Below are 274,772 nucleotides of genomic sequence, written 5' to 3' on the forward strand. Positions count from 1 at the left end.
GGTTGCCAACTGCTCGATCCACTCTGTCAAGGGCATATTCTGCCCGTCGAACTTGTCAAGGTGGTTGAGGGCCGCCCCGATGGGTATCCTGTCCCGAGGCGGATTGCTGGTCCCGTCCTTCACCTCCTCGGGGGACTCGTTACCGTTGTCCTCCGGCTTGTCCACTTCTCGATCCATCTTCTCTAAGGATCCTGCCGACTACGCCAAATGTAAGGATACTGAAGTGTATGAAGCCAGCGGCCGTGTAAGTGAATCACTGCTTACCTCCGTCCGGGCACACGCTCCTTCCGCGCAGCGTTGATTTCAGAGGACGTGTCTTCAGGACCTCCGCCCAGAACTTGCCGGCTAAAGGGAACAAGAAATACTCTCACTGCGGGCCCACTTCCCTCTTGGCCTGGGGATCAGGGGCACACCGGGGGTGGCTGCGACGTTCACCGATTAGGTGAATGTCATCATCGGCCCGTGGGCCTCAGCTACCCAATCATCACCTATTTGGCACTTGCGCACCGAGGTGGGAGCGAGCCCGCTAGGCCTAGCGGGATCCCGCGACCGGTGCTCAACACGGACAAGGACACACACTCACAAATAATACTCACGCTGGTACTCTTGTCAGCTTGCTTGATACGCCACTCCGCTCCTGGGGAAAAGAATGACAGCAGCCTCCCTACAACTAAACAACGGCTAACAACAAACTGAGCCTAACTATTATGAACTGCAACAATTTACTGGGACGGCTACTTCACCTAATCACTAACAACAGGTCAAGCAAACACAAGAGTAATGCGAGTATAATATAAATGGAGGGTACCTTACCATCCAGTCCGGCGCAGGTTCTGCCACCTCGCCCTAGTGGTGACCAACTCTCCACGGCTCTTCCCCGCCCTGGGAGTGTACGCAAGGCGTGAGGGTCAGCCGACCCTCCGTGCCCAGCCTACAATGTACCCCACCCGAGCGGCCGCACAGCTCGCTCGCGGAGGTGCACAAAAAGGCAGGGCCCCGCTTGGCTTGAGAACACCCCGATGGCCTTTCCCTCCTTAGTGGGTACCGTGGGATGACCCGAACGTAATACCCTGGGTCACCTTTGATCCTCTACCCCCGTAGTTTGCTGGGTGCTCCTGTGGCCCGCAGGCCTACGGCCCGTTATGCCCCGGGCCTAATGCCCGCCTGACTGGGTGGCTGATGAGAGTGCGAGCCTAACGCCCAGCACCCCAGTTTAGAATGGCCGGGTCTGGCCTTACAGGCCGCGGGCCGGGTGGAGCCCCGACTGCACGCGGCCTCACAGGCCCAGACGCGCCGACCTTATTGCCCACGGGCCGGAAGGGCCCGACTAACTGGCCACAGGCCGAGAGGGCCTGACTATGCCCACGGGCCTAGCGCCCGATCACCCGGTGGTCTAGGAGGAGGCTGGAGACTCGGCACGAGGCCGCTTACCGGGCCGTAGGGAGAGGCCGCGGTGGGGAGCTTCGTTAGCTCTTTTGCCTCCCACACACCGCGACACTCTCCTCCGGGACTTCCGGTGGGCTCCTCTTCCGCAGTCGTCCCGACGCCTTCTTCCCGGCCGTCGACAGGCTCTCCGCGCTGGGACCTCTTCTGTCTTCTGCCTCCTGGCCGTCGCTGCCGTCGCCGCTGCCGCCGCCTCTTCTCCTGGACCACCGCCGTCTTCTTTCTTCTGTTCCTTCTTCCTCTTCTGGAGCTCTTCTCTGCTCCGTCCCCGGCGCCGACTGGCCGCTCCCGCTCCGCCGCGTCTGTTGTAAGACGCTGGGAGGGGGCGGCGCTATGACGCGGCGAGCCCTGATTGGCTCGTCGCGGCATGCTCTGATTGGCTGACCGGGCGCGAGCCCTGATTGGCTCCCGCCCTGCGCCATTCTCGCCCGCGATTGGAGGGGCTTGAATCCCACCGGATGCAAGCCCCTCCGCACTGAGGACCCGCCGCAACGCCGCCGCTGACCGGGGGGAACGGGGGCCAGCGACTTCCCCCGTCCCCGCGTCCCGCTGCCCTCTCACAAAAGCATGAAAATGAATGAGCATACTGTATAATAGACTATTTGCTTGCCAAACCTACCCTGACCTGCATATAGATTTTGTTTTAGACTCATGTACTGTAGGTTTTGTTAGCTCTGCCAAATTGTTCTTGCCATTGTTGAGAAGATTCTGTGTGTGGGCGGATGTGCAAGTAAACTGTGTTCCCAGCAGTCGATAGAACTTTCATTCAACTACTGTCTAGTGAGGTTACTGTACAGTGTACACAGTTTCATGTCACTAATACAGTGGGTGTTACAGGATAACTAACTTAGAGCTGATGTGTAGGTGGGTGGAGACAATTTCTTACATATTATAATAACATTATACATTTTTTTATTCAACCCTTTACTCATAAATAGCAGAACATCTAGATGTAAAAGCTTGCTTATACTGTATGTTCATTTTATTTAATAATTTTGAGCAGAAATGGGCATATTTACATTTAGTAGATTGTCAGCTCTTGCTATCAATTGTTGTGAGCAGGAGCCTATGAAATGTCTCCTGTGCTGGCAGCACCGCATCCAGAGGGATCCCGACACTGCCCGCAGATGTTGGGGGACCTGGCGGGGGCTGCAATCATGGCGATGGGCCTGGATCCTGGAGAGAAAACCGAGTGCGGGCATTTTTTTCTGTCTTGTTTAAAAAAAATCTCCTTGCGCTATCATGGCTGCTTTCAGTCAAAGTTATAAAAAAGCCTAGTTGGGTGTGGCTCACAAGCCAGTCCTAGTATAGATGTTGCACTCTGTATCTGGGAGGTGAGTGCGTTTAGCTGCAATGTAATGATGTGCTGGGCATTTATGTTAGTGTAGGGACTTGCAGAGAATTGGGGTCCCAAGACGATGGGCTGCAAGAATAAATGCTTTGATCAAAGCACAAACAAAATCCCTGCTATTATTTGCAATACACACATAGATTTGCAATACACACATAGATTTGCAGTACAGGTTGAGTATCCCATATCCAAATATTTCAAAATACCGAATATTCCGAAATACTAATTTTTTTGAGTGAGAGTGAGATAGTGAAACCTTTGTTTTCTGATGGCTCAATGTACACAAACTTTGTTTAATACAGAAAGTTATTAAAAATATTGTATAAAATGACCTTCAGGCTGCGCGTATAAGATGTATAAGATGTATATGAAATATAAATGAATTGTGTGCTTAGACTTGGGTCCCATCACCATGATTTCTCATTATGGTATGCAATTATTCCAAAATACAGAAAATATATCCAAAATATTTCTGGTCCCAAGCATTTTGGACATGGGATACTCAACCTGTATATTATTGTCAGTGCCGATAGCAGTCTTTCAGGTCTTTAAACTGGTTTTATATAGGTGACCAATTGGGGCTTTAGATTTGTAGAGTATGGGCTATGGGGTCGATCGGCTGATTGGCTCACAATTTCACCTATAAATTGTGAGACTGCTGTCTATCAATTGTGGGTGGGGCCTATTGAAGGCATCCTGTGGCGGCATCTGGAGGGATACGGCACTGCCCACCAATGGGACGGATGCTGTTGGCATGGCAATGGGACTGCCATTGCTGTATAGTTTGGCAGCAGCAGTAGGGCAGTGGGGGTGGGTTTTCATCGCTGCCCTATGTGCACAATGGCAGCGTGGCCAATTTTAAAAATGGTGCCAAGAGCTGTGATTGGCTTGCTTGCAGCATATTTAAAATTCAAGACGGTCACAGTGAGCCACTTGTGGCTCACAGCCTCATCACGCTGCCATTTTGGGCTGGCAAATATGAGTGTTAAGTCTATAATGAATAAGAATAATGAATATGAATTAAGGACAGAGCTTTAACTAGTCACTGACTTTTTGACATTTCAATCTCACCATATTAGATTCCAAATATTTCATTGAAACCATTGAAACTATCTATTTAAAGCATACTAAAAATCCACCTGCTCATTATATTGCACATTGCCTGAAAGGAGAGGCAGTAGCCATAGGTGCCAGCTCTGGGGGTACATGAGCACTCCCAATTTTTGTGCTACCATAATGGCAGAGAGAAGGGTGGGGTTAGTGCAGTCTTTATCACAACATGAGTTGTTATCTAATTGATGCTCTCAAGGACATTGGATCAGTCAAACCCCACCCCCACCCCACACTTTTAATTTTTTAGTAGAAGGGATGGAGGGGTGTGACACCTCTGACTTTCTTCAGCCTGGAAAGGGCAGTGACATCAAAACCCAATTTCACTGTTTCTGCTTATCACGGACATTGAAGTGCACCAGCCGGCAGCTTCGCAGGCAGGGCCGCAATCAGGGGGGACTGCCAGGACTGAAGTCCCAGGCCCAGACAGAGAGGGGACCCGCCCCTGGCTTCTACCGTATAACAGTGAGCCTGCACCCCTGCTAAGACCCTCTGTACAGCAGCTGTGTATCATTCCTGTAGGGGCAACTGCAAAGTTCATGGTTGTGATGGTGAGTGAGGATCCCAGCACTGACGTCACATCGGGAGAGGGGGGGGGGGCTGCCTTTTTTTGTCAGTCCTGGGCCCCACAACTTCTGATTGCAGCCCTGTTCGCCGGTAACAAGTTAGATCTCCTCCATGTCAGTGGCCGGCGTTCAATGGGGGTAATTCAAACCTGATCGCTAGCAAGCGATTTTTGCACTGCAGTGATCAGATAGTCGCCGCCCACAGGGGATTGTATTTTAGCTGCGCAAGTATGCGTACGCATGTGTAGCCGAGCTGTACAAATAGATTTTGTGCAGTCTCTGAGTAGCCCAGGACTTACTTTACTTAGCTGCTGCAAACACTTCAGCCTGTCCAGGACCGGAATTGACGTCAGGAACCCTCCCTGCAAACGCTTGAACACGCCTGCATTTTTCCAAACACCCCCAGAAAACGGTCAGTTGACACCCACAAACGACTTCTTCCTGTCAATCTCCTTGCGATCGCCCATGTAAATGGATCCTTCACACAAACCCAGCGCTGAGCGGTGATCCGCTTTGTACCCGTGCGACGCGCCTGCGCATTGCGGTGCATACGCATGCGCAGATTAGACCTGATGGTCCTCTGTATGAAAACGCAGCCTAGCGATCAGGTCTGAATTACCCCCAATGTCGGGACATTGCAAGGACATTGGTGCTCTAGGCATAGCCTAGGTCCACCCAGTGGTAGCGGTTGCCCTGGTGACAGATGATGAAATTTCTGTTACGGACATGAAGAACTTTTACATTTATATTGATTTGCCACTAACTGACCTAAAATTAATTATGGAAATTTCTAAGGCTCAGAGATCGAATGAAGAAAATTTGTTGTGTAAATATAATTGTGTATAATTTTTGTTACGTTCTATGCTTACAAGCATACACGCGTACTGTTTTTTTTTTATGACGAAAGAAGTGACTTGCATTGGAATGTATAGCTTGCTTTCTCAAAGATGTGTGGTTGTGTAACTTATGTCCAAAACACTGCATTGCATTACCCGATATAGCTTGCTGCAACTCGCTTTTGAAAAAGTCATCATTCAGCGTCATTATTGCTAAATCAACATGTCTAGAAAGTCACGAACACAACACTTCCGTATTGTCAAACACTCGTAATATATGAGATGGGATATTAAAGACTGATGACTCAAACATGAAACACATCTACAGTAGGTGCATACAGTATTTTTGAGGGTGGCTCTGGACGCAAGATTTAAAAGTATTAATTGCAAACCAGCATTTTTAATTCCATGACCAGAACCTCCAACAATCAGTGGCTTTGAAGAGCTGCCACATTGTAAATATAGATGTGGTATATAACCTTGATAATGTCAACATGAGTATGTCAACAAGGTTGAAATGTCACCATGTGGACACTGCTGAAATGTCAACATGATAGAATGTAAACAAACATCCCTAGTGGTCTAGTGGTGGTCCCGGTAGGAGTAGCATCTCCAACCGTGGTATCCGGGTCCATCGTGGTCTCGTGTGGAGCAGTTCTGGCTCAAACATCTGATTGAGCAGCGGTTTCAGTAGGTATTCTTCAGGGATGTGCGGTGAGCTAAATGGATCAGGAGGCACTGGCTGACCCCAGAGCCAGATTTACATGCAATCTATGAGCCAAAGGGTACATCTGGGCATTATACACATGTGCAGCAGTATAAACTCCTGGAAATTTGGTGAGTTTTGATCTGAGATGTGCGGAAAAGATAGACTTTTTACCACACAGTTTAGGCTATAAAAATTATTAGAATAATGTAAAGAAGATATTTCAAACAAATTATTAGTATTTTTCATATACTTTAGTCAGTCAAAACTCTGGTTTAAACGTAAGTGTGACAGGAAAGGCTCTGCCTCAGCTGCCTCACCCCACTGCACGTCACTGGTATTCTTCCCATATCCCTAACCCTTCTCCTAGTGCCTAACCTTAACCTTTAGACATCTGTGCTGAGCTATGGATATCTTTAGAGCCTGCACTGTTAGGTGCCTTGAGGATTGTGTTTGGGAACCACTGCTCTATCCTATCTCTACTCATTGGTTAGAATCACTTAGTAGTGTATCTAAGCAGTACCTCCCTATGAAGTGTTTTTACCTTCAGTGAACTGAAGGCATGCAGTCACAAGTATTTGCGTGATGACCACTACTGCGGAACATTACAGAAATGATCAGTGTTGATCTAGCGTGAAAAGGTGTCTGTAAGTGCTGGGGGCTTGGCGTTATCCATCTGGTGCAAACAGCTCTATTCATGCTGGTGAGGCACTGTCTAGAATAGCACAAAGATCATATGAATAATACAAAGATGAGATTTATATGTTATAAATATCTTCTTTGTAAATTCTAATCACTTAAATACTCAAAACTCAGGAGAGTACTGGAGTAAGGCAGGTCACGCCCTATATAGGGACAGCGGGGAGCTGACCTGTAGGAGGCACACAGTGCAGTATATGGGACAGAGCCTTATGCTGAGACACTAAGGGGCTCCTGCTGGTGGGCCTGTATGCAGTATATGGTCCTGGTGTATAGCACTATACTTAGCTTGTAAGGGTCCCCATGCCTTGTAAATGATTGCCGCCTTAAAAAAAAGTCAGAGTGTGGCCGGGAACCCGCACCTCCAGGAAACTTGGACTTTATTACATCCGGCCCAAGCTCTGTAATGCTTCTCATTCCATGGCTTGGTAAATTCAGCAGGAAAGCAGCCCCCATAGGTTTCTAAGGAGACTGCTTTTGCGGTTGAAAACGGGTTCTGCAGAAGCTTACCCATAACGGCAAGCTGAGATGTCATGTGAAACTGAAACCCAAACGTAAGGTAGAATATCGGGAATGGATAGCAATGCTGTGCATTACACAGTGATTTCTGTACTGGACTTTACAAGCACTGCAAGACCATCCCAAATAAATATATATACCAAACTGCCAGATATATGTTGACTTGTATACTTTATGCAACTGAAACTTTGAAGCTGGGTACACACTGGAGCGATGTGTACCCAGCCGATATGTTGGCCTGACAGGCAGACATATCAGAACCTGGGTACACATTGGGGGTAATTCAGATCTGATCGCTGGGCTGCGTTTTTTGCTGTCCTGCGATCAGAGAGTCGCCGCCTGCAGGGGGACTGTATTTTTGCTATGCAAGTGTGCGATCGCATGTGTATCTGAGCTGCTAAATCCCACTGTGTGCAGTGTGTGCGCAGCCCAGGACTTACTCCTCCAGTGCGATAAGAACAAGCTGATCGGGGCCGGAGCTGACGTCAGACACCCACCCTGAAAACGCTTGGGTACGCCTGCGTTTTTCTGGACACTCCCTGTAAACGGTCAGTTGCCACCCACAAACAGCCTCCACTTGTCAATCACCTTGCAAACGCCTGTGTGATCGGATTTTTCGCACCTTCCCGTCACTGGCCGCCGATGCCTGTTGCTGTTGTCCGACGTGTGCGCGCATTGTGGTGCTTATGCATGCGCAGTTAGGATCTGATCGCCCGCTGTGCGAAAACGCACAGCAGCCGTCAGATCTGAATTACCCCCATTGAGCGATGTAAATGAAGGACGGAATGATCACTGTTCCATCCTTCATTAGCATACATGGTGCCACTAATGATAATGGGCCTAATTCAGACCTGATCGCTGTGCTGCAAATTTGCAGAGGTCTGAGATCAGATAGTCACCCTACAGGGAGAGTGAAAACTTGCCCCGTGCAAGTGTGCGAATGCATGTGTACGCCGTGCGAAAATTCCTCCAGACAGCGGACAGCTGCAAATCCGTTCTCAACTCACTCACCATCGAATATTTTTTCTATGTTGTGCAGTCTGTGCATAGCCCAGGACTTACTCCTACAGCGCAAAAGAAACAGGCTGATCCGGGCCATAGCTGACGTCACACACTCTCCCTGAAAACGCTTGGTAACGCCTGCATTTTTCCTGACACTCCCAGGAAACGGCCAGCATACCCCCCCCCCCCCCCAAAAGTCCTCTTTCTGTCAATCACCTAGTGACCGCCTAGTGATCAGGGGCGTAGCCAGAACTTTGTGGGCCCCATAGCAACATTTTGAAGGGGCCCCCGTCCCAATGCTTCTAGAGAGACAGTTTTCTGCCGCAGTTGTTAATTTTATGCCCTATAATAGTGCCCAAGTTCATTTTCTGAACCATAGTAGAGCCTTATTTAATGTTATGCCCCATAGTAGCGCCCTAGATTCTTTTATGAATCGCAGTAGTGCTTAAGCTCACCCTATGTCACGTCAGAGCTGCCAATACACATTATGCCGCACAGTACCCCCAATTCACATTATGATATATAGTGCTCTCCGTTCATATTGTGCCTCATTACAGTGCCCCGGTTCATATAATATAACATTAAAATGCCCTCCAGTTCATTTTATACCACACTACAATGAGCAGGTCCATGGGCATACCTAGATATATTACAGGGCCCAAGGAAAAAGTTTTAAATTACCCCTACGTACCACCCAATGGCGAAAAATGTATATAACACATGTGACTTTGACAGGGAAGGTGGGCCCCTCTCAGCTCTGGGTCCCATAGCAACTGCACTGCCTGCACCTATGGTAGCTACGCCCTTGCTAGTGACTGAAACATTTTCGCACCATGCTGTCGCTGTTTGGCGACGCGCCTGCACATTGAGGTGCATACGCATATGCAGTCATTCGATAATTGGCCACTGTGAGAATTCGCACAACAGTGATCAAGTTTGAATCGGGCGCATTGTCAGGTTTGATATGCAGCACATCAAACCCGACAACGTTGCTAGTGACTGCATGCACATGCATAACGGGCAGACACACTGACCAATATGCACCGAATTGAGCGCTATGTTGGTCCGATCCTCTGGATCAGACGACATATAGCTCAGTGTGTACCCAGCATAAGAAACAAAGTAAAACAGACCATTGTTTATCAGCTACAGTATTTGCTGTAAAGAAAAGCACGGTGTTGATGCTATAAAAAAAACAAACTCTCTCTAGATTTCTATAAATCTATCTCCATTATTGTGCTTTTAGTATTCTGTATACTGTAAATGACTGCTTTTAAATCCATGGGGTAAATTTACTAAGATGGGAGTTCTATTTAAGATGGGATGTTGCCCATAGTAACCAATCAGCTTCTACTTCTCATTTATCTAGCACCTTCTAGAAGATAATACCTGGAATCTGATTGGTTGCTATGGGCAACATCCCATCTTTAATAGAACTCCCATCTTAGTAAATTTACCCCATGACACAAGGGCCCTCATTCCGAGTTGTTCGCTCGCTAGCTGCTTTTAGCAGCATTGCACACGCTAGGCCGCCGCCCTCTGGGAGTGTACCTTAGCATAGCAGAATTGCGAATGAAAGATTAGCAGAATTGCTACTAAATAATTATTTGGAGTATCTGAGTAGCTCCGAACCTACTCACAGATTGCGATCAGCTCAGTCCGTTTAGTTCCTGGTTTGACGTCACAAACACGCCCTGCGTTCGGCCAGCCACTCCCCCGTTTCTCCAGACACTCCTGCGTTTTTCCCTGACACCCCTGCGTTTTTTAGCACATTCCCGGAAAACGCTCAGTTACCACTCAGAAAGCCCCTTTCCTGTCAATCACACACTGATCAGCAGTGCGACTGAAAAGCTCCGCTGAAGCCACAGTAAAACTGCTAAGTTTTTAGTAAAATAACTAAGCGCATGCACGCTGCGTACCATGCGCATGCGCATTTAGCAACAAATCGCAGCATAGCGAAAATCGGCAACGAGTGAACAACTCGGAATGACCACCAAAAATAATACAGGTAGATGACTGTCAATGCATATATATATTTTTTTTAAAGAGAGAACGGTTTCTTAGCGCCTTATATCATGCTGAAGAATAAGCTATAAAGCAAAACAGCCCTAGCGTTTAGCTCTACCAATAATGAACAAAAGAACAAGCTCAAGACTTTCTTTAGTGCTAGACGATGACTTTATTATACTGAAGCCACAAGATTATACATCTCATTCATTCGTAAGCTCTACCTTTGTCTACCTGAAGATGCTGTATTTTAGTCTGGATCTTTTATGTCTTGTTTCAGCTTGATGTGTGTCCATTCCTCCAATCATTATTTAATTAGGCATCTTTAAAACAATGCAGAAATAAGATGTATACTCGTATTTTGCTTTTGAATTTATCACCCAAAACATAAAATAAGAAATGTGTTAAAAAATGCAATAAACAATTAGGGGTAATCTTTAGAAGGAAAAAAAAAACAATAAAACCTAACACTTTGAAAAGTCAGACACACCCAATGGGTTAGAGGAACTCATCCTAGGCATTTTTCAGTCGTGAAGAATTGTCAGAGGAGGATGCGAACATGCAACGTTAAGTGCAATAATAAGAATACTAGATCTGTGGCTAAAGCTGGGTACACACCTATACAATCCATGGCCCGATCACCCAATATTGGGTCAACGGCATGAAGATTGCACAGGTGTGTATGCAGGTCCGTTGCAGGAGTGTTAGCCAACAAACAATTTAAAACTCTCCTGCATTTGCTGGGATTGCGAGGTCGCATCTTATGTGCTTTTTAATATTTGTCGGGCTTACCTCCTGATCCCATAGAAGCCCGTACACACTGAGCTATTTCTAGCACTATGGGGGTCATTCCGAGTTGTTCACTTGGTAAATTTCATCGCATCGCAGGGATTTTCCGCTTAGTGCGCATGCGCAATGTTCGCACTGCGACTGCGCCAAGTAAATTTGCTATGAAGTTAGGTATTTTACTCACGGCTTTTTCTTTGTTCAGGCGATCGTAATGTGATTGTCAGGAAGTGGGTGTTTCTGGGCGGAAACAGGCCGTTTTATGGGCGTGTGGGAAAAAACGCTACCGTTTCTGGGAAAAACGCGGGAGTGGCTGGAGAAACGGAGGAGTGGCTGGGCGAACGCTGGGTGTGTTTGTGACGTCAAACCAGGAACGACAAGCTCTGAACTGATCGCAGATGCCGAGTAAGTCTGGAGCTACTCAGAAACTGCACAGAGATGTCTTTTCGCAATATTGCGAATCTTTCGTTCGCAATTTTACTATGCTAAGATTCACTCCCAGTAGGCGGCGGCTTAGCGTGTGCAAAGCTGCTAAAAACGGCTTGCGAGCGAACAACTCGGAATGACCCCCTATGGCCCTCATTCCGAGTTGATTGCTCGCTAGCTATTTTTTGCAGAGCAGCGATCAGATAGTCGCCGCCTGTATTTTTGCTTTGGAAGTGTGCGATCGCATGTGCAGCCGAGTGGGGCGAAAAAAGTTTTTGGCAGTTTCTGAGTAGTCTGGACTTACTCAGCCATTGCGATCACTTCAGCCTCTCCGGTCCCGGAATTGACGTCAGACACCCGCCCTGCAAACGCTTGGACACGCCTGCGTTTTCCCTACCACCCCCAGAAAACGGTCAGTTGACACCCATAAACGCCTTCTTCCTGTCAATCTCCTTGCGATCGGTTGTGCAAATGGATTCGTCGCTAGAAGCCTTGCACAGCAACTATGCTGTTTGTACCCGTACGACGCGCCTGCACATTGTGGTGCATACGCATGCGCAGTAGTAACCTGATCGCTGCGCTGCGAAAAACGGCAGCGTGCGATCAACTCGGAATGACCCCCAATGTAAAGGGCTTACAAGCACCTCACAGGAGGTCAAGCTGGGGATACAGCACTCCACTGATCGGTAGCATTTACCCAATCAGCTGAGTGATCGCAAATGTGTGTACTCAGCTTAACAAAGGCACACCAGATTGGACAGATCTGGTCATTCAGATGTAAACCTGATTTCATGCATGTGCTGATGAGAATGATGATATACATCAAAAGTATTTCTTAAACTGGACAGGCTGTCAGGCTACTTTAGAAAAGCGGCAATGATTAATATCATACTTATTGCCAGAGGTTAAAGTGGGGGGAAACGAGGTGGAACTGAGTTCCACCACCTATAATTGTAGGTGGAACTAGTTCAACCTCCTCCATGGCCTTGCACAGTAATTCCATAACGTGTATAAGCGGTACCATTGTGAATAAAGGGCACTATGAGTGATGTAATGTGAATAAGGGGCACTGCTGTGTGTCATAAAGTGAATAAGGGACACTACTATGTGATGTAATATAAATAAGGGGCACTACATGCGGTGTGATTGCTCTACTGTGTAGCGTAATTTAAACTGGGGGTACTATTGTGTGACCACGCCCCTTCCTTGTGAGACCATTGTCTCTTTATAGGAGGTAATGCACAAATTTTTATTTTGCAGGGGGACACCAAACACCCTAGCACTGGCCCTGATTGTGCTTTACGGGAGGTGTGTGTGTGTGTGTGTGTGTGTGTGTGTGTGTGTGTGTGTGTGTTGCTGGGGGTGGTAGGTTGCACAGGAAATGAGTTCCACCACCTCTCCTGGACCACTTTAAGCCCTGCTTATTGCATTGATAAGTTGAGAGACCTTATTGCTCATAAGGTAAGCAGGGCCTTCCTACCTCTATGACTGTTTGTTATTACCCAGTTTTGTTATATCATTGTTATTTCCAATTGTAAAGCGCAACAGAATTTGCTGCACTATATAAGAAACTGTTAATAATAATAATAATAATAATAATAATAAGGTCTCTTATACCCCTTTCACACCGCAGCTTGTACCCGGTAATTTGCCGTTTTTACTGGCTTCCTAAACGGTTCGAGCTGCGATGTGAAAGGGTCACCTTCAATTTACCGTTTACAAAATACCGGTATTTTGAAACTGTAAAAAAGCAGGGTCCTACCCGTTTCAGACCCGTTTAATTGTGCAGTGTGAAAGGGTCTGAAACGGTATTTGCAAGCCCCAGAAGGTGATAGGCTGTCTCCATGTGTGATCTCACCAGGCAGAAGCAGGAAATAAACATTTAAAATGACAACCACTGTTTTGTATGGGTGAAACGGGTTCAGTGTGAAAGGTACCAAAACGGTAATGAAATGGTAATATACTGGTTACAACATGCGATGTGAAGGGGGTTTAACTGCTCAGACCCGTTTTAAGAACCGTTTTAAGAACCGTTTAAAAAGCAGGTTTTGCGATGTGAAAGCAGCATTAGTGGCCACTTTATAGGTGCGCTCTGGACCCATGTTAACATTTGCAAATTATTGCATATCATCGCAGGAATAACAGAACACATTGGTTCTTGCAACATTACTGATATGTAACAAACAGAAAAAAAAAGTATTTTTTCTTTTTTTTCCCAGAGTCTGCATGTGATGGATTACAACATCTTGAGCTGTCCAGCATCCCTCCGCTGGCTCTATCCTCCTCTGCCCTCTTCCCTTTCTCTCTTGAGTTGTATGCAACATAGCAGGCAATCCAGTTTTAAAATTAAATAAAACTGTCTTACTAAAATTACTTACATATTGTTGCTGGTTTTTACTCACTTGTCCACCCGATCCACAGCGGTATCCGGTCTCTAGATCGACAAGGCTTAGGTCGACAGTGTCTAGGTCGACCACTATTGGTCGACAGTAACTAGGTCAACAGGGTTCATAGGTTGATATGTTCTAGGTCGACATGAGTTTTTCACATTCATACTTTACGATCCACGTGGACTACGACTGGGAACAATAACCTGTGCTGAGCGTAACGGTAGCGGAATGAGGCACCTTGGCCGCAGCATGGCGAGCAAGCCATGCTTCGGCCAAGCTATTTAATCTTTGTTGCTGACGAAAACGACACCAACAAAGATTAAATAGCTCATGACGACCTTTTGATCTGTCAACCTAGACCATGTCGACCTAGAGATCCTGTCAACCTAGAATCCCTGTCGGCCTAGTTACTGTCGACCAATAGTGGTCGACCTAGACATTAAGTGTGATTGACCTTCAATACCACACCCTCCACAGCTGTCACAGTGCTCCGGAACTTCTGCAACATACACTTTGCATATCTGAACTGGGATTGGTACATATGCAATAGCCACTGGACAAAGAGGATAACTTTCAAAGCTGCGATAAAACAGCTTTGAAAGTCACTGGGGGTCATTCCGACCCGATCGCACGCTGCATTTGTTCGCAGCGGTGAGATCGGGTCAGAACTGCGCCAAAGGCCGTCATTGCCTAGCGATCGCCTCTGCCTGATTGACAGGCAGAGGTGGACAATGGGTGGGAGGGGGCGCGGACCGTGGGGGGTGGCCGGACCGTGTGTGTGAAGAGGGGGCCGCGGCGGCTGCGTGACGTCACACGCATCCGTTGCGACCAGGGCAGCAAAGAGGTTCTCCCAACCAGCCGGGAGGTACTTCTGAAATGCAAAAGCATCGCCGCTGTGCGATGCTTTTGCACTTCTGCGGGGAGGGGGCCGGCACTGACATGTGGGGCGGACTAGCCCGGTGCTGGGCGTCCCCCCGCATGTCTGAGTGCCTGATCGTAGCTGTGCTAAATTTAGCACAGCTACGATCAACTCGGAATGACCCCCATTGAGACATTGTTCCTGTTGAACATTTTTAATACAGTACATACTGCTGAACTATAACTTTGTATTGTTGTGAGTTACAATAGTATCAGAAATGATACTTTACGAGCTACAGTATAACCCCAATTATTGATACAGTACATTTGCTTATTAATCCTTTTTCTGAAGAAGTTCCCATATCTGTAGCAGTTTGCACAAGCAGTACCAGTTACCTTGGCAATGGTTAACGTGCAAACTAGCAGCCACCAACATAATGAAAAACTATCACAATACATTGTTACTGTATTTTACAAATGAAGAATGTATAACCACAATAAACTTTGTTAGGAAGTAAAACAGGCTCGTTATTATGTAGGAATTTTAATTAAACAGGGCTGCACAACTTTTCTGCTGTTGTCACAGAGCTGCCATCACAAATGAACATGATCCACATTTTTGTGATGCACAAATGTAAAATACTGTAATACATAAAAAATGCATCAGGAATGCATAAGAGTATTTAGTGCATTTTACGTAAATAGTAATGCTCACAATTAAAATGTAGTTCATTTTAAATACCCATTATGAACCTGATTCAGAGATAGGAGCAAATAAAAAAAGGAGCAATAAATAAATAAAATAAATAAGGGGGGGTGGGGGGAAAACCCTATTTACGCTTGGACAAAACCACGTTACACTGCAGGTGCAAAGAGATGTAACATTAGGAAGGGATACTGCATTACAATGTAGTTTTTTCCAGGAGCAAATTGCTCCTTGTTTGCTCTTTTTTATTCATTCTTAAAGCTGGATACACACTGGAGCGATGTTAATGAAGGACGGAACGATCACTGGGGGGTCATTCTGAGTTGATCGCTCGCTGGCTAGTTTTAGCAGCCGTGCAAACGCTATGCCGCCGCCCACTGGGGAGTGTATTTTAGCTTAGCAGAAGTGCGAACGCTTGTGCAGCCGAGCTCTGCAAAAACAGTTTGTGCAGTCTCTGAGTAGCTCTGAACCTACTCAGCGCTTGCGATCACTTCAGCCTATTCGTGTCTGGATTTGATGTCATACACCTGCCCAGTGAACACCCAGCCACGCCTGCGTTTTTTCAGACACGCCTGCGTTTTTGCAAACACTCCCTGAAAACAGTCAGTTGACACCCAGAAACGCCCCCTTCCTGTCAATCTTCTTGCGGCCGTCAGTGCGACTGAAAACTTTGCTACAACCTGTGCACAACCACAACGGGCTTTGTACCCGTACGACGCGCGTGCGCATTGCGGTGCATACGCATGCTCAGAAATACAGATTTTTAGCCTGATCGCTGCGCTGCGAACATCGGCAGCTAGCGATCAACTCGAAATTACCCCCACTGTTCCTTGATTAGCATACATGGTGTTGCAAGCGGTATTGTCAGGTTTGATGTGCTGCACATAGAACCTGACGGTGTCAATAGTGACCGTGGCCACGCACATATCAGGCATACACACTGATATGCAACAAAGTGAGTGATATGTCCTATTTCTCAGTCTGGACACACCATTCCGGGTATGGTGGCAAAAAATGTGGCCTGAACACAGGTTGGGAAGCTCTGACTCAGTCTCTTCCATAAAATCTGATGATGGCTTTAGCTACCAGAGTCAAGCTCCAAAAACTAATTCTGAGTAGCGCGCAAGTCGCAGTGCAAAGAAGTTGGCTTCTGGGTATATACTCCAGATCAGGTATCCATACTAACGGAGATCACTGGTACATATAGATTGATCCGTCCGCCAGTGGCGGATCCAGGGTAATGGGAGATCATGGCCCATAACACTTCTCTCCTGCCCAGTACCACTGGCTGCTCTTATTGCCCAGCTGCACATCGAGCAGAGAGAGAGCAGAGACTGGCAGCAGTCTTCCTAGACTTTCCCAGAATAGCATAAAGCACAGTGTGCCGGACTGGACTGGGGGAAGAGGTTATGCCCTGATCATCCCGGATCCTCCTCGGCTGTTGTCACCAGACAACTGTGTTGTGAGTGTTGTAGGCTTGTAGGCCAACTTCCTTGCTCGATCACAGATAGATGGAACGTCCGTTGCTGACGGATCTTTTGCATCCTGGGGTTTTTGCTAGAGATGAGCGCCTGAAATTTTTCGGGTTTTGTGTTTTGGTTTTGGGTTCGGTTCCGCGGACGTGTTTTGGGTTCGACCGCGTTTTGGCAAAACCTCACCGAATTTTTTTTGTCGGATTCGGGTGTGTTTTGGATTCGGGTGGTTTTTTCAAAAAACCCTAAAAAACAGCTTAAAACATTGAATTTGGGGGTCATTTTGATCCCATAGTATTATTAACCTCAATAACCATAATTAACACTCATTTTCAGTCTATTCTGAACACCTTACACCTCACAATATTATTTTTAGTCCTAAAATTTGCACCGAGGTCGCTGGATGACTAAGGTCAGCGACCCTAGTGGCCGACACAAACACCTGGCCCATCTAGGAGTGGCACTGCAGTGTCACGCAGGATGTCCCTTCCAAAAAACCCTCCCCAAACAGCACATGACGCAAAGAAAAAAAGAGGCGCAATGAGGTAGCTGTGTGAGTAAGATTAGCGACCCTAGTGGCCAACACAAACACCGGGCCCATCTAGGAGTGGCACTGCAGTGTCACGCAGGATGTCCCTCCCAAAAAACCCTCCCCAAACAGCACATGACGCAAAGAAAAAAAGAGGCGCAATGAGGTAGCTGACTGTGTGAGAAAGATAAGCGACCCTAGTGGCCGACACAAACACCGGGCCCATCTAGGAGTGGCACTGCAGTGTCACGCAGGATGTCCCTTCCAAAAAACCCTCCCCAAACAGCACATGACGCAAAGAAAAAAAGAGGCGCAATGAGGTAGCTGACTGTGTGAGAAAGATAAGCGACCCTAGTGGCCGACACAAACACCGGGCCCATCTAGGAGTGGCACTGCAGTGTCACGCAGGATGTCCCTTCCAAAAAACTCTCCCCAAACAGCACATGACGCAAAGAAAAAAAGAGGCGCAATGAGGTAGCTGACTGTGTGAGAAAGATAAGCGACCCTAGTGGCCGACACAAACACCGGGCCCATCTAGGAGTGGCACTGCAGTGTCACGCAGGATGTCCCTTCCAAAAAACCCTCCCCAAACAGCACATGACGCAAAGAAAAATAAAAGAAAAAAGAGGTGCAAGATGGAATTGTCCTTGGGCCCTTCCCACCCACCCTTATGTTGTATAAACAAAACAGGACATGCACACTTTAACCAACCCATCATTTCAGTGACAGGGTCTGCCACACGACTGTGACTGAAATGACGGGTTGGTTTGGACCCCCACCAAAAAAGAAGCAATTAATCTCTCCTTGCACAAACTGGCTCTACAGAGGCAAGATGTCCACCTCATCATCATCCTCCGATATATCACCGTGTACATCCCCCTCCTCACAGATTATCAATTCGTCCCCACTGGAATCCACCATGTCAGCTCCCTGTGTACTTTGTGGAGGCAATTGCTGCTGGTCAATGTCTCCGCGGAGGAATTGATTATAATTCATTTTAATGAACATCATCTTCTCCACATTTTCTGGATGTAACCTCGTACGCCGATTGCTGACAAGGTGAGCGGCGGCACTAAACACTCTTTCGGAGTACACACTTGTGGGAGGGCAACTTAGGTAGAATAAAGCCAGTTTGTGCAAGGGCCTCCAAATTGCCTCTTTTTCCTGCCAGTATAAGTACGGACTGTGTGACGTGCCTACTTGGATGCGGTCACTCATATAATCCTCCACCATTCTATCAATGGTGATAGAATCATATGCAGTGACAGTAGACGACATGTCCGTAATGGTTGTCAGGTCCTTCAGTCCGGACCAGATGTCAGCATCAGCAGTCGCTCCAGACTGCCCTGCATCACCGCCAGCGGGTGGGCTCGGAATTCTGAGCCTTTTCCTCGCACCCCCAGTTGCGGGAGAATGTGAAGGAGGAGATGTTGACAGGTCGCGTTCCGCTTGACTTGACAATTTTCTCACCAGCAGGTCTTTGAAACCCAGCAGATTTGTGTGCGCCGGAAAGAGAGATCCAAGGTAGGTTTTAAATCTAGGATCGAGCACGGTGGCCAAAATGTAGTGCTCTGATTTCAACAGATTGACCACCCGTGAATCCTTGTTAAGCGAATTAAGGGCTCCATCCACAAGTCCCACATGCCTAGCGGAATCGCTCTGTCTTAGCTCCTCCTTCAATGTCTCCAGCTTCTTCTGCAAAAGCCTGATGAGGGGAATGACCTGACTCAGGCTGGCAGTGTCTGAACTGACTTCACGTGTGGCAAGTTCAAAAGGTTGCAGAACCTTGCACAACGTTGAAATCATTCTCCACTGCGCTTGAGACAGGTGCATTCCACCTCCTATATCGTGGTCAGTTGTATAGGCTTGAATGGCCTTTTGCTGCTCCTCCAACCTCTGAAGCATATAGAGGGTTGAATTCCACCTCGTTACCACCTCCTGCTTCAGATGATGGCAGGGCAGGTTCAGGCGTTTTTGGTGGTGCTCCAGTCTTCTGTACGTGCTGCCTGTACGCCGAAAGTGTCCCGCAATTTTTCTGGCCACCGCCAGCATCTCTTGCACGCCCCTGTCGTTTTTTTAAAAATTCTGCACCACCAAATTCAAGGTATGTGCAAAACATGGGACGTGCTGGAATTTGCCCAGATGTAATGCACGCACAATATTGCTGGCGTTGTCCGATGCCACAAATCCACAGGAGAGTCCAATTGGGGTAAGCCATTCCGCAATGATCTTCCTCAGTTGCCGTAAGAGGTTTTCAGCTGTGTGCGTATTCTGGAAACCGGTGATACAAAGCGTAGCCTGCCTAGGAACGAGTTGGCGTTTGCGAGATGCTGCTACTGGTGCCGCCGCTGCTGTTCTTGCGGCGGGAGTCCATACATCTACCCAGTGGGCTGTCACAGTCATATAGTCCTGACCCTGCCCTGCTCCACTTGTCCACATGTCCGTGGTTAAGTGGACATTGGGTACAGCTGCATTTTTTAGGACACTGGTGACTCTTTTTCTGAGGTCTGTGTACATTTTCGGTATCGCCTGCCTAGAGAAATGGAACCTAGATGGTATTTGGTACCGGGGACACAGTACCTCCAACAAGTCTCTAGTTGGCTCTGCAGTAATGATGGATACCGGAACCACGTTTCTCACCACCCAGGATGTCAAGGCCTCAGTTATCCGCTTTGCAGTAGGATGACTGCTGTGATATTTAATCTTCCTCGCAAATGACTGTTGGACAGTCAATTGCTTGGTGGAAGTAGTAAAAGTGGTCTTACGACTTCCCCTCTGGGATGACCATCGACTCCCAGCAGCAACAACAGCAGCGCCAGCAGCAGTAGGCGTTACACGCAAGGATGCATCGGAGGAATCCCAGGCAGGAGAGGAATCGTCAGAATTGCCAGTGACATGGCCTGCAGGACTATTGGCATTCCTGGGGAAGGAGGAAATTGACACTGAGGGAGTTGGTGGGGTGGTTTGCGTGAGCTTGGTTACAAGAGGAAGGGATTTACTGGTCAGTGGAGTGCATCCGCTGTCACCCAAAGTTTTTGAACTTGTCACTGACTTATTATGAATGCGCTGCAGGTGACGTATAAGGGAGGATGTTCCGAGGTGGTTAACGTCCTTACCCCTACTTATTACAGCTTGACAAAGGGAACACACGGCTTGACACCTGTTGTCCGCATTTCTGGTGAAATACCTCCACACCGAAGAGCTGATTTTTTTGGTATTTTCACCTGGCATGTCAACGGCCATATTCCTCCCACGGACAACAGGTGTCTCCCCGGGTGCCTGACTTAAACAAACCACCTCACCATCAGAATCCTCCTGGTCAATTTCCTCCCCAGCGCCAGCAACACCCATATCCTCCGCATCCTGGTGGACTTCAACACTGACATCTTCAATCTCACTATCAGGAACTGGACTGCGGGTGCTCCTTCCAGCACTTGCAGGGGGCGTGCAAATGGTGGAAGGCGCATGCTCTTCACATCCAGTGTTGGGAAGGTCAGGCATCGCAACCGACACAATTGGACTCTCCTTGTGGATTTGGGATTTCGAAGAACGCACAGTTCTTTGCTGTGCTTTTGCCAGCTTGAGTCGTTTCATTTTTCTAGCGAGAGGCTGAGTGCTTCCATCCTCATGTGAAGCTGAACCACTAGCCATGAACATAGGCCAGGGCCTCAGCCGTTCCTTGCCACTCCGTGTGGTAAATGGCATATTGGCAAGTTTACGCTTCTCCTCCGACAATTTTATTTTAGGTTTTGGAGTCCTTTTTTTTCTGATATTTGGTGTTTTGGATTTGACATGCTCTGTACTATGACATTGGGCATCGGCCTTGGCAGACGACGTTGCTGGCATTTCATCGTCTCGGCCATGACTAGTGGCAGCAGCTTCAGCACGAGGTGGAAGTGGATCTTGATCTTTCCCTAATTTTGGAACCTCAACTTTTTTGTTCTCCATATTTTATAGGCAGAACTAAAAGGCACCTCAGGTAAACAATGGAGATGGATGGATTGGATACTAGTATACAATTATGGACGGACTGCCACGGTTAAGTGGTATAAAAAAACCACGGTTAGGTGGTATATATTGTAATACAATTATGGATGGACGGACTGCCTGCCGAGTGCCGACACAGAGGTAGCCACAGCCGTGAACTACCGCACTGTACACTGGTTGATAAAGAGATAGTAGTATACTCGTAACAACTAGTATGACTGACTATGACGGTATAAAGAATGAAAAAAAAACCACGGTTAGGTGGTATATATTGTAATACAATTATGGATGGACGGACTGCCTGCCGAGTTCCGACACAGAGGTAGCCACAGCCGTGAACTACCGCACTGTACACTGGTTGATAAAGAGATAGTAGTATACTCGTAACAACTAGTATGACTGACTATGACGGTATAAAGAATGAAAAAAAAACCACGGTTAGGTGGTATATATTATATTACAATTATGGATGGACGGACTGCCTGCCGACTGCCGACACAGAGGTAGCCACAGCCGTGAACTACCGCACTGTACACTGGTTGATAAAGAGATAGTAGTATACTCGTAACAACTAGTATGACACTATGACGGTATAAAGAATGAAAAAAAAACCACGGTTAGGTGGTATATATTATAATAATACAATTATGGATGGACGGACTGCCTGCCGAGTTCCGACACAGAGGTAGCCACAGCCGTGAACTACCGCACTGTACACTGGTTGATAAAGAGATAGTAGTATACTCGTAACAACTAGTATGACTGACTATGACGGTATAAAGAATGAAAAAAAAACCACGGTTAGGTGGTATATATTGTAATACAATTATGGATGGACGGACTGCCTGCCGAGTTCCGACACAGAGGTAGCCACAGCCGTGAACTACCGCACTGTACACTGGTTGATAAAGAGATAGTAGTATACTCGTAACAACTAGTATGACTGACTATGACGGTATAAAGAATGAAAAAAAAACCACGGTTAGGTGGTATATATTATAATACAATTATGGATGGACGGACTGCCTGCCGACTGCCGACACAGAGGTAGCCACAGCCGTGAACTACCGCACTGTACACTGGTTGATAAAGAGATAGTAGTATACTCGTAACAACTAGTATGACTGACTATGACGGTATAAAGAATGAAAAAAAAAACACGGTTAGGTGGTATATATTATAATACAATTATGGATGGACGGACTGCCTGCCGACTGCCGACACAGAGGTAGCCACAGCCGTGAACTACCGCACTGTACACTGGTTGATAAAGAGATAGTAGTATACTCGTAACAACTAGTATGACACTATGACGGTATAAAGAATGAAAAAAAAACCACGGTTAGGTGGTATATATTATAATACAATTATGGATGGACGGACTGCCTGCCGAGTGCCGACACAGAGGTAGCCACAGCCGTGAACTACCGCACTGTACACTGGTTGATAAAGAGATAGTAGTATACTCGTAACAACTAGTATGACTGACTATGACGGTATAAAGAATGAAAAAAAAACCACGGTTAGGTGGTATATATTATAATACAATTATGGATGGACGGACTGCCTGCCGACTGCCGACACAGAGGTAGCCACAGCCGTGAACTACCGCACTGTACACTGGTTGATAAAGAGATAGTAGTATACTCGTAACAACTAGTATGACACTATGACGGTATAAAGAATGAAAAAAAAACCACGGTTAGGTGGTATATATTATAATACAATTATGGATGGACGGACTGCCTGCCGACTGCCGACACAGAGGTAGCCACAGCCGTGAACTACCGCACTGTACACTGGTTGATAAAGAGATAGTAGTATACTCGTAACAACTAGTATGACACTATGACGGTATAAAGAATGAAAAAAAAACCACGGTTAGGTGGTATATATTATAATAATACAATTATGGATGGACGGACTGCCTGCCGACTGCCGACACAGAGGTAGCCACAGCCGTGAACTACCGCACTGTACACTGGTTGATAAAGAGATAGTAGTATACTCGTAACAACTAGTATGACTATGACGACGGTATAAAGAAAGAAAAAAAAATACCACGGTTAGGTGGTATATAATTATACAATTATGGATGGACGGACTGCCTGCCGAGTGCCGACTGCCGACACAGAGGTAGCCACAGCAGTGAACTACCGCACTGTACTGTGTCTGCTGCTAATATAGACTGGTTGATAAAGAGATAGTATACAACAATATACTACTATACTGGTGGTCAGGCACTGGTCACCACTAGTCACACTGGCAGTGGCACTCCTGCAGCAAAAGTGTGCACTGTTTAATTTTAAATTAATATAATATTATGTACTCCTGGCTCCTGCTATAACAACCTGCAGTGCTCCCCAGTCTCCCCCACAATTATTATAAGCTTTTATACATTGATGTGCAGCACACTGGGCTGAGCTGAGTGCACACAGACTGAGTCACACTGTGTGACTGCTGTGTATCGTTTTTTTCAGGCAGAGAACGGATATAGCAGAGAACGGATATATTAAATAAAAGTTAACTTAACAACAACTGCACTGGTCACTGTGGTAAACTCTGTCTGCACAATCTCTCTCTCTCTCTCTCTCTCTCTCTCTCTTCTAATCTATTCTAATGGAGAGGACGCCAGCCACGTCCTCTCCCTATCAATCTCAATGCACGTGTGAAAATGGCGGCGACGCGCGGCTCCTTATATAGAATCCGAGTCTCGCGAGAATCCGACAGCGTCATGATGACGTTCGGGCGCGCTCGGGTTAACCGAGCAAGGCGGGAAGATCCGAGTCGCTCGGACCCGTGAAAAAAAAAGTGAAGTTCGTGCGGGTTCGGATTCAAAGAAACCGAACCCGCTCATCTCTAGTTTTTGCACATAAAGGCGGATTCTCCCTTAACCATACACCAGCAAGCAGGCTGCCACTGTCGTATGAAAAAGCAGCTTCTGATATGTTTGTCTTAGAATGAACCCCTGAGTTTTCAGGGCTTGATGCATAGTACAACCACAATGTCTCCATACAATGTATGGGAGCTGTGGTGTGCTCCAAAACTTACAGTAATGCAGCAGATATCTGCAACATCTAATGTGTTACTATGGAAATAACTAGGGATCTTACTTTCTTTACTCATGAAGAATTTGATATATAGGCATCTAAGCCCATCAATTCTCTAGACAGTAGTAAAATCACTAAAGCATGGGGCACAGGGACAGATTAAAGGGTGAAGGGCGCCCCTTGGCACACCAATAACGGAACGCCCCTTCCCCGCCTAATTTTATTATTTGCATTGATGGTTATAAGCGCTCTTTTTATAATTGCCAATTTAATAGAAGAATAAAAAAGCCACTAACTATGACTTTTTTTATTTCTAAACATGTATACATATTTACTAAGTAGGACAGCTTCAAGGGCAGTATGCGCATGTCCTACCCATTTACACTCCAATAAAGACGGCATATGGTAAAGTACAGTTGATATATTTTTCAGTTACTGCTATATTTCAGTCTGACCGACAGAAGCATCCAAGTGCTGCCCCTAGGCAGGGCCGGACTGGCCCACAGGGGTAAGGGGAAACCCCCAGTGGGCCCTATTGACCGAGGGCCCAGGCTCTGCACTTGAATTATACATTAGTTACAATATGCTGCACATGACTACAGTGCATTTCTTTTTTTTAATCTGGTACATTATCATGCATGGACTATATTTATCAAGAGGCCCAGACCATGCACACTGTAATGGTAAGCCAAAAATCTCTGTGTTGGCTGGATACACCTCCTCTAGAGTATGGCCACACCCCAAAGCATGGCCGTACCACTGCATTCCCTGGTGGGCTATTTTTCGGTCGGAACGCTCCGGAACGCCATTCCTGAAGGTGTCTGTAAAATCACATCACCTGGAAGTCCTGACTGCTGCCCCATTAAAGTCTGGGAGGGTGGGTGCGGGCATTAGTAAAACATACCGCAGCCCCCGCAGTGGAGTGAGATGCACTGGGGGCTGCGGAAGCGCTTCCGTCCATATAGTACTATAAAATTAACCCCACCAAAAATGGCCACCGCCGAGAAGACAGATGCTAGAGGTCACATTTGACTGGCATTTTAAGAGTTTTTTTACAGTGCTATATGGACGGACGCGCATCTGCAGCCCCCAGTGCATCTCAATCCACTGCGGGGGACTAGCAGTATGTTTTACTGATGTCCGCAGCTGCTAGGACGTTTACTGGGGCTGTGGGGGCTAGTGTATACTTACTCACAGCCCGCACACACCCTTCCCCCTGACAACGGGCAGGAGACCCCTGGCAACACACATGAAAACCCTGGCAATGCGCATGAAACCCCTGGCAATGCGCAGGAGACCCTTGGCAACTCACATGAAACTCCTGGAAAGCACATGAAACCCCTGGCAACACACAGGAGAACCCTGGCAATGCGCATGAAACCCCTGGTAACAAGCATGGAACCCAGAACATGAAACCCCTGACAACGTACATGAAACCCTTGGCAACAAGCATGAAACCCCTGACAACAGGTAGGTAATTTAAAAGTAATTACAATCCTTACTAAGTAATTACAAGCCTTACTCTTTGGCATAATTTGAAAGGGGCATTATTGTGTGTGGGGCATAAAATGGTGTCAGGGCCATAACTGTGTGTGTGGCATAATATGTAATTAGTGTTACGGTGTGTGGCATAGCGCATAATTGGTGTTACGGTGTGTAGCATAACGTGTAATAGACATTATGGTGTGTGGCATAATGTGTAACAGGCATTACGGTATGTGGCATATTGCGTAATGGGCATTACGGTGTGTGCTATATTGTGTAATAGGCATTATGGTGTGTGGCATAATGTATAACCGGCATTACGGTGTGTGGCATAATGTGTAACAGGCATTACGGTGTGTGGCATATTGCATAATGGGCATTATGGTGTGTGGCATATTGTGTAATAGGCATTACAGTGTGTAGCATAATGTGTAACAGGCATTACGGTGTGTGGCATATTGTGTAATGGGCATTACGGTGTGTGGCATATTGTGTAATAGGAAACGGTGTGTGGCATTTTGTGTAACAGGCATTACGGTGTGTGGCATATTGTGTAATGGGCATTACGGTGTGTGGCATATTGTGTAATAGACATTACGGTGTGTGGCATTTTGTGTAACAGGCATAACGGTGCGTGGCATAATGTGTAACAGGCATTTTGGTGTGTGGCAAAATGTGTAACAGGCATTACGGTATGTGGCATATTGCGTAATGGGCATTACGGTGTGGGGCATATTGTGTAATAGGAATTACGGTGTGTAGTATATTGTGTAATAGGCATTACGGTGTGTGGCATAATGTGTAACAGGCATTACAGTGTGTGGCATATTGTGTAATAGGCATTATGGTGTGTGGCATATTGTGTAATAAGCATTACGGTGTGTGGCATAATGTGTAACAGGCATTACGTTGGTCACCTACGAAAAATTGGATGCTGCCTTTCATGTGCCCGGACCAATACTGAACTTTCAATTATCTCTGCAGAATTAATTCTTGGTGAACAGATCTGCTTCTCGGCGTCACATCCAACGCCTAATCCACATCAAAGACACCATACTCTGGTGAGGACCCAGGACCTTGGACATCATTAACACTTACAAGGGACTCTTTCAAGGGACTATGGGGGTCATTCCGAGTTGATCGCTAGCTGCCGTTGTTCGCAGTGCAGCGATCAGGCTAAAAATCGGCATTTCTGCGCATGCACCGCAATGCGCAGGTGCGTCGTATAGGTACAATGAGCATCGTGGGTTTGCACAGAGTCTAACAAACATTCCTGTCGCACGGCCAAATGCAGGAAGATTGACATGAAGGGGGCGTTTCTGGGTGGCAACTGACCGTTTTCAGGGAGTGTTTGGAAAAACGCAGGCATGGCAGAAAAAACGCAGGCGTGGCTAGGCGTTCGCTTGGTGGGTGTGTGACGTCAAAAGCCGTCCATCCGTTGTTAGAATCAACGCACACGAAGAGTAACTACAGGGCTGCTCTTGTTTTGCACAAAAAGATTTTGCAGGCGCTCTGCTGCACAAGCGTTCGCACTTCTGCAAAGCGAAAATACACTCCCCAGGGGGCGGCGGCTATGCGTTTGCACGGCTGCCAAAAACTGCTAGTGAGCGATCAACTCGGAATGACCTCCTATGCCTCCAGCGGTGCATATGTGGTAATGATCCTACTTTTGGACGGCTATCAGCTCCTAATATTTTTCTGTACACCTATCTGCAGTCCAGTTCATACTCAAAGTAACGGACACTGAGGGTAATTCCAAGTTGATCGCAGCAGGATTTTTGTTAGCAATTGGGCAAAACCATGTGCACTGCAGGGGAGGCAGATATAACATGTGCAGAGAGAGTTAGATTTGGGTGGAGTGTGTTCAATCTGCAATCTAATTTGCAGTGTAAAAATAAAGCAGCCAGTATTTACCCTCCACAGAAACAAAATAACCCACCCAAATCTAACTCTTTCTGCACATGTTATATCTGCCTCCCCTGCAGTGCACATGGTTTTGCCCAATTGCTAAAACAAATCCTGCTGCGATCAACTTGGAATTACCCCCACTATTCATTGAGCAGCCTGAAATTGGTGACATTCTAGCTATGAATTTTAATGTTATTGATATATGTTTGTTTTTATTAAATGTGAACCCTTCATCCCATCCATCTGCTTTTGATGATCTTTAATCACTAGCGCTGTTATTTTATATTGTTTTTTTTCTGTGCCTTTAATAAGACCGACTGGTCCTGTTTGTGTAGCAGCAGCATTAGAACAATAACTTAATTTGCGCCTGATTTCAACCTTGGTTACTCTGGCCCTCATTCCGAGTTGATCGGTCGCAAGGCGAATTTAGCAGAGTTACACACGCTAAGCCGCCGCCTACTGGGAGTGAATCTTAGCTTCTTAAAATTGCGACCGATGTATTCGCAATAATGCGATTACTAACTACTTAGCAGTTTCAGAGTAGCTCCAGACTTACTCTGCCTGTGCGATCATTTCAGTGCTTGTCGTTCCTGGTTGACGTCACAAACACACCCAGCGTTCGCCCAGGCACTCCCACCGTTTCCCCGACCACTCCTGCGTTTTTTCCGGAAACGGTAGCGTTTTCAGCCACACGCCCCTGAAACGCCGTGTTTCCGCCCAGTAACACCCATTTCCTGTCAATCACATTACGATCGCCGGAGCGAAGAAAAAGCCGTGAGTAAAAATACTTTCTTCATAGTAAAGTTACTTGGCGCAGTCGCAGTGCGAACATTGCGCATGCGTACTAAGCGGATTTTCACTGCGATGCGATGAAAAATACCGAGCGAACAACTCGGAATGAGGGCCTCTATTCCAAATTACATGATGTTCACTGTTTTATCAATGTTTAAAGAAACAAAGAAACACCCAACCAGGGGGATAATTCCAAGTTGATCGCAGCAGGAATTTTGTTAGCAGTTGGGCAAAACCATGTGCACTGCAGGGGAGGCAGATATAACATGTGCAGAGAGAGTTAGATTTGGGTGGGTTATTTTGTTTCTGTGCAGGGTAAATACTGGCTGCTTTATTTTTACACTGCAAATTAGATTGCAGATTGAACACACCACACCCAAATCTAAAGGCCCATACACATTAGACGATGTCACTCTGTGAGCGACATCGTCTAACGTCTCCCCCTCCCGGGCCGGCCGGTCGGCGGCCGCCTGTACGCACTGAGCGATATGACCGCTCATATCGCTCAGTGACGTCACGCCCCCGCCAGCACTGCATGAAGGTCGTGGACGACAGTCCACATCCTTCATGCATGCCCTACCGCCAGCGACGATCGTTGCCGACCCGCGGGGCCGCGCATCGGTCGTCGCTGGCGGCATACACACTTAACGATATAATGAGCGACGTCGCTCAAGGAGGGGGAAAATGAGCGACGTCGCTCATTATATCGTTAAGTGTGTATGGACCTTAACTCTCTCTGCACATGTTAAATCTGCCTCCCCTGCAGTGCACATGGTTTTGCCCAACTGCTAAAAAATGTCCTGCTGCCATCAACTTGGAATTACCCCCCATGTACAGTGGGTCATTGTGGCTGTATGAATTATGGGCTGCAATAACAGATGGACGCAGTGCACATCACTGCTGCAGCTTTGGATTCCCCGTCCCCAAACAGTAATACCCCTTTCACACTGACACAGCCGGGTTGCACCTGGGAATATGTACACGGGTGTTTCCCAGGTGCGACCTGGCTTGAGACCCCTTTCAGACATGCTGCCCAACCCGGCATATTGCCGGGTTGGTGACGTCACCGCTGACGCTATTGGAGGTGGCACTTGGAGATCATCATCTCCAAGCGCCGCCTCCTCCTATGCAGTGAACGGGTGCCGGGCCGTCTTGACCCGGCTTACCTGTTCACACTGCACCGCATCCCGGGACGATTCCAGATTCAACCCAGGTCGAGACCTGGGGTGAAATGCAGGGACGCTCGATCTGGGATATTCTTTCAGTACCCTTTCACACTGAGGAAATTCCCGGGTTGATGCGCGTTCATGTGCAATAACCCGGGAAATATTTGTCAGTGTGAAAGCGGTATAACAGACTGCAGCCTTTAATGATGGGTCACTGCTCTTGAGCTCAGTACACACTGGGACAATATTGTATTGGCCCGATGTTGCTTCTGGCCAACTTGGGAATATCACTTAATGTGTATGCCCAATACGTGGGTGCCCACTGTCACTAGCGCCCTACTGCATGGCCAACCGGGCAATAACGCTAGCGACCGTGGCATGTGTCATGAAGGAACGGGTGATGTAGCTCCAACCTTCATTATGTTCTTTAATGTGTACCCAGGATCCGATATGTCGGCCCACCTTGCCGACATGTCCCAGTGTGTACCCAGCTTCAGACTGACTTTTTGGCATAGCCACACCAATGCCAAGCCGTGCATGGCAGCTCTATTATTGCGGCATACATGACTGGCACAGCCCTGGCACTTCTGGGAATACATTAACTGTCTCAATAACTTCCAGTGGCTGTTACCCTGCACGACCCTCTCCCATCTGCCTGCATAACACTAATATACTGTACACTGTGCCAGGCCAGTTGCTGTGTGCGGGCATTTGTACCCCCCAGCCGGCAGAGCATGCTGGGAGTTACAGGTCCCCCAGCGCCGGCCACTGAGCACTGAGCAGCCACATGTTGCTGCTGCCTGGCCTCTGGGACTTCACTTGATATAGATACACAGGAGCGGGGCGAGTGCCCGCGGCCGCGTTCTTTAGGGCAACACTGGAGACAGCAGGCCGGGGGCGCGCCTTGGGAAGCTCTCTCCCTTCCCTCCTCCCATGCCCGCTCCCCCTCCTTCCTGCGGCGCTGGAGAGGACGCGGGCGCGCGCAAGCCCTGGAGCGGGGACGCGCCCTACGCTTAGCCCATGATTGGCTGGGAGCCGTGTGCGCGCATTCCGCTTGCGCTTGGCAGTTAGTTATTATTTGGGAAGAGGAGGAAGAAGGAGAAGGACGGAGCCTGGGGGAGGAGGGAAAAGCCATGGCGGCGCGGCTAAGAGTGGCATAAGACAGGCTTATTGGGTCCAGGCACCCCCTCCGGTCCCGGTTGGATTGTTCCTTGGCTTCGTATCTCACCCGGGACGGATCCAACGAGAACACCGCGGCGGGGGGAGAAGGAGAAGTTCAGGTACTTTCCGAAGTTTCCCGCGAGATGGGGCACAGCCTGGGAAGTTTATTTGGGGCCGGGGCGAGAATGGAGCTGCGCCCCCTCACTGTGCCTGCGGGCTGGGGAAGTAGCCAGGGGTGTCCCAGCCTCCCCAGTCATGGTGGATGCACTTCTTCATCAGCCCCCCTACATCCATTGTCTGCTCCTCCTGAGGTCACCCAGCTGGGCTGCCTTCCAGCAAGAGAGGAGGCTGGGGAGCTGTGTGTTGCTGCATGCGAGCCTCCTCAGTGCTGCTGCTGCCGCCTATAGTATCACAAGAAGTTCCAGAACAAACTGTTATTGTTCCACTTGCAACCACAGAATCCTATTTACTAATTGTTGGGCATCACTTGGATACTGAATCCTAGGTGGCCGCTCTGTGACCCTCCAGCTGTTATGGGACTACATCAAAACATGCCCTGTCAATCGGGCATGCTGAGCTTTATAGTTCCACAACCACTGGAGCACCACTGATGAATTCACTTATCAATTTCTTTATTTAACAAAATAAGTTATTTTTATTTTAGAGTTCTACTTCATTGTTTTGTGTCCTGGAAAATATGCAGGCCAAAGGGTAACAGTGCAAAATATGTGGCCCTCATAATTCTATGCATGGGTTGGTTTGTGACCAGATGTTCTGCAGCAGCTGCGGGTTAAGGTGCTTTGGCTGGTTTTTGGTACAACGTCTGTATCCGACATCTGGTGGATTTTTAACAGAGATGCAGTATGCATCCTACTACTGTGGAACTGTAAGTCCCAGCATGACCTGCTTGACTTTGTGCTATGACGCTCTGGACACACTGTCCTCCTGACTATTTAGTGCAGGTGTTGCAATGTAGTCACCTTAACTTTGTATCTGTATTCTTAAAACTTTTATAATGTGTAGGAACAGTGAGTGGGTTGTTCATTTGTAAGAAATCCATTTGATTCTGGCATACAGTTTTCTGTTCCATCATACTAGTAGCTTGCATGCATATGGCAAAATGTTTTGTCCCTGGTTTGATTTTCTTTTTTTCTTTCAGCAGATGGTTGTCTTGTTGCGATGAAATTAGTCAGACAGCTGAGTGTGGAGGCAGTGATTCATTGCTTGGGATTTCCCATGCACCCAGCACAGCACTAATTCCTATGATCCCTGTTGTCCATGTGGAAAGGCGTGTAACACTGCATAGTTTCTCCAGCGGGTGTATTTTGTGACCCAAAAATGATGAAAACGGAAGGGAAAGGGGAGAGGACCCTCCGAAGTGCATCTCCACACAGAAATTCATACAAGTCTGATTTTCATGCCATTAAGTGCTCCTTTGATGGTGTAAAGCCTGAAATCTCTCCAAAACCTGCATCGTTAAAGCTAAACACCAATGGGGCACCAGCTGACCTTACCCGGGGCCGTGCCTCCTATGGTAACCGGGTTCATAAGATCAAGAATATGTTTATGCAGATGAGCTCAACTCCCAATGAAAATCAGATTGAAGCCAAACTTATAAAGTCCGATAATTCCTCTCCACCGACAAACACTTCTGTTGTAAATGTGCAAAAGAATAATGCCTTAAACATCAGCCCTGATCTGCCATCCACTGACAAGGTGGTCAAGACAAGCGAGGAAGTGGACCTTGAGAAGGTTGCCCTGGCAGAGAAGTTTTCGGAAACCAGGAAACTATTTGAAAGAAATCTTAATCGCCAAACCACTTTTGAAGAGTCTTCCCCAACCAAGGAGGAGGTGACCAGAACTGAGCGCCGACACGGGTCTATCGAAGTGGAAAATACCTCTAGTGATCTTAGTCCCACTAGTGCACATTCAAATGTGACCAAGTCTACGTCGACTGATGACAGTACATACAGCCGAAAGTCTACTTCCTCCTCATCTTCTTCCTCTCTGAATGCAGGGCCAATAAGCAGGAGGCTAGAAAGTTTTCTTGCTGACAGTGATGGGGAGGAACCTAGAGACTTGTCCAAGACAGAGGAGATTTTAATAGATGCAAACAGTACTGTCTCTCCAGCAACTGTAAACCACTTGGCTGCATTGACGAATGCAGGCATCAACGCCAATAATAATGACGGGACTAGCAGTGTAATTACTGCTAAGGACCAAAGGTTAGAAAAGAAAGTGAGCTTTGATGACGAAGGCCACATAAAAAATACTGTAAGGGGCGAGGACACTGCTTCTCAGAATAACAATATATCTCAAGCTAAAGAAGCTGGTGATTCTAAGGTTCCTACATCCGACAAAACGCAAACGGAAATGGTAAGAGCAGAACTAGTGGTATTACAAAACGAATCTTCAGAGAGTGAAGAAGATGAAAACTTAAAGGATGACGTGTTTGACGATATAAAACCTCTTGATCCGAAGATTTGTCTCAATGACAGTGTCCAGATTGCAAAGAGTCATGTCAAAGAAAAAAGTGAAAGTCACTGGAAAAACATGGCAGATACTGGCACGGAGGTCATTGCTAAGCCGACTGATGAAACCACGGATGACATAGACAGCGACGATGAGGATGGGAGTGAATTTGAGGAACAGATTGATAAGAACAAAAACTTACTAAGGTATTCCACTGGAGCATTTGGTATTGAAAATGCAGCATTCGATGATGACCGAGACACAGAGGCGGAACATCCAACAGCTGGAAGTGATAAGTTATTGGCCAATGAAGAAGAGGATTATGATCTCTGTAGTGATTATGAGGAAGTACCCGGACTGCCTGAGGAGGAAGACCCAACGCCAACACGAACTGTCAAGTTTTCTACAGCCCCTATTAAGGTATTTATTGTATAATCATCTGTATTTGTAAATAGCTTAAATATTATAAGCACAATGTATTTACCGTTTCATTTTATTTTCATATAGTGTTTCAAAATTGTTTGCTTTTTGTTATTCTCTTTTTCTTATAACTTTTGCTTCCTTGGCTAATGTTTGGTCCTTCTGAATCATCACTGGTAGTTGAATGCCATCTGGTATTTGTCCACATTGTGGCAAATATTTTAGAATGTGTTGTGGATTTAAAGGTTTGTCTGGTATCTGTGATGTATGACCTCTGATTTTGATCTTTGTTTTCAGAAATGTAAAATTGTGTCCAGTAATTGTGAGCTGATAGATCACAGAGCTGATCTATGGGCCTGGTTTATCTAGTAAATTTCTGCAGGGCTTTTCAAGATACAGGGGTCGATTCTATTCGGCAACTAATGAATAGCGCCGGGAATTAGCTCCCGACGCTATTCAATTCAGCAACTAGTTACCTGCAATTGTCGGGAATTCTTCTCTCATCCCCGGGGGATGAGAAGAGAAACCCGACAAAAGTGCTGCCTCGCGGCCGGCGCGAGGCTGATTCTGTCGGGAATCAGCCTCTCGCCGGGGAGTTAAGTCGGAGAATGCCCGTTCTCCCGACAAAACTACCTGTTTTGTCGGCGAGAACGGGCCATCGCCGACGTAACTAGTTGCTGAATTGAATAGCGTCGGGAGCTAATTCCCGGCGCTATTCATTAGTTGCCGAATAGAATCGACCCCACAGTTTGTTTATGGCAACTGACTCATTCAGGTTATCTTCTTGTCTTTGGGGGGCAAATTCAGTTGCCTGTGAAGTGTGCGAATTGCTATTGACGCCTCGTTTAAATGCCGGCAATGGGGCCCCGTCTCGCACCCTTCGCCTGGCCAGACTAATGGACGATTTCCACAAATATACTCCCTACCATATGGGGCAGTGAACACTTGTGCAAAATCGGGCTTCCGTACAGCACGGCTGTTGTGCTGATTTGGCTGGGCAAAAGGATTCACCCGCAATTGAATTCCATGTTTTTTTTCTTCCATATTTCCCTGGAACATAAAGTATTATAATATGATGCTGAGAAATATGTCCCTGTACAATTATCAATAATATCTTTGTTTGCTTTCCTGTTTCTCCTTTCTGTAAAGCACTGGTTTTAGGAAGTTACTGCTTGTGACTTAAGGAAAGAGCTGACAATTGTCATCACAAAATCAAAGCAGTGTCTAGGCCTGTATTTTCCAACTCCAGTCCTCCAGGACCCCTATCATTGCGTGTTTTCAATACACTTGTGATTCTGTAAGGAGACCTGGAAAACATGCTGTGTTTGTGTTCCCTGAGGACTGGAGCAGGGAAACACTGGTAGGCTGTTGTTGAATAACTATTAGTTTTGTAAATCAATGTATGGGTTTGTTAGAAAAAGTGCAGATTGTAATGATGGGGTCTACTACGTTATGCCGTCTGTCGGGATGCCGGCGCCGGGATCCTGACCACCGGCATACTGGCAGCGGGGCGAGCGCAAAAGATCCCCTTGCGGGCTCGCTGCGCTCACCACGCTGCGGGCACGGTGGTGCGCTACATGCGTCACGCTATTTATTCTCCCTCCAGGGGTGTCGTCGGCCCCCCAAGAGGGAGAATAGTTGTCTGTATGCCGGCTGTCAGGATACCAGTGCCGTCAAATGCCTCCCGTAATGATGTACCCACTTCCATTTGTGAATAAGAAACTTGGAATTTCGGTATCCTGGCACCTGTTGTCAGTGTTTCTGGCCTGATGGCTGCCAGACACCCACTCGCTCAGTATTACAATGCTGAGGTGCCGGAAGGCCTGAAATGTAAGTTCTTCCTGTGGTTTGAGTATTAAACTTTGATCAGGTGCAGAGGGGTGTGGGGCGATTATCTCGCATTTTGTGAGGTTGCCGCTACCTGGGTCTCTATGTATTTATTTGGAAGGGTTGCAGCATCATTTTAAAAATTGCAGTGTAAAAAATAAAGCAGCCAGTATTTACCCTGCACAGAAACAATATAACCCACCCAAATCTAAATCTCTCTGCACAACCTGCAGTGCAACTTGGTTTTGCCCATTAGTGTGCTTTTTTGGTTGCTAACAAAGCTGACTAACCCCCCATGTAAAGCAAACTGTCTTAATGTACAGGTTTGTTTATTGGCTGTTTTTAACCATACAAACACCGTATGAGTAATCCAACATTCCACAACTGTACTTTATTAGATACATTATCTAAACATTTTGGAGTATTTAAGTATAGTGTAGTTTATTTCTGCGTGGGTACAGAGACACACACACATATCTATCTATCTATCTATCTATCTATCTATCTATCTATCTATCTATCTATCTATCTATCTATCTCTCATTGAAATGTCCTTGTTAACTTATTTTTAAATTGTGACAAATAGTACCATTTGGGGTGCCACAAAAACAGGATTTTAAATACCTACCGGTAAATCCTGTACTCGTAGTCCGTAGAGGATACTGGGGTCCACATTAGTACCATGGGGATGTACCAAAGCTCCCAGAACGGGAGGGAGAGTGCTGAGGCTCCTGCAGAACTGATTGACCAAACTTCAGGTCCTCAGAGGCCAAAGTATCGAACTTGTGGAACTTGGCAAAGGTGTTCGAACCAGACCAAGTAACCGCTCGGCAAAGCTGTAGAGCCAAGACACCCCGGACATCCGCCCAGGAAGAACCCACTAAACGAGTAGAGTGGGCCTGTACAGATCTTGGAACTGGCAATCCTGCCATGGAATAAGCATGCTGGATAGTTAGCCTGATCCAGCGAGCAATTGTCCGCTTAGAAGCAGGTCACCCAATCTTGTTGGGATCATAAAGCATAAACAGCATGTCCGATTTCCTATGACGAGCTGTCCGCTTCACATATACCTTCAAAGCCCTCACAACATCCAAGGACTTTGAAGTATCCGAGGTGTCAGTAGCCACTGGCACCACAATAGGTTGGTTGATATGAAATGCTGATACAGCCTTAGGAAGAAACTGCTGACGCGTTCTGAGTTCAGCTCTATCCTCATGGAAAATTAAGTAGGGGCTCTTGAGAGACAATGCCCCCAACTCTGACACACGTCTTGCTGACGCCAAGGCGAACAGCGTGCCAGCCTTCCATGTAAGAAACTTTACATCTACCTTCTGTAAAGGCTCAAACCAATCTGATTGCAGGAACCGCAACACCACGTTAAGATCCCAAGGAGCCTTAGGAGATACAAAGGGCGGTTGGATGTGCAGAACCCCTTTCTGAACCTCAGGCAGTGCAGTCAATTTTTTTCTGGAAGAAAATGGACAAGGCTGAAATCTGGACCATTAGGGAACCCAGGCATAGGCCCACATCCATACCTGCTTGCAGAAAAAGGAGGAAACGCCCCAGTTGAAACTCCACCGCAGGAAACTTCTTGGATTCACACCAAGACACACATTTTTTCCAAATATGATGGTATTTCTTAGACTTTACTCCCTTCCTAGCTTGGATCAGAGTAGGAATCACCCTGTTTGGAATACCCTTCCGGGCTAAAATCTGACGCTCAACTTCCATGCCGGGAAACGTAGCCATGGTAAGTCTTGATAGACGAACGACCCCTGCTGTAAAAGGTCCTCGCGAAGAGGAAGAGGCCTCGGATCCTCTATTAGTAATTCCAGAAGATCCGCGTACCAAGCCCTTCTTGGCCAGTCCGGAGCAATGAGTATCGCCTGAACCCTTGTTCTTTTGAGAATTCTTGGGATGAGCGGAAGTGGAGGAAACACGTACACCATCTGGAACGCCCACGGAGTTACCAGCGCGTCCACAGCCACTGCTCTCGACCTGGAACAGTACCGCCGTAGCTTCTTGTTAAGACTAGAGGCCATCATGTCTTTCTGAGGTATTCCCCCACCGGCTTGTCACCTCCACAAACACCTCCAGGTGAAGGCCCCACTCTCCTGGATGGAGATCGTGTCTGCTGAGGAAGTATGCTTCCCAGCTGTCTACTCCCGGAATGAAGATTGCCGACAGCGCCACTGTATGTCTCTCTGCCCAGAGAAGAATTCTTGTTACCTCTGACATTGCTGCTCTGCTCTCCATTCCGCCATGTCGGTTTATGTAGGACACCGCTGTTACATTTTCCGACTGAACCTGAATGGCTTGATCTTGAAGAAGATGTGCCACTTGTAGAAGGGCATTGTATATAGCCCTTAGTTCCAGAATGTTTATTGGTAGGATGGCTTTCTGACTTGACCATTTTCCCTGGAAGTTTTCCCCCCGGGTGACTGCTCCCCAACTTTTTGAGGCTTGTATCTGTGGTTAGAAGAATCCAATTTTGAATCCCAAGCCTGCGGCCTTCGATTAGGTAAGAAGTCTGCAGCCACCAGAGGAGCAAAATTCTGGCTTTCGGCGACAGGCATATCCACTGGTGCATGTGAAGATGTGATCCGGACCACTTGTCCAGGAGATCCAGCTGGAAGAATCTTGCATGGAATCTTCCGTACTGCAGTGCCTCGTAGGCGGCTACCATCTTCCCCAGTAGGTGAATGCCCTGATGAACCGATACCCGAGCTGGCTTCCGGACATCCCGCACCATTGACTGGATCACCAAAGCTTTTTTTCAATGGAAGAAATACCCTCTTTACTTAAGTATCATCCCCAAGAAGGGAAGTCTCCTTGTTGGTTCCAAATGTGATTTTGGAAGGTTCAGAGTCCATCCATGGTCCTGGAGTAGTTGAGAGAGCAATACTCTGCCTGGAAGATGCCTTTATCAGAAGATTGTCCAGGTATGGAATAATGTTCACTCCCTGCTTGTGGAGGGGGAGCATCATCTCTGCCATGACCTTTGTGAACACGGCCTGAAACTGGTAGTGACAGTCCTGTACTGCAAACCTGAGATACGCCTGGTGAGGCGACCAGATCGGAATATTAAGGTACGCATCCTTGATATCCAGGGATACCAAGAATTCCCCTTCCTCCAGACCTGAGATTACCGCTCTCAGACTCCAACTTGACTTTGAATACCCGCAAATAGGGGTTCAGGGATTTTAAGATTAAGATCTGCCTTACCGAACCAGTTTCGGTACCATGAACAGGTTGGAATAATAACCTTTGTTCTGTAGGTGAGGTGGAACTGGAACAATGACCTGTGTTTGTATCAATTTTTGAATCGCCTCTTGCAGGATTGTACTTTCTTCCTGAGAAGCTGGTAAGCCTGATTTGAAGAATCTGTAAGGTGGGAGTTCTTGAAACTCCAGTCTGTACCCCTGGGCAACAATCTCTTTGACCCAGGGATCTAGACATGAAGTCACCCAGATGTGACTGAAATCTTTTAACCATGCTCCCACCTGCCTGTTCTTCAGGCAGTGTGGTCCACAGTCATGCCAAAGGCTTTGAGGAAGCAGAACCTGAGTTCTGATCCTGAGAACCTGTCGCTGCAGGTTTTCTGGGTTTTCCTCGACCCCCTCTGAAGGCAGTGGATGAACTCCTGGATTTGTTTTTAAATTTTGCTGTCCGAAAGGACTCCAGTGTAGGTGCAGGATATGATTTCCTAGCCGGTGTAGCTGCGGAAGAAAGATATGTCGACTTACCCGCAGTTGCCTTGGATATCCAGGTATCCAGTTCGTCACCGAACAGGGCTTCACCTGTGAAGGGCAGGCTCTCCACGCTTCTCCTGGAGTCTGCATCTGCAGTCCATTGGCGTAGCCACAGTCCTCTGCATGCCGAAACTGCCATAGCTGTAACCTGTGTGTTAAGCAGGCCAATTTACTTCATAGCTTCCACCATGAAGCTTGCAGAATCCTGAATGTGAACGTAATAGTAAGTAAATTTCACTCCTGCATTGAATCTAAATAATCAATTAGGTTACCTGACCATTTTACAATAGCCCTAGAGATCCACGCACAAGCAGTAGTGGGTCTCTGGGCCACGCCTGCAGCTGTGTACAGTGATTTGAGTGTAGTCTCAATCTTGCGGTCAGCCGTATCCTTTAAGGGGGCTGCGCCAGGGACAGGTAAAACAACCTTTTGTGATAATCTAGACACACAGGCATCCACAATAGGTGGGTTTTCCCACTTTTTCCTATCCTCCTGAGGGAAAGGAAAGGAGATGAGTAACCTTTTAGGGATCTGAAACTTTTTCTCTGGGTTTACCCAAGTTCCTTCAAAGAGGGAGTTTAACTCCTTTGATGCAGGGAAAGTAATAGTGTTTTTTTTTTTTTTTTATATTAAAATAATACTCCTCATTTTCAACAGGTACCTTCTCTGAAATCTGCAATACATCCCTAATAGCCTCAATCATAGCTTGCACCCATTGGGTGAGAGCTGCATTACCTCCCCTTCAGATCCACCTCACCGTCCCCTGTATCTGAGGCATCGTCATCAGTGTCAGCCTGCAATATCTGGGCCAGTGTACGCTTTTTTGGATACGTGGGTGGGGTGAGAGGCGCAGTTGTGAGGGCTGAGTCTTTATTCATCCACAGATTTTCACAAAAACTGCGTCTCCTCAGTATGGGATAACTTTTGTAGACATATTGGAAATCATCCCCCTTATGGAGTCCACCCATGGGGTTTTGGACCCAGAAGCCTGAGAATGTGTACTGTTTTGAGTACATTGTATAGACTCTCCAGGAGAAGAGAAACACTCTGCTGTACAAGACACACAGGGGTATATGCAATTGCGGTCGAATTCCCGAAAATGTCGAAAAACGGGACATTTTCGCTAAAAAAAATAATAATTCGACAATGCAATACAGTACTTCTTCGCCAAGAAAAACGGGCATTCCAAATTCGACTTTTTGAAATTCGACATTTGTCAAATTCGACATTTCTGCAATGGTACAAATGCGGCATTTCGACAAAAGTATATTCAATTGAAGATTGTAAATTCGACAACAGTGCTTTTAGACAGTAAATTCGTAATTGTCAATCCGCCACACTTTGCTGGCGGAATCTAATACAAATTTTTAAAAACATGTTTTTTGTGTGTTTTTTTTATTGGTAATAGCATATCTATTTATATTAGAAGGGATTAGGTACTTGGTTTGTCTATTTAGGAGGCACAAGTATTATTTATATATTTTTAAAAATATTTATTTATTATTATTATTATTATTATTATTATTATTTATTATTATTATATTTTTTTTTTTTAAATTTTTTTTTTTAATGGAATGGTGTAAAAATCAGAAAAAAAAAATGCGTGGGGTCCCCCCTCCTAAGCATAATCAGCCTCGGGCTCTTTGAGCCGGTCCTGGTTGCCAAAATACGGGGGGAAAAAATGCCAGGGGATCCCCCGTATTTTAACAACCAGCACCGGGCTCTGCGCCTGGTCCTGGTGCAAAAAATACGGGGGACAAACAGAGTAGGGGTCCCCCGTTTACACATGGGACCCCTTTCCCTGAAAGCAGAGACCCCTCGTGACTCCTGTCACAGAAAGGTCCCTTCAGCCAGTCAGGAAGCGCCACTTCGTGGCACTCTCCTGATTGGCTGTATGCGCGTCGGAGCTGTCAGACGCGCATCGCACAGCCCCCTCCATTATCTTTATTGGTGGGAACTTTGCGGTGAGGTCACCCGCGGTCAGCGGCTGACCGCGGGTAACCCCACCGCTGACCGCAAAGTTCCCACCATTGAAACTAATGGAGGGAGCTGTGCGATGCGCTGTCTGCCAGCTCAGACGCGCAAAGCCAATCAGGAGAGTGCCACGAAGTGGCGCTTCCTGATTGGCTGAAGGGACCTTTCTGTGACAGGAGTCACGGGGGGTCTCTACATTCGGGGAAAGGGGTCCCATGTGTAAACATGGGACCCCTTTCAGTCCGTCTGGTTCGGGTAAATGTGTTTTTTTTGTTTTGCCAAGTACGTGGATTACAATAAAAGAACCGGACACTGGATCAGGTGAGTATAATTTTATTTTTAGGTACCCCGGACGTCGACATTGGAGACGTGGCCAGAGTCGGCGTGTCAACATAGGTAAGTATGTGTCAGCATGTATGTAATAAAGTTATACTTTCACGGTGTCTGTGTCCTGTTTTTATTTGGGTATTTTTTTGCAGAAGAACTACAGGTACCAGCGGGCCCCCCCCCCCCCCCCCCCGCATGCTGGTACTTGTGGTTCTCCAAGTACCGGCTTGCGGGGGAGGCTTGCTGGGACTTGTAGTTCTTCTGCAAAAAAACAATATTCTTACATTTTCAACAAGGCTATCAGCCCCCCATCCGCAGACCTTGGATGGGGGGGGACAGCCTCGGGCTTCACCCCTGGCCGTTTGGTGGCTGGGGGGGGGACCCCTTGATTGAAGGGGTCCCCACTCCTCCAGGGTACCCCGGCCAGGGGTGACTAGTTGGGTATTTAATGCCACGGCCGCAGGGCGCTGTATAAAAGTGACCCCCGGCTGTGGCATTATCTGTCCAGCTAGTGGAGCCCGGTGCTGGTACAAAAAATACGAGGGACCCCTACTCTGTTTGTCCCCCGTATTTTTTGCACCAGGACCAGGCGCAGAGCCCGGTGCTGGTTGTTAAAATACGGGGGATCCCCTGTCATTTCCCCCCCCCCCCGTATTTTGGCAACCATGACCGGCTCAAAGAGCCCGAGGCTAATTATGCTTAGGAGGGGGGACCCCACGCAATTTTTTTCCGGGTTTTTTCCCGTTTTTTAAACATCTAATCAAAATCCGTCAAATCGGCCGTTTTTCGACAGCGGGACTGTCTAATTCGTTTTTTTATTGAATATGTCGAATTCCGGCACCCACCTGTCGACGGCCGAATTTAAAAACGGGCGAAAAAGTGCCGCAATTCGCCCACAGTCTTTTGACATGGTAATGTGAGACAGACACACACACACACACACACACACACACACACACACACACACACACACACACACACACACACTTTCCCACAGAGACCTTCGGAGAGCCACAGAGTATGAGGAAACCAGTCACACAGCGCCCCTTCTTAGCTAATAATAAAACTAGCCAGGCGCAGACTAACTACCCTTAATAGGGTATTTAGTACTAACAAACTTGCTCCCCCCCTTCCTCCCCCTCTATAACCCCCTGGTACCGCAGAGGTAGTCTGGAGTTGATGTGGAGGGGCAGCGCTTTCCTGTCAGCATCCTCTGTATAGATCCGCATGGAGAAAATGGCGCTGGGGAGCTGCTGGGTCTGCTAGTGAAGCTCTTCCCTCGCCCCCCCCCCCCCCTTCCCCGTAATGGCGCTCAGCTTCCCGCATTTTTTTTTTTTTTAATACTGGCCTGAGGTATTGTAGTGTCTGACAACGGGTTAGAACCCCTGTCAGACTTTTAGCCAGTGTAGGGTGTCAGCGTTGGATCGGCGCGCCCTTCAGCAGTGTCTAACACACACACACACACACACACACACACACACACACACACACACACACACACACACACACACGTGATTTATAAGCCTCCTGGAGCACAGCCTGCACGCAGCGCTGTGCTCCTACCATACCTGCCGGCGACCAGCTAACCGGGACTCTGGTGCTGTCCTCACCACTCTTCATTTCTTCTGGCTCTGTTAGGGGTGGTGGCGTGCTGCGGGAGGGTACACTTGCTGTGGTGGGGCTTGCAAATGATTCCCTAAGGAGCTCAGTGTCTTGTCTGCGGAGAAACGGGACCATTAACTCTTTAGGAACTTGGGCCGTTCTCCCCCCTAAGTCCCACGAAGCCGGCAGACTGGTGCCAACCAGCCTCCTGTAAAATAACAAACTCAGACTAATAAAACTAGAAAAACTCCTCCGGGCACATTTTCTAAACTGAGTCTTGTAGGAGGGGCATAGAGGGAGGAGCCAGCCCACACTATTAAACTCTTAAAGTGCCCATGGCTCCTAGTGGACCCATCTATACCCCATGGTACTAATGTGGACCCCAGGACATAAGAGAAATAATGTGACTATGATTCGCCTTGCGTCCTGTTTTACTGAATTATTACGTTTCTTATCTAGCACAGCATATTCTGTTGCACATTACAACTGTAACAACAGTAATATTACAAAATTGGGTAATAGCAGACAGACTTGGAGGTAGAAAGGCCCTGCTCCCAAGCTTGCAGTGTATAGAGAAAAAGGCCTCGATACACAAGCATAGGTGCTATCTATTGCATAATGGTCCAGCCAGAATTGCAGTTTCTTGGTGAGGTGTATGACATGGTCACACAGCAATGTTGGCCTGGGGTCAGGAGGATGTCAAATTGAAGAAAAATAAAATACAGGTTGAGTATCCCATATCCAAATATTCCGAAATACGGAATATTCCGAAATACGGACTTTTTTGAGTGAGAGTGAGATAGTGAAACCTTTGTTTTCTGATGGCTCAATGTACACAAACTTTGTTTAATACACAAAGTTATTACAAATATTGTATTAAATGACCTTCAGGCTGTGTGTATAAGGTGTATATGAAACATAAATGAATTGTGTGAATGTACACACACTTTGTTAAATGCACAAAGTTATAAAAAATATTGGCTAAAATTACCTTCAGGCTGTGTGTATAAGGTATATATGATACATAAATGTATTCTGTGCTTAGATTTAGGTCCCATCACCATGATATCTCATTATGGTATGCAATTATTCCAAAATACGGAAAAATCCCATATCCAAAATACCTCTGGTCCCAAGCATTTTGGATAAGGGATACTCAACCTGTACTATATGTGAGGATGTGTGAACTTCAGAAGTGGATGTAATTATATGTATGTATTAATGAAGGTTTTGTGGGCGGTTCTGGAATGTGATCAGCTTGCCTGAAGAGGTGAGTTTTTTCAGCGAACGCTTGAAGATTTGGAGACTAGAGACGATTCTTATAGTGCGTGGGAGGGCATTCCACAGAGTGGGAGCTGCCAGAAGAAAGTCTTGCAATCGTGAATGGGTATTTGCATCTGTTTCGCATTGCTATTGTGATAATAGCACATGGATGTGCGTGCTGTGGGTTAGAGACTGGGGACCTACTATATATGACTGAGCAACGCCATGTGTCCTGCCATGCAACATCACGTGAACTTCCTGTTTACGTGTAACTGTGATGCGAAAAAAGATGCTAAAGTACAAAGCTAGCTATGTAGTGTGAGACGTAAACCACACTAGGTGACACAGTTGTGTTCTTTGTTTCACCAGTCTATGTTTTGACAAACGTTTTGCTTGGCCAGGAATAAGAAAAGCAGGTGGATGGGCGCTGGAGAGAACTTTCTGCCCAACCCAACTGTTTGTACTGTGTGGAGGGTGCACAATTTATGTACTGCCCATGTGCACACCATTTCAACACTTGCATCTATATGTAATTTTGGATTCTTTTGGTGCCTTTACGCGTGGAGAGACAGAATGGGTGATGGAAAGGGAGTGAATGCCTTGGCTGAGTACTGTAAGGGTGGCTCTATGCAAACTTGTCCCACGTAGACCACAATAATGTATGTACACTTCACATGGGGTCTGTCCCTTGCAAGTGCAAAATATGCAAAGGTAATGACTATCAGCAACCGCTTCTGATTGGCTGAGCGTGTCTTAACCCTTCCCACTGGTACTATCTCTCCTATAAGTGTGGCATCTGCGTTCTGTTCATATTATTTATTAGATATTTACAATTGGTCCACTGCATTTTAAACCAGGATAGCAAATTCCCATTTGTGTTTCATTTGTCTTTCTTTTCCTATGGGGAAGAGAATAGGGTCAGGATGTAATAGTACGAGTCCGTCCGACGTGTGGTTTGCCAGCCAAACTGATGTGTTGTGTATTATTATTATTTTTTTTTAAAGGGGCAGTCATTTACGAGGCAAATCCATATCTTATAAATGATTGCCCCTTTAAAAAAAAGTCAGTTCCGCTGGCATCCAACACGTCATGCGGACTCTATTACGTCCTGTCCTAGATGTTTGTATTTAATTGAATTTAGTGTATTATTTTTGACTTGCGTATTAATCACTCAGTTGTCCACAGTCACGCTTATGTATCTGATGCTTATTTTATGTACTGTCATTTTAACAATTTCTATTACTGTCGGCCCCACATCTCCTGGTGTTGATGTACTGCCATTGTATCTTGGTGAGAACTTAGCGCAAATACCAGTGTTCTCTCATGGCATAGCTCTCATATCTCTTGGCCCTCTGCAAGATGAGCAGAATGGCAGATTATTTTTTTCCGGGCTCATTTTACACAGCTTGTGTCTGATAAAATGAGTACAACTATAAGCAACTTAATTTGTCAGGTCCGTGTGTGGTATTATACAAGCACAAATACCTAGCTGTGACGTCATTGTACATGGCATCAGGAAGTGCGGGGTAAGCAGGGCAAATGAGTTACAAAACCACTGTACTTATAGATAATTTTCTCTATCGTCCTAGTGGATGCTGGGGTTCCTGAAAGGACCATGGGGAATAGCGGCTCCGCAGGAGACAGGGCACAAAAAGTAAAGCTTTAGGATCAGGTGGTGTGCACTGGCTCCTCCCCCTATGACCCTCCTCCAAGCCAGTTAGATTTTTGTGCCCGGCCGAGAAGGGTGCAATCTAGGTGGCTCTCCTAAAAGAGCTGCTTAGGAAAGTTTAGCTTAGGTTTTTTATTTTACAGTGAGTCCTGCTGGCAACAGGATCACTGCAACGAGGGACTTAGGGGAGAAGAAGTGAACTCACCTGCGTGCAGGATGGATTGGCTTCTTGGCTACTGGACATCAGCTCCAGAGGGACGATCACAGGTACAGCCTGGATGGTCACCGGAGCCTTGCCGCCGGCCCCCTTGCAGATGCTGAAGTAAGAAGAGGTCCAGAATCGGCGGCAGAAGACTCCTCAGTCTTCTAAAGGTAGCGCACAGCACTGCAGCTGTGCGCCATTTTCCTCTCAGCACACTTCACACGGCAGTCACTGAGGGTGCAGGGCGCTGGGAGGGGGGCGCCCTGGGAGGCAAATGAATACCTATTTTGGCTAAAAATACCTCACATATAGCCTCCGGAGGCTATATGGAGATATTTAACCCCTGCCAGAATCCGTTAAGAGCGGGAGACGAGGCCGCCGAAAAAGGGGCGGGGCCTATCTCCTCAGCACACAGCGCCATTTTCCCTCACAGAAAGGCTGGAGGGAAGGCTCCCAGGCTCTCCCCTGCACTGCACTACAGAAACAGGGTTAAAACAGAGAGGGGGGGCACTAATTTGGCGATATGCTTATATATATATATTAAGATGCTATAAGGGAAAACACTTATATAAGGTTGTCCCTATATAATTATAGCGTTTTTGGTGTGTGCTGGCAAACTCTCCCTCTGTCTCTCCAAAGGGCTAGTGGGTCCTGTCCTCTATCAGAGCATTCCCTGTGTGTGTGCTGTGTGTCGGTACGTGTGTGTCGACAGGTAGGAGGACGATGTTGGTGAGGAGGCGGAGCAATTGCCTGTAATGGTGATGTCACTCTCTAGGGAGTCGACACCGGAATGGATGGCTTATTTAGGAAATTACGTGATAATGTCAACACGCTGCAAAGTCGGTTGACGACATGAGACGGCCGATAAACAATTAGTACGGTCCAGACGTCTCAAAAACACCGTCAAGGGTTTTAAAACGCCCGTTTACTTTAGTCGGTCGACACAGACACAGACAGGGACACTGAATCCAGTGTCGACGGTGAATAAACAAACGTATTCCTTATTAGGGCCACACGTTAAAGGCAATGAAGGAGGTGTTACGTATTTCTGATACTACAAGTACCACAAAAGAGGGTATTATGTGGGATGTGAAAAAACTACCATAGTTTTTCCTGAATCAGATAAATTAAATAAAGTGTGTGATGATGCGTGGGTTCCCCCCGATAGAAAATTATGGGCGGTATACCCTTTCCCGCCAGAAGTTAGGGCGCGTTGGGAAACACCCCTTAAGGTGGATAAGGCGCTCACACGCTTATCAAAACAAGTGGCGGTACCGTCTATAGATAGGGCCGTCCTCAAGGACCAGCTGACAAGGCTGGAAAATATAATAAAAAGTATATACACACATACTGGTGTTATACTGCGGCCAGCGATCGCCTCAGCCTGGATGTGCAGAGCTAGGGTGGCTTGGTCGGATTCCCTGACTAAAAATATTGATACCCTTGACAGGGACAGTATTTTATTGACTATAGAGCATTTCTATATATGCGAGATGCACAGAGGGATATTTGCACTCTGGCATCATGAATAAACGCGATGTCCATAACTGCCAGAAGATGTTATGGACACGACAGTGGTCAGGTGATGCAGATTCCAAACGGCACAGTATGGCCGTATAAAGGAAGAGGACTTGTTTGGGGTCGGTCCATCGGACCTGGTGGTCACGGCAACTGCTGGAAAATCCACCGTTTTTTACCCTAAGTCACATCTCTGCAGAAAAAGACACCGTCTTTTCAGCCTCAGTCCTCTCGTCCCTATAAGATCATATCTGCCCAGGGATAGAGGAAAGGGAAGAAGACTGCAGCAGGCAGCCCATTCCCAGGAACAGAAGCGTTCCACCGCGTCTGACAAGTTCTCAGCATGGCGCCGAGACCGTACAGGACCCCTGGATCCTACAAGTAGTATCCCGGGGGTACAGATGGGAATGTCGAGACGTTTCCCCTTCGCAGGCTCCTGAAGTCTGCTTTACCAAGTCTCCCTCCGACAAGGAGGTAGTATGGGAAAAAATTCACAAGCTGTTTTCCCAGCAGGTGATAATTAAATTACCCCTCCTACTACAGAAAAGGGGTATTATTCCACACTATATTGTGGTACTGAAGCCAGAAGGCTAGGTGAGACTTATTCTAAAAATTTTTTTTTTAACACTTACAAAGGTTCAAATTAAGATGAAGTCACTCAGAGCAGTGATAACGAACCAGGAAGAAGGGGACTATATAGTGTCCCGGGACATCAGGGATGCTTACCTCTATGTCCCAAATTTGCCCTTCTCACTAAGGGTACCTCAGGTTCGTGGTGCAGAACTGTCACTATCAGTTTCAGACGCTGCCGTTTGGATTGTCCACGGCACCCCGGGGTCTTTACCAAGGTAATGGCCGAATTGATGATTCTTCTTCGAAGAAAAGGCGTCTTAATTATCCCTTACTTGGACGATCTCCTGATAGGGGCATAGTCCAGGGAACAGTTGGAGGTCGGAGTAGCACTATCTCGGATACTGCTACAATCAGCACGGGTGGATTCTAAATATTCCAAAATCGCAGCTGATCCCGACGACACGTCTGCTGTGCCTAGGGATGATTCTGGACACAGTCCAGAAAAAGGTGTTTCTCCCGGAAGAGAAAGCCAGGGAGTTATCCGAGCAAGTCAGGAACCTCCTAAAAACAGTGCATCATTGCACAAGGGTCCTGGTAAAAATGGTGGCTTCCTACGAAGCAATTCCATTCGGCAGATTTCACGTAAGAACTTTTCAGTGGGATCTGCTGGACAAATGCTCCGGATCGCATCTTCAGATGCATCAGCGGATAACCCAATATCCAAGGACAAGGGTGTCTCTCCTGTGGTGGTTATAGAGTGCTCATCTTCTAGAGGGCCACAGATTCGGCATTCAGGATTGGATGCTGGTAACCACGGAGCCCAGCCTGAGAGGCTGGGGAGCAGTCACACAAGGGAAAAATTTCCAGGGAGTGTGATCAAGTATGGAGACTTTTCTCCACATAAATATACTGGAGCTAAGGGTAAATTTATAATGCTCTAAGCTTAGCAAGACCTCTGCTTCAAGGTCAGCCGGTATTGATCCAGTGGGAAAAACATCACGGCAGTCGCCCACGTAAACAGACAGGGCGACACAAGAAGCAGGAGGGCAATGGCAGAAACTGCAAGGACTTTTCGCTGGGCGGAAAATCATGTGATAACACTGTCAGCAGTTTTTCATCCCGGGAATGGAAACTGGGAAGCAGACTTCCTCAGCACGACCTCCACCCGGGAGAGTGGAAACTTCATTGAGAAGTTTTTTCCACATGATTGTAAACCGTTGGGAAATACCAAAGGTGGACATGATGGCGTCCCGTCTGAACAAAAAACGGGACAGGTATTGCGCCAGGTCAAGAGACCCTCAGGCAATAGATGTGGACGTTCTGGTAACACCGTGGGTGTACCAGTCGGTGTATGTGTTCCCTCCTCTGCTTCTCATACCTAAGGTGCTGAGAATTATAAGACGTAGAGGAGTAAGAACTATACTCATGGCTCCGGATTGGCCAAGAAGGACTTGGTACCCGGAACTTCAAGAGATGCTTACAGAGGTCTTATGGCCTCTGCCGCTAAGAAGGGACTTGCTTCAGCAAGTACCATGTCTGTTCCAAGACTTACCGCAGCTGCGTTTGTCGGCATGGCGATGGAAAGCCGGATCCTAAGGGAAAAAAGGCATTCCGGAAGAGGTCATTCCTACCCTGGTCAAAGCCAGAAAGGAGGTGACCGCACAACATTATCACCACGTGTGGCGAAAATATGTTGCGTGGTGTGAGGCCAGGAAGGCCCCACAAAGAAATTTCAACTCGGTCGTTTCCTGCATTTCCTGCAAACAGGAGTGTCTATGGGCCTCAAATTGGGGTCCATTAAGGTTCAAATTCGGCCCTGTAAATTTTCTTCCAGAAAGAATTGGCTTCAGTTCCTGAAGTCCAGAAGTTTGTCAAGGGAGTATTGCATATACAAACCCCTTTTTTGTGCCTCCAGTGGCACTGTGGGATCTCAACGTAGTTCTGGGATTCCTCAAATCACATTGGTTTCAAACCAGTCAAATATGTGGATTTGAAGCATCTCACATAAAAAGTGACCATGCTCTTGGCCCTGGCCTGGACCAGGCGAGTGTCAAATTGGTGGTTTTTTTCTCAAAAAAAAAAAAAAAAAAGCCCATATCCGTTTGTCCATTCGGACAGGGCAGAGCTGCGGACTCGTCCCCAGTTCTCTCCCTAAGGTGGTGTCAGTGTTTCACCTGAACCAGCTTATTGTGGTGCCTTGCACCTACTAGGGACTTGGAGGACTCCAAGTTGCTAGAAGTTGTCAGGGCCCTGAAAATATGTTCCAGGACAGCTGGAGTCAGAAAATCTGACTCGCTGTTTATACTGTATGCACCCAACAAGTTGGGTGCGCCTGCTTCTAAGCAGTCGATTGCTCGTTGGATTTGTAACACAATTCAACTTGCACATTCTGAGGCAGGCCTGCCACAGTCTAAATCGGTTAAGGCCCATTCCACAAGGAAGGTGGGCTCATCTTGGGCGGCTGCCCGAGAGGTCTCGGCATTACAACTCTGCCGAGCAGCTACGTGGTCAGGGGAGAACACGTTTGTAAAATTCTACAAATTTGATATCCTGGCAAAAGAGGACCTGGAGTTCTCTCATTCGGTGCTGCAGAGTCATCCGCACTCTCCCGCCCGTTTGGGAGCTTTGGTATAATCCCCATGGTCCTTTCAGGAACCCCAGCATCCACTAGGACGATAGAGAAAATAAGAATTTACTTACCGATAATTCTATTTCTCGGAGTCCGTAGTGGATGCTGGGCGCCCATCCCAAGTGCGGATTATCTGCAATACTTGTACATAGTTACAAAAATCGGGTTATTATTGTTGTGAGCCATCTTTTTAGAGGCTCCGCTGTTATCATACTGTTAACTGGGTTTAGATCACAAGTTGTACGGTGTGATTGGTGTGGCTGGTATGAGTCTTACCCGGGATTCAAAATTCCTCCCTTATTGTGTACGCTCGTCCGGGCACGGTACCTAACTGGCTTGGAGGAGGGTCATAGGGGGAGGAGCCAGTGCACACCACCTGATCCTAAAGCTTTACTTTTTGTGCCCTGTCTCCTGCGGAGCCGCTATTCCCCATGGTCCTTTCAGGAACCCCAGCATCCACTACGGACTCCGAGAAATAGAATTATCGGTAAGTAAATTCTTATTATTTCATTCGTCATCATCGTACAATATAGCTTATTCTGCATTTTTTTTTTTTTTAAGTACAAATTATTGCTTCTGTGTATATAATGTTGGCAAGATGTTAATATTCTTTTCTCCCTGTTTTATTGGTTAGTATTGCAGGTTTTAACAAAGTTCAGGAGGGAAACATTCTATAAAGGAAGAGAAGCATTAGAACTCGAGGACATACACTGAGACTGGAGGAAGGGGGGAGAGGTTCAGGGGAAATTTAAGGAAAAATTACTTCACAGAAAGGGTAGTGGATAAGTGGAATAGCCTCCCATCAGAGGTGGTAGAGGCTAAGACTGTAGAGCAATTTAAACATGCTTGGAATAGGCATATGAATATTCTTACAAAGAATTAAGGTTCAAAAAGGGTTGAGATTACCTAAAGCAGGGCTGGCCAAACCGGTCCTCGAGATCTACCAACAGTTCATGTTTTCCAGGCCTCCTGGAGATCTGTAGAATTGTCAGTTAGGAATGAATGCAGCACATCTTAATTAGTAATGACTACACCTGTGCACCAGCTAGGTAGTCTGGAAAATGCGAACTGTTAGTAGATCTCGAGGACTGGTTTGGCCAGCCCTGACCTAAAGGATAAAAAAAGGGGCATACTAGATGGGCCAAGTGGTTCTTATCTGCCGTCAAATTCTATGTTTCTATGTTACTATAGTCACTGTGGGGTATATTCAATTAGTGACGAATTTTCCGGCAGTCGGAATATTGGCACTAATTCGACCTATGTGTATTCAATAGCCCATTTTTAAATCCGTTTTCGCCCTTGCCCCTTTTTTTATTTATTTTTATCATCATGGGCGAAAACGGAACCAAAAACTGTCGAAAAAACATCGCAGATTAGACACAACACTTGGATCGGCGGCAAATTTGCCGATCCACGTGGATTTTGCCTGTGCAGATTTTTCAACCAGTTAAGAAAACGGTACTAGCATTGAAATACGTGAAATGTCAATTTGACCTAAAAACAGGTGAATAAACCGCACTAATTGAATACCCCCATGTGTCTCTATAAGACTCTAGACCAGGCCTGGCCAACCTGTGGCTCTCCAGCTGTTGTGAAACTACACGTTTCACTATTAGGGAATTCTAAAACTATGGCAGGGCATGCTGGGATGTGTAGTCACAGTAGCTGGAAAGCCACAGGTTGGCCAGGCCTGGCCTAGAACAACAGTGATATTTTATTTGGTGTCCTCTCTTGCCCCAGCTAATGCTGCCTAAGCTACATAAAATACCATCTGCTAACATGAACACATACTTTGACTGGATCCCTTAGCTACTCAAGTGAGTAATTAATTGGACAGATAAGGACATTTAGGTGGCTCAAGATCAGATTTCATTCAACTCAATATTTCCTTTCTCATGATTTCAGACTATGGGCCTAATTCAGACCTGATCACAGCAGCAAAATTGTTCTCTAATGGGCAAAACCATGTGCACTGCAGGGGGGGGGGGGCAGATATAACATGTGCAGAGAGATTTAGATTTGGGGGGGGGGGGGGGGTGTTAAACTGAAATCTAAATTGCAGTGTAAAAATAAAGCAGTCAGTATTTACCCTGCACAGAAACAATATAACCCACCAAAATCTAACTCTCTCTGCACATGTTATATCTGCCCCCACTGCAGTGCACATGGTTTTGCCCGTTAGAGAACAATTTTGCTGCTGCGATTAGGTCTGAATTAGGCCCTATATACCCATTAGTTGTCATTACATCAGGCATGTCCAAACTGCGGCCCTCCAGCTGTTGTGAAACTACGCATCCCAGCATACCCGGAAACGGCTTTAGCATTCTCTGACAGCAAAACTGTGTCAGGGCATGCTGGGATATGTAGTTGCACAACAGCTGGAGGGCCGCAGTTTGGAAATGCCTGCATTACATAGTCAAAGCACAATTTCTTCTAATCCAGTGGTATTGGACTGGGATGTCCTATTTTCCCCACAAACTTTTATATGCCACTTGATCTAAATCACAGCTTGCCGACAGCATAGTCACCTGTGCGACTGACCTACAGTAAGTGGTAGTAAAACCTTTACTATGTCAATATATGTATATAATTGTATTATATATTAGAATATACTGTTTGCACAGACTTGGTCCTCTGGATCCCCCAGAATGATTGAGAAGTCCTAAAAATCCTTCAATAAGCAAATATTTGCCTCCAATTCCAAATGGTTGCTGAATGACCCGTGACGGGACACACAATATATGTGTATGTGTGATATTGGTCGGTTGCGGTCTACTACTGATTTACCAGCAAAAATAATCGCAGCGTAGAATCACGTTTCATATTTTGAATTAAGTAACAAGAAAATTTTAGTATAGATGTTGAGAATATTGATAAAAATAATTCTGTGATTGGAAAGAACATTGCTTTCTCTTACCACGCATATTTACGCTGGCAGAGGTAGTTACTATGGAAACCCTTTTTCATTTGCCATTTTTTGTTTATTTTTATTCTTTTTATTCTAAATTCTGGGACATTGTTACATGAACACTTTTTTTTTCTTCTTTTTTTTTTTCCCCGTGAAAACTATTATCATTGTAGAAGTAAGGTGTGCGGAGGTCTCTGTTCTTCCAGTAATGTACTTTTATACATATAACCTTGTTGCAGAGCTATGATGCTGTCATGTTATTTGCTTGTGTTGCTCTGCATTCTGCCTGTATTCTGTCACATCCTGGTGCTGTATATGGAGGCACCTGTTGCTGTCTCTGCACTTAGTAATATCTACATTATATAATTCCTTCTGTGAAGCGGCAGAACAGGAGCATCTTTTCTTTTTTCCTGTTGCTGCAGTTTTCTGGATGTCTGTAGTAGAACATGTGGATAACCGCAAAGGTTTTAGCAACATGTTGTTAGGACTTAAATTAAGCGAGCATAGATAATGTTTATTTCTATCTTTGGATGTTAGCCGCTAATACAGTCATTTAAAGTTGTGTACTAGAAGCTGACAGATGGGCAAAGACACAGGCAATGGTAAATCTCTGCTAGATGAGCAAATTCGGAGCTGTATGCAATGCCGATATTTACAGAGTTGAGCATTTATCAGGTGATTATGCATGCATGCATGACGTTCGTACTGCACACGCATAGCGAATCGCTCGTGATGACTGTAGCAGGGGGGATTTAGTGGCAGAGTTATTGATAGGTGGGGCTGTTTGTTGGAGGTAACTAGGGGGATGGCAACAAAAATGCAGGGCTGTCACCACCGTTTTCGAGGCGCGTCTTAGCCTGCAACCCCGTATGCAGAAAACATGGCACCAACATCTCCGTTCCCACGGCCATTCTGCGCAACCATAGAATTACTCAGAATTGCGCAATGGAATAATCCGAGACCGATGCTGTATGTTTGTACACAGTTGCTTGTAAAGCCGCTTGTGGGGGTGGGGTTTGTACAAATCCCGAAGGCAGCGACATTTGCATATTTTCGCACAATATCTGCTTACAGGAGTGCAGCTGTGAATGCATTAGTGTATACGTCTGAATCAGGCTTATCTCTATAAGCCCTTAAAGTATATATAAATATATATAGTTAGTATAGAAACTATAGATTATCAACATAATTTCAGTTCTGTATAATTTTGAAAGGAATATTGACACTGACATTTTACTTCTGGCAACACATTGGCCTGATGCCATGTTGAGCTGATGCCCATTTTGTGCAATGCACCAACGCATTTGCACTAATGCAGATTTGCACGTACCTGCCACTTACTTATTTGTGCATTCTAAAGGTGGAATGGAGGTTTGGTCTGACGTAGGCAGAGTATAGGGGATCTGGTCTTTAGGTCGACAGTGAGTAAGTCAACACTATCTGGGTTGACCACTATTGGTCGACAGTAAGTAGGTCGACATGGTTTCTAGGTTGACAGGGACTCTAGGCCGACCTGACAAAAGGTCGACATGAGTTTAAAAAAAAAAATATATATTAAAAAAAAAAACTTTTTCATACTTTACGATCCACGTGGACTACAATTAGGAACAGTAACCTGTGCCGAGCGCAGCGAGCCACCATGTCCGAACCTAACATACCACACCCAGAGTATAGTAAGATTTATTACATGTGAATGTGACTGATGCATACCTGCAGAAAAACACACGCGTATGCCTGGCACATTTACACCTGCTATAAGGCAGGTGCATGTGTGTGTACTCTGATAACTTGGCATAAACCAGACTCATATTTTGGCAATGCCAAGCTGGACGCACCTTGAGACAATATTTCATATGAGTGTAAATGTCTTTGGCTCTTTACAGTTTTAGAAATGCATTATGAATTTCATGTTATGTTATATACAAGTTGTATAATATCTAGTAGTCTAGACCAGTATAATCCTGAAAGCTTTCACATAAAAATATTGTTTCGGAAGAAGTCACTTTCAGTGTGTTGATCAGGTAAGGTCTGTAGTAGGCACAGGATTGTGCTGGCCTGCTCCCATGTGCAGAATGATGAGTAACGCGCTGACCGTTTTCTACAGTTTGCAGCAAGTATATCAGTGATGGGGAAACTTCTAATGTTCAACGTAACCATCTATAACAAACACATCTGACCATTCATTGTGATTCCACCAGGTTTTTGACCAGAGCAAACGTCACGCAATTCTGATTCCTCTAACTTCTGCGTGGCATGTTGCATTTAATTCACCCCGTGGTAGAAATGTGGTGTTTACGGAAGTTTGACACACTGGGTAATAATGGGGCATGCGTAATATTTCCCTTTTTAAGGGTATAAAAAGTAATCATGATGAAGTTCAGCCTTATGCTCTGTTAAAACAGGGCCACAACTAGGGGGGAGGGGGCTAAGGGTGCATGCGTCCCGGGTGCAGGATTTTAGGGGTCGCCGAGGAGTTACAGAGGAGCAGGGTTTTTTTTTTTTTTACCGGCAGTGCTGTGCTACTCCAGTGAGACAGCAGATGGCTCCCGGGCAGTGTCTCTGACCCACCTGTCTGCCCGCAGTTGGCTCCAATGCTGTCCGGGTGAGCTCCAGTACCTGGGATCCCTCCTATTCCGGCTGTTGGTGCTGTGTATTTCAGCAGGCTATAATCCGGCTGCCTGCCCAGCACCAACCGATAACAAGTTGCCGGCTACACACCATTAAGAGGACACGCTGCCACAGGCTTTTGCTTGCTAACAGGTGCAGTCACCGATGTTACAGAAATCAAAGGCTCACTTTGCTAGCTATCCACTTGACAGTGGAAACTAAGAGACAGGACAACCTCCAACTCTCACCGAGTATCACTACAGCAGCTTTGTGGTGAGTTTAAAGACAGACTTTATTATCGGCACTGTGTTCCATGTTAGCAGTATCAACCTCCGCTTTGCCTCCCAGATGGGGGGATTTGGTGTAGCTTATAGGGGAATGTAGTGTACCATATAGGGTATGTAGTGTAGTAATGTATTGCAGTATAGTATATAGGGGCATGTAGTGCACTGATGTAGTGTAGCATATGTAGTGCAGTGTATAGGGTAAATAGTTTCCGTCCAGAAATTGAGAAATAACGCCCATCATAAAAACTGTGAATGCATTGTAATATGCGGGCTGATCATAAAACCATACGCAATTACTGGAACATCGAAGATTTTTCCTATCTGCACCAGGAAAGGTCCTCCACAATTTTTGCTACACAAGAGGCTGGAAGTAGTCATCGCCGATGTCAGAAGCCCTCCTTGAAAACACCTGGGCACACCTGCATTCTTACAGACACACCCAGAAAATGGCGTGTTTCAGCCCAGAAATGCCAGCTCCCTGTCAGTCAAATAGCGGACCTATTGCGATTACAGTGTGTATGCATTTCCTGTTGCTATTTTTGCTGGAACATGCGCAATGCGAACGAATTGTATGGGGACACAGGGGGGCATGCAGTGAAACACGCTACTGGGGGGGGGGGCATGTGACGCTTAGGGCATTTGGGGCACATAGGGGAATATTGTTGAATAATATCCCCATTTTCTGCTGCGGGGTACACTGGGCTCCACAAGGAAAGACATAGGGGTGTAGAGTAGGATCTTGATCCGAGGCACTAACAGGCTCAAAAGCTTTGACTGTTCCCAAGATGCATAGCGCCGCCTCCTCTATACCCTGCCTCCCTGCACAGGAGCTCAGTTTTGTAGTTGGTGCTGCAGATAGCAGGCACATAACAGAGGGGCTGCTCTGGGCAACCCTAAGAAAAGCTTTTTTAGAAGAAAAATGAAGACTTCAAGGGCTGCAGCAGTGTGTACAGGTCTGGAGACATTCACTGCTGCAGCTCCATCTCTCCCCAGCGGCGCTGTACACTCCCGCGCCCTGGTTGCCGGGTAACTACAGCGGGAGGCTCCGGTTTTCTTCTGGTCAGGCACACACGACTGGGGCTCTCCAGGATCGCGTGGCCGCGCTTCGGGAGGTGGTGAGTGGGTCCCGGTCTTGGGACCCGTGCTGTATCGCGATCTGGCGCGGCCGGTGGACACTGTGGCAGTACAGGCGATCCCACTAGATCACCAGGGCATGGGTACATTTTGCCAGCAGAGGGGATAAGGCTTAGACCTGGAGCCCCTCCCCCTGCCCCAGAGCACCATTTCCAGCAAATGTTCCCACCCTGGAGCTGCATATCTGTCTCTCCCTCACTCCCTGTCAGTGTTTGGGCGCCATTTCTCTCAGCTACACTGTTTCTGGGACTGCTTGGGCAAATCCTCCTTTGTAAAGCCACCTGGTTGTCAGCACTGTGACTTTACATGACACTTAAGTATTCTACATGTTTGTGTCTCACTCCACTTGCTATCCCTATATTCTATAACCTGAGGGGGCTTGGTGCTTCAGGTTTTATAATAATATAGGATATTCACAAGATATACTCTAATACGTATTTTTCTCTCTGATTTTAGTCACCATATCTCTCCTGTATCTCTGCTTGTGCTGACTACACTGCGCAGGGGTTTGGGCAAGAGGTATTGTGCTGTTGACAATTATACTGTGTTACCCGATATTGCAAGTTATATCATGTCTGCTTCTGAAGGTAACGATTCTGGGGCTGAACACATTGCCGGTGTTGCTGAAGCCACAGATCCCTATGAGGAGACTATAGCAGCTGCGGGCTCTGGTTCTGGGGGCTCCTTGCCCCCCGGTGGGACTTTGGCAACGGGGGCCCATAATGACCCACCGTGGGCCGCTTTTTCCACGCTTCTACATACGCTAACAATCCCTATGGGACCCCCTATGCCGGTACAACCGTATGTGGTCCCTGCAGCTAACCCGCCGTGGGCGGACGATTTATCTGCTCAATTGAAGAAGTTGAACCTGTCCCTGACTACTAAAAAGTCTGACCATCGCTCGCCTAAGCCCAAGGGGTCCTCTAAGCGAGCTCTTGTCTCCTCACAATCCACTGCTGTCACTGACACCTCGTCTGATGAAGACGGCACTTACACTGACCCCACAGGTTCTGACTCGGATACTGCTGATGGGGAGGGTAGTTCACATGTGGATGTTCCTGGTCTTTTGAAGGCTATTAAGTTGATTCTACAGATTACGGATGATCCCGAGCCATCCGTCCCTCCTAAGAAACCAGATAGGTTCAAGCGTCAGAAGGTGGTTAAACAAGTTTTACCTCACTCTGACCACCTAGTGGATATACGTCAGGAACCCTGGGAAAACCCGGGTACAAAGTTTGTGCCTCAAAAGAAGATGCTGGCTCGCTATCCCCTCGCACCAGAGCTGTCTTAAGAATTGGGAAACGCTTCCTCCAGTAGACTCACATGTCGCTAGGATGGTGGTTTCCTCAGCTCTACCTGTCACTACCGTCACGTCTCTAAAAGAGCCTACGGATAAACGTGTGGAGGGTTGTCTGAAAGCGATTTACACCCTCACGGGTGCTGCACAAAGGCCCACTATTGCAGCAACATGGGCTGCAGGGGCTATTGAAGCATGGGCCCTAGAGTTGGAAACAGAAATCTCTTCTGACCATGCTAGACAATGCTTGTCATGTATTGTCACAGCTTCTCACTATATTAAAGAGGCGGCTTCTGATGCCGGTATTCCAGCAGCCAAGGCCTCTACTACATCAGTCCTGGCTCGCCGGATATTGTGGCTGAGATCCTGGTCTGTGGATCTGGACTCTAGAAAAACCCTGGAGGTACTCCCTTTCAAGGGAGATATTCTGTTTGGGGAGGACTTAAATAAGATAGTGGCTGACTTGACTACTGCCAAAACTGCCTGACTGCAAAGTACCGCTCCTTCTGTGTCGAAGGCTAAAGGTACTTCCTTTCGCCCCTTTCGTCCTTCAGGTAAAGCAAAAGGTCAGGCGTACAACAAGCAGGCCCGCACTTCCAAACCTGGTAAGCCGAAGCCCAAAAGAGCCTTGGCTGCCCGTCAGCTTCCAAGACGGATAAGCCTGCCGCATAACGGGGCGGGACTCCCCCTGGGGGATCCCAGGGTGGGGGGCCGGCTTCTAGGGTATACCCAGGAATGGTTGAAGACCACTTCAGATGCCTGGGTACGGGAAGTCGTCACTCGAGGTTACGCCATTGATTTCAAAAACTGTCCCCCTCATCGATTTTGCCTGACAGACCAGACCAAGGCAAACACTCTACATTCGGTGTTACAGACGCTCCTGGATACAGGAGTCGTAGTACAGGTGCCTCTTACTCAGAGGGGTCGGGGGTACTATTCTCCGCTGTTTCTAGTCCCGAAACCGAATGGGTCCTCTCGGCCCATTCTCAATCTCAAGGCATTGAACAGGTTTGTGAAAGTTTCCAAGTTCTGTATGGAAACCCTTCGCTCTATAATTCTGGCCTTGGAACCTGGGGATTATATGGTCTCCCTGGACATACAGGATGCTTACCTGCATATTCCTATAGCAGTGTCCCATCAGCAATACCTGAGGTTTGCGATTGGCAACCTCCATTACCAGTTTTGGGCGTTACCTTATGGTTTAACTACGGCTCCGCGAGTCTTCACCAAAGTTATGGCGGTGATGACGGTGGTACTCCGCTGTCAAGGGGTCAGGATACTGCCGTATCTGGACGACTTGTTGATCCTGGCAAATTCCCCAGAACTTTTCCTACGTCATCTGGATATGACTGTCCGGTTTGTACAAGCCCACGGGTGGCTCATCAACTGGAAGAAATCCTCCCTGGTCCCTGCTCAGAGCATGGTGCACCTGGAAGCGCTATTGGACACTCACAACCAGCAGTTGTTCTTGTCCCAGGAGAAAGTCCTGAAGCTTCAGGACAGGATTCGTTGCTTCCTTTCATGTCCGCAAGTGTCGATACATTCGGCGATGCAGGTGCTGGGCCTCATGGTGTCAGCATTCGACATGGTGGAGTATGCTCAATTCCATTCTCGCCCTCTCCAGAGGCTGATTCTAGCCAAGTGGGACGGCCTGCCTCACCGGATCAGGTCTCACGTGATCTCATTGACTCCGTCTGTCCGTCTGCCGCTGCACTGGTGGCTCCAGGACCAACGATTGTGCAGGGCCGCCCCTTCTGGATATCCGACTGGGTCCTGTTGACGACAGATGCCAGTCTAAGAGGTTGGGGCGCGGTGCTGGAGCAACACTCCCTTCAGGGTCGGTGGACCAAGGAGGAATCTCTCCTCTCGATCAACATTCTGGAATTGTGGGTGGTCTTCAATTCGTTGAACCTGGCCCAGCATTTAATTCAGAACCGTCCTGAACGCCACCACAGTGGCTTACATAAATCATCAAGGCGGCACTCGAAGCCGTTTGGCAATGAAGGAAGTCTCACGGATTCTGCAATGGGCGGAACGCCATCTACGGGCCATATCGGCAATATTCTTTCCGGGAGTCCTGAATTGGGAAGCGGACTTTCTCATTCGTCAGGACGTACATGCCGGCGAGTGGGGCCTCCATCCAGAAGTGTTTCAACTCCTAGTGGAAAAGTGGGTCCTTCCAGACGTAGATCTGATGGCGTCTCGACACAATCACAAGGTTCCGGTCTTCGGAGCAAGGACCAGGGATCCCCAAGCAGCATTCGTGGACGCGCTGGCGGTGCCGTGGAGGTTTCGGCTGTGTCACTCCTGCCCAGGGTAATTCGGAAGTTCAAGCAAGAAAGAGGAATTCTGCTTCTCATAGCTCCAGCGTGGCCCAGACTGCACTGGTTCTCAGACCTGCAGGGCCTATCGTCAGAGCGTCCAATTCTACTTCCACAACGCCCAGACCTCCTCGTTCAGGGCCCCTCTGTCTACCAGGACCTAGCCCGGCTGTCTTTGACGGCGTGGCTCTTGAAGCTTCCGTCTTGAGGGCTAAAGGGTTTTCTGAGGCGATCATTCAAACTATGTTGCGGGCCCGGAAACCGGCTTCTGCTCGGATTTACCATAGGGTCCAGCATTCTTACTTTGTTTGGTGCGCATCTAACAATTATGACGCTTCCAAGTTTAGTACAGCCAAGTTGTTGGCCTTTCTTCAGCAGGGCCTGGACTTAGGCCTGCGTCTGGCCTCCCTCAAGGTTCAAATATCTGCCTTGTCGGTGTGGTTTCAGAGAAAGATCGCGACCTTACCTGATGTGCATACCTTCACTAAGGGTGTGTTGCGTATCCAACCTCCCTATGTCCCGCCTCTGTGGCTCCTTTGGAACTTGTCGGTGGTTTTGGAGGCGTTACAAGAGTCTCCGTTTGAACCTCTTGGTTCAGCTGATCTTAAGTGGCTTTCCCTTAAGGTGGTGTTTCTGCTGGCTATTGCTTCAGCTAGACGAGTGTCTGATTTGGGTGCCTTGTCTTGTAGTTCCCCATATCTGATATTTCACCGTGACCGGGCGGTTCTTAGGACTCGTCCCGGTTATTTGCCTAAGGTGGTTTCTTCGTTCCACCTTAATCAGGAGATTGTGGTACCGGCCTTTGTCTCTCCTGATCTGTCTTCCAAAGAGCGGTCTTTGGATGTAGTGCAGGCTCTCCGTATCTATGTGAAGAGAACTGCTTCTGTTACGAAATCTGATTCTCTCTTTATTCTGTTTGGGTTTCACAAACGGGGCTGGCCTGCTCACAAGCAGACTTTGGCCAGATGGATTAGAATGGTGATTGCACATGCTTATGTGAAGGCTGGTCTGTCAGCTCCTGCTCACATTACGGCCCATTCTACTCTGTCTGTTGGGCCTTCTTGGGCAGCCCGCCGTGGTGCGACCCTTGAACAATTGTGAAAGGCGGCTACGTGGTCCTCTGTGAACACGTTCATAAGGTTCTATGCCTTCGATACTGCCGCTTCCCAGGATGCCGGGCTCTTGTGCCCGCTACAGTGCGTCCCCTCCCATAAGGAACTGCTTTAGGACATCCCCTATGTCTTTCCTTGTGGAGCCCAGTGTACCCCGCAGCAGAAAACGAGTTTTATGGTAAGAACTTACCTTTGTTAAAACTCTTTCAGCGAGGTACACTGGGCTCCACAAGGCGCCCACCCTGACGCACTTAGCTTCTTTGGGTTGTTATGGCATTACCCGCTGACACTTCTCCTGTCGTGAGAGTGTGGTGTATGTGGCTACTAACCATTGTCGTCTCTTTTGCTGCTACTGCATTGGGCTGGTTAACTAAAAACTGAGCTCCTGTGCAGGGAGGCGGGGTTATAGAGGAGGCGGCGCTATGCATCTTGGGAACAGTCAAAGCTTTTGAGCCGGTTGGTGCCTCGGATCAAGATCCTACTCTACACCCCTATGTCTTTTTCCTTGTGGAGCCCAGTGTACCTCGCAGAAAGAGTTTTAACAAAGGTAGGTTCTTACCATAAAACTCGTTTTTCAATTTTATTTTTTTCATAAACTGATTATTTTAGTCTGACAGGGTGTGTGTGTGTGTGTGTGTGTGTGTGTGGGGGGGGGGGGGGGGGGGGGGGAATTACTGCCTTGCCCTGGTTGACAGAAAACCTAGTTTTAGCCCTGGTTATAACCCCTATTACTTTCATGAGAGGAATTGGGGACACAGGTGATGCTTACCAGGGCCACACATTCAGAAGAAGGGCAATGGCCACAGGTAAATGGCTGACAGGCAGTATGTGGCCCATTACTGAACTAGATTCTTAATTACAAAAAATTTTTTTTACATTTTATGTTTTAGACTGTTTTGTAGCTGGCGGATTACAATACAGTGTTGTTATGGTGATACAAGATGGAATATGTTTACCAACTTTCTGTTCCTGTCATAGCTGTTTATCATCCTTGGAAATACATAAACCAGCTTCTGTTTTGGAAACAACAGTTCATTGTACCACTTGAGATTGCAAAAAATAATAATTTTAAGTTAATGGAAGGTTTGCTTCTAATGTTAGGAGGCAGACTAATTTTTTTGCGTTGGAGTTTTAGCCCGTATTAATAAAATGATTGTCTTGTATGGTACTTCCATATGGCACTTGGTTACAAGGTACATAGGGAATAGAAATATTGTTCTCTTGAAGTGATGCTATACAGCTGTCCGCATGTTCTATAAAGCAGCTGCACCAGTAACTTTAGTCCTCATTTCACAAGGTTGTTTTAGTATATTGTTCAGAGAACTATTTGTGCCTTAAGCAGCAAGTAAAGATACTTTTTATTTATTTTAAACTAAACAATACCGGATATATGTGTGTACTTGTAAAGCATCTGTGAAGTTTTGAACTTTTTTAAGTTCTCTGTATATATTGTTTGGAGTGGTTTGTTTAGAGTCCATTTTAATAGAGAACACAAGGTGAGTGTGACTTTTTAAAGCAAAGTTTCTTATTCACAGTGAAAGCTTATGGGCCCTACACACTAATAGCTATCACTAAACGATATGAACATTCTCGTTAATATCATTCAGTGTGTAGGCCCCGCGCTCGTTCATCCTTGGTGCCGAGTCACTTATGCATGCAGGCCAATATGGATAATATCATCCATATTAGCATGCACTGCTATGGAGCCGGGTGACGGGGGGAGTGAAGAAACTGTATAATCCCTGCTCTAGTTCTGGCCCCATACATTGTGTGTGACCATTTGGGACAGATAAAGAGCCAGTCAGTATTATTCATCTGCTTTCCACATAGAAGTACCGCACCAAACTCTGTAGTTCACTCAGGACATGGGAATATTATTGGCAGCTCTTCTGTATACTCGGAACTGTATAGCAGACAAATTAAAAACAAATTCAAATCTGACAAATGAAATAATTTTGCCTGTCGGCAGCCCACTATAATATGTGCATTGCCAGATATTGTGGGCCAATGCATTCATGACTGACTTGTTGGTAATACTGTACGCTTCACTACTTATCCTGATTGGGCATTAATGTGGGTGCCGGGCTTCAATCCATTCTTTGTCCACTGGCTAATAATGAGAAAGTTTATTTTTAGTTGGATCCCAGGTTTGAGACACTTAAGTATGTGGGAGCTGGCTAGTAATGTCACCTGCAGCCAAAAGAATGCAAATATTGGGATTTATTAATGTGCTGAAGGGAGAATGGAATGATGCGTGATCTAGTATATCAGGGGGCAGGGGACTTTTTACCTTTTACCCCCCCCCCCCCAAATATATTTAGATAAGCCAACGTTACCCCCTTGATTTGAAAAGCAGGAAATCATATATTATTGTGCATATATACTGGTTATCACTGTTTTATATGGCATGTCTGACATACAGTATGTATGTGTATGTATGTGTATATATATAATATATATATATCTATATCTATCTCTCTCTCTCTCTCTCTCTCTCTCTCTATATGTGTGTGTATATATATCTATATATCTATATATATATATATATATATATATATATATATATATATATATATATATATATATATATCTCTATATATATCTCTCCATTGTAGAAGAGCCGCACTCACATGTCGTTAATAATCACAGTTGCTGGGGTGCAAAATCCAGGAACAGGTCCTATCAGAACAAAGTTCCACGATACATGTGCACAAATAAGGATGCACTCACCAGACTTCTCCAGGGTGAAATTGATAGATTTTAATCCAGACAGCACATTACTCAGGGAGATGGCAACCTGGTAATCTGGTCTTGACAAAGGCTCTGCTGTGAGCCGAAACGTTGACCTTCTGTTTGTGAGTATGTGTTGTCTGGATTAAAATCTATCAATTTCACCCTGGAGAAGTCTGGTGAGTGCATCTTTATTTATATATATATATATATATATATATATATATATATATATATATATATATATATATATATATATATATATATATATATATATATATATATATATATATATATATATATATATATATATATATATATATATTTTTTTTTTTTTTTGCCAATTATTATTTTTTTGTCAATGAATGGGTTAATTAACGCTTTCTCCCCAAAACACCAGAATGAATGCAAGAAAGATGGATAAGGGGGGGAGGGACGACACGACTTTTAGGAGACAGATGGTCACATCCTCACCTCAGTAATGTCAGTGGGAATTTCCCACTGTTATGTGGGCCACTGTCTGAGCCTGCAGAACTCTGTCAGCGGTCAGCCACAGAACACTTCCAAGTTCTGTGTGTGGGTTGGCGGGCCATGGGCGGGCGTGAGGGAGAGCGGTGTGATATTGAGGGAGCGTGGTGTGATGTCAGCACGTCACCGCGGCCAGGAACACAGCACAGGGCTGCCAGGAGCACAGCGCAGGGTGGGCAGGAGGGTGCGCGGTGTGATGTCAGCACGTCACATCGCGAGCCGGCCGGTGCTGGACGGGGCTGTGTTTCGGCAGCGCGACCGTCCATCACCCCCAGGAATTTCATTTTTACCCCAGTGGGGTAATTTACCACAGTTCCAAGACCACTGTAGTATATGGTTTGGGCTTCCTTACAAAGTGGCTGGTGGAGCCGCCTGGGATTATGGAATTTGAGATCCAGACTTGCACAATTGAGATAGTTGTACAGCAATCATTCTCATGGGCGCTATTTCCCTTTTACATGTGCCTTGATTAAACATAAAACCTAAGAGGGGAAAAAGTTGTCGAAGACCTAAACCGCTCAATGGGACAGACCTAAGGCATAAACTTTGAGCTACGAAAAAAACAAAACCTTATACCCCTTTCACGCTGCAAAACTGGGTCGTACTTGGGAGTTTGTACATAGGTCTTTCCATGTTGCTACCCAGCTGAGACCGCTTTTTAAGATTAGTGGCCCGGTCCGCTTATTGCCGGATTGGTGACGTCACAGCCGATGCGTCCCAAGCCGGCGCTTGGAAATGAGATCATCTCCAAGCGCCTCTGAGATCATAACCTGTGATATTTATGGCAGTGCCAAAGGTGTACAAGTAATATGTATAGTGTGTACATGGATCCCATGTTTACATAATGTGTTTCAGGGTGCAATGCAGTGAAGTTAGATAAAATCTTGATTTTGACAATTTGCGCATTAGTGTATATGCCATAGAGTATACATTTCTGCTGTTCATTATTCTAATATGACAATGAAATGCTTCCAGCTCACATGAAGCTGTTTTCACTTGCTTTATCCTACTTAATCCAGCATTCATCATCTTTTACAAGGGGAAACTTACTTTAATGTTTGTGTGTGTGTGTGTAATTGTTAGAAGTCAAATTTATTGCGTCTTGTTTACATATAATTTACCAGTACTGTTAAAATTTACTAGCTACTTATAAGCATTGAAGCGTTGCTATTACTTGAAGACTGCTGATTACCTGAAAGTGTTTGGATAATCCCACTATGGTTTACTTGCTTTTATGGGTTTCGATTTATGCTTGTAACAACAAATGTAGTGTTTTTTAGATGCACGCTTTTCTTGTTCCCTCTTATGTTCTGCTGGTCACTGTACCACACAGGAGAAGGTGTTGGCTGTTTGCACTGAATGTATGTATGGGAAAATCGTAAATCAGTCTATCCGTTTACTAAGAAACCGCCACGCGGATGTCTCTGTGATGTGCTAGGGATTTATTAGCCATCCCGTGGTACGAATGGATAATAGGGATATCTGTAGGTGACGGGGTGTGGCATGGAGGGTCGACAAGAGTTAGGTCGATAGTGTCTAGGTCGACCGCTATTGGTCGACACGGGTTCTAGGTCGACATGACAGAAGGTCGACATGAGTTTTTCCACTTTTTTGGTGTCGTTTTCTTTGTAAAGTGACTGGGAACCCCAATTAGTGCACCGTGTTCGCTCGCCATGCTGCGGGCAGAGTGCCTCGCTGCGCTCGGCACAGGTTACCAATTGTAGTCCACGTGGATCATAAAGTATGAAAAAGTAAAAAAAAAAAAACAACACCTCACGTTGACCTTTTGTCATGTCGATCTATAGTCCCCGTCGACCTACTTAGTGTCGACCTAAGTCTTGTCGACCTAGAGACCGGATCCCATATATTATTGGGGAGTTTTCTTGCAGTGTGCATATTAATAGGATGATATATGCAGCGCAGTTGTAAATCACCTGTCTGATTAATCTGTATCTTTGTGTTTTGTGTGTTACAAAGTCTGTTTCCAGTGCTGGCCGCATGACTCAATAGCTCTATTCTTCTGAGCTTTTCTCTGCTGTAGATTTGGGCCTCTGTATTGGATAACAAATGACAGCAAAGCTATTGTCTTACAGTGTTTACATGTTATGCGAAACAGGATCGCAGCCAAAGTCAAGTCGCGGGACCGTACAGTACTCTCTCTTTAATCTGCCCTGTCTCACGTGAGACATCCAGCAGCGATATTCCACGTACCGCACACAGCGACATTTACTCTATGGCTCCCTGGAAGTTATGTTTTCTATGACTGGACATTAGATGGTTGTTAATTAGTGACTTTAACCTTGTAATGACACGCTTACTATGGTCCGCCACAGAGTTAAGCACCATGAAAGAAAGTTATCTTGTAGCCACTTTATGATCTTCAACAAATAACCTTCATAATGATGTGATAGAAAAGCCAGAAAGCCAGAGCACTGGTGTGGGGCTACTAGCTGTGGTGGGAAGAGGCTAATGGATATATTTATTTAACCCCAGGTATTAATAATACTCTTGTTATCTGTATACTTGTCACTTCGGTATGGGTACCTACACGAGCCTGGTTCAAGGTGTGATCACAGCTGGTTTCCCTGTCTTCTTCACTTACACACCATGACAGAGAGGCAAGCCAAATGATGTATCCCCTCCAACACAGTGAATGACCAAATAGTTTCAAAATCAAATTCCACTTTTATCATTGGAGAAGGATTTTGGGGGCGATTTAGAGATGGACGTAGCTGTTCGTCTGTAGTCATCGGTAAAGTCCATCTGGTCTTGCGCACTCACACGTGAACATGGCGGCCTAAATGGGGACATTCCATGAGCATTTTCGGGGCAGCTGCATGACGTCACATTCAGCTGTTTTGAATAAAAAAAATGGCGGTGTACCGCCTGCCAGTGCAGCCAGGGGTCAACCTCTAATCGATGCGTCCATCATAAGGTGGCACCAGACACATGCTGGACGGCCCACGGCATGTGAGGAGATGGACGCAGTTCTTGCTGCGGATGCAACGATCTATGTCCATCTCTGAATAACCCACTTTGTCCCAAAGCCAAGTAAACAATAAAGTAACCTTTTTACTGTATACCCCGCTAGACCAATCAGGTTAAGCAACCACAAGGGAAAAAAAGATCTACAGCAAAAGATTGAAGATTATGTAAGTTTTTGCTAAAACAGCCTGACAATTTTATCATCTTACTGGGTGCACGAAAGCCCTCAACCCCTCTAGAGCTCTATGGTAGGAATTCAATTTAGGTGCGAGTTTGCAGAAGGCTAAATCGCATCGTTAAACTCGCACACTTGCCTTTATGCATGCATCTGAGATTCGCACTTAAAATTTAAAAAAAATGCGGTAATTTGAGGACACTTATTTTATTTTTTCAAATCTAAAAGAAAATTGTAAAAAGCAATATATTTTTTTTTTCCATTAGAATAAATACTTTCATTAAAATTGGGGGCATAACCTAATGAAAAAGTTGATTTTTGAGGTAATTTGAGGCCATTATTTTTTTCAACCACAATAGTGACTTGTAATTATTGCATTATTGGCCCAGTTAAGTTAATTGAAAACTTTCAAATGCCTAACTAGTCATGGTTGTCCAAGGGGTTCTGAAACTAGTTCCAACATTTTTTTTTTTACCTTTTTATAATAAAGATTGTCCCTACTTATTCACCTGCTCAGGTAGATGCGAACCAAAATAGAATTTGGTCTGAAGAAAAAAATAGCAAATGTAAATCACAGGGGAATTTGCAGTGAATTCAGCTTGCTAAACTCGCAAATCATTGAATCCCCCCATATACCAGGATTCCTCTATGCTGGTAAGTATATACATTGATTAACAGTAATTATAGATTCTTTCAGAAATGTATGCAACGCTTTCCACAAAGCAGCTTGCAGCGATGTACGTGTAACACTTGCAACAAAATAAAACAGATTTTCCAGGAAAGCATACCAAAAGGCAATTTAGTATAACATTAGAAACCAGGTGGAATAGTTATTCCAAACAAAATGCAAATGATTCTGTACCAACAAGCAGTTTGTCATAAACAGATTAACATAACATTATTAATAGTATTCTCAGGAAGGCATAACATTAGTGATGAAGCAAAATAGTCTTTCCGGGTTGGGTACGAAATCCTAATGTCATGATACCGATAGTCAAAATCCCGTCTGATCCGGATCAGTCATTTTAACTCTATCCTTGCCCCTTATCTTAAAACGTCCCTCCACCTATTGCCTAACTCTAACCCCAACCCCAGTATTTACCTTCGGAATCCATCACGATTCTGACCACCAGGATCCCGCTGTCAGGATTCTGACTGCTTCCCTTTTATCATTAAGTAGTTCAGCATGTCATTGGTGAAAAAGCAAAACAGTCATTCTGTAAATGCATGCGGTATGTACTTAAGCCCCTCCAGTGGTTAGGTTACATAACTACATATTGCCACAGATGGATATATAATTAGGCTCAAGGTAGGATCTCTATTCTTTTAGTTTCCTATAGGAGTCTGAGGTGCTTTGCCCCTAAAGTCTATAATACTGCCATTGGCACTGGCCCTGGTTTTCATTGGGCACCGGTTTGCCAACTATGACTACTCCTAAATATCAGGAGGCTTCTGGAATTCATACCTTAAGTACTCTGTGCTGTATTCCGTGGAATATTTTTACGCCCAGAGAGAGGACCTGTTCTGTGTAAAAGAGCGCTCCTGTTAAAGTGCGGCCTGTGAGCCCCAGCTCTGACCTAAATGTCCAGTCCTTCTCTCCCTAACAAATATGCCTGTAATGGGGGCCGTTTGTTTGGGGTTTATGGGACTTACCTCGGGAGCCCTGTGCTTATTGGTTTCCCACTCTGGTCTCATTCCGTGGTCCGCTCCCATGATCAGGGTCTCCAAACAGATGCCGTCACTACCTTGCCCCTGGTCCAACTGTCAGCGGTTGCGGCTTCTCCGGAACGCAGACTGCCTCTGGCAGAAGAAGGGAAGCACCCACCGCTGAACACTGTCCTAGACTGCTCCTCCGCCATTGACAGCCACTGCTTTTAGGTGATTGGTCCACCTTCATGACTGCTCGTTAGTTGCTGCAGACCTTGTCCATCTCCAACAGCTCCTCGCTGTCCTTGCTGGTGCCAGTAGCCTCACTCCCGGGTGACGTCCTGACGTAAATATCCTCAGAGGCTTTCCTTCTCAGGCTTGCTCAGTGACAGGGAGCAAAACGGGGGGGGGGGGGGGGGGGGGTTACAGTAATTTGGTGCTATTAACCCTTTTTATAATAACAGCGCAGACATCTGAGGCAGTGTATTTTTGCTCTCAGTACTGGAATAGGCGCTGGGTAGTGAGCTGGTAAACTCCCTCTGTGTTTCTCTAACAGGCTTCCCTGTGGGTCTGTCCTCTATATCCAGTGTGTTTGTGCGTGTCGGTACGTGTGTGTCAACATGTCTGAGGCTGAGTGCTCCTCCCCGGAGGAAGTTGCTGTGGGCGCCGATGAGGAGCTGGCAGTGACTCTGTCGGCACAGCCGACTGCTGATTGAGTAAATATGTTGAGTACATTGAATGCAAATGTGGCGTTATTGACGAAAAGACTGGATAAATCTGATTCTCAGACACAAACGTGGAGAAAATCCATGGAGGACGCTTTGTCTCAGGTACAGACCCCCTCAGGGTCACAAAAGCGTTAATTTACCCAGATGGCGGATACTGATACCGACACGGACTCTGATTCCAGTGTCGACTATAGTGAGGCCAGTTTACATCCAAAATTGGGTAAGAGTATTCAGTACATGATTGTGGCAATTAAAGAAGTTTTACATATTTCTGAAGTACCTGCTGTTCCAGATACAAGGGTTTGTTTGTATAAGGGAAAAAAGCCTGAGGTGACGTTTCCCCCCTCTCATGAACTGAACGATCTTTGTGAAAAAGCTTGGGAATCTCCTGACAAAAGGTGGCAGATTCCCAAGAGAATTCTAATGGCATATCCTTTCCCCTCTGATGACAGGGAAAAGTGGGAGTCATCTCCCAATGTGGACAAGGCTCTATCACGACTGTCCAAGAAGGTGGCGCTTCCATCTCCTGACACTGCTGCCCTTAAGAACCCTGCGGATCGTAAGCAGGAAACGACCTTAAAATCCATTTATGTCACTACGGGTGCACTGCTCAGACCTGCCGTGGCGTCGGCATGGGTGAGTAGTGCTATTGGTAAGTGGGCAGATAATTTGGCAGCTGACATGGATACCCTAGATAGGGATAACATTCTTTTGACTCTCGGTTATATCAGGGACGCTGCAGCTTACCTAAAGGATGCGGCGAGGGATATTGGCCTCTTGGGATCAAGGGCCAATGCCATGGCAGTCTCGGCCAGGAGAGCCCTGTGGATTCATCAATGGAATGCTGATGCCGACTCTAAGAAAGCTATGGAAGCTCTCCCATATAAAGGTAGTGTCTTGTTTGGTGACTGCCTCGCTGACCTGGTGTCTACGGCTACAGCGGGTAAGTCATCCTTTCTTCCTTATGTTCCTGCACAATAGAAAAAGACACCCCATTATCAGATGCAGTCCTTTCGGCCTAATAAATACAAAAAAGGAAGAGGGTCGTCCTTCTTTGCCTCTAAAGGTAGAGGAAGGGGAAAAAGGTTGCCTGCTGTGCCAGGCTCCCAGGACCAGAACGCCTCCCCGGCTTCTGCCAAGTCAACCGCATGACGCTGGGGCTCCTCTACGGGAGTCCGTACCGGTGGGGGCGCGTCTCCGACTCTTCATTCAGGTCTGGTTTCACTCGGGCCTGGATCCTTGGGTGTTAGACATAGTGTCCCGAGGGTACAAACTGGAGTTACAGGAGGTGCCCCCCCCACTGATTTTTCAAATCAGCCTTGCCAGTTTCTATCCCAGAAAGGGAAGTAGTGAGTGCGGCGATACAAAAGCTGTGTCAACAGCGTGTCATTGTCACGGTACCCCCGTCTCAACGGGGAAAAGGGTTTCATTCGAGCCTCTTTGTCGTACCAAAACTGGACGGCTCGGTCAGACCGATCCTGAACCTAAAATCCCTGAATCTGTATTTGAAAACTTTCAAATTCAAGATGGAATCTCTTCAAGCAGTGATCTCCAGTCTGGAAGGGGGGGATTTTATGGCGTCAGTCGACATAAAAGATGCCTACTTACATGTCCCAATATTTCCTCCACATCAAGCTTTCCTGAGGTTTGCGGTGCAGGATTGTCATTACCAATTTCAGACGTTGCCGTTTGGTCTTTCCACGGCCCCGAGGGTCTTCACCAAAGTAATGGCGGAAATGATGGTACTCCTACGCAAGCAGGGTGTCACAATTATCCCGTACTTGGACAATCTCCTGATAAAGGCGAGATCAAAGGAGCAGTTGCTAAGAAACGTGGCACTCTCCCTGACAATTCTGCAACAACATGGTTGGATTCTAAATTTGCCAAAGTCACAGTTGATTCTGACAACTCGGCTGTCTCTCTTGGGCATGATCCTGGACACGGAGCGGCAGAGAGTATTTCTCCCGGCGGAAAAAGCTCTGGAAATCCAGACCATGGTCAAGGAGATTCTAAAACCGGCAAGAGTATCGATTCATCAATGCACTCGGGTGCTGGGGAAGATGGTTGCAGCTTATGAAGCCATTCCGTTTGGCAGGTTTCATGCCCGGGTATTTCAGTGGGACCTGTTGGACAAGTGTTCCGGGTCTCACCTGCACATGCACCGGAAAATAAGTCTATCTTCCAGGACCAGAATATCTCTCCTGTGGTGGCTTCAAAGTTCTCACCTCCTAGAGGTACGCAGGTTCGGGATCCAGGATTGGGACCTGGTGACCACGGATGCAAGTCTCCGAGGCTGGGGAGCAGTCACACAAGGAAGAAATTTCCAGGGAAAATGGTCAAGCCAGGAAGCTTGTCTGCACATAAACGTTCTGGAATTAAGAGCCATTTACAACGGCCTTCTGCAAGCGGAACACTTTCTTCGATGTCTACCTGTCCTGATTCAGTCGGACAACATAACAGCGGTGGCGTACATAAACCGCCAGGGTGGAACAAGGAGCAGAGCGGTGATGGCGGAGGCCACAAAAGTTCTCCGATGGGCGGAAAAACACGTGAGCGCTCTGTCAGCGGTCTTCCTTCCAGGCGTGGACAACTGGGAAGCAGACTTCCTCAGCAGACACGATCTCCATTCAGGAGAGTGGGGTCTTCATCAGGAGGTTTTTGCAGAAGTGACAAGTCGTTGGGGAGTTCCTCAAATAGACATGATGGCGTCTCGCCTAAACAAGAAGCTTCAGAGATATTGTTCCAGGTCACGGGACCCTCAAGCCAGTGCAGTGGACGCCCTGGTAACTCTGTGGGTGTTTCAGTCGGTATATGTGTTTCCTCCACTTCCACTCATTCCGAAGGTGTTGCGGATCGTAAGAAGAACAAGGGTTCAGGTGGTACTCATCGTTCCAGATTGACCACAGAGTTTGGTATCCGGATCTTCAGGAATTGCTTATAGAAGATCCCTGGCCTCTTCCTCTCAGAGAGGATCTGTTACTGCAGGGGCCGCGCGTCTTCCAGGACTTACCACGGCTGCGTTTGACGGCGTGAAGGTTGAATGCCAAATCCTAGCTCGAAAGGGTATTCCCGGGGAAGTCATCCCCACTCTCCTTAAGGCTAGAAAGGTCACGGCGAAGCATTATCACCGTATTTGGCGAAAGTATGTGTCTTGGTGTGAAGCCAAGAAGGCTCCTATGGAGGAGTTTCAGCTGGGTCGTTTCCTCCATTTTTTGCAGGCAGGCATGGATGCAGGCCTGAAATTAGGTTCCATTAAAGTGCAGATTTCGGCTTTATCTATTTTCTTTCAAAAAGAATTGGCCACCCTTCCAGAGGTTCAGACTTTCGTGAAGGGAGTGCTGCACATCCATCCTCCGTTTGTGCCACCCGTGGCACCATGGGATCTTTACGTGGTGTTGCAATTTCTTAGGTCTCACTGGTTTGAACCTTTGCGAAAGGTTGAGTTGTAATTTCTCACTTGGAAAGTGGTCATGCTTTTGGCCTTGGCGTCCGCAAGACGGGTGTCAGAATTGGCAGCTTTGTCTCACAAGAGCCCCTTTTTGATTTTCCATGTGGATAGAGGACTCAACAATTTCTGCCGAAGGTAGTTTCTTCGTTTCACATAAACCAACCTATTGTCGTGCCTGTGGCTACGGATGCCGTGGCTGTGTCAAAATCTCTTTATGTCGTAAGAGCTTTGAAAATGTATGTTGCCAGAACGGCTCAAATTAGGAAATCAGAGGCTCTGTTTGTCCTATATGCTCCCAACAAAATTGGGGCTCCTGCTTCCAAGCAGACTATTGCACGCTGGATCTGTAATACGATTCAGCATGCTCATTCTACGGCTGGATTGCTGTTGCCGAAGTCAGTGAAAGCCCATTCTACCAGGAAGGTGGGCTCATCTTGGGCTGCTGCCCGAGGAGTCTCGGCGCTTCAACTTTGCCGAGCAGCTACGTGGTCAGGTTCAAACACTTTTGCTAAGTTCTACAAGTTTGATACCCTGGCTGATGAGGACCTCATGTTTTGCTCAATCGGTGCTGCAGAGTCATCCGCACTCTCCCGCCCGGTCTGGAGGTTTGGTATAGACCTCATGGTCCTTTTGGAGTCCCCAGCATCCTCTAGGACGTAAGAGAAATAGGATTTTAATACCTACCGGTAAATCCTCTTCTCCTAGTCCGTAGAGCAGTGTTTCCCAACCACGGTCCTCAAGGCACACTAACAGTCCTGGTTTTAGTGATATCCAGGCTTGAACAGGTGACTTAATTAGTACCTCCGTTATTTTGATTTTAACCATCTGTGCTGAAGCCTGGATATCACTAAAACCTGTTCTGTTGGTGTGCCTTGAGGACCGCGGTTGGGAATGCCTGCCGTAGAGGATGCTGGGCGCCCATCCCAGTGCGGACTGTTATTTGCAGTTGTATTGATAGTCATTGCTTCTGTACACGAAGGTTGTGTATCGGTTATGTTCAGCTTGTTGCTGTTTTTAGTTCATGCTGTTAACTGGTATTGCTTGAAAGCCATGTTGTACGGTGTGTTGTGGTGTGAGCTGGTGTATTTCTCACCCTTGGTTAAAAAAAATCCTTTTCCTCGACATGTCCGTCTCCCTGGGCACAGTTCCCATAACTGAGGTCTGGAGGAGGGGCATAGAGGGAGGAGCCAGTTCACACCCATTCAAAGTCTTATAGTGTGCCCATGTCTCCTGCGGATCCCGTCTATACCCCATGATCCTTTTGGAGTGCCCAGCATCCCCTACGGACTAGGAGAAAAGGATTTACCGGTAGGTATTAAAATCCTATTTTTACCACACTCCCACAGAAAACAAAAACAAAGCATACATTCCCCCCCAAAGAAAAAAATATCCCACATTTATTGCCCCCAAAGGAAAAAAATAAAACGCACATTAACGATTCATTTCACCGGCCTGCAGCTAAAGAATGACCCTGACCTCACCTGTAAGACATCTCACTGTGTCACATGCAGTGGAAGAGGAGGAGCTCCACCTCCCAGTCACTTCATCACTAGCACTTCTGTGCATGGAGTCTTTGTGCTGTGCAGATCAGTAGAGTGCAGTGCACTCTGTGGACTGGACTGATGTGCCAGCGTGTGGCTGAGTGACCTATGACCTCATGCTGCCATATAGCCGTTCATAGATTACGGCCCGGGCCATGTCTGTGCAGCTGGAAGAGCTGCCCATGCCAGAGCTATTAGCTAGGAGTCGGACTGCAGTGACTGCGCCTCTGCAGAGGATGCTGCACCCACTGTTAGTAATACAGAAATCCTGGGATTGAAACCTTCAATCACTGTACTAAATTACCAGATGTTTTGGTGCCTAAATCTTGGGATACTGCCGGATTTGCTTCCCTACTTAAAATTGACTGCTCAGCACCTCTGTCCATTCACCTTCCCTATCTCCCAGGCCACTCTCCTTGTTACACTCCTCCCTGTAAGTTCTCGTGGGCAGGTCCCTCTTTTGTGTTTCCCTATCACTATCCTTTTCTCAAGGTCCCCTGTCTCCAGTTTTCCCACTGGTTACTCTGGTCTTCTCTACCCTTCTCTACCCACCCACTTTTGTTGCTACAACCCCCCCCCCCCTCCCCCCCAAAAAATAAATAAAAATAATAAATATATATATATATATATATATATATATATATATATATATATATATATATATACACACTACATTACACTACACTACACTACACTACACGTTTGTGGCTTTGGGCATTAGTGTTCTCTGATGCACCAAGTAATTGTGGATGTCGCAGCTAAATGCACTGGGATAGCCATGTAAAGTGGCTGTAGCCGTGCAAACTGCTGGGCACTCTGCTTTTTGGGTGCCCACATGCCAGACTTTAGATGGATTTCTGCTCTCTCGCAAGCAGAAATCTGCCACAAGTATCGGGCATCCGCGGCACTCGCTCCCCAGTGGCACATACCATTAAATGGATCCGGTATGGGATGCCGGCTGTCAGTCTAGCGACGGCGGCATCCCGTCTGCCGGAATCCTGGCAGTGAGTCCGTTCGCGGGTTTGCTGTGCTTGCCACGCTTCGGGCCTGGTTACGAGCTTCACAGGTTCTATTCCCACTCTGTTGGTGGCGTGGACCCACCAACTGAGTGGGAATACGGGGCGGGTGTTGGGATTCCGGCCGTCTGTAAAATGCCGGCTGTTAGTATTCTGGCGTCAGTATTTTAACTGCATCCCCATTGAATAGCTCCTGTCACATTAGACGCGAGCTGTGGCAACTAGAAAAACTATTGAATTTCCCCTCTTGAGTGCTGTCTGCTCCCTACTTTTACCCCCACCTCCATGTGATCATCATTGCTTGCTTCTACTAGTCATAGTAAGTTTCTCTCCGACCTTCTAATCCCCATACCACTTCCCTGTCTTTGGATGAATCATTGCCCTTATAGTTTTATCCTGTTTATATAAACGTTAGGATAATATTCTTATCACTGTATAGTGCAGCAGGCACCTTTAAATAAATATAACCATTGCATCTGTGCTTCCCCAAATATCTGCTGTATGTTCTTTTAAGGGGCTTGTGGATAGATCCATTTGCATAACATATGTTTCTTTGTTAAAGCGATTGTAACAGTCTTCATATCTTGTACAGGGTTCGGTATGTAATACCGGCGGAGACCGATGCCGGAATTCCGATAGCGGGCACAGCGAGGTCCCTCGCGGGCTCGGTGGCATGCTTCGCTCGCCACACTGTTATGTTTCCCCTCGGGTGGTGGCGTGGACCACCACCCGAATGGGAACTCTGGGCTTTTGGTTGGGGTTCCGATCGATGGCATTTAGCTGGCTTTCGGGATCCCAGCGAGCAGGAGACAGACGCCCGAACCTTGACAGCCGGCTAAATGGGTGTAAATTAACTGTATCCCTTTGTACAGATAATGCTGGTTTCCAGTTATAGTAGTTGTTGAGTAAACAAGTTGCAGAATGTTTCATTAAATGAATATTCAAGGACACTGCATCTCTCATGGTTGCAGACCTCCAAAATGATGCACTTTGTTTAAAGGTGCTGATTATGTATACCTTTTTAAAGAAGCATTTTTATTTTTTTATTTTTTTATTTTTTTTTAAGCAAACAATGGTAGTGCTTTCCCCTGTGCAGATGCTGAATGTTTTCTAGAAACTCTTCTCTGTGTTGGCTGGGAGGTAATAGACTTTCCTGCCAATAGACAAGTTTTACGTCAGCACTAAAATAATACTTTTTAATGATGCTGTTGGTGATTACACTTTTACAAGCTGACTTGCGTATGTTGGACTTGTGTCTTAAATACCTATAACTAAGACATCTATCCGATTGTCATGGAAATAGTGAATGTTTCAACAGAACACACGGGAACTGTAAAGTGTTGACAAGTTACTTTGGCGGAGATAGTAGGAGCAGGCGGAGGATGATCATTAATCTAGACATGTGGCATTTGTACTTGGTGTGTTTTGTATGACCACCACGTGCAGCGTTCCCTGCTCAGGCCCTGTATATAAGGACTTACATAAGACATCTGTGCTATTATTTATTTATTTATTTTCCAATTAGGTCTTGTTTCTATGCTTGCAAAGGCATGCTGGCTGAACGAGAGCGTATCATTTGAGATTTGCTTGGCTTCCCTCTACTAAGAGGCTTTTGGTGAAGAAAGAGGCATTGTGTGCCATAGCTGAGGTATTCCATAGCAACCGCTCGCATTCTTCCTGTAAGACACAAGCTGCAGTTTATATTTCGGTGGCATAGTTCTAGGTTGTAGAGCAAGTGGCAGCGTCCTGTTTAGCAGAGAGATGCAGGGTTTCTAAGTAAATCTGTGTATTTGTAAGAAAAGTTACTAGAATACACATAGCTACGTTGCTTGATTTTTATTCTCTTTATATATGTTTTGTATTCGTTTGTAGACTAGGCGTGGGCAGTGCCTTCCTACCTCTATGACTATCTCTTGTCACCCAGCTTTGTTTTATCATTGTTTTCAGTTGTAAAGCGCCCAGGAATTTGCTGCGCTATATAAGAAACTGGTAATAAATAAATAAATAATTTGTGATACAGGAACATGTTGAACTTCTAGAGGACAGGATGCAGTACACATACGAACTCTCTGCTTTTGAGCTAGTGAATAATTGTTTTTAGGCGTGTCCATTCCTGGCGTGCGGATTCCCATAAGGCGAATGATAGGTATTTTTCACACTCCCCAACTGTCATGATTTGCATCCTGTCCAGTGTGGGATCCTGCTTGATGCCAGAGCTTTGGAAAAGGATAGTAGTGTGGTTGGTTTAGGAACAGAAAAGGGAAATGTTTAGTGCATCAGTGTGTCCTCTTGTAAGGAAGTCATTGATCTGTTTGTTACATTGCAAACTGAGATGTGACTGCTGCGGCTAATAGGCGTTTGCTCGGAGCATCAATTGAATAGCTCCAATAGACCCCCATAACTTTAGACAAAATGACAAACAATTGAATCACCACTAAAGTGTCAAAATAACAGACTTCACCCTTGTATCTTTTGCAGGAACAGATGGAATATCCCCATTGCAATAAAGCATTGTTTATGAATCTATTTGCATACCTTTATTATTCATTGGGATTTATGCAGTTTTGTATGCGTGCTATCCATCCAGGCTGCAGGACCCTATGCATGACAGGTTTAGCTGTGCTCATTTTCACTTGTGCCCTAGATTTATTCTGTACTAGGACCAAATGTTTTTTATACTAGTACAGGTTTGGTATCCAGAAATATAGAAGTAATCTCTCTCATTTGGCCTCAAGAGTTGAAGAGGTGGGTTTTCCTTTTTCGTCTAAACCACCAATGATCAGAAGTCATTACATTTCAATGGAACAGAACTAAATAAATAAAATTATTTTATATATATATATATATATATATATATATATATATATATATATCAGAGTAGAATAATTATATATAATTTTTTTTATATTAATGGAAAGGGTTTAAGTTACAGTTAATGGTGTCAACTAGGCCTCTGCATAATTAGTATGATGGGTAAAAGTGTTTACAGAGCAGAGACAGTGATCAAGAACTTTGCTGTATAAAATTACACAGAGGAATCGTACTTGTAGGGCCAGTAACGTCACAGCAGCTCATCGGACAACTGTCTAACCCAGTGGTTCTCAAACTGTGTGCCATGGCACTCTGAGGTCTCTCGGGACTTTTGCAGGGGTGCCCTGGGTTGGTGGTTAACAACCAATTCAAATTATTTATGGTCCGTGTAACAGGCAAAACCAGCGCTTATAGCTGTGAATCATAAAATATGTGGTCAAACCGAAGCATATATTGTCCCTCACCGCACAGTTGAACCTAAGGATGACATATTAAAACAATTTACTTAATTTAATATTTCTTTCTAAATTTCTCAATAATACACTTTTGGCCTAAGGGGTGCCATGACAGCAATTCTAATTCTCTAGGGTGCCGTAATTCAAAAAGGTTTGGGAATCACTGGTTTAACCTACAGTATATAAGTTTAAAATGCGGGAGGGGTTCAGTGCTCCGGTAATGGAATGAGAAGGTAATACTTTGTACAAAAGATGCATTAAGGGCCCCATACACTAGAACGATAATGCCCGATTTCATCCAATTTTGGGCATTTGGTCCGATATATCGGGTTAAATTGAGCATTTTGGATGTGTATCCGATCCGATGCGCGTTCCCGTGAGGGTCAGATCGGCTCCCCTAGATCGTTAGTGCTGCACTTGTGATATGTCGGTTCCCGCAGGCATGGCTGGGATCGCATACGATATATTGCATGCAAAATGTACCAAATCGTATGGAATCATATGAAACCAGTCCCTGGAGAGTTCAAGGGAAATCACCTCCGACATATCGCTGTAGTGTATTGGGGCCTTTACACTGAACAATGTAGAGTATTTTTCCTTCATGTCTCTGGGCTGAATAAACTTTAGCGTTTGGTTGTGAAACTAAGCTGGTATAACAGCTATTGACGTGTTTAAACGTAATGTTTTAGCTTCCTTTAAAATGTCAGAACAACTCCTAAAGAGTAGATTACGGTGCGCTGCAATGTTTCTTACTAATCACTGACTTGGGTCTGTAAACTGCCCTTTAAAATGTTACATGTTTGACACTGGCATTTTGCTTGTTTTGCCAGAGGAATTTGGTCTTATGAGTTCTTAGGCCTAACCCAAATGGGTCCTAAAGATCTGGTTGCAAATCTGGGGATCTGACTGCTGAGGCAACGGGACACACAATAGGGGGACTGTGTATATCCTGGAGCCTGATGCGTTTTACCTGTGGAATGTGCTCTTCCTCTATCTGCATTCCTGTTTTCCAGCTTCTGGAGCTGTACACACCCATAAGCCTCTGGAACAGGTGAGCACTTCCTCTGGTACAATTGTTGCAGCATTATTGCAACCATAAAGTGATAAGCCAGCTATACACTAGACTAGAAGGATTTTTTCTTCGACCCAAAACTGACAATGGAAGGTCCCCATAACTGCTTCTACACTAAACAATAAATATATATATGAGATAATTAGGATAAACCACATGAAATATAGGCAGATTAGTAAGAATTGACCACACATTGCACAGTATCTGGGCCATTTGGAAAATGTTCCTGGCAAAAGTCTGACCAATTTGACAATCGAAATCGAGCGTTTCTGGCAGTTTTTGGACTTTTTTTTTTAATCTCAATTGGCCTACGCCCTAAACAAAAGCAGACCAAATCGGCCCAATAATTGTATTCCTATGCTGTGTAATTAATGGACTATCATTTTTGGGGCCAATAGTTCTCTTATTGTTTTGGTATTCTGGAATTTTTTTATTAGGGCGCTGATGCATAAAATGGTCCATTTACACTGAATTCAGTATGACTTTAGATGCGTCCTCTCCTGTTTTTGATATACAGTATGTAGACATTTATTGTCCCACGTATTTTCCTACATAGGTTTCATGCGTCCCCACTATGTCTGCTTTCCTGAGCATTTAATGTAAGCTATGGTTTCTGTTCTGGTCATTTACTACAGTAAACCTAATGTTGCGCTGTTTTAAAGTCCCTGTTCTTTGGTCGAATTGTGCTGAATGCTTCCTGCTAGGGCAGACCATGTTCACACTTTGCCTTTAGAACGCTGTGCTTCCCCATTACAAGTATACGCATGCACATGTTATTGGAAGGCTTTGACAAATGAATGCATGCAATGACAACATGTGGGATGTACGCTATTAATCTCTTCCATATGTTGGACCTGCATTTTTGTGCACTGATTTTTTTTATTTTTTCCAGGTATTTACTTTGATCCGTATTCTACTTTATAAACACTGTTTAATGGTACTGTCCCCTCACAATGCTCTCTGCATAATTAGGTGTTTGCATAGTAGAACGTATATACTAGACCTAGGTGTGACTCCCTCCCCTCTCCAGTCCTTTCCAGACCTACCCGTGCCTCGGGAATGACCTTTCTCATCCCCAGTGATGTCAGACATCCCTTTCATCCAAGTCATATCCCTAAACTCTTATGTTGTTGAAGGATTATTACACCCTTTTAAAGGGACAATGGTGAAGAGAAGGCAAATAATAAGATTTTACTTACCGATAAATCTATTTCTCGTAGTCCGTAGTGGATGCTGGGGACTCCGTCAGGACCATGGGGATTAGCGGCTCCGCAGGAGACAGGGCACAAAAATAAAGCTTTAGGATCAGGTGGTGTGCACTGGCTCCTCCCCCTATGACCCTCCTCCAAGCCTCAGTTAGGATACTGTGCCCGGACGAGCGTACACAATAAGGAAGGATATTGAATCCCGGGTAAGACTCATACCAGCCACACCAATCACACCATACAACTTGTGATCTGAACCCAGTTAACAGTATGACAACGTAGGAGCCTCTGAACAGACTGCTCACAACAAGAACAACCCGATTTTTTTGTAACAATAACTATGTACAAGTATTGCAGACAATCCGCACTTGGGATGGGTGCCCAGCATCCACTACGGACTACGAGAAATAGATTTATCGGTAAGTAAAATCTTATTTTCTCTAACGTCCTAGTGGATGCTGGGGACTCCGTCAGGACCATGGGGATTATACCAAAGCTCCCAAACGGGCGGGAGAGTGCGGATGACTCTGCAGCACCGAATGAGAGAACTCCAGGTCCTCTTTAGCCAGGGTATCAAATTTGTAGAATTTTACAAACGTGTTCTCCCCCGACCACGTAGCTGCTCGGCAGAGTTGTAATGCCGAGACCCCTCGGGCAGCCGCCCAGGATGAGCCCACCTTCCTTGTGGAATGGGCCTTGACAGATTTAGGCTGTGGCAGGCCTGCCACAGAATGTGCAAGTTGAATTGTGCTACAAATCCAACGAGCAATCGTCTGCTTAGAAGCAGGAGCACCCAGCTTGTTGGGTGCATACAGTATAAACAGCGAGTCAGATTTTCTGACTCCAGCCGTCCTTGAAATATATATTTTCAATGCCCTGACAACGTCCAGCAACTTGGAATCCTCCAAATCGCTAGTAGCCGCAGGGACTACAATAGGCTGGTTCAGGTGAAACGCTGACACCACCTTAGGCAGAAAATGAGGACGCGTCCGCAGTTCTGCCCTGTCTGAATGGAAAATCAGATATGGGCTTTTATACGATAAAGCCGCCAATTCTGACACTCTCCTGGCTGAAGCCAGGGCCAGTAGCATGGTTACCTTCCATGTAAGATATTTCAAATCCGCCGATTTGAGTGGCTCAAACCAATGGGATTTGAGAAAATCCAAAACTACATTAAGGTCCCACGGAGCCACTGGGGGCACAACCGGGGGCTGTATATGTAGTACTCCTTTTACAAAAGTCTGGACTTCAGGAACTGAAGCCAATTCTTTTTGGAAGAAAATCGACAGGGCCGAAATTTGAACCTTAATGGACCCCAACTTGAGGCCCTTAGACAATCCTGTTTGCAGGAAATGTAGGAATCGACCCAATTGAAATTCCTCCGTGAGGGCCTTCCTGGCCTCACACCACGCAACATATTTTCTCCAAATGCGGTGATAATGTTGTGCAGTCACCTCCTTCCTGGCTTTTACCAGTGTAGGAATGACCTCTTCCGGAATGCCTTTTTCCCTTAGAATTTGGCGTTCAACCGCCATGCCGTCAAACGCAGCCGCGGTAAGTCTTGGAATAGACACGGTCCCTGCTGAAGCAGGTCCCGTCTTAGAGGTAGAGGCCACGGATCTTCCGTGAGCATCTCCTGAAGTTCCGGGTACCAAGTTCTTCTTGGCCAATCCGGAGCCACGAGTATCGTTCTTACTCCCCTTTGCCGTATGATTCTCAGTACTTTTGGTATGAGAGGCAGAGGAGGAAACACATACACTGACTGGAACACCCACGGCGTTACCAGAGCGTCCACAGCTATTGCCTGAGGGTCTCTTGACCTGGCGCAATACCTGTACAGTTTTTTGTTGAGGCGAGACGCCATCATGTCCACCTTTTGGTTTTTCCCAACGGTTCACAATCATGTGGAAGACTTCTGGATGAAGTCCCCACTCTCCCGGGTGTAGATCGTGTCTGCTGAGGAAGTCTGCTTCCCAGTTGTCCACCCCCGGAATGAACACTGCTGACAGTGCTATCACATGATCTTCCGCCCAGCGAAGAATCCTTGCAGCTTCTGCCATTGCTCTCCTGCTTCTTGTGCCGCCCTGTCTGTTTACGTGGGCGACTGCCGTGATGTTGTCCGACTGGATCAACACCGGCTGACCCTGAAGCAGGGGTTTTGCCAGGCTTAGAGCATTGTAAATCGCTCTTAGCTCCAGTATATTTATGTGAAGAGATATCTCCAGGTTTGACCATACTCCCTGGAAGTTTCTTCCCTGTGTGACCGCTCCCCAGCCTCTCAGACTGGCATCCGTGGTCACCAGGACCCAGTCCTGTATGCCGAATCTGCGGCCCTCTAACAGATGAGCACTCTGCAACCACAACAGAAGAGACACCCTTGTCCGTGGCGATAAGGTTATCCGCTGATGCATCTGCAAATGCGATCCGGACCATTTGTCCAGCAGATCCCACTGAAAAGTTCGTGCGTGGAATCTGCCGAATGGAATCGCTTCGTAAGAAGCCACCATCTTTCCCAGGACTCTTGTGCATTGATGCACAGACACTTTTCCTGGTCTTAGGAGGTTCCTGACAAGTTCGGATAACTCCTTGGCTTTCTCCTCCGGAAGAAACACCTTTTTCTGAACCGTGTCCAGAATCATTCCCAGGAACAGCAGACGTGTTGTCGGGGTCAACTGAGATTTTGGAAAATTCAGAATCCACCCGTGTTGTTGCAGCACTACTTGGGTTAGTGCTACTCCGTCCTCCAGCTGTTCTCTGGACCTTGCCCTTATCAGGAGATCGTCCAAGTAAGGGATAATTAATACGCCTCTTCTTCGCAGAAGAATCATCATTTCGGCCATTACCTTGGTAAAGACCCGAGGTGCCGTGGACAATCCAAACGGCAGCGTCTGAAACTGATAATGACAGTTTTGCACCACGAACCTGAGGTACCCTTGATGTGAAGGGCAAATTGGACATGCAGATAAGCATCTTTTATGTCCAGGGACACCATAAAGTCCCCTTCTTCCAGATTCGCTATCACTGCTCTGAGTGACTCCATCTTGAACTTGAATTTTTGTATGTACAGGTTCAAAGATTTCAGATTTAGAATAGGTCTTACCGAGCCGTCCGGCTTCGGTACCACAAATAGTGTGGAGTAATACCCCTTTTCCTGTTGTAGGAGGGGTACCTTGACTATCACCTGCTGAGAAAACAGCTTGTGAATGGCTTCCAATACCGTCGCCCTGTCTGAGGGAGACGTTGGCAAAGCAGACTTTAGGAACCGGCGAGGGGGAGACTTCTCGAATTCCAACCTGTAACCCTGAGATACTACCTGCAGGATCCAGGGGTCCACCTGTGAGCAAGCCCACTGCGCGCTGAAATTCTTGAGTCGACCCCCCCACCGCTCCTGAGTCCGCTTGTAAATCCCCAGCGTCATGCTGAGGGCTTTGCAGAACCCGGGGCGGGCTTCTGTTCCTGGGAAGGAGCTGCTTGCTGCCCTCTCTTACCCTTTCCTCTGCCTCGGGGCAGATATGACTGTCCTTTTGCCCGCTTGTTCTTATAGGACCGAAAGGACTGCGGCTGAAAAGACGGTGTCTTTTTCTGTTGGGAGGGGGTCTGAGGTAAAAAGGTGGATTTTTCGGCAGTTGCCGTGGCCACCAGATCCGATAGACCGACGCCAAATAATTCCTCCCCTTTATACGGCAATACTTCCATATGCCGTTTGGAATCCGCATCACCTGACCACTGTCGCGTCCATAAACTTCTTCTGGCAGATATGGACATCGCACTTACTCTCGATGCCAGAGTGCAAATATCCCTCTGAGCATCTCGCATATAAAGAAAAGCTGAGGCGATGGCTGGTCGCAGTATAACACCAGTATGTGTGTATATACTTTTTAAGGTAGTTTCCAGCCTCCTATCAGCTGGATCCTTGAGGGCGGCCGTATCAGGAGACGGTAACGCCACTTGTTTTGATAAGCGTGTGAGCGCCTTATCCACCCTAGGGGGTGTTTCCCAGCGCGCCCTAACCTCTGGCGGGAAAGGGTATAATGCCAATAACTTTTTTGAAATTAGCACTTTTCTATCTGGGTTAACCCACGCTTCATCACATCATTTAATTCCTCTGATTCAGGAAAAACTACAGGTAGTTTTTTCACACCCCACATAATACCCCTTTTTGTGGTACTTGCAGTATCAGAGATATGTAAAGTCTCCTTCATTGCCGTGATCATATAACGTGTGGCCCTACTGGAAAATACGTTTGTTTCTTCACCGTCGACACTAGATTCAGTGTCCGTGTCTGGGTCTGTGTCGACCGACTGAGGTAAAGGGCGTTTTACAGCCCCTGACGGTGTCTGAGACGCCTGGGCAGGTACTAACTGGTTTGCCGGCCGTCTCATGTCGTCAACTGATTTTTGTAATGTGCTGACATTATCACGTAATTCCATAAACAAAGCCATCCATTCCGGTGTCGACTCCCTGGGGGGTGACATCACCATTACCGGCAATTGCTCTGCCTCCACACCAACATCGTCCTCATACATGTCGACACACGCGTACCGACACACAGCAGACACACAGGGAATGCTCTATTGAAGACAGGACCCCACTAGCCCTTTGGGGAGACAGAGGGAGAGTTTGCCAGCACACACCCAAGCGCTATAATATATATGGGAACAACCCTATATAAGTGTTGTATCCTTATAGCAGCTTAAATATAGTAATATCGCCAAAAAAGTGCCCCCCCTCTCTGTTTTACCCTGTTTCTGTAGTGCAGTGCAGGGGAGAGTCCTGGGAGCCTTCCTCACAGCGGAGCTGAGCAGGAAAATGGCGCTGTGTGCTGAGGAGAATAAGCCCCGCCCCCTATTTCGGCGGGCTCTTCTCCCGGAGTTTGTGAGATCTGGCAGGGGTTAAATACATCCATATAGCCTCAAGGGCTATATGTGATGTATTTTTAGCCATAAAAAAGGTATTCTACATTGCTGCCCAGGGCGCCCCCCCCCAGCGCCCTGCACCCTCAGTGACCGCTGTGTGAAGTGTGCTGACAACAATGGCGCACAGCTGCAGTGCTGTGCGCTACCTCATGAAGACTGAAAAGTCTTCTGCCGCCTGTTTCTGGACCTCTTCAATCTTCGGCATCTGCAAGGGGGGTCGGCGGCGCGGCTCCGGGACCGGACTCCATGGCTGGGCCTGTGTTCGATCCCTCTGGAGCTAATGGTGTCCAGTAGCCTAAGAAGCCAATCCATCCTGCACGCAGGTGAGTTCACTTCTCTCCCCTAAGTCCCTCGATGCAGTGAGCCTGTTGCCAGCAGGACTCACTGAAAATAAAAAACCTAAAAACTTTTTCTAAGCAGCTCTTTAGGAGAGCCACCTAGATTGCACCCTGCTCGGACGGGCACAAAAACCTAACTGGGGCTTGGAGGAGGGTCATAGGGGGAGGAGCCAGGCACACCACCTGATCCTAAAGCTTTATTTTTGTGCCCTGTCTCCTGCGGAGCCGCTAATCCCCATGGTCCTGACGGAGTCCCCAGCATCCACTAGGACGTTAGAGAAAATGGTACACCTTGTGAATGGTTTTCTTAGAATCTCTAGCAACAGTATTTTATTGCTATGCAGTAATACAATAAAATACACAAAAAAATACCAACAAAAACTAAACAAAAACACCATAATTCTTGTCAAAGAACCATACTTCTGTGTATTTTTCAATATTCTGGACTCACATGATTGAGAGCTGTCATACATTATATTTTTGTCCGCTTTACTATTCCTGCAACTTATCTGTACACTAGTTTGGAAGTAGCAGAACTTCACTTGTTGTAGAGATTTCTGTACATGTCAAGAACAATGCAGTAACATAAAAGTAACTGGAGAAGAAAGTGATGGAAATGTTGTAGGAACATCAGTATGTGTAGTGATTGTGCTCCATTGGATATGTAATTTTATGTATAGAAAAGAGACTAGTCCTCCGTATTCAAAGTAATCACATTTTGGCTTCTGATCTGAGATATGTTAATACCAAGAAAAAAGAATTTTGTACTCCTGAGAGAACTGTTTTTGCTGCAAAATCTTATTGTGTATGAAGTGTGTATAACAGGGTTTACTTTGTTTCTTAGTTTTATAGTACATATACCAGTGTAATCCCCTTCTGTTATACTGTGGGTGATCGCAGGTTCTGTTCCCACTCGCCCGAATGGGGATAGTCCCTGTTTGTCGGCATGCCGACTTTAGCGCCTTTGACCGCTCTGGATCCCAGCGTCTGCATGTTGACCGCCGGTATCCCGAGCGCTGGTCACATGACTGAATCTCGTTGCAGTCGTGCATCAGATGTTGCTGGTGCAATGGAGAGGGGGGCCACATAGCAGCATTTTGAAGGGGCCCCCACCCTAATGGCTTGTTCATTTTATGCCCTATAGAAGTGCCCTGGTTAATTTTTCATATTATTGCCGATGGTGAGGCTTCAAGTGCTCCATCCTTAGTGGCAGCTTTTGAATCTTACATGTAGCCCCAAGTCTGCAGGGCCTTCATGGCTGAGAAGATTAGTTTCCAGTGAGTGAGAGAAACAATTCTACCCTTTCCTGGCTGGGACCCATTTGCTTAGCAGCCAATTCCATAACTTGGTAGATAACTAGATGACTTGAGTCCCTGCGCCCCATAGCAATGGCACCCCCTGCACCCACTATAGCTACGCCCCTGGTGCAATGTGTTTAATTCAAACGCCATTGAAAACCTTTAATTACCCTTTCCATGTACTGGACAGGTGACGGTAATCACGCGACATGCCATAGGGGTCGATTCAATTCAGCAACAGTTGAATAGTGCCGGGAATTAGCTCCCGGCGCTATTCAATACAGCGACTAGTTACCATCAATTGTCGGGAATTCTTCTCTCACCCCCGGGGGGTGAGAGAAGGAAACCGACAAAAGGGCTGCCGCGCGACCGGCGCGAGGCTGATTAAGTCCGCGAGAACTGGCATTCTCCGACTTAACTTTAGCTGAATTGAATAGCGTCGGGAGCTAATTCCCGGCGCTATTCAACTGTCACTGAATTTAATCGACCCCGTAGTGTTTATAGATCTGAGTGTGACCATTTGAGACGTCCATTATTTCATTAAACTGTAATCCATATTTCTCTGACGTCCTAGTGGATGCTGGGAACTCCGTAAGGACCATGGGGAATAGCGGCTCCGCTGGAGTCTGGGCACATCTAAAGAAAGCTTTAGGATCACCTGGTGTGCACTGGCTCCTCCCCCTATGACCCTCCTCCAAGCCTAAGTTAGATTTCTGTGCCCGACGAGAAGGGTGCACACTAGGGGCTCTCCTGAGCTCTTTGTGAAAGTTTTAGTTTAGGTTTATTATTTTCAGTGAGACCTGCTGGCAACAGGCTCACTGCATCGAGGGACTAAGGGGAGAAGAAGCGAACTCACCTGCGTGCAGAGTGGATTGGGCTTCTTGGCTACTGGACATTAGCTCCAGAGGGACAATCACAGGTTCAGCCTGGATGGGTCCCGGAGCCGCGCCGCCGGCCCCCATACAGAGCCAGAAGAGCGAAGAGGTCCGGAAAATCGGCGGCAGAAGACGATCCTGTCTTCAGATAAGGTAGCGCACAGCACCGCAGCTGTGCGCCATTGCTCTCAGCACACTTCACACTCCGGTCACTGAGGGTGCAGGGCGCTGGGGGGGCAGCGCCCTGAGACGCAATAAATCGATAAAAACCTTATATGGCTAAAATAAATGCATCACATATAACTCCTGGGCTATATGGATGCATTTAACCCCTGCCAAAACATACAGAAAAACGGATGATAGGCTCCGCCCCTTTCTCGGCGTCCTTATCTCCTCAGCACACTGGCGCCATTTTCCCTCACAGCTCAGTTGGAGGGAAGCTCCCTGGCTCTCCCCTGCAGTCACTACACTACAGAAAGGGGTTAAAAAAGAGAGGGGGGCACAAATTAGGCGCAGTATAAACAATACAGCAGCTATAAAGGGAAAAACACTTATATAAGGTTATCCCTGTATATATATAGCGCTCTGGTGTGTGCTGGCAAACTCTCCCTCTGTCTCCCCAAAGGGCTAGTGGGGTCCTGTCCTCTATCAGAGCATTCCCTGTGTGTGTGCTGTGTGTCGGTACGTTTGTGTCGACATGTATGAGGAGAAAAATGATGTGGAGACGGAGTAGAGTGTCTGTAATAGTGTTGTCACCCCCTAGGGGGTCGACACCTGAGTGGATGTACTGTTGAAATTGCGTGACAGTGTCAGCTTTGTATAAAAGACAGTGGTTGACATGAGACAGCCGGCTACCCAGCTTGTGCATGTCCAGACGTCTCATACAGGGGCTCTAAAGCGCCCGTTACCTCAGATACAGACGCCGACACGGATACTGACTCCTGTGTCGACGGTGAAGAGACCACCGTGATTTCCAATAGGGCCACACATTGCATGATTGAGGCAATGGAAAATGTTTACACTTTTCTGATAATATGAATACCACCAAAAAAGGGGTATTATGTTTGGTGAGGAAAAACTTCCTGTAGTTTTCCTGAATCTGAAAAATAAAATGAGGTGTGTGATGATGCGTGGGTTTCCCCCCGATAACAATTGATAATTTCTAAAAAGTTATTGGCAGTATACCTTTTCCCGCCAGAGGTTAGGGTGCGTTGGGAAACACCCCCTACGGGGGATAAGGCGCTCACACGCTTGTAAGAACAAGGGCTCTACCCTCTCTTGAGATGGCCGCCCTTAAGGATCCTGCTAATAAAAAGCAGGAGGGTATCCTAAAATGTATTTACACACATACTGGTGTTATACTGCGACCAGCAATCGCCTCAGCCTGGATGTGCAGTGCTGGGTTGGCGTGGTCGGATTCCCTGACTGGAAATATTGATATCCTAGATAAGGACAGTATATTATTGCCTATAGAGCAATTAAAAGATGCATTTCTATATATGCATGATGCACAGCGGAATATTTGCCGACTGGCATCAAGTATAAGTGCGTTGTATTCTACCAGTAAAGTGGTCAGGGATTCCAAACGGCATTTGGAAGTATTGCCTTAAAAAAGGGGATGTACCCTAGGTCGCCTCTCAAGATAAGACGCCGTATTATCAGGCGCAGTCCTGGTTGGCAAGCGAACAAAAGGGTTCCTCTTTTCTGCTCGTGACAGAGGGAGAGGAAAATGGCTGCAGAGATCAGCCAGTTCCCAGGAACAGAAACCCTTTTCCGCCTCTGCCAAGCCCTCAGTATGACGCTAGGGCTTTACAAGTTCAGGCACGGTGGGGGCCCGTTCTCAATGAATTTCAGTGCGCAGTGGGCTCACTCGCAAGTAGACCCCTGGATCCTTCAGGTAATATTTCAGGGGTACAAATTGGAATTCGAGACGTATTCCCCTCGCCGTTTCCAAAAAGTCTGTTTTACCGACGTCTCCCGCTGACAGGGAGGCAGTTTTGGAAGCCAGTCACAAGCTGTATTCCCAGCAGGTGATAATTAAGGTACCCCTCCTGCAACAGGGAACGGGGTATTATTCCACAGTATTGTGGTACCGAAGCCAGACGGCTCGGTGAGACCGATTTTAAAATCTAAAATCTTTGAACACTTACATACAGAGGTTCAAATTCAAAATTGAGTCACTCAGAGCAGTGATTGCAAACCTGGAAGAAGGGGGGACTACATGATGTCTCGGGACATCAAGGATGCTTACCTTCATGTCAAAATTTACCCTTCTCACCAAGGGTATCTCAGGTTATGGTACAGAACTGTCACTATCAGTTCAGACGCTGCCGTAGGGATGGTCCACGGCACCCCGGGTCTTTACTGAGGTAATGACCGAAATGATGATATTCCTTCGAAGGAAGGGAATTTTAGTTATCCTTTACTTGGACGATTCCCTGATAAGGGTAAGATCCAGGGAACAGTTGGAGATTGGTGTAGCACTATCTCAGGTAGTGTTGCGGCAGCACGATTGGATTCTCAATATTCCAAAATCGCAGCTGGTTCCGACGACTTGTCTTCTGTTCCTAGGGATGATCCTGGACACAGTCCAGAAAGAAGGTGTTTCTCCCGGAGGAGAAAGCCAGGGAGTTATCCGAGCTAGTCAGGAACCTCCTAAAACCGAACCAAGTCTCAGTGCATCAATGCACAAGGGTTCTGGGTAAAAATGGTGGCTTCCTACGAAGCAATCCCATTCGGCAGATTCCACGCAAGACTTTCCAGTGGAACCTACTGGACAAATGGTCCGGGTCGCATCTTCAGATGCATCAGCAGATAACCCTGTCACCAGGGACAAGGGTATCCCTTCTGTGGTGGTTGCAGAGTGCTCATCTTCTAGAGGGCCGCAGATTCGGCATTCAGGACTGGGTCCTGGTGACCACAGATGCCAGCCTGCGAGGCTGGGGAGCAGTCACACAGGGAAGGAATATCCAGGGCTTATGGTCAAGCCTGGAGACATCACTTCACATAAATATCCTGAAGCTAAGGGCCATTTACAATGCTCTAAGCTTAGCAAGACCTCTGCTTCAAGGTCAGCCGGTGTTGATCCAGCCGGACAACGTTACGGCAGTCACCCACGTAAACAGACAGGGTGCCACAAGAAGCAGGAGGGCAATGGCAGAAGCTGCAAGGATTCTTCGCTGGGCGAAAAACCATGTGATAGCACTGTCAGCAGTTTTCATTCCGGGAGTGGACAACTGGGAAGCAGATTTCCTCAGCACGACCTCCACCCGGGAGAGTAGGGACTTCACCCAGAAGTCTTCCACATGATTATAAACGTTGGGAAAAACTCGACAGGTATTGCGCCAAAGGGACCCTCAGGCAATAGCTGTAGATGCTCTGGTAACACCGTGGGTGTACCAATCAGTGTATGGGTTCCCTCCTCTGCCTCTCATACCCAAGGTACTGAGATTGATAAGATGGAGAGGAGTAAGCACTATATTAGTGGCTCCGGATTGGCCAAGAAGGACTTGGTTACCGGAACTTCAAGAGATGCTCACGGAGGATCCGTGGCCTCTACCTCTAAGAAGGGACCTGCTCCAGCAAGGACCTTGTCTGTTCCAAGACTTACCGCGGCTGCGTTGACGGCATGGCGGTTGAACGCCGGATCCTGAAGGAAAAAGGCATTCCGGATGAAGTCATCCCTATCCTGATAAAAGCCAGGAAGGATGTAACCGCAAAACATTATCACCGCATTTGGCGAAAATATGTTGCGTGGTGCGAGGCCAGTAAGGCTCGACGGAGGAAATTCAACTGGGTCGATTCCTACATTTCCTGCAAACAGGAGTATCTATGGGCCTGAAATTGGGGTCCATTAAGGTTCAAATTTCGGCTCTGTCAATTTTCTTCCAAAAAAGAACTAGCTTCAGTCCCTGAAGTTCAGACATTTGTTAAAGGGGTACTGCATATACAGCCTCCTTTTGTGCCTTCAGTGGCACTTTAAGATCTCCAGGTGGTTTTTGGGTTCCAAAAGTCACATTGGTTTGACCCACTTAAATCTGTGGAGTTAAAATATCTCACAGAATAAGTGGTCATGCTGTTGGCTATGGCCTGGGCCAGGCGCGTGTCAGAATTGGTGGCTTTATCCTGTAAAAGCCCTTATCTGATTTTCCATTCGGACACGGCGGAATTGAGGACTCGTCCTCAGTTTCTCCCTAAGGTGGTTTCAGCGTTCACCTGAACCAAACCTATTGTGGTGCCTGCGGCTACTAGGGACTTGGAGGACTCCAAGTTGCTAGACGTTGTCAGGACCCGGAAAATATATGTTTCCAGGACGGCTGGAGTCAGGAAATCTGACTCGCTGTTTATCCTGTATGCACCTAACTAGCTGGGTGCTCCTGCTTCTACGCAGACGATTGCTCGTTGGATTTGTAGTACAATTCAGCTTACACATTCTGTGGCAGGCCTGCCACAGCCAAAAATCTGTAAATGCCCACTCCACAAGGAAGGTGGGCTCATCTTGGGCAGCTGCCCGAGGGGTCTCGGCTTTACAACTTTGCCGAGCAATTACTTGGTCAGGAGCAAATACCTTTGTAAAATTCTACAAATTTGATACCCTGGCTGAGGAGGACCGGGAGTTCTCTCATTGGGTGCTGCAGAGTCATCCGCACTCTCCCGCCCGTTTGGGAGCTTTGGTATAATCCCCATGGTCCTTACGGAGTTCCCAGCATCCACTAGGACGTCAGAGAAAATAAGAATTTACTTACCGATAATTCTATTTCTCGTAGTCCGTAGTGGATGCTGGGCGCCCATCCCAAGTGCGGATTGTCTGCAATACTGGTACATAATTATTGTTACCAAAAAAATTCGGGTTATTGCTGTAGTGAGCCATCTTTTCTAGAGGCTCCTCTATTATCATGCTGTTAACTGGGTTCAGATCACAAGTTGTACAGTGTGATTGGTGTGGCTGGTATGAGTCTTACCCGGGATTCAAAATCCTTCCTTATTGTGTACGCTCGTCCGGGCACAGTATCCTAACTGAGGCTTGGAGGAGGGTCATAGGGGGAGGAGCCAGTGCACACCAGGTGATCCTAAAGCTTTCTTTAGATGTGCCCAGACTCCTGCGGAGCCGCTATTCCCCATGGTCCTTACGGAGTTCCCAGCATCCACTACGGACTACGAGAAATAGAATTATCGGTAAGTAAATTCTTATTTTTTGCATTTGAAAATACTCCATAAATATAAACCTATAAAGCTTAAAGAAAAATATTAAATGGTAAGAATTGCATGTAGAATGCAGTGTAAAGGTATTTTTTTGTACAGGTGGTCAATACTGAAACTTCTGTCATCTCATTGACACCGAAGTTGTAATTGTTATCAGGTAGTGATGGCAACTGTGATCTTGTCATTCTACAATTTTAATTATTGGGTAGCCTGCAAGCCAAGCACATCCTTTCCTTCCTTCTCCATTTCTCGCCTCCTTGTGATACTTCTTAATTAGTGTGATTTCATTTTCCAGCTCCGCATACAGTCATAGAAAGCACATCTCCTTTTGTTGTTATGACATAGATTCTTGAACATAATTAATGCAGTCTAAACATCTTCCCTCCTGAACCTTTAATGACTCACCGTTCTAGGTTTTATCTTTGTGTCACAGCCATTCTTTACATGCCGGTGGGTAAGAAGATTGGAAAATCCTCCTTCCCACACCCACCATTTAGCGTAACAGGATTCCACAAGCAGCTGCTCTTGAAATAATGTATGAATATAGGTTTAAGCGGAATATAAAAAGGCACAATGTGCTATTGGATGGAATGCAGACACATGTTTGGGATTGTGTGGTCTCTGCTGGCATGATCCAGTTGTGTACTGTAGCAAGCGGTTTATCCATACTATGTTGTGTTGGGATGTAGTCTGCATCCCAACAGTCACAATACAGACAGCGGGAGGGCAGGGTTAGGCTGCGGGAAGGGTGGGTTAGATGGAGAATAAGAGTAAGGGTGACAGTACTTATCAAAATGTGTAGGGATTATGATGGTCTGGATACCGCTGTCTGTATTTTGACTGTTATCCTGTACCCAACCCGATGTCTCTATAGTTCTAGATATCATTATTCTCTTTCTACAATGATGTAGAACTATACTTACTGACTTTTAAATTATGCCCGGTGATACTGGACTAGGAAGAATTCTGGGGTGTGTGGCTCTGTGATTTGCATTATCACCGCTGCAGCAAATGACAGTGGTGGGTCATGATTATGCAATTCACCGCAAATTGGGTCATCAAGCCCCAGAATCACTCAAATTGAAATTTGGGAGTTTCCCGGACATTCCAGAAGAGTAGGCGGTCATGTATATAACGCCATGATTATTAGATTACTGCACATATTTATCTATAGTATAAATACATGCATGTACATACAGTAAGTGATACATTTCCATATTCCAGAATTATTTGCTGCTTCTTGGCAATGATATGATATATACATAGACATGATTGGAAAATTGGCATCTTAAAGAATCACTGTGTGAAGATTAGATAGGGTTAATTTTTTATTTCTCTAACGTCCTAGTGGATGCTGGGAACTCCGAAAGAACCATGGGACAGCGGCTCCGCAGGAGACTGGGCACAACTAAAAGAAAGCTTTTAGACTACCTGGTGTGCACTGGCTCCTCCCACTATGACCCTCCTCCAAGCCTCAGTTAGATTTCTGTGCCCGGCCGAGCTGGATGCACACTAGGGGCTCTCCTGAGCTCCTAGAAAGAAAGTTTATTTTAGGTTTTTTATTTTACAGTGAGACCTGCTGGCAACAGGCTCACTGCATCGAGGGACTAAGAAGAGAAGAAGCAAACCTACCTGCTTGCAGCTAGCTTGGGCTTCTTAGGCTACTGGACACCATTAGCTCCAGAGGGATCGACCGCATGGAACTGGCCTTGGTGTTCGTTCCCGGAGCCGCGCCGCCGTCCCCCTTACAGAGCCAGAAGCAAGAAGAGGTCCGGAAAATCGGCGGCAGAAGACATCAGTCTTCACCAAGGTAGCGCACAGCACTGCAGCTGTGCGCCATTGCTCCTCATACACACTTCACACTCCGGTCACTGAGGGTGCAGGGCGCTGGGGGGGGGGGGGGGCGCGCCCTGAGCAGCAATAAAAACACCTTGGCTGGCAAATATATCACAATATATAGCCCCAGAGGCTATATATGTGATAATGACCCCTGCCAGAATCCATAAAAAAGCGGGAGAAAAGTCAGCGAAAAAGTGGCGGAGCTATCTCCCTCAGCACACTGGCGCCATTTTCTCTTCACAGTGCAGCTGGAAGACAGCTCCCCAGGCTCTCCCCTGTAGTTTGCAGGCTCAAAGGGTTAAAAAGAGAGCGGGGGCACTAAATTTAGGCGCAATATTGTATATGCAAGCAGCTATTGGGAAAAATTCACTCAATATAGTGTTAATCCCTAAATTATATAGCGCTCTGGGGTGTGCTGGCATACTCTCTCTCTGTCTCCCCAAAGGGCTGTGTGGGGTCCTGTCCTCAGTCAGAGCATTCCCTGTGTGTGTGCGGTGTGTCGGTACGGCTGTGTCGACACGTTTGATGAGGAGGCTTATGTGGTGGCAGTGCAGATGCCGATAAATGTGATGTCGCCCCCTGTGGGACCGACACCAGAGTGGATGGATAGGTGGAAGGTATAAACCGACAGTGTCAACTCCTTACAAAAAGGCTGGATGACGTAACAGCTGTGGGACAGCCGGCTTCTCAGCCCGTGCCTGCCCAGGCGTCTCAAAGGCCATCAGGGGCTCAAAAACGCCTGCTCCCTCAGATGGCAGACACAGATGTCGACATGGAGTCTGACTCCAGTGTCGACGAGGTTGAGACATATACACAATCCACTAGGAACATCCGTTACATGATCCCGGCAATAAAAAATGTGTTACACATTTCTGACATTAACCCAAGTACCACTAAAAAAGGGTTTTATGTTTGGGGAGAAAAAGCAGGCAGTGTTTTGTTCCCCCATCAAATGAGTGAATGAAGTGTGAAAAAGCGTGGGTTCCCCCGATAAGAAACTGGTAATTTCTAAAAAGTTACTGATGGCGTACCCTTTCCCGCCAGAGGATAAGTTACGCTGGGAGATATCCCCTAGGGTGGATAAGGCGCTCACACGTTTGTCAAAAAAGGTGGCACCGTCTTAGGATACGGCCACTTTGAAGGTACCTGCTGATAAAAAGCAGGAGGCTATCCTGAAGTCTGTATTTACACACTCAGGTACTAGACTGAGACCTGCAGATAGTGCTGCTGCAGCATGGTCTGTGACCCTGTCAAACAGGGATACTATTTTGCGAACATAAAAGCATATTAAAGACGTCGTCTTATATATGAGGAATGCACAGAGGGATATTTTGCCGGCTGGCATCCAGAATTAATGCAATGTCCATTCTGTCAGGAGGGTATTAGAGACCCGACACTGGACAGGTGATGCTGACTTTAAAAGGCACATAGAGCCTTATAAGGGTGAGGAATTGTTTGGGGATGGTCTCTGGGACCTCGTATCCACAGCAACAGCTGGGAAGAAATTTTTTTACCTCAGGTTTCCTCACAGCCTAAGAAAGCACTGTATTATCAGGTACAGTCCTTTCGGCTTCAGAAAAGCAAGCGGGTCAAAGGCGCTTCCTTTCTGCACAGAGACGAGGGAAGAGGGAAAAAGCTGCACCAGTCAGCCAGTTCCCAGAATCAAAATTCTTCCCCCGCTTCCTCTGAGTCCACCGCATGACGCGGGGGCTCCACAGGCGTAGCCAGGTACGGTGGGGGGCCGCCTCAAAAATGTCAGCGATCAGTGGGCTCGCTCACAGGTGGATCCCTGGATCCTTCAAGTAGTATCTCGGGTACAAGCTGGAATTCGAGGCGTCTCCCCCCCGCCGTTTCCTCAAATCTGCCTTGCCGACAACTCCCTTGAGCAGGGAGGCTGTGCTAGAGGCAATTCACAAGCTGTATTCCCAGCAGGTGATAGTCAAGGTGCCCCTACTTCAACAAGGACAGGGTTACTATTCCACTCTGTTTGTGGTACCGAAACCGGACGGTTCGGTGAGACCCATTTTAAATTTGAAATCCTTGAACACATAAATAAAAAAAATTCAAGTTCAAGATGGAATCGCTCAGGGCGGTTATTGCAAGCCTGGAGGAGGGGAATTACATGGTATCCTTGGACATCAAGGATGCTTACCTACATGTCCCCATTTACCTTCCTCACCAGGAGTACCTCAGATTTGTGGTACAGGATTGCCATTACCAATTCCAAACACTGCCGTTTGGACTGTCCACGGCACCGAGGGTCTTTACCAAGGTAATGGCAGAAATGATGATACTTCTTCGAAAAAAGGGAGTTTTAATTATCCCGTACTTGGACGATCTCCTTATAAAGGCGAGGTCCAAGGAACAGTTGTTGGTCGGAGTAGCACTATCTCGGGAAGTGCTACAACAGCACGGATGGATTCTAATCATTCCAAAGTCACAGCTGGTTCCTACCACACGCCTACTGTTCCTGGGGATGGTTCTGGACACAGAACTGAAAAAAGTGTTTCTCCCGCAGGAGAAAGCCAAGGAGCTGTCATCTCTAGTCAGAGACCTCCTGAAACAAAAACAGGTATCGGTGCATCACTGCACACGAGTTCTGGGAAAAATGGTAGCTTCTTACGAAGCAATTCCATTCGGCAGGTTCCATGCAAGAACTTTTCAGTGGGACCTCTTGGACAAGTGGTCGGGATCGCATCTTAAGATGCATCGGCTGATAACCCTGTCTCCAAGGACCAGGGTATCTCTACTGTGGTGGCTGCAGAGTGCTCATCTTCTAGAGGGCCGCAGATTCGGCATACAGGACTGGGTCCTGGTGACCACGGATGCCAGCCTTCGGGGCTGGGGGGCAGTCACACAGGGAAGAAATTTCCAAGGACTTTGGTCAAGTCAGGAGTCGTCCCTACACATAAATATTCTGGAACTGAGGGCCATTTACAATGCCCTAAGTCAGGCAAGACCCCTGCTTCAAAACCAGCCGGTACTGATCCAATCAGACAACATCACGGCAGTCGCCCATGTAAACCGACAGGGCGGCACAAGAAGCAGGATGGCGATGGCAGAAGCCACAAGGATTCTCCGATGGGCGGAAAATCACGTCTTAGCACTGTCAGCAGTGTTCATTCCGGGAGTGGACAACTGGGAAGCAGACTTCCTCAGCAGACACGACCTACACCCGGGAGAGTGGGGACTTCATCCAGAAGTCTTCCAACTGTTGGTAAACCGTTGGGAAAGGCCACAGGTGGACATGATGGCGTCCCGCCTCAACAAAAAGCTAAAGAGATATTGCGCCAGGTCAAGGGACCCTCAGGCGATAGCTGTGGACGCTCTAGTGACACCGTGGGTGTACCAGTCGGTTTATGTGTTCCCTCCTCTGCCTCTCATACCAAAGGTACTGAGAATAATAAGAAGGCGAGGAGTAAGAACGATACTCGTGGTTCCGGATTTGCCAAGAAGAGCTTCGTACCCAGAACTTCAAGAAATGATATCAGAGGACCCATGGCCTCTACCGCTCAGACAGGATCTGCTACAGCAGGGGCCCTGTCTGTTCCAAGACTTAACGCGGCTGCGTTTGACGGCATGGCGGTTGAATTCCGGATCCTAAAGGAAAAGGGCATTCCGGAGGAAGTCATTCCTACGCTAATAAAAGCCAGGAAAGAAGTAACCGCAAACCATTATCACCGTATTTGGCGAAAATATGTTGCGTGGTGTGAGGCCAGGAAGGCCCCTACAGTGGAATTTCAGCTGGGTCGTTTTCTGCACTTCCTACAGTCGGGAGTGACTATGGGCCTAAAATTGGGTTCCATTAAGGTCCAGATTTCGGCTCTGTCGATTTTCTTCCAGAAAGAACTGGCTTCACTGCCTGAAGTTCAGACTTTTGTAAAGGGAGTGCTACATATTCAGCCCCCTTTTGTGCCTCCTGTGGCACCTTGGGATCTCAACGTGGTGTTGAGTTTCCTGAAATCACATTGGTTTGAGCCACTTAAAACTGTGGATCTGAAATATCTCACGTGGAAAGTGGTCATGTTATTGGCCTTGGCTTCGGCCAGGCGGGTGTCAGAATTGGCGGCTTTGTCATGTAAAAGCCCTTATCTAATTTTCCATATGGATAGGGCAGAATTGAGGACTCGTCCCCACTTTCTCCCTAAGGTGGTATCAGCTTTTCACTTGAACCAACCTATTGTAGTGCCTGCGGCTACTAGGGACTTGGAAGATTCCAAGTTACTGGACGTAGTCAGGGCCTTGAAAATTTATGTTTCCAGGACGGCTGGAGTCAGGAAAACCGACTCGCTTTTTATCCTGTATGCACCTAACAAAATAGGTGATCCTGCTTCTAAGCAGACTATTGCTCGCTGGATTTGTAGCACAATTCAGCTGGCGCATTCTGCGGCTGGATTGCCGCATCCTAAATCAGTAAAAGCCCATTCCACAAGGAAGGTGGGCTCATCTTGGGCGGCTGCCCGAGGGGTCTCGGCTTTACAACTTTCCCGAGCTGCAACTTGGTCAGGGGCAAACACGTTTGCAAAATTCTACAAATTTGATACCCTGGCTGAGGAGGACCTTGAGTTCTCTCATTCGGTGCTGCAGAGTCATCCGCACTCTCCCGCCCGTTTGGGAGCTTTGGTATAATCCCCATGGTCCTTTCGGAGTTCCCAGCATCCACTTAGGACGTCAGAGAAAATAAGATTTTACTCACCGGTAAATCTATTTCTCGTAGTCCGTAGTGGATGCTGGGCGCCCATCCCAAGTGCGGATTGTCTGCAATACTTGTACATAGTTATTGTTAACTAAAGGGTTATTGTTATGAGCCATCTGTTGAGAGGCTCAGTTATGTTTCATACTGTTAACTGGATATGGTATCACGAGTTATACGGTGTGATTGGTGTGGCTGGTATGAGTCTAACCCGGGATTCAAAATCCTTCCTTATTGTGTCAGCTCTTCCGGGCACAGTATCCTAACTGAGGCTTGGAGGAGGGTCATAGTGGGAGGAGCCAGTGCACACCAGGTAGTCTAAAAGCTTTCTTTTAGTTGTGCCCAGTCTCCTGCGGAGCCGCTATCCCATGGTCCTTTCGGAGTTCCCAGCATCCACTACGGACTACAAGAAATAGATTTACCGGTGAGTAAAATCTTATTTTTTTTATTTAGTTTTACGAAAAACTTTACTGGTAATGCTTGGGGTGAATAGCATTTTCTGGGGGGTGCGTTTGTCTCTTTTTTTTTTTTTTTTTTTTTGTTTTTTTTTGTTTAAGTGCATACTGAAAAAAGGGCTAGCTGCTTGCCCCAGCAATTCTGCTTTCTTGTGTCCATGGCTAAGTGGCCTCTCCAAATACTGGTTTACGAAGGATAATCTACTGTAGACCAGTGTTATATTTGTCCATCTGACTTGTGAGCCAGTGGAATTATGGGAGCTGAATCACTTGTGGGGCACTTGGTTGTCAATTGTGAGCAAATCTCCTGCCGTAATGACAGCTGTGTGCCCCAGAAACCTTCCAAAACTGCTAAATCTGTCTAACGTGCTCATAGTCTACTTTAGCTGCTAATCTGGAGGAGGATAACCGAATTGTTAAAATATACATTTTACCTGCAGTGTCCATTGCCATTGTGTGGCCAATAAGCGTGAGACTGTGTCTGCACGAGAAACCAGTGGCCGTATAGATTTACAATTTGCATAATGAGAAAATGATGCCACAGGATAGAGAACAGTATTATGGGGCCATGTGACGAGTTGGCAGGAAGATGGTCACCAGAAAAGAGAGAGACTGGGGGGGATATTTTTACTCCCCTGACTTTGGTGTACACAGTTTATCAATGGGAACTTTTAAACCAATGGCTGAATAACCAAATCAGTGTGCAAGTTGCATTGATTGGGCTGTATGGGCAATACACAGATCAGCAGGATCTCGCTGCAAGACTGTTTTCTGCACTTCTGTGTCACACAGTGAACATACTACATGCAGTGTTGGGATCATCTTCCAACCTACCTTTCAGAAGGACCTCATCTGCTCCAATACAATAAGTCTACACTCTGGGGGTCATTCAGACCTGATCGCACGCTAGGTTTTTTTGCTGCGCTGCGATCAGGTCAGAACTGCGTATGCACCGCAATGCGCAGGTGCGTTGCACAGGTACAAAGTGGATCATTGCTGTGCGGTGGATTGTGTGAAAAATCTATTCGCACAGCCGATCGCAAGGAGATTGTGGGTGGCAACTGACTGTTTTCTGGGAGTGTTTGGAAAAACGCAGGCGTGTCCAAGCGTTTGCAGGGCGGGTGTCTGACGTCCATTCCGGGCCCGGACAGGCTGAAGTGATTGCAGCATCTGAATAAGTTCTGGGCAACTCAGAAACTGCACAAAACTTTTTTGTACAGCTCGGCTGCACATGCGATCGTACACTTGCAAAGCAAAAATACACTCCCCTATAGGTGGCGACTATCTGCTCGCAGCAGTGCAAAAAACGCCTAGCGAGCGATCAGGTCTGAATTCGGCCTTCTGTACGATGATTGGTCAGTTTAGTTAATTTGGCTAGCCTAATTCTGCCCTATGTTTGCAGTGGCTGGTGACCCCCAATCTATAACCACAATGTTAGTGCCACCTTGCAACCAAGATTACAACTCAAGAACTTCCACACAGTTTATTGTATTAATAAGACTCTCACCACAGCCAGGTTTCTGTACTTTGCTATTATTTCTCCAGTTTATAATTCAGGGATCTGTTTAATAAACCTTAGTGAGAGATACAGTGGGCGGCAATGTTATAGGCTTTGTATGAAAAATGACAGGAGCTGGTTGGCTTTATCCCCGTCCACTTTATTGCTTTCTCCAAGGCTTAGTACATAGACCCCTTAGGATTGGTGGAAATTGAAACTCTAAAATGATGCAGCATTTTTATCCTCCTTTTTTAATTTCTGTAACATTTTTCAACATAGTGAATATCTGATTTACACTTCACATCATATAACACGTATTTTTTTTTTTTTATATAAAACAAATTACATTTATTGTTACTTTCTGAATATGTTGGACAATGAACTATTTAAGATATTAACTAAATGATTCCCATATTACAAATGCATCCTGTACTAATTTAGACTGCAATATAACCATAGATCTAACCGATGTTTGGCCCCTGAAGTGATAATCCACATTATATATAGAGGATGGTAGTATATAAAGAGGTTTCAGGAGCTGCTGGAAGTGTGTTGTATTTTTTCCCCTCTTTCTAATACAGCTGAATAAATGACAGCTTGTCTGGTGTCTCAGCCATGCACCAGTGTGTGATGAAAGCCTCTATCAGTGCTGTGCATGTCTGCAGGTAATTGCAAAGCCCGAAAAGGATTTCCGCATTCCTCATTATTTCACTGTACAAACAAACATTCACATGAAAGATATGTTGTGTTTGCTCAGGGTATCTCTCTCTGTGTGCTTTTGTGGTGTCTTGGCATACTTGTGCTCTGACACGTCTGATACTGTAGATAGTGGCGATATAACATAACATGCTTCTAATAAACTTTTCTGTACAGAGGTTAGGTGGAAAACTGACAAGTTTAGTCCTGCACCTTCAGAAGCTCAGCTGATTCAGAGGAGGACAGAAGACATTTAACCTGGGGGAATATAAATAATAGTAATATGAGTAGGTGGTCCTTTTCTCCCACCCACCCTCTTTCCTTACGTATATATGCATAGCCTGTGGCATAGCGTGCAGCTGGGAAAATTCAGCAGGTGTGTAAATGTTCTGCTTGTTTGTAAACAAATCTAAAACAAGCCATACATTTTTGGGGCATCCGGATGATAGATCTACAATGTCTAGGTAGACAGTCAAAAGGTTGACTGGTCCATGGTCGACCCTTTTATTTTTATTTTTTTTAGGGGGTGGGGTCCCAACATTTGCTTTACTATGTACGTGGACTACGATTAGAATAGTAACCTGCCCTAAGCGTTGTAAGCGTCTACATTTCTCTAACGTCCTAGAGGATGCTGGGACTCCGTAAGGACCATGGGGATAGACGGGCTCCGCAGGAGACATGGGCACTTTAAGAAAGACTTTGGATCTGGGTGTACACTGGCTCCTCCCTCTATGCCCCTCCTCCAGACCTCAGTTTGATACTGTGCCCAGTGGGTGATTTCAGGGAGCTCTCCTGAGTTTCCTGTAAAAGAAAGTATTTTAGTTAGGTTTTTTATTTTCAGGGAACCTGCTGGCAACAGACTCCCTGCATCTCGAGGGACTGAGGAGAGAGAAACAGACCTACTTCTCTGAGTTTCAGGGCTCAGTTTCTTAGGCTACTGGACACCATTAGCTCCAGAGGGATCGGTACGCAGGTCTCACCCTCGCCGTCCGTGCCGCCGTCCTCCTCGCAGAGCCGGAAGAAAGAAGCCGGGTGAGTATGTGAGGAAAAGACTTCAGAGGCGTTAGAAGACACCTTGATCTTCATAAAGGTAACGCACAGCAGTGAAGCGGTGCGCCATTGCTCCCATTCACCTCACACACTTAGGTCACTGTAAGGGTGCAGGGCGCAGGGGGGGGGGGGGGGGGGCAGCAATAAACACCTCCTGTGGCAAATACACATATATACATGTACAGCTGGGCACTGTACATGTATGAAAAGAGCCCCCGCCATGTTGTTAGAAAATTTGAGCGGGACAGAAGCCCGCCGCCGAGGGGGCGGGGCTTCTCCCTCAGCACTCACCAGCGCCATTTTTTCTCCACAGCACCGCTGAGAGGAAGCTCCCCAGACTCTCCCCTGCTTGACACACGGTGAAAGAGGGTTTTAAAGTAGAGGGGGGCCACATAATTGGAGCATATACATGATACAAAAGCGCTACTGGGTAAACATTGTGTTTTTTCCTGGGTCATATAGCGCTGGGGTGTGTGCTGGCATACTCTCTCTCTGTCTCTCCAAAGGGCCTGGTGCGGAACCTGTCTTCAGAAAAGAGCTTCCCTGTGTGTGTGTGGTGTGTTGGTACGCGTGTGTCGACATGTCTGAGGTTGAAGGCTCACCTAAGGAGGAGGGGGAGTGTATGAATGCTAGGTCTCCGTCGGCAGCGCCGACACCTGACTGGATGGATATGTGGAATGTTTTAAGTGCTAATGTTAATTTATTGCACAAAAGATTAGACAAAGCTGAAGCTGGGGTACAGTCAGGGAGTCAACCCATGTCTGTCCCAATGTCGCCGGGACCTTCGGGGTCTCAGAAGCGCCCACTATCCCAAATAGTTGACACAGATACCGACACGGATTCAGACTCCAGTGTCGACCTTGATGATGCAAAATTGCAGCCAAGGGTGGCTAAATGTATTCGATATATGATTATCGCAATTAATGATGTTTCTCTAACGTCCTAGTGGATGCTGGGGACTCCGTAAGGACCATGAGGATAGACGGGCTCCGCAGGAGACATGGCACTTTAAGAAAGAATTTGGATACTAGTGTGCTCTGGCTCCTCCCTCTATGTCCCTCCTCCAGACCTCCGTTTGAATCTGTGCCTGGACGAGCTGGGTGCTACTTCGTGAGCTCTCCTGAGCTTGCTATAAGAAAGTATTTTGTTAGGTTTTTTTATTTTCAGAGAGATCTGCTGGCAACAGACTCTCTGCAGCGTGGGACTGAGGGGAGAGAAGCAGCCCTACTCACTGAAGATAGGTCCTGCTTCTTAGGCTACTGGACACCATTAGCTCCAGAGGGATCGTACACAGGATCTCACCCTTTGTCGTCCGATCCCGGAGCCGCGCCACCGCCCCCCTCGCAGAGCCGGAAGTCAGAAGCCGGTGAATGAAGCAAGAAGACTTCGAAATCGGCGGCAGAAGACTCCAGTCTTCACTGAGGTAGCGCACAGCAATGCAGCTGTGCGCCATTGCTCCCACATTAAACCCATATACTCCGGTCACTGTAGGGTGCAGGGCGCAGGGGGGGGCGCCCTGGGCAGCAATTAGAGACCTCTTGGCAAAAGTTGGGCATATATACAGTTGGGCACTGTATATATGCATGAGCCCCCGCCATAATTTTACACAGAAAAGCGGGACAGAAGCTCTCCCCTGCAGAAACACGGTAGAAGAGGGTAAAAAGAGAGGAGGGGCACATAAATTAGGCGCAAAAACATTATATATAGCAGCTACTGGGTTAACACTAAGTTACTGTGTGATTCCTGGGTCATATAGCGCTGGGGTGTGTGCTGGCATACTCTCTCTCTCTGTCTCTCCAAAAGGCCTTGTGGGGGAACTGTCTTCAAAAAGAGCATCCCCTGTGTGTGGTGTGTCGGTACGCTTGTGTCGACATGTTTGACGAGGAAGGCTATGTGGAAGCAGAGCGGGAGCAAATGAATGTGGGGTCGCCGCCGACGGCGCCGACACCTGATTGGATGGATATGTGGAAGGTTTTAAATGATAATGTTAATTCCTTGCATAAAAGGTTGGATAAAGCTGAAACCTTAGGACAGTCGGGGTCTCAGCCCATGCCTGATCCTATGTCGCAGAGGCCGTCAGGGTCTCAGAAGCGCCCACTATCCCAAATTGTTGACACAGATCTCGACACGGATTCTGACTCCAGTGTCGATGGCGATGATGCAAAGTTACAGCCTAAATTGGCTAAAGCCATCCGTTATATGATTATAGCAATAAAGGATGTGTTGCACATCACAGAGGAAACCCCAGTCCCTGACAAGAGGGTTCATATGTATGGGGGAAAAAAGCAGGTGGTGACCTTTCCCCCTTCACATGAGCTAAATGAGTTATGTGAAAAGGCTTGGGAATCTCCAGATAAAAAACTGCAGATTTCCAAACGGATGCTTATGGCGTATCCTTTCCCACCAACGGACAGATTACGCTGGGAATCCTCCCCTAGGGTGGACAAAGCTCTCACACGTTTATCCAAAAGGGTAGCCCTGCTGTCACAGGATACGGCCACCCTAAAAGATGCTGCGGATAGAAAGCAAGAGGGTACCCTGAAGTCCATTTATATACATTCAGGTACCTTACTAAGGCCGGCAATTGCGTCGGCATGGGTGTGTAGTGCTGTAGCAGCATGGACGGATACCTTATCTGAGGAACTTGATACCTTGGACAAGGATACTATATTAATGACCCTGGGGCATATAAAAGATGCTGTCCTATATATGAGAGATGCTCAAAGAGACATTAGCCTTCTGGGCTCTAGAATAAATGCAATGTCGATTTCTGCCAGAAGGGTCCTGTGGACTCGGCAATGGACAGGCGATGCCGACTCAAAAAGGCACATGGAGGTTTTACCTTACAAGGGTGAGGAGTTGTTTGGGGAAGGTCTCTCGGACCTGGTCTCCACAGCTACTGCTGGAAAGTCAAATTTTTTGCCATATGTTCCCTCACAACCTAAGAAAGCACCGTATTACCAAATGCAGTCCTTTCGATCACAAAAAGGCAAGAAAGTCCGAGGTGCATCCTTTCTTGCCAGAGGCAGGGGCAGAGGAAAGAAGCTGCACAACACAGCTAGTTCCCAGGAACAGAAGTCCTCCCCGGCTTCTACTAAATCCACCGCATGACGCTGGGGCTCCACAGGCGGAGCTAGGCCCGGTGGGGGCGCGACTCCGAAATTTCAGCCACAAGTGGGTTCACTCCCAGGTAGATCCCTGGGCGATAGAGATTGTGTCTCGGGGATACAAGCTGGAATTCGAAGAGATGCCCCCTCACCGATACCTCAAATCGGCCCTGCCAGCTTCCCCCTTAGAGAGGGAAATAGTGTTAGCTGCAATTCACAAATTGTATCTTCAGCAGGTGGTGGTCAAGGTTTCCCTCCTTCAACAAGGAAAGGGTTATTATTCGACCATGTTTGTGGTACCGAAACCGGACGGTTCGGTCAGACCCATATTAAATTTAAAATCCCTGAACATATACCTGAAAAGGTTCAAGTTCAAGATGGAATCGCTCAGAGCGGTCATCGCAAGCCTGGAAGGGGGGGATTTTATGGTGTCTCTGGACAAAAAGGATGCATAGCTTCATGTCCCCATTTATCCACCTCATCAGGCGTACCTCAGATTTGTGGTACAGGATTGTCATTACCAATTCCAGACGTTGCCGTTTGGTCTCTCCACGGCACCGAGAATATTTACCAAGGTAATGGCGGAAATGATGGTGCTCCTGCGAAAGCAAGGGGGTCACAATTATCCCATACTTGGACGATCTCCTCATAAAGGCGAGGTCCAGAGAGCAGTTGCTGATCAGCATAGCACGCTCTCGGGAAGTGTTACAACAGCACGGCTGGATTCCAAATATTCCAAAGTCGCAGTTGATTCCTACGACTCGTCTGCCCTTCCTGGGCATGATTCTGGACACAGACCAGAAGAGGGTCTATCTCCCGATGGAGAAGGCTCAGGAGCTCATGACACTGGTCAGAGACCTATTAAAACCAAAACAGGTGTCGGTGCATCACTGCACGCGAGTCCTGGGAAAGATGGTGGCTTCATACGAGGCCATTCCCTTCGGCAGGTTCCATGCGAGGACCTTTCAATGGGATCTGTTGGACAAGTGGTCCGGATCACATCTACAGATGCATCGGCTGATCACCCTATCCCCCAGGGCCAGGGTGTCTCTCCTGTGGTGGCTGCAGAGTGCTCACCTTCTAGAGGGCGGCAGATTCGGCATTCAGGACTGGGTCCTGGTGACCACGGATGCAAGCCTCCGAGGGTGGGGGGCAGTCACACAGGGAAGAAATTTCCACGGTCTGTGGTCAAGTCAGGAGACTTGCCTTCACATCAATATCCTGGAACTAAGGGCCATATACAACGCCCTAAGTCAAGCGGAGACCCTGCTTCGCGACCAATCGGTGCTGATTCAGTCAGACAACATCACCGCAGTGGCTCATGTAAACCGCCAAGGCGGCACAAGGAGCAGGGTGGCGATGGCGGAAGCCACCAGAATTCTTCGCTGGGCGGAGAATCACGTAAGAGCACTGTCAGCAGTGTTCATTCCGGGTGTGGACAACTGGGAAGCAGACTTCCTCAGCAGGCACGACCTCCACACGGGAGAGTGGGGACTTCATCAAGAAGTCTTCACGCAGATTGCAAGGCGGTGGGAACTGCCACAGGTGGACATGATGGCATCCCGCCTCAACAAAAAGCTACAGAGATATTGCGCCAGGTCAAGAGACCCTCAGGCGATAGCTGTAGACGCACTAGTGACACCGTGAGTGTTCCAGTCGGTTTATGTATTTCCTCCTCTTCCTCTCATACCAAAGGTGCTGAGAATCATAAGAAAAAGAGGAGTGAGAACAATACTCATTGTTCCGGATTGGCCAAGAAGGACTTGGTATCCGGATCTGCAAGAAATGCTCACAGAGGACCCATGGCCTCTGCCTCTAAGATAGGATTTGTTGCAACAGGGGCCCTGTCTGTTCCAAGACTTACCGCGGCTGCGTTTGACGGCATGGCGGTTGAACGCCGGATCCTAGCAGAAAAAGGCATTCCGGATGAGGTTATTCCTACGCTGATTAAGGCTAGGAAGGACGTGATGGCTAAACATTATCACCGTATATGGCGAAAATATGTTGCTTGGTGTGAGGCCAGGAATCCCCCTACGGAGGAATTCCAGCTGGGCCGTTTCCTTCACTTCCTACAGTCGGGAGTGACTTTGGGCCTGAAATTGGGTTCCATTAAGGTCCAGATTTCGGCTTTATCCATTTTCTTTCAAAATTAACTGGCTTCTCTTCCTGAAGTCCAGACGTTTGTAAAGGGAGTGCTGCATATTCAGCCCCCTTTTGTGCCTCCAGTGGCACCTTGGGATCTTAACGTGGTGTTGAGTTTCCTGAAGTCACACTGGTTTGAACCACTCAAAACCGTGGCATTAAAATTTCTCACCTGGTAGGTGGTCATGCTATTGGCCTTGGCTTCAGCTAGGCGTGTGTCAGAATTAGCGGCTTTGTCACATAAAAGCCCCTATCTGGTTTTCCATATGGACAGGGCAGAATTGCGGACCCGTCCACAATTTCTGCCAAAAGTGGTGTCATCCTTTCATATGAACCAACCTATTGTGGTGCCTGTGGCTACTCGTGACTTGGAGGATTCCGAGTTACTAGATGTGGTCAGGGCTTTGAAGGTTTATGTAGCCAGAACGGCTAGAGTCAGGAAAACTGAATCGCTGTTTGTCCTGTATGCATCCAACAAGCTGGGTGCTCCTGCTTCAAAGCAAACTATTGCTCGCTGGATCTGTAACACGATTCAGCAGGCACATTCTGCGGCTGGATTGCCGCTTCCAAAATCAGTAAAAGCCCACTCCACAAGGAAGGTGGGCTCTTCTTGGGCGGCTGCCCAAGGGGGGGTCTCGGCATTACAGTTTTTCCGAGCAGCTACTTGGTCAGGTTCGAACACTTTTGCAAAGTTTTTTATAAGTTTGATACCCTGGCTGAGGAGGACCTTGTGTTTGCTCATTCGGTGCTGCAGAGTCATCCGCACTCTCCCGCCCGTTTGGGAGCTTTGGTATAATCCCCATGGTCCTTTACGGAGTCCCCAGCATCCACTAGGACGTTAGAGAAAATAAGATTTTACTTACCGGTAAATCTATTTCTCGTAGTCCGTAGTGGATGCTGGGCGCCTGTCCCAAGTGCGGACTTCTTCTGCAATACTTGTATATAGTTATTGCTTAAATAAGGGTTATGTTTGGTTGCATCAGGGTTGATCTTGATAAAGTCAAATATTACCTTTGAACATAAGCTATATATTTATTATGGACTAGTACGCAATCGGCGCATGGAGTACCGTAAGGGTACGCACTTAGCGTAGCAGACGCTAAACCGTGGGCGCTACGCACGAGCCGCACGTATGCTCACAGGCTTACGCTTAGTATCGAGCACGCTATAGGCGGCCCGAGTACCGTACTGCTACGCTGTTGGCGTAGCGGACGCTGTGCCGTGAGAGTGAGACACGAGCGGCGTTGACGCTCACTGAATGACACACAGTAAACCTTGTTAACAACACACTGTAAGGGTATGCTTATACTGTAAACCTTAGTACTGTAATATTACCACAATGTAACACTTATTGACCTTGATAATATGAAAGCTGTTTGAGCGATTGAGACGCTCAGAAACCCTTTACAATAACTGGTGAAACACACAAGACCTGGTAAGGTTCCAACACCTTCGTAGAAGATTCTTTTAGTATAAAAAGGGGAAAACAATTACAGCTTATACACTACAGACCTAACATCAATATCTAAACAGAATAACAAGAAATAAATGTGAACAATAGCGAACGATCGCAAACAGAATAAACACAAAGAGAATACAATGGCAAACACTTAAAGGATAACAAAATGAGAACGAATGACGTACATAAAGAATAACAAAATGGCTACAGAGAAACTTACACACGTGGGAATGATTCGCAAGCGCGTCCTGGACCAGCCCTCAGCCTTCAGTATGAAAACCTTTGTAGAGAGAGTGAGTGCTGGTCCAGCAATGGTGGCCTTTATATACACAACATACAGTAACAATACAATGGTCCCTATAATCTTATAGTTCATTGGACACAGGAATGTGTGTCTGCATTATAACAAAAGGTCATAGGTGGGTTCGAACAGGTGGGCTGTGTCTATTTCCAACTGCTCAGGTGGGAGGTACCCTCAGGATTCCCGCCGCATGGATAATGAACAGCAAATACAGTAAATGTCTAGGAACTACTTTTAAACATAACTATACGCAGGAGCGAACAATCTCTTCCTAACCAACACCGAAATGTTACATTTAAAATACTCTACTGCTGGATACTAGACATCACCGTTCTACCTTTGTCTGACCCTTCATATCATGCAAAGAGGAATTTCTCTGTCCAAGAACCGTTTACACTAAACATACTTTCTGACATTGTTAAGGGAAATACTATCTATAAAACACACTATTTAGGTTAAATATGTTGCGATCGAGTCGCTCGCTAGACGCTCACAAACTCCGCCGTAAATACACATCTCCATGCGCAGGAGACGTCGGAGCGTCCCTTACGCTACCTGAGGGGATGCGTACGCACAGGGGAGTGGGTGCACGAGCAGCGGGCATGTGCATTGGGGTTAGTACAAGGCATTGTGAATCACGATATTTTTCGACTTTGACAATCTGATGCTCCGTTATTGTTCATACTGTTAACTGGGTAAGTTTATCACGAGTTATACGGTGTGATTGGTGTGACTGGTATGAGTCTTGCCCTGGATTCCAAAATCCTTTCCTTGTACTGTCAGCTCTTCCGGGCACAGTTTCTCTAACTGAAGTCTGGAGGAGGGACATAGAGGGAGGAGCCAGAGCACACCAGTATCCAAATTCTTTCTTAAAGTGCCCTGTCTCCTGCGGAGCCCGTCTATCCCCATGGTCCTTACGGAGTCCCCAGCATCCACTACGGACTACGAGAAATAGATTTACCGGTAAGTAAAATCTTATTTTTGCATATCACTGAGGAACCCCCTGTCCCTGACAGGAGGGTACACATGTGTAAGGGAAAGAAACCTGAGATCCCCTTTCCCTCTTCACATGAACTGAACGAATTATGCGAAAAAGCGTGGGAAACTCCAGACAAAAAACTGCAGATTCCCAAAAGGATTCTAATAGCGTATCCTTTCCCGTCACAGGACAGAATACGGTGGGATTCCTCCCCTAGGGTAGACAAAGCTTTGCCACGCTTATCAAAAAAGATAGCGCTCCCATCCCAAGATACGGCTACCCTCAAGGATCCTGCTGACCGCAAGCAGGAGGTTACCTTGAAGTCCATTTACACACATTCTGGTACGTTACTCAGACCGGCAATTGCGTCGGCCTGGGTTTGTAGTGCTGTAGCAGCATGGACAGATTCCTTATCAGCGGATATTGAGACCTTTGATAAGGATACAATTTTAATGACCCTAGGGCATATAAAAGAATTATATATGAGGGATGCTCAAAGAGACATTAGTTTACTGGGTTCCAGAATAAACGCTGTGTCTATTTCTGCTAGGCGAGTCTTATGGACCCGACAGTGGACGGGTGATGCCGACTCAAAGAGGCATATGGAGTTTTTGCCTTACAAGGGTGAGGAATTGTTTGGAGAAGGCCTCTCGGACCTCGTCTCCACAGCTACGGCAGGTAAATCGAATTTTTTGCCTTATATTCCCTCACAATCTAAGAAAGCGCCTCATTATCAAATGCAGTCCTTTCGTTCAAATAAAAGCAAAAGAGTACGTGGATCGTCCTTTCTTGCCAGGGGTAAGGGCAGAGGGAAAAAGCTGCACAACACGGCTAGTTCCCAGGAACAGAAGTCCTCCCCGGCCTCTGCAAAATCCACCGCATGACGCTTGGGCTCCCCTGAGGGAGTCCGCTCCACTGGGGGCACGTCTCCGACTTTTCAGCCACATCTGGGTTCACTCACAGGTGGATCCCTGGGCAATGGAAATTGTTTCTCAGCAATACAAGCTGGAATTCGAAGAGGTGCCTCCTCGCCGGTTTTTCAAATCTGCGCTATCAACTTCTCCCCTGGAAAGGGAGATAGTGTTACAGGTGATTCAAAAATTATGTCTTCAACAAGTGGTGGCCGAGGTTCCCCTGCTTCTGAGAGCAACCCTGTTTGTGGTCCCGAAACCGGACGGTTCGGTCAGACCCATTTTGAATTTAAAATCCCTGAACCTTTTACTTAAAACGGTTCAAGTTCAAGATGGAATCGTACAGAGCGGTCATCGCCAGCCTGGAAGGGGGGGATTTTATGGTATCGCTGGACATAAAGGATGCATACCTGCATGTTCCCATATATCCTCCTCATCAGGCATACCTGAGATTTGCAATACAGGATTGTTATTACCAATTTCAGACATTGCCGTTTGGGTTTTCCACGGCCCCGAGAATTTTCACCAAGGTAATGGCGGAAATGATGGTGCTCCTGCGAAAGCAGGTTGTCACAATTATCCCGTACTTGGACGATCTCCTTATAAAAGCGAGATCACGGGAGAAGTTGCAGAACAGCGTATCCCTTTCACTGAAGGTGTTACAGCGACACGGCTGGATTCTCAATATTCCAAAGTCGCAGCTGAATCCTACGACTCGCCTGTCCTTCTTGGGCATGATTCTGGACACAGACCAGAAAAGGGTTTTTCTTCCGGTAGAAAAAGCACAGGAACTCATGACTCTAGTCAAGAACCTGTTGAAGCCGAAACAAGTGTCAGTGCATCATTGCACTCAAGTCCTGGGAAAAATGGTGGCGACATACGAAGCCATTCCCTTCGGCAGGTTCCATGCAAGGACTTTCCAATGGGACCTATTGGACTAATGGTCTGGGTCACATCTGCACATGCATCAGCGGATCACCCTGTCCCCCAGGGCCAGTGTATCTCTCCTGTGGTGGCTGCAGAGTGCTCACCTTCTAGAGGGCCGCAGGTTCGGCATTCAGGATTGGATCCTGGTGACCACGGACGCGAGCCTCCGAGGTTGGGGAGCAGTCACACAGGGAAGAAATTTCCAAGGCCTTTGGTCAAGTCAAGAGACTTGTCTTCACATCAACATCCTGGAACTGAGGGCCATATATAACGCCCTACGTCAAGCGGAGACATTACTTCGCGACCGACCAGTGCTGATTCAGTCGGACGTCACCGCAGTAGCTCATGTAAACCGCCAAGGCGGCACAAGGAGCAGAGTGGCGATGGCGGAAGCCACCAGAATTCTTCGCTGGGCGGAGAATCATGTAAGTGCACTGTCAGCAGTGTTCATTCCGGGAGTGGACAACTGGGAAGCAGACTTCCTCAGCAGACACGACCTGCATCCAGGAGAGTGGGGACTTCATCAGGAAGTCTTCGCACAGATTGCAAGTCGGTGGGGATTGCCCCAAATAGACATGATGGCGTCCCGTCTCAACAAAAAGCTGCAAAGGTATTGCGCCAGGTCAAAAGATCCTCAGGCGGTAGCTGTGGATGCCCTAGTGACACCGTGGGTGTTCCAGTCGGTCTATGTATTTCCTCCTCTTCCTCTCATACCCAAGGTGTTGAGAATAATAAGAAAAAGAGGAGTGAGAACAATACTCATTGTTCCGGATTGGCCACGAAGGACCTGGTATCCGGATCTGCAGGAAATGCTCACAGAAGATCCGTGGCCTCTTCCTCTAAGACAGGACCTGTTGCAACAGGGTCCCTGTCTGTTCCAAGACTTACCGCGGCTGCGTTTGACGGCATGGCGGTTGAACGCCGGATCCTAGCGGAAAAAGGTATTCCGGATTAGGTAATTCCTACGCTAATAAAGGCTAGGAAGGACGTGACATCTAAATATTATCACCGAATATGGCGAAAATATGTTTCTTGGTGCGAGGCCAGGAATGCTCCTACGGAGGAATTCCATCTAGGCCGTTTCCTTCACTTCCTACAGACTGGAGTGAATTTGGGCCTAAAGTTAGGCTCCATTAAAGTTCAGATTTCGGCCTTATCCATTTTCTTTCAAAAGGAATTGGCCTCTCTGCCTGAAGTACAGACTTTTGTGAAGGGAGTGCTGCATATTTAGCCTCCTTTTGTGCCTTCGGTGGCGCCTTGGGACCTTAACGTGGTGTTAAGTTTTCTTAAATCACATTGGTTTGAACCACTTAAAACAGTGGAGTTGAAATCTCACTTGGAAGGTGGTCATGTTGTTAGCCTTGGCTTCGGCTAGGCGAGTTTCGGAATTGGCGGCTTTATCACATAAAAGCCCCTATCTGGTTTTCCATATGGATAGAGCGGAATTGCGGACCCGTCCTCAATTCCTACCTAAGGTGGTCTCATCCTTTCATATGAACCAACCTATTGTCGTGCCTGTGGCTACACGGGACTTGGAGGATTCAGAGTCCCCTGATGTGGTCAGGGCTTTGAAGATTTACGTGGCCAGAGCGGCTAGGATCAAAAAAACAGAAGCACTGTTTGTCCTGTATGCAGCCAACAAGGTTGGCGGCCCTGCTTCAAAGCAGACTATTGCTCGCTGGATCTGTAACACGTTTCAGCAGGCGCATTCTACAGCAGGATTGCCGTTACCAAAATCGGTTAAGGCCCATTCCACTGGGAAGGTGGGCTCGTCGTGGGCGGCTGCCCGAGGGGTCTCGGCACTACAGCTGTGCCGAGCTGCTACTTGGTCGGGGTCAAAAACCTTTGCAAAGTTCTATAAGTTTGATACCCTGGCTGAGGAGGACCTCCTGTTTGTTCAATCGGTGCTGCAGAGTCATCCGCACTCTCCCGCCCGTTTGGGAGCTTTGGTATAATCCCCATGGTACTTACGGAGTCCCAGCATCCTCTAGGACGTTAGAGAAAATAAGATTTTAAACCTACCGGTAAATCTTTTTCTCGTAGTCCGTAGAGGATGCACATAATTGGCGGATAACATATTATTATACAGCGCTGCTGGGGAAAAACATTTTGTGTTGGTCTCCAGGATCATTGCGCTGGGGTGTGTGCTGGCATACTCTCTCTCTGTCTCTCCAAAGGGCCTTGACAGGGATACTGTCTTCAGAAAGGGGTTCCCTGTGTGTGTGTGAAGTGTCGGTACGCGTGTGTCGACATGTTTGACGAGGAAGGCTCGCTTAATGTGGAAGGGGAGTGCTTGAATGTCATGTCGCCGTCGGCAACGCCGACACCGGAATGGGTGGATATGCTGAATGTCTTTAATGCAAATGTAAATCTATTGCATAAAAGGTTGGACAAGGCAGAAGCTAGGGATCAGTCAGGTAGCCAGTCCATGCCTGTCCCTGTGGCGCCAGGCCCTTCGGTGTCTCAGAAGCGCACCATATCCCAGATCGATGACACAGATACTGACTCTAGTGTCGACTATGAAGATGCAAAATTACAGCCGAAGGTGGCAAAAGGTATTCGGTACATGATTATTGCCATTAAAGAGGTTTTGCATATTACTGAGGAACCCCCGGTCCCTGACATGAGGGTACACATGTATAAGGGGAAAAAGCCTGAAGTCGCCTTTCCATCCTCATTTGAACTAAGTAAATTGTGCGAAAAGGCTTGGGAATCTCCGGATAGGAGATCACAAGTTCCCAAAAGGATTATAATGGCGTATCCTTTTCCACAATCTGATAGGATACGCTGGGAATCTTCGCCTAAAGTAGACAAGGCGCTGACACGCTTGTCCAAAAAGGTGGCACTGCCTTCTCAGGATACGGCTTGCCTCAAGGAACCTGCTGACCGCAGGCAGGAAATTACCTTGAAGCACATTTACACTCATTCAGGTACTATTGCTAGACCGGCTATGGCGTCGGCCTGGGTTTGTAGTGCGGTTGTGGCATGGGCAGATTCCTTATCTACGGAGATTGACACCTTAGATAGGGATGCTATTCAAATGACCTGCCTTGTATATGAGAGATGCTCAGAGAGACATTTGTTTATTAAGCTCCAGAATAAATGCTATGTCTATTTCTGCTAGGCGGCTCTTGTGGACCCGACAGTGGACGGGAGCTGCCGATTCAAAGCGGCATATGGAGTCCTTGCCTTACAAAGGGGAGGAGTTGTTTGGAGACGGCCTCTCGGACCTTGTCTCTACGGCTACGACTGGTAAGTCGAATTTCTTACCTTATGTCCCCCCGCAGCATACAAAAAAGGCACCTCATTATCAAATGCAGTCCTTTCGTTCCAATAAAAAACAAAAAGGTACGGGGATCGTCCTTTGTTGCCAGAGGGAAAGGTAGGGGAAAGAAGCTGCACACAGCTAGTTCCCAAGAGCAAAAGTCCTCCCCTGCCTCTGCAAAGTCCACCGCATGACGCTGGGGCTTCCCGGGGGGAGGCAGATCTAGTGGGGGCTCGTCTTCGGTTTTTCAGCCACGTCTGGGTTCACTCGCAGGTGGATCCCTGGGCATTAGAGATTGTTTCTCAGGGATACAGGCTGGAATTCGAAGACTTGCCTCCTCGCCGATTTTTTCAAATAGTCTCTGCCGGCTTCTCCGTCAGAGAGGGAGCTAGTGTTGGCGGCAATCCAAAAATTGTATGTTCAACAGGTGATTGTCACAGTTCCTCATCTCCAGCAAGGAGAGGGATATTACTCGACCCTGTTTGTGGTTCCGAAACCGGACGGTTTGGTCAGACCCATTTTAAACCTAAAATCTCTGAACCTGTACTTGAAGAGGTTCAAGTTCAAGATGGAATCACTCAGGGCGGTCATCGCCAGCCTGGAGGGGGGGGATTGGATGGTGTCCCTGGACATAAAGGATGCATACCTTCATGTTCCGATATTCCCCCCTCTTCAGGCGTTCCTGAGATTTGCAGTGCAGGACTGTCACTACCAATTTCAGACGTTGCCGTTTGGGCTTTCCACGGCCCCGAGGATTTTCACCAAGGTAATGGCGGAAATGATGGTGCTCCTGCGCAGGCAGGGGGTCACAATTATCCCATACTTGGACGATCTCCTCATGAAGGCGAGATCTCGGGAGAAGTTGCTGGACAGCGTGTCTCTGTCCATGAAGACGTTGCAGATACACGGCTGGATTCTCAATATACCGAAGTTCCAGCTAGTCCCTACAACGCGTCTGACATTTTTGGGCCTGATTCTAGACACAGACCAGAAAAAGGTTTTTCTTCCGATCGAAAAGGTTCAGGAGCTCATAGCCATGGTCAGGAACCTATTAAAACCAAAAAAGGTTTCAGTGCATCATTGCACGCGGGTCCTGGGGAAGATGGTGGCTTCATACGAGGCCATCCCTTTCGGCAGGTTCCATGCGAGGACCTTTCAATGGGACATCTTGGACAAGTGGTCCGGGTCCCATTTACGAATGCATCAAAGGATCACCCTGTCTCCCAGGACCAGGGTATCTCTCCTGTGGTGGCTGAACAGTGCTCACCTGCTAGAGGGTCACAGGTTCGGCATTCTAGGACTGGGTCCTGGTCACCACGGACGCAAGACTCCGAGGCTGGGGAGCAGTAACACTGGGAAGAAATTTCCAAGGTCTCTGGTCAAACCTAGAGACTTGTCTCCACATCAGCGTCCTGGAGTTGAGGGCCATATACAACGCCCTGTGTCAAGCGGAGGAATTGCTTCGGAGAAAACCGGTTATGATTCAGTCGGACAACGTCACGGCAGTGGCTCATATAAACCGGCAAGGCGGAACAAGGAGCAGAGTGGCCATGGCAGAAGCGACCAGGATTCTACGCTGGGCGGAAGGCCATGTAAGCGCACTATCAGCAGTGTTCATCCCGGGGGTGGACAATTGGGAATCGGACTTCCTCAGCAGGCACGACCTGCATCCGGGAGAGTGGGGACTTCATCAAGAAGTCTTCGCACAGATCACGGATCGATGGGGACTGCCTCAAATCGACATGATGGCATCCCGTCTCAACAAAAAGCTAAAGCAGTATTGCGCCAGGTCAAGGGACCCTCAGGCGGTAGCGGTAGACGCTCTGGTGACACCTTGGGTGTTCAGATCGGTCTTTGTGTTTCCTCCTCTTCCTCTCATACCCAAAGTGTTGAGAATAATAAGAATGAGCATGGTCAGAACAATCCTCATTGTTCCAGATTGGCCACGGAGGACTTGGTATCCGGAGCTGCAAGAGTTGCTCACAGAAGGTCCGTGGCCTCTTCCTCTAAGGCAGGACCTGCTGCAGCTGGGGCCCTGTCTGTTCCAAGACTTACCGCGGCTGCGTTTGACGGCATGGCGGTTGAACGCCGGATCCTAGCGGAAAAAGGGATTCCGGAGGAAGTCATTCCTACCCTGATCAAGGCTAGGAAAGACGTGACGTTAAAACATTATCACCGTATATGGCGGAAATATGTTTCTTGGTGTGAGGCCAGAGCTGCTCCTACGGAGGAGTTCCATTTGGGCCGTCTGCTTCACTTCCTTCAAACAGGAGTGACTTTGGGCCTAAAATTAGGGTCCATAAAGGTCCAAATTTCGGCCTTATCCATTTTCTTTCAAAGAGAATTAGCCTCTCTTCCTGAAGTACAGACTTTTGTGAAGGGGGTGCTGTATATTCAGCCTCCCTTTGTGCTTCCGGTGGCGCCTTGGGATCTTAACGTGGTGTTACGTTTCCTCAAGTCACCTTGGTTTGAACCACTCAAAACTGTGGAGTTGAAATACCTCGCGTGGAAAGTGGTCATGTTGTTGGCATTAGCTTCGGCTAGACGCGTTTCAGAATTGGCGGCTTTATCACATAAAAGCCCATACTTGGTTTTTCACGTGGATAGGGCAGAGTTGAGGACTCGTCCTCAATTTCTGCCAAAGGTGGTCTCATCTTTTCATATGAACCAACCTATTGTCGTGCCTGTGGCTACACGGGACTTGGAGGATTCCGAGTCCCTGGATGTGGTCAGGGCTTTGAAGATTTATGTGACCAGAACGGCTAGAATCAGGAAGACTGAAGCGCTGTTTGTTCTGTATGCGGCCAACAAGGTTGGCGCTCCTGCTTCAAAGCAGACTATTACTCGCTGGATCTGTAACACGATTCAGCAGGCACATTCTACGGCAGGATTGCCGTTACCGAAATCGGTTAAGGCCCATTCCACTAGGAAAGTGGGCTCTTCTTGGGCGGCTGCCCGAGGGGTCTCGGCATTACAGTTGTGCTGAGCAGCTACTTGGTCGGGGTCTAACACCTTTGCAAAGTTCTGTAAGTTTGATACCCTGGCTGAGGAGGACCTCCTGTTTGCTCAATCGGTGCTGCAGAGTCATCCGCACTCTCCCTCCCGTTTGGGAGCTTTGGTATAATCCCCATGGTCCTTACGGAGTCCCAGCATCCTCAAGGACGTTAGAGAAAATAAGATTTTACTTACCGGTAAATCTATTTCTCGTAGTCCGTAGAGGATGCTGGGCGCCCGTCCCAAGTGCGGACTTCTTCTGCAAGACTTGTATATAGTTATTGCTTACATAATGGTTATGTTATAGTTTATCGGTTGAACCGTGGCTATGTTGTTGTTCATACTGTTAACTGGGTAGTTTATCACAAGTTATACGGTGTGATTGGTGTGGCTGGTATGGATCTCGCCCTTAGATTTACAAAAATCCTTCCTCGTACTGTCCATCTCCTCTGGGCACAGTTTCCCTAACTGAGGTCTGGAGGAGGGGCATAGAGGGAGGAGCCAGTGCCTACCCAGAGTCCAAAGCTTTCTTAAAGTGCCCTATCTCCTGCGGAGCCCGTCTATTCCCCATGGTCCTTACGGAGTCCCAGCATCCTCTACGGACTACGAGAAATAGATTTACCGGTAAGTAAAATCTTATTTTTCTACTGGTCACAAAACATGATATATACATTAGGCCCAAAAAACACGTGTCGACCTTTACCTGTCGACCATATATTTTCAACCTATTGATTGTCTACCTAGACATTGTAGATCTGTTTTACCACACCCACATTTTGGTTAGTCTCTTTATTTTACGCTAGACAATGAGATTGTCCCCTGTGTCTATCTTGTGCTATTTTTCTGTCTGTAGTATGCACATCTGAAAGTGCGCCAGTCATCGTGATGAAAAGCTAGGACAATAAGAGTAGACTGTGTAGGAATAGGTAACGGCGCTTCTCTGTTCCTTTTAGGAAGTCGAAAATAGAACTGGGATCTGAAGTGGGAGGTGGGCGGAAGAAAGGTTTGCACTGATAAATAAGGCTTTTTAATGTGGTCACCCAGAACTTTCCTGTAAAGACTTTACACATACCATGTACTAGTTTTCTCCACGCTTCATGTAACCTGTGAACGGAGTTATGTAACAGGCTGGTGGAAGCGATGAATCGGTGGTGATCCACTATGGTCTCAGATGCCAGTACATATCTGCTTTTCCAGCTCCAAGCAACTGCATCATGATGTCTTCCATATGTAGTATCATTGGACCATGAGATTGGTTAATTGACTTGATGGGCTTATTTAATAAGCTGACTACAGGATCATATGGAATAACGCCACCTGTGATTAATTTTGCTAGGTCAAGTAATTTCTGTTGAAATATAATAATCTTCTGGGATTGTCTACCAGATGTGTAAATGTACCCTCTAGACCTCATATCCTCAGAGTCTATCTGAGGTTTCTGGGTACATGTTATGTGGACAGACTGGAATGCAATACCACCTACTGTAGATTTTGTATGACCTCTTATCGCTACATACAGGGAGCACACGACTGTCCCATGCTTTATGTCCTTCTGGACCTCTAGCTATACCCTTAGGACGAGGCTTAGGAGTCTCCACATCAGCGAATTCTAGAGTAAGTAATGTGTGGCATAATAGGATGCCCTCTTAAGGTTCTCTGAGCAGGTGCAGAGGTGTTCAGTGGGTGCGGCATTCCTAAATACCCATAAGGCAGGTTAGATAGGATAGAATGGTGGCTTTGGTGAAATTGATAAGACGATGATATATTTAAAAAAAATGTTTTCTTGCAGTTCAGTAAATAAGTGGCCAGAGTCCTCCAAGTACCGTAACTGGTGAATTATATTCATTCCAGCGGCCACCCAGCATTTCATTGTTGTTTAATGACTGTTTACATGTGAATCCTGACTGCTGCATGTTCACCACAAGCAGTTGAGGTTAATTTATATGGAACTACCTTTGTTTACATAAAGTAACAAATCCAGTCGGTCGAGCATTATGTCATTTACATGCTATGCCAAGAAATTGATCCTCTGCGCTCGTCATCAGCATATATAGGAGCACAGGAACGTTTTTAGATTGCTACTATATTAACAGAAATGATTGTATTGCATTTTATGGAACTAACATTCTATTTTTTTTTTTTCTATTTTCCTTTCAAATGGTTTAGGTCTTGACACAATTTTTAAAGCACTACCTACACCATAGGTTCTCAAACTCTGTCCTCAGACCCCCAAACAATCAGCGTTTTCCAGGTTACCCAGCAGTGCACAGGTGTATTTATTACTTACGGATGGGTCCACAGGTGAAGCTAATTATTTCACTTGTGGTTCTGTGAGGAGACCTGGAAAACATGCTCTGTGTGGGGTCCTTATGACTGAGTTTGAGAACCTGTGACCTACACCATCCCCTTTCCTATTGGTTATATCAGTGGTTCTCAAACTCGGTCCTCAGGACCCCACACGGTTCACGTTTTCCATGTCGCCCACCAGGTGCACTGTGTATCACCAACTGTCACATTTTAAAAATCTACAGGTGACCTGCAAAACATGAATCATGTGGGGTCCTGAAGACCGAGTTTGAGAACCTGTGGGTTATATTAATCCTGCCCGGCCAATTGAGTTTGCATTTTTAGTTTTTCTTCTTTTTATGATTTATCAACTACTTTATGCCAAAGAGGTTTAAGTCAACTAGCTAATTACTTTTCTCTGACGTCCTAAGTGGATGCTGGGGACTCCGTAAGGACCATTGGGAATAGCGGCTCCGCAGGAGACAGGGCACAAAAGTAAAAGCTTTAGGATCAGGTGGTGTGCACTGGCTCCTCCCCCTATGACCCTCCTCCAAGCCTCAGTTAGGTTTTTGTGCCCGGCCGAGAAGGGTGCAATCTAGGTGGCTCTCCTAAAGAGCTGCTTAGAGTAAAAGTTTTTTAGGTTTTTTATTTTCAGTGAGTCCTGCTGGCAACAGGCTCACTGCAACGAGGGACTTAGGGGAGAAGAAGTGAACTCACCTGCGTGCAGGATGGATTGGCTTCTTAGGCTACTGGACACTAGCTCCAGAGGGACGATCACAGGTACAGCCTGGATGGGTCACCGGAGCCGCGCCGCCGACCCCCTTGCAGATGCTGAAGAGAGAAGAGGTCCAGAAATCGGCGGCTGAAGACTTCCCATTCTTCTTAAAGTAGCGCACAGCACGGCAGCTGTGCGCCATTGCTCTCAGCACACTTCACACCAACGGTCACTGAGGGTGCAGGGCGCTGGGGGGGGCGCCCTGGGCAGCAATGAAAGTACCTATGCTGGCTAAAAATACATCACATATAGCCTCTGGGGCTATATGGATGTATTTAACCCCTGCCAGGTTGTCAGAAAAACGGGAGAAGAAGCCCGCCGAAAAGGGGGCGGGGCCTATTCTCCTCAGCACACATCGCCATTTTCCTACACAGCTCCGCTGCTAGGAAGGCTCCCAGGCTCTCCCCTGCACTGCACTACAGAAACAGGGTTAAAACAGAGAGGGGGGGCATTTTATGTGGCGATATTATAATATATTAAGATGCTATAAGGGAAAACACTTATATAAGGTTGTCCCTGTATAATTATAGCGTTTTGGTGTGTGCTGGCAAACTCTCCCTCTGTCTCCCCAAAGGGCTAGTGGGGTCCTGTCCTCTATCAGAGCATTCCCTGTGTGTTCTGTGTGTCGGTACGTGTGTGTCGACATGTATGAGGACGATGTTGGTGAGGAGGCGGAGCAATTGCCTGCAATGGTGATGTCACTCTCTAGGGAGTCGACACCGGAATGGATGGCTTATTTAGGGAATTACGTGATAATGTCAACACGCTGCAAGGTCGGTTGACGACATGAGACGGCCGGCAAACCAATTAGTACCTGTCCAGGCGTCTCAAACACCGTCAGGGGCTTTAAAACGCCCATTACCTCAGTCGGTCGACACAGACACAGACACGGACACTGACTCCAGTGTCGACGGTGAAGAAACAAACGTATTTTCCATTAGGGCCACACGTTACATGTTAAGGGCAATGAAGGAGGTGTTACATATTTCTGATACTACAAGTACCACAAAAAAGGGTATTATGTGGGGTGTGAAAAAACTACCTGTAGTTTTTCCTGAATCAGATAAATTAAATGAAGTGTGTGATGATGCGTGGGTTTCCCCCGATAGAAAATTATTGGCGTTATACCCTTTCCCGCCAGAAGTTAGGGCGCATTGGGAAACACCCCCTAGGGTGGATAAGGCGCTCACACGCTTATCAAAACAAGTGGCGTTACCGTCTCCAGATACGGCCGCCCTCAAGGTGCCTGCTGATAGGAGGCTGGAAAATATCCTAAAAAGTATATACACACATACTGGTGTTATACTGCGACCAGCGATCGCCTCAGCCTGGATGTGCAGCGCTGGGGTGGCTTGGTCGGATTCCCTGACTGAAAATATTGATACCCTTGACAGGGACAGTATTTTATTGACTATAGAGCATTTAAAGGATGCATTTCTATATATGCGAGATGCACAGAGGGATATTTGCACTCTGGCATCAAGAGTAAGTGCGATGTCCATGTCTGCCAGAAGATGTTTATGGACACGACAGTGGTCAGGTGATGCAGATTCCAAACGGCACATGGAAGTATTGCCGTATAAAGGGGAGGAGTTATTTGGGGTCGGTCCATCGGACCTGGTGGCCACGGCAACAGCTGGAAAATCCACCTTTTTTACCCCAAGTCACATCTCAGCAGAAAAAGACACCGTCTTTTCAGCCTCAGTCCTTTCGTCCCCATAAGGGCAAGCGGGCAAAAGGCCAGTCATATCTGCCCAGGGGTAGAGGAAAGGGAAGAAGACTGCAGCAGCCAGCCCCTTCCCAGGAACAGAAGCCCTCCACCGCTTCTGCCAAGTCCTCAGCATGACGCTGGGGCCGTACAAGCGGACTCAGGTGCGGTGGGGGGTCGTCTCAAGAGTTTCAGCGCGCAGTGGGCTCACTCGCAAGTGGACCCCTGGATCCTACAAGTAGTATCCCAGGGGTACAGATTGGAAATTCGAGACGTCTCCCCCTCGCAGGTTCCTGAAGTCTGCTTTACCAACGTCTCCCTCTGACAGTGAGGCAGTATTGGAAACAATTCACAAGCTGTATTCCCAGCAGGTGATAATCAAAGTACCCTTCCTACAACAAGGAAAGGGGTATTATTCCACACTATTTGTGGTACTGAAGCCAGACGGCTCGGTGAGACCTATTCTAAATCTGAAATCTTTGAACACTTACATACAAAGGTTCAAATCAAGATGGAGTCACTCAGAGCAGTGATAGCGAACCAGGAAGAAGGGGACGATATGGTGTCCCTGGACATCAAGGATGCTTACCTCCATGTCCCAATTTGCCCTTCTCACCAAGGGTACCTCAGGTTCGTGGTACAGAACTGTCACTATCAGTTTCAGACGCTGCCGTTTGGATTGTCCACGGCACCCCGGGTCTTTACCAAGGTAATGGCCGAAATGATGATTCTTCTTCAAAGAAAAGGCGTCTTAATTATCCCTTACTTGGACGATCTCCTGATAAGGGCAAGGTCCAGAGAACAGTTGGAGGTCGGAGTAGCACTATCTCAAGTAGTTCTACGACAGCACGGGTGGATTCTAAATATTCCAAAATCGCAGCTGATTCCGACGACACGTCTGCTGTTCCTAGGGATGATTCTGGACACAGTCCAGATAAAGGTGTTTCTCCCGGAGGAGAAAGCCAGGGAGTTATCCGAGCTAGTCAGAAATCTCCTAAAACCAGGCCAAGTGTCAGTGCATCAATGCACAAGAGTCCTGAAAAAAAAATGGTGGCTTCTTACGAAGCGATTCCATTCGGCAGATTTCACGCAAGAATTTTTCAGTGGGATCTGCTGGACGAATGGTCCGGATCGCATCTTCAGATGCATCAGCGGATAATCCTGTCTCCAAGGACAAGGGTGTCTCTTCTGTGGTGGCTGCAGAGTGCTCATCTACTAGAGGGCAGCAGATTCGGCATTCAGGACTGGGTCCTGGTGACCACGGATGCCAGCCTGAGAGGCTGGGGAGCAGTCACACAGGGAAGAAATTTCCAAGGAGTGTGGTCAAGTCTGGAGACTTCTCTCCACATAAATATCCTGGAGCTAAGGGCAATTTACAATGCTCTGAGCCTAGGAAGACCTCTGCTTCAAAGTCAACCGGTGCTGATCCAGTCGGACAACATCACGGCAGTCGCCCACGTAAACAGACAGGGCGGCACAAGAAGCAGGAGGGCAATGGCAGCAAGGATTCTTCGCTGGGCGAAAAATCATGTGATAACACTGTCAGCGGTGTTCATTCCGGGAGTGGACAACTGGGAAGCAGACTTCCTCAGCAGGCACGACCTCCACCCGGGAGAGTGGGGACTTCATCTGGAAGTCTTCCACATGATTGTGAACCGTTGGGAAAGACCAAAGGTGGACATGATGGCGTCCCGTCTGAACAAAAAACTGGACAGGTATTGCGCCAGGTCAAGAGACCCTCAGGCAATAGCTGGGACGCTCTGGTAACACCGTGGGTGTACCAGTCGGTGTATGTGTTCCCTCCTCTGCCTCTCATACCCAAGGTACTGAGAATTATAAGACGGAGAGGAGTAAGAACTATACTCGTGGCTCCGGATTGGCCAAGAAGGACTTGGTACCCGGAACTTCAAGAGATACTAAGAAGGGACTTGCTTCAGCAAGGATCATGTCTGTTCCAAGACTTACCGCGGCTGCGTTGGACGGCATGGCGGTTGAACGCCGGATCCTAAGGGAAAAAGGCATTCCGGAAGAGGTCATCCCTACCCTGGTCAGAGCCAGGAAGGAGGTGACCGCACAACATTATCACCGCATTTGGCGAAAATATGTTGCATGGTGTGAGGCCAGGAAGGCCCCCACGGAGGAATTTCAACTCGGTCAATTCCTGCATTTCCTGCAAACAGGAGTGTCTATGGGCCTCAAATTGGGGTCCATTAAGGTTCAAATTTCGGCCTGTCGATTTTCTTCCAGAAAGAATTGGCTTCAGTTCCTGAAGTCCAGAAGTTTGTCAAGGGAGTACTGCATATACAACCCCCTTTTGTGCCTCCAGTGGCACTGTGGGATCTCAACGTAGTTCTGGGGTTCCTCAAATCACATTGGTTTAAACCGCTCAAATTTGTGGATTTGAAATATCTCACATGGAAAGTGACCATGCTGTTGGCCCTGGCCTCGGCCAGGCGAGTGTCAGAATTGGCAACTTTGTCTCACAAAAGCCCATATCTGATTGTCCATTCGGACAGGGCAGAGCTGCGGACTCGTCCCCAGTTTCTCCCTAAGGTGGTGTCAGCGTTTCACCTGAACCATCTTATTGTGGTACCTGCGGCTACTAGGGACTTGGAGGACTCCAAGTTGCTAGATGTTGTCAGGGCCCTGAAAATATAGGTTTCCAGGACGGCTGGAGTCAGGAAAACTGACTTGCTGTTATCCTGTATGCACCCAACAAACTGGGTGCTCTTGCTTCTAAGCAGACGATTGCTAGTTGGATGTGTAGTACAATTCAGCTTGCACATTCTGTGGCAGGCCTGCCACAGCCAAAATATGTAAATGCCCATTCCACAAGGAAGGTTGGCTCATCTTGGGCGGCTGCCCGAGGGGTCTCGGCTTTACAACTTTGCCGAGCTGCTACTTGGTCAGGGGCAAACACGTTTGCAAAATTCTACAAATTTGATACCCTGGCTGAGGAGGACCTGGAGTTCTCTCATTCGGTGCTGCAGAGTCATCCGCACTCTCCCGCCCGTTTGGGAGCTTTGGTATAATCCCCATGGTCCTTACGGAGTCCCCAGCATCCACTTAGGACGTCAGAGAAAATAAGAATTTACTTACCGATAATTCTATTTCTCGTAGTCCGTAGTGGATGCTGGGCGCCCATCCCAAGTGCGGATTGTCTGCAATACTTGTACATAGTTATTGTTACAAAAATCGGGTTATTATTGTTGTGAGCCATCTTTTCAGAGGCTCCGCTGTTATCATGCTGTTAACTGGGTTCAGATCACAAGTTGTACGGTGTGATTGGTGTGGCTGGTATGAGTCTTACCCGGGATTCAAAATCCTTCCTTATTGTGTACGCTCGTCCGGGCACAGTATCCTAACTGAGGCTTGGAGGAGGGTCATAGGGGGAGGAGCCAGTGCACACCACCTGATCCTAAAGCTTTTACTTTTGTGCCCTGTCTCCTGCGGAGCCGCTATTCCCCATGGTCCTTACGGAGTCCCCAGCATCCACTACGGACTACGAGAAATAGAATTCTCGGTAAGTAAATTCTTATTATCTATATCTCCAGTCAAGAGGTATAGAAGACATTGGAAATGTACGGCCCAGTTAGTATAAACCTATCCAATTGTTCATTGATGAGGCTGAATGCCTGGATCTTAAAATTAATTATTGTACAGGATTACATTTGTATCGGTGTGGATCTATAGACTTTGTGTGTGACCCCTGTGGCCTAGAACCAACATTGAGTATATAAGGATGAGCGTTTGTTTTGTTTGAAAGAGAATTTCTTCCCGTTGTGGATCTTTCCCTTATTCTCCATGGCTTGTCTCGTTTCACTGTACAGTAAAGCAAACTGGTAGTTACAGCATGAGTAACGGATGGATTTGTCTATAGCAAAGCATCAGGCACACGGGAATGGTTCCATTTGGATATGACTGCAGTGAATTTGGTCTGTCACTTTGGAAGGCCTCATTGCTGTTTGACCACACATGTCCAAATGTTCTATGATCTGTCTCATTGCTGCACGTGTATCTAGAGTCTGTCGACCCCTGAAGTGCAAAACTAGTGATGCCAACATAACGTTTTTAAGCTGTAATTCATAGTAAAAACACATAGATGTTACTGTTCTTTTACACCTTGCATCTATAGGTATTTATTTTTGTATTTCTTCTTGCCTAGGTGTTCTCTACGTTCTCCAATGAAGACTATGACAGACGCAATGAGGAGGTGGACCCGGTTGCAGCCTCTGCAGAGTATGAGTTGGAGAAAAGAGTGGAAAAAATGGATGTTTTTCCGGTAGAGATTGAAAAAGGTATAATTTGTGTTTATACTGTATGTAAAGGTTAGCATGGTTGTTGTTAAATAGGACAATTGATTCTTCCATAAAGCAGCACAGACAATGGCCAATAATTCTCTTCCAAAATGAACATTCTTACCTTTGCCCATACAGTAAACTGCGCTCCACAGGGACCATAGTAGTTTACAAAGATAGCTTTGGCCAGCTGAGTGCCTGCTCACACTGAGAAAAACAATGATTGAAGATGAAGCAGTACGATCCCCATCCATCTCTTACAAGGTCTGTATTGCACGGACACTTGTAGGGATCATCGGCCCCTAACTTAAGACTTTCCTTCAGTGTCCGATGTTCACAGCAGTGAGACTCATGTGGCCTACAACAAAATCACTGTCAACGAATTGCTCACTGATCTGTTTGGGTCAACCAGATAGCTATGTATGTATGCAACTAGCCAACCTGCATCCTTGCAATTGGATAATTTCCATGTATCTAGTTTTGTGGAGTTGGATTGTGGAGTCCTTTCACTTGTCCATTATGTTTCCGCTGTTCTGCTTTTTTTTTATTATTTTTATTTTATTTTGATGTAAAATAAATTATAAAGCAAGTATTATCTGTAAGCTATGATAAAGATCATACACAGTAATATCACAAAATTATAGATAAATCAAATAACACCTAAAATATCACCATGTTCAATAAAGAGAACATAAGTAATTAGTTACTGTGTGGACAGGATGAGTTTAATTTGCCGGCTGTCGAGATCCCGGTGGTCAGGATACCGACGCTGGATTCACGACAGCCGACAATGCCTCCAGCCGGAATCCCGGCACAACAGCACTATTCCCACTCGTGGGTGTCCACGACACCCACAGAGTGTATAGATCCTGTGGCAAGCGCCGCCAGCCACGGAGCCCGCAGCGTGGCGAGCGCAACGAGCCATCTATGGGACTCTTTGCGCTCGCCCTGCTGCCGGCATTCTGGCAGGCGGATTGCCACTGTCGGAATAGTGAAAGCTGGTATCCCGTCTGCCGGTAAATTATACTGAATCTGAATCGACCAAGTTTCCAACCAATCAATTCGAAATAAAGAATTCTTAATTGAATAATGAAAATGGAGGCATACTTAAGGCCCGTACACACTGGTCGATGTATCGGCCATGCTCTTGAACGGCCGATACATCGCGGGACCGTCGGCCAGTGTGTACGGGCGATACGTCTGTGAACTCCGTCGTTCACAGACGTATCGCGTCGGCCGCGCAGCACAGCCGACAGCCAATATATCTAACGATATATTGGCCCGTCGCTGTGTGTGTACGGGGCGGTCGTCCGTCCGCCCGTACACATGCTGCGGCGGCCGGCGGTGATTGACAGGTGAACTGGGCGGGCGCGAGCGCCCGCCCAGTTCATGACGTCAGTCCCCCGACGGATCGGGCTGTGTGTATGCACAGCACACTGCCCGATCCGTACATAGATATATCTGCAGATCAATTGATCTGCAGATATATCTAATAGTGTGTACCCACCTTTAGTTGAATCCAAGCTTTGGAGTATGGTCTTTTTAGCAGCAGCCCTCTGGGCAAGTAGGAGTTTCCGGCATCCACTAGAAAAGATTTGCCCTATTTAGCCCATGCTGGGTTAAAGGGTAAGTAACTAGGGGGTCTATGTACTAAGTCTTGGAGAGAGATAAAGTGGACAGAGCTAAAGTACCAACGAGCTCCTACCTAATTTTTTCAAACACCGCCTGTAACGTGTCAGGAGCTAATTGGCTGGTACTTTATCTCCGTCCACTTCATCTCTCTCCAAGGCTTAGCACATAGACCACTAGATGAGCTGGTCTACAATATATACAATTGTTCTTTCTCTGTGTCCAGGTGACAGTGGCCTTGGGATCAGCATAATCGGAATGGGGGTTGGCGCAGATCAGGGATTGGAGAAATTAGGAATATTCGTAAAAACGATTACAGAGGGAGGAGCAGCCCAGAGGGATGGACGGTAAGTAACCGGTTGCTGGAAATACACTTTGTTCATTAAAAAAATGCAGCAGTGCAGTAACACCATTTATGGTCACTGACTTGATTGAGCATGGTGTAAGTTTGTATACAAATGAAGCAAGTCTTTCATTCCATCTGTACCTAACCTGGAATAAATGAAAATGATGGGAGGATTGGCTCACTATAAATGCAGCTATAGGCCTGCCATCGTTACCTCCCACACAATGCTACTGAAAGATTTCTATACAACATTTGTTTGGTGGGTGCTATCGACTTTAAAAAGGGGTATCATGTTTTAGACCGCTTCTTGTTAATATACTGTAGGTGTGGTGTGCCTGGGATCTACCTCTTGGCTGATTCTGAAGGGCCACCTAATGCTGAGCCACCCTTGGGTGAAAGAGTGAGCAGTAGGCCGTGACTGCTGTGCGAGGGATTTAGTTATACCACAGCATGTCATAGAGTTTAGTTCTGTAGATGTAATGCGTTATTACATGTGCTGTGTATAAACCAATAGACATAGTTTGTGATCTGCTCACCAACATAGCCGTGTTTTACCTTTTAGGGTGTGTTTAGTATTTCATCAATGTCAGGAATTCCACATGAACAACCCGTTTTTTTTCTTACCGAGGTGGTTATCACATGCCACGTGTTATTATGCTAAACTAAAAATAAAGTTGTCTCTTTATGAAAGCTGATAAATGGGAAATGCATCTGTTTATATATGAGTAGACAATCATGACATTGTAACAATTAATGTGCATTGCTACAGGTTCTTATGTGTGTTACACATAAGCTGCTTATGAAAACCAATGCATGGTGCGGTCCCAAAATCTTTGTAGCCAGGGGCATGTCAGGACCTTCTTTTCCCTTATACAGCAAGATAGGTTATCGTAGTCTATCTGTAGTGGTTGTTTTGTGTTCTTGTTTATTTCCAGTGAGTTTTGTGTTTATCTGTATCGATAGTGCTTCTTGGTATAAATGAGTTCAAACTGGAATTCCACCCATAACCGGATATGACTGCTACTGCTTATTGACACAACATTTATTGAGTCATGTTTTAAATTGTACAGAAAGACTGTCTGTCTAGTCTTACAGCAACAGGTTTTATATGAATCTTTCATAAGGTGGTCACTTGTTGTGCCCTGGTTGCTGGACAAATCCTAGGGACTATAAGTAGTCGTGGTCTCCTCTCTGCAGGTTTAGGGTGTGTTTTTGTTTTGTAATTTCATTTTTAGGTCCATGGGGCGTGCAGGTTTGAGTGACTGTTTATACTGATTAAAGGATGTCTGAGGGGCATTAGGGAGGCTTTGACAGAATATCGCTGCAGTACTTGGCCGCAGTCACCTCAGAATAGGAGGTAAATGGTAGACACAGAAAATTAGACAGATCGCTTATTAAAGCTTAATTGACCAAACTGACACTAACATTATTTCTCTATCGTCCTAAGTGGATGCTGGGGTTCCTGAAAGGACCATGGGGAATAGCGGCTCCGCAGGAGACAGGGCACAAAAGTAAAGCTTTTACAGGTCAGGTGGTGTGTACTGGCTCCTCCCCCTATGACCCTCCTCCAGACTCCAGTTAGATTTTTGTGCCCGGCCGAGAAGGGTGCAATTCTAGGTGGCTCTCATAAAGAGCTGCTTAGAGAGTTTAGCTTAGGTTTTTTATTTTACAGTGATTCCTGCTGGCAACAGGATCACTGCAACGAGGGACAGAGGGGAGAAGAAGTGAACTCACCTGCGTGCAGGATGGATTGGCTTCTTGGCTACTGGACATGAAGCTCCAGAGGGACGATCACAGGTACAGCCTGGATGGTCACCGGAGCCACGCCGCCGGCCCCCTCACAGATGCTGAAGCAAGAAGAGGTCCAGAATCGGCGGCTGAAGACTCCTGCAGTCTTCTTAAGGTAGCGCACAGCACTGCAGCTGTGCGCCATTTTCCTCTCAGCACACTTCACACGGCAGTCACTGAGGGTGCAGGGCGCTGGGGGGGGGCGCCCTGGGAGGCAAATGAAAACCTTTAAAAAGGCTAAAAATACCTCACATATAGCCCCAGAGGCTATATGGAGATATTTACCCCTGCCTAAATGTACTAAATAGCGGGAGACGAGCCCGCCGAAAAAGGGGCGGGGCCTATCTCCTCAGCACACGGCGCCATTTTCTGTCACAGCTCCGCTGGTCAGGAAGGCTCCCAGGTCTCTCCCCTGCACTGCACTACAGAAACAGGGTATAACAGAGAGGGGGGGCAAAATAAATGGCAATATATTAATATAAAAGCAGCTATAAGGGAGCACTTAATCATAAGGCTATCCCTGTCATATATAGCGCTTTTTGGTGTGTGCTGGCAGACTCTCCCTCTGTCTCCCCAAAGGGCTAGTGGGTCCTGTCTTCGTATAGAGCATTCCCTGTGTGTCTGCTGTGTGTCGGTACGTGTGTGTCGACATGTATGAGGACGTTATTGGTGTGGAGGCGGAGCAATTGCCAAATATGAGGATGTCACCTCCTAGGGGGTCGACACCAGAATGGATGCCTTTATTTGTGGAATTACGGGATAGCGTCAACTCGCTTAAGCAGTCGTTTGCCGACATGAGGCGGCCGGACACTCAATTAGTGCCTGTCCAGGCGCCTCAAATACCGTCAGGGGCTGTAAAACGCCCCTTGCCTCAGTCGGTCGACACAGACCCAGACACAGGCACTGATTCCGGTGGTGAAGGTGACGAATTAACCGTATTTTCCAGTAGGGCCACACGTTATATGATTTTGGCAATAAAGGAGATGTTACATTTAGCTGATACTACAGGTACCACTAAACAGGGTATTATGTGGGGTGTGAAAAAACTACCAGTAGTTTTTACCGAATCAGAAGAATTAAATGACGTGTGTGATGAAGCGTGGGGTGCCCCGATAAAAAAACTGCTAATTTCAAAGAAGTTATTGGCTTTATACCCTTTCCCGCCAGAGGTTAGGGAGCGCTGGGAAACACCTCCTAGGGTGGACAAAGCGCTAACACGCTTATCAAAACAAGTGGCGTTACCCTCTCCTGAGACGGCCGCACTTAAAGATCCATCAGATATGAGGATGGAAAATATCCAAAAAGGTATATACACACATGCAGGTGTTATACTACGACCAGATATTGCGACTGCCTGGATGTGCAGTGCTGGGGTAGTTTGGTCAGAGTCCCTGATCGAAAATATTGATACCCTGGACAGGGACAATATTTTACTGTCGTTAGAACAAATAAAGGATGCATTTCTTTATATGCGTGATGCACAGAGAGATATCTGCACACTGGCATCACGGGTAAGTGCTATGTCCATTTCGGCCAGAAGAGCTTTATGGACACGACAGTGGACAGGCGATGCGTAGAGGAGTTATTTGGGGTCGGTCTATCGGATTTGGTGGCCACGGCTACGGCCGGGAAATCCACCTTTCTACCTCAAGTCACTCCCCAACAGAAAAAGGCACCGACCTTTCAACCGCAGCCCTTTCGTTCCTTTAAAAATAAGAGAGCAAAGGGCTATTCATATCTGCCACGAGGCAGAGGACGAGGGAAGAGACAGCAACAGGCAGCTCCTTCCCAGGAACAGAAGCCCTCCCCGGCTTCTACAAAAGCCTCAGCATGACGCTGGGGCTTCGCAAGCGGACTCGGGGGCGGTAGGCGGTCGTCTCAAGAATTACAGCGCGCAGTGGGCTCACTCGCAGGTAAATCCCTGGATCCTGCAGATAATATCTCAGGGGTACAGGTTGAAATTAGAGACAGAGCCACCTCGCCGTTTCCTGAAGTCTGCTTTACCAACGTCCCCCTCAGAAAGGGAGACGGTTTTGGAAGCCATTCACAAGCTGTATTCTCAGCAGGTGATAGTCAAGGTACCTCTTCTACAACAAGGGAAGGGGTATTATTCCACTCTTTTTGTGGTACCGAAGCCGGATGGCTCGGTAAGGCCTATTCTAAATCTGAAGTCCTTGAACCTGTACATAAAGAAGTTCAAGTTCAAGATGGAGTCACTCAGAGCAGTGATAGCGAACCTGGAAGAAGGGGACTTTATGGTATCCTTGGACATCAAGGATGCGTATCTCCACGTTCCAATTACCCCTCACACCAGGGGTACCTCAGGTTCGTTGTACACAACTGTCACTATCAGTTTCAGACGCTGCCGTTTGGTTTGTCCACGGCATCTCGGGTCTTTACAAAGGTAATGGCCGAGATAATATTTCTTCTTCGAAGAAAAGGCGTATTAATTATCCCATACTTGGACGATCTCCTAATAAGGGCAAGGTCCAGAGAACAGCTAGAGATGGGTTTAGCACTATCTCAAGAGGTGCTAAAGCAGCACGGATGGATTCTGAATATTCCAAAATCCCAATTAATGCCGACAACTCGTCTGCTGTTCCTGGGGATGATTCTGGACACAGTTCAGAAAAAGGTTTTTCTTCCCGAAGAAAAAGCCAAGGAGTTATCTGACCTGGTCAGGAACCTCCTAAAACCAGGAAAGGTGTCTGTACATCAATGCACAAGAGTCCTGGGAAAAAATGGTAGCTTCTTACGAAGCAATCCCTTTCGGCAGATTCCATGCAAAGGGATCTGTTGGACAAATGGTCAGGGTCGCATCTTCAGATGCACCTGCGGATAACCCTGTCGCCGAGGACAAGGGTATCCCTTCTGTGGTGGTTGCAGGAGGCTCATCTATTGGAGGGCCGCAGATTCGGCATGCAGGATTGGATCCTGGTGACCACGGATGCCAGCCTGAGAGGCTGGGGAGCAGTCACACAGGGAAGAAATTTCCAGGGAGTGTGGTCGAGCCTGAAAAAGTCTCTTCACATAAGCATTCTGGAACTAAGAGCAATCTACAATGCTCTAAGCCAGGCGAAACCTCTGCTTCAAGGAAGACCGGTGTTGATCCAGTCGGACAACATCACGGCAGTCGCCCATGTAAACAGACAGGGCGGCACAAGAAGCAGGAGGGCAATGGCAGAAGCTGCCAGGATCCTTCGCTGGGCGGAGAATCACGTGATAGCACTGTCAGCAGTATTCATCCCGGGCGTGGACAACTGGGAAGCAGACTTCCTCAGCAGACACGACCTTCACCCGGGAGAGTGGGGACTTCATCCAGAAGTTTTCCACATGCTATTAAACCGTTGGGTAAAACCAATGGTGGACATGATGGCGTCTCGCCTCAACAAGACACTGGACAGGTATTGCGCCAGGTCAAGAGATCCGCAGGCAATAGCTGTGGACGCGCTGGTAACACATTGGGTGTACCAGTCGGTATAGGTGTTTCCTCCTCTGCCTCTCATACCAAAGGTTTTGAGGATTATACGGCAAAGAGGAGTAAGACTAGTGGCTCCGGATTGGCCAAGAAGGACTTGGTACCCGGAACTTCAAGAGATGGTCACGGACGATCCGTGGCCTCTACTTCTGAGAAGGGACCTGCTTCAGCAGGGTCCTTGTCTTTTTCAAGACTTACCGCGGCTGCGTTTGACGGCATGGCGTTTGAATGCCAGATCCTAAAAGGAAAAGGCATTCCAGAAGAAGTCATTCCTACCTTGATAAAGGCAAGGAAGGAAGTCACCGCGAAGCATTATCGCCGTATTTGGCGAAAATATGTTGCGTGGTGCGAGCAGCGGAGTGCTCCGATGGAGGAATTTCAACTGGGTCGTTTTCCTACATTTCCTGCAATCAGGATTGTCTATGGGTCTCAAATTGGGATCTATTAAGGTTCAAATTTCGGCCCTATCAATATTCTTCCAAAAAGAATTGGCCTCAGTCCCTGAGGTCCAGATTTTTATCAAAGGAGTACTGCATATACAGCCTCCTGTGGTGCCTAAGGTGGCACCGTGGGATCTAAATGTAGTTTTAGATTTCCTCAAATCCAATTGGTTTGAACCACTAAAGAATGTGGATTTGAAATATCTCACATGGAAAGTGACTATGTTACTGGCCCTGGCTTCTGCCGGGAGAGTATCTGAACTGGCGGCTTTGTCTTATAAAAGCCCTTATTTAATTTTCCATTCGACATAGGGCAGAGCTGCGGACGCGTCCGCATTTTCTCCCTAAGGTGGTATCAGCGTTTCACCTGAACCAGCCTCTTGTAGTGCCTGCGGCTACAGACGACTTGAAGGACTCCAAGTTGTTGGACGTTGTCAGAGCCTTAAAAATATACATTTAAAGGACGGCTGGAGTCAGAAAATCTGACTCGCTGTTTATACTGTATGCACCCAACAAGTTGGGTGCACCTGCTTCTAAGCAGTCGATTGCTCGTTGGATTTGTAACAAAATTCAACTTGTACATTCTGTGGCAGGCCTGCCACAGCCTAAATCTGTTAAGGCCCATTCCGCAAGGAAGGTGGGCTCATCTTGGGCGGCTGCCCGAGGGGTCTCGGCATTACAACTCTGCCGAGCAGCTACGTGGTCAGGGGAGAACACGTTTGTAAATTTTTACAAATTTGATACCCTGGCAAAGGAGGACCTGGAGTTCTCTCATTCGGTGCTGCAGAGTCATCCGCACTCTCCCGCCCGTTTGGGAGCTTTGGTATAATCCCCATGGTCCTTTCGGGAACCCCAGCATCCACTTAGGACGATAGAGAAAATAAGAATTTACTTACCGATAATTCTATTTCTCGGAGTCCGTAGTGGATGCTGGGCGCCCATCCCAAGTGCGGATTATCTGCAATACTTGTACATAGTTATTGTTAACTAATTCGGGTTATTGTTTAGGAAGCCATCTTTCAGAGGCTCCTCTGTTATCATACTGTTAACTGGGTTTAGATCACAAGTTGTACGGTGTGATTGGTGTGGCTGGTATGAGTCTTACCCGGGATTCAAAATCCTCCCTTATTGTGTACGCTCGTCCGGGCACAGTACCTAACTGGAGTCTGGAGGAGGGTCATAGGGGGAGGAGCCAGTACACACCACCTGACCTGTAAAAGCTTTACTTTTGTGCCCTGTCTCCTGCGGAGCCGCTATTCCCCATGGTCCTTTCAGGAACCCCAGCATCCACTACGGACTCCGAGAAATAGAATTATCGGTAAGTAAATTCTTATTATATTAATTGCCTATTTTCCTATAGATTGTAAGCACATGAGCAGGGCACTCTTATCTCTTTGGGGTCGATTCAATTCGCCAACTTATGAATAGCGCCCGGAATTAGCTCCCGACGCTATTCAATTCAGCTAAAGTTAAGTCGGCGAATGCCCGTTCTCGCCGACTTAACAGGTAGTTTTGTCGGGGGAACGGGCATTCTCCGACTTAACTACCCGCGGCGATGCTGATTCCCGGCAGAATCCGCCTTGCGCCGGCCTCACTTTTGTCTGGTTTCTTCTCTCATCCCCCGGGGATGAGACAAGAATTCCCGACAATTGAGGGTCACTCGTCGCTGTATTGAATAGCGCCGGGAGCAAACTCCCGGCACTATTCAACTGTTGCCGAATTGAATCGACCCCTTTGTCTATTATCCAAGTCTTGTTTTGTTGCTCTTTTCCCAATTGTAAAATGCAAAGTAATATGCTGCCACTTATTTAAGCCAATTTTACTACATGAGGGTAAGAGCTATGTAGTGTTCACTCTAGAATTCGGGCAGGGCAGGGCGCCAGACTGAGAGGGGCACAAGCGTGCGTGCCGAAAAAGGTGTGTGGTCATTTCTCGAACGTCCTAAGTGGATGCTGGGGACTCCGTAAGGACCATGGGGATTAGCGGCTCCGCAGGAGACTGGGCACAACTAAAGAAAGCTTTAGGACTACCTGGTGTGCACTGGCTCCTCCCACTAAGACCCTCCTCCAGACCTCAGTTAGATTCTTGTGCCCGGCTGAGCTGGATGCACACTAGGGGCTCTCCTGAGCTCCTAGAAAGAAAGTATATTTAGGTTTTTTATTTCTCTGACGTCCTAGTGGATGCTGGGAACTCCGTAAGGACCATGGGGAATAGCGGCTCCGCAGGAGACTGGGCACAAAAGTAAAGCTTTAGGACTACCTGGTGTGCACTGGCTCCTCCCCCTATGACCCTCCTCCAAGCCTCAGTTAGATTTTTGTGCCCGGCCGAGAAGGGTGCACACTAGGGGCTCTCCTGAGCTTCTTAGTGAAAGTTTAGTTTTAGGTTTTTTATTTTCAGTGAGACCTGCTGGCAACAGGCTCACTGCATCGAGGGACTAAGGGGAGAAGAAGCGAACCTGCCTGCTTGCAGCCAGCTTGGGCTTCTTAGGCTACTGGACACCATTAGCTCCAGAGGGACCGAACACAGGCCCAGCCTCGGAGCTCGGTCCCAGAGCCGCGCCGCCGGCCCCCTTACAGAGCCAGAAGCAAGAAGAGGTCCGGAAAAATCGGCGGCAGAAGACTTCAGTCTTCAACAAGGTAGCGCACAGCACTGCAGCTGTGCGCCATTGTTACTCAGGCACACTTCACACTTCGGTCACTGAGGGTGCAGGGCGCTAGGGGGGGGGCGCCCTGAGCAGCAATGTAAACATCTTGGCTGGCAAAAATACACCACATATAACCCCCAGGGCTATATGGATGTATTTTAACCCCTGCCAGAACTCACCAAAAAGCGGGAGAAAAGGCCGCCGAGAAGGGGGCGGAGCCTATCTCCTCAGCACACGGGCGCCATTTTCCATCACAGCTCCGCTGGAAGGACGTCTCCCTGACTCTCCCCTGCAGTCCTGCACTACAGAAAAGGGTAAAAAAGAGAGGGGGCACTAATTGGCGCAGTTTTAATAATAACAGCAGCTATAAAGGGAAAAGCACATTTTATAGTGGTATTCCTGTCTATATATAGCGCTCTGGTGTGTGCTGGCATACTCTCCCTCTGTCTCCCCAAAGGGCTAGTGGGGTCCTGTCCTCTATCAGAGCATTCCCTGTGTGTGTGCGGTGTGTCGGTACGATTGTGTCGACATGTTTGAGGACGAAAATGAGATGGAGGCGGAGCAATTGCCTATTATAGAGTTGTCACCCCCTAGGGAGTCGACACCTGAGTGGATGAGCTTATGGAAGGAATTGCGTGACAGTGTCAGCTCTTTACGAAAGACAGTTGACGACATGAGACAGCCGGCTACTCAGCTTGTGCCTGTCCAGGGGGTCTCAAACGCCATCAGGGGCTTTAAAACGCCCGTTACCTCAAATGGCAGACACAGACACGGATACTGACTCCAGTGTCGATGATGAGGAGACAAACGTGACTTCCAGTAGGGCCACACGTTACATGATTGAAGCAATGAAAAATGTATTGCATATCTCTGATAATACAAGTACCACTAAAAAGGGTATTATGTTTGGTGAGAAAAAACTGCCTGTAGTTTTTCCTATATCCGAGGAATTAAATGAAGTGTGTGATGAGGCGTGGGTTTCCCCCGATAAAAAACTGATAATTCCTAAAAGGTTAATGGCATCATACCCTTTCCCGCCAGAGGATAGGGCACGTTGGGAAACACCCCCTAGGGTGGATAAAGCGCTCACACGCTTGTCTAAACAGGTAGCACTACCCTCTCCTGATACGGCCGCCCTAAAGGAACCTGCTGATAGAAAGCTGGAGAATATCCTAAAATGTATATACACTCACACGGGTGTTATACTGCGACCAGCAATCGCCTCAGCCTGGATGTGCAGTGCGGGCGTGGCGTGGTCGGTAGAGCATCTGAAAGATGCCTTTTTATATATGCGTGATGCACAGAGGGATATTTGCCGACTGGCATCAAGAGTTAGCGCGCTGTCCATTTCTGCAAGAAGAGGTTTATGGACGCGGCAGTGGTCAGGTGATGCGGATTCTAAAAGGCACATGGAAGTATTGCCTTATAAGGGGGAGGAGTTATTTGGGGTAGGTCTATCAGACCTGGTAGCCACGGCAACTGCTGGAAAATCCACATTTTTACCCCAGGTAGCTTCTCAACCTAAAAAGACGCCGTATTATCAGGCGCAGTCCTTTCGGCCCCATAAGGGCAAGCGGGCAAAAGGCGCCTCATTTCTGCCCCGTGGCAGAGGGAGAGGAAAAAGGCTGCAGCAAACAGCCAGTTCCCAGGAACAAAAGCCCTCTCCCGCCTCCTCAAAGTCCTCAGCATGACGCTGGGGCTTTACAAGCGGACTCAGGCACGGTGGGGGCCCGTCTCAAGAAGTTCAGTGCGCAGTGGGCCCACTCGCAAGTGGACCCCTGGATCCTTCAGGTGGTATCTCAGGGGTACAAATTGGAATTCGAGACGTCTCCCCCTCGCCGTTTTCTAAAGTCTTCTTTACCGACGTCTCCCTCAGACAGGGAGGCAGTATTGGAAGCCATTCACAAGCTGTATTCCCAGCAGGTGATAATCAAGGTACCCCTCCTACAACAGGGAAAGGGGTACTATTCCACACTATTTGTGGTACCGAAGCCGGACGGCTCGGTGAGACCAATTTTAAATCTAAAATCCTTGAACACTTACAAAGGTTCAAATTCAAGATGGAGTCACTCAGAGCAGTGATTGCAAACCTGGATGAAGGGGACTATATGGTGTCTCTGGACATCAAAGATGCTTACCTACATGTCCCAATTTACCCTTCTCACCAAGGGTACCTCAGGTTTGTGGTACAGAACTGTCACTATCAGTTTCAGACGCTGCCGTTTGGATTGTCCACGGCACCCCGGGTCTTTACCAAGGTAATGGCCGAAATGATGATACTCCTTCGAAGGAAGGGAGTTTTAGTTATCCCTTACTTGGACGATCTCCTGATAAGGGCAAGATCCAGGGAACAGTTGGAAGTCGGGGTAGCACTATCTCAGATAGTGCTGCGACAGCACGGTTGGATTCTCAATATTCCAAAATCGCAGCTGATCCCGACGACACGCCTTCTATTCCTAGGGATGATCCTGGACACAGTCCAGAAAAAGGTGTTTCTCCCGGAGGAGAAAGCCAGGGAGTTATCCGAGCTAGTCAGAAATCTCCTAAAACCAGGCCAAGTCTCAGTGCATCAATGCACAAGGGTCCTGGGAAAAATGGTGGCTTCTTACGAAGCAATCCCATTCGGCAGATTCCACGCAAGAACCTTCCAGTGGGATCTGCTAGACAAATGGTCCGGGTCGCATCTTCAGATGCATCAGCGGATAATCTTGTCACCAAGGACAAGGGTGTCTCTCCTGTGGTGGTTGCAGAGTGCTCATCTTCTAGAGGGCCGCAGATTCGGCATTCAGGACTGGGTCCTGGTGACCACGGATGCCAGCCTGAGAGGCTGGGGAGCAGTCACACAGGGAAGAAATTTCCAGGGCTTGTGGTCAAGCCTGGAGACATCACTTCACATAAATATCCTGGAGCTAAGGGCCATCTACAATGCTCTAAGCCTAGCAAGACCTCTGCTTCAAGGTCAGCCGGTGCTGATCCAGTCAGACAACATCACGGCAGTCGCCCACGTAAACAGACAGGGCGGCACAAGAAGCAGGAGGGCAATGGCAGAAGCTGCAAGGATTCTTCGCTGGGCGGAAAATCATGTGATTGCACTGTCAGCGGTGTTCATTCCGGGAGTGGACAACTGGGAAGCAGACTTCCTCAGCAGACACGACCTCCACCCGGGAGAGTGGGGACTTCACCCAGAAGTCTTCCACATGATTGTGAACCGTTGGGAAAAACCAAAGGTGGACATGATGGCGTCCCGCCTCAACAAAAAACTAGACAGGTATTGCGCCAGGTCAAGGGACCCTCAGGCAATAGCTGTGGACGCTCTGGTAACACCGTGGGTGTACCAGTCAGTGTATGTGTTCCCTCCTCTGCCTCTCATACCCAAGGTACTGAGAATCATAAGAAGGAGAGGAGTAAGGACTATACTCGTGGCTCCGGATTGGCCAAGAAGGACTTGGTACCCGGAACTTCAAGAGATGCTCACAGAGGACCCGTGGCCTCTACCTCTAAGAAGGGACCTGCTCCAGCAGGGACCCTGTCTGTTCCAAGACTTACCGCGGCTGCGTTTGACGGCATGGCGGTTGAACGCCGGATCCTGAAGGAAAAAGGCATTCCGGAGGAAGTCAACCCTACCCTGATCAAAGCCAGGTAGGATGTAACCGTACAGCATTATCACCGTATTTGGCGTAAATATGTTGCGTGGTGCGAGGCCAGGAAGGCCCCTACAGAGGAATTTCAACTGGGTCGTTTCCTGCATTTCCTGCAAACAGGACTGTCTATGGGCCTAAAATTAGGGTCCATTAAGGTTCAAATTTCGGCCCTGTCGATTTTCTTCCAGAAAGAACTGGCTTCAGTTCCTGAAGTTTAGACGTTTGTCAAGGGGGTACTGCATATACAGCCTCCTTTTGTGCCTCCAGTGGCACCTTGGGATCTCAATGTAGTTTTGGGGTTCCTAAAATCACATTGGTTTGAACCACTCACCACTGTGGACTTAAAATATCTCACATGGAAAGTGGTAATGCTATTGGCCCTGGCTTCAGCCAGGCGTGTCTCAGAATTGGCGGCTTTATCCTATAAAAGCCCTTACCTAATTTTTCATACGGACAGGGCAGAATTGAGGACTCGTCCTCAATTTCTCCCTAAGGTGGTTTCAGCGTTTCACTTGAACCAGCCTATTGTGGTACCTGCGGCTACTAGGGACTTGGAGGACTCCAAGTTGCTGGACGTAGTCAGGGCCCTGAAAATATGTTTCCAGGACGGCTGGAGTCAGAAAATCTGACTCGCTGTTTATCCTGTATGCACCCAACAAGCTGGGTGCTCCTGCTTCTAAGCAGACTATTGCTCGTTGGATTTGTAGTACAATTCAGCTTGCACATTCTGTGGCAGGCCTGCCACAGCCAAAATCTGTAAAAGCCCATTCCACAAGGAAGGTGGGCTCATCTTGGGCGGCTGCCCGAGGGGTCTCGGCTTTACAACTTTTCCGAGCAGCTACTTGGTCAGGGGCAAACACGTTGCTAAATTCTACAAATTTGATACCCTGGCTGAGGAGGACCTGGAGTTCTCTCATTCGGTGCTGCAGAGTCATCCGCACTCTCCCGCCCGTTTGGGAGCTTTGGTATAATCCCCATGGTCCTTACGAAGTTCCCAGCATCCACTAGGACGTCAGAGAAAATAAGAATTTACTTACCGATAATTCTATTTCTCGTAGTCCGTAGTGGATGCTGGGCGCCCATCCCAAGTGCGGATTGTCTGCAATACTTGTACATAGTTATTGTTACAAAAATCGGGTTATTATTGTTGTGAGCCATCTTTTCAGAGGCTCCGCTGTTATCATGCTGTTAACTGGGTTCAGATCACAGGTTGTACAGTGTGATTGGTGTGGCTGGTATGAGTCTTACCCGGGATTCAAAATCCTTCCTTATTGTGTACGCTCGTCCGGGCACAGTATCCTAACTGAGGCTTGGAGGAGGGTCATAGGGGGAGGAGCCAGTGCACACCAGGTAGTCCTAAAGCTTTACTTTTGTGCCCAGTCTCCTGCGGAGCCGCTATTCCCCATGGTCCTTACGGAGTTCCCAGCATCCACTACGGACTACGAGAAATAGAATTATCGGTAAGTAAATTCTTATTTTTACAGTGAGATCTGCTGGCAACAGACTCACTGCAGCGAGGGACTAAGGGGAGAAGAAGCGAACCTACCTAACAGGTGGTAGTTTGGGCTTCTTAGGCTACTGGACACCATTAGCTCCAGAGGGATCGACTGCAGGACCCGACCTTGGTGTTCGTTCCCGGAGCCGCGACGCCGTCCCCCTTACAGAGCCAGAAGCATGAAGAGTCCGGAAAATCGGCGGCAGAAGACTTCGGTCTTCACCAAGGTAGCGCACAGCACTGCAGCTGTGCGCCATTGCTCCTCATGTACACCTCACACTCCGGTCACTGATGGGTGCAGGGCGCTGGGGGGGGCGCCCTGAGGGCAATATATGACACCTTGGCTGGCAAATCTACATCATATATAGTCCTAGAGGCTATATAGATGTAAAATTACCCCTGCCAGTATTCCAGAAAAAGCGGGAGAAAGTCCGCCGAAAAAGGGGCGGGGCTTCTCCCTCAGCACACTGGCGCCATTTTCTCTTCACAGTTCAGCTGGAAGACAGCTCCCCAGGCTCTCCACTGTAGTTTTCAGGCTCAAAGGGTTAAAAAGAGAGGGGGGGGCCACTAAATTTAGGCGCAATATATGTATACAAGCAGCTATTTGGGGAAAAATCACTCAGTTATAGTGTTAATCCCTGCATTATATAGCGCTCTGGTGTGTGCTGGCATACTCTCTCTCGGTCTCCCCAAAGGACTTTGTGGGGTCCTGTCCTCAGTCAGAGCATTCCCTGTGTGTGTGCGGTGTGTCGGTACGGCTGTGTCGACATGTTGGATGAGGAAGGTTACGTGGAGGCGGAGCAGAGGCCGATAAATGGGATGTCGCCCCCTGTGGGGCCGACACCAGAGTGGATGGATAGGTGGAAGGTATTAACCGACAATGTCAACTCCTTACATAAAAGGCTGGATGACGTAACAGCTGTGGGACAGCCGGCTTCTCAGCCCGCGCCTGTCCAGGCGTCTCAAAGGCCATCAGGGGCTCAAAAAATGCCCGTTACCTCAGATGGCAGACACAGATGTCGATACGGAGTCTGACTCCAGTGTCGACGAGGTTGAGACATATACACAATCCACTAGGAACATCCGTTACATGATCTCGGCAATGAAAAATGTGTTACGCATTTTCTGACATGAACCCAAGTACCACATATAAGGGGTTTTATGTTTGGGGAGAAAAAGCAGCCAGTGTGTTGTTCCCCCATCAGATGAATGAATGAAGTGTGTAAAGAAGCGTGGTTTCCCCCGATAAGAAACTGGTAATTTCTAAAAAGTTACTGATGGCGTACCCTTTCCCGCCAGAGGATAGGTCACGTTGGGAGATATCCCTTAGGGTGGATAAGGCGCTCACACGTTTGTCAAAAGGTGGCACTGCCGTCTTAGGATACGGCCACCTTGAAGGAACCTGCTGATAAAAAGCAGGAGGCGATCCTGAAGTCTGTATATACACACTCAGGTTATATACTGAAACCTGCAATTGCCTCAGCATAAATAGTGCTGCTGCAGCGTGGTCTGATACCCTGTCAGATAATATTAATACGCTAAGACAGGGATAATATTTTGCTAACATTGAGCATATTTAAGACGTTGTCTTATATATAAAGGATGCACAGAGGGATATTTGCCGGCTGGCATCCAGAATTAATGCAATGTCCATTCTGCCAGGAGGGTATTAGAAACCCGGCAGTGGACAGGTGATGCTGCCTTTAAAAGGCACATGGAGATTCTGCCTTATAAGGGTGAGGAATGGTTTGGGGATGGTCTCTGGGACCTCGTATCCACAGCAACAGCTGGGAAGAAAATTTTTTACCTCAGTTTTCCTCACAAAAGCCTAAGAAAGCACCGTATTTTCAGGTACAGTCCTTTCGGCTTCAGAAAAGCAAGCGGGTCAAAGGCGCTTCCTTTCTGCACAGAGACAAGGGAAGAAGGAAAAAGCTGCACCAGTCAGCCAGTTCCCAGGATCAAATATCTTCCCTCGCTTCCTCTGAGTCCACCGCATGATGCTGGGGCTCCACAGGTGGAGACAGGTGCGGTGGGGGCGCGTCTCGGGAACTGCAGGGACCAGTGGGCTTGCCCACAGGTGGATCCCTAGGTTTTGCAAGTAGTATCACAGGGATACAGGCTGGAGTTCGAGGCGACTCCCCCTCGCCGTTACCTCACATCAGCCTTGCCTGCTGCCCTCGGAGAAAGGTAGTACTGGCGGCAATTCACAAGCTGTACTTCCAGTAGGTGAAATCAAGGTACCCCTCCTTCAACAAGGCCGGGGTTACTATTCCAAAATGTTGTGGTACCGAAACCAGACGGTTCGGTGAGACCCATTCTAAAATTGAAATCCTTGAACACTTACATACGAAGGTTCATACGAAGGTTCAAGTCCAAAATATAGTCGCTCAGGGCGATTATTGCAAGCCTGGAAAATTTCAGGGTATCACTGGACATCAAGGATGCTTACCTGCATGTCCCTATTTACCCTCTTCACAGGTGTACCTCAAAATTGTGGTACAGGATTGTCATTACCAATTCCAGACGTTGCCGTTGGTCTGTCCCCGGCACCGAGGGTATTTACCAAGGTAATGGCCGAAGTACTTATCCCGTACTTGGACGATCTCCTTATAAAGGCGAGGTCCAGGGAGCAGTTGGTCGTCGGAGTAGCACTATCTCGGGAAGTGCTACAACAGCACGGCTAGATTCTGAATATTCCAAAGTCGCAGCTGGTTCCTACGACGCGTCTACTGTTCCTGGGTATGGTTCTGGACACAGAACAGGATAAAAAGGGTTTCTCCCGGAGGAGAAGTCCAAGGAGTTGGCGTCTCTAGACGGAGACCTCCTAATACAAATACAGGTGTCGGTGCATCAATGCACGCGAGCCTTGGGAAAGATGGTAGCTTCTTACGAAGAATTTCCATTCGCCAGGTCCCATGCAAGGATCTTCCAGTGGGATCTGTTGGACAAGTGGTCCAGATCGCATCCTCAGATGCATCGGCGGATAACCCTGTCTCCAAGGGCCAGGGTGTCGCTGTGGTGGTGACTGCAGAGTGCTCATCTTCTAGGGGGCCGCAGATTCGGCATACAGGACTGGGTCCTGGTGACCACGGATGCCAGCCTTCAAGGCTGGGGGGCAGTCACACAGGGAAGAAACTTCCAAGGCCTATGGAAAAGTCAGGAGACTTCCCTACACATAAATGTTCTGGAACTATGGGCCATTTACAATGCCCTAAGTCAGGCTAGACCCCTGCTTCAACACCGGCCGGTGCTGATCCAGTCAGACAACATCACGGCGGTCGCTCATGTAAACCGACAGGGCGGCACAAGAAGCTGGATGGCGATGGCAGAAGCCACAAGGATTCTCCGATGGGCGGAAAATCATGTGTTAGCGCTGTCAGCAGTGTTCATTCCCGGAGTGGACAACTGAGAAGCAGACTTTCTCAGCAGACATGACCTCCACCCGGGAGAGTGGACTTTATCCAGAAGTCTTCCAAATGATTGTACACCGTTGGGAAAGGCCACAGGTGGACGTGATGGCGTCCCGCCTCAACAAAAAGCTACAAAGATATTGCGCCAGGTCAAGGGACCCTCAGGCGATAGCTGTGGACGCTCTGGTAACACCGTGGGTGTACCAGTCGGTGTATGTGTTCCCTTCTCTGCCTCTCTTACCCAGGGTAATGAGAATAATAAGAAGGAGAGGAGTAAGAACTATACTCATTGTTCCGGGTGGCCAAGAAGAGTTTGGTACCCAGAACTCCAAGAAATGATCTCAGAGGACCCATGGCCTCTGCCGCTCAGACAGGACCTGCTGCAGCAGGGGGCCTGTCTGTTCCAAGACGTACCGCGGCTGCGTTTGACGGCATGGCGGTTGAACGCCGGATCCTGAAGGAAAACATTCCGGAGGAAGTTATCCCTACGCTATTTAAAGCTAGGAAAGAAGTGAACGCAAACCATTATCACCGCATATGGCGGAAATATGTTGCGTGCTGTGAGGCCAGTAAGGCCCCAAAGGAGGAATTTCAGCTAGGTCGATTTCTGCACTTCCTACAAGTCAGGGGTGACTATGGGCCTAAAATTGGGTTCCATTAAGGTCCAGATTTCGGCTCTATCGATTTTCTTCCAAAATAGAACTGGCTTCACTGCCTGAAGTTCAGACTTTTGTTAAGGGAGTGCTGCATAGTCAGCCCCCGTTTGTGCCTCCAGTGGCACCGTGGGATCTCAACGTAGTGTTGGATTTCCTGAAGTCGCATTGAGTTGAGCCACTTAAATCCGTGGAGCTACAATACCTCACGTGGAAAGTGGTCATGCTGTGGGCCTTGGCGTCGGCCAGGCGTGTATCAGAATTGGCGGCTTTGTCATGCAAAAGCCCTTATCTGTATTTTATATGGATAAGGCGGAATTGAGGACTCGTTCCCAATTCCTTCCTAAGGTGGTAGCAGTTTTTCATGTGAACCAACCTATTGTGGTGCCTGCGGCTACTTGGGTCTTGGAGGATTCCAAGTTTCTGGACGTAGTCAGGGCCCTGAAAAGTATGTTTCCAGGACGGCTGGAGTCAGGAAAACTGACTCGCTATTTATCCTGTATGCACCCAACAAGCTGGGTGCTCCTGCTTCTAAGCAGACTGTTGCTCGCTGGATCTGTAGCACGATTCAACTTGCACATTCTGCGGCTGGACTGCCGCACCCTAAATCTGTGAAAGCCCATTCCACGAGGAAAGTGGGCTCTTCTTGGGCGGCTGCCCGAGGGGTCTCGGCTTTACAAATTTGCCGAGCTGTTACTTGGTCGGGTTCAAACACTCTTGCAAGAGTCTACAAGTTTGATACCCTGGCTGAGGAGGACCTAGAGTTTGCTCATTCGGTGCTGCAGAGTCATCCGCACTCTCCCGCCCGTTTGGGAGCTTTGGTATAATCCCCATGGTCCTTACGGAGTCCCCAGCATCCACTTAGGACGTTAGAGAAAATAAGATTTTACTCACCGGTAAATCTATTTCTTGTAGTCCGTAGTGGATGCTGGGCGCCCATCCCAAGTGCGGATTGTCTGCAATACTTGTATATAGTTATTGCCTAACTAAAGGGTTATTGTTGAGCCATCTGTTGAGAGGCTCAGTTGTTATCATACTGTTAACTGGGTATAGTATCATGAGTTATACGGTGTGATTGGTGTGGCTGGTATGAGTCTTACCCGGGATTCAAAATCCTTCCCTATTGTGTCAGCTCTTCCGGGCACAGTATCCTAACTGAGGTCTGGAGGAGGGTCTTAGTGGGAGGAGCCAGTGCACGCCAGGTAGTCCTAAAGCTTTCTTTAGTTGTGCCCAGTCTCCTGCGGAGCCGCTAATCCCCATGGTCCTTACGGAGTCCCCAGCATCCACTACGGACTACGAGAAATAGATTTACCGGTGAGTAAAATCTTATTTTTGCGTACTAAAAGTGGGCGGTTCAGCCCACAGACGTTAAAACAAGGGGCCTGGGCGGCCGGCGGCGTCACTGTTGGGGGCGTGCTGGGCTTCCCCCAAGCTCTCTTACAGCGTGAATGGATGCCGCACGCATGCGCACGGCTCTTTACACGCTGGGAGGGCAGGAAGCGGTCGGCTGTTCTAGCAGGGCGTCGCAGAAAGGACAGGGCGGATTTTGCCCTTAAAAAATCGGTCAGGGCGTGGCGCCCTGCTAAAACAGCCTCACGTGAACACTAGCTATGTATTGCAATTGGTCCAGCCAAATTGCACCTGCTGCATTTGGCCCTAACCCTAATGTGTCACCATCGCATTAAGCAATGAGTGACAGGTAGCTGTGGGTGTCCTGATTCTACGGTTAGAATGACCTGGTAAAAGTGACCGGTGCAGGACACCGTACCTACTATCTGTGTGGTCAATATTGATTCTTATTACCTAATCATGAAATGTCTGTTAATGATTGAAATTGCTTCTACACTCAGTACAGAGATGTTGTGGCTGTTGAGATATTTTATTTTGACGTGGCTGCGACCACATATCTGTCCTTTTTACTTTAAGCATTTCTAACTATTTCTATACAACTTTTATTTTATCTTTAGGATTCAGGTAAATGACCAAATTGTGGAAGTTGATGGTACAAGTTTAGTGGGAGTTACACAGCTATTTGCAGCAACGGTACTGAAGAACACCAAAGGCACAGTCAGGTAGGTAATATATGAGGTGTTCTTTTTTCTGGGTGAGTCGGGATGGTTTGCCTCCTCTGATCACACAGCAGGGTTTCTACCGCTTCCTCCAGCTTCAGTGGTGGTGGATTTGAGCAAATCTGATGAGCCGCGTTACTACGAAAAAAATAAAACCTGCACCACTTGGCACATCAGTGCAGTCCTCTCTGAAATAAATGTAAAGCAGCGTTCTGCTAGAATACCTTTTTCTTGGGTGTCCGTAAAGCTGTAATTGTACTAGAAGTAATTTTAGAACTTGCTCTTTGTATATAGTAACTGTCCCTACTTTGTACATCACTTCTCTAAGTACAACAGTCAGTCACTGGTGATTATCTTAAGGTTGTCTTTTCATGTAAAACAGGGTCCTGCACTAAGTGGCGCCACCAAAGCTGTTGACCCACGGTGCAGTAAATAGCCATCACCAGCTGAAAAGGGGATGTGGCCTAATGGTGATGGGACATGGCCTCGGTCGAAAACACCATTTACATCGTTCCGGGGTAGGGGCCCAGTGGGGAGGGGGGGTGTGGCCTCACAAGTAGCTCCTGTTTACATCAATTCAGGGGCAACCCCAGAGACTGGAACGGACTGAGGCTATATCACAGCCCTGGCATTTGTGCCAGGGCTATAGGTTCACAAAAACGGGGGCGCAGTCACAGCTCTTGGGGACGTTGTCTTGTGGCACACCTCCGTATCTCGATGCTGGGAGGCCGAGCAGAGCGCCAGCAAGTTCTTCATCTGCCGGGCAGCCAGTCTGTCTATGTGACTGGTCCTGCCTAGAGACTTTGCCTGCACTGCCAGCTCCTCCTCTGTGACTGAAATCGGCGCTGCATGAGAACGTCACAGTGCAGCATCTGGCTCCCAGTTACAGAGGAGGAGCCAGTATTGTGGTGTCAACCCCTGAAAGAGTGACACCCACCTGCGCCCTCTAGAGACGCCTCTGCCTGCACTATTTAAAAGCTGATCTCCGCTATACCCTGTGAAGTAAAAAGTTGTAGCCAGTGCAATGAGTTTTTCTTTTGAGTTTTTGTTTTATACTATTGAACCCTTTCAGTGATAAGGAGTAGTGGGAGTCATTCTAAACACTGCAGGGGCTCAAATAAGGGGTGGGGGGCAATGTATCTTAAAGTCCCCCCTCCCCACCCCTTAAAGTTGCTGTCACTTGTACTTGGGAGGAGGAGGGGCTTGATGCTGTCACATACCAGTGATTGGGACATGCAGCCCCACCCCTTCCTGTCTAAAATGTTAAAAGCCAGGAAATATGGAAGAGAATGTTAAAAGTACTCTATTTTCCCACATCCTGGCACCCACACACTCAGGAATACCCTTGTTGGGAAGAGGGAGTCCCCTGTTTCAGTCAATATCTCCCTCATAGGAGTTGTTTTCTAGTAATCACCAGACCATAACACCCTATGGCAGTGGTTTCCAAACTTTTTTGAATCACGGCGCACTAGAGTATCAGAATATTTTTCACGGCACCCCTAAGACAAAAATTTCTTATTGAGAAATTTAGAAAGAAATATTAAATTAAGTAGATTGTGTTTATATGTCATCCTTAGGGTCAATTGTGTGGTGAGGGACAAGATTTGCTTCTGTTTGTCCCCATATTTTATGACTGACAGCTACTAGCACTAGTTTTGCCTATTATATGGACCATAAATAATTCGAATTGGTCCTGGACCACCAATCCAAGGCACCCCTGCAAGTGTCCCGAGGCACCCCTGGGAGCCACGGCACACAGTTTGGGAACCACTGCCCTATGGTATTAAAAGTGTTAAGTCCAGATGGGAGGTTTCTGATACCTATAATATCCCACGTTCTGGCATAAATAATTCAGTAAATGATCTGTTTATCAAAATAGTTTTCCTTGTTGGTCTACTGTATTATTCCTATACATTTTATGTGTAACATTTATACACGTTTAAAAAAAACAAAAACAACCCAAAAAAACATATTTTTCAAGTGCAGATTTTGTACTGAAAACCTATATGTAGAATCCACGTTTTTGCTGGTTTGTGGAGGTGGATTAATGCTGAAGCTGGAACCGCAAAGTATTTATTGATTGTGGTTACAAAAGGAATGCACACGTTTGCTTTTAGTAAATTTTCTTGCAAATTTCTCTTTTGTAATTTTGGGAAGATTGTCTTTTGAATTTCCTGAAAATATAATTGGAGTTTTTCTCCTCACACGACAAAGTCTTCTGGTGAAAGAAATCTAAGGTATAAGTTGTGTGGGTGCTGCATAAATTACTATGGATCTTGGTGTTGGATATGACTTGGCCGGAAAGTGGCAAAATAGGCTCAGCAGAGATGGGATTAATGGTTTGTTGGTGATTGAGATGTGTAATCTCAGTATAATCACGCTACATCACCTTCACGTGACTTCTGTTTGTATACAAAGCCGACCACCTCTGCTTGTATGCGTGTGCTTTTCATTGTGTACGCAAGACTATAGAAGCGATGCAATATTTGGTGCATTTAGTCCACTTTCAAAAGTACATATATAAGTTTTTCTTGCATTGAGTTTAATACTTGTTTAGGGTATCCGGTCTCTAGGTCGACTGCACTTAGGTCTACACTGTCTAGGTTGACCACTGTTGGTCGACAGTAAGTAGGTCCACATGGTTTCTAGGTCGGCAGGGACTCTAGGCTGACGAGTTTTTTTTTCTAATTTTTTTTCTAATTTTTTTTTTTACTTTTTCATACTTTACGATCCAGGTGGACTACAATTGAGAATGGTAACCTGTGCAGTGGTAGCGGAGCAAGGCACCTTGCCCGATGCATGGCGAGCCATGCGAGGAGACGCTATGCAGTAATTGGGGTTCCGGTCACTGTACGGAGAAAACGACACCAAAAAAAGTGAAAAAAACTCATGTCAACCTTCTGTTATGTCGACCTAGAGTCCCTGTCGACCCTCACACTGTTGACCTAAGTGTGGTCGACCCTATATACCACACCCCCTGTTTAGATAAATACTTTGGCGAACATTCAGGCTTTACTGGGAAGTACTGTGGTTAAATATAAAGCTCTATTTACTATTTTACTAAGTTGATACGAATAGATTTTTTCTTTTGTGTTTCTAAAAGCCAAATGTTACAATGTACCTTCAGCATTGCACCAATTCTACTGATTACTGTGGACAGATACTTTCTTTACTGTTTACAGATGTATCCTACTACACCCATGGGCGTAGACAGTGTGTCCGTCTCCGGGTAATTGGGGTGTGGCCTAATGTAAGGGGGCGTGACTCTTCTGTGCACTTGATCCTCATTTTCGCTACTGTTTTATCAATTTTGTTTCTTAGTTCCCATATACAGATGTGTACTAGGTAATTAGGATTTGGGTTTGTTTTTTTTTGCAAAGGAAGTAGCATATAATACATAATACATGGCGCGGGTCACTCATATCAGGCCTGTGTTTTACCACCTTATACAGACTGCATGCCTTTTCCTCCATTTTGCATCTTACTTTGTTTATAGTGTATTTGGGATTTAGTGTTTTGTAGAAAAGGAATTGGTATAAAGTCTCAGATTAAGCATACTGATGCATGGTGCTGGCTACTCATACTGGACCTGTGTATTGCAAAATTGTGTACTTAGTTGTTTTTTTTCCTCCATTGTGCTACTATTTGCACAGTTTCGCTCATGGGTTAGTGTTTTGGCGCTGCTAAGTCGCAAAGTCTGTGACAAGATAAATGGGGCTGTTTGGTGTGTTTGAGGGGTGTTATAGAAGATCTACAGTATTTAGGTCAACACCAAATGCTCAACAGTGGTCAATTAAGGTTGACTGGTTCAAAAGGTCAACATGACAATGGTTGACCCACAAATGGTCAGCGCAGTTTTTTTGTGTGAAATCTTGTATGTTTAGTAATGTGACCATAATCAGTAAAAAATATGTACCCTCACGGACTCTCTTCGCTCTCCAGACTTCAGGCAAGGTGGCGAGCATCTATTCCCAGTCTTAGTCCACGTTGATAGTAAATCAAACAAATGTTGGGAAAACATGTAAAAAACCCAAAACACATGAGTTAATCATTGTCATGTCGACCTTTTGAACTTGTCAACCTTAAGCACCGTCGACTTTTCATCTGTTGGCTTTTTGTAAGTGTAGACCTAACGCATGACAATCATATGGTGTACACCTATTGACTGTCTACCTAGACACTATTATTTGAATACTGATTTGAGGATGGGTGTTTGTGGACACATCTGTACCGAATGTGCTAGGCTCACAGGCAGGTTACCGTTTGGGAACGGGGACAGTGTGTATTTTCCCGTACTAGCTACACATCACTGAAGTGCGCCCTGTTGGTCAGTGGTGTGTTAGTAAAGGCTGAATAAGAGCGGGCCAGACAGCTTTCCCTATTGGTCATGTCTTATAGAACCAGCAACAACTGAATTGTACAATGGTGTTTTCATTGGAAGTAACAGACTTTGTAATCTCTCCACACATTCCTATTTACTTCCTGGACAGAAATTCCTGACAAGGGAAATACTTTTCCATTTAACTGTGTCAAGTGTTATGTATGATCTTCTCTGTATTACTATTATTTAGTGTAGATAATACAATTATTATATTCACTTTTTCGCTTTATATACCAGTGATTAGAAGCCAATATTGTGAGATAAGTCTTGAACACATTTAACATAAATGTGTTATGGAAGGTGTCCATGTTTCAGTTGTGATTGGCTGTCTTTTTCTGTACATATGGCTTTTTATTTCCAGTAAGTTCACTGGCGGCCTTATAGGCCTCTGATTACTGTGTGTACAGACAGGCGCAAAGACCACCGCTCCCCATCCAGACTCAGTACAGAGTTATCCGTCAAATGGAATGCCTGGTAGTTGGGATTGGATGATAACATCCAACATCTGTGCCGTCATCAGCTGCGCAGAGTCATTTTGACAAATATGCTATATACTGCCAATTTCAGACTCAATTGTTGACCTCGGGCAAAATGGAACACGTGATATCCCTGCAGATGGAATGCCGGCTGTCACTATATACCAACAGCGGAATACAAGCAGCGAGTCCACCCACGGGCTCGCATCGGGCCCAGTGGCTTGCTTCACTTGCCACAGGTACTATTTACACTCAGTTGGTGGCGTGGACCCACCTACCGGATGGGAATACCGAGTGTTTACCGGGATTCCAGGCTTTGAGATTTCACGTGCTGTCGTGATTCCGGCATCGGCCTTCTGTACGCCGCCATCCTGAAACCCAGTATATTGACTGCATCCCAGCAAAACATAATTGGAGAACATACTGTATATTTGATAATCTTGCATGCTCCGTAGCTTAGAGCACGTATCCATGGGCTAGTCCTATGTAACTCTGTGGTAACTCCACTTGCACCTGAATGGGCACAACTGGCTGGCAATGGAGCATTCACAGGCTAACTTCAGAGATAGCGTTTTGAAGGCACAATGCAGGGCCTACGTAGAGATGCATTTCTTTTCAAATGGATCTCTTGCACTTACTATAGGGCTGATGTAAGCAAGCACTGATGGCGTTCGCCGTGACACAATGGGCAGGTCAACATGGCCGCATAGATGTGTACCACTCTGCATGTAGATGAATTTCTGCATTCAAGTCAATGCATGCAAAGTGGGTGCGATTACAGCAAACTTGTGTGCAACTCTGACTTGTCCTCCGTGTCTTCATAGCTCAATGAAACCCTTGAATATAATTAATCAGTCAAATTAAGTTAATGTCATCACACGCATGGGATACTACTGCTGGTGTCAGGGATGTGGGCCCTACATCTGAACATGTGCGGCCCCAAATTGACGGAGATCATAATCCTTCAAAACCACAGGATCGTTGGGCATCTTGGTTCTGTGGGTGGAAGATGATAGCCTGCGGGCCAGAGGCCCAGGATTCCTACAATGGTAGCAACTCGCTTGTGGCCGAATTGGGTGGTAACCATGGCTCTTGAGCGGAGCATTGGTATTCTATGGGACAGAACTGTAAGAAGTGTTTAAACACGTTTGACACCGGTTTCTAACGTTGACTAATCCGCTGTTACTTGATAAACAAGACTTTTATTATGTCATGTGTTTTGTACATTTAGATTTCTGATTGGGAGAGAGAAGCCGGGAACGCAGAGTGAAGTAGCCCGCCTCATCACTGAGACTCTGGAGCAGGAGCGATGCCAGCAACAAATGTATGAGCAGCACTACTCAGAGGGCAGCACTGGGCAGGTACGGAGAACCTCAGAGCTTTTCCTTATTGAGTCACTTGTTTTGTCCGTCTTTGATCACCCAGCTGTGAGTGCATGTGTCTGCGTTTTCAGATAGATTACGATTTTACTTTGCATTTATAAGCTTACAGATGTAGTTTATGCGATTGTTCACTGTGCCTGCAGGAAGACGATTCTGAAGATGATGATGACGATGAAGATAATGAGTATGATCTAGAGCCGCAGCTACATGGGAATTCAGTTGAAGTGTTTGAGCTCTCGGAAAGTGAGGATCTACATTTCCCGTTGGATATGGATGCATCTCAGCTGGCTCTTAAGTTTAAAGAGGTAGATTGTTGTCCCGGTGCATGCCGCTCGTGTCCTGTCTATTTTCTTGGACTTTAGAGCTATTTATTTTCCTACTTGGTTTGCCTAATAACAGTATTGAGGGATGACTGCATGAAATTATTAGTATTACCCCTCCACTTAACTTTGTTATATTTCATGAGTTCTCATGCCCATAATACCGGTACCACCTCCTGGAGCTGTCTTGGCAATGTAATTGTGGTGTGATAAATCCCTTATAATAGAGCTTGTGTTGTTTTGATGCTGCCTGTATGAGATTGCTCTCCAGGTGACATGCACAGAGTTATTTAACATCTGCATACTAGTAAACAAATAACTTGTATTTTATAGAAGTAGTCGACCTGATGGATTGTGCTATAAAGCGTACCTGTGACTACAGATATGGAGAATGCAGCACGGCAAGCCACTAGTAATTACTTCCAGTGTATTGAAGGCTGTATTCCCATGAGTATCCGTTTACGCAGGCCGTCGCTGCTGCTGTTTCTAGGCAGTGAGTACCAGATAACGGGTATAACTACAGTACATGGCACTGACTGTATTCTGCAGCTGGTCAGATTTCCTTAGCAGAAAAGACCGAACTTTAAGTTTTGAAAGGTTTATGATTCTGTGTTACTCGCACGAGTTAGGAAAAGACTGTCTGCTTTCAAATGTAGCACACACATGAAGCACAGCTTTATTGGTACACAGCACTTTAGAGTTGAGCCCCCTCCCAACTCTAAAGATAATTACAGACCAGAAGATATTTTGCCCAATCATGAGGATCGGGGCGACCTATAGGGTACGTAGTTTAGTGTGTACCCATGATATGCGTGCTCCCGTGGGTCACTAGCAACATCCATGGTCGGCCCTGCAGCAGGGTTGGCGTGGAATGTCACTAGCGATGGCGTGCGGCAGAATGCAGCATGTTGCTTGCTCTCCCCGACTGACCCGGTATCGACAAGTCTGTATGGGGCCCGTCGGATAGGCTGGGTACACACATTGATTAGTGTGTACCCAGTTTAAGGGGCCCATTTTTTTAATTGATCGTATTTGCAATGCGGTCTGGGCGCGGTATTTGCACCCAAGATCGTATCGCAGAATACAATCACATCAGGTGAATGTATCATCCGACACAGGCAGGGACAAAGGCTCTGAAAGGAGCCCATCTCTACAATGTGCCAAGTGTGGTGCCATGCACAGCGGGGCATTTCCGGCAGAGGTTTCCTGGGGAACCCTGCAGATACTACAACCCCAATCTGTAGCCCATAGGCTACAATGGGCTACCACAATATGAAGACGGCGGTCAATATCTGGAATGGTTCACATTCCGGATATTCCGTATACTGGTAAATCTGACAGCATCGAGACTGGTGGCGGGAGTGGAGGGATCTAAGCAGGTATTGGAGAGATCTACTGTAGTCCCTCCTTCATACGTTCTGGTGAAACTTAATATTTGCAGCTAACCCCCAAAAACACATGTTTTCTGGGAAATGGTAGCAAGTGTTGGTTGTTAAATGGGGCCCCTACCAGCACCACATCATCATTTTTTAATTTGTCTTTGTTACTCTTTTATTTCAGCTTCAGCTAAAGCACGCTGTCACCATGGCAGAGGTGAACCAGCTGAAAGACAGGGTAAGTCTGCAGCTCTCATTAAATATATGTACTGCGCAGCTTCAGCTTCTCTCATGTAAGAGAGCGTTCCACATTTCACTGGGACTGCGTTACTTATATGTAGAGCAGTAGTAGCAGCAACAATGACAGGAGGATTACCAGCTATTATGTAACTGTAGATGTTGGTATGCCCTGCCAGCCATCTGCTGGTTTACCACCAGACTGGAAGCCTGCTGACAACTAGGGTTTACCGGCTTGATAGCATAAACTTTAAAATGATGTGATACAAAAGATTCATACTGTGAATACAGTATTTAAAGCAGAACGCCTTTTAATTTTGCATAATGCTGAACTCTAAAATGTAAATACTGCTATATAAAACATAAATGTCCAATGCACTTGTGAGTTGTTACCCCGACTACTGAGGGCCCAACACAAACTAGCTGCTTTTGCTTTGTGAGTGTTGATGCAGGACAAAAAAAAATATATATAAAGAGATATTCTTGCTGTTACAACCCTATTCTTGTTTTGTTTTTTTGGGTGAAACTGCCAATCTGTTGCAAAGCATTTTGTTACCTAGGAGACTGCGAGTTAGTGAGTAGTCTGTTCAGTCCTGAGCATAGTAAGCAAGCTGGGGTATTACACATGGGAAAAGCCTACCGTATGAAATCAATGCAGGGAGTTTCAACGTGTGTGTTCAGAACATGGTTCCATCAGTCTATTACCTTTACCTGATAGAACTGCTTTTCAGGTATGTCGCAGCTGCGATCAGTTACTGGCTAAATGTGGTACTTTGTCTATTGCGGAATTATTGCAGTTTCCTGTGCTCTCTCTCTGTCCATCTATTCCCAATAATACAACTTCATGGAAAAGGCAATGTCGCCAGACGCTGTACCTTATTTTTCAGTGAAAACATGGTCTGTAGAAACCTCTCCAATGTCCATACATACATTACTGTTATCACATAATGTCCATTTGGATTTGTTCTGTAAATTACCTTTATTCTTCATGTTTATAGATAAAGGCTGCAGAGTCTGAGAAACTGGACTGGGAAACAAACCGTCTCAAGTATCTGCAGTCCGTGGAAGAAAACAAGGAGAAGATTAAGAAGCTGGAGACCTACTGGCTGGAGGCTCAGGCACTATGTAAAACGGTCAATGAGCATCTGAAAGAAACCCAGGAACAGTACGATACCCTGGAGAAGAAATATACCAAGGCCAAGAAGTTACTGAAAGAATTTCAGCTAAAGTATGGTGTTTTGCCTTTCTATATAATCATGTGATACACAACCACACGTGACACATTTTTCCATTTTATGCCGAATGAAAGGCAAATATGTATGTCATGTGTTTTTTTTTTTACGTAAATGTTTAGTAATGCACAGACACACATTCCTATGTTCCTGCGAGCATTTGAGCGGATCTATTTATATTCTGAGTGTAAAATCCTATCCGTACACACAGGACGGTGTTCAGCATATATATGCCTCTCTGGGCCTTTGTGAGTAATGGCGCCTTTATAGCGCGTTGCAAGTGGGGTGATGGCACTTAGTGTTACTGCTCTTGAAAGTAAAAGCCATTAACCCAGTTCAAGGCTGGTCTTTCGCCCCATACTAACTTGCATTATTCATAATTTAAAAGGCAGGAAAAAAAACCTATAAACTTAAAAGTACATTATTGCACATAAACAAAATAGAAAGTAGTGTTTAGGTATGCATGCTTGTGACTTGTCTCTCTTCTAGACTGGAACTTGTCTCCTGTCATCATCTTACATATCCTGTGTCTTTCTTCAAATGCTCTTATGATATCTGTTGTCCCACAGTACTTGCCTTCTCCTCTGGTGTGTGTGTGCTCCCTTTGGCAGCGCACCAGGGGGGAAATGTATCACACCTTCTAGAGAGTGGAGAGAGTGCCCAGAGCAACCAATCAGATTAACATTTTATAGGATGCACTTCATAAATGCTGAGTAAAAGCTAATTGGTTTCTATGGCAACTTCTCCACCTGTGCATGCCTGGAAGATTTTCCCATCATCTACTTCAGGTCTCTCCCCCACATCTGCTTCCACAATTCTGTGTATGTGTGGCAGCTGCACCTATCATGGATCCTGGGGTTCTAGGTAAACTGGGTGGTGATGTGCCTCTGTTGTGAGCATTTCCACGCCTTTCTGAAGGCACTTTTCCATCCTTGCTTGTAATTGAATAGCTGCCCCCAGACAGTTTACGCTGCTGAGATGCAAAAGCTTGCCTTAAATGGATATGTTAGAAGAAGACTCCGTTGTGATGATTTTTTTCTTTCTGGAGATAAACGGTTGGTGTTACTGGGTCGCAGGTGTAGTGTGAACTATGTTGTGTGTTTTTCGGAATCCAATGGATATGGATATGAATGTAATGAATATGCTTTTAATGGAGACATACATGTATTGGTAACACAATACAACCAATAATACCTAATATTAGTGCACTCTTCTGCATCGCATAGGCCTGCTGTTCTCTGACACGGCAGCTGACCGCATCTGCATGCGTTAATTAGGCATCAGTATTCTTAGCCTCAGGATAGGAGAATGTATTCTCTAATTTCCTGTAATGTGTGTGAGGGCATGCCCACATATTGATTGCTCAGTTACCAGTCATACATTGGAAAACTGAAGGAACACATACTACAGATGTGTCCTTATACATGTAGCCTCAATGCGCCACGCAGAGCGAGATGGCTGGAGCAATTGAGCCGACAGGTCCTGTGCAACTCCGTTAGCGTTGGGTTCTGTGTCGCAGTCGCCTTAAGACTTACCAGGTGTATGTGCTGTTTAATTTGATATGCGACACTTGTATATCTGGTGGCGTCTGAGTCTGTACACAAAGCACAACGGAACTTGGCATGGCAATAAGCCGCAGCCGCTGCATTGTAGCACTTGGTATGCAGGGTCAGAGGCTGTCTCATACCGTTATACAAGTGTCGCATATCAAATGAATCCACATCTCCTGGTGCGTCCTAGCCGACTAGGATGTATTTCGGCAACAAAAAGATACTAAAAATACCCCTGACACTACCAGAGTCTCATGGGACCTAGTGCGCTGAGAGGAGCAGTTAGGCACGACTGCAGCAATAATGTATGAGGAGGCATCTGTAGATTTTGGTCCTGATCAGTATTTTAAAGTCTGCCTTTGTATAGCGACACAGGTCTTCTCGCCATACAATAATGCTTAAATTGGCTCTTGAGTCTATTTTGCATGTTTAATCCTTAATGAAAGGGGGTGAGTTAGTCTGCAAACGTGGGTTTATAATTTAACCCATGATTTAGTTATTCAGAAACACCCTTACTGTAGTGTTTTTAAAATGATCATTTCTCTTACGTCCTAGAGGATGCTGGGGACTCCAAAAGGACCATGGGGTATAGACAGGATCCGCAGGAGACATGGGCACACTATAAGACTTTGAATGGGTGTGAACTGGCTCTTCCCTTTATGCCCCTCCTCCAGACCTCAGTTAGATTCTGTGCCCAGAGAGACTGGACACACACTAGGGGAGCTCTCCTGAGTTTCTCTGAAAATACTTTTTATGTTAGGTTTTTTATTTTCAGGGAGACCTGCTGGCTACAGGCTCCCTGCTTCGTGGGAGTGAGGGGAGAGAAGCAGACATACTTCTTCTGAGTTAAAGGCTCTGCTTCTTAGGCTACTGGACACCATTAGCTCCTGAGGGTTCGATCACTTGGTGCGCCTAGCTGCTTGTTCCCGAAGCCGCGCCGTCCACCCCCTCACAGAAGCCAGAAGAAAGAAGCCGGGTGAGTATATAGAAGAACAGAAGACTTCAGTGACGGCAGAAGACTTCAGTAACGGGGTACAGCGCAGCGGTCGCGCTGCGCGCCATGCTCCCACACATACTTCCAACGGCACTTGCAGGGTGTAGGGCGCAGGGGGGGCGCCCTGGGCAGCATGTTACTGAGGTTAAGACTGGCTAAAAGAGATATATTATAAGTGCCTAGGCACTAAATATAAGCCCCCGCCAGTATAAAGATTCAAAATTGAGCGGGACTACAGCGCGCCGAGGTGGGGGCGTGGCTTAGCCCTCACAGCTTACCAGCGCCATTTTTCTCTCTTCACAAACTGCAGAGATGCTGGCACGGACCTCCACTCTCTTGATCAAGTAACAGGGAGCAAAACGGGGTGGGGTGGGGTGGGGTGTGGTGGGGGGGGGGCACAGCAATTTGGTGCTATTATAACAGCACAGACATCTGATATTCTTTCTCAGTATTGAAATAGGCGCTGGGTATAGCCAGTGTGTGTGTGCGTGTCTGTACGGTGTGTTGACATGTCTGAGGCTGAGTGCTCCTCCCCGGAGGAAGTTGCTGGGGGCGCAGAGAAGGATTTGGGAGTGACTCTGTCGGCACCGCCGACTGCTGATTGGGTGAATATGCTGAGTACATTGAATGCAAATGTGGCGTTATTGTCTAAAAGGCTGGATAAATCTGATTCTCATACACAAACGTGGAGGAAATCCATGGAGGACGCCTTGTCTCGGGTACAGGCCCCCTCAGGGTCACAAAAGCGTTCATTTACCCAAATAGCGGATACGGATACCGAAACGGACTCTGACTCCAGTGTCGACTATAGTGAGGCCAGTTTACATCCAAAATTGGTTAAGAGTATTCAGTACATGATTGTGGCTATTAAAGATGTTTTAATTATTTATGAAGTACCTGCTGTTCCTGATACAAGGGTTTGTTTGTATAAGGGAAAGAAGCCTGAGGTGACGTTTCCCCCCTCTCATGAACTGAACGCTCTTTGTGAAAAGGCTTGGGAATCTCCTGATAAAAGGTGGCAGATTCCCAAGAGAATCTTTATGGCATATCCTTTCCCCTCTGACGACAGGGAAAAGTGGGAGTCATCTCCCAATGTGGACAAGGCTCTGTCACGGCTGTCCAAGAAGGTGGCGCTTCCGTCTCCCGACACTACTGCCCTCAAGGACCCTGCGGATCGTAAGCAGGAAACGACATTAAAGGCCATTTATGTTTCTACGGGTGCACTCCTCAGACCGGCCGTGGCGTCGGCATGGGTGAGTAGTGCTATTGCTAAGTGGGCGGATAATTTGGCATCTGACATGGATACCCTGGATAGGGATAACATTCTTTTGACTCTCGGTTATATCAGGGACGCTGTAGCTTACCTAAAGGATGCGGCGAGGGATATTGGCCTCTTGTGATCAATGGCCAATGCCATGGCAGTCTCGGCCAGGAGAGCGCTGTGGATTCATCAATGGAATGCTGATGCCGACTCCAAGAAAGCTATGGAAGCTCTCCCATATAAAGGTAGTGTCTTGTTTGGTGACTGCCTCGCTGACCTTATGTTCCAGCACAACAGAAAAAGGCACCCCATTATCAGATGCAGTTCTTTCGGCCTAATAAATAGAAAAAAGGGAGAGGGTCGTCCTTCCTTGCCTCTAAAGGTAGAGGTAGGGGAAAAAGGTCCCCTGCAGTGCCAGGCTCCCAGGACCAGAAGTCCTCCCTGGCCTCTGCCAAGTCCACTGCATGACGCTGGGGCTCCCCTACAGGAGTCCGTACCGTTGGGGGCGTGTCTCCGACTCTTCAGTCAGGTCTGGTTTCACTCGGGCCTAGATCCTTGGGTGTTAGACATAGTATCCCAAGGGTACAAACTGGAGTTTCAGGAGATGCCCCCCCACCGATTTTTCAAATCAGCCTTGCCAGTTTCTATCCCAGAAAGGGAAGTAGTGAGTGCTGCGATACAAAAGCTGTGTCAACAGAGTGTCATTGTCCCGGTACCCCCGTCTCAACGGGGAGAAGGGTTTTATTCGAGCCTCTTTGTCGTACCAAAGCCGGACGGCTCGGTCAGACCGATTCTGAACCTAAAATCCCTCAATCTGTATTTGAAAACTTTCAAGTTCAAGATGGAATCTCTTCGAGCAGTGATCTCCAGTCTAGAAGGGGGGGATTTTATGGCGTCAGTCGACATAAAAGATGCCTACTTACATGTCCCAATATATCCTCCACATCAAGCTTTCCTGAGGTTTGCGGTGCAGGATTGTCATTACCAATTTCAGATGTTGCCGTTTGGTCTTTCCACGGCCCCGAGGGTCTTCACAAAAGTGATGGCGGAAATGATGGTACTGCTACGCAAGCAATGTGTCACAATTATCCCGTACTTGGATGATCTCCTGATAAAGGCGAGATCAAAGGAGCAGTTGCTAAGAAACGTGGAACTCTCCCTGACGGTTCTGCAACATCATGGTTTGATTCTAAGTTTGCCAAAGTCACAGTTGATTCCGATGACTCGGCTGCCTTTCTTGGGCATGATCTTGGACACGGAACGGCAGAGAGTGTTTCTTCCAGCGGAAAAAGCTCTGGAAATCCAATGCATGGTCAAGGAGATCCTGAAACCGGCAAGAGTGTTGATTCATCATTGCACTCGAGTGCTGGGGAAAATGGTTACGGCTTACGAAGCCATTCCGTTTGGCAGGTTTCATGCCCGGGTGTTTCAGTGGTACCTGCTGGACAAATGGTCCGGGTCTCACCTGCACATGCACTGGAAAATACGTCTATCTTCCAGGACCAGGATATCTCTCCTGTGGTGGCTTCTAAGTTCTCACCTCCTAGAGGGACGCAGGTTCGGGATCCAGGATTGGGTCCTGCTGACCACGGATGCAAGTCTCCGAGGCTGGGGAGCCGTCACACAAGGAAGAAGTTTCCAGGGAAAATGGTCAAGCCAGGAAACTTGTCTCCACATAAACGTTCTGGAATTAATGGCCATTTACAACGGCCTTCTGCAAGCGGAACACTTTCTTCAAGGTCTACCTGTCCTGATTCAGTCGGACAACATAACAGTGGTGGCGTACGTAAACCACCAGGGCGGAACAAAAAGCAGAGCGGCGATGGCGGAGGCCACAAGAGTCCTCCGCTGGGCGGAAAAGCACGTGAGCGCTCTGTCAGCAGTCTTCCTTTCGGGCGTGGACAACTGGGAAGCAGACTTCCTCAGCAGGCACGATCTCCATCCAGGAGAGTGGGGTCTTCATCAAGAGGTCTTTGCAGAAGTGACAAGGCGTTGGGGAATTCCTCATATAGACATGATGGCGTCTCGCCTCAACAAGAAGCTTCCAAGGTATTGTTCCAGGTCAAGGGACCTTCAAGCCAGTGCAGTGGACGCCCTGGTAACTCCGTGGGTGTTTCAGTCGGTATATGTGTTCCCTCCACTTCGTCTCATTCCAAAAGTGTTGAGGATCATAAGACGAACAAGGGTTCCGGCAGTACTCGTAGTTCCAGATTGGCCACGGAGGGCCTGGTATCCGGATCTTCAGGAATTGCTCATAGAAGATCCTTGGCCTCTTCCCCTCAGAGAGGATCTGTTACTGCAGGGGCCATGCGTTTTTCAAGACTTACCGCGGCTGCGTTTGACGGCGTGGAGGTTGAACGCCAAATCCTAGCTCGAAAGGGTATTACCGGGGAAGTCATCCCCACTCTCCTTAAGGCTAGAAAGGAGGTCACGGCGAAGCATTATCACCGTATTTGGAGAAAATATGTTTCGTGGTGTGAAGCCAAGAAAGCTCCTACGGAGGAGTTTCAGCTGGGTCGTTTCCTCCATTTTTTGCAGGCAGGTGTGGATGCAGGCCTAAAATTGGGTTCCATAAAAGTGCAGATTTCGGCTTTATCTATTTTCTTTCAAAAAGAACTGGCCGCCCTTTCAGAGATTCAGACTTTCGTGAAGGGAGTGCTGCACATTCATCCTCCATTTGTGCCACCCGTGGCTCCGTGGAATCTTGACGTGGTGTTGCAATTTCTTATGTCTCACTGGTTTGAACCTTTGCGAAAGGTTGAGTTGAAATTTCTCACTTGGAAAGTGGTCATGCTTTTGGCCTTGGCGTCCGCAAGGCGGGTGTCTGAGTTGGCGGCTTTGTCTTACAAGAGCCCCTATTTGATTTTCCATGAGGATTGAGCGGAATTGAGAATTCGTCAACAATTTCTGCCGAAGGTGGTTTCTTCGTTTCATATAAACCAACCCATTGTGGTGCCTGTGGCTACGGGTGCCTTGGCTATGTCAAAATCTCTCTGTTGTTAGATCTTTGAAAATTTATGTCGCCAGAACGGCTCAAATTAGGAAATCAGAGGCTCTGTTTGTCCTATATGCTCCCAACAAAATTGGGGCTCCTGCTTCCAAGCAGACTATTGCATGCTGGATCTGTACTACAATTCGACTTGCTCATTCTACGGCTGGATTGCCGTTTCCCAAAGTCAGTGAAAGCTCATTCTACCAGAAAGGTGGGCTCATCTTGGGCGGCTGCCCGAGGAGTCTTGGCGCTTCAACTTTGCCGAGCGGCTACGTGGTCGGGTTAAAACACTTTTGCTAAGTTCTACAAGTTTGATACCCTGGCTGATGAGGACCTCATGTTTGCTCAATCGGTGCTGCAGAGTCGCCCGCACTCTCCCGCCCGGTTTGGAGCTTTGGTATAGACCCCATGGTCCTTTTGGAGTCCCCAGCATCCTCTAGGACGTAAGAGAAAATAGGATTTTAATACCTACCGGTAAATCCTTTTCTACTAGTCCGTAGAGGATGCTGGGCGCCCATCCCAGTGCGGACTGTTACTTGCAGTTGTATTGATAGTTGTTGTTTTCGGTTACACGAAGGTTGTGTATCGGTTATATTCAGCTTGTTGCTGTCTTTAGTTCATACTGTTATCTGGTATTCCTGGTAATCCAGTTGTACGGGTGTGTTGTGGTGTGCGCTGGTATGTATCTCGCCCTTAGTTTAACAAAAATCCTTTTCCTTAAAATGTCTGTCTCCCTGGGCACAGTTCCTATAACTGAGGTCTGGAGGAGGGCCATAGAGGGAGGAGCCAGTTCACACCCATTCAAAGTCTTATAGTGTGCCCATGTCTCCTGTGGATCCCGTCTATACCCCATGGTCCTTTTGGAGTCCCCAGCATCCTCTACGGACTAGGATAAAAGGATTTACCGGTAGGTATTAAAATTCTATTTTCTATCGTGAGACTGTCTAGTAACATTATTGCACTTCACTTTTTAAGGGAAATAGAATTTGAACAGAAAGAAGAGGCGCACAAGGAACTTTTAAGAGAAAAAGACAGACGACATACCGAACAAATGAATCTGCTAAACGCCAGAGTAAGCCCCACCCATTGCGCTAAGCGCTCACATTTTGTTTTGGATCCACAAGCTTTGCTTTAGAAATATTTAGATGTGTATTCTTTTTCTACCAAAGAAAACCAAGTGGCGCTTAACAATCTTGTAATAAAATACATTTAATAAAAATACAAATAAAATACAATACAACAACCTCCCGGGGGTATGATACAGTGTTAAAACATCACAATAATGTTAATAAACAGTGTGATCTACCAAAACACCTGGTATTTGATTAGAGCACTTGGAGACATATAATGAGGATTCAGTTGCCAATATTATCACGGGGGGTCTCAGGTTTGGGCAGAGAACCATATATACACACTGGAATGTGCAACTGCAGGGTATTAGCCAAACGAATAGCTCACAGTGGCGTGCCCACAGGTAATCACCCGTGACCCGGGTTGAGATACGTTTATTCAGCCAATGTGAGCAAATGTTGAAATCAATGGAAATAAAAGTACCTGTTGTCGCTGGGCAGGAGCTTTCGATTCCTGCTCCCTGGTGCTGTCCCGTTGGCCAGGGAGATGTTAAACACCAGAGCCTCAGCGATGGATGGAAAGCGGTGCTGCGGTGCACGGGGAACCCGACTCAGCCGTCCTCACCGAGACGCTGCCGCATCCAAGAGCTCCGTATCCCCCTGCACGGAGACCGACCACCAATGGAGCCGGAGTGGTGGCAAGGGTCAGGCCAAGTGCACTGACCAGCGGCCCGTCTAACGCTCGTGCTGCCGGGCGGTGTGGAGGCGGCTGTAGCTGGAGCCGTGTAAGTTGGAAGCTGCGGACTGGGAAGCCCGAGCCGCAGCCGTCAATCTGAGTTCCCGTGCACGGCTCTGGTGGGGGATAGACGTACACAGCGGTACCGATCCTCGTAGAATGTCCTGTATTCCTTAACGCGTTTCAACGCCAGCAGGGCGTCTTTCTCATACCTGCCTTTTGAGAAAGACGCCCTGCTGGCGTTGAAACGCGTTAAGGAATACAGGACATTCTACGAGGATCGGTACCGCTGTGTACGTCTATCCCCCACCAGAGCCGTGCACGGGAACTCAGATTGACGGCTACGGCTCGGGCTTCCCAGTCTGCAGCTTCCAACTTACACGGCTCCAGCTACAGCCGCCTCCACACTGCCCGGCAGCACGAGCGTTAGACGGGCCGCTGGTCAGTGCATTTGGCCTGACCCTTGCCACCACTCCGGCTCCATTGGTGGTCAGTCTCTGTGCAGGGGGATACGGAGCTCTTGGATGCGGCAGCGTCTCGGTGAGGACGGCTGAGTCGGGTTCCCCGTGCACCGCAGCACCGCTTTCCATCCATCGCTGAGGCTCTGGTGTTTAACATCTCCCTGGCCAACGGGACAGCACCAGGGAGCAGGAATCGAAAGCTCCTGCCCAGCGACAACAGGTACTTTTATTTCCATTGATTTCAACATTTGCTCACATTGGCTGAATAAACGTATCTCAACCCGGGTCACGGGTAATTACCTGTGGGCACGCCACTGTGAGCTATTCGTTTGGCTAATACCCTGCAGTTGCACATTCCAGTGTGTATATATGGTTCTCTGCCCAAACCTGAGACCCCCCGTGATAATATTGGCAACTGAATCCTCATTATATGTCTCCAAGTGCTCTAATCAAATACCAGGTGTTTTGGTAGATCACACTGTTTATTAACATTATTGTGATGTTTTAACACTGTATCATACCCCCGGGAGGTTATGGTATTGTATTTTATTTGTATTTTTATTAAATGTATTTTATTACATGATTGTTAAGCGCCACTTGGTTTTCTTTGGTATTTTTGTGCATTAAGGGATTGGCAATTCCCTTTCCAAGAGGCTGCTGACACTCAATTGCAGTCATACTCACCTAAGCGCTTAGTGCATTTTCTTTTTTACTGTATTCTTTTTTACAATGAACACGTAAACTAGTGATACAACTATAAGGAAGAATAATTGCGTAATAACGTTCATACGGGCCATGCAGGTATCGGCAAACTGAAAAGCTGACGTGTTGGAGCATTCTTCCAATAGCTAGAAATAGATGTTACAAAGGTAAATATGTGAGATATCTGCACAGTTAAGAAATGTAAGGGGGCACTCCGGCATTAATCAAGTGTTCCATGCCAAACCATTGCTTTGTGTAAATGTTTGGAATTTTTTTTTTTTTGGCTGTCTTTTTGCACATTATCTAGAAATGAAATCTCATTGGAAAATGTGACGTGCAGGCTACTGTCTATTAGTGATCTTTAATTATCCGTGAACTCATGAGCGCCTTCCCCCACTTTTTTTTTTTTTACTCCCATGTAGATCAGACTTCCTGTCTGTAAGCCTGTTTGGGGGAATAGGTGGGTATGGTCAGATCCTGAAGTGTTGACAAGTAGTTTGCAATGCAGTATATATACATTTGCAGACCATGTCAAATATCTTTTACATATACATCTGTAAATCTTAATGGACACCTTTTCTCATCGGAGTCGAATGCAAGTTAATTTTGTGGCTAGATCATGCGATTTTTCTCACTGCGCACGCATTAGAACAGAGCATACACTACTATGAGTGACTACAGGCGATTCGGAGTCCTCTCTCAGCGGAACCGGGTGTAACTATGGCAACTGGACATTTGCACATGAGATAAGTGTTCTGATGGTGCGGCGGGAACGTGTCTGGAATCACGCTATTGAGCGTTCAGAGATCAGCCTTATTTTGGATGGTTATCTTGCATTACGCATATAGGACTGGTGCAAATGTACGCTGATAATGGGACTAATTCAGAGTTGACCGCAGCAGCAAATTTGTTAGCAGTTGCGCAAAACCATGTGCAGTGCAGGTGGGGCAGATATAACATGTGCAGAGAGAGGTAGATTTGGGTGGGGTGTGTTTAAACTGAAATTTAAATTGCAGTGTAAAAATAAAGCAGACAGTATTTACCCTGCACAGAAACAAAATAACCCACCCAAATCTAACTCTCTCTGCACATGTTATATCTGCCCCCCCACCTGCAGTGCACATGGTTTTGTCCAACTGCTAACAAATTTGCTGCTACGATCAACTCTGAATTACCCCCAATGATGGGGATGGTACAGGCTCCTAGATGCATGCAACTGTGTATGTGCAAATATCCATATCTATTTCCATGCGGCAGACAGAGTTGCATGCTTACATCAATCCCTTCATGTTCCTTTAAATTGTGTAGAAGATAACCGTATTCACAGATGATACCTATTCATTGTTTTCTCCTAAACACTGTATAACTGATTTTAGGAACTGTTGATAAGAATTTAAAATCTTCCAAATGCAGCAGTTATGTAGGCGGCAGTGTTAGCAGCTTAAACCTCTTCACAAAGATGAGGATGAGGCTTTTAAAATATATTTAAAACCATCTAAATCATTCCTGACAGTCTTAAAATAGACATAATTACGTACGCCTCTTAACTAATGGATTAGGTGGAATTTGTACTTTTATTAAAATAGCATCTGACAAGAGATACTATCTTGCATAAGACTTAATGAGGAAAGTTTGCAGAGATTTCCAGAGAATACCTCATTGCATTGTGTCTGTACGGGAGACATTTGATGTGCCGGCTGTCGGGATCCCGGCGCTCACCATACAGACGCCGGAATCCCGACAGCCGGCATACCGACAACTATTCTCCCTCTTGGGGTGTCCACGATACCCCTGGAGGGAGAATAAATAGCGTAGCGCGCCACCGTGCCTGCAGCGTGGCGAGCGCAGTGAGCACGCAAGGGGCTCTTATGCGCTCACCCCGCTGCCTGCATGCTGGCGAACGGGATCCCGGCGCCAGGATTCCAAGCGCTGGCATAACATACTACACCCGTTTTCACGTCACAGTGCGTGAGGTGCCTGTAGGATCCAGATAACCAAACTTGACTCCTTTCTTTAACAGATTTTAGCTCTTGAGAACAAACTTTGTGCGTACGAGGAAACGATTCACGTGATCCCCAACAATAAACACGAGGAGGTGAATGAGGAGGGCATTGAACATACACAGATAGCCGCAGAGAAAGCGTCAGAAGATCTGGAAACAGAAAGTTCTGCACTTCTGGAATGTTCCCTATTCGGTAATACTAAGTAACAGCAATTATATATGATACTTAAGCTTATTTAATAACATGAACAGTGATGTGCTGTTATCCATATAAACCAATGAGACCAATAGTCTCTTGTCTAATACATCCAAACTAATGATGGGTAGTGTTTGACTGTGTTTATAACGTGTGTGTGTGTATTTGCATGCATCCTCCGAACTTGCCCATTTCCTGCGGACAGTCCCTAATATGTCCTGATTTGTGATAATTAGGCTGGGTACACACTAGGACGACCAGCAATTAGTTTGATGGCAGGGATGATTTCCCTACGCCCTGCACCATACCAGATAGCTGGTACAAACTGGCCCTGATTTTCCATTAGTAAGTAAAGCAAAAAAAAAAAAAGCAAGTAACTTTGTGTCTGCAACAAACCATGTAAAGGGAGCAAATACATTTCATATTTTTTTTTGTGCAGGCTAAATACTGGCTGCTTTTGCATGTAGCCCACACATTTTTACACTCCAGTTTAGATTTTGGTTTGAACACACCCCATCCAAATCTAAATCTTTCTGCACGTTACATCTGCCCCACCTGCAGTGCAACATGGTATTTGCCAGTTGCTTGTTTTTTTTGCTTTTGCTTGGAAATCTGAATCAGACCCACTAAGCGATGTAATGAGTGACCTCTTGTTCTATCCAATATCACACTGCTCTGGGTCACACACGATATCTTCTGGTTTGCCATGCAGCACGACCAACCAGAAGATGATGAATGCAACCAACGGGAGCACGCAATCACTGGGACACGTTAGACAATTAGCATGATTTGTCGTTCCGATACAGCAAATTGTGCAGATATTGTCTAAGTGTTTTTCCCGCAATTGTTTTTTGTTTGTGCTAAAATAGACTTTTGCTGGCCATGCCTCCACAGTGCCATAGCCAGGTGTCAAAACCCCCCCTGATGATAGACTGACATAGGAGCATGCTGATTTTTTTGTTTCATTTCTAATTTTAGAAGTGTTTTTTGTAAAAAATAAAATAAAAATTTGATTACCACTGTTTTCTAAAAGAAATCATTGTAGACCATGATATGCTTGATTTCTCAGTTCTGTGTTACAGGCTTCACATACAAAATACTGACTGATGAATTTACTTGAAATTGTATAGAAATATTAGTTTTTGGAGTTTGAAATGGAGAGCATCATTATATAAAGTATTCATGCAATGATGGCACCTTCCCAGCAATTATAAGACCCTGGCCACATGAAGGGATATGGCTCACATCATAGCCTGTCTTGTACTTTAGATTTTGATGCATGTGTGGGAGAAATCCAGCGCTTGGACACGAGCGCTCACCGAGCCAAAGCTCAGCTTGCCCTGAAAGTGAAACGGAATCGACCCTCAAGGAACAAATTAAAGGAGCCTTTCATTGACGGGGGACAAAAGCTGCGCGCAGAGGTGAGATTTTAAGTGGGCATTGTGCTAGAAGTATGACCTATATTAAAACCAAAATGTTTTCTGGAGCTTTTGGCAGATTTGTGTTTTAGAGGTGGGGGGCTGATGTGGTCTCTGGGACAAGTATATAACCTGGATCTTTTATGAAAGGAGCACACTAAGCACCCCCTGTATCTTATCTACTGCATATTCAGATACCCAGTTTGGATATGCTGTATGGGGGTCTCTAGGCGCTTTTATTTCTGTTTGCTCTGGGCACGTGGAACTTCCTGCATTTAAATCCAGAAGCATTTACGAAATGGGTGGAGCTCCTATTGGTAGTGAGGATTGGGAACATATTATGAAGGTATCCCATAAGATTTCTGCAGCAGGATACATTGGTTTCCACAGGAAAACATCGGGGTGTAGAGTGGATCTTGATCCAGAGGCACCAACAGGCTAAAGCTTTAGGCTGTCCCTGGATGCATTGGGGCCTCCCCTATAAACCCCGCCCCCAGGCACAGACAGCTCAGTTTTGAGTTGGTGCCTGCAGCAGCAAGTCACCTAACAGTGCAGCCCTGAAAAAGCTTTTCTTAGAAGATTTCTTCAACTGGGCTGCACTGTATGTCAGGAGTCACTTCAGCGCTGCAGCTCCATCACATCCCAAGCGGCGTTGCATACTCCCGTGGCTCTGTTCCCGGGTACTTGCGGCAGATACGTGCCGGCTTAGGCACACTCACAGTCGCAGACTGCTCTCCTGGATCGCCTGGCTGCTGCGGGGAGGAGGTAAGAGGGTCTCCCAGGCGGGACTCGCCATTAAATCGTGTTCCGTCAGTGGCCTAGGGAGACAGGTCACGGTGCTGACGTGGACACTGTCACTGAGCAGGGACCCCACTAGACCACCAGGGCGTAAGAGTGCAGGTCGGGTATACTAACGTCCCATTTAATAAGGCTCTGTAGTACCGGTGGTGGAAGTCCAGCATAGAGGAACTGGCGCTTGACCTGTAGCCCTTCCCCCGGCCCAGGGCGCCATCTCTGAGTAGATTTTCCCACCCTGGAACTGCCTCACACTCTCCCTCATTCCCTGACAGAGACGCTGGGTGCCATCTTCTGAGCATAGTTGCTACTGGTCTCTGGGATTTCAGGGCAAGGTCTCCCTTGTAAAGCCGCCAGTATACAGCGCTGTAACTTTACAAACACGGACAGCGTTAATTAAGAAACAGTTTACCTGTTACAGAATATATTATGCGAGTATTCTGATATATACTTCCGGTCTAGGACCGCGCTGTGTTTATATCTATCTATCTATCTATTTAGATAGATAGATAGATAGATAGATAGATAGATAGATATATAGATACAGGTTGAGTATCTCATATCCAAATATTCCGAAATACGGAATATTCCAAAATACGGAATTTTTTGAGTGAGAGTGTGATAGTGAAACCTTGTTTTCTGTGGCTCAATGTACTCAAACTTTGTTTAATACACAAAAGAATTAAAAATATTGTATTAAATGACCTTCAGGCTGTGTGTATAAGGTGTATATGAAACATAAATGAATTGTGTGAATGTACACACACGTTGCTTAATGCACAAAGTTATTAAAAATATTGTCTAAAATGACCTTCAGGCTGTGTGTATAAGGTGTATATGAACCATAAATGCATTCTGTGCTTAGACTCAGGTCCCATCGCCATGATATCTCATTATGGTATGCAATGATTCCAAAATACAGAAAAATCCGATATTCAAAATATCTCTGGTCCCAAGCATTTTGGATATGGGATACTCAACCTGTATTGTGTTGTCCTGAGGACAGGGCGAATGCCCCGAAAACGTTAGACAAGCTTCCAATACAGATGTCTGTTTGGCATGTAAACAGACTTTGCGTGCCACCTTTTTTTCGTCACACACACACACACACACACACACACACACACACATACGTGTGTGTGTGTGTGTGTAAGAAATAGAAGTAATCAGCGCCTAATAATGCCCAGAAAATGACGGTGGGGACATAGAATGAAATTTAGTGAAACAAATGGGACAAGCACTTATCTCAGATAGGAATCTTCGGTCCTCAGACCAATATCATCACAGTGATATGCAAAAGAGAAAAAGAAACAACCAATAGTGTGTACCGTTTAAACCTATGTGTACTTATAGCATTTTTCTACTTAGTGAGTGTTAATTGGAAACGCTCCCAGAATATAACACTCCACAATAGCGTAGTAGAAAGATAATTTTTCACATTTCATGAAGTACATAAAATATATTCACAGTTTAAAATGAGCAGGTATCGCACGTACAAGAAACAAATTATATAGAAGCTTATCTGTCCATCAAAAGAGGGTCCAGGGTAACTCCCGACGCGTTTCGTCCCAATGCAAAGGACTTCATCAAGGGGATCTCCCTTGATGAAGTCCTTTGCATTGGGACGAAATGCGTCGGGAGTTACCCTTGACCCTCTTTTGATGGACAGATAAGCTTTTATATCAATTGTTTCTTGTACGTGTGATACCTGCTCGTTTTAAACCGTGGTTTAATTTATGTACTAAAGTAAATGTGAAGGGAGATATCCTGGACCCTATATTTATGGACAGATAAGCTTCTATATCATTTGTTTCTTGTACGTGCGATACCTGCTCATTTTAAACTGTGGATATATTTTATGTACTTAATTAAATGTGAAAAATTATCTTTCTACTACGCTATTGTGGAGTGTGATATTCTGGGATCGTTTCCAATTAACACTCACTAAGTAGAAAAATGCTATAAGTACATATAGGTTTAAACGGTACACACTATTGGTTTTCTTTTTCTCTTTTGCATATCACTGTGATGATATTGGTCTGAGGACCGAAGATTCCCATCTGAGATAAGTGCTTGTCCCATTTGTTTCACTAAATTTCATTCTACGTCCCCACCGTCATTTTCTGGGCATTATTAGGCGCTGATTACTTCTATTTCTTACACATTCTAATCGCCATAATTTATCAGCTACCACCCACGTTTGTGAGGAATGCATGTGAAAATATTTTAAACTATAAGAAAATATTTTAATATTTACTACAGATTATATTTGATCCACATGAGCGCACACTTATACATTTTGACAATATTATATATATATATATATATATATATATATATATATATAAATAAATTCTCTGTAATGGCTGGCACTCCGTCTAACAGGTAAGCAGTTGCCTGGGTGCCCGCCTTACCACTAAAAGTGGAATATGTAGATGGAGAGAAGCTGGCGGCACTCACAGGACTTGATTATCGTCTCATGTCAAGTCCTGTGAGTGCCGCCAGTTTCTCTATATCTATATATATATATATATATATATATATATCTATCTATATATATCTATATCTATCTATATATATATATATATATATATATATATATATATATATATATACATACATACATACATACATACATACATACATACACACACACACACACACACACACACACACACACACACACACACACACACACACACACACACACCCACGTACTAGTTCAGTGCAGAATTTATTGTGATAAAAATTTCTGCATTACCTATGACAGTGTGTGCCTGTATCTGCTGTGTGGTTTCAGTCTCAGTGTTTCCCAGATATAACTGTCACTATATTCTGTACCCTAAGAGGCTAGGTGTGTCCTGGTCTGCTAATAAAGTGCGTCACAGTATTTATCTAATACGTATATTCTACTGTGTACTCGGTCACATAATACCGGATTTATTTGCAGGTGTTGTACTTTGTCTGGCAATATCATACCTGGTCGCTCTGTTGTTGCATTCTCAGATAATGTCTAACAGAAGGGGCAGTAAATCAGTGTAAGCTCCTGCATCAGCAGAGCATGCTCTAGGAATTTACAAGAGAGTGAAGTGTTAAATGACGGTCTGTGTACTAAATGTCATACGCCTCCCAGTCAGTCCGCAGCTCATGCAGTGGAGCACCCTGGGCTGCGTTCACCAACCTACTGGGTACACTGGTGAAACGCATAGCTCCCCCTTTGGGACCACCGGTGCACTGCACCTCATATTGTCCCAAAGGTTAATTCGCCTTGGGCAGAAAAATTGGCTAACCAACTGCAACAATGTATCAGTCTTTGGTTAGATAGAAACCTAGACCAGGTCACTCCCGTGTCTCTAGGTCCTCTAAGCGGGCTGCTTCCTCCTCGCAATCCAAAATCCTATCGCAATCCAAATCCTCTCTGACGTTTCAGCTGAAGAGGAGGGGGACCTTACAGTCTTGTCAGACACTGAATCCTGTGTTACTGATGAGGATTCTCCCTTGCAGATTGATGTCCCTGCCTTAGTGTATGCTAATAAGTATTTCCTTCAAAGAGGAGGATTCCACTACTGTGACAAAGAAAACTGATAAGTTTAAACAGCAGAAGGTGGTTAAAACTATATTAACCCATTCTGATCATTTTGTGGACATCAGACGGGAACCCTGGTTTCATATAGCAGCATTCTCCGGCAGGGTCCACAGGTTATCCACAGGATAACAATGGGATATGATGGAGCGACAGTGGATTGGCACCAAACGATCACAAGCTTTCAGGCCTCCCAGGATGCAACGGGCCCGCCCATATATCCCTGCCCACTGGCTCAGACAAATCAGTTTTTTGTTTAGTGCGGCAAGAGCCGGACCATGGTGGGATCATAAGGCAACCAGGAATAGTATGAGGCTGCAGTGGGGAGTTAGACGCTCTCCTGGTCGCCCCTCCCCCCAGTTCATGACAATGTTACCTTGAGTCTCCTGCCATGAACTGTTGCCTCACTTCCGTCTCAGCATAGGCCGCTGCGTCTGTGTCCACTAAGCGCTACCGTGAGGAGACCCGGTCGCAATACAGGCGTCTGTATGGCCGGTGTGTCGGTGTTCACTTAAAGTTCCCGGAGCGGCGGTGTACATTAGTAGCGTCTGGATCCACTCAGCGTTCGCTAACGTATTAATCGATCTTGGAAGTGAGGTGAGTCTCCCTGTATCCCACTCTACCGAGTACGGGTAATACAGCACTAAATCTATATCTACTTTTGTCAGTATGAATAGTTAAGTTTAAGTGCCTATTGCATATGAGCCTGTGTATGTTACTCTGGTTTTCTTCGCAATGCGTCTGTGTACGTTAAGATCTGTATAAAACAGAATTCAGTAATATGTACTCCTACATACTTCAAAATGTGTTTGTAGTTGATTATGTGCTCATATGACTAATATATAATATGTAACTGACTGCTAGTGTGATTGCTGACTTTAATATATGTTTGTCAGTTGGTCTGCTGATCCTCAATGCTGGTGCATGGGATGGGGTCAGATTGATATCACTTTAGAACAATAAAGTGGCTACAGTCACAAATTGTGTATTACACTGTGAAAGTGCTGATTATTTATCATGTCTTAGAGCGGCAAAGGTGACGAGAGTACACTTACAGTAACACCAACACTCATATCATGTTGTCTTGCAAAAACTGTATTATCCTCTCTGATCTGGTACAGGATGGTTTATGTGTAAAATGGTTTGCTTGTCAGCCTAATACAAGGCAGATCCCTGATCTACGTCAAGTACAGATAAATCCACTTTGGGCGATGTTTGCACAGACCTTGTCCAGTATAGCTGAAAGGTTATTTCCTACAGCTTCGATATCAGGAATAGGGTTCATATTAACCCATACCGGCAGCTCTTTACCTATGGTATCCCCAACAGCTTCTCTAATAAAACAAGCTGAGAAACAGAGTGTAAGTAAATCATCAACTGCAAAGGCTACACAGGATGATTCCTCAGACGATGAAAGCTCTATATACTTTTCTTCGGCATACAAAGAACAGGTAAAAGGTATCAGCTCAGTGAATATAGTGGAGTTAATGTGAGCAGTAAAGGCTTTTCTGTCCTTAGAGGATTCAGCAGAGCCTGTGTTAAAAATAAGGTACCTATCTTTAAACGTCCCCAAAAAATAGGGCCTCCTCATGGGGGACCCCAGCAGCTGATGAAAATCATGGAAAAGGTTTGGGCTATACCCAATAAAGAATATATGTTACCAGTAAATGGGATTCCAAATATCCTTTTCCAGCTGGGAACTATTTAAAAATGGGAAATGCCTCCTAAGAGATACGCATATCATTTGATAATGCGAAAATATACTGTATATGGCCTTTGCCGTCAACGTCAAAAGAGGGATGGTTTTCTGAAAACCATACTGTCTCTGTCTGGGGTAGTCATAAGGCCAGCCATGACTTCACCTTGCAATCTACAGCTACACCACACTGGATAGGCCCAATCTCACTAGATCTTGGAAGCTAAGCAGTGTTGGGCCTGGTTAGTTCTTGGATGGGAGACCACCTTGGAATTCCAAGTGCTGTAGGTACACGGCTGAGGTACTAAAAGACAGGTTTTCGGCGTCCGCAAGGGAGCAAGAATCCCATATATCTCATATTGACACTAATGTTCTAGGGCATCAGCATTAACAATAGTTGCTCGCAGAGCAGGTTTGCTTACATACATGAAAAGCTGATTCAGAATCAAAGAAGGTTCTGGAAATTTTGCCTTTGGCTGGAAGTTTCTGTTTGGTAACAAGTTAACAGATATTCTGGAGTCAAAATCAGACTCCAAGAAGGTCAAGTTTCCTTCCACATACAACCCCAACATAGGGGTCCGGTTTTCGGCCTTATCGGTCATAAAGGAATGTAACAGCCCCAATACAATAAGTTTGGTAAGGCAAAGAAGCAAAGGCAAACAGAGGGCCAGCTTCCAAACCAGAGGATAAGCCATCAGCATGATGGTGTGGGCCTCCTTCTGGGGGACCCCAGGATAGGGGGCCAACTTGTTCAGTTTGCACAGTTCTGGTAAAAGTCTACAAACAGATACCTGGGTGGAAGAAGCGGTATATCTAGGTTATGTTTCTCTTTAAGAAGCATCCTCCTCGAAGGTTTTTCTGTTCCAATCCATCTCGGGTAGAGGCGAAGGACGGGTTTGCAGGAAGCAGTTCAGAAATTGCTTTTGTCAAGAATAGTCATTCCAGTAACCCCTGCACAATAGGGACAGGGGTTTTTACTCCAACCGGGTTTGGGTTCAGAAGGATCCTTTCACCCCAATCTCAAAATCCTAACAGATAAGTTTGGGTACCACGGTTCACATGGAGACGTTACGCTCCATAGTTTTGGCATGGAGCCAGGGAATTACATGGTATCCCTAGATAGTCAGGATGCTTACCTACAGGTTCCTATAGCACTGTTCCATCAGTGTTATCTCAAGGTTCACCATCCTCCAGCAACATTTTCAATACCAGACCTTACCCTTTGGGTTAGCCACAGCCTCCAGAGTATTTACCAAAATTATGATGATTATGGTAGCTTATCTCCGCAAGAAGGGGATAAGAAAATTGCCATACCTCGACCACCTGTTTTATCCTGGCACAGGAAAGGCTTCTGTGCCATCTCCAACAGACAATGACTTGTCTGCAGAGGCACTGGTGGTTCATACATTGGGAAAAGTCATCTCTGGTTCCATCACAATGGATAACTCACTGTGGGGCTGTACTGAATTCAAGTCTGCAGAAAATGGATTACCTCGGGACAAGATATCCAAGGTACAGTCAAGTACTCAGGAGTTGTTACACAGTCAAACGATATCAATCCACGCAGCTATGCGACTGATGGGTTTGATGGTGTCAACATTCGACATGGTGGAGTAGGCACATTTCCACTCAAGACCTCGGCAGCGTCTGATTCTAGCTAGATGGATGGAATACATCAGACAATAAACAAACAGACTATGGTACTTTCACACAAGGTAAGAACGTCATCAGCCTGGTGGCTACAGACATCCCATCTAGACAAAGGGAGAACCTGTTGGATATCAGATGGGAGATCTTGACAACAGATGCCAGTCTTCAGGGCTGGGGAGCAGTGTCCGGAAGATTATGGTTCCAGGGACAATGGACCATAGTAGAAAGTTGCCTGCCAATAAATCTGAAAGAACTTCGGGCCATATATATGGCACTGATTCAGGCAAAGGACACTCTTCAAGGAAGACCAGTCCAGATCTGCTCGGACAATTTAACGGCGGGGGCGTACCTCAACCATCAGGGAGGAATGCGCAGCCAAACAGCAATGAAGGAGGTAAGTCACATACTAAATTAGGCAAAACTCCATCTTCCAGCATTGTCCGCAGTATTCGTTCCGGGAGTCCTAAACAGGGAAGCGGATTTTCTCAGTCGACACGCCATTCAAGCAAGCGAATGGGCTCTACACCCGGAAGTCTTTCAGACTCTGGTAGACAAATGGGGTTTGCCAGAGATAGATCTCATGGCGTCCCATCTGAACAACAAAGTGCCCGCATACGGGGCAAGAACAAAGGATCCCGGAGCGATCTTTGTGGACGCCTTGTCAGTGAAATGGGAGTTTTATCTGGCGTATCTATTTCCTCCGATCATCCTGCCACCAGTGTGGTGAGGAAGATAAACGAAGCAAATGGTGCCGTGATTCTAATAGCTCCGGCTTGTCCCAGAAGGCAATGGTACACAGTTCTGCAGAGGATGTCGATAGATGCTCCACGTCTGCTCCCTCAACGTCCAGATCTACTAATGCAGGGTCCTTGTTATCACAGGCATCTGGATCGACTATCGTTGACGGCGTGGCTCTTGAAACCTCTATCCTGAAGTCAAGCGGATTCTCACAACAGGTACATTCAAACAATGCTCAGAGCAAGGAAACCCTCCGCAGCTCGCATTTATCACCGAATATGGAATGCCTATATTCATGGTGCAGTGAAAGAAATATGGACCCAAAATCTTTCCAAGTTTCCATGGTCTTAGATTTCCTTCAGGCAGGAATGGATAAGGGTTTAAGGTGGCTTCCTTGAGAGTATAAGTATCAGCATTGACTGTAGGGTTCCAAATTTTTTTTTGCCAATTTACAGGATGTGTGTACTTTTTCAGGGAATGCTGCGCATTCAACCTCCCTTTTTTTTTCCCTACAATGCCTTGGGACTTAAGTCTAGTCCTCAAAGCCCTTCAAATTGCTCCGTTTGAACCACTTAATAAAGTGGATCTCAAATGGTTGATAGCTAAAGTTCTCTTTCTACTCACTATGGCGTCAGCTAGAAAAGTATCAGATTTAGGAGCGCTGTCATGTTGTTCTCCTTTTCTGTTTTTTTTATCCAGATAAAGCAGTTCTCAGAACTAGGGCCCTCATTCCGAGTTGATCGCTCGCTAGCTGCTTTTAGCAGCAGTGCAAACGCTAAGCCGCCGCCCTCTGGGAGTGTATCTTAGCTTAGCAGTGCGAACGAAAGGATCGCAGAACGGCGCCAACATTTATTCAAGCAGTTTCTGAGTAGCTGCAGACCTACTCCTACCTTGCGATCACTTCAGACTATTTAGTTCCTGTTTTGAAATCACAAACACGCCCTGCGTTCGGCCAGCCACTCCCCCCTTTTTCCCAGGCACGCCTGCGTTTGTATCTGACACGCCTGCGTTTTTCAGCACACTCCCTGAAAACGGTCAGTTACCTCCCAGAAACGCCCCATTCCTGTCAATCACTCAGCGATCAGCAGTGCGACTGAAAAGCGTCGCTAGACCTTGTGTGAAACTGCATCGGCTTTTGTGAAAGTACGCTGCGCATGCGTACTGCGTACCATACGCATGCGCAGAAGTGCCGCTTTTTTGCCTTATCGCTGCACTGCGAACAACGGCAGCTAGCGATCAACTCGGAATGAGGGCCTAGGTCTGGGTATCTTCCTAAGGTGGTGTCTAAATTCCACCTTAATGAAGAAAATGTAGTTCCGGTTTTTCAGGTATCGGGACTTTCTGCGGGAGATGCGTCGCGGGACGTAGTCCGAGCATTAAGGATCTACGTGGATCGCACAAGGGCCATCAGAAAGACAGATTCTCTCTTATTTCCTACGGAATTCACAAGAGAGGATGGCCTGCTACTAAATAGACGCTGGCTAGAGGGCTTCGAATAACGATTTCGGAAGCATACTCTCAAGCAGATTAGACTGGTTAACAAAACTCTGCTCTCAGTGCCTGGATGCGGGGTTTATAGGGGAGGCCCCAATGCATCCTGGGACAGCCTAAAGCTTTAGCCTGTTGGTGCCTCTGGATCAAAGTCCACTCTACACCCCGATGTTTTCCTGTGGAACCAATGTACCTCGCAGAAAGAGAGTTGACAATGGTAAGTCTACCATAACTCTCCTTTTCTCATTGTCTTAGAGATTCTTTGACCCATCTTTCTATTGTGCGCAGGGCACATTACTCATCACATTGCTATGCTACATTCTGCCTGTACTCCTCCTGATACTGCCAGCTAGAAAGGATTTCTTCTTCTATTAGGCTGTTTGCCATAGAAACTCTTTCTTAGCTTTTCCAGCCTTATTCAGACATGCCTGCAAGCAGCGGCTTTTGATTTCAAATTGTACATTTCAGTAAGTGATTTATTGGGTTTTGAAATGCCTCATCGTTCCACTTTATTTCATAAACTCCTTTACTTTGCTGTAAGGCGATGGATGTGAGCTGGTACCCACTTGTACAGAAGCAACGGCCATCTAACCAGCTGCATTCACCGCCCTGTGTGGCTAGTGCAGGATGAGCCCCCCCAAGGGGGAACGCTCGGCTCTTGTGCCTCCCTTTGGTGCTCAGCAGGTTTAATGGCCCAGAAATAGGATTAAGGGATCCTGGAAGGGAAAAACATGTAATTTGTGCTACCTGATATATGTCCTGCTTACATTTTGGTGTATGCAATGCGTTTATAAATCACTTGTGCATTTTTGCATTGTTGGTCATGCAGAAGGCATCAGTTTTAATTGGTAACCAGGGTAAACCATAATCCACAGGAACCCTTAGTAAATACTTAGTGAAAGCTGAATATATTCTATAGACTAAATTGATATTTAGGACATAACGGAGATGGTAAAACTTTATTATAGGTTTAAATGTCCTTTTTTTTAAACCATCCCTTTAAAAATGATTCCCCCTCCCCCCTTTATTCTCTGCATATGCTATGGTTATCCTGACAAATTCTGTTATATACAGGAGGACGAGGCAGAGGAAACGCTCTTAGAGGAAACTGGGAGCCCCTGTGAGAAAAGACCTGAAGACCCTGAGGAACAACTTGGTGTCCAAGACAGCGATCAATGGATTGAAAAGTCTCGAGCGACAGAAAGTTTAGGTAGTCTCCCGGAGTCCGACCCTTCCATTTCCACTTCCTCCTCCCCAGCCCACAGGACTAACACTGAAACCATTCTAACCTCCAGTCAGTCTCCCACTGGGGAAGGGCTAGCTCAGAGTTCCTCAGGAGGATACGTTAGGAATACCAAGCTGAGAGAATCTAAAGGAAGAGGCAAAGCCGTTAAAGGTAAGCTGAGGCATTAGAGTATAGTAAATTCTGATGGTGATCATTAGATGTAAGCATATTAGCCGGGGAGCGGTAATCTCATCTCTGTATGAGCAAGAATCATGTGATTGACGGGAGGTTATAGAGCGGAACCTGGATACTTGTAGCAAGAAGCAGACTATTGTGTTCAGCAGAGATGTGACGTATTCAGGCCCAGTGCTGGATACATAGAGCTGTATTTACTTACACTAGGAATACACAAAACGGGTGGTGTTAAATATCGTGTCATGTGACTCTCCAGCGAGGACAGTAATGTGTTGTGTATTGCTCTGCGTTAGGCACTGCGAATGAATTGATGGGTTAGTGGAGGATACCCTATATAAAGACATACAGGCATTGCAGAACTCTCATCAGAACCTTACATTAAAGTATATCAATACAAACTAATAGATAAGGGCATGATGGTGGTGCAGTGCTTCTGATACAATATATATTTGTGCAGTTCAGCTGGTTTCATGAAGCCGCTTACACGTTATATACACTGCTCGCTGACTCCAGATATACTGTAACATCACTCTCCTGCTAAAAGGTTCAATTAACTCTTGCTCCCTTACTAAGTAGTATTTCTTTCATTACCATTCATTGGGACACAGAACAAAGAGCTGTGAACTCCAGAAAATAAGCTCTGTGTTACATTAATGAACATTGTCATGGCATTGTTATCCCCAGGCATTTTGGAATATGTAGAAGTGCTTGGTTTTACATTAATTATACATTTGCCTACATGCGGCGGTTGCAGCCACTTTGTGCATTGAACCAGTGGGAGGGTGCAGCCTGTAGATTCACTAAGAACCAGGGACCTCACAAATGTCTTATGCCTTACGGTTATCTCTGGTTTCTGGTGCACTCATGCACTAAATTTTCAAGAAAATTTGTTCCGGGCACAAAATGGCTGCCTGTCTTGCCTGTCGTGACGTTTACACACTGTGCAGTCCCTTTGGGCTTACTGAGCCACCAGCGGCACACCAGCTTATATATAGCTTGTACCCCTGTATGGCCATTGGAACAGTAATTAAAGGTTTGCACAAACCTGGTGCTGCAGTGGATATGAACCCTGCTTATTTTCCAGCAAATCCAGCTAAATATAAAAATTGCTTATTCTCATAAATTACAATTTTATTATTTTTCTTTTCTGGAAAATAGCTCTTTATTTTGTGTGTATTTGTGTATTGCATTGATGCGTTTGCCACCTACTACATAATAGTTGTTTTAAGAAATATTTGCATGATAACAGGAGAGATGGACACGGACCAGCTTTTTTAGCCTACCTGTATCCAAGCAGGCAGCATGCTCAAGGTCTTGCACTTGAGACCATTCCAAGTGCTTAATAGTCCCATAGCGTTAGCATCTCTTAGGCAATGTACCTTTTTAATTTTTGCCTCTGTAGATGAGAAGAGAAATGATGACAAAGCCGGTGACTCCAATGAAAACGCTGGAAAGCACAAAAGAAGATTCCCTGATTTTGGGTAAGACCACCTCCACTATCGGCTAGAAATTACATTTTTGTTTTAATAGAGTATCGTCACATTAACTTATTTTCTTTTTCATCCACTAGGGGTCACTGGAGTACTTTTGGGATATGGATGGCTTCAGCAAGAACAGGGCACTGAATATTTAAATTTAGAACTCTCCTCCCCTCCATATCCCAGAGTACCTCAGTGTTTTTTCTGTGCTCATAGTAGCAACAGGGTTTGTGTGGTTATCCACACTACTTTTGAATATTTTTATTTTTGCTTTTTCTTTTTTAACTACATTTTCCACATCCCTTCCCCCCTTCCAATAGGCGTGGGTCCGGGATCGTGGAAGCTGCTACGAGCAGCTGTGGCATGTCGGGCCTCTCTGAAAAGAGCTCCCTCACTGCCAGGTGCAGGACTACCTGCAGGAAAGGCTGGACGGAGCTTACAGAAGAAGCCCCGTCATAGCCCCTCACCACAGGCGTCCAGGTATGTTGGGGATGGGGCGGTCAGCTCACGCTGCCGCCCAGCTGTGTGGGGACACTACTGGGAAGCGCCGCCCGCCGCCGCTGACAGGACACCGCCGCTATGTGAGCGCCCGCCGCCGCTATGTAGGCCGCCTCCCGCCGCTACCAGAGCCGCGCCGGCCGCACTTGCCACACATAGCCGCCGCTCCACGGCTATATGCAGCGCGCTCCCCGGCTCCCGCTGCCCGGATGCCCGCTCCCCGGCTCCCTCTACCATGTCCCTCTGCCATCGCATGTAAGGTCCCCGACTCCATGTACCCGCTCCCCGCTGGAATAGGCAGCGGTACACAGAGCACGGGGGGAGGGGGGGGGGAGCACACACAAGGGGGAGATTGTGCCCATAGCAGCAGCAGTATGAAACGCTGCATGGGTTATTAGACAGATATATTCAGTGCCCTGTTCTTGCTGAAGCTGTCCATATCCCAAGAGTACTCCAGTGCCCCCTATGTATTAAAAAAAAAAAAGGATTTACCTGGTAAGTACCAAAATCCTATTTTTACAAGCATAATCTTCTGTTGAAATCAGCACTGTCCCTCCTGCGATTGCAGGTATTAGCGCCATGTAACCTCTGCCAGGTTTTGCCTTCTTCTCATTTACTAAGGGGGACAGTTGTCTCCAGGGGAGCAGCAGCAATCCATCTGTGTGTATGGGGTCTATTTACTAAGCCTTGGATGGAGATAAAGTCGCTGGAGATAAAGTACCAGCCAATCTGCTCCTAACTGCTTTGCCACAGGCTGTGTTTGAAAAATGACAGTTAAGAGCCGATTGGCTGGTACTTTATCTCCAGTGACTATCTCCATCCAAGGCTTGGCTTAGTAAATAGACCCCTAAATTACCTATCTCTCTCTTTACTCCACTGATTATCTAGAATTCTAAGTTCTCAGTGAAACCGCTCGCTATGTTTAAACTGTCCTTAAGGAGCATTAACAGTCCAGGTTTTAAAGAGATCCATGGCTCAGCACAGACGGTTAAATTCTATTGACTGAGTTACTGATTAAGGCACCTGTGGCCAAGCATGGATATACTTAATACATGGACCGTTAGTGCTCCTTCAGTGCTGCGTTTGGGAACCTCTGTACTACAGTATGGATGCTATATTAAAACGTGTAACCATTCTAGCGCTGAAGAAACGTTGTGTTTCCAATAAACTAAATCATTTTAATTTTTATTTATTGTCCTCTTAAACTTGTTCAAATCTGATCATAAACATTATCAGTTTAGTTGTGTGTTCAGTGTTGTTGCTTATTGCAACATTTGCAGGGTTGTACCCAAACATTTAGCCGATTTAAAGGTGTAAGACATTAACAAACTTAAATACAATTTTGCCAAGCAACTTGTTCATTAAGTTTCTTGTAGTTATGTCCTGTGTGCATGGTTGTGTGTGTGGCTGGTGTATTGAGATCCATCTAAATGATGTAATTGTGTTGTGCATGGAATTTTTTACTGGTAGAACTATGCCTCCAGAGTTTAGTGTCTCCCTGATGAAGACACTGATCTACAGAATATTGTCCAATGTTCTAGTCTAAACCAGAGCTATAACTGTGGATTTGTTGTTTTAGGGGACTGAGAAAGTCTGGCGGTAAAGGCAAAAAACATGAGCGGGAGAACCAGAGAGGATCCATGGACAGTCGGTAAATAATAAAGTTTTGTGCTTTTCTTTTTTTTTCTTTCTCTTTTTTTCCTTTTTTGCTTGGAATACGGTGTAGATAAAAAGGCGCTACAGAACCCTTTTGGCCCCATATAAATAAACAATAATGCGCAGTTCTGGCTACACAAGGCTTTCATTGTTGTATGAAAGATTTGTATGTATGCATTCATTGGGTTTGAGAGTTTCTAAAATATCTGTTTCATATAAAAAAAATAATAATAAAGTAATATAAATATAATATAAAAAGGTTATATGCCTTTTGCAAGAAACCAGTAGTAAAATCTGATGTTCTGATGGTAAATAGTTTTCCCCTTAGTTTTATCCTGGATGATTCTGTTAAGTGGTGACTTTTCCTAACGCTGTCTCTTCTCCATGTTACCAGCGGCTCTAGAGACTTGCTAGATGAAGCCGGCAATCAGTCCCTGTCAGACTCTGATTCCCCAGTCCCTACCTGCATGCCTTTCTCTTGGTTTGGAGAGAGCCACAAAGAATCTCCTTCCAGTGGCAGCCTGAGCATCCCACACAGCGGCTCTGACCTTACCGCTGAGCAGGAGAGAAGCAGGAACAAGGTAAAACAACCGATAAGACTATGCAACAATGTTACTCTCACTGTAACTTCCAACAATGGGGGTAATTCCAAGTTGATCGCAGCAGGAATTCTGTTAGCAATTGGGCAAAACCATGTGCACTGCAGGGCTGGCAGATATAACATGTGCAGAGAGAGTTAGATTTGGGTGGGGTGTGTTCAATCTGCAATCTAATTTGCAGTGAAAAAATAAAGCAGCCAGTATTTACCCTGCACAGAAATAAAATAACCCACCCAAATCTAACTCTCTCTGCAAATGTTATATCTGCCCCCCCCTGCAGTGCACATGGTTTCTCTATCGTCCTAGTGGATGCTGGGGTTCCTGAAAGGACCATGGGGAATAGCGGCTCCGCAGGAGACAGGGCACAAAAAGTAAAGCTTTACGATCAGGTGGTGTGTACTGGCTCCTCCCCCTATGACCCTCCTCCAAGCCTCAGTTAGATTTTTGTGCCCGGCCGAGAAGGGTGCAATCTAGGTGGCTCTCCTAAAGAGCTGCTTAGAAAAGTTTAGCTTAGGTTTTTTATTTTACAGTGAGTCCTGCTGGCAACAGGATCACTGCAACGAGGGACTTAGGGGAGAAGAAGTGAACTCACCTGCGTGCAGGATGGATTGGCTTCTTGGCTACTGGACATTAGCTCCAGAGGGACGATCACAGGTACAGCCTGGATGGTCACCGGAGCCTCGCCGCCGGCCCCCTTGCAGATGCTGAAACGAGAAGGTCCAGAATCGGCGGCAGAAGACTCCTCAGTCTTCTTAAGGTAGCGCACAGCACTGCAGCTGTGCGCCATTTTCCTCTCAGCACACTTCACACGGCAGTCACTGAGGGTGCAGGGCGCTGGGAGGGGGGCGCCCTGGGAGGCAAATGAAAACCTTTTTTGGCTAAAAATACCTCACATATAGCCTCCGGGGGCTATATGGAGATATTTAACCCCTGCCAGAATCCACTAAAGAGCGGGAGACGAGCCAGCCGAAAAAGGGGCGGGGCCTATCTCCTCAGCACACAGCGCCATTTTCCTCACACAGCTCCGCTGGTCAGGAAGGCTCCCAGGCTCTCCCCTGCACTGCACTACAGAAACAGGGTAAAACAAGAGAGGGGGGGGCAAAATTGTGGCAAAACTATATTATTAAAGCAGCTATACAGGGAGCACTTATTATAAGGCTATCCCTGTCATATATAGCGCTTTTGGTGTGTGCTGGCAAACTCTCCCTCTGTCTCCCCAATGGGCTAGTGGGGTCCTGTCTTCGTTAAGAGCATTCCCTGTGTGTCTGCTGTGTGTCGGTACGTGTGTGTCGACATGTATGAGGACGATATTGGTGTGGAGGCGGAGCAATTGCCAAATATGGGGATGTCACCTCCTAGGGGGTCGACACCAGAATGGATGCCTTTATTTATGGAATTACGGGATAGTGTCAACACGCTAAAGCAGTCGTTTGACGACATGAGACGGCCGGACAATCAATTAGTGCCTGTCCAGGCGCCTCAAACACCGTCAGGGGCTGTAAAACGCCCTTTGCCTCAGTCGGTCGACACAGACCCAGACACAGGCACTGATTCCAGTGGCGACGGTGACGAATCAACCGTATTTTCTAGTAGGGCCACACGTTATATGATTTTGGCAATGAAGGAGGCGTTACATATTGCTGATACTACAGGTACCACAAAACAGGGTATCATGTGGGGTGTGAAAAAACTACCTATAGTTTTTCCTGAATCGGATGAATTAAATGAGGTGTGTGATGAAGCGTGGGTTGCCCCCGATAAAAAAAAATGCTAATTTCAAAGAAGTTATTGGCTTTATACCCTTTCCCGCCAGAGGTTAGGGCGCGCTGGGAAACACCTCCTAGGGTGGACAAGGCGCTCACACGCTTATCAAAACAAGTGGCGTTACCCTCTCCTGAGACGGCCGCACTTAAAGATCCAGCAGATAGGAGGATGGAAAATATCCAAAAAAGTATATACACACATACAGGTGTTCTACTACGACCAGCTATAGCGACAGCCTGGATGTGCAGTGCTGGGGTAGCTTGGTCAGAGTCCCTGATTGAAAATATTGATACCCTGGATAGGGACAATGTTTTACTGTCTTTAGAGCAAATAAAGGATGCATTTCTTTATATGCGTGATGCACAGAGGGATATCTGCACACTGGCATCACGGGTAAGTGCTATGTCCATTTCGGCCAGAAGAAGTTTATGGACGCGACAGTGGTCAGGCGATGCGGACTCAAAACGGCATATGGAAGTTTTGCCGTATAAAGGGGAGGAGTTATTTGGTGTCGGTCTATCGGATTTGGTGGCCACGGCTACAGCCGGGAAATCCACCTTTTTACCTCAAGTCACTCCCCAACAGAAAAAGACACCGACTTTTCAACCGCAGCCCTTTCGTTCCTTTAAAAACAAGAGAGCAAAGGGATATTCATATCTGCCACGAGGCAGAGGAAGGGGGAAGAGACAGCAACAGGCAGCTCCTTCCCAGGAACAGAAGCCCTCCCCCGCTTCTACAAAAGCCTCAGCATGACGCTGGGGCTTCTCAAGCGGACTCGGGGGCGGTGGGGGGTCGTCTCAAGAATTTCAGCGCGCAGTGGGCTCACTCGCAGGTAGATCCCTGGATCCTGCAGATAATATCTCAGGGGTACAGGTTGGAACTAGAGACGGATCCACCTCGCCGTTTCCTGAAGTCTGCTTTACCAACGTCCCCCTCCGACAGGGTGACGGTCTTGGAAGCCATTCACAAGCTGTACTCTCAGCAGGTGATAGTCAAGGTACCCCTTTTACAACAAGGAAAGGGGTATTATTCCACTCTATTTGTGGTACCGAAGCCGGATGGCTCGGTAAGACCTATTCTAAATCTGAAATCCTTGAACCTGTACATAAAGAAGTTCAAGTTCAAGATGGAGTCACTCAGAGCAGTGATAGCGAACCTGGAAGAAGGGGACTTTATGGTATCCTTGGACATCAAGGATGCGTATCTCCACGTTCCAATTTACCCCTCACACCAGGGGTACCTCAGGTTCGTCGTACAGAACTGTCACTATCAGTTTCAGACGCTGCCGTTCGGATTGTCCACGGCACCTCGGGTCTTTACCAAGGTAATGGCCGAGATGATGGTTCTTCTTCGAAGAAAAGGCGTATTAATTATCCCATACTTGGACGATCTCCTAATAAGGGCAAGGTCCAGAGAACAGCTAGAGATGGGATTAGCACTGTCTCAAGAAGTGCTAAAACAGCACGGCTGGATTCTGAATATTCCAAAATCCCAGTTAATTCCGACAACACGTCTGCTGTTCCTAGGGATGATTCTGGACACGGTTCAGAAAAAGGTTTTTCTCCCGGAGGAAAAAGCCAAGGAGTTATCCGAGCTTGTCAGGAACCTCCTAAAACCAGGAAAGGTGTCTGTACATCAATGCACAAGAGTCCTGGGAAAAATGGTGGCTTCTTACGAAGCAATTCCATTCGGCAGATTCCACGCAAGAATTTTCCAGAGGGATCTGTTGGGACAAATGGTCAGGGTCGCATCTTCAGATGCACCAGCGGATAACCCTGTCTCCAAGGACAAGGGTATCTCTTCTGTGGTGGTTGCAGAGTGCTCATCTATTGGAGGGCCGCAGATTCGGCATACAGGATTGGATCCTGGTGACCACGGACGCCAGCCTGAGAGGCTGTGGAGCAGTCACACAAGGAAGAAACTTCCAGGGCGTGTGGTCGAGCCTGGAAACGTCTCTTCACATAAACATTCTGGAACTAAGAGCAATCTACAATGCTCTAAGCCAGGCAGAACCTCTGCTTCAAGGAAAACCGGTGTTGATCCAGTCGGACAACATCACGGCAGTCGCCCATGTGAACAGACAGGGCGGCACAAGAAGCAGGAGTGCAAAGGCAGAAGCTGCAAGGATTCTTCGCTGGGCAGAGAATCATGTGATAGCACTGTCAGCAGTGTTCATCCCGGGAGTGGACAACTGGGAAGCAGACTTCCTCAGCAGACACGACCTTCACCCGGGAGAGTGGGGACTTCATCCAGAAGTTTTCCACATGCTGGTAACCCGTTGGGAAAGACCAATGGTGGACATGATGGCGTCTCGCCTCAACAAAAAACTGGACAGGTATTGCGCCAGGTCAAGAGATCCGCAGGCAATAGCTGTGGACGCGCTGGTAACGCCTTGGGTGTACCAGTCGGTGTATGTGTTTCCTCCTCTGCCTCTCATACCAAAAGTATTGAGAATTATACGGCAAAGAGGCGTAAGAACGATACTAGTGGTTCCGGATTGGCCAAGAAGGACTTGGTACCCGGAACTTCAAGAGATGATCACGGAAGATCCGTGGCCTCTACCTCTGAGAAGGGACTTGCTTCAGCAGGGTCCCTGTCTGTTTCAAGACTTACCGCGGCTGCGTTTGACGGCATGGCGGTTGAACGCCGGATCCTAAAGGAAAAAGGCATGCCGGAAGAAGTCATTCCTACTTTGATTAAAGCAAGGAAGGAAGTAACCGCGCAACATTATCACCGCATTTGGCGAAAATATGTTGCGTGGTGCGAGGATTGGAGTGCTCCGACGGAGGAATTTCAACTGGGTCGATTCCTACATTTCCTGCAATCAGGATTGTCTATGGGTCTCAAATTGGGATCTATTAAGGTTCAAATTTCGGCCCTGTCGATTTTCTTCCAAAAAGAATTGGCTTCAGTTCCTGAAGTCCAGACTTTTGTTAAGGGAGTGCTGCATATACAGCCCCCTGTGGTGCCTCCAGTGGCACCGTGGGATCTCAATGTTGTTTTGGACTTTCTCAAATCTCATTGGTTTGAACCACTAAAAACTGTGGATTTGAAATATCTCACATGGAAAGTGACCATGCTACTAGCCCTGGCTTTGGCCAGGAGAGTGTCAGAACTGGCAGCTTTATCTTACAAAAGCCCATATCTGATTTTCCATTCGGACAGGGCAGAACTGCGGACTCGTCCGCATTTTCTCCCTAAGGTGGTGTCAGCATTTCATCTGAACCAACCTATTGTAGTGCCTGCGGCTACAAGCGACTTGGAGGACTCCAAGTTGTTGGACGTTGTCAGAGCTTTAAAAATATACATTTCAAGGACAGCTGGAGTCAGGAAATCTGACTCGCTGTTTATACTATATGCTCCCAACAAGTTGGGCGCTCCTGCGTCTAAGCAGACTATTGCTCGCTGGATTTGTAGTACGATTCAGCTTGCACATTCTGTGGCAGGCCTGCCACAGCCAAAATCGGTAAAAGCCCACTCCACAAGGAAGGTGGGTTCTTCTTGGGCGGCTGCCCGAGGGGTCTCGGCATTACAACTCTGCCGAGCGGCTACGTGGTCGGGGGAGAACACGTTTGTAAAATTCTACAAATTTGATACCCTGGCTAAGGAGGACCTGGAGTTCTCTCATTCGGTGCTGCAGAGTCATCCGCACTCTCCCGCCCGTTTGGGAGCTTTGGTATAATCCCCATGGTCCTTTCAGGAACCCCAGCATCCACTAGGACGATAGAGAAAATAAGAATTTACTTACCGATAATTCTATTTCTCGGAGTCCGTAGTGGATGCTGGGCGCCCATCCCAAGTGCGGATTATCTGCATTACTTGTACATAGTTACAAAAATCGGGTTATTATTGTTGTGAGCCATCTTTTCAGAGGCTCCGCTGTTATCATACTGTTAACTGGGTTTAGATCACAGGTTGTACGGTGTGATTGGTGTGGCTGGTATGAGTCTTACCCGGGATTCATAAATCCTTCCTTATTGTGTACGCTCGTCCGGGCACAGTACCTAACTGAGGCTTGGAGGAGGGTCATAGGGGGAGGAGCCAGTACACACCACCTGATCGTAAAGCTTTACTTTTTGTGCCCTGTCTCCTGCGGAGCCGCTATTCCCCATGGTCCTTTCAGGAACCCCAGCATCCACTACGGACTCCGAGAAATAGAATTATCGGTAAGTAAATTCTTATTTTTGCCCAACTGCTAAAAAATTTCCTGCTGCGATCAACTTGGAATTACCCCCATTGTTCTTTTCTCATTACAGGGGCAGGCAACCTATGACACTACACATCCCAGCATGCCCTGCTACCTTTTTAGCATGCCATAACTGCACCAACTGAGGCACAGAGTGCTGGGATGTTTAGTTCCACAGCATCTGGGGTTCCAGAGGTTGCCTACCCCTGGCTTAGTACATGCACATTACCCATAGCAATCCAATCTGTTCTTAGCCAAAGTAGATAGCTGACGTGTTTAGTAATAGGTGGCAGCGTCTTATTGGCACTAGTAAGTAAACCTCCGTTATTTAAGGCTGCACTCGCTCTTCCTAAGCATTCTGGCATTCTCATACTTCAGTAAAACAGGCAGGATTTAGCCGGTAATGGAATTATGGGCTAAACACAAAGCCGTTCTTGGCAGTGAAACTTTGCATGAAAACATGTTAACACATTCATAGGCTGGGGATTTTAATTAAGACAAATAGAATATAGGGTTCTGTATCTTTAAAAAACACATTTGTTTCTGTCTCAGTCATGAGCTATGTTGAATTATACAGGCACAGTAGCATCATAACTGCCTTTCTGGTGTAAAACCTTATGTTTGTCATTGGCTACATTAAACTGGATAATTTTGACATTTTAGATTATCCAGAATATGCAAGAAAATTGCCTTTTATTTGATTTCTAATGGTCACTAGATCTTTATCGTAAAGGTTACTCTTGGGAGTACCTTTCTCAGCTCACATTGCCTTTTAGAAGTAAATAATGTTATGTAAATGAATGCAAATTAATTTGTAAGGCGCTTTAACACACCCGAAATGGTGTAAATTTCCGATCAACCTTATTGATAAAAACTGCATTAAAGGAGATTCCTGGAAGTTCTGCAAGTGCCTCGCTCACCACTGACGCAGTCTTACTTAAGTAACACACTATAATTTAATTGTACCTTCTCACTGTTTGTTTGCCTGTGTGTGTTCATTATCTCAGAGTGTATTTATATTCCGGAACAGAGGCAATTGCTGAAAAACAATAATTTTAGAATCCTGCTAAGCAGCCAATTTCCTGAGTGTGACTTACGCATTTATTATCTTAGTGGATAATTGAAGTCCATCATTCTTAGCACCAGTTTGAGAACGAGAGCAAGCTTAATGCCAGCATGTGGATGTATTTAATGCATCTTACTAAAAGATTATCCTACACTGCAGAACTCCTTCTCCTTCCACTTCTAAGGGGTAAATTTACTAAGATGGGAGTTCTACTTAAGATGGGGGATGTTGCCTATAGCAACCAATCAGATTCCAGGTATTATATTCTAGAAGGTGCTAGATAAATGAGAAGTAGAGTCTGATTGGTTGCTATGGGCAACAACCCATCTTAAATAGAACTTCCATCTTAGTAAATTTACCCATAAGTTTCTATTTCATGTTTCTTTCAGTGTGCAAATAAGAGTTGTATTGCAAATGAAATGTTATGTCGACCAACTACAAGTTGTATTTATTTTAATTTGTTTACTTTGTATGTTATTCAGGTTTATCTAAGCTGGCTTGGAATGCATCTTAATGTAGTAACAAAACAATATAGAATTCAGGGACTATGGGGGCGATTCAGAGATGGACGTGGCCGTGCGTCTGTTTGCAGTGGCCACGTCCATCTGGCCTGCGCACGCGCACTGGCAATAGTGCCCATGTGCGACGTCACCATCCTGGAAGATTGCGATCTCATAGTGATTGGCAGTCGGGGGGGGGGGGGGGGGGGGGGGGCTCCATGGCGTCTACTGGGCGCGGTCTGGACAAGGCAGGCTTGTCCATACTATTTTTGGGGAGGCTTTGTGACGTCACACGCAGCCACTCCCAAGAAAATAAAAAATGGCCTGGACCACCTGCCAGCGCAGCCAGGCTGCAGTGGCAGGGGTCAATCTCAAATCATTGCTGCGGACACATCACGAGGTGGCACCACACACATGCTGGGTGCCTTGTCCTGTGCTGGGCCACCCCCAGGATGTGAGTAGATGGATGCAGATCTTGCTGCGGGAAACACGATCTGCGTTCAATTCTGATTAACTCCCAATATGTGTAGTCTAGGAGCCAGCAGGATCTGTTACGGAGCCAGGATAGATGTGCGTTGTGCAACCTCAGTATAAGTGATGTCCAGTTATGGCCTAAGGAAATATCCACTTTCCCAACAAGCTGTGGAGACTTGTACAACTGCTTGCGTCAGGCTGTGTACACACTGCGCGATACGCCGCACAACCCGACATTGGGGTATATGCAATAGCGGGCGAATTCGCGGCAATTATCGCCGTTTTTTCAATTCGACCAAATTCGCCAGGTGAATTCCGGAAGGTGGCTTCCGGAATTCACCATATGCAATGAAAAACGGATTCGCCAGAGTCGCGGGCGAAAATCGGCCGATTTGGCGGATTTTGCCGCGATTTTAAAAAACGGGAAAAAACGGGGAAAAACCCGAAAAAAAAATGGCGTGGGGTCCCCCCTCCAAAGCATAACCAGCCTCGGGCTCATCGAGCTGGTCCTGGTTCTAAAAATGCAGGGGAAAAATCGGCCATGGATCCCCCGTATTTTTAAAACCAGCACCGGGCTCTGCGCCTGATGCTGGTGCCAAAAATACGGGGGACAAAAAGAGTAGGGGTCCCCCGTATTTTTAACACCAGCATCGGGTTCCACTAGCTGGACAGATAATGCCACAGCCGGGGGTCACTTTTATGCCGTGCCCTGCGGCCGTGGCATCAAATATCCAACTAGTCACCCCTGGCCGGGGTACCCTGGGGGAGTGGGGACCCCTTCAATCAAGGGGTCCCCCCCCCCCAGCCACCCAAGGGCCAGGGGTGAAGCCCGAGGCTGTCCCCCCCCATCCAATGGGCTGCGGATGGGGGGGCTGATAGCCTTTGTGATAAAAAAAAAGATATTGTTTTTTCCATTAGTACTACAAGTCCCAGCAAGCCTCCCCCGCAAGCTGGTACTTGGAGAACCACAAGTACCAGCATGCGGGAGAAAAACGGGCCCGCTGGTACCTGTAGTACTACTGGGGAAAAAATACCCAAATAAAAACAGGACACACACACCGTCGACAGTAAAACTTTATTTCATACACCGACACACACATACTTACCTGTGTTGACACGCCGACTGCAACGATCACCGACGATCCGAGGGTACCTGTCAAAAAATTATACTCACCTTCCAGCGTCCAGAGGTCCAGGTCCAGAGGTAAATCCACGTACTTTGTAAAAAAAAAAAACGATCACCGAGCCATACCGGACTAGAAAGGGGTCCAATGTTTTCACATTACACTCCTTTCTCCCGAATGCCGGGACATCACGTGACTCCTGTCACTGATGTCCCTTCAGCCAATCAGGAAGCGCTACTGCCGTGGCGCTCACCTGATTGGTTGGACGCCGTCTGTACTCTGACAGCGCCTCGCAAAGCCGCTCCATTACTTTCAATGGTGGGAACTTAGCGGCTAGCGGTGAGGTCACCCGCCGGTCAGCGGCTGACCGGCGGGTGACCTCACCGCTAGCCGCTAAGTTCCCACCATTGAATATAATGGAGGGAGCTGTGCGATGCGCTGTCACAGCGATCAGCCAATCAGGTGAGCGCAACGAAGTTGCGCTTCCTGATTGGCTTAGAGACCTGTCAGTGACAGCTGTCACTGACAGGTCTTATTCGTGGAAAGGTGTCCCATGTGTCAGCATGGGACCCCTTTCAGTCCGTTTTTGGTGCGGGTAAATGCGTTTTATTTTTTTGCCAAGTACGTGGATTTATCTCTGGACCCTGGTTAAGGTGAGTATATTGAACTTTGCTTTTCAGGTATCCGTGGATTCTACAGGGAGAAGAGGACCGATGTCGGCGTGTGAACATAGGTAAGTATGTGTGTGTCGGTAGTGTGAAATAAAGTTTTACTGTCGACGGTGTGTGTGTCCTGTTTTTATTTGGGTATTTTTTTTCCAGTAGTACTACAGGTACCAGCGGGCCCGTTCTTCTCCCGCATGCTGGTACTTGTGGTTCTCCAAGTACCAGCTTGCGGGGGAGGCTTGCTGGGACTTGTAGTACTAATGGAAAAAACAATATCTTTTTTTTATCACAAAGGCTATCAGCCCCCCCATCCGCAGCCCATTGGATGGGGGGGGACAGCCTCGGGCTTCACCCCTGGCCCTTGGGTGGCTGGGGGGGGGGGACCCCTTGATTGAAGGGGTCCCCACTCCCCCAGGGTACCCCGGCCAGGGGTGACTAGTTGGATATTTGATGCCACGGCCGCAGGGCACGGCATAAAAGTGACCCCCGGCTGTGGCATTATCTGTCCAGCTAGTGGAGCCCGATGCTGGTGTTAAAAATACGGGGGACCCCTACTCTTTTTGTCCCCCGTATTTTTGGCACCAGCACCAGGCGCAGAGCCCGGTGCTGGTTTTAAAAATACGGGGGATCCCCTGTCAATTTTCCCCCCGCATTTTTAGAACCAGGACCAGCTCAATGAGCCCGAGGCTGGTTATGCTTTGGAGGGGGGACCCCACGCCATTTTTTTTCCTGATTTTACCGTTCCAGCAATAAAAAAAATAAAAAAATAAAAAAAATTATTTTAAAAAATATATAAATAATATTTGTGCCTCCCCCCCAAAAAAAAAAAATACCTAATCCCTTCTAATATAAATAGATCTGCTATTCCAAAAAAAAAAAAACACAAAAAAAAACAGGTTTAAATTTTTTTTATTTGTTTTCACCCTCCAAAGTGTGGCGGATTGAAAATCGCGAATTTGCTGTCTAAAAGCACTGCAGGCGAATTTCCAAACTTGAATTGAATATGCTGGAGGCGAATTGCAGCATCTGTACCATTGCAGAAAAGGCGAATGCGGAAAAAGGCGAATTGAGAAAAGGCGAATTTTGACGGTCCGTTTTTTTGCGAAAAAGTACTGCACTGCATAGGCGAATTGATTTTTTGAGGCGAAAACGTTCCGGAATTCGCCTTTTTTTGAAATTCGCCCGCTATTGCATATACCCCATTGACTATTTGACAATATAGTCAATGTTGGGTTGCGTGCAGAGTCTATATTTTCCTTGCGATGCCGATCCCACGCACGGGACCGCACATCTACATCGCAAGGACTATACACACGGTGCGATATGCACTATATTTTCTTACGTTTTTACTATATAGTCAAAATCGAAAGAAATATTGCACCGTGTGTACAAAGCTTAAGACCCAAGCTCAGTTTACAGCCCACTTGTGCTGCCTGCAGATCTCATTTTACACTGTTTCAGAAATAACTTATCACATCTATATTGGAGAGATGTCTCTTGAGATTAGGCCATTAGCAGACATCCAGGCAAGTGCTGTGGGGTCATGAAGTCCTGAGATTTTACTTGGTAGAGTGTACTTGTAATACATGGTAGGACTTTGGTGCTCTCTGCTGCGTTCTAACGTTCTGTGACCTACGTCCTATCTGTAGATCTGATATGAGGCAGTAATTCCCATGCTACAATCACAGCTTGGATATGTGCGGACTGAGCTAGAAGTGCACAAATGTTATGGATGTTCTCCTTGTTAGGGGCATGGATAATACAATCTTATTTCTACTTGTTTTCAGAGTAGAATTGTCATAGATGAGTCATACAGTTACAGCCCCTACTCTGATCTATCAGGGTTAGTGGCAGAGCCCTCCCTATCGGGGCGCTCACACACTATCACCTTCTCTTCTAATGAGGTGAGTTCCACAGTAGTGTGTGCACGTGGTGTGGTGTTGTGTTTTGTGTAACCGCATGTCTTTTGTGCAGTCTTCATGTAGTTTAATGGAGGGAAATGCTTGCACCTTATGGCCTACGTATGTACAAGCCAGTATGTGCGACTGTAACTTTTTCAGTGCCGTATATGATCAGGCCTAGGCGCCAATACTGGGACAGTGGCAGAGCAAGGTAAATTCGAGGCCATTGCGTCTTCTAGATACATCTGTATTTGTGAAGCAGGCATTTAAAAAGTTAATTAAGCATTTCTTTAATTTGCCCATTAATGAGTTTACCAGAACTATAAAACCTGAAACCAATAAGGGACTGAAGCCTAAATTTCTCTATCGTCCTAGTGGATGCTGGGGTTCCTGAAAGGACCATGGGGAATAGCGGCTCCGCAGGAGACAGGGCACAAAAAGTAAAGCTTTTCCAGATCAGGTGGTGTGCACTGGCTCCTCCCCCCATGACCCTCCTCCAGACTCAAGTTAGATTTTTGTGCCCGGCCGAGAAGGGTGCAATCTAGGTGGCTCTCCTAAAGAGCTGCTTAGAAAAAGTTTAGCTAGGTTTTTTATTTTACAGTGATTCCTGCTGGCAACAGGATCACTGCAGCGAGGGACTGAGGGGAGAAGGAGTCAACTCACCTGCGTGCAGGATGGATTGGCTTCTTGGCTACTGGACATCAAGCTCCAGAGGGACGATCACAGGTACAGCCTGGATGGTCACCGGAGCCGCGCCGCCGGCCCCCTTGCAGATGCTGAAGTCAGAAGAGGTCCAGAATCGGCGGCTGAAGACTCCTGCAGTCTTCTAAAGGTAGCGCACAGCACTGCAGCTGTGCGCCATTTTCCTCTCAGCACACTTCACACGCGGTCACGGAGGGTGCAGGGCGCTGGGGGGGGGCGCCCTGGGAGGCAAATGTAACCTATATAAAGGCTAAAAATACCTCACATATAGCCCCTAGAGGCTATATGGAGATATTTAACCCCTGCCTGATTTCTCTAAATAGCGGGAGACGAGCCCGCCAGAAAAGGGGCGGGGCCTATCTCCTCAGCACACGGCGCCATTTCCTCTCACAGCTCCGCTGGTCAGGACGGCTCCCAAGTCTCTCCCCTGCACTGCACTACAGAAACAGGGTAAAACAGAGAGGGGGGGGCAAATTTATGGCGATATTTTGATATAACAAAGCAGCTATAAGGGAGCACTTATTATAAGGCTATCCCTGATATATATATAGCGCTTTTGGTGTGTGCTGGCAAACTCTCCCTCTGTCTCCCCAAAGGGCTAGTGGGTCCTGTCTTCGTTAGGAGCATTCCCTGTGTGTCTGCTGTGTGTCGGTACGTGTGTGTCGACATGTATGAGGACGATATTGGTGTGGAGGCGGAGCAATTGCCAAATATGAGGATGTCACCCCCTAGGGAGTCGACACCAGAATGGATGCCTTTATTTATGGAACTACGGGATAGTGTCAACACGCTAAAGCAGTCGTTTGACGACATGAGGCGGCCGGACAATCAATTAGTGCCTGTCCAGGCGACTCAAACACCGTCAGGGGCTGTGAAACGCCCTTTGCCTCAGTCGGTCGACACAGACCCAGACGCAGGCACTGACTCCAGTGGTGACGGTGACGAATCAACCGTATTTTCCAGTAGGGCCACACGTTATATGATTTTGGCAATGAAGGAGGCGTTACATTTAGCTGATACTACAGGTACCACTAAACAGGGTATTATGTGGGATGTCAAAAAACTACCTATAGTTTTTCCTGAATCAGAAGAATTAAATGACGTGTGTAATGAAGCGTGGGTTGCCTCTGATAAAAAGCTGATAATTTCAAAGAAATTATTGGCATTATACCCTTTCCCGCCAGAGGTTAGGGAGCGCTGGGAAACACCTCCTAGGGTTGACAAGGCGCTAACACGCTTATCTAAACAAGTGGCGTTACCCTCTCCTGAGACGGCCGCACTTAAAGATCCATCAGATAGGAGGATGGAAAATATCCAAAAAAGTATATACACACATGCAGGTGTTATACTACGACCAGCTGTAGCGACTGCCTGGATGGGCAGTGCTGGGGTAGTTTGGTCAGAGTCCCTGATTGAAAATATTGATACCCTGGACAGGGACAATATTTTACTGTCGTTAGAACAAATAAAGGATGCATTTCTTTATATGCGTGATGCACAGAGGGATATCTGCACACTGGCATCACGGGTAAGTGCTATGTCCATTTCGGCCAGAAGAGCTTTATGGACGCGACAGTGGACAGGCGATGCGGATTCAAAACGGCATATGGAAGTTTTGCCGTATAAAGGGGAGGAGTTATTTGGAGTCGGTCTATCAGATTTGGTGGCCACGGCTACAGCCGGGAAATCCACCTTTCTACCTCAAGTCACTCCCCAACAGAAAAAGGCACCGACTTTTCAACCGCAGCCCTTTCGTTCCTTTAAAAATAAGAGAGCAAAGGGCTATTCATATCTGCCACGAGGCAGAGGTCGAGGGAAGAGACAGCAACACGCAGCTCCTTCCCAGGAACAGAAGCCCTCCCCGGCTTCTACAAAAGCCTCAGCATGACGCTGGGGCTTCTCAAGCGGACTCGGGGACGGTGGGCGGTCGTCTCAAAAATTACAGCGCGCAGTGGGCTCACTCGCAGGTAGATCCCTGGATCCTGCAGATAATATCTCAAGGGTACAGGTTGGAATTAGAGACAGATCCACCTCGCCGTTTCCTGAAGTCTGCTTTACCAACGTCCCCCTCCGAAAGGGAGACGGTTTTGGAAGCCATTCACAAGCTGTACTCTCAGCAGGTGATAGTCAAGGTACCTCTTCTACAACAAGGGAAGGGGTATTATTCCACTCTTTTTGTGGTACCGAAGCCGGATGGCTCGGTAAGGCCTATTCTAAATCTGAAGTCCTTGAACCTGTACATAAAGAAGTTCAAGTTCAAGATGGAGTCACTCAGAGCAGTGATAGCGAACCTGGAAGAGGGGGACTTTAGGGTATCCTTGGACATCAAGGATGCGTATCTCCACGTTCCAATTTACCCCTCACACCAGGGGTACCTCAGGTTCGTTGTACAAAACTGTCACTATCAGTTTCAGACGCTGCCGTTCGGATTGTCCACGGCACCTCGGATCTTTACAAAGGTAATGGCCGAGATGATGATTCTTCTTCGAAGAAAAGGCATATTAATTATCCCATACTTGGACGATCTCCTAATAAGGGCAAGGTCCAGAGAACAGCTAGAGATGGGATTAGCACTGTCTCAAGAAGTGCTAAAACAGCACGGGTGGATTCTGAATATTCCAAAATCCCAGTTAATGCCGACAACTCGTCTGCTGTTCCTAGGGATGATTCTGGACACGGTTCAGAAAAAGGTTTTTCTCCCGGAGGAAAAAGCCAAGGAGTTATCCGAGCTTGTCAGGAACCTCCTAAAACCAGGAAAGGTGTCTGTACATCAATGCACAAGAGTCCTGGGAAAAATGGTGGCTTCTTACGAAGCAATTCCATTCGGCAGATTCCACGCAAGAATTTTCCAAAGGGATCTGTTGGACAAATGGTCAGGGTCGCATCTTCAGATGCACCTACGGATAACCCTGTCTCCAAGGACAAGGGTGTCTCTTCTGTGGTGGTTGCAGAGTCCTCATCTATTGGAGGGCCGCAGATTCGGCATACAGGATTGGATCCTGGTGACCACGGACGCCAGCCTGAGAGGCTGGGGAGCAGTCACACATGGAAGAAACTTCCAGGGAGTATGGACGAGTCTGGAAACGTCTCTTCACATAAACATTCTGGAACTAAGAGCAATATACAATGCTCTAAGCCAGGCAGAACCTCTGCTTCAGGGAAAACCGGTGTTGATCCAGTCGGACAACATCACGGCAGTCGCCCATGTGAACAGACAGGGCGGCACAAGAAGCAGGAGTGCAATGGCAGAAGCTGCAAGGATTCTTCGCTGGGCAGAGAATCATGTGATAGCACTGTCAGCAGTGTTCATCCCGGGAGTGGACAACTGGGAAGCAGACTTCCTCAGCAGACACGATCTTCACCCGGGAGAGTGGGGACTTCATCCAGAAGTCTTCCACATGCTGGTAACCCGTTGGGAAAGACCAATGGTGGACATGATGGCGTCTCGCCTCAACAAAAAACTGGACAGGTATTGCGCCAGGTCAAGAGATCCGCAGGCAATAGCTGTGGACGCGCTGGTAACGCCTTGGGTGTACCAGTCGGTGTATGTGTTTCCTCCTCTGCCTCTCATACCAAAAGTATTGAGAATTATACGGCAAAGAGGCGTAAGAACGATACTAGTGGTTCCGGATTGGCCAAGAAGGACTTGGTACCCGGAACTTCAAGAGATGATCACGGAAGATCCGTGGCCTCTACCTCTAAGGAGGGACTTGCTTCAGCAGGGTCCCTGTCTGTTTCAAGACTTACCGCGGCTGCGTTTGACGGCATGGCGGTTGAACGCCGGATCCTAAAGGAAAAAGGCATGCCGGAAGAAGTCATTCCTACTTTGATTAAAGCAAGGAAGGAAGTAACCGTGCAACATTATCACCGAATTTGGCGAAAATATGTTGCGTGGTGCGAAGATCGGAGTGCTCCGACGGAGGAATTTCAACTGGGTCGATTCCTACATTTCCTGCAATCAGGAATGTCTATGGGTCTCAAATTGGGATCTATTAAGGTTCAAATTTCGGCCCTGTCGATTTTCTTTCAAAAAGAATTGGCTTCAGTCCCTGAAGTCCAGACCTTTGTTAAGGGAGTGCTGCATATACAGCCTCCTGTGGTGCCTCCAGTGGCACCGTGGGATCTCAATGTGGTTTTGGACTTTCTAAAATCTCATTGGTTTGAACCACTAAAAAAGGTGGATTTGAAATATCTCACTTGGAAAGTGACCATGCTTCTAGCCCTGGCTTCTGCCAGGAGAGTATCAGAATTGGCAGCTTTATCTTACAAAAGCCCATATCTGATTTTCCATTCGGACAGGGCAGAACTGCGGACTCGTCCGCATTTTCTCCCTAAGGTGGTGTCAGCATTTCATCTGAACCAGCCTATTGTAGTGCCTGCGGCTACAAGTGACTTGGAGGACTCCAAGTTACTGGACGTTGTCAGAGCATTAAAAATATATATTGCAAGGACAGCTGGAGTCAGAAAATCTGACTCGTTGTTTATATTGTATGCACCCAACAAGATGGGTGCTCCTGCGTCTAAGCAGACGATTGCTCGTTGGATCTGTAGCACAATCCAACTTGCACATTCTGTGGCAGGCCTGCCACAGCCTAAATCTGTAAAGGCCCACTCCACAAGGAAGGTGGGCTCATCTTGGGCGGCTGCCCGAGGGGTCTCGGCATTACAACTTTGCCGAGCAGCTACGTGGTCAGGGGAGAACACGTTTGTAAAATTTTACAAATTTGATACTCTGGCTAAGGAGGACCTGGAGTTCTCTCATTCGGTGCTGCAGAGTCATCCGCACTCTCCCGCCCGTTTGGGAGCTTTGGTATAATCCCCATGGTCCTTTCAGGAACCCCAGCATCCACTAGGACGATAGAGAAAATAAGATTTTACTTACCGATAAATCTATTTCTCGGAGTCCGTAGTGGATGCTGGGCGCCCATCCCAAGTGCGGATTATCTGCATAAATTGTACATAGTTATTGTTAACTAATTCGGGTTATTGTTGAAGGAAGCCATCTTTCAGAGGCTCCGCTGTTATCATACTGTTAACTGGGTTTAGATCACAGGTTGTACGGTGTGATTGGTGTGGCTGGTATGAGTCTTACCCGGGATTCAAAATCCTCCCTTATTGTGTACGCTCGTCCGGGCACAGTACCTAACTGGAGTCTGGAGGAGGGTCATGGGGGGAGGAGCCAGTGCACACCACCTGATCTGGAAAAGCTTTACTTTTTGTGCCCTGTCTCCTGCGGAGCCGCTATTCCCCATGGTCCTTTCAGGAACCCCAGCATCCACTACGGACTCCGAGAAATAGATTTATCGGTAAGTAAAATCTTATTTTAGTAACCGTCATCTTCACTGTCTCCCGGTGAATGATTTTGCTTTCGTTTTAATTAATAGTACTTGTAAAAAAGAATATATCCAAATTTTAAATGAATACTTTGAATTTCCAATCCAGAATTCTGGTATACAAAATTTATATATGTATGTCAACCATGTGTATCTGGGAACTTTTAAGAGTTGGTACTTTTGGGTAAAGTCCTTTCATACCAATAAGTTTTTAAGCATTGGTCTCCCATATATTGATTGAGACATGATTGTACTGAGCAAATTTGGATTACATCATTACACAAATATCATCATGCCTCCCACTGGCCAGTGACACAGGGTATCCGTTCAGATGGTCGATAGTGTTAAGGTCGACCACTATTGGTCGACATTGACATGGTCGACACGGACAAATGGTCGACACATGAAAAGGTCAACATGAGGTTTTCAATTTTTTTTCTTTTATGGAACTTTTTCATACTTTACGATCCACATGGACTACGATTGGGAACAGTAACCTGCCCCGTCACTTTACGCAAAAAACGACACCAAAAAAAGTTTAAAAAAAACCACACAAAACCTTATGCCGACCTTTTCATGTGTCAACCAATAGTGGTCGACCTAATGAGTGTCGACCTTAACATTGTCGACCATTCATACCGGAACCGCGACACAGTGACCCCTCTGTGTTACAGTGCTACTTACTCATCTTCTCCGGCTTGTGCAAACCCTAACCCTAAGTGGCCAGCGCTCAGTCTCCATACACATTTAGGTCAGTTTATTGAAGGGAAAATGGGAAGCCGGAGACATACCAATCATAATGTAAGAGCTGTCCTACACAACCTAAACAGACAACGTGGGTGAGAATGTGCAGCTGCCACGAAGTGTTTAAAGGAAATTAGACCATCTCCTTTTGAAGTCCGTGGTGGACAAACAATATGTAAAAGTAGAGGGTGGGGTATACATAATCAACAATAACAGTGTAGAAGTGCAACAAAATTCTGATTCTCCTTCCAGACTTCGCATCCGCAGAATGTCACCTCCGAATATGTCTGGTAAAGATATGGAGAGATAACCTCTCTTACTTTTTGCAGCCTATGTTTAGTCCTCTTGTAAACCCCCACAATGCCTTCCTTAATCCTCAATCCCACATTGTTTAAATTATTTTTTGATTATTAGAATTTTTTTTAAAGGTGAAAACAGTTACCTACCTGTTACCCTGGTACCTACAGCTCTGGGGTATCAGGAAGGGCCCATTGCTATACTGGACGGGAGGATGAATACTATGGGCATGTTATAGAAAGGGAGAACTACATTTTTTCACATTTAATTTATTTATTTTTTGTTTATTTTTATTTTTTTGCCACACCATGCAATGCGATCTATTAAGTACAAGTCCTTGCAGAGTTGCACTTTATTACTTTTCACCCTTTGCTGTGTCTGTTGTATCCATAAGAACTGTAGCTGTTGAGAAGCCACCACATGGTTTTCTGCTGTATTGATGATCCTACCATGTTCCTGAAGGATATTTATCACCTGGACTATTTTGTATCTCGCACTCAGATTTTCCCGTTACTAGAGCGTCATGTAGATTAGGACGTACTATGAGTGCCTGTTGCTTAGAGGGGCTTTAAGAATTGCCATTACTTTGGTGAAGGTGCTTGGAGAAGTGGACAGTCCAAATGCAAGACAAAGAATCTGAGGAACTGATGTGAAGTTGCGTTAGGAACGTGGAGATAGGCATCTTGTATATCTGTTGATCTAAGGAAGTCTCCTTCCTCTACTGCCACGAGAATGGATTGTACTGACTGTGATGTTGATTTATGCATTTGGAGCAAAGGGGGAAAAAAAGAGTAACTTTAAAATGCGCATAGAGATTTAAAATTGATGGAGATGTGTCCTAGCTCAAGTCTAGATTTCACTATAAAAATAAAGCTGCGGCTTTATTAGCTGTGGGCTACATACAAAAGCAACCAGTATTTACCCTGCATGCAAAAGCTAATAAATGTATTTGCACCCCTGCAGTGCAACTTAGTTTTTCAAGGTGCAACGTTACTTCTATTTTGCTTTGCTCCTGAGAATCGGCCCCTCCGTGTGGAAATCTGATGTGTATAATATATTGATTGAGCCATCTTGGATTGAAAACCTTTCGGAAGCCTTGGGATGATTTTCCTCCAGGAAAAGTTTGGAATGTAAGCTGGTGCTCCTCTGTTAGAGGAAAAGTAGTAATTACTACTTCCGCCAACGTAGTCTGTACACTGAGTTTTAATCAGTCCCGTTCCACTTTAGAAGGAGGAAAGTCTTGTAACCGTCCCATCAAAGTGCCGAAAGTACCGCTTACCTGTCCAGCCTTGTACTTCTGAGGTGTAAAGAAAACAGCTTCTAGTTCTCCTATATGGGGCAAATGTTCTTTACCTCCAGCGATTATTTGAACCTTTGAGTCCATTTTTACACTAAACAGAAAATTGCGAAAATCAATAACTCCATTTAAAAACAACGGAAAATCCACGATATATGAAAGTGTAGTGAAACTCTTCTAGACTGTGGGCACAGCCATAATGATTACCTGATAACTATTAGAGCTTTAATCTGGGTACACACCTGAACTGTATACTGTGAGTACAATATGTAGTGATATATCATGTCCCTGTACACACTGTACTATCTGTTATACAATGTCACAATATATCATTACAGGTGTAACGTTAAGTGACGAGCAGCACATCAGTTAGGAAGATAAGACAGTACAACAAATGAACTGGGTGTTCACAGTATACATTGATCGTAGTGATCCGTTGTGGATGACAAGATGGCCCAATATATCATATAGTGTACCCAGATTTACTCCTGGATGATGAGTAATTTCAACCAATGAAGCTTCACAAAGAAAATCAGCTGCATTTTGTTAATGCTTTTGCTTAAATAGTGTCTATGTTCTCTTGCGTATTCTTATGAAGGATCTCTGCCCATGGTCTTAGCACCCTGCGGGCCGAAGCTTAAATATTGTCTGTTCTCTCGCGTGTTCTTATGAAGGATCTCTGCCCATAGTCTTAGCGCCCTGCGGGCCGAAGCTGTAGCCACCTGAGTAAACGTATAGTCTTCATTTTCCTATCTGTAGGCTCTTTCGTTAGACCTCTGTCTTCTATTGTAATATTTGCACTCGTGGACATACTGGCTACAACACTACACAACACTAAAGGGCCCCATACACTAGAATTATAATGCCCGATTTCATCCGATTTTGGGCCAATAAATCAAATGAAAAGTGGCAAATCGGATGTGTTTTACATCCGATCTGATGCGCGGTTCCGTGAGCATCGGATCGGAGCCGCTAGGTCGTTAGTGCTGTACTCGTGATATGTCTGCTCCCGTAGGCATGGCTGGGATCGCATACGATACCTGACGCCCGGGAATCTGCCGGGTGGTTCAAGGGAAATTGCATCCAACTTTAGCCTCCGACATGTCGCTGTAGTGTATGGAGCCCTTAAGATGCTGAAAGGGATACAGATAAGTCTTTTAAGATTAAACTTGACATTTTACATTTGTTCCAATCCTTTATTAATGAGCTCTTTCATAACACCATGTACAAGAAACTGTGCCTGTTTGGTCAACCACAAAGAGTGAATCTTGCAGAGAAGCCGGGGCTGAGTATTTCATCTATCCCCAGGGTTTTCTTAAATATATATAAGTAGAACATCCACAACATCACAGCTAAATGATCTTTGTTCCAACCGATCTCCTGACTCCTTGCTAGATGACCAATCAAACTCAATATGGGAACCTAGAGACCAATTGGCACCAGAGGGATGAGGCTATACATAATTTATTACCCACATTTATATACTGTCTTGTCTCTTCTGCCCATGGCTACTAATGAAATTCTCTTTTGTGACGCATTGAATCTTGCTTTGATGTCAATACCCAGGAAATGAACTGTTTTATTTGCTCATGAGGCTGAGCCAGTATGTATTTGGCCTTTGGTTGTAGATTCCAGCAGGACAATATCTCTGCATTCTACAGCTTCCCGGTCACACAGCACAGAGGTGCAACCCAGAAGTCACATGTTACAGGCACTGGTGAGCTTTCTGTGTTTAGGGGTGTATTTACTAAGCCTTGGATGGAGATAAAGTAGCCGGAGTTCAAGTCCCAACCAACCAGCTACTGTCCGTTTTCAAACACAGCCTGTGACATGGCAGTTAGGAGCTAATTGGATGGTACTTTATCTCCATCCAAGGCTTAGTAAATAGACCCCATAGTAACAAAGCCCCACATTTGCTACATGGAAGTAGCAATTTGTGTTCTCAGGATGCAACCCCTTCTGCTTTCCCTTCCGCATCGACTGGGAACAGGTAAGCTTCCTGGCTAATTTGTAACCCTAATCTCAGAACACGACTTTCACTATCCTTATGCAGCTGAGAGACAGGATAAACAGAGGGTGTTTGCTCAGCTGAAGGAGTTAACCCATATGTTAAGGAGTTGTATAGGAAATATTGAATATGTTCACAATGACTCTGCAGTCATAATACTGTGTATTGTCAAATATTTTGAACACTATGCTGATGGGAAATGATTAGCCCAAGGGTGAACCTGAAAAGAAAATTACTCCTCCCTCATCTTTAGGACCGTGTACTGATGGAGGTTGGGATGCGGGTCAAAAAGATGAGTTGTAGTAATTTCCCCATTGCTATGCCATAACTATCTGCTCCTGTGTATTCCTGCAAAGCAAGTCGTCCGGGCTGTCGGTCAGTCTGTGTCCGCTCTGTAGCGGAATCACTTTCCTTCTAACATGGCAATCTACTGAAGAGGTGGAACAACATGGTGGATATATTTAGTTTAAGTATACAGTTAGGGGGGAATTCAATTAGCTATGGGACTTACCGCTGGCTTTTAGCTCCTGGTTTAGGCCCCATATCATGCTGTAAGCCCTACAGCTAATGCACTATAAGGCTTAGATTCTGGGTTAAGTGCTAGGAGCTATGCATTTACAGCACACAGTAAGCCCGCCACTAGCCCTGAGGGTGCACTTCATTCTGTTCACACCTTCCTGAGGAATGACTAGATATCCGCATTAAGTGCGCCCTTGGGTCTTACCGTCGGCAGAAACGGAATCAATCTGGGCTCTTAGCCCGGGGGCTAAAACCCCTTTGTTAAATCTCTCGACTAATTAAATTCCCCACAATTTACTCCAAATATTTAATGTACATTATGCAGATCAATAATACACACCCGTTCCTGTATAATGAGGCTTCACTTTTTTAACGTGCATTGAGATGCTGTTGTGTCTTAAGTTTGATTACAGCTCAGTCCATTCTGGGAGATCTTTGGATATTGTTACTGGCATAATTGGACACGTTATGGATAGTGCAAATCCATAGAGGAGACAGATATAGCAACTCTTCAGACAGGCGTTCCCAGATATACTGAGAATTGATCACTAACACGGCAATGTTCCCTACACGTTATTTTGGTTTGGGTTGGTCTGTGATCTTGAGGTGTTTTATTACTGTCCTCTTAATGTATAGCTATGCAGCATGTGGTGACTCCTTATAAACCTACTAGTGCTATCTTATCATGGTGTTCTACAGCGGGACTGACCTTTTCTTCCAGTGCTTTTCTTCATAGACTTTAGCTACAGCTATAACTTACCATTTATTTCCACGGCTATGCTTGTAGTAGACTTTGCACCATTCTTTTTTCATATATTCAGGGCTTAAAAAATCCTGTCAATCAATTTTATTTTATTTTTAAATCCTTGTTATTGAAGCATGTATACAAAAAAATCATTTCCAAAAGACAACCAAGTACAATCATGAACAGGACAAAGGTCCAGGAACCGTATCAAAACCGGGATCCATTCATTAGGTCAACACACTAGGTCAACCACTATTGGTCGATATGATGACATGGTCACTAGGTCGACACGGAAAAAGGTCGACATGAGCGTTTCACTTTTTTTTTCTTCATTTTTTTTACCTTTTTCATACTTTACGATCCACGTGGACTACAATTGGGAATAGTAACCTTGCGAGAAGATACGGTGCACTAATTGGAGTTCCCGGTCACTTTACGAAGAACACTACACCAACATTTAAAAAAAAAAACTCAAGTCGACCTTTTTCAATGTTGTCTTTGTTCATGTTGACCTAATGACCGTGTCGACTGATTTCAGGTGTCGACCCAGTCACTGTCGACCAATGGTCGACCTAATGACTGCCGACCTAGTTACTGTCGACCCTATTATCCACACCCATCAAAACCCCTTCCAAAAGCGGTTAGATGATACTGGAAAGTATTGTGAATACAAATAATTGTATGGCAGAAGCTAATGCTTGAGGTTCAGGATACCCAGGACCTCATTCTGTTGTAGTGTGGGTGATGGTATTTTTTGGGTTCTCCTACTAATATATTGTATTGTAAATTAATTTTATTCCTCATCCTCATTTGTGTCTGAAACGCAATGTAAAGGTGAATTCATAGCAACACTGCTACACTAATGTCTCTGTTTTTCTGTAGGTCAAAGTGTAACTGCTGTAATTTTAATCCCTTAGTGTTCTTAGACTTCAAAGGCATCCTCTGCTAAAGCTGGACAGAATTCAATGGTCCTGTGCTACAAAGAAACACTCATAAGACTAGGCTCTACCCTGCTGTTCATTGATTTAACGTTCTACTTGGGTTGGAGTGCTTCCTAGGAAATCCACAGGGCTTTCTACCTATTGATCAAAGGAAAAGGCAAAGCTTTATCACCGCCTTACAGGCTCTACTATTTTTTGTATACTTAGAGCTGTCAGCCCTTCAAGACAGGCATCATCCCATAGAATTTGCAAGTTCATTAGCCTGTGTTGTACGACAGTTTTCTGTGGCTATGTGTATTAATATAACGTGTGACCTGTTCCATGCAATACATTTTATTCAAAGGGGCAAACTCCATTACCCACAGGTTTCATGTGGTATTTTTCCCCGGATAAAGCAAACAAAGCTTTTTAATTAGAAAACTGCGAGCAGCCCCAAGGCAGTAGTTAACGCTGATTTCTGCGCACACCATCCAGAGGTCAGAGCCGAAATCGGCATTAACTGCTACCTCGGGGCTGCTCACGGGACTTTACCTAAAGGGACAGACCACTCAACACAACCTGCTGGTAAGTGAATCTACCCAAAAGGGTTAATGCAGAATACTCTTTCTTCTGGGCATTTTTCTGTAGTAGGAGTCTGTATACTCTTACAGAGGAGACCAGCCCTGGATAAAGGTGCATCTCTCCTTCCCAGCTAGTCCTTCATACTGCCCTGTGCGCACTTCCAGGCTGGCTTCTCATTGCATCGCTCTCCCACCCTACATGCTGGAGAAGGGGACGCAAAGCAGGCCACAACATTATATTAATTGTCCCCTCCCCATTAAAAAGACATTATGGTTTTATCGGGATCTGGACTATAGGGATCTATAGGGATCTGGACCCCATATTGTCCACACTGGAGAAGTCAACTGGTTCAAAAGGCTGACTGGTTCATATGGTTGACATGACAGTGGTCGACACACACGATTGACACTTTTTCTTCCTTCCTTGACTATCCATGTCACAAATCATAACCTTGAGTAACCTTATCGCGAGCGGAGGAAGACACTGTGGGCCTAGTTCAGACCTGATCTTAGCAGCAAATTTGTTAGGTGGGCAAAACCATGTGCATTGGGGGGGGGGAGCAGATATAACATATGCAGAGAGAGTTAGATTTGGGTGAGGTGTTTTAAAACTGAAATCTAAATTGCAGTGTAAAAATAAAGCAGCCAGTATTTACCCTGCACAGAAACAAAATAACCCACCCAAATCTAACTCTCTCTGCACATGTTATATCTGCCTCCCCTGCAGTGCACATGGTTTTGCCCAACTGCTAACAAATTTGCTGCTACAATCAGGTCTGAATTAGGCCCTAAGCCATAAGTGTGGCGAATGATAAATGGACCCCTAAGCATGGGACGTAACAAAGTGGGTAGAAAAAAAACACATACAGATTGTTTTGAAATGATCAAGTTGTTTTTTTAATATTTTATCATTTTAAAGGATTTTTTTTAATATTTATGGGAAGCATATGGGTTATGACTAGGGCTTAAATTTTCTTTTACTCTGTATAATTGCTTTTGTTTTCTGCAGTAGTCTAACCAACCTCAATAACAATATATAGACCTTTTTATTTACATACAATGCAATAGGTTGAACCAGTTTGGCACATAGTAATGCTAATCTGTTATATGTCCCCATTATAAAGCGCTATTTAGGATTTGACTGCAGAAAAATAACAAAACTCTGCCTTGTGTAACTTGGACACACGGTTACAGATCTGTGTGACAAATCCATTCATAGAAAACTGCAGCGAGTCTATGGCTTCTGGTCGGCCGTAGATTGAGGGAACTGCAGATCAGTTATAGCCTCTGTATGTTTTATGTTCTTACACTTTTATCATACCCTTCTGTCCTGCACTGAAATCTCAGAAGACAGGGAGAATTACCAAATAAGCTCAACTAGATAGAACTCCAGGATCAGGGCCAAGAATTTACTAGATCATGAAGAAATGAGTGTACTGTTGGCTTAAAAAAAATTGGGGGAGAGGGAGGGGGGGTGTTTGTTCGTCCTACCACTGTTTCATGTTCTGGAGCCTGTCCAGTTAGCTATACCCAGCCGACCACCAAGCAGCAAAGATCTGAAGAGTCACTAAGCCGCTCTCTTGTTGCAGGCATTAGACGATGATGTCACCGCGACCGGGAAGCAGAATCAGTGGCATAGCCGGCCTGTGTCTGACTGGACCGCTCAGCAAGTGTGTCACTGGTTAATGGGAATGAACATGGAGCAATACATCACTGATTTCACAGCCAAAAACATTGATGGACAGCAGTTAATGCTGCTGGACAGTGACAGATTGAAGGTAAGGCTCACTATATTTTCTGTCCGGCATAATAGGCCCAGAAAAGCTGGCCATCTTAATAAATCATTTTATAGTATGATTTCACTATGCGGATGGATCTTGCGATGTCTCGCACTGCTTGTGAGTGCGTTGAGTTGCGTTGCAGCCATGAGTTTCATGCATCCCAGACGCATCCCCACGTGCATGTAGGACAAGTGTTCTGTGAGCGTGTTGTGGCAGTGTAGACAGAACTGCGTACTATTCAGGGATGAGCGTATACAGCGATCCGTTTGCTTTCAGATATATCTCCTGCAGCAGGTGTAGGCCTGGTACAAATGCATACTGATAGTGACAACACCACTAGCGGATGGATAGGGCTGGTGTAGACAACTCTGAATACAGGAGAAGATCAGCATTTGTTTTCTAGCGCCCAATACAGCCAACTAGCGTGCAACTCTGGATCAGACTAATTATCTGCAATATACAGACACAGGGGCCACACTACAATCATATTGGACTGGTGAGCTAGCTGGCGACACTCAAGCAGAATAGGTGCTGGAATAATAAGAATTTACTTACCGATAATTCTATTTCTCGTAGTCCGTAGTGGATGCTGGGAACTCCGTAAGGACCATGGGGAATAGCGGCTCCGCAGGAGTCTGGGCACATCTAAAGAAAGCTTTAGGACTACCTGGTGTGCACTGGCTCCTCCCCCTATGACCCTCCTCCAAGCCTCAGTTAGGATACTGTGCCCGGACGAGCGTACACAATAAGGAAGGATTTTGAATCCCGGGTAAGACTCATACCAGCCACACCAATCACACCGTACAACTTGTGATCTGAACCCAGTTAACAGCATGATAATAGAGGAGCCTCTAGAAAAGATGGCTCACTACAGCAATAACCCAAATTTTTTTTTTTTTTTTTTGGTAACAATAATTATGTACCAGTATTGCAGACAATCCGCACTTGGGATGGGCGCCCAGCATCCACTACGGACTACGAGAAATAGAATTATCGGTAAGTAAATTCTTATTTTCTCTGACGTCCTAGTGGATGCTGGGAACTCCGTAAGGACCATGGGGATTATACCAAAGCTCCCAAACGGGCGGGAGAGTGCGGATGACTCTGCAGCACCAAATGAGAGAACTCCCGGTCCTCCTCAGCCAGGGTATCAAATTGGTAGAATTTTACAAACGTATTTGCTCCTGACCAAGTAGCTGCTCGGCAAAGTTGTAAAGCAGAGACCCCTCGGGCAGCTGCCCAAGATGAGCCCACCTTCCTTGTGGAGTGGGCATTTACAGATTTTTTGGCTGTGGCAGGCCTGCCACAGAATGTGCAAGCTGAATTGTACTACAAATCCAACGAGCAATAGTCTGCTTATAAGCAGGAGCACCCAGCTTGTTGGGTGCATACAGGATAAACAGCGAGTCAGATTTCCTGACTCCAGCCGTCCTGGAAACATATATTTTCCGGGTCCTGACAACGTCTAGCAACTTGGAGTCCTCCAAGTCCCTAGTAGCCGCAGGCACCACAATAGGTTTGGTTCAGGTGAACGCTGAAACCACCTTAGGGAGAAACTGAGGACGAGTCCTCAATTCCGCCCTGTCCGAATGGAAAATCAGATAAGGGCTTTTTCAGGATGAAGCCGCCAATTCTGACACGCGCCTGGCCCAGGCCAGAGCCAACAGCATGACCACTTTTCCTGTGAGATATTTTAACTCCACAAATTTAAGTGGGTCAAACCAATGTGACTTTTGGAACCCAAAAACTACCTTGAGATCCCAAAGTGCCACTGAAGGCACAAAAGGAGGCTGTATACGCAGTACCCCTTTAACAAACATCTGAACTTCAGGGACTGAAGCTAGTTCTTTTTGGAAGAAAATTGACAGAGCCGAAATTTGAACCTTAATGGACCCCAATTTCAGGCCCATAGATACTCCTGTTTGCAGGAAATGTAGGAATCGATCCAGTTGAATTTCCTCCGTCGGGCCTTACTGGCCTCGCACCACGCAACATATTTTCGCCAAATGCGGTGATAATGTTTTGCGGTTACATCCTTCCTGGCTTTGATCAGGATAGGGATGACTTCATCCGGAATGCCTTTTTCCTTCAGGATCCGGCGTTCAACCGCCATGCCGTCAACGCAGCCGCGGTAAGTCTTGGAACAGACAAGGTCCTTGCTGGAGCAGGTCCCTTCTTAGAGGTAGAGGCCACGGATCCTCCGTGAGCATCTCTTGAAGTTCCGGTTACCAAGTCCTTCTTGGCCAATCCGGAGCCACGAATATAGTGCTTACTCCTCTCCATCTTATCAATCTCAGTACCTTGGGTATGAGAGGCAGAGGAGGGAACCCATACACTGATTGGTACACCCACGGTGTTACCAGAGCATCTACAGCTATTGCCTGAGGGTCCCTTGACCTGGCGCAATACCTGTCGAGTTTTTCCCAACGGTTTATAATCATGTGGAAGACTTTTGGGTGAAGTCCCCACTCTCCCGGGTGGAGGTCGTGCTGAGGAAATCTGCTTCCCAGTTGTCCACTCCCGGAATGAAAACTGCTGACAGTGCTATCACATGGTTTTTTGCCCAGCGAAGAATCCTTGCAGCTTCTGCCATTGCCCTCCTGCTTCTTGTGGCACCCTGTCTGTTTACGTGGGTGACTGCCGTAATGTTGTCTGACTGGATCAACACCGGCTGACCTTGAAGCAGAGGTCTTGCTAAGCTTAGAGCATTGTAAATGGCCCTTAGCTTCAGGATATTTATGTGAAGTGATGTCTCCAGGCTTGACCATAAGCCCTGGATATTCCTTCCCTGTGTGACTGCTCCCCAGCCTCGCAGGCTGGCATCCGTGGTCACCAGGACCCAGTCCTGAATGCCGAATCTGCGGCCCTCTAGAAGATGAGCACTCTGCAACCACCACAGGAGGGATACCCTTGTCCTTGGTGACAGGGTTATCCGCTGATGCATCTAAAGATGCGACCCGGACCTTTTGTCCAGTAGGTTCCACTGGAAAGTCTTGCGTGGAATCTGCCGAATGGGATTGCTTCGTAGGAAGCCACCATTTTTACCCAGAACCCTTGTGCATTGATGCACTGAGACTTGGTTCGGTTTTAGGAGGTTCCTGACTAGCTCGGATAACTCCCTGGCTTTCTCCTCCGGGAGAAACACCTTCTTTCTGGACTGTGTCCAGGATCATCCCTAGGAACCGAAGACAAGTCGTCGGAACCAGCTGCGATTTTGGAATATTGAGAATCCAATCGTGCTGCCGCAACACTACCTGAGATAGTGCTACACCGATCTCCAACTGTTCCCTGGATCTTACCCTTATCAGGGAATCGTCCAAGTAAAGGATAACTAAAATTCCCTTCCTTCGAAGGAATATCATCATTTCGGTCATTACTTCAGTAAAGACCCGGGGTGCCGTGGACCATCCCTACGGCAGCGTCTGAACTGATAGTGACCGTTCTGTATCATAACCTGAGATACCCTTGGTGAGAAGGGTAAATTTTGACATGAAGGTAAGCATCCTTGATGTCCCGAGACATCATGTAGTCCCCTTCTTCCAGGTTCACAATCACTGCTCTGAGTGACTCAATCTTGAATTTGAACCTCTGTATGTAAGTGTTCAAAGCTTTTAGATTTTAAAATCGGTCTCACCGAGCCGTCTGGCTTCGGTACCACAATAGTGTGGAATAATACCCCGTTCCCTGTTGCAGGAGGGGTATTTAATTATCACCTGCTGGGAATACAGCTTGTGAATGGCTTCCAAAACTGCCTCCCTGTCAGCGGGAGACGTCGGTAAAACAGACTTTTGGAAACGGCGAGGGGAATACGTCTCGAATTCCAATTTGTACCCCTGAAATATTACCTGAAGGATCCAGGGGTCTACTTGCGAGTGAGCCCACTGCGCACTGAAATTCATTGAAAACGGGCCCCCACCGTGCCTGAGCTTGTAAAGCCCTAGCGTCATACTGAGGGCTTGGCAGAGGCGGAAAAGGGTTTCTGTTCCTGGGAACTGGCTGATCACTGCAGCCATTTTCCTCTCCCTCTGTCACGAGCAGAAAAGAGGAACCCTTTTGTCCGCTTGCCAAACAGGACTGCGCCTGATAATACGGCGTCTTATTTTGAGAGGCGACCTGGGTTACAAACGTGGATATCCCAGCTGTTGCCGTGGCCACCATGTCTGAAAGACCGACCCCAAATGTTCCCTTTTTTAAGGCAATACTTCCAAATGCCGTTTGGAATCCGCATCACCTGACCACTTTACTGGTCGAATTGGACAACGCACTTATACTTGATGCCAGTCGGCAAATATTCCGCTGTGCATCATGCATATATAGAAATGCATCTTTTAATTGCTCTATAGGCAATAATATACTGTCCTTATCTAGGATATCAATATTTCCAGTCAGGGAATCCGACCACGCCAACCCAGCACTGCACATCCAGGCTGAGGCGATTGCTGGTCGCAGTATAACACCAGTATGTGTGTAAATACATTTTAGGATACCCTCCTGCTTTCTATCAGCAGGATCCTTAAGGGCGGCCATCTCAGGAGAGGGTAGAGCCCTTGTTCTTACAAGCGTGTGAGCGCCTTATCCCCCCTAGGGGGTGTTTCCCAACGCACCCTAACCTCTGGCGGGAAAAGGTATACTGCCAATAACTTTTTAGAAATCATCAATTGTTATCGGGGGGAAACCCACGCATCATCACACACCTCATTTTATTTCTCAGATTCAGGAAAACTACAAGTAGTTTTTCCTCACCAACATAATACCCCTTTTTGGTGGTACTCATATTATCAGAAATGTGTAAACATTTTCCTTTGCCTCCATCATGTAACGTGTGGCCCTATTGGAAAACACGGTTTGTCTCTTCACCGTCGACACAGGAGTCAGTATCCGTGTCGGCGTCTGTATTTGCCATCTGAGGTAACGGGCGCTTTAGAGCCCCTGACGGCCCATGAGACGTCTGGACATGCACAAGCTGAGTAGCCGGCTGTCTCATGTCAACCACTGTCTCTTATACAGAGCTGACACTGTCACGTAATTTTCAACAGTACATCCACTCAGGTGTCGACCCCCTAGGGGGTGACATCACTATTACAGACACTCTGCTCCGTCTCCACATCATTTTTCTCCTCATACATGTCGACACAAACGTACCGACACACAGCACACACACAGGGAATGCTCTGATAGAGGACAGGACCCCACTAGCCCTTTGGGGAGACAGAGGGAGAGTTTGCCAGCACACACCAGAGCGCTATATATATATACAGGGATAACCTTATATAAGTGTTTTCCCCTTTATAGCTGCTGTATTATTTATACTGCGCCTAATTAGTGCCCCCCTCTCTTTTTTAACCCCTTTCTGTAGTGTAGTGACTGCAGGGGAGAGCCAGGGAGCTTCCCTCCAACGGAGCTGTGAGGGAAAATGGCGCCAGTGTGCTGAGGAGATAGGCTCCGCCCCCTTCTCGGCGGCCTTATCCGTTTTTCTGTATGTTCTGGCAGGGGTTAAATGCATCCATATAGCCCAGGAGCTATATGTGATGCATTTATTTTAGCCATATAAGGTTTTTATCGATTTATTGCGTCTCAGGGCGCTGCCCCCCCAGCGCCCTGCACCCTCAGTGACCGGAGTGTGAAGTGTGCTGAGAGCAATGGCGCACAGCTGCGGTGCTGTGCGCTACCTTATCTGAAGACAGGACCGTCTTCTGCCGCCGATTTTCCGGACCTCTTCGCTCTTCTGGCTCTGTAAGGGGGCCGGCGGCGCGGCTCCGGGACCCATCCAGGCTGAACCTGTGATCGTCCCTCTGGAGCTAATGTCCAGTAGCCAAGAAGCCCAATCCACTCTGCACGCAGGTGAGTTCGCTTCTTCTCCCCTTAGTCCCTCAATGCAGTGAGCCTGTTGCCAGCAGGTCTCACTGAAAATAATAAACCTAAACTAAAACTTTCACAAAGAGCTCAGGAGAGCCCCTAGTGTGCACCCTTCTCGTTCGGGCACAGAGATCTAACTGAGGCTTGGGGGAGGAGCCAGTGCACACCAGGTAGTCCTAAAGCTTTCTTTAGATGTGCCCAGACTCCTGCGGAGCCGCTATTCCCCATGGTCCTTACGGAGTTCCCAGCATCCACTAGGACGTCAGAGAAATGGGGACACAGTACTCGGCAAGGTTTTCATCAAAGTAACCGAACTCCTTTTACAATAGTGGCCGGAACTGCTGAATAAACCAGATGATGTGCCGTGGTCAGGGGATCCTGTTTCTGAAAGGTTTTTGCTGTATTATTTATAGCATGGGTCTTCAACCTGTGGCACTCCAGCTGCTGTGAAACTACACATCCCAGCATGCCCTGCCACAGCTTTGCTATTATGGTATGCTTAAACTGAGACAGGGCATGCTGGGATGTGTAGTTCCACAGCAGCTGGAGGGCCGCAGGTTGAAGACCCATGATTTATAGCATTTTAAGATCCTCCTTCCCTCTGAACAAATTGCAGTATTGATCTGAAGCAGATCAGACCAAGAGGGAAGTTGTTCATGGCTGCGCTGTAAAGTAAAATGGGTAGTACGGTGTGTCGGTTCATAAAACACCCACACACACCTGAGAGATTTTATTTTCATCTAGCGCCACTGTGTGTATATGTATTATACAGTGTGTGTGTGTGTGTGTGTGTGTGTGTGTGTTATATAAAGTCAGATGGTGCCACCTGCTGGTTAAGTAAACATTGCACTGAACCGTGATGATGCAAATCTCCTAGTAGAGATTAGAGGCAACACACATTTTTGACCTTTTCTCCGTGGAATATTTGCCTTATTCCATCTTTGGCTGCACATTCTGTACACAGAATTCCTACATCAGGGCTTCGCTCTAAGTAGGTCCATTCTGGGTCATGACGTAGCCAATATGAAACAACACTATAAAAGTTCAGTCATACTTAAGCCTAATACACGAGATGTTTTGTGCTTTGTTAGCACGGACCAGTCGGTTCAGGATTAGTTTCAATCCATTTGCAGTACGGATGCTAAATGTAGGATTGTATTATTTTTATGTTTTGTATGTTTTAACTGTGTCGCCTGCTACTTGGTGCCATGTACTATTGTCTTTTCGTCTGTCAAATCGTTTTGGTTAATGACCGTAAATGAACTTTGAACTACACGCTATACAATATATCGTTCTGAATTATATATAAGGGACATCAGATGTATCATGTAGATCCCACCGTGCGGGGGTTGATAGAATTTCATGCATCCCGTCCCAACCCTACCAAGTTCAGACGGCAGCGATGTCGGGCTGGGTACACATTGTCTAGTGTGTACCCAACAAATATAGTGGTGGATGCTCAATTAGCTTATTGATATCATTCAGGTGCTTGAAAGGGAGGGGTATTTCTAAGCAAGAAAAAAACACTTGTTTCCCCCAGCACCCTGAATGATAGCAGTAACCAGATATAAATCCCATACAATAGCTTAGAATTCAGAGATCTCAGTAACATATCTGCGCAAATGTATGTGTAAGCCCTCAAGCCGCGTCAAGGCCTCTCTGTATATATATTGGGGGTCCCTAGCGCTATATCTAGGTGCAGGGCGTGACACCCCAAAAAAACCAGCATAAACCAGACAGCCCAGGGCAGCATACCAGTGAAAAAACTATAATGTTAATAAATTAATGTTTAAGAAGCCGAAGCTATAGAGAAAGTGATACATTTTTTTAATTACATCTGATTTTTGTGTTTTTTTTTCTTGCTTACAAAAAAACCCTCCCTTTCAAGCACCTGAATGATATCACTAAGCTAATTGAGCATCTGCCACTATATTTGCTTGTTGTGAAAGGCAGAGAGGTTCCTGCATTAGGAGGAAATGCAGGTCCTGACATGCCACATGGAGCATTATGGGGTTGCTCCAAGGTGGTTAGCTCTTAGCTTAGATATATTGTAGCAGGGAGCCATTATCATGTAGCTCCTTGCCGGTTAAACATAGACCCAGATTGGGGTGTGGTGTGGTGCCCCTGAATTGGCGGACCTGGATGGCTTTAGTGTGGCATACCCTTACATTAACACTTATCACATACTAATTTCTTTAACACCATTTCTTATGTTTCCCCCAGCACCCTGAATGATAACAGTAACCAGATATAAATCTCATACAATATCTTAGAATTCAGCCTAATCACCTGCGCGCTCTCTCTCTCACTGTCAATGTGAAGTACTGAACCCTTCCTGTGGTGATACCACTGTAACTCCCCCACAGTCACCATCACCACGGCACGGGGAATGCAGTAGAATTGAATGTGATCGTTGGAATTTGAAGGGGAGAGGTTACAACCTTGGAAAGACATGAAGTGGACAAGTTGACATCAACTAATCAGCTTCTAGCTATCATTTTTCTAGGACAGTCTATGAATTGATAGCAGCTGGTTGGTTGCTATGGGCGGGTGGAATTCAATTGTTTGAAAAGTTGGTTGGGTGTCTGGTTTTTTCCCCCTATAAGATAGGAAAAAACAGACACCCAACTGACTTTTCATACAATTGAATACCCCCTTTATCTCTCTCCAAGTTGTGATACGTCTCCTTCTGAGCGAGGCAGTACTCGTGTGTACACAGTCATGTATGTATAGTTATATTTGTGGCCAATGGTGAGCAGGATCCAGATACATGACATTCCAGATTAGTCTTTGTATGTATCACCCAGTCTAACTCATCCAATTGTAGCCACAGGCGATTACTACCTGAGGCTTCTGTAAGCACCTGAGTGGCTTTTATTGGTGTTCCGAGAATCCTTGGGTACACAGATGTCAATCCTTCGCTTCCCTGTTTGTGGTAGACTATGGGAGTTTATAATGGATCTGATAATATTAGTATGCCACTGGTGTGAAGACTGCAATTTGTTGCACACTACCACAGGGATTTTTTAAGGGTTTGGGATTGTGGTGTGATGCACATCATTATGTTATGACGATGTGTGTGTTGGATGTTACACAATCCCTTACTTCTGTTACAAGTCTAGCCACATTGTACCAGCTTATGTTATTTCCCTGTTACCTTTAGTTCTAATGGGGGGAATTAATTTGTTTTTCCCTGCTGTCAACACCAGATGGCACCCAGTGAAGCAATTATATTGTTTCTCCATTCGGGTTAAGTGGCCATGAGGTAACATTTCAGCTCGCAGCACCGGAGATGGCAAGCCGAAATGTGCGAAAAGTCGTCCGTTTGGCGTCAAAATAGTACTTTGTGTGACCCAAAACTGGTTTACTTTACATGGCTAAACCTGGTCTGTTTGGGCATGACATGCACGATAATACAGAACAGCCCTCTAGCTCTTGTATGGATGTCGCCCTCTGTAACAGAGGGGTGAGTGCAATTAGCTGTGATGTAATGGTGTGTTGGGCATATATGCTAGTGTAGAGTCTTGCAGAAAACTGGGGTCCCTTGACGATGGGCTGCAAGCTTAAATGTTTTGATCAGAATATGAACAAAATCCACATGCTTTTATTTACTGGGTACACCCAGAGAGTGGTGATAATTAATGAATTAATATTGCCACACAGCTGTACCATGTATATTAATGGTAAACCCTATGCGCAGACATATTTCTCTTCTACTTTATCACTATAACTTATCCCATCACCAGTGCAGTCCGTTTTCTTGATCTTTATCCAGACGTATGTTTCTCCAAATCCTTGCATTTGCAAGGGTGACCTTAAGGGCCCATACACCCGGGCAGAATTGGGACCGTTCTCTGGTCTTCAAATGGGAAAATCCAACATGTTGGAAATCCTTGATTTACCGATTCCGGACAAAAAAACAAACATCCGGGATCGGCGAGTCTGTGTTTTTAACATGCTGAATTTTGCTGGTTCCCCGATGGATCATTGTTGTCTGCCAATCCTCATATTCAGTGGATTGGAGTTGGCATCTGTGAATTGTCCAGCTGATGTATGGCCTGTATCACACTTTTGGCTGCCATGCTCTTATCTATTTGTTTGGACAAGTGCTGTTTGTCTATACAGGTCTGGCTCTAGTGACCAAATGCTGAGGACCCCACATAAGGGAATTATTTTCTGATTTTCAAGTGCCGCTCCTGATGGGGCTGAGGGGGCCTCCTTTAACACTGCTGATATGTAACTTGACTTCTTCCATGGTGTGTGTGTGTGTGTGTGTGTGTGTGTGTGTGTGTGTGTGTGTGTGTGTGTGTGTTTTATATCCGTTCTTTTAGATACATATATGTATTCTGTGTACATATTTACTTATTTATTTATTTTTATTTATTTATTACATTTTAAGGCACTTGGTGTTTCAAGCCAGACAGACCGAGCCACCATCAAGAAGAAAATTAAAGAAATCAAAAAAGCACAAGAGAAACTGGAAAAACAAAAGGAAAAATGTACAAAAAAGGAAATACAGAAGAAAAGCGGTAAAGTGGCAGCAACTGTGGAATCCAGCTGCTAAAACATCCCACCAGAATGCTTATCAGTCCCAGTGTTGTATATGTATATAGGTGTACAATTTAAAAGGAGTGACAAATCTTTAACATATTTAGAACATTTCTTAACTACTTCTAGTGTCGGCTTCTAAAATGAACGTCGCCCAGGGAGCATAATTTTATTTAGTATTTTTATTAAAAAGCAGTTACTATATTTGTACTGATTTCTTGGAAGTGTCTTTCTTTTTTTTCTTTTTTTATAAGTGTCTGAGGTGGTGCATATTTTAAACGAAACCCCCATGCCCCCAAACAACCACTTAATAAAGCATGGATCGCGCGAGAACCTTTCACATTCCAGAAGGGATGTCTCCTGTCGCTCCCTCATGTCTTAATATCCCTTGTAAGAACACTGGTTTGCTTGTAGTATGTCTGTAGTTAGTGTTCTGTGTGACTGTCACCCCGATACCACTGTCTATCAGGTTGCTTTCTAATACAATCTGTGGCTGCTAACCGTAATTCAGTGACATGAACTTTACTGCGAGATAACTGCGACCTGTTCCGATGGGGACTGTGAACGGCTTGTGCATCTTTGTGGTTTGTGAGAGAACAGCGGAACTAATCCAGTGTGACAACCTGTGATTCATTGAGCGTTTACATATAGTTGCCTGTACTGAGACTGCGCGCAGCTTTCCTCCTCTTCTATTGCACTTGGTCATACAGCGGATTTGCTGGTACATCTTCCTGTGAAGAATTCAACAAATACCCTTCGCAGAAGACAAAAACGCCAGTGCAGTTAGCAGACGGCAACTGTTGTGTTTTCCCATGCTAAAATATAATCACTCCTATGTAAAATGATGGCTGCAATAATGGTACTAGTGACAGGGCCAAGAAAATATTGTGCACCTAATCCACATCTGTGGTACGCTGTATAAATGCTTTTCAGCTGTGGTAGAAGCAGTTTATGGGACAAAAGTCTAAGCTCCCCCCCCCCCCCCCCCCGCCCCCTTTCCCAGTCATTGCTGGGATTCTACTGCCTTGAGAGGCTAATAGACAAGCAAGCAGCTGACACCATAGCTGTCTGTGCTTTCCTTATGTAAAGGGAACCACGGATCCTATTGACTAGTGTATGTTGGCATTAGCACTCGTGCTGTAAATTGCAATGTTCAGAAACGCTGACCCGATATTACTTATACCCCGTGCGATATCTCACAACCACTTCATCAGCACGGTGTGGATTCTTGCATTCTGTTCTGCTTTGTAGACCTCTGCAAAGTATGAGGCACTGATTGCAGTATGGTGAATGAGAGACTGACCAGGCCATGTGATAACCGTTTATATGTCTGCAACATCTAATTTTGTATCTTTTCATATCAAGTTTGACACCCCAACAGAAAGATATAGATATATCTAATTTTGTACTGCTAGTTGTGAATAGAGTAGTAAACTGTAAATGTGGGAAAGGCAGTAAAATGCAGTTTGTTTTTAAGAAGACCTTATGAAAAGAATAGAAAGTTTTCATGTAAATGACTTCTAGAAACCACGTGTAAACATTCTTCCGTATACCCCCTGAACTTATTCAGTGGATATTGAAGCAGAAATACATTCCTAGGACTTTGACCCATTTCCTTCTGCATTGTCAATTGCCTAATTTTAGGTAATAATGTCCCTTTAAGTATAAGATATCTTTGTAGAAGCAAAATGAACTCTATTTTTTCACAGTCAAAATGAATTGTTTATATTGCATCAGAATATTACAGTACTATTACTTCTGTGCTTTTCCAAATGATGTTCTTTTTGTCAATTGTGGACCAACTCATGCTCTGTTTTTTTCCACTAAATGTAGATCTTTAAACAAAATCATGAAAACTTAGAAACATTTTGTAAAAAAAAAAAAAAAGTTTTATACAATAAAACTGACCCTTTTCTGATCTTGTATGTATTTTCATTTTTATCTAAACTGGTTATGAGGCGGACACATCTGGATGCAATGTGCCTAGAAGTGAGTAAGCTCTTACGAGTCCAGGCTTACCTTGAGTGTTTGATACCACAAAGTATTCATGTCACAGAGTAACCTTAATACACCACACATTATGCTAGAGTTAAAGGTTATTGTGCAGATGCCGCACAGCTGTTAGGGATCCAATTGGAATTGGGGGGGGGGGGGGGAACGAATACATTTCCTATAGGTGTATTCGGTCTCTTACTCTTGTGTAGGAGAAGTGTGTCTAGTTTTCCATGCCCATATTCTGCCACTGCTAAGGCTATAACATGGCCATTGTGGGCACCCCACTAACCCTTTCTGTCTCTGCTTACCCGGCCATGCTAGAGAACTAGTGGATGGAAACGTGAGATACCTTTCTGGGGCTGTAGTTTGTGTTGCATTAAAAGAACTATAGGAACAAGCATGGGAAAGTATCTCAAATGCACAAATTTTTTCCGATGTCAGAAAATAAATTTTAAAGCTTATGTTGACCAAAAATTTTTCTCATCTAAAACTGATGCATCCAAACAGTATAATTCAGACTGACCAGAAAGGTGTGCAAACCAAAGGGCTATTTCACAACGGTTTTGTGCCGTGTTCAATGCGGTGCACATGCGCAGCAGCATCGGCACAAAAACCTGGTGTGTGTGAAAGAACACATTCTCACCCCCCCCCCCCCCCCACCACCACCACCACCCCCACTCTCCACTCCAGTGCCTCCATGGACGGCACGGCCACAGCCCGGCAGCCATCCTCTTCAGTGGATAGATCCGGCTGCTACACAGCGACCTGTCTGTGTCGTGTGAAAGTCATCTGGCTTAAGTATTGACTACACTTCTGGCACGGCAAACAGCTGTCCGGGAGTTTGCCATGCCGGTCAAAACCTAAGCGTGTGAAATAGCCCTAAAAGTGATCAACACTAAGGCCGGGAACACACCTGAACGATCTTGGCACGATAGGGTGTTCCGTTTTGGCGGCAAACGACATATCGGCCAGATCGTACAGTGTGTACGTCACATTGCATGTACCCGCGGGTCGTACATTATTGGCCGTGCTGCAGGTCAATCAGATGATAATGCATACGATACTATGCTGCCGGATGCAGCATGGCATGGTACATCGTGCTGTTGTACCACTGCATTGTGCAGTGTCTACAGGCGGCACAATATGTCTGCCAGCAACACACTACACACTTTTAAAACCTGGGAATGTAGGTGATCTTGCCAACAGGCCACTGCGGTTATTGATATTGTCTGCATACACTCTTCGCAATCCGCTGTACTATGGCATGATGTATTGTTACAAGTTTAATGTAACTGCACCATATTGTCCCATCATATGCGCAGCACATCAGATGGGAAGGTGCAACCACAAAATTAATCAGATGATGAGTTGTATATATGCACACACTACACAAAGTACATCCAGAGTGTTAGCAGGTACCAAAAATGTAGTGTGTATCCAGCTTTAGATGTAAATGATGACTAAGAAGTGGTCTTTCAGGTAAAAATATATTCTTTACATTTATTCTGGTGTTATATGTATACATTTTAGATATGGAAGGATGGAGTCGTGGAAAGGGAAAGTGGGCTGACTTCTGTTACTGACCAATGGAGGAAGCAAGAAGTTGGGGCAGGGGGCAACCTGGGATGAACCTGTTGAAGCAATAGGCAAAACGGGAATTCCACCTATCCTACCAGGGCAGGGGCAGACTTTGCATTGAGAATCTGGAAAGGTAGGTAATCTTGTCACATATGAGAAACTGAAGGGGGCTTTAACCTTCATGTAAATGGAATTAACAGCCTTCAATATTGTTCCATATCAGAGCTAGGGATTACAGATTATACAGGAGCAGAGAACTGGTTGAAGGACAGAAGATAAAAACAGGATTTTCATTACCTACTGGTAAATCCTTTTCTCGTAGTCTGTAGAGGATACTGGGGTCCACATTAGTACCATGGGGTATAGACTGGTCCACTAGGAGCCATGAGCACTTTAAGAAATCAGTAGTGTGGGCTGGCTCCTCCCTCTGTGCCCCTCCTACCAGACTCAGTCTAGAAACTGTGCCCGAGGAGACGGACATACTTCGAGAGAAGGATATAACTGAACAGTGGTGAGATTCCAACCAGCACACACAAAGGAGAGGCAAGCCATGCTAACCAAACTTGAACAGGAACAGCAACGGCTGAACCACCAATACGTAACCAAGTAACTGCAGAAAAACGAAGCACCGAGCGGGCGCCCAGTATCCTCTATGGACTACGAGAAAAGGATTTACCGGTAGGTAATTAAAATCCTATTTTTTTTCTTACGTCCTAGAGGATACTGAGGTCCACATTAGTACCATGGGGATGTACCAAAGCTCCCAGACCGGGTGCGAGAGTGCTGAGGTTCCTGCAGAACTGATTGACCAAACTGAAGGTCCTCAGCGGCCAAAGTATCGAACTTGTAGAACTTAGCAAACGTGTTCGATCCCGACCAAGTAGCCACTCGGCAGAGCTATAAAGCCGAGACACCCCAGGCAGCCGCCCAAGAAGAACCCACAGACCTAGTAGAGTGGGCCTGTACTTTCGGAACCGGCAATCCTGCCAAAGAATAAGCCTGCTGGATAGTAAGTCTGATCCAGTGAGCGATAGACTGCTTTGAAGCAGGACACCCAATTTTCTTGGGATCATAGAGAACAAACAGCAAGTCAGATTTTCTGTGACGAGCGGTCCTCTTTACGTAGATCCTCAAAGCCCTCACCACATCCAGGGATTTAGAGGTAGCAAAGGTGTCCGTAAACACCGGAACCGCAATAGGTTGGTTGATATGAAACGCAGACACCACCTTAGGAAGAAATTGCTGACGAGTTCTGAGTTCAGCTTTATCATGAAAAATCAAATAGGGGCTTTTCTGAGACAACGCCCCGAGTTCGGACACGCGCCTTGCGGAAGCCAAGGCCAACAATGTAACAGTCTTCCACGTAAGAAACTTAAGGTCCACCTGCTGTAAAGGTTCAAACCAGTCCGATTGCAGAAAATGCAACACCACGATAAGATCCCAAGGTGCCGTGGGAGGCACAAAGGGCGGTTGAATGTGAAGGACATCTGAACCTCAGGAAGGAAAAATGGACAAGGCCGAAATCTGGACCTTCAAGGAGCCCAAACCTAAGCCCACATCCACACCTGACATGAGAAAACATCCCAGTTGAAATTCCACTGCAGGAAATTTCTTGTGTTCACACCACGATACATACTTTTTCCAAATACGGTGGTGATGTCTAGACGTTACCCCTTTCCTAGGCCTGAATCCGGGTTGGAATAAACTTGTCCGGAATACCTTTCCGGGCTAAAATCTGACGCTCAACTTCCATGCCGTCAAACGTAGCCATGGTAAGTCTTGATAGATGAATGGCCCCTGCTGCAAAAGATCCTCTCGCAGAGGTAGAGGCCACGGGTCCTCCAGGAGCAACCCCAGGAAATCCACTTACCAGACCCTTCTCTGCCAATCCGGAGCAATGAAAATTGCTTGAACCTTTTCCCTTTATTCTTTTGAGAATTCCTGGGATCAGCGGAAGAGGTGGGAACACGTAAACCATCTGGTAACACCATGGAGTCACCAGAGCGTCCACCACCACCGCTTGTGGGTCACCTGGAACAATAGCACTCTAGCTTCTTGTTGAGACAAGATGCCATCATACAGAAAATAAATTTTGAACCGTTCGCCTGTGTGGCGCAATGCTGCCCGTCCACTATAGACGCCAAAGTAAAATCACCAATTTTACAAAAAAACAATATGCAATGGAAAAATATGGGGTGGTGCCTATTTGTGTACAGGGCGCATATGAAATACTCAAAATATAAAATACATCCCTTCTTTGAAGAGGAATACAGGTATCCTTCATATGGAAACTTGAGATCTTCTCTGATATGTGATTTTTTTCCCTCTCTCGGAGTGTCATATAGTAGTTCCAGTGTTCATAAAAGACAGGAAAAAAACAAATGTGTAGAATAGTTTCACACCACTCTAGATACTTTCACAGCTCAAAGAAATAAGAGGGCGTACCCCACTCACACAGAAACAAGTGAGTGGAATCCCATAAAGGTATCTTTGATAAATCAGTGTCTTTATGATAGTACGATGCAAATCTTAGGGGCGTACCCAAAACTCACACTGAAGATGCAATGTCAAATCACATAAAGGTATCTTTAAAATCTGTTAGATGCGTACCCCAACTTACACAATTTGTAGTTGGGAAAAATGTATAAAGGTATCTTTTGTTCTCTAAAGGATATGCGTACCACAACTCACTGGATATATCGAGGGTCGACTCCTATCAAGGTATCTTTTGGCCGGGGTTGTATGAAATCCAACAGGAAATTATTCCTTACAGAGTATACAGGATAAAAAATGGAAGTTCCTCATGTAATTAAAAAGAGGGAATTTATTTCCAGAAAAGTTCCAAAGTGCACCACAAAGTGCTTTGCAGAATATACAATAATAAAAAATTTTAAAAAATTAAACAGCAAAAATCCAGTTTAAAAAAAAAAGTTCCAACTTTGGTCATTCAAGGCTACTCACAGTACCGTTCGTTCAACGCGTTTCGGTCTTTAACAGGACCTTTATCAAGAACTGCCTGTACTGTGAGGAGTCTCCATATTTATGGTACAGACATCAAATCCATGAGTAGCAGGAAATTACATCATTAATTGAACACATATCACATTTTTATTGAAACATGGTTAAATCGTATAAAGATATTACACATTAAAACCCCAATATACTGTTAGATCCCAAAAGGAGAATCCCAAATAAGTTAAAAAGCTTAAACTCTCAAATTAACCTCCGATTATACAAAAACGCTAAGGATTCTGGGGGATGTAGTTAGAAGAAGCTGGACTTCGGTGGCCATATAAGGAATGTCAAAGTCAGAAAAATGTCTCTATGCACGTTGCCATATTTGCACCGCACACTGGTCCGTGCTGCGCATGCGTACGCTCTCCCGTGAAGGCGCATACCCGCAATAGCGTGCACTCGCAGGCGCGGTATGCGTATTTGCGGTAGAGTTTATGTAGTCGTAGCGTGCGACTCATTCGTTACATATTTTCACAATTAATGTAGTTTATAGATCATGGTCCCTTTGATAGTTTCTGAAAGTTTGGTTAATATAGAAGGTCCCTGAGCTAAGGAATCCCTCTTTGTATCGTACGAAGGGTCTAACAGGAATCATACAGCAGTGTTTGGTACCCATCGGAAGAGTATTTAATTAGCAATATTCCGGTGTTGGTTTGGAGCGTATTAATCGCTCGTGCGAATAGTTATGGACATAAGAAGTTTATGTCCATTTCTACTATTTACTCATACTCAGGTATGCGGCGGGAAACCTAGTTCCCCACCCACCTGAGCTGTTTGAAATCGTCACAGCCCACCTGTATGAATCAACCTATGACCTTTTGTTATGATGCAGGGCCGAATTCCGACGTCCAATGGACAATGGGATTGTAGGGACTGTAGGATTGCATTGTGTGTGGGGCATAAATAGGCAGGCCGACCACATCCAGCTCTCACTCTTCAACGGTTCTCATTGCTGAAAATCGGGTGCTGGATGTCCAGGCGCATGCGATCGTTTACCCTTGTGCGTAAGTTTCTCTCCGTTATCATTGTCTTTCTGTGAGCCAATTTCTCTCATCTCTCTCCGTCTCTCTCTCTCTCTTTCCCTTCTCTCTCTCTCTCGTATCTCCCCTAGACTAGTATTGTATTGTATTAGATAGTATTGTTTAGTTCTGTGGTTAGGAAGTCTCTGTTATATTGTAGTGTATCATTTGTACTGTTATCCCCTTTTTACAAGTATACTAGATATAATACAGTTAATAGGCTTTGGAACCTAAACCAGTATCTGTGTATTTTCTATAGTGTTAAGTGTTCACTTGAGCGTCGGTGACGCTCAAGCAGCTTTGTAGTTAGTCAGGTTACACAAGGTTGCACTTACACCCTGTATTCACATTAAGGTATTCTGTGTATTTCTTTGGTATAAGGTTTAGACATAAAGGTATAGCGTTGTGAGCGTCTGCGCCGCTGGTGATCTCCTCGTGGTCTCGAGCGTCCGCTACGCCATAGCGAATCATTACTCTAGTCATAGCCAATAACGTGTCCTGTGATCGCTGGGCCGTGAGCGAACGTGACGCTTGAGCGTCTCGCCTACGGCTGAGCGATCGTTACGCAACTAGCGTACCATTACGGTACTTCTTAAGTAAACAGCGTACAGCGTTCTTAGCTTCATAAAGGGTTGTTTATACGACAAGGGAATTTAGTATTGTCAATTGGGGACTCATCCTATCCTTCTCATATCTGCACTAGGTAGATCAGCAGACATTATCCATCAGCAAAGGGCGGGATCATATTCCTTGCAGTGCTGATTGGATAAGCGTCTGCTTCGCTTAGATAAAGAGTGCTGAAGGAATCCGGGAACCGGAAGTAAGAACAAAACGCTTGTGTCTTTTAAAACTGTTTTATTTTTCTTCTGTCTTGCGTATACACGCACGCATACATTTATCTGTATTTCTTTTTCAAATTTCGTATATCACTATTCCTGTTTGCCAAGTTTTATAGTTGATAGAAAGTGAAAAAAAGAGATTTGCTGTTATTCCATAGTAGAGGTAATAGTTAAAGTATAGACCAACACACGGCTTGTCTGGGAGATAAGACAGTCAGTGTGGTGTGCGGTAGATGATCAGGGATCATCTACAGTGATAAAGGTAGAAATTGTGTTACGGTGGATCTTTGTTTTGCGTACACGTGTCCCTAACAAAAGACTTGCGTACGCAATCCAAACGGCAGACGCACGCAGCGTACATTACGCAACGTAGCGTCTGGTTACGCCCATGTAGCTCAAGTCACGAAAAGTTGAATTAGCGCAAAGCGATAATTAGCGCAAAGGCGATAAGTAACGCACAGCGGTAAATAACGCGACGCGGTAAATAACGCAAATCTATTTTTGGAAAATCTGAAATTTAGTTTAACAGATCCTGCTCCTAATTAGTAACACTGTTGGACTGAAGACAATTTCTGCGCAGAAATAGATATAGAAACAAAAGTGTACATGTGTTGAGTGAGTGTGGTTTTGTATACAAAAGTTTATATAACTTTAAGGTGGAACCAAAAGGAAAGTCGGGTACTCGTCAAGGGACACACGTGTAAGTGACATATACGGTGGCTAGGGAGGCATCCCTGGTTAAATAATATTTGAGCATTAGAGTATAGCGGACCATAAGGTAACAGACCAGGAGGTCATAATGTAACAGACCAGGAGGTCATAAGGTAACAGACCAGGAGGTCATTAAAGACAAAGAGGTCCGCTATAAAGGTACAAGAGGCACAACGCCTGGGGTGTTGGTGCAGAACCCATATAGGCCATAAGCTCTTGCTGAAGGAATCGCGGCCGGAAACATCGATTCCATTGATCTTTCAGTACATGACAAGTAGTGCTTATGTACTGAACGATTGGACCGCACGTAATTGTGTGCAGTAGTTAGTAATCTGACCTAATACCATTAGAGTAAAGTGGTCACAAACGCTATCTGTACATTCTGACGTGATTTGTGTAATTTTTTATTTTTGGAAGGGAAGTTCGCTGGTCACTCAGGAACTATCCAACAACCGATACTTGCTGGGGAACGCGCCCCAGTAAATAAAGGTTCACAGGGGCCCTGGGTTGGGTACAGCAGCTCTGGTTACAGTGATTGCAGTACTGGCCAACGTGGGCGAGAAGTAAGTGGGGTACTTGGCAAACCGCCACCGCCGGCCTGCCCAGGACATCTTGGTTTGTTTGTAAGGGTTCGCTGAAAACCTTGAGATAAAGATCCAAGGAGGAATAAGCAACACCTGCAGAATTATGGGGGCCAGTTGTTCAGGTAGGGGGCGATCAACCTCGGTTCGGGTTGATTCAGAGAACCGACCCGTTGGGTCGGCAAGGTACATCATGGGTGAAAAATACGGAAGTCACACAGAATCTTTATGTGATGAATGGGAGAGAATGACTGTACAAGACAGGGACAAATTCCCAAGAATAGGTAGCTTCAGTCCAGACGTGTTACAAAATTTAAGGAGGAGGATATGTCTCATCGAACCAACAAAGAGACGAAGTAAACATTATGATTATTTGCAGTTATGGCAACAGGAAGGTGAATTACAAAGAGATTCAATTGACCTTTCTGAGTCTTATCTTGAGAGGAGAGACATGGCATCAGGGAGGATTATGGTTGCGGAGAAAAGCACAAGGTTGAACAATAAAAACGCTCTTAGCAACTGTAGTATAGATTATAAGAATAAATGTAATAACTGTAACAATGATTATTGTAATACTGTTGAATGTACGACTATTAACCTGTGCAAGTTGCACCCCATGTCAAACCTCCCTCAGGAATACAAACAAGAAAGTGAGCCCAGAACGATGTCAGCACCTCTTCCAGCAACCATCACAAAAGCCATCCAGGTGGACGCGACCAAATTGGTAAAGGCAATAATCGAACCCCCTAACGGAGGGTCAGGTGAGGTCGTGTCCACAGGTACGTACAATGTTTCATATCACGCACAAACAGATGTACCCCATATTGTAAGACCAACACAAGATGATGTAACTGAGCTCGATCTGGCCAGGGTGATCTCAGTCCCCAATGGGAAGACTGACGATCAGGGAATCATTCCCGTCAAGGACAGTGCAATGCGCTGTCTCTTGTCCCGGACCGAATTGAGATCAATTATGTCTGAATTTCCTGATCCTAGGAAAAATCTAGCCAAATGTCAAAGGTTTATTAAAGAACTAGGAAACGCCACAGAACCCACCAACAAAGAATGGCGGACAGTGCTGAGGGCATGTTTGCCCTCCAGTGTTGACCCTGAAAAGTTCATTGCTGATTGTAAATTAAACACGGAGGTACCTTGTATGGAAGAACACAATCAGGAATGTATTAGGCAGATTAACCGACAGTTAGGAATATATTTCCCAGCTGCTGTCAAGTGGAATGAAATTTTCTCCATAAGGCAAAACGAAAAGGAAAATGTTTCTAATTATTTCAATCGAGCACTGCAAATAATGGCTAGAAACACTGGGATCGCAGACATCAAGACAAATGCACAACATAAAGGAATAGCGGTTAAGGTATTAATGAATGGTTTAAAGGATGAATTAAAAACAAAGGTACAGACCACCAACCCAAACTGGAGAGAGATCTCGGTGGCCGCACTAAGAGAGGCCGTCATTAATCATGATCAGAATATCACCAGGTACAGAGAGTCACTAAGAGATAAGTTAATGGCAGCAAATATACAGGCCCAAACCACAAGACCACCCCAACAAAAGCCACACACCCCTGCGAGAAATCCAGATATGGAAATCTGTTACAATTGTCATAAAAAGGGACACATTGCAAGAGATTGTAGATCAAGAGAAAGACAACACCATAATCATAAAATCCAAGAAATCAGGGAAGTACAGGGGAAACGATTGATGATGATGAGCATCCGAGCGTTTGAGGAGGCATCAAATCAACCAAAACCTCAGGTCATTGACACGTGGAGGAAGCCCAGGATTTGTTATCATTGTAGGAGAGAAGGGCATTATGCTAGCAACTGTAACAGCCTACATAAAGTTAGACCCCCTAGACCAAGAAATGAGCAAAATTACAATACACACCATTATAATCAGGGATCACATAGGCAGGAAAGGTGATTATTAGGAATGGAGGCAAGCCTGAGGTAACGGTTAAGGAAGTGGGAGGTCATTCACTGAAGACAGGAATGACCAGGTGAAAAGTTGTAAATGTATTTGTGAAAAATGTTTTTTTTTCTCTCTCTCTCTATCCCCATCTCTGACTAGTATTGGTAAGAATTCACACATTACATATCCACTTGGTCCTTGCAGAAGTCTACCAAACCCCAGCATGACCTCCGCCACAATGTATTTCTGGCCAGATACAGACAGTGGAGTAATGCAGGTGCTGGTGGGGAGGGACTGCTCAAAGAGACCAGTAGACACATAGATATGACAGCCTAATAAGTCTGACAATGTTTTTCTAATGCTAACAAGGTTTTCTCAATGTTGACAATGTTTAAAAATGTTTTGTTTCTCTTTTCTTATTGATGGTTATTGTCGAGTTAGGTAATGTATATATGCACATGAATTGTTCTCTATCTTTTTTTTTTCCTTTTTGTGCTTTCTCTCTCTTCTCACTCATGTTTCCATGGTTTAAAGATGGTATGTCACCCCTCAGTAGGACCAATGGTAATGCCAGATTTTTGCTCCTTACAGAAAGATCGTCGGTTGGGAAGGAATATTGCATCACCAGAATGGTCGTTTGGAAGACTGAGAGACAGCACCTTTGAGAGGACAGCAGAACAAGAAGAACAACAAGACGAGAGAACTTATTATCGTAACAAGTTCTCTCCCCCTCAAACTGTTTTCTTATACCCCCTTTACAAATTTCTTCTTCTCTCATCCTGTAAGATGGACTTGCCCCAAGAGACTGTGATCCGGATTTTGATGTTAACCATGATGTTGACCAGAGCAGTCTGTTCCGGCGAGAGTACCATAGAGGTCGAGAGAGGTTCTGGAATGGGTTCCGATTATGATGATGGAGGCGTAGTTTTCCAAGATCAACCAAACCAACAAGCAAAGGCGAGTATCAGAAAACGATCCGATAGAAGAAATTGTGATGGATTGTTAGCTGAAGAAAATTGTATCTGTAGGCTCTGTGATAATCTGGTTGAAGATGGATGCATAAAGAAATGCCAATCTAGTTTTAATATCCATATAGACCGGCATCCATTGAGTGACTATCACTCTTTAGTGGGTAACGTGTTAAACCAAACAGATTGTTGGGTATGCTCTCAAGTACCTCAGGGTCATAGCAAATCAGGGCTAGTACCATTTCCTTTAACGTTAGGGGAGGTACTTGAGCTAAGTGGTGGGAGACCGGTGGACCGGAGGTTTAATATCTCCAGCCCTCCTAGTTTGAAGCTCCACCAATACCATGTGGATAGGTCCCTCTTATGTTTCAATATCTCCAATCCCAGAAAACCGGGAAATTGGGAGGTGTCATGGAGCAACCTTACCATGACCTTTTCACACAGAGCAGATAGAATGCCTACAGATACAGAGCTGGTACGCCACATAGCCAGTAGAGGAAAATCTTTCCGGTATCGATATACCTTAGGAAATAGGATTACTAGAGTTGGAGAGGTATCACCAGGATACTGTGCACATATCGTACAAACTGATACGTGCATTAGGCAGATGGAAGAATTAGGGTCAGGAGATTTCACCTAGAAGGTTTGTAACATGGTCATGTCCTTCTCCGTCCCATATGTTCTCCCCGATGACGCATATTTCATATGCGGGAGAAAGGCGTACAAGTGGCTTGCCCCAAACTCTGAAGGATTGTGTTATATTGGAAAAGTATTGCCTGAAGTGATGACTGTTACACATGACAAAATGAAGGACATACACCGTGGTGCCCAAGCTCCTTATACTCACACTCATTACGAGCACCGAGTTAAAAGACAACTGTCAGAAAGGTTAGAGCATCCGGCCTCTGATCTTATCCATGAATCCACCGGGATTCAGGTTCTGGTAGCGTTAGATTTCACTCGCACCGCTCGAGGAGTGATGAATTATAGATACATTTCCGCACTCGCCAATTTGTTAGATAATATCACTGAAATGTATGATGACACGTTTAGATACACTGGAAGAGAACTTCAAGCTTACAAAACAGAACTAGTTCAGCATAGGATGGTTCTTAATTATCTTACAGCAGTAACAGGCGGATATTGTGTTACATTGGCAACACAGTACGGCATAAAGTGTTGCACGTATATCACAAATAGCACCGAGGATCCGGTAGAGGTCATAGACCAAAAGATGGACGATATTCTCCAATTGAAGTGGGAAGTTCGTCGAAAACACAATCTCACCCTTGCTGCTGTAGGTAATGAGCTGACTGGTTGGGTGTCATGGTTGAACCCGCGAAATTGGTTCTCCGGTTTGGGAGACTGGGCTCAAGGAGTCATAATGGATGTTGGAAAGTTTCTACTATGTATCTTGGGTGTCGTTATATCGATTGGATTGATATTTAGATGCGGGCAGGCTTTAATGAGGTGCAAACAAAGTACAAAAGTGATGAGCTTGAGGAGTGAGGAAACCGTAATTAACCTGGATTTGATTTATGACCCAATGATAGAAACCAGGATGTGATGAAAATGCGATTATACGGTCCGTTTCTTTCACCTGTTTTTCTGCTTTTCTCCAAGATACAAAGACCCCCTTGGACGAGGAAGCTGACGAGACGAGATGTATACAGACAACGGATTGACCAAAGAAGAAGATTTGACAACTTTAAATATGGACACTTGATGAACTTTGCCATGGATCCCCAGTTTCCCTAGTATTTTTAAACTCACGCTAGCCCAACATTTTTTTGTAAATCTGATGGCTCAGACAAAGCTATTTGCTCATGCCCAAGGAGCAATACAGCGCAAAGAAGACGACTCTCAACAGATACCGAACACAACTTCGACGACAGATGTACATTTCCCTGACATAGAATATCATTGCATTTTCCATAAGTGTTCTTTATCTTCATCTCTACAACCCTCAGGTAATGACACACATAGACGATAGGGAATACAGGCACAGATATCAGCAACCACATACCTCCCCCATTCATGTATCATCAACTAAAATGTGCTCCCCATTTTGTTCAAAATCCGAAAAGAGCTCGGTAAAGTTTGACAGCCCATCCACAGACCTGTACCACAGGATAAGAAGGAATTCAAATGTATACTTCGCAATACCTCGAAGCTTGATTTACCACACGTACGGCACGATGATACATGACCCTCCAAACATGGATTCATACACACATGCTTCTGCTATCTCACTAGGTCATACCCTCTTCACACCTTCTCCTCTCTCCTCCCTTACCCAACCATGGAAATCAATTAACCCCTGACTTGCATTTTTCTCCTTAAATGTTTTGTGGCAGTTATTATTGACTGCCAAAGGGTGGACTGTCAAAGTCAGAAAAATGTCTCTATGCACGTTGCCATATTTGCACCGCACACTGGTCCGTGCTGCGCATGCGTACGCTCTCCCGTGAAGGCGCATACCCGCAATAGCGTGCACTCGCAGGCGCGGTATGCGTATTTGCGGTAGAGTTTATGTAGTCGTAGCGTGCGACTCATTCGTTACATATTTTCACAATTAATGTAGTTTATAGATCATGGTCCCTTTGATAGTTTCTGAAAGTTTGGTTAATATAGAAGGTCCCTGAGCTAAGGAATCCCTCTTTGTATCGTACGAAGGGTCTAACAGGAATCATACAGCAGTGTTTGGTACCCATCGGAAGAGTATTTAATTAGCAATATTCCGGTGTTGGTTTGGAGCGTATTAATCGCTCGTGCGAATAGTTATGGACATAAGAAGTTTATGTCCATTTCTACTATTTACTCATACTCAGGTATGCGGCGGGAAACCTAGTTCCCCACCCACCTGAGCTGTTTGAAATCGTCACAGCCCACCTGTATGAATCAACCTATGACCTTTTGTTATGATGCAGGGCCGAATTCCGACGTCCAATGGACAATGGGATTGTAGGGACTGTAGGATTGCATTGTGTGTGGGGCATAAATAGGCAGGCCGACCACATCCAGCTCTCACTCTTCAACGGTTCTCATTGCTGAAAATCGGGTGCTGGATGTCCAGGCGCATGCGATCGTTTACCCTTGTGCGTAAGTTTCTCTCCGTTATCATTGTCTTTCTGTGAGCCAATTTCTCTCATCTCTCTCCGTCTCTCTCTCTCTCTTTCCCTTCTCTCTCTCTCTCGTATCTCCCCTAGACTAGTATTGTATTGTATTAGATAGTATTGTTTAGTTCTGTGGTTAGGAAGTCTCTGTTATATTGTAGTGTATCATTTGTACTGTTATCCCCTTTTTACAAGTATACTAGATATAATACAGTTAATAGGCTTTGGAACCTAAACCAGTATCTGTGTATTTTCTATAGTGTTAAGTGTTCACTTGAGCGTCGGTGACGCTCAAGCAGCTTTGTAGTTAGTCAGGTTACACAAGGTTGCACTTACACCCTGTATTCACATTAAGGTATTCTGTGTATTTCTTTGGTATAAGGTTTAGACATAAAGGTATAGCGTTGTGAGCGTCTGCGCCGCTGGTGATCTCCTCGTGGTCTCGAGCGTCCGCTACGCCATAGCGAATCATTACTCTAGTCATAGCCAATAACGTGTCCTGTGATCGCTGGGCCGTGAGCGAACGTGACGCTTGAGCGTCTCGCCTACGGCTGAGCGATCGTTACGCAACTAGCGTACCATTACGGTACTTCTTAAGTAAACAGCGTACAGCGTTCTTAGCTTCATAAAGGGTTGTTTATACGACAAGGGAATTTAGTATTGTCAGGAAATCCGCCGGAAGTTACAGATGCCAGTAAAACCCATAAATCCCTAACCAAAATGATAAAAAGGTATTATCCCGCAGGCCACTATATTACCAGGCCGCAAGATGAATCACCAGCACCTATTTTAACTGAAAATACCGGTTTCATCCACCGTCTAGAGCAGAGGTTCTCAAACTCGGACCTCGGGGGCACACACAGTGCATGTTTTGCAGGTCTCCTCACAGAATCGCAAGTGAAATAATTAGCTCCACCTGTGGACCTTTTAAAATGTGTCAGTGAGTAATTAATACACCTGTGCACCTGCTGGGTTACCTGTAAAACATGCACTGTGTGGGCCCCCGAGGACCGAGTTTGAGAACCTCTGGTCTAGAGAGACCGCTATGTATCTTGGGAGATGTAGTCTATTTACGGGACTCCGGCGGCCATGTATGGAGTTCCGCCGGAAGTCACGGGCGGTAGCCTTATTGAAAACCCTCCAGTTGAATCGTCTCACGAGTTCCGCATGTAGAGAAATTCCGGAAATGACATAGAGCATATTCAATTTTATTGCTGGAGGATCATGGGATGTGTAGTCCGACGGCACCGCTGTACGGATTTGTATTGGTTTACCACAAATAATGACATATTTGTTTCCATTCCCAGATACTGAACTAATGCAATAATGAAATAAATAAACAACAATTACCATTCATTGTTCATAGGTTTTTCATATTACAAAAGCATAATGCAAAAACAAACATATATGGAGTTCCGCCGGAAGTCCCAATTGCCAATAGAAACCATAGATCCTTAGCCAAATAATAAAGAATAATAAAAAATAGGTATTAACCCTCAAAACTCTACATTGCCAGACCACAGGGATAGATCACAGACACTTGTTTTAGCCAATATTCCCGGTCTCATCCACAATCGAGAGAGACCGCTATGTATCATGGAAAATGTAGTCCGTTTACAGGACTCCGGCGGCCATGTATGGAGTTCCGCCGGAAGTCACGGGCGGTAGCCTTATTGAAAACCCTCCAGTTGAATCGTCTCACGAGTTCCGCATGTAGAGAAATTCCGGAAATGACATAGAGCATATTCAATTTTATTGCTGGAGGATCATGGGATGTGTAGTCCGACGGCACCGCTGTACGGATTTGTATTGGTTTACCACAAATAATGACATATTTGTTTCCATTCCCAGATACTGAACTAATGCAATAATGAAATAAATAAACAACAATTACCATTCATTGTTCATAGGTTTTTCATATTACAAAAGCATAATGCAAAAACAAACATATTTAAAGAAACCATTTCAATTCAAAATCGCAGTTTAAACCTTGAGGGCTCAAAGTACCATATGTGAAGATGCTAAGCAGCTTGGATTTAGCAAGCTGGGAGGCCAGGTCTTTGTTACGTTTATTCCCTTGAACATGTTTAATCCCATAAAATCCTATTATACCTGTGATAGAACAGCTGTGTTTTGATTGAAAGTGGGCAGAAAGTGAATGGGTAAGCAAACCCTTTTTTATGTTCCTGACATGTTCTCCAAGTTGGACTTTTAATGCCCTGCTAGTACGCCCAATATAAAATAAATTACAACTGCACTTAATGGCATACACTACGTTTTTACTATCACATGTTATAAAATCTTTAATAACGTGTTTTTTACCATTAATCTCTACATTTTCAATTTTGCTTTTCCCTTCACTCTTGATGGATCTGCAGCCAATGCAATTCCCACACCTATAAAACCCTTTTGAGGCTATTCTAGATGTGGTTTTAGTGGAAGGCAACATGCTAGAGACCAATTTGTTTTTCAAGTTAGGGGCTTTCCGATAAATATGGATGGGCTTGTTGGGAACCAAGGATCCAATAATCGGATCTTTCCTCACTAAATTCCAGTGTTTTCTAAGGATATTTTCGATTTCTCTATGATGTTGATTAAATTCAGTGATGAACGCCCACTCATATCCATTTTTCTTATTTTTTTCCCCTGGCATCTTATTTAAAAGATCACTGCGTTCAATTGTTTTAGCTTCCACTAGAGCTCTTTCAACCGTATTCTTGCTGTATCCACATGCCGTAAATTTTTCACTCATTTCTTTAGCTTGCGACTCGAAAACATCTTGTTCAGTACAATTCCTTTTTACCCTTTTTAGTTGGCTCATTGGAATTGAGTCAAGCCAGTTGTTATGATGGCAACTGCTCGCTTCTATGTAAGATCCAGAGTCGGTCGGTTTGGAATAAGTTTTAGTGTGTCATTTACCTTCTTTTATGTAGACTGTTATATCCAAAAAATTAATAGTTTCTGTGCTTTTATCAAACGTCAGAACAATATTCTTGTCGTTTGTATTTAATAAAGCACAGAACATATCAAGCATGACGACATCCCCCCTCCAAAGGAAGAAAATGTTGTCTATGTACCGAGCATAGGACACCAGATTCGCTCCATACGGATTGTTGGACCAGATGGTGTTAAGTTCCCACAATCCAAGGAACAAGTTTGCATAACTAGGAGCAAATCTGGTGCCCATAGCCGTGCCAGTTTTCTGGATAAAAAACTGATCCTGAAAAAGAAAAAAATTATTATTGAGAATGAACCTTATGCCCTCTATTACCATCTCCTTGAGATCTTTAGTGTAATCAGATCCATCCAAGAAATAAGTAATTGCCTCCACACCATCATCATGATTGATGATGGTGTAGATGGAGCCCACGTCCGCGGTCACCAAAACATCCCCTTCCTCCCATTGTATGGATTCCAGGAGTTTAAGGAAATCCTTGGTATCCTTTAGATGGGATTTATTCTTTGTCACCATGGGCTGTAAAAGATAGTCATTAAATCTGGACAGATTCGATGACACAGATTGTACCCCCGATATTATCGGTCGTCCTGGAGGATTAGTGGTACTTTTATGTACTTTAGGCAGTATATACATAACTGGTACCATAGGTTCATCAATCATAATAAACTTGGCCTCTTTGGAACTGATGGTGCCCATTTTTTCATATTTGTCAATATAGATTTTCAATTTAGATAATATGGTGCTAGAGGGATCACTCCTAAGTTTTTTATATGTTCCTGCATCGTTCAGTTGTCGCAGAACTTCATTCTCATAGTTGACTAAATCCATCAGTACTACTCCCCCCCCCCCCCCTTGTCTGAAGGTTTGATTACTACTTCTTTCAATTGTTTTAACTCCTGTAGAGCCTTTCTTTCTTTAAAAGAAAAATTCTGGTGTCACACACCAGAGGCGGCGTTCGCCGCGCTTACCCCTGCGTGTCTGCTGGTCGGTGTTGCGGCCTCTGCCTTCGGTGGGCCACGGGCTCCGGCGTCTGGTTGGCGCGGTTACCGGCGGTTCTCTGGGGCATGGGCGCCGCAATGACACCCGGCATCACGTGGACGGGGGGCAGGTGACGTCATCAGTCTGCTCCGCCAATCCAGTGCTGGCGGGAGATTCAAAGTCAGACGCCGGACAGAGCTTCAGTACCTGAGTATCGTCTTTTCCTGACGTAGATGCCAGTGCTCTTGTTCCTGGCAAGGATCTCTGCAGTTGAACTCCAGTGTCTCCGGCATTTCCAGCTGCCAGTTCGCTACCCCGGCTCCAGTGTATTCAGCGGCCGGTAAATCTCTCTGCGTACCAGTCATCCGTGTTCCTAGTAATCAGCGTCTCAAGTCTCCGTTCTCAAGTTCCACAAATCCAACAGCGTCTCAGTCTCCGTTCTCAAGTACTACAAATCCATAGCGTCTAAAACCCCTGCACTTCAATTCCTCACATCATCAGCGTCTCAGTCTCCATTCTCAAGTATTACAAATCCACAGCGTCTAAAACCCCTGCACTTCAATTCCTCACATCATCAGCGTCTCAGTCTCCGTTCTCAAGTACTACAAATCCACAGCGTCTAAAACCCCTGCACTTCAATTTCTCACATCATCAGCGTCTCTGTCACCACTCACAAGTTCTTCAACCATCTGTGCTATTAATCATCTTTCATAAGCTCCATAAGTTATCAGTGACTTTCAAACATCACCCACAGTTTCTTCAATTACCAGCATCCCCAATACTGCTCACTAAACCCTTCAGTGGGTCTGGACATTTCCTCATTTTTCTCTAACGTCCTAGTGGATGCTGGGGACTCCGTCAGGACCATGGGGAATAGCGGCTCCGCAGGAGACAGGGCACAAAAGCAAGCTTTTAGGATCACATGGTGTGTACTGGCTCCTCCCCCTATGACCCTCCTCCAAGCCTCAGTTAGGTTTTTGTGCCCGTCCGAGCAGGGTGCAATCTAGGTGGCTCTCCTAAAGAGCTGCTTAGAAAAAGTTTTTAGGTTTTTTATTTTCAGTGAGTCCTGCTGGCAACAGGCTCACTGCATCGAGGGACTTAGGGGAGAGATTTTCAACTCACCTGCGTGCAGGATGGATTGGAGTCTTAGGCTACTGGACATAGCTCCAGAGGGAGTCGGAACACAGGTCACCCTGGGGTTCGTCCCGGAGCCGCGCCGCCGATCCCCCTTACAGATGCTGAAGATCGAGGGTCCGGAAACAGGCGGCAGAAGGCTCTTCAGTCTTCATGAAGGTAGCGCACAGCACTGCAGCTGTGCGCCATTGTTGCTACACACTTCACACTGACCAGTCACGGAGGGTGCAGGGCGCTGCTGGGGGCGCCCTGGGCAGCAATATTTAATACCTTTTATGGCAAAGGAATACATCACATATAGCCATTGAGGCTATATGTATGTATTTAACCCAGGCCAGATATCTCAAAACCCGGGAGAAAAGCCAGCCGAAAAGGGGGCGGGGCTTATTCTCCTCAGCACACAGCGCCATTTTCCTGCTCAGCTCCGCTGTGAGGAAGGCTCCCAGGACTCTCCCCTGCACTGCACTACAGAAACAGGGTAACAAAGAGAAGGGGGGCATATTTTGGCGATATTTATATATTTAAAGCGCATATAACAGAAACAACACCTTTTAGGGTTGTTTATATACATTTTATAGCGCTTTTGGTGTGTGCTGGCAAACTCTCCCTCTGTCTCCCCAAAGGGCTAGTGGGGTCCTGTCTTCGATAAGAGCATTCCCTGTGTGTCTGCTGTGTGTCGGTACGTGTGTGTCGACATGTATGAGGACGATGTTGGTATGGAGGCGGAGCAATTGCCGGTAATGGTGATGTCACCCCCTAGGGAGTCGACACCGGAATGGATGGCTTTAATTATGGAATTACGTGATAATGTTAGTACATTACAAAAGTCAGTTGACGAAATGAGACGGCCGGAAAACCAGTTGGTACCTGCTCAGGCGTCTCAGACACCGTCAGGGGCTGTAAAACGTCCCTTACCTCAGTCAGTCGACACAGGTACCGACACAGATGAATCTAGTGTCGACGGTGAAGAAACAAACGTATTTTCCAATAGGGCCACACGTTATATGATCACGGCAATGAAGGAGGCTTTGCAGATCTCTGATACTGCAGGTACCTCAAAAAGGGGTATTATGTGGGGGGTGAAAAAACTACCTGTAGCTTTTCCAGAATCAGAGGAATTGAATGACGTGTGTGATGAAGCGTGGGTTAACCCCGATAGAAAACTGCTAATTTCAAAGAAGTTATTGGCATTATACCCTTTCCCACCAGAGGTTAGGGCGCGCTGGGAAACACCCCCTAGGGTGGATAAAGCGCTCACACGTTTATCAAAACAAGTGGCGTTGCCGTCTCCTGATACGGCCGCCCTCAAGGATCCAGCAGATAGGAGGCTGGAAACTACACTGAAGAGTATTTACACACATACTGGTGTTATACTCCGACCAGCAATAGCCTCAGCCTGGATGTGCAGTGCTGGGGTAGTGTGGTTGGATTCCCTGACTGAAAATATTGATACCCTGGATAGGGACAGTATTTTATTGACTTTAGAGCAATTAAAGGATGCATTTCTTTATATGCGAGATGCTCAGAGGGATATTTGCACTCTGGCATCGAGAGAAAATGCGATGTCCATATCTGCCAGAAGAAGTTTATGGACGCGACAGTGGTCAGGTGATGCGGATTCCAAAAGGCATATGGAAGTATTGCCATATAAAGGAGAGGAATTATTTGGGGTCGGTCTATCGGATCTGGTGGCCACGGCAACTGCCGGCAAATCCACTTTTTTACCTCAGACCCCCTCCCAACAGAAAAAGACACCGTCTTTTCAGCCGCAGTCCTTTCGCTCCTATAAAAACAAGCGGGCAAAAGGACAGTCTTATCTGCCCCGAGGCAGAGGAAAGGGTAAGAGAGGGCAGCAAGCAGCCCCTGCCCAGGAACAGAAGCCCGCCCCGGGTTCTACAAAGCCATCAGCATGACGCTGGGGCTTTACTAGCGGACTCAGGAGCGGTGGGGGGTCGACTAAAGATTTTCAGCAATCAGTGGGCTCGCTCACAGGTGGACCCGTGGATCCTGCAGATAGTATCTCAGGGTTACATGTTGGAATTCGAAAGGTCTCCCCCTCGCCGGTTCCTAAAGTCTGCTTTACCAACGTCTCCCTTAGAAAGGGCGACGGTATTGGAAGCCATTCACAAGCTGTATTCTCAGCAGGTGATAATCAAGGTACCCCTCCTACAACAGGGAAAGGGGTATTATTCCACACTATTTGTGGTACCGAAGCCGGACGGTTCGGTAAGACCTATTCTAAATCTGAAATCCTTGAACCTGTACATACAGAAATTCAAGTTCAAGATGGAGTCACTAAGAGCAGTGATAGCGAATCTGGAAGAAGGGGACTTCATGGTGTCCCTGGACATAAAAGATGCTTATCTGCATGTCCCAATTTACCCCTCACACCAAGGGTATCTCAGGTTCGTGATACAAGACTGTCATTATCAGTTTCAAACGCTGCCGTTTGGTTTGTCCACGGCACCTCGGGTCTTTACCAAGGTAATGACCGAAATGATGGTTCTTCTACGAAGAAAAGGCGTATTAATTATCCCTTACTTGGACGATCTCCTGATAAGGGCAAGGTCCAGAGAACAGCTGGAAGTCGGGGTAGCACTAACCCAAGTAGTGCTTCAACAACACGGGTGGATTCTGAATCTTCCAAAATCTCAATTGACACCGACAACTCGTCTGCTGTTCCTGGGAATGATTCTGGACACTGTTCAGAAAAAGGTGTTTCTCCCGGAGGAGAAAGCAAGGGAGTTATCCGAACTTGTCAGGAACCTCCTAAAACCAGGAAATGTGTCAGTACATCAATGCACAAGAGTCCTGGGAAAGATGGTGGCTTCTTACGAAGCAATTCCATTCGGCAGATTCCACGCACGAATATTTCAGTGGGATCTGCTGGACAAATGGTCCGGATCGCATCTGCACATGCATCAGCGGATAACACTGTCACCAAGAACAAGGTTGTCTCTCCTGTGGTGGTTGCAGAGTGCCCATCTGTTAGAGGGCCGCAGGTTCGGCATACAGGACTGGGTCCTGGTGACTACGGATGCCAGCCTACGAGGCTGGGGAGCAGTCACACAGGGAAGAAACTTCCAGGGTGTATGGTCAAACCTGGAGACGTCTCTTCATATAAATATACTGGAGCTAAGAGCGATCTACAATGCTCTAAGCCTGGCGAAACCGCTGCTTCAGGGTCAGCCGGTGTTGATCCAGTCGGACAACATCACGGCAGTCGCCCACGTAAACAGACAAGGCGGCACGAGAAGCAGAAGAGCAATGACAGAAGCTGCAAGGATTCTTCGCTGGGCGGAAAATCATGTCATAGCACTGTCAGCAGTGTTCATCCCGGGAGTGGACAACTGGGAAGCAGACTTCCTCAGCAGACACGACCTTCACCCGGAAGAGTGGGGACTTCATCCGGAAGTTTTCCACATGATTGTGAACCATTGGGAAAAACCAAAGGTGGACATGATGGCGTCTCGCCTCAACAAAAAACTGGACAGATATTGCGCCAGGTCAAGAGACCCTCAGGCAATAGCTGTGGACGCTCTGGTAACACCGTGGGTGTACCAGTCAGTGTATGTGTTCCCTCCTCTGCCTCTCATACCAAAGGTACTGAGAATTATACGGAAAAGGGGAGTAAGAACAATACTAGTGGCTCCGGATTGGCCAAGAAGAACTTGGTACCCGGAACTTCAAGAGATGCTCACGGAAGATCCGTGGCCTCTACCTCTAAGAAGGGATCTGCTTCAGCAGGGACCTTGTATGTTCCAAGACTTACCGCGACTGCGTTTGACGGCATGGCGGTTGAACGCCGGATTCTAAAAGAAAAGGGCATTCCAGAGGAAGTTATTCCTACCTTGATTAAAGCTAGGAAGGAAGTGACCGCACAACATTATCACCGCATTTGGAGAAAATATGTTGCGTGGTGTGAAGCCAAGAAGGCCCCAACGGAAGAATTTCAATTGGGTCGATTCCTACATTTCCTGCAGGCAGGATTGTCTATGGGCCTAAAATTGGGGTCTATTAAAGTTCAAATTTCGGCCTTATCAATCTTCTTCCAGAAAGAATTGGCTTCAGTGCCTGAAGTACAAACTTTTGTCAAGGGTGTACTACATATACAGCCCCCAATTGTGCCTCCAGTGGCACCGTGGGATCTAAACGTAGTTTTGGATTTTCTCAAATCTCATTGGTTTGAGCCTCTCAAATCGGTAGATTTGAAGTATCTTACATGGAAAGTAACCATGCTACTGGCCCTGGCTTCAGCCAGGAGAGTTTCAGAGTTGGCGGCTTTATCGTACAAAAGCCCATATCTGATTTTCCATTCGGACAGGGCAGAACTGCGGACACGTCCTCATTTTCTCCCTAAGGTGGTTTCGGCTTTTCACTTGAACCAGCCTATTGTGGTGCCTGCCGCTACTAGCGACTTGGAGGACTCCAAGTTACTGGACGTTGTCAGAGCATTGAAAATATATATTTCAAGGACAGCTGGAGTCAGAAAATCTGACTCGTTGTTTATCTTGTATGCACCCAACAAGATGGGTGCTCCTGCGTCTAAGCAGACGATTGCTCGTTGGATCTGTAGCACAATCCAACTTGCACATTCTGTGGCAGGCCGGCCACAGCCTAAAACTGTTAAAGCCCACTCCACAAGGAAGGTGGGCTCATCTTGGGCGGCTGCCCGAGGGGTCTCGGCATTACAACTTTGCCGAGCAGCTACGTGGTCAGGGGAGAACACGTTTGTAAAATTTTACAAATTTGATACTCTGGCTAAAGAGGACTTGGAGTTCTCTCATTCGGTGCTGCAGAGTCATCCGCACTCTCCCGCCCGTTTGGGAGCTTTGGTATAATCCCCATGGTCCTGACGGAGTCCCCAGCATCCACTAGGACGTTAGAGAAAATAAGAATTTACTTACCGATAATTCTATTTCTCATAGTCCGTAGTGGATGCTGGGCGCCCATCCCAAGTGCGGATTGTCTGCAATACTTGTACATAGTTATTGTTACAAAAATCGGGTTATTATTGTTGTGAGCCATCTTTTTTTAGAGGCTACTTCTTTGTTATCATACTGTTAACTGGGTTCAGATCACAAGTTGTACGGTGTGATTGGTGTGGCTGGTATGAGTCTTACCCGGGATTCAAGATCCTTCCTTATTGTGTACGCTCGTCCGGGCACAGTACCTAACTGAGGCTTGGAGGAGGGTCATAGGGGGAGGAGCCAGTACACACCATGTGATCCTAAAAGCTTGCTTTTGTGCCCTGTCTCCTGCGGAGCCGCTATTCCCCATGGTCCTGACGGAGTCCCCAGCATCCACTACGGACTATGAGAAATAGAATTATCGGTAAGTAAATTCTTATTATTCCTTTTTGGCATTTGACTTTAAGTTGTTTTCCTTTGCAATAAAGCTCTTTAATATTTCATCAAACTCCACTGTCAGCGTCCTGTATGAGGAGATCCTATATCAGGCCTTCCCTTTTCCAGCTCAATTGTGGTTCCTCTTCCCAACCATCGGAAGAATCCCCGAGTTCACAACACCCTCAGTCTAGGCCAGTGACAGTATACTCAGGCCACATGGACCCGGGGAATCGGAACCCAGAGGCAAGCGCCATGCAGGACCTAGTTTCCAGAGTACAGAGCCAGGAAGCAGCACAGAATCAGGTGATGCATTATCTCCAGGAGTTATCTGGTTCGCTGTCTTCAGTGGTTCCTGCTCCAGTTCCAGTATCCGCTCCAGTGGTTGTCTCTGGCAATGCTTCCTCCTTGTCTGGAACCAGGTCACGCCTTCAGCTTCCCACTCCTCCTCGTTATAACGGGAATCCAAAAAATTGCCGTGGATTCCTCAATCAGTGTGAGGTACATTTCGAACTCCTCTCACACAACTTCCCTACTGATCGGTCTAAAGTGGCATATATTATCTCGTTACTTGAGGGTTCAGCGTTGGAGTGGGTGTCACCGTTGTGGGAGCGATCAGATCCGTTAGTTTCTAGTTATACTAACTTCTTGGCGTCATTCCGAAGGATCTTTGATGAGCCTGGCAGGACGACTGCTGCCTCAGCTGACTTGCTCCGAGTTCGACAATGCTCTCGTACAGTGGGACAGTATGTAATTCACTTTCAAACTATAGCTTCTGAACTGAGCTGGAATAATGATGCCCTTCGGGCTGCTTTTTGGAACGGGCTCTCGGATCGTTTAAAAGACGAATTGATTACTAGAGATCTTCCGGATTCCTTGGAACAGTTGATCTCACTCTGTGTGAAGGTGGATCTTCGCATGCAGGAACGAGGTGGTGAACGTAGTCGGTCTGACCGGTCGAGGCTCCGATCTCTTCCTTCCAAGCAGACAGTCCAGTCCAGTCGAACCCATGCAGATTAATCGGTCTCGGCTGTCCCCAGAAGAGCGTCAGCGTCGGCGTGAGGGTAGACTCTGCCTCTACTGTGGAGCCGCGGATCATTTCCTCAAGTCTTGCAAGTCTCGCCCGGGAAACGGGCAGTCCTAGCTTGTTCCGGAGAAGTCAAGCTAGGGGTTGTTTCTCAATCTTCTCCGGCAGTAGACTGTCTACTTTCAGTATCTTTGTTTTCTAAGTCTGAAGTCAAAACCGTTAAGGCACTGTTGGACTCAGGAGCTGCAGGGAATTTTATTTCTCTTTCCTGCGCCCAGAATTTGGGATTGACGTTACAGTTGGTCGACCGACCTATTACGATAACTGCTATTAATGGTACCCAAATTCCTAATGCTCTGATTACAAGTCATACTATGCCAATCAAGCTGCAAGTGGGAGCTTTGCACCAAGAACATCTGGAGTTCCTTGTGATTCAAGAGATGTCTCACGATCTCGTCCTTGGTCTTCCCTGGCTTAAGCTTCACAACCCTCACGTCGACTGGAAGTCGACACAGATAATTTCTTGGAGTCCTTTCTGTCACTCGAACTGTCTTACTCCTGTCTACCCACTTTGTGCATCGTCTAAGTCGGACGTAGAGCTTATTTCAGAGGCTTATCGGGAGTTTACAGATGTCTTCTCGGAACAGGCGGACGATAAATTACCCCCGCATAGACCCTGGGATTGTCCTATTGAGCTTATTCCGGGGAAAATACCACCTCGAGGTCGTACCTATCCTTTGTCAGTACCTGAGACTCAAGCCATGTCAGAATATATCAAGTCTAATCTGCAGAAGGGATTCATCCACCCCTCCACTTCCCCAGCAGGAGCAGGCTTCTTCTTTGTGAAGAAAACAGATGGAGGCCTGAGGCCATGTATCGATTATCGTGGTCTAAATGAAGTCACCATTAAGAACAAGTATCCTCTGCCGCTCATCACGGAGTTGTTCGATAGAGTTCGTGGAGCTCGAGTCTTTACTAAGCTCGATTTAAGGGGAGCTTATAACTTAATACGTATCCGACAAGGGGACGAATGGAAGACGGCCTTCAATACTAGGGACGGGCATTATGAGTACCTGGTAATGCCGTTTGGCCTCAGCAATGCCCCCGCCGTCTTCCAGGGATTCATTAATGAAGTTTTTCTGGACATGTTACACCTAAATGTGGTGGTATATTTTGACGACATCCTGATATTTTCGAAGAATCTCTCTGAGCACAGAATACAAGTTAAGGAGGTACTCCTTCGTTTGCGAGAGAACCTTCTTTATGGCAAGATTTCCAAGTGCACCTTTGAGGTCCCATCTATTCCATTTCTGGGCTACATTATTTCAGGAACAGAGTTGCGTATGGATCCGGAGAAACTTTCTGCCATTCGGGACTGGACTCAGCCTCTTTCCCTGAAAGCAGTGCAACGATTTCTAGGGTTCGCAAATTACTACCGGAAATTCATAAGGGGTTTCTCTACTATTGTGGCGCCTATTACTGCCCTAACCAAGAAAGGGGCTGACCCAAGCCATTGGTCCTCTGAAGCAGTAGCAGCATTCGCTCAGTTGAAGGCAGCCTTTATGACCGCTCCGGTACTTCAGCAGCCAGACTTCCTAAAACCATTCTTTCTGGAGGTTGATGCTTCTACGGTAGGCATAGGTGCCGTACTTTCGCAGTACGCTCCAGATGGGAAGTTACATCCGTGTGGTTTCCATTCTCGCAAGTTCTCCCCTGCTGAATTAAATTACACCATTGGAGATAAAGAGCTGTTGGCAATTAAATCTGCCTTAGAAGAATGGAGATATCTTTTGGAGGGTGCTAAACACTTAATTACGATTGTTACGGATCACAAGAATTTACTGTATCTCAAGACGGCCCAGTGCTTGAATCCCCGTCAAGCAAGATGGGCGCTCTTCTTTGCTCGGTTTTCGTTTGTCATTAAGTACCGGGCTGGAACTCTTAACACCAAGGCGGATGCCCTATCCCATTCCGTAATGGCTTCGGATGAGGAGAATACCATTGAAAAGGCGTTGATCCTCAGTCCCGTCTCTATCTCTGCGGCTCCCACTGCGTTGGGTCCTCCTCCTGGAAGAATGTCTGTGCCAGCTCAGTTTCGACCAAAATTGTTGCAGTGGGCTCACATTTCCAAGTTTTCTGGCTATCCGGGAGTTCAAAAGATGTGTGAATTTCTGCGAAGATCTTACTGGTGGGACACTATGAAGAAGGACGTCCAAGAGTATGTCAACTTGTGTCCTCAGTGTGCTCAGCACAAAACTCTACGTCTGCCTCCTGCGGGATTGTTGCACCCACTGTCCATTCCTAAGAGGCCCTGGACTCATATCTCTATGGACTTTGTTACTGAACTACCTCTCTCTAAGGGTCATAACACCGTCTGGGTGATTATCGACCGATTCTCTAAGATGGCACATTTTGTTCCGTTGACCGGATTACCATCAGCTTCTAAGTTGGCTTTGTTATTCATCCGGGAACACTTCCGCCTGCACGGGTTACCTCTGGAAATAGTCTCGGATCGAGGGGTACAGTTTACGGCAAGATTCTGGAGAGCCCTCTGCACGGCTCTACAAATAAAACTCAAGTTTTCTTCTGCTTATCATCCACAGACCAATGGGCAAACTGAACACGTTAATCAAGATTTAGAGACTTTTCTCCGTGTTTACCTCTCTCCCTCACAAGATAATTGGGTGGAGTTGTTGCCTTGGGCCGAGTTCGCCCATAACCATCTATATCACTCCTCGACTGGTGAGTCTCCATTTTTCATTAATTACGGATTTCATCCCCAAGTTCCGGAATTACCCATTTGTCCTCCAGAGGAAGTTCCTGCTGCAGCCTCTACTCTCCGGCATTTCAGTCAAATCTGGAGTCGAGTTCATGCTAACCTCAAGAGAGTTTCCAGTCGCTATAAGTTCTTTGCGGATAGGAAGCGACGGGCAGCTCCTCAGTACAAGGTTGGTGACAGGGTATGGCTCTCTACCCGCAATCTCCGTTTAAAGGTGCCCACTATGAAGGTCGCTCCAAGGTTCATTGGTCCTTATCCCGTGTTACAAGTCCTGAATCCGGTTGCCTGCAAATTGGGATTGCCTTCCCATCTCCGGATACCAAATTCCTTCCATGTCTCTCTTCTTCGCCCTCTTGTTTTGAACCGATTTCATTCCAAGTCCCCGAGGCCAACCTCTGCAGAGGCTGAAGAGGGTACGGACTTTGAGATTAAAGCTATTCTTGATTCTCGCTATCTGCACAAGAATCTACAGTATTTGGTGGAATGGAAAGGTTTTGGCCCCGAGGAAAGGAGCTGGGTCAAAGCTACTGAAGTTACGGCTCCCCGACTGGTGCGGATGTTCCATTCCAGACATCCAACAAAACCTGAAAAGTGTCCAGGGGCCACTCCTGGAGGAGGGGGTACTGTCACACACCAGAGGCGGCGTTCGCCGCGCTTACCCCTGCGTGTCTACTGGTCGGTGTTGCGGCCTCTGCCTTTGGTGGGCCACGGGCTCCGGCGTCTGGTTGGCGCGGCTACCGGCGGTTCTCCGGGGCATGGGCGCCGCCATGACACCCGGCATCACGTGGACGGGGGGCAGGTGACGTCATCAGTCTGCTCCGCCAATCCAGTGCTGGCGGGAGATTCAAAGTCAGACGCCGGACAGAGCTTCAGTGCCTGAGTATCGTCTTTCCCTGACGTAGATGCCAGTGCTCTTGTTCCCGGCAAGGATCTCTGCAGTTGAACTCCAGTGTCTCCGGCATTTTCAGCTGCCAGTTCGCTACCCCGGCTCCAGTGTATTCAGCGGCCGGTAAATCTCTCTGCGTACCAGTCATCCGTGTTCCTAGTAATCAGCGTCTCAAGTCTCCATTCTCAAGTTCCACAAATCCAACAGCGTCTAAAACCCCTGCACTTCAATTCCTCACATCATCAGCGTCTCAGTCTCCATTCTCAAGTATTACAAATCCACAGCGTCTAAAACCCCTGCACTTCAATTCCTCACATCATCAGCGTCTCAGTCTCCGTTCTCAAGTACTACAAATCCACAGCGTCTAAAACCCCTGCACTTCAATTTCTCACATCATCAGCGTCTCTGTCACCACTCACAAGTTCTTCAACCATCTGTGCTATTAATCATCTTTTATAAGCTCTATAAGTTGTCAGTGACTTTCAAACATCACCCACAGTTTCTTCAATTACCAGCATCCCCAATACTGCTCACTAAACCCTTCAGTGGGTCTGGACATTTCCTCATTTATTCCTTTTTGGCATTTGACTTTAAGTTGTTTTCCTTTGCAATAAAGCTCTTTAGTATTTCATCAAACTCCACTGTCAGCGTCCTGTATGAGGAGATCCTATATCATGTCTTCCCTTTTCCAGCTCAATTGTGGTTCCTCTTCCCAACCATCGGAAGAATCCCCGAGTTCACAACACCCTCAGTCTAGGCCAGTGACATCTGGGGCTTCTTTGATTTAATTTGGAGTTTTTCCAAATCTCCAAGGACCATGGCACCAAAACTTTCAATGAAGGGGCCTTGGATATGTTTAGGAAAGAAAAGTGATTTGGGTTTAAAAGGGGTTGCTGAAAGTATGTCTGTTCCCACATTTTCCTCTTGATTATTGAAAAATTTCTTAATAGTAAGTTTTCTTAAATATCGTTGTACATCCAAATATATTTCAAATGCGTTGATAGAATTAGTCGGGACATATTTCAGGCCCTTCTGTAAGACAGATATTTCACTGTCCGATAACACGTGTACGTAAATTAAAGATTTTGGTTGTACAGGCACTTTTCGTTTCCTTTTCTGTGCTAGGGGCCTTTCCTGATCCTCGCCAATATCTTTACCTCTTTTTGACCTATGTTTTCTTTTACGTTTCCCTCTGTGGGATTTGATGATTCCTCCTCTTTTTCCCCTCTGAACCCTATTAAACGTTACCGACGGCGGTTTGGATAGTGTCGGTTCTCTAAAAAATGTTGTTCTACATCGGCAGCTCTTCCTAATGGAGAAAAACGATTTTCCGTCCACCTAGAGGTTCTTTCACTATTGGCAAACCTTCCTCTTTGTTCCCTTGGAGGGGGACCCCTCCATTCAGGGGTAACTTCCCTAAATCTTCTATTTTTCTCCTCATGAAAATAATGGGGCTTTGTGGGGCCTGGCGGAAATCTACTATTTCTCTCCTTTCTTTCATTTTGATCAAAAGATCTATTGAAAGTTAATTTTCGTCTTTGGGGTTTTTTTTGGGTGGAGTGTTTCATTCTGACGGGTAGGGGGGTCTTGAGGGTGTCTAGGAGTATCATTTGTATCATTGTCCTGGTTTATATGAGAGGTTTGTTCGGCTTTATCCCTATTGAATTTCTTCAATTTCTTTTCAATCAATTGTTTTTGGGCTCGTTTTAATTTAACCTCAATATCCCTTTCTAAGAATTTATAGTCTTCTGATTCGGAGAAATGTCTAGTTTATTTAATTCCTTTTTTCTCTCTCTGATGACTAATTTTATTAAGGCTAAAGAGCAGCTGTTGATGGTATTTTCCCAGTCCTTTTTAAAATCCTCACTAGCTGTATTGAAGGAGGAAATCTTGTTAATTTTCAGACCTCGAGGTATCAAGTCATGCACAAGATATTTCTCCAAGGTGGCAATCTCCCACCAAACTTTGCTCTCCTTAAGGAGAGTATTTTCCAATTTGTGCATGATCTCATCGAGGTCAAAGTCAACAAGATTCAAATGAACATTTTCCCCCAAAAATAATTTCTCAAATGTCTGTACCCGTTCCTCTCTTAGAGAAAACATGATATCATTATCATTTTGGTTAGGGATGTATGGGTTTTACTGGTATCTGTAACTTCCGGTGGATTTCCTTATATGGCCACCGGAGTCCAGCTTCTTCTAACTACATCCCCCAGAATCCTTAGCGTTTTTGTATAATCGGAGGTTAATTTGAGAGTTTAAGCTTTTTAACTTATTTGGGATTCTCCTTTTGGGATCTAAAAGTATATTGGGGTTTTAATGTGTAATATCTTTATACGATTTTACCATGTTTCAATAAAAATGTGATATGTGTTCAATTAATGATGTAATTTCCTGCTACTCATGGATTGGATGTCTGTACAATAAATATGGAGACTCCTCACAGTACAGGCAGTTCTTGATAAAGGTCCTGTTAAAGACCAAAACGCGTTGAACGAACGGTACTGTGAGTAGCCTTGGATGACCAAAGTTGGAACTATTTTTATTAACTGGATTTTTGCTGTTTAATTTTTTAAAATTTTTATTATTGTATATTCTGCAAAGCACTTTGTGATGCACTTTGGAACTTTTCTGGAAATAAATTCCCTCTTTTTTTAATTACATAATGAGGAACTTCCATTTTTTATCCTGTATACTCTGTAAGGAATAATTTCCTGTTGGATTTCATACAACCCCGGCCAAAAGATACCTTGATAGGAGTCGACCCTCGATATATCCAGTGAGTTGTGGTACGCATATCCTTTAGAGAACAAAAGATACCTTTATACATTTTACCCAACTACAAATTGTGTAAGTTGGGGTACGCATCTAACAGATTTTAAAGATACCTTTATGTGATTTGACATTGCATCTCCAGTGTGAGTTTTGGGTACGCCCCTAAGATTTGCATCGTACTATCATAAAGACAATGATTTATCAAAGATACCTTTATGGGATTCCACTCGTTTCTGTGTGAGTGGGGTACGCCCTCTTATTTCTTTGAGCTGTGAAAGTATCTAGAGTGGTGTGAAACTATTCTACACTTTTGTTCTTTTCCTTTGTCTTTTATGAACACTGGAACTACTATATGACACTCCGAGAGAGGGAAAAAAATCACATATCAGAGAAGATCTCAAGTTTCCATACGAAGGATACCTGTATTCCTCTTCAAAGAAGGGATGTATTTTATATTTTGAGTATTTCATATGCGCCCTGTACACAAATAGGCACCACCCCATATTTTTCCATTGCATATTAATTTTTTGTAAAATTGGTGATTTTACTTTGGCGTCTATAGTGGACGGGCAGCATTGCGCCACACAGGCGAACGGTTCAAAATTTATTTTCTGTATATTTGCACATCACCACTGAACGGTTCACCTGATCGGCTGCATTTTTCTTTGTTATTTTGTTGTTTCCTCTATCATGTTTTCTCTAAGAGAGGAATGGGTACAGACATTTGAGAAATTATTTTTGGGGGAAAATGTTCATTTGAATCTTGTTGACTTTGACCTCCATGAGATCATGCACAAATTGGAAAATACTCTCCTTAAGGAGAGCAAAGTTTGGTGGGAGATTGCCACCTTGGAGAAATATCTTGTGCATGACTTGATACCTCGAGGTCTGAAAATTAACAAGATTTCCTCCTTCAATACAGCTAGTGAGGATTTTAAAAAGGACTGGGAAAATACCATCAACAGCTGCTCTTTAGCCTTAATAAAATTAGTCATCAGAGAGAGAAAAAAGGAATTTAATAAACTAGACATAGAAATTGCAGAGTATAAATCATTGGCATCCCCCTTCTCTGAATCAGAAGACTATAAATTCTTAGAAAGGGATATTGAGGTTAAATTAAAACGAGCCCAAAAACAATTGATTGAAAAGAAATTGAAGAAATTCAATAGGGATAAAGCCGAACAAACCTCTCATATTAACCAGGACAATGATACAAATGATACTCCTAGACGCCCTCAAGACCCCCCTACCCATCAGAATGAAACACTCCACCCAAAAAAAAAACCAGAGACGAAAATTAACTTTCAATAGATCTTTTGATCAAAATGAAAGAAAGGAGAGAAATAGTAGATTTCCGCCAGGCCCCACAAAGCCCCATTATTTTCATGAGGAGAAAAATAGAAGATTTAGGGAAGTTACCCCTGAATGGAGGGGTCCACCTCCAAGGGAACAAAGAGGAAGGTTTGCCAATAGTGAAAGAACCTCTAGGTGGACGGAAAATCGTTTTTCTCCATTAGGAAGAGCTGCCGATGTAGAACAACATTTTTTAGAGAACCGACACTATCCAAACCGCCGTCGGTAACGTTTAATAGGGTTCAGAGATGAAAAAGAGAAGGAATCCTCAAATCCCACAGAGGGAAACGTAAAAGAAAACATAGGTCAAAAAGAGGTAAAGATATTGGCGAGGATTCAGGAAAGGCCCCTAGCACAGAAAAGGAAATGAAAAGTGCCTGTACAACCAAAATCTTTAATTTAAGTACACGTGTTATCTGACAGTGAAATATCTGTCTTACAGAAGGGCCTGAAATATGCCCCGACTAATTCTATCAACGCATTTGAAATATATTTGGATGTACAACGATATTTAAGAAAACTTACTATTAAGAAATTTTTCGATAATCAAGAGGAAAATGTGGGAACAGACATACTTTCAGCAACCCCTTTTAAACCCAAATCACTTTTCTTTCCTAAACATATCCAAGGCCCCTTCATTGAAAGTTTTGGTGCCATGGTCCTTGGAGATTTGGAAAAACTCCAAATTAAATCAAAGAAGCCCCAGAATTTTTCTTTTAAAGAAAGAAAGGCTCTACAGGAGTTAAAACAATTGAAAGAAGTAGTAATCAAACCTTCAGACAAGGGGGGGGGGGAGTAGTACTGATGGATTTAGTCAACTATGAGAATGAAGTTCTGCGACAACTGAATGATGCAGGAACATATAAAAAACTTAGGAGTGATCCCTCTAGCACCATATTATCTAAATTGAAAATCTATATTGACAAATATGAAAAAATGGGCACCATCAGTTCCAAAGAGGCCAAGTTCATTATGATTGATGAACCTATGGTACCAGTTATGTATATACTGCCTAAAGTACATAAAAGTACCACCAATCCTCCAGGACGACCGATAATATCGGGGGTACAATCTGTGTCATCGAATCTGTCCAGATTTATTGACTATCTTTTACAGCCCATGGTGACAAAGAATAAATCCCATCTAAAGGATACCAAGGATTTCCTTAAACTCCTGGAATCCATACAATGGGAGGAAGGGGATGTTTTGGTGACCGCGGACGTGGGCTCCCTCTACACCATCATCAATCATGATGATGGTGTGGAGGCAATTACTTATTTCTTGGATGGATCTGATTACACTAAAGATCTCAAGGAGATGGTAATAGAGGGCATTAGGTTCATTCTCAATAATAATTTTTTTATTTTTCAGGATCAGTTTTTTATCCAGAAAACTGGCACGGCTATGGGCACCAGATTCGCTCCTAGTTATGCGAACTTGTTCCTTGGATTGTGGGAACTTAACACTATCTGGTCCAACAATCCGTATGGAGCGAATCTGGTGTCCTATGCTCGGTACATAGACGACATTTTCTTCCTTTGGAGGGGGATGTCGTCATGCTTGATATGTTCTGTACTTTATTAAATACAAACGACAAGAATATTGTTCTGACGTTTGAAAAAAGCACAGAAACTATTAATTTTTTGGATATAACAGTCTACATAAAAGAAGGTAAATGACACACTAAAACTCATTCCAAACCGACCGACTCTGGATCTTACATAGAAGCGAGCAGTTGCCATCATAACAACTGGCTTGACTCAATTCCAATGAGCCAACTAAAAAGGGTAAAAAGGAATTGTACTGAACAAGATGTTTTCGAGTCGCAAGCTAAAGAAATGAGTGAAAAATTTACGGCATGTGGATACAGCAAGAATACGGTTGAAAGAGCTCTAGTGGAAGCTAAAACAATTGAACGCAGTGATCTTTTAAATAAGATGCCAGGGGAAAAAAATAAGAAAAATGGATATGAGTGGGCGTTCATCACTGAATTTAATCAACATCATAGAGAAATCGAAAATATCCTTAGAAAACACTGGAATTTAGTGAGGAAAGATCCGATTATTGGATCCTTGGTTCCCAACAAGCCCATCCATATTTATCGGAAAGCCCCTAACTTGAAAAACAAATTGGTCTCTAGCATGTTGCCTTCCACTAAAACCACATCTAGAATAGCCTCAAAAGGGTTTTATAGGTGTGGGAATTGCATTGGCTGCAGATCCATCAAGAGTGAAGGGAAAAGCAAAATTGAAAATGTAGAGATTAATGGTAAAAAACACGTTATTAAAGATTTTATAACATGTGATAGTAAAAACGTAGTGTATGCCATTAAGTGCAGTTGTAATTTATTTTATATTGGGCGTACTAGCAGGGCATTAAAAGTCCAACTTGGAAAACATGTCAGGAACATAAAAAAGGGTTTGCTTACCCATTCACTTTGTGCCCACTTTCAATCAAAACACAGCTGTTCTATCACAGGTATAATAGGATTTTATGGGATTAAACATGTTCAAGGGAATAAACGTAACAAAGACCTGGCCTCCCAGCTTGCTAAATCCGAGCTGCTTAGCATCTTCACATATGGTACTTTGAACCCTCAAGGTTTAAACTGCGATTTTGAATTGAAATGGTTTCTTTAAATATGTTTGTTTTTGCATTATGCTTTTGTAATATGAAAAACCTATGAACAATGAATGGTAATTGTTGTTTATTTATTTCATTATTGCATTAGTTCAGTATCTGGGAATGGAAACAAATGTCATTATTTGTGGAAAACCAATACAAATCCGTACAGCGGTGCCGTCGGACCATACATCCAGCAATAAAATTGAATATGCTCTATGTCATTTCCGGAATTTCTCTACATGCGGAACTCGTGAGACGATTCAACTGGAGGGTTTTCAATAAGGCTACCGCCCGTGACTTCCGGCGGAACACCATAAATGGCCGCCGGAGTCCTGTAAACGGACTACATTTCCCATGATACATAGCGGTCTCTCTTGATTGTGGATGAGACCGGGAATATTGGCAAAAACAAGTGTCTGTGATCTATCCCTGTGGTCTGGCAATGTAGAGTTTTGGGGGTTAATACCTTTTTTTTTTATTATTCTTTATTATTTGGCTAAGGATCTATGGTTTCTATTGGCAATTGGGACTTCCGGCGGAACTCCATATATGGCCGCCGGAGTCCCGTAAATAGACTACATCTCCCAAGATACATAGCGGTCTCTCTAGATGGTGGATGAAACCGGTATTTTCAGTTAAAATAGGTGCTGATGATTCATCTTGTGGCCTGGTAATATAGTGGCCTGCGGGATGATACCTTTTTATCATTTTGGTTAGGGATTTATGGGTTTTACTGGTATCTGTAACTTCCGGCAGATTTCCTTATATGGCCACCGGAGTCCAGCTTCTTCTAACTACATCCCCCAGAATCCTTAGCGTTTTTGTATAATCGGAGGTTAATTTGAGAGTTTAAGCTTTTTAACTTATTTGGGATTCTCCTTTTGGGATCTAACAGTATATTGGGGTTTTAATGTGTAATATCTTTATACGTTTTAACCATGTTTCAATAAAAATGTGATATGTGTTCAATTAATGATGTAATTTCCTACTACTCATGGATTGGATGTCTGTACCATAAATATGGAGACTCCTCACAGTACAGGCAGTTCTTGATAAAGGTCCTGTTAAAGACCAAAACGCGTTGAACGAACGGTACTGTGAGTAGCCTTGGATGACCGAAGTTGGAACTATTTTTATTAACTGGATTTTTGCTGTTTAATTTTTTAAATGTTTTATTATTGTATATTCTGCAAAGCACTTTGTGATGCACTTTGGAACTTTTCTGGAAATAAATTCCCTCTTTTTTTAATTACATAATGAGGAACTTCCATTTTTTATCCTGTATACTCTGTAAGGAATAATTTCCTGTTGGATTTCATACAACCCCGGCCAAAAGATACCTTGATAGGAGTCGACCCTCGATATATCCAGTGAGTTGTGGTACGCATATCCTTTAGAGAACAAAAGATACCTTTATACATTTTTCCCAACTACAAATTGTGTAAGTTGGGGTACGCATCTAACAGATTTTAAAGATACCTTTATGTGATTTGACATTGCATCTCCAGTGTGAGTTTTGGGTACGCACCTAAGATTTGCATCGTACTATCATAAAGACACTGATTTATCAAAGATACCTTTATGGGATTCCACTCACTTGTTTCTGTGTGAGTGGGGTACGCCCTCTTATTTCTTTGAGCTGTGAAAGTATCTAGAGTGGTGTGAAACTATTCTACACATTTGTTCTTTTCCTTTGTCTTTTATGAACACTGGAACTACTATATGACACTCCGAGAGAGGAAAAAAATCACATATCAGAGAAGATCTCAAGTTTCCATATGAAGGATACCTGTATTCCTCTTCAAAGAAGGGATGTATTTTATATTTTGAGTATTTCAAGCTGCCATCATGTCTATCTTTGGAATCCCCCACAATGTGACAACGTGTCAATAACTCGAGCACCTGTGGGAGAACGCCCACCTCGCCTGAGTGGAGGTCGTGTCAGCTGAGGAAGTCCGCTTCCCAGTTGTCTACTCCCGGAATGAAGATTGCCGACAGCGCCACCGTGTGTCTTTCTGCCCAGAGGAGAATTCTTGTTACCTCTGACATCGCAGCTCTGCTCTTCGTTCCTCCTTGTCGGTGTATGTAAGTTACAGCCGTCACGTTGTCCGACTGCACCTGACTGGCTTGATTTTGAAGATGCGCTGCCTGAAGAAGGGCGTTGTATATGGCCCTTAGTTCCAGAATGTTGATCAGAAGCATGGCTTCCTGACTTGACCATCTTCCCCGGGACTGCTCCCCTTTGGTGACTGCTCCCCAACCTCAGAGGCTTGCGTCTGCCTGTAAGGTCAAACTTGCTTCTGGAGAAGATGTTAAGCCTGATTTGAAGAACCTGGGAGATGGGAGTTCCTGAAACTCCAGTCTATATCCCTGTGCGATAAGATCTTTGACCCAGGGATAGTGGCAAGAAATTGCCCAAACGTGACTGAAATAACGTAACCTGGTTCCCACCTGCCTGTCTTCCAGGCAGTGCGGTCCACCATCATGCTGAAGGCTTTGAGGAAGCAGCCCCTGAGGACTGTTCTTGAGAACCTGCAGCTGCGGGTTTTTTGGATTTACCTCTATTACCCCTGAAGGTTGTAGAGGAACCCCTGGATTTGCCTTTAAGTTTTGCTGTCCGAAAGGACTGCAGAGTTGGAGTAGAGTACGTTTTCCTAGCTGGTGTTGTTGCGGAATGAAGATAAGTAGACTTACCCGCTGTAGCCTTGGATATCCACTTATCAAGTTTATCACCAACAAGAGTCTCACCCGGGAACGGTAGGCTCTCCATACCCCGTCGGGACTCCACATCCGCAGTCCATGGACACAGCCACAAGCCCCTGCGTGCCGACACTGCCATGGCAGAGGTGCGTGCGTTGAGTAAGCCAACTTCCTGTCAAAGTCGAAAAATATCGTTATTCTCATGCCTTGTACTAACCCCATGCGCTTGCCCGCTGCACGTGCACATTCTCTCCCGTGCGTGCGCATATTCGCAGTTGCATGACGGCGCCTCCACGGACATGCGCTCAAGCGCGTGGTATGTGCATTTACGGTAGAGTTTGTGTGCGTCTGGCGGGCGACTCAATTGTCACATAGTTAATCCAAATAGTGTATTTTGTAGGTTATGGTCTCCTTAATAATAACTGTAAGTTTGTTTAGTATAACTGGTTCATGAACAAAGGAATTCCTCTTTGCATGATACGAAGGGTCAGATAGGGTCTGAGCGATGGTGTTTGGTACCTAACCGAAGAGTATTTTATTAGAAACAATCCGGTGCTGGTTAGGTAGAGATTAATTGCTCCTGCGTATAGTTATGTCTATAAATAGTTTCTGGACATTTACTATATTTGCGGTTCATTGTCCATGTGGTGGGAATCCTGAGATTCCCTCCCACCTGTTCAAACAAACCTATGACCTTTTGTTGTAATGTGAAGACAGATTCCTGTGTCCAATGAACAATGAGATATAGGTCCCTTTGTAGTGTACTGTATGCAGTGTATATAAGGAACAGCCAGACTGGACCAGCTAGTCTACTCTCCACAAAAGGTTTCATCATTGACTAACTAGGGAGCTGGTGACCAGGACTGCGCAGCGATCATTCCCCAGTGTGTAAGTTCTCTCTGTGACCACCTTATTCTCTGACTGTATTTTGCCATGTTCTCTCTCTCTCTGTTAGTGTTAGGATTGTGACGCTATTGTATATTTATGTGTAGTTATTCTGTTAGATATTGATGTTAGCCTGTAGTGTGTAAGATGTTAACTGTATTTTCCCTTTTTGCATTACTAAATCTCGTTAGTAAAGGTTTTGGAACCTTAGCAAGGTATTGTGTGTTTATTACATTGCTGAGGGTATTTGGAGCGTCTCAATCGCTCAAGCAGCTTATATTAACAAGGTTAAGAAGGTCTATAAGCAGTACATTATTACAGTGTTACAGTACCAAGGTATACAGTGTGAACATATTCTGTGTTTAAAGTTTATAAAGGTTGCTGTCTGTGTGTACGCTCGCTGTGTGTATTCCGTACACCCAGCGTAGCGTGTGTACGTAATTTGCGTACCACGTGCGAGGCCTTCATACGCAAATAGCGTACGGAGAGCGTATCACGTGCACGTGGTTTAGCGGCCATTATGGCTACACGGTATTAGTATATAGCTAATGTTAAAAGGTAGATAACTGACTATCAATTGGGGGCTCAAGTCTGGTCCACCTCATATCCGCAGTCAGGCGAAAACGCGCAGACTTTATCGATCAGCAAAGGGAGGAAAGGTAGTATCTTGTAGTGCTGATCAGATGAAAATCTGCGTCTGATTCTTTTGGTTTGTAGGGATGCTGGTGGAATCCGAAGAAGGTAGGAACATTAAGCTATTGTCTTTTTAAATCTGGTTTTTATTTCTATTTGGTGCCAACTGCACACGCAGATTGGATTGCTTGTCTGTTTAAATAGGTTTAAAAGTATTTTTGGTCGCTCTGCATGGCTTGATAGTTTTATTTTTAGCTCAGGCCTAGAATAACTTAAGGGGCTGGAATGATGATTTTCTTTGTGACAAAAGAAGCCGCATGGTCTGTCCTCCATTTTGTGTAAACCTCATGGATGTGGAAGGGGGAGGAGCAGCGGCCATTTTGGGAAGGTCACATTTTTTTCCTCTGAATGGCTGATTTTCAGTTGACTCGGGAAATAATCAGCCATCCATTGTCAAAAAGAAATCATCATTTAATGAGTTTTTAATGCATTTATTTAATCCATATCATAGTCAATCATAAGTGGTTCAGATAGAGTTTAATATAAGTTAATAGTAAAATGAATATTTGATTTAGGAAATACACAAATAAAACAAAGTTGTGGGTTTTTTTTTTCCCTTCCTCCCTTCAAGAGCCTGTTTAACTCTGCTACTTGTGAGATGGGCCATTGAAATGCAAATTAACCTGTGTAACTGGGTTTTTTTTTTTCTCTCCCAGCAGTGAAAGAAATCGCCTTCACAGATGGTTAAAAAGCACATTCATATGCAAATTAGAAGCACTGAATAGGGTCTCATAGATGTAATATCTATATGTGCGTGCTTACATCAATGTATGTTATTAGATTAATTTAGAATTGCATTTTTATCTGTGTATTTTCACATATTTCACTTTCCTGTTTGCCAGTTATCATTGATAACGTGCTGAGAAAGATTTGTTGCTATTGGTAGTTAAAAGTAAAAATAATACGTAAAGGAGTAACTTGTAAAACACGCACACGGCTTTGCCTAAAGATACAAGGAAAGATCTGTGTGGTGCTTGGTAGATGATTACAGTTAAAGATCATTTACATTGATATAAACGTGTTAGTTGTATTTTTGTGGACGTGTCTGGCCTGTGTACACGTGTCCCTAACAAAGGGCGGGACAAGCGTACACGACGCAAGGGCTTACACACGTAGCGTATATTACGCAACAGAGCATATGGGTATGCCCACATAATACAAATCACACGATAGTATTGTTTTAGTAGGCGATACGGAAGCAACGCGATAATAGCACAAATTGATTTCAGTTTCCAAAATTTAGTTTAAATACCTTACTTTACTGTAATGCCTCTGGGGAGAGCTATCAGATTACGGGAAATGATTATTTTTTTTCTGATCAGAAAACTATAGAATGATAGTGGGTTGAAAACGGTATGAGTGTATTGAACTCCTCTTGGTGAAGTCTTGATGAAATCTTGGTGAAGTCTTGGTGAAATCTTGGTGAAGTAAATCTTGGTGAAGTCTTGGTGAATCACGGTCTAGGTGAATACGTGATGAGCACGGTCTAGGTGAAAACGTGCGTGCACGGTCTTGGTGAACAAGTGCGACAAAGTGTGATAAAGTTTTCGTGGTATTACGCTCCGGCTGTTTTGGAGCACAGTAGGGAGACTCCAATGATCCTACCATTTATAGGCAACAAGTGTCTGTAAGTGGTACGATTGGACTGCACGGTTGTATGTGTGACCAATAACGCAACGTGATATGAGGTCGTATATTTAAATTGCCCTCATGCGTGTTGTAGGGAGCACATGCAAGCGTGATTTGTGTAAAATATAAAAGGTAAGGAATTTTCGCTGGTAGGGCCTGCAACGATTACGTGGGTCTGCTAAAAGGGGCGGATTCGTTGTACTCGGAGCAGAAGAAGCTGGCGGAAGAGCTTGGAAAACTTCCACCGTAGACTTCTGTGTTTGGTGCATTTTAGGAAGTTTTTTTTTTCTGTGTTAAAAAGGTCCACAATGGAAGCCAAGTGCACAACACAGGGACGTTTAGCAGTCAGGGTTCAGACTGAAGAGGCTTGCAGACCCCGAGGGTCTGCTCGGTTAGTAATGTGGGGGAAGTATAGTCCCCACACTGAGACCTTTTGTGATGAATGGACACGAATGACTGTGGGGGATAAAGCACCATTTCCTGGGATAGGTAGTTTTGACTCAGAGGTATTGCATAATTTAAGGCGAAGGATCTGTCTCATAAAATCCGGGAAGCAAAGAATTAAACATTATGATTGTTTACAAATATGGCAACAGGAAGGTGAGATACAAAGGGAATTAGCTTACACAGCTGACTCTCACTTTGGTAAGAAAAATATGGCAACAAGAGAGAAAGTGGTTACAGAGAATGGCACACTGGGGTGTGATAAACATGCACTTAGTAACTGTATAGATGATAAGAATAATTGTAACGAATGTAACAATGATAAAAGTAAAACTGTTAAATGTACAACTGTTAACCCGTGCAAGTTGCACTCCATGTTAAACTTCCCTCAGGATTACAAGCAAGAAAGTGAGCCCAGCATGAGATCGGCACCATTTCCAGCAGCCATCATACAAGACATCCAGGTGGACGTGACCAAATCGGTAAAGGCAGTAGTCAAACCCCCTTACGGAGGGTCAGGTGAGGCCGTGTCCACAGGTACGTACGGTGTTATATATCACGCACAAACAAATGTACCTCATATTGTAGAGCCAACACAAGATGATGTAGTTGAACTTAACCCTGTCAGGGTGATCACAGTCCCATATGGTCAGACTGACGCTCAGGGAGTCACTCCCATCAGAGACATTGCTATGCATTGTCCCTGGTCCCGGATGGAATTGAGGACAATTATGTCTGAATTTCCTGATCCCAGGAGAGATCTAGCCGCATGTCAGAGGTTTATTAAAGAATTAGGTAATGCCGCAGAACCCACAAACAAAGATTGGCGGACATTGCTGAGGGCATGTTTACCCTCCAATGTCGACTCAGTGAAATTTATCGCTGACTGTAAATTAGACGAAGAGGTACCCCTTACGGATGCGTACAACCAAGATAATGTAAAAAGAATCAATCTGCAATTAGGAGTATATTTCCCAACTATTGTCGAGTGGAACCAAATTTTCTCCATTAGACAAAAAGAAGGTGAAATGGCAGCAGAATATTTCCACCGAGCACTGCAGGAAATATCTAGATACACTGGGATCACGGACATCAAAACAAATGTACATCACAGGGAGGTAGCTGTGTCCGTATTAATGGACGGCTTAAAAGACACACTAAGAATCAGGGTACAAACCTCTCTACCTCACTGGAGAGGTATCTCGGTGGCTGCATTAAGAGAGTCCGCTATCGAGCATGACCGTAATATCCAAAGAACCAGGGAAGCACAGGGAGAGCGGTTGAAGGTGATGAGCATCCAAGCACTAGAGGAGGCATCAAATTGACCAAAACCCCAGGCCCCTGGCACATGGAGGAAGCCAAGGGTTTGTTATCTTTGTAAAAGAGAAGGGCATTATGCCAGCAACTGTAACAGCCCACATAAAGTCAGACCCCCTAGACAAGAACACGAGCAGAGTTATGACACACAAAATTGTAATCAGGGATCATACAGGAAGAATTTTGAGCTACACCCATAAGTTGCAATCAGTAAAGTTAATCATTAGTTGTGACAGTAAACCTGAGGTTACAGTTAATGATATTGGGAGGTCAGTTCCTTGAAGATACAGGGACGGCCGGGTAAACTTTGTAATTTATCTGTAAATGTTTCTTTTTCCCCATCTCTGACGTTCATCGGCAGAACTCAAACATCACATAACTACTTGGTCTTTGCAGAAGTCTACCTAACCCCAGTGGGACCTACCGACATCGGTGTGTCCTGGCCAGGCACAAAAGGGTGGAGTGTGTAAATACTGGTGGGGGGAGACTGCGCAAAGATACCAATGGATGTGATGGTGTGACAGCCTGATGGTGAACGGAAGATCTGACAATGTTTTTTTTGTTTGTTGTTTTAGGTAACATATATATGAATTGTTCTCTCTCTCGTTTGTTTTTTTTCCTCTTCTCTCTCATGTTCTCATGCTTTACAGATGGTATGTCACACATCAGTTAGACAAATGGTAATGCAAGATTTTTGCTCCTTACAGAAAGATCGCAGATTTGGAAGGAATATTGTATCACCAGAATGTTCTAAAAAAGAATGTTAAAAGTAGGCGCAAACACCAAAAACAAATCCTTACATAAGAGTCCTTATGGAAAGACAGGAGTGAAATCTCAATTCTATGTATTCAGTGTTCTGGAGTCCCTTGTCCACACAGACTCAATGATGTGAAGTAATTCTTTCTCTCAATAAAGAAGAAAAAGTCATGGTGCAGATCAGCTTGACAGGGACAACGGATTTATTTTACATAGAACACTCACAAGATTCATAATAAAACAAGCATATAACCACTGCAAGTGGATAACAAGGGGGTGCTGATTTCTGATATCTTCTAATTACCCTCCCAGGATGGTACAATGGGAAGCACTGGAGGTCCCGGACACCACAGCAGTACACAGGAAGTTGAAGTATCAGGATCAGTCCACCCACAGTCCAGGCAAAAGCTAGCACCACCTGCTTAATGCGTTTCGGACCCGTTTGGTCCTTCCTCAGATGCTTCTGAGGAAGGACCAAACGGGTCCGAAACGCGTTAAGCAGGTGGTGCTAGCTTCTGCCTGGACTGTGGGTGGACTGAT

The 274,772-nt window shown here is 46.1% G+C and overlaps 1 protein-coding gene and 1 pseudogene across 4 annotated transcripts; both read left to right on the plus strand.

Moving 5' to 3' along the window:
* The first annotated feature begins 30,829 nt into the window (after window positions 1-30,829).
* LOC134944679 (neurabin-1-like) lies at window positions 30,830-230,114 on the plus strand. Of its 4 annotated transcripts, none has more exons than XM_063933457.1 (19): window positions 30,830-31,074; window positions 32,115-33,847; window positions 131,070-131,202; window positions 133,058-133,178; window positions 152,694-152,798; window positions 158,884-159,013; window positions 159,178-159,339; window positions 160,915-160,968; window positions 161,966-162,195; window positions 169,972-170,068; window positions 173,986-174,160; window positions 175,433-175,584; window positions 186,609-186,744; window positions 188,357-188,435; window positions 190,510-190,581; window positions 190,981-191,167; window positions 202,752-202,868; window positions 217,601-217,789; window positions 228,048-230,114. In XM_063933457.1, the coding sequence occupies exons 2-19, from the start codon at window positions 32,294-32,296 to the stop codon at window positions 228,210-228,212; spliced, it is 3,858 nt and encodes a 1,285-aa protein (XP_063789527.1). In that variant the 5' UTR covers window positions 30,830-31,074; window positions 32,115-32,293; the 3' UTR covers window positions 228,213-230,114. The 4 variants fall into 4 exon arrangements, with proteins under 4 accessions (XP_063789527.1, XP_063789524.1, XP_063789525.1 ...); XM_063933454.1 differs by having other exon boundaries at window positions 30,831-31,074; window positions 186,609-186,930; XM_063933455.1 differs by having other exon boundaries at window positions 30,831-31,074; window positions 32,118-33,847; window positions 186,609-186,930.
* Window positions 181,828-181,946, plus strand: LOC134947025 (5S ribosomal RNA; annotated as a pseudogene).
* Window positions 230,115-274,772: the final 44,658 nt, after the last annotated feature.

The sequence above is a fragment of the Pseudophryne corroboree genome, chromosome 7, assembly GCF_028390025.1.
Source record: "Pseudophryne corroboree isolate aPseCor3 chromosome 7, aPseCor3.hap2, whole genome shotgun sequence".
NCBI classification, from domain to species: Eukaryota; Metazoa; Chordata; class Amphibia; order Anura; family Myobatrachidae; genus Pseudophryne; species Pseudophryne corroboree.

Excerpts from the sequence above, each read along its gene's own strand:
- LOC134944679 (XM_063933454.1), top strand. The coding sequence starts at position 32,294 with ATGATGAAAACGGAAGGGAAAGGGGAGAGGACCCTCCGAAGTGCATCT. Across the intron at positions 174,161-175,432 it reads TCTGGAATGTTCCCTATTCG|ATTTTGATGCATGTGTGGGA; the intron begins GTAATACTAAGT and ends CTTGTACTTTAG. Across the intron at positions 191,168-202,751 it reads AGGAGAGAAGCAGGAACAAG|AGTAGAATTGTCATAGATGA; the intron begins GTAAAACAACCG and ends ACTTGTTTTCAG.